The following is a 286,701-nucleotide window of genomic DNA, read 5'->3' as shown; positions in this document are numbered from 1 at the left end:
GAAAAAGACAAGGCATGTTTACTCTCATAACTGTCTTCTCCTCTCCTTTAAAAGCTACAAAAGCAAGAGATTCTGGAATGGTCTAGCTCAGAGATGAGGGATCTGTAACCCTCCAAATGTCGCTGGACACTACCTGTGGTTTATAGGTTGTGATTTAAAAGCTGTTCATCCTGCCTTGGGACCTTAGGGTGAAGGGTGGGTAATCAATTGCAATATTATCCTTCCCAGCCACTGTGGCCAATTGTCAGGGCTGATGGGAGTTGTGGTCCAGCAATACCGGGGGGGGGGGGGCAGCACAGGCTCCCCATACTTGTTATAATACCAGAGGACCAGTACTGCCTTGGCCCCAGGCCCAGGAAGTTTGCTATCATTATTCTTAGCTGAAAGCCGACACCCTGCATTTCGTGCTTTGTACTATATGCTTATATAGGCCCCGTTCCAATGATGTAACAGTTCCCAAATAATTGAGCACCCTTCAGAGACTGAGTGTCCCTCAGGCCTCCCTTCCTCTTCTTTCTCACTTGACTTCCCCCAGAAGTGCTGCGGGGACACAGCTTTTTGTTTGTTTATTTTATTTATTAAATTTATATTCCTCCCTTCCCAGGGTAGCAAATAACAAATGATAAAACAATTTAACAAAAAAATCTTAAAAACATATCCAGTACAGGAAAGAGCTCTACTTAAATGGCTTGCTGGAAGAGGGAGAGTTTCCAGTAGACACCGCAAAGAAAACAGAGATGGTGCCTGTCTAATATTCAAGGTGATGGCATTCCAAAGGGCAGGTGCCACCACAACTAAAGGCCCAATTCCTATATTGTAAGGTATGGACCTCTTTATCAGACGGCATCTGTCAGAGGCCTCACTGGCAGAGCACAGCAATTGGGTAGGTACCGTATATAAGGGGTGAAGTCTGGTGCCTACTCAGCTGAATGAGCATCAGGGTCCCCCAAAACACAAGACTTGGCTCAAAAGTATCTCATAGGGTGGACTGGAGCCGCTATGCTACTTTTGCAGCAGGTGAGTTGTTGTTGCTTACTGGGAGGGAGAGGTGAGGTGGCAGAGAGGCTGTTGCAGTGCAAACACGCAAGCAGGAACACTGGATTGGCTCTGCTGGTGCATTTGCTCCCCACTAACCCCCCCCCCCGGGTCTGTCTTCCTTCCAATAAACAACAGTAAAGATGTCAAAGAATGAGACAAAATGACATGGGACACCCCCCCACACAAATTGTTTTGACGTTTTCTTTGTATTGAAATGAATGTAAGTTCAGAGTTTCATAAGCTGCACAAGTCATGCTAAAGGGCAGGCGGAGAGGTGAATAATGTCGCATTTCATGGAAACAGAACTGCAGCAGAACAGAACCAGCACCGATTGCGACGAATACATGTTAGAACGGAAATTGACGCCATTCTACAACCCCAAGGTATGGTGGTCCATCCGCAAGGAAGCTAACACAGCAGATCCACCCCACCCAGCAAGCTGTTTCTAGATTGAAGTGAAGTAATACAGATCATAGAACCATAGAGTTGGAAGGAACATAAAGGTCTAAAGAGGCAGGGGTGGGGGAGGGGATATGTGCTTCAGTCCACAATCTAATATTACCTAAGTGCCCCCCCAATCCCCATTCCCTTTTCAGCAGTAACAGCAATGCAGGAGGGTGAGTCGAGAAAGTAACTGCCAGAGTTGAAAACCGGCAGCATTCTTAAAATGCTCTCTCTTAGTTCATCCAGTCAGGACATGCCATTCGCAGAAGTACAGAATGGCTATTTAAGTATCCTCACTTCAGAACCAAAAGTGTACTTTAGAAAAGGGGGTTAAAAGTATCCTGTTGCATAAGTGATGAGAAACCAAAAGGTCCTCTTTGAAAAAGTCATGAACTTCCCTTTTTGGAGAATCCCAGATCCTCATTGCTGTAAGCGTTGAAAAATGTGGCTATGTGGTGAACGCATATTTCCCTGGCTCAAGGACTTGAAAATGGAAGCAAAACCATATAAATCAGAACTTTGTTTTCAGATGTCCTTGAGTTTCCTTTAGTCATCTCGCAGAAGTTCTGCCTCCCTCCATGCACTGTGAACGAATATGGCCTTTCTACTATTTTAACCCACAGCTATGTCAGGTAACAAAGAGAGGAGGCAGGTGGGGGAGATGCCTCCCTCCTGATGTTGTGACTCCAGCTTTCTTCTTCCTGACCAATAGTCAGAGATGAAGCAAGATGGATTCTCAAAAGTTCTGGAGATGTTTCCCATCTCTGTTTTAGAGTGTAAACTCCAATGAACACCGAGCTTGAACGTTCATCAGATCACACTGTCAGCTTTTCCTGCTCTGAAAACAGCAGAGAAATCCCAGAGGAAGGGGTATGGCTCCATGGTAGGACATCTGCTTTGATTGCAGAAGGTCCCAGGTTGAATCTGCAGCATCTCCAGGTAGGGCTGGCTGTGTCTGAAACCCTGGAGCGCCCATGCGGGTCAGTGCATATGATGGTGAGCTAGATGGCTCAGTGGTCCATCTCAGTACAAGACAGCTTCCCATGTTCCCAGTCCTATGAACATGGGCAGAAAAGGGTGAGGCTGTGTTCCTGAAATGAAACTCAGCGAGGATTTGTGGTTTTCAAAGACATGCCAGTTATGGGCATGAGTGGTGATGCACATTCACCCTCCATAAAGGAAGGGGAAACAGATATTTTCATGCAGGTCTCGGAGTCATTCAGCAAACACGCCAAAAATGTGATTAGCTTTAGACTTTGGCTCTGATCCATAATAAAGCAGGAACTCACCAGCCAGATAAATGCTTTTTTCCCTTATGGGGTGGCATGGAAGGGACTCATGAAGATGAAGAACAGTGCAAATAAAAGGGGGGCATCAATATGTTCTCTGTAGAATGGGGTTCAGAACAGCGGCTCAAAAGAAGGAGGAAATAAAAGGGTATCAATGCTGGAGGCACAGTTCAACAACGTAGCCAAACCATAGGCTCATTATTTGAAAGGAATGAAAGAACATACATGCCATACATTTAAAGCATGTGGCTTTCCCCAGAGCATCCTAGGAGCCATAGTTAGCCCCTCACGGAGCTACAATAAACTAGCGTTCTTAGGAATCTTTGGAGGAGCTCATGTGCTTTAAATTCATGGTGTGCTCGCAGTTAAGAAACCCCACGGTACTGCTCAAGAGAGGGGAATCTTCCTCTCTTCTTCCCTCTGCCATCCTCTGCATGCTTCCCTCAGGCCTCTCCTGAAAACTGGGAACACCCCCCCCCCGCCGCCACCAAAAAGAAGAAGAAAAAAATAGGCCTAGGATGTGGGCTACCCAATCACCAGGGGAGATGGCTGCATTTGTGTCACTGAATTTACGTACGACTACAACAAGCCCGAAAAGTATACATGCAATGTTTGGATTTTCACAGAACTTGACAGAGAGTGGAAGAGGAGAAGCCCAAGGCACATAGGGAACAAAGAATCGGGTAGGTAGGCAAGAGATGCAGAAGTGGCAATCCTTGGCTCCAGGATGTGCCCACTATCCCTTTTGGTTTCAAGCTCCAGAAAAGGCTCTTCCCCTTTCCTCATCATCGCCAGCACATTTCTTAGCAACAATGAGGACAAGAAAGTTGTGTCTTTAAAAATAAATGTGATGACATTATTTGCATTCAAGGCTACATTTCAGATTCCTTGCTGGACAAACAGCACACAGTGGAAACATGCACACACACACACACACACACACACACAGAGAGAGAGAGAGAGAGAGAGAGCACTTTGTCCAAAGATTTTCCCACAAGGTTGCAGTCCCTTCATGTTTTTCATCCTCAAGGAAGCATCCCGATTATTTACTAGACTTTCGCGGTGGGAAACCAGTCGCAAGTTGCGAGAGTGCTTGTCATGTCCATGAAGCATGGTGGAAAAGAAAGAGGCTCTCAAAAACTCTCTCGTATCAGTAGAACTTGCAGATCCTCTGAAGGTGGCCTCCTCATCTTGGCAAGGGGCCACTGAGGACATCGTGTCTAGGAATCAAGCCAAAGTTTAAAGAGCAGTGTAACAGAGGGCAGACTTTTTCGTGGTTCCTCAAGACTTCGCTCAAGTGTTTCATTTCGTCGGTCAGCTTTCCAATTTCTTTTTTCAGGGAGATATTCTCTTGCTCAAGGCACTCGTATTCCTGAAACGGATTATCACATGAGTTAAGCATGCAACCCAGCCAGCCACTGCCAGGCACATTTCCCCCACTTCGCTGTTTCCTCATTGCAAAGTAAATAAAAACAAGGCAAGGGGAAGAAATCAGATAAAAGCAGACTTGGTATCAGCTATCAAGAGCTACTCTGAAGATCGCGTCTCTGTGTGATATTCCTTGTACATCATGGTCTGGGCTTTGTTAGTTTAAGAACATTAAAAAAGTCTGGTGGATCAGGTGAATGGCCAATCTAGTCCAGCATCCTATTCCCAGTGGCCAATTACATGCCAATGAGAAGCATGTAAGCAGGATCTGAACACAACAGCACTTTCCCCTCCTATGGTTTCCAACAACTTGTAGTCAGAAGCATACTGGTAAGTAGCCACTGATAGTAATTTATGAGGTAAGGCAAGTTTGATATGTAAATGACTGCACCTTGAGGCAACAGAGTAAGCTTCACGACATCTTAGTCCAGACCTGAGATTCTGGCTGCACACACATGACATTTTATGCGGCAACCAATGGAGAATGAGTTCTTGCTTTCCCTACAAAGTCCACACATAACCTAGTGCATATCATTGGCCCCACAAAAAGTGCTTCTTGAGAAACCTGTTCTGAAAATAAAGCCCATTTTGGAACGATTGCTATGTACAGTGGTACCTCGGGTTACATACGCTTCAGGTTACAGACTCCACTAACCCATAAATAGTACCTTGAGTTAAGAACTTTGCTTCAGGATGAGAACACAAATCACGCAGCGGCAGTGGGAGGCCCCATTAGCTAAAGTGGTACCTCAGGTTAAGGACAGTTTTAGGTTAAGAACGGACCTCCGGAATGAAGTAAGTTCTTAACCCGAGGTACCACTGTACCTACGGTATTTAAAAACAGATGTAGGCGATAATGGCAATAAATGAGTGGGTGAGCAGTCACAATGACCATTTCCTTCTTTGTTCCCCTGGGATACGGTATATGTAAACAGGAAAAGTTGTGGAGATGGCAGGATTTAGAATCAATCTTGTAAGAAGCCACCATGTTGAGGATGAGCACGAATAATTCCCGACTGAGAAAAACTACATTTTTTGTGTGCTATGAACAAGATTAGTGTGTACACAGCCCTCAATTACTGCGACCTTCACTAATGCAATTCTACTGTTTGCATATCAGAGGCGTTGGCACTTTGTGGTAGCTCAGAGGGGATAGACACATTCATGGCAGACAGACCTATCCCCAAACTATTAGCCATGACAGAGAAATGACGATACAGTGGGAATCTACCACCCAAGCAGGAGAAGACGCATGAAGGCACCAATTTGCATTAAAATGTACATGTGCTAATTTATACATGTAGAGGAGCCTGCACAATCTGTGGCCCAGATGCCTCTAACTGTTGATGTGCAACTTCAAGGTCCTTCCTGCTCTCCCTTCTTATCTTGAAACTGGACTAGGACCAGGCGGCAGCCCTTTAAGACAGAGGACACCTTCAAACAGAGGCCTGTCCTCTTTAAGCAAGAAACACAGCCCCTCTACATCTGTCCATATTACAATAGTCTTATGAAAATAGCTGTGCACACACTGTGTTTCCAGTGCTGGGTTTTTAATTCACATTCACACATGATGGCCATCAAAACACATATGGATCCTGTCCTCTCTTATTTTTATTTTTTCTTCTTTTTATAGATTTTCTTGGTTTACAAAAGTACACGCCTTGCCTCTTTTTTCAAGTTGCACAGTCGTTTCTACAGATCATTTGCATTTGTTATGAGACATTAGTGTTGAGTTCCTGTCCCCTCTTATAAAATAATACAGTTTGATGCACTATTTCTCAAATTAGCCACACATCAATTGGATTCCTTAAGCTGTTTCTACTTTGCCTCTAGTCAATGACCCCGGTGCATTCATAAACAGAACTGAATCTGACACTGATGAAGCTGTGCTGATGTGAACAGCCAGGGGAAGAGCTGTTAAACAAACACAGATGCACAACGCAAAATACAACTTCATTGTGCACTAATGGGAACACACCCCGAATCAGATCACTGGCTCATCTAGTTCAGTGTTCCCTACACTGGCGGACAGCAGCACTCCAGGTGTTCAGAACATGCCCTATAGTACCTAGTGACAGCTGGGACCTTCTGTATGCAAAAGCAGGTGTTCTCTCACTGAGCTATGACCCTTCCCTTTCAGCTGCTGGTGGGGGAAAGGCAACAATTGCTGTCCTTTCATATTCTGAAAACCTAGCAGTTACTTGGATCTGCTGCCATCAGAAACTGGCGCACACAAACATGTCTGTTATAAGCAAAGGAACCAACTGGATATAAAGAAACACCCATAACTGTGGAGAGGCTTGCAATCAAACCAAACACAACCCAATATCCATCTCTTGTGATCTGTCAGTTTTTGTGTTGTTGTTTTAAAAAAAGAACAGGTGAAAACCAGGAGGCAGGAAAGTTTATTAAGCCCCCTGGTGAGCTCTGCATATATCACTCTCCTCTTTCAAATCCTTCCACAAAACCCACATCATTTGCAAACCCTTTCCTGGATCATCACAGCTTCCATTTTTAAAATGAAACAATCTTAATAATATGCACTTCCTGTAGTCTCCCATCCTCTCTGCTCCTTTATCAAACATTATCTGCTTTCTTCATCGGTGTGCTTGTCAAATGAAACATAGACGCAAAGCTGCTTTTTAAATTATTATTTTTTAAGTGCAGGTGGGGAAAAGAGAGGTGGTTTAGGCACCAATGCAAATGTACAGCAGGTTGCTGGTTCCCCCCCTGATTTGAATGTGGCTAGGAGAATTTATAGCAATACACCTTAAAAAAGAAAAGTAGATAGAAGCAGTTGCCTGGAACAGCTGCTATGGTCACTAAGTTCATTACCTGCTTGAAGTGTGCCACGTACCACACATGGAGGGGATGAATAATTTGTTCTCTTCTACAGAAATGTCACATTAATCTCTCTGGTTCTCCCCCCTAATTTCCTAAAATGCATTCAGGATTGCTCATAAGAAAGCGTTGAAGCAATAAATGATAAAACTCACAGTAGTTGTTACGACCTCACTGAACACAGTCTTGGCCAACACCCTTCTTATTCCAGTTTTGAGCCTCTCTTCTAAAGAAAATCAGCTTTACAGTAATCAGTTACAGGAGTGAAAGGGAAAGGAGAGTTAAAAGGAATGCAGAAATGTACTCCAGGGGAATGTGAGACTAAAGAAACTACTACTTTAAAGTTGCAACATGGTCCCAACCGGGGGCTCTCGAACAACAGACCATTCAGGTAGTCTGCAGGAAGTTTGTAGAACAATGAAGAATAGATGTTCTTGGCCTGACATTTGATTGATTGACTTTTTCTGATAAAGGACATTGGGACCGCTTTGATCAGGGACAGCTTATTGACTAATCTCTGTGATTTTCATAATATAGTGGTACCTTGGGTTACAGACGCTTCAGGTTACAGACTCCACTAAACCAGAAATAGTGCCTTGGGTTAAGAACTTTGCTTCAGGATAAGAACAGAAATCACACAGCAGCAGCGTGGCAGTAGCGGGAGGCCCCATTAGCTAAAGTGGTACCTCAGGTTAAGAACAGTTTGAGGTTAAGAACAGACCTCCAGAACAAATTAAGTTCTTAACCCATGGTACTGCTGTACAGTACTGATGCAGCCTTAAACTGATGAGGACCGCAGTACCTCAAGGACCACCTCTTCCCATATAAACCATCCCGGACTCTGCGTTCATCATCTGAGGCCCTTCTCCGTGTTGAGCTACATGCGAAGCTCAAAGGGTAGCATCGAGGGCTGGGCGATATCAGCTTTTTAACATTGCGGTATATCACCAGTCAAACATCGTGGTCGTGTGATATACTGTGATGTTGAAAAAACAAGCTGCATTGGCCTCAGCCTGCAAGGCGCCCCGAGAATTTGTCGCAGCTCTCACTGCGGAAACTGAGACGGTTTCACCCCAGTGCCTAGCAGGCTGGGCCAATGCAGCTTGGTCCTCCCCTCCAACTTGCGCAGGAGCCAGCGTTGGGCTGGGGGATCCTTTAACTGCTCGGCCGAGGGGAGCGGCAACCACACACTCTTTAGCCAAGCGGTTTAAAGATGCAGAGAGAGGCACAAACTGTATTGACGCCCCTCCAATGCAGCTGTTTTCTTCCTCTGCGCAGTACGAGGGCAGAGTGGGATGTCCGCTTCACTCAGTGATGTATTGCTGGCGAAACCACCACCGCTCCTGAGTCCCTCCGCTAGTAACACTCACTGGAGGAAGTCGTTAGCAGAGGGACTCAGGAGCGGTGGCTGTTTCACCAGCGATATATCACTGAGTGAAGCGGACATTGCAGTCTGCTCCTCATACCAGTCCTGGGCGATGCCTAGTGGCAACACAAAAATGGGCCTTTTCTGCAGTGGCTCCCCATCTGTGGAATACTCTCCCCCGGGAGGTTCGCCTGGTACCTTCATTATATATTTTTAGGCACCAGGCAAAAACATTCCTCTTCAACCAGGCCCTTGGCTGATTTATATCCTACAGCCTTTTAAATGTTGTCTGTGAGAAGGGGGCCGGTTATTGTTTTGCTGCTTTATTTAATTATTTACATGTTTTTATCCTGTATTTTATTCTGTGAACTGCTCTGAGATCTTATGATGAAGGGTGGCAATATTATTAATATTATTATTATTATTATTATTATTATTATTATTATTATTATTATTCCCCTTTATATGTTACTAGATAAAGGGACATTTTCATACCAAAGCAATTATTTTGACAACAATGCCAACACTGAAGGGGAAATGTTATTAAAATCTGAAATCTATGTTTTGATTTTTAGAATAACAAAATATTTACTAAATGGTCTCCTGAGGGGCCACTCCCATGCCAGTAAGTGGCCTGCAAAAAAAAAAAAAAAATGTTGGAGAACTGCCATGACTCTGGTAAAAAATAGTTTCCGCACAAGCTACACCTGTTGAAAGCTCCTTTTCTGTACACCAGTTAAAGTGTAGGAACCCTGTCTTCTTCCGCTCTACTTGTTACATAGAAGACACATTGAAAAGAGCAAAGGGAAAGCTTTTGGCAATCGGGGCTTTATAGCCCTGAAAGACACGCAATAGCAAGGAGGGCTGTTGAACAGACTTCTAATATCATGAACATTGCAGAGAGAGTGAACAGTGAAAAACACACCAATTTTGACTCAAAACATGACACACTCCAGGATCTTCTGAACCTGGCAGGGTGTGTAAGATGCAGGCCAGTCAAAACTGTACTTCATGTGGTTTGTAATTATTATGCAGAATTCACTGCCCCAGGCTGCATTGAGAACCACGAGTTTAAGCATCCTTGAAAATGTGTTTGCAGAGGAAAGAACCACCTAGGAGCCTCAAGGGTGAAGCATGGAACATCTGTGATCAGAGGCAGTCTACCACTGATCACCAATGCCCTGTTCAAACAGCTGGGGGTGTTCAGCTCCGCTGCACCTTGCCTTCTGAGCATCCTGCTAGCCTCTCTGTCAGAAACAGAATGCAGAAATAGATGGGCCTGAGGTTTTCTGACACACCAAAGCTGAGCTCCTTCAGGAAAACTGGCAATGGCTAAATGCTACCTCCAAGATGAGAAGCAGTTTGCCTCTGAATGACAGCTGCTGGGGAACAAAAATGGAAGAGGGTTTCTGCACTCATGCCCTACATCTGGGTTTCCCATAGACATCTGGTTGGCCACTCTGGAATAACATATGACAGACATTGCACATCACATTATGGACTGCCTGGTCACAGGATTTACTGACTCCAGCTGCAGAAGCTGAAGTTGCTGAAGAGACCAGAGACCATCTTGGTTGTGAGTCGTGGAAGACCTGCTCCCTGCCTTGCAGGCCTTTTCCCACCTGGCCTGGGATGCTGGAGCCCTGACTGACTCCAGCTACAAAAGCTGAGGCTGCTGAACAGACTCTTGGGCTAGGGTATTGTTTTGTTGTGGGGAGGAGAGTGAAAGGTTGTTGCTGCTATTGATGTTAATTTTTGTATCTTTACTCTTCGATCTTGTTGTGATTTAATGTGGAAGTTGTTCAGTTTAGTTCTGTACTTTTTAATGTGTTTCATTTATTGTTTAAGACCATTTTTATTATATTTGCAATTATGTAATGGTTTGAACACTAGAAATATGGCATACAAATAAAAGGATGTATTTATGTATGAACATTTATAATAATTTAAAAATGTCGTCCACTCCAGTCATGCAAGGCAGTGTTTGCCACATCGCCAAACTGCTAACACGGTAGTGACTGAACAGATGCAAAATGGTAGAAGGGGACCATGAATTCCACAGGTGTTTGCATGTGAATATCTTAAGAGTCATAGAACTGGAAAGAACCTTGTAGGTCATCCAATCCGTTGCTGAAAGCAGGATCTATAGTGCAGAATGCAATTGCTGCCTCCCTGACAGATGGCTGTCTACAACCTCTGCTACACTACCACCAGCAAAGGAGAACCCAACCCCTCCCAAGGCCGGCTGTTCCACTGTCAAACAACCCATAACCATTTGGATGTCTCACCTAAATGTTTAAGCCAAAATCCGCTTCCCTGCAATTTCCACCCATCAGTTCTAGTGCCACCCCTTGCAAGTAACAGAGAACACACCAGCTCTCTCTTCGGTTTGACAGCCCTTCAGATACTGCAAGGCAAGTGATTCTCCTGCCTGTTCCTTCTCCATACAACACCTCCCCCCAGCTGCTTCTCTTCCAGACTCATGTTTGCTGCATCCCAGGAAAAAGCAGCAGCGTGGGGGGGGGGGGAGGACAGTAGTACCAGTAGGCAGAGAAAGGGTTAAGCACCCCCTCCCACCAGCTGCTTTTCCGCTACAAAACACACACTCCCCTTTGCTACTTTACAGCTGCTCAACAAGAAGCCACGTTCCCCAGCCCTGACAAATGCTGCCATTTTGTTCAGCCCTTAAACAAGTATGAAGAGGGCCTTAATTTGCACTCAGGAGTGATATTAGTGCTCTTCCCTCCCTCAGGGATCCACAGCAATGTTCACCTCGTGGAGTTTATCTGCTTTCTGTGTTTGTTTCTTTCTGCTCCTCTGGGCCGCAACTCTGTTCTTCTCTCTCCGTCGTACTTTCCTTTCATCGTCTTCATGACCCTGGCCAACAAAATGAGGTGACTTAGTTAGGGTTCACCTACAAAGGAGTTTAATGTGGATTTGAAGCTCCTTGTGCCTCCATTCCCCACCCCACCTGCAGCGTTCACAGAATTCATCCAACAGGCAGCCAGTTAATTTGGTTCCCCCGCCCCCAAGTTAATTAAGATTTTTCCAATCCATGGCTAATCCAGTTTGTAGAGGCTTCCAGTATAAAATCACATGCACTGACTGTGGATGCAATGAAGCACATTGTATAGGTGTGTGTGTAGTGAAGTTTTGAAGTGTGGTGCTGGAGGAGACTCTTGAGAGTCCCATGGACTGCAAGAAGATCAAACCTCTCCATTCTGAAGGAAATCAGCCCTGAGTGCTCACTGGAAGGACAGATCGTGAAGCTGAGGCTCCAAGACTTTGGCCACCTCATGAGAAGAGAAGGCTCCCTGGAAAAGACCCTGATGTTGGGAAAGATGGAGGGCACAAGGAGAAGGGGGCGACAGAGGACCAGATGGTTGGACAGTGTTCTCAAAGCTACCAGCATGAGTTTGACCAAACTGTGGGAGGCAGTGTAAGACAGGAGTGCCTGGCATGCTCTGGTCCATGGGGTCATGAAGAGTCGGACACGACTAAACGACTAAACAACAACAACATGCCATCTATTGCTGCACCTTCTGCTTTTATTTGCTCCTTGCCTGAGCACAGCTTAGCCATTCTGTTTCCATCAGCCAAAAGGAAAGGATGGATCATGCCTATTTCCACCAACTGGGGCTGAAGGTAATCATACTATTATTATTATTATTATTATTAAACTGCTCTTCTGCAAAACAGCAGTATTAAGAATAAAATTAAAACTGCGCTTCAGGAGAAATTGGCACATACAAGAGATGTCCTTTGCAGTTGCCGACACATTTCCAAACATGCCTACTTCCAACTACTGCATGCTGGGGGTACGTTTGCCAAACATAACTAAACCTTTATATTTCTTAAATTTTAATACAGAGGTCTTGTGCAAAACCTACACACACACACACACACACACACTCAACTACAACATGTAAACATTAACTGGGAGTGAAGGGAGATGGGAATGTGGACACAAAAAGGTGAAGGACTAACCTAAGAATATGGAAAGAAGGAAGAATCGCCGGAGCACTGGGGGCTAGATGGACTAGGATCTTGTTTATTTCTTAATTCAAATCCCTTTCCCAATTCACAACTCTTCATTCTGACCATTGTGAAGTACGCCAGTAACATTTGTTATTGCACACTTCCTGGTGTGTGTCCTATTTTTTTAATTTTTTTAAGAAGGTGAACTGGAAAAGAAACAAAAAAATGGGAATGGAGGGTAGATTGGCTGCTGCTGTAGCATCTGCAGCTTAACGTAAGAGGAGCCTGCTGGATCAGGCCAGTGGCCCATCAAGTCCAGCATCCTGTTCTCACAGTGGCCAACCAGAGACCTGTTGGAAACCGCAAGTGCAACCCGAGCACAAGAGCACTCTCCCCTCTGGTGGTTTCCAGCAGCTGGTATTCAGAAGCATGGCATGGCCCCTTCGCTCTGCTTAATGGGCCCTGGAAGGCTTTGCTGTGCTTCAAAAAGGTAAAGGGACCCCTGAACATTAGGTCCAGTTGCGGACGACTCTGGGGTTGCGGCGCTGATCTCACTTTACTGGCCAAGGGAACCGGCGTACAGCTTCCGGGTCATGTGGCCAGCATGACAAAGCCGCTTCTGGCATAGCAGAGAAGCACGGAAACACCATTTACCTTCCCGCCGGAGTGGTACCTATTTATCTACTTGCACTTTGACGTGCTTTCAAACTGCTAGGTTGGCAGCAGCAGGGACTGATCAACGGGAGCTCACCCAGTTGCGGGGATTCGAACTGCCGACCTTCTGATCGGCAAGCCCTAGCTTAATGGGCCCTGGAAGGCTTTGGTGTGCTTAGGTCCCAGCAAAATCACTGAAGCGGACCTGGGTCTTCTCTCTGCTTTCCCCTTAAGGGTATGATCTACTCGCTGAGGCTTCCCACTGTATTCTGTGATGGTAAGCACTTTGCATGTGCACGGGAGTTCCCCCACTGAGAATGCATCAAATTTCCAATCTAACTCACTCCTTCTCCCCCCATTGCCCCCACCCCCACTCCTTCTCCTTCTCTTTGAAAAGCAACTTTAAAAACACACACACAAGACGGTATCGCTGAGGGTACCTACTGCCTTCCGGCAAGGCATGACCAACGAGTCGCTTATGACCACTGGTGGATTTTGATTTAGAGAATTATACAATGGGTCCTGCAACAAAATTTTGCAGTATGAAGTGCAATTTTGTTCCGGGTTCCAGCCACTCCCCATGCCACCCCCCTACCCCAAGATCCATTCCTAATAGACAGAAATCCATGCCCACCACGGATAGGGTTGCCATATTTTAAAAAGCAAAAATCTAGACAGAAAAGTTCTTTTGGTTTTTTAATTGCAAAATTGCAAGGAAATGGGATGTTTTCGAGCTACCGTATTTCTGAGGGAAATCTGCAAAAACGACACTCCTGACATGGGCTGCCCTACGTCTGGATTTTCCCGGACATTTTTGATGATTTCCGCACAGACACAGCTTGTGGCCAACCCTAAGTGAGGGTGCTCTGCTCCAATGTGGTTTTCTACTCCCTGCTTTGGGAAGGGTGAAATGGACATGCTTGTGCCCGATCCTAGTTATATCAGATTGTTTAATTTCCCCATTGATGTCTATGGGTAATTCTAGCCTCCTTCCCTGGAGACTTTTAAAAATTAGCATTTCAGGATGAACAAGGATGTGGCCTATCTGGAGAAAGAGATTGTCCTTTCTGCCCTTCCCTGTTCCTTTCTCTTTCCATCCACTCTGATTCATTCCCTCCTTCTACCTCGCTGTCAGTTTATTTCTTCTCACTCTCTCAGTCACTGATCTGTTAGTTATTGTTACGCAATTTAAATTCAGGCCCATCTAAGTTTAGCATCCTCTTCTCACAGTGGCCGACCAGATGCCTGTGCAAAGAGCCCTCTCTCTTCCCTCTGGTGGTTTCCATCAACTGGCATTCAGAAGCATTGGTGCCTCCAAGCTGTGGAGGCAGAGCAATCATGGCTTGTAGCCACCGAAAGATAGGGCTGTTGTTCAATGGGCAAATTCAAGCTGCGTGCCTTTGCTCTGTTAGTGTCAAATGGACAAACAGAGCAGCTTGTTCTAAGTTTGTTCTGAAATGTATAGTCCCATAGGAGATCCCTGGCAGACACAGTCCACCAGGGTTCCTTTCAGTGGTGCCAAGTGGGGTAGAGGGGTTCCAGTCGCATAAAGATTGAGAATAGCCAAGTTGACAACCTGTAACTTATAAGTCATAGACCTTAGAATCATAGAATTGCAGAGTTGGAGCGTCATCTGCCATGCAGGAAACTTTCACCTGGAATTATTTCTGTGCACACCTGTTCCTGTTTCTCTGCCCTCACCCGCTTCACAGATTTCTTCTAAAACATACCCCATGTGATTTCATTTATTTATTAAATTCATATACTGCCCTTCGCCTGAAGATCTCAGGGCAGTTCACAGCCCAAAAATAGATTAAAAACACAAAATATGTAATAAAAACAAGGAAAAGACAAAACCCATAGCCTTTCCTGGTAAGTAAACCGCTCTACACACACCTCTGTCATTTGGGCTGCCCTGCTCCTCTACCCCCATATATTTTTTTGATCTGATTTTGTTTTTTGAGACTGCACAGCAGCACCAAACCTCTGCAGCCCTGCTTGGATCACGGTGGTTTTATTTCCGATCCCTCAGAAGCAGGGGGCAGATTTACTACAAAGCTAAATGAAGCTCAAGCTTCAGGATCTCAAATTCCAGAGGAGCCCCAGAAGTGACTTCAGTCCACTTTGATTAAAAATTTTGGGTCTAGTAGGACAAATCAGATAAGATTTTTTTTTGCTGCATACAGTGGTACCTCGGGTTACATACGCTTCAGGTTACAGACTCCGCTAACCCAGAAATAGTGCTTCAGGTTAAGGACTTTGCTTTAGGATAAGAACAGAAATCGGGCTCCGGCGGCATGGCAGCAGCAGGAGGCCCCATTAGCTAAAGTGTGCTTCAGGTTAAGAACAGTTTCAGGTTAAGTACGGACCTCTGGAACGAATTAAGTACTTAACGTGAGGTACCACTGTACATTTCAACAAAGTCTGAGAGTTAGTAGCACAGTAAGCTGGCTGTTCTGCTGTGGCTAATATAACCCCTTCCCTTTTTTGAAAAAACAGACCCTAAAGAGGAAACTAAGCTTAGGGTCTGGAAACTAAGTCTTATGAGGAGCAGGGTATGTTTAGCCTCGAAAAGAGGAGACTGAGAGGAGCTATGATAGCCACCTCCAAATATCTTAACGGTTGTCACATGGAAGAGGGAACATGCTCGCTTTCTCCTGGAGGGTGGGACTCGAGGCAATGGCTTAAAGTTACAAGAAAGGCCACTAAACATTCGGAAAAACTTTCTGACAGTCACAGTGGCGTAGCGTGGGTTGTCAGCACCCGGGGCAAGGCAAGTAATTTGCTCCCCCTAACCCGTGGATTTGCGCCCCCTAACCCTAACCCCCAGATGTTTCGCCGGGTGAGGCTGGCCCCCCCTGCACCCCCCCCACGCTAGCCACTGGACAGTCAGATCTGTTTGGCAGTGGAAGAGACTCCCACGAGAGGTGATGGTCTCTCTTTCCTTGGAGGTTTTTAAGCAGAGGTTAGATGACCATGCTGTCCTGGGTGCTTTCAGCTGAGATTCCTGCACTAGATGACCCTGGGCGTCTTTCCCAACTCTTAAGATTCTGATGATTCTATGAATTTTGGATACCCAAAAACGCAAATTGTGGTGATCTGTCCATGGGAGCAACCCCATGGAAGAGGAGAACCGTGGTTAGACCTCGTTGCTGGTTGTGAAGGGGCCCCCATAGCAGCTCAAGCTTCAAGCTCCCCCCCTCAATGTAGGTCCGCCACTGCTGGGAAGGAGCGCGCCAGGACGACTCGGCGCAACCCGCCCCCGTCCCCTTTCCAGCCCACTTCCCGGCCCCGGTCCCTCTCCCTGCCTTACCTGCTGCGTCCCCTCCGAAGAGGAGCTCCTTCGCAAAGTGCTCGCCGCCGGCGCGCCCTGAGACATCCCGCCGAGGCGGCGCTGGCGCTGCTCCTTGTGCGCGCGGCCGGCAGGAGGCGGCGGCCAAAGCGCATCGGGGGAGCCCCGGAGAGGTGGAGCGTCGTCGTCGCCGCGCTGCGCCGGACGAATGCCTGCCTGCCTGCCTGGCTTTGCCTCTCAGCCTAGGCGGAAAGCCCAGCTCGGGACATCCCGGCAGCTGCCGGCAACCGCGAGGCGCGCGTGCTTCCCCGGCCGCTCGCCGCCTTCCTGGGGCAGAACCCGGCCGGGAAGAGAGCACAGGCAGGCAGGCAGGCGCCCGCTCCCGCTCCCGCGCTCGCCTGACTGGGGCGCCCAGGCTGCGGCGGCGGCGCCTTCCGAGGCGGGCTCGAGGCGGGCTTCGTGGAAATCACGTGGCGGCCCGGATGAAACTTCGGAGGGAACTGGCTGCGCGACCACAGGCCGGGGGGCGGCGAGGGAGCCGCCCGAGGGGGAAGCGAGGCCACGGGGGCTTTTCCCTCGCCCTTTCCCCACCGCCGCGTCTCGCCCAGAGCAGCGGCCCCAACCAGAACCGCTCCCCGCCTGCCTGCCTGCCTGCCAGTGGCATAGCGTGGGTTGTCAGCACCCGGGGCAAGGCAAGTAATTTGCACCCCCTAACCCGTGGATTTGCGCCCCCTAACCCTAACCCCCAGATGTTGCGCCTGGTGCGGCCGGCCCCCCCTGCACCCCCCACGCTACGCCACTGCTGCCTGCCAACCCCGGGCCGGATCAGCGCGGAGGGGTCGTGTGAAACCAGAAGTTCCTCAGCTCGCCGCCCACGCGCCGCTTGAAAAAAGAATCGCCTTGTTATTAATTTCACGCTTCCATTACTTACAGACTTATATTTCCTATTGCACCATAAATTCAAGTTTGTTTGTTTTTTTAAAAAAATATTTTTGTGATTATTTTTTTTCCCTTTCACTTTTTTCCTTTCGCACCGAAAACTTTAAACGAAGAATCGTATTTTATGCAAACAGCAGATGGAAAATTGGAAGTTCCTCTTCTGTATTTTCTGCTAATGTCTTCCATTTATATATATATATATATATATATATATATATATATATATATATATAAAATATAATATAATATAATTATCTTATTAAGCTTCAACTTTTTAAACATATGCAATTAAAACAAAAACACAATTCTGTCTTTTCTCATATTTTTGTCGACTTCCCACCCCTTTCCCCATGGAGTTGTTGCTTCTCCACTTCTGCTGCACCCTGTCTTTTATCTATCAAATCATAACCACAATATTACCATCTAATTACTTTTGTTGCTCATAGCTCGAATCCTGCTAGCGAGTTCATCATACTATTTCTTTAGTCAGAAAAAGGCATCCATTCATTTATCTTTTTTATTTCCCTCCCCCTCTTCTTTTTCATCCCGCTAATTTATTTTCCCCCCTGCTTTGCTCTTGCATAAACTCTACTCTGGGTTAAGGAGGAAATGACTCGCAGATGAAGGGGATGAATGGTTGGTGCAGGACCCTGTGTGAGAGGCAGCGAAAGGAAGATTTCCCAGGGTGAGAGGCTGGGATAAGAAAGGGAAGGTCCCAGGTGAGAGCCAGGAGGCTCCACCTCTCTCTATGTGGGATAAGAGTCCTATCAGAGAGGACTTTACATTTTCCTTTTTTCTATTTGTTTAGCTTACCTAGATTTTTACTGCAATGTATTCTGAAAAGTGCCCCTAAAACTTTCCAAAAAAAAGATGGGAAAAATTTCAATAAAACATAAATATTAAAAAAGAAAAATTGCCAAGGGTCTTGGCGGACCACTGAATGGTTAACACCCCCTTCCTTTTGTTTATATGCCTCCCTTCATCCAAAGATCACAGGTTGCCTTACAGCAGAGACAGATCTAGATGACCCTCAGCATTGCCTCCAACTCTACAACTGATGCAAAGATGCAACACAGGAACCCATCTTATACCAATACAGTGCATTTGTCCATCTATCCAAGTATTGTGTACACTGGCTGGTCTTACCCAGCTTGGGGACGCCAGGGATTGAACTGGGAAACTTTTACATGAAAAATTCACTCCCTACCACTGACCTATGACCCTTTGCCAATGTGATGAAATAGTGTCACATATTCTTGTTTTCCCATCTAGCCATAATTTGGTAATTCCAGAATGCCGTCCAGAATGAAACAAAGGCATAATTTTCCATTCTATACTAGATTTATTGCATGCAACACTGTTTTCTTTCCACTGCAGTTCATTAGTCTTTCCAAAGCACAATCCTCCTGCCTATTTCAGTCTCGGCAATGTACCACACTATCAAGCCCAGATGCACACAAGGATCACGCAGCCGTCTTTTTATTAGGTGTCCCTCGGAGAACTTGATGAGCTATATTAAGAAAACAGCCAGACGCCTTCTGATGCAACACCAGTTTATGCCCAAGTTAAAAATAAAAATGTTGAATGTTGTAACGTTTCAAGTAAAAGGAGATTTTAGATTTCGTTTTTACAACAATAGGATTTCCTGTAAGTTAGAAGGCAAAATAATTACACATAGCTAAGAGATAGAATTTACTTAACATACCCTATTTTTCACTCTATAACACGCACCCGACCATAACACACACATAGTTTTTAGAGGAGGAAAATCCGTAGGCATGCCACCCATAGGCATTTCCTCCATAACATGCACAGACATTTCCCCTTACTTTCTAGGAGGAAAAAAGTGAGTGTTATGGTGCAAAAAACATGGTAATTCACTTCAAAAACGCAACAATTATACCACTGGACCAATCCATCATGAATGCTTCCAGGAAAAACTACTCTCCTTGCCTTCTTTACAAGATCCTTAAATGTAAAGGACTGAAAGGCAATGCCACACCTATCAAAAGTGGGACTCCTAGAGTGATAGCTTAAAAAAACCCAAAAAACTGAGCACAATCCTTTTCCCAAAGCAAACACTGCATTGCTTCACCTGTCAGCTTTATATTTCGTTCTCCAGAAAACAAAAAAAGTTAACTCCATTCTAAGAGTCAGATCAGAAAGAATGCCCATGCCTCAGTCTACAAAAACATGTCTTAAAATGCCACCCTGTTTACTCAGCATCATAAATCAGACTGCGGCAGTTTTGAGGGACAGGCTGCAATAAAGAAGGAATATTGTGTTTAAGGAAAGTGGCAAGAACTTTGTGAAATGGATTCCACCTCAAAACATGCTCATTCTGAAATATGTCTTACATATTTCATGCATTACATGCAGCTTCTCCAGCATTTAGGTGAGGTTCCTGGGTGTATCAGCGCTAGCTTCCATGGTGTTAGGTACCACCTATAAAAAAATTTCGAGGTGAGCTCTCTTCGTTTGGCTGAGATGGATTTAAATGGTGGCTTAGACCACAGTTTGGACCATTGGGTAGTTTATTTCATATCCTTTGTCATGCTCCCATGCGTCTTTAATTGTGGTGAAGGAATTTGTAGTGTCTTGGAGTAATATACTGTAGATACCATTCCTTTGCTGTGTCCCTCTGCTGTCAAGAGGAGCTTTCCAAAGTTAGTCAGTGGCCTAGTGGCTGCTGCCGGGTTGTTTAAGAAGGTGATGGATCAGCCAAGGCATTAGGGTGTCCTTTAGCTTATCTTGTTTTTCCCTTACTGGTATGAGGTTGCCATTCTTGTAGAAGTCTGTTAGGTGGTTGTCAGGGAACTGACATTGGAGCCAGAGGTGGAGGCAAGGCTCCCAAGCGATGCTGGAGAAGGGCCCAGCAGGGAGAGAGGGAGCTCATTGGCTGGGGAAGGAAATCAGCGTAACACCAGGGATAAAGGGGGGCAGATGGGGGAATCGGCGAGGGGGCTCCAGGACTCCTCGCCGGAGACCAGCAGGGAGAGCAGGGGTCCTCCGCTACCCACACCCACCCTGCGCAGAAGACTTCCGCGCAGGGAAAGTAGGCGTAGACTTGTCGTCAAAGAACTTCTTTGCTGGAAGAAGTTCAAGAAACGCCCACTGACGGATTCTGCTAGCGACTGAAACAGCCGCGAAGTGAAGGGCTGTCCAGCCAGGAAAAGGTTTAACCAGGCAACCTAGCCAGGAGTGGCGGCAACTTACGCACGAGCAACCCCATATAACCATTACAGTGGTGTAGGACTTTGGCCTGCCCAATTCTTACTTGGATGTTTTGGGATGCATGGTGGAATAGTACGTTGTGAGCGGGGGGGAATTAGATGAGCATGGGGACTGTTTTCCTGTTTTTCCTTTCCATGCTTCAAGCATAGACTGTGTCAGGGCTTCTTTTCCCCAGAGGGAACTCACAGGAACCATTGCCATTCTAAGAGAACAAGGAAGGTGTTCATGGTGAGTTCTGCCACCTGTTTTTCTAGAAAAATAGCACTGGACTGCCTGAACATGTTTAAGCATTGTGGAGGTTTCCATTAGTTTGTTTTGGAGAAATGGATACACTGAGGTGGGGGTGTTTCTGATTGTCTCCATGTACTGTACTGGAAACAACCTACATGTAGGTTGTTTCTCGCTGGAAAACCTACCTGTAATTCAACCAATTATTGTTCACTGTGCTGACACTTGAAAGGAACTCGATATTATTAGTACAATTATTCTCAATGGCATTTGACACCTATAGAGACTACAGCTGAGATCTAAGATTAATCCAAGTGAGTGTCTGCTTGTGGAATAGGGCTTCTCCTTTCTCTCCTCTATAGCCCCTCACATATCCCACATCTGTTCTGGGGGGACCCTTTAGAGCTGATTTTGAATACTTGCAGTGGGCTAGAGCATGGGTAGGCAAACTAAGGCCCAGGGGCCAGATCTGGCCCAATCGTCTTCTCAATCTGGCCTGCAGACGGTCCAGGAATCAGCGTAGTTTTACATGAATAGAATGTGTCCTTTTTATTTAAAATACATCTCTGGGTTACTTGTGGGGCCTGCCTGGTGTTTTTACATGAGTAGAATGTGTGCTTTTATTTAAAATGCATCTCTGGGTTATTTGTGGGACCTAGGAATTCGCTTCACAGGTGGCGCTGTGGGTTAAAGCCTCAGCGCCTAGGACTTGCCGATCGAAAGGTCGGCGGTTCAAATCCCTGCGGCGGGGTGCGCTCCCGCTGCTCGGTCCCAGCGCCTGCCAACCTAGCAGTTCGAAAGCACCTCCGGGTGCAAGTAGATAAATAGGGACCGCTTACCAGCGGGAAGGTAAACGGCGTTTCCGTGTGCAGCTCTGGCTCGCCAGATGCAGCTTTGTCACACTGGCCACGTGACCCGGAAGTGTCTCCGGACAGCGCTGGCCCCTGGCCTCTTAAGTGAGATGGGCGCACAACCCCAGAGTATGTCAAGACTGGCCCGTACGGGCAGGGGTACCTTTACCTTTACCTTAGGAATTCGCTTTACCCCCCCCCAAAAATAGTCCGGCCCCCCACAAGGTCTGAGGGACAATGGACCGCTGAAAAAGTTTGCTGCCCCCGGGCTAGAGGGAAGAGAAACCAAAAGTCTTGTGCTGTGCAGATGGTATCATGAGTTGGAACTGTTCAGGTTATACAGTAGTACTAATTTTATGCACAGATGAAAAGCATCTCCATTATGTCAGAAATAACTGACAAGTCATACTGCTTGTTTTCAAAATGAATGGGCACACAACTATATTGGACTCCAAGTTGTTTTGTTTTAGGCATTTTGAAAACAGAATCAGAATAAGTAATTATTTCTCCTAATTGCAGAAAGACAAGAACAAAGAAAAGCACCTAGATTACCAAATACAGGTCCCACGCAAACCACAAAAAACAATGTATTATTAATAAAATTATGAACAAGAGAAATTACTACAAGGAGGGAAATTACTACTCTTATCTGTGTAATGAGAGGACTGGTTGGTACTGAAAGTATGTTTTAAACGCTCATCCAAATGTAAAATGTAAAACTTCATAATGGGCTGATTTTAAACATGACTGGGTTTTTAATATCTACTTTAAGGGATGCTTGGTAATTTTAGCTTTGATCAGCAAACCCCTATTCTCTAAAAATGTTTTAGACAGAGCTCCACTTCAAGAGATTTTCCATGTGGTATTGAGGGAAGAGAAACTCAAGCCAGCCACCTTGTATATGCATAACTAGTTTGCAGTTGTTTGGATCCTGACTATCCGTTTCCTAATTTATAATGACAATTTCTTTATGCAAAAAAGTAGCACCAAGTCCTACTGCATATAGCATTTCAGATGAACTTGAACTGCAACTGTTTTGAAAACATGACTCACAACTGCTTTGCAAAAAAACTGGTAAAGCAAGCCAAAAATCCAGAAATCTCATTTTGATGAATGTGGTGTACAAAAAATGTATTTTATATACAAATATACATTTTATAAAGGAGACAAGGCAAGGGTACATGTTCACTGTGCAAGGCCTATTCCACAAGCACAATCTTTAAAAATAGAATTTCAAGAGCAGAGTTAAATATGTTTCTAGGGTGATGTTAAGTATGTTAGACATACTTAAGAGGAGACCTATTGACATTAATGGGCATGTCTAATGACTACCAACCATTCAGATACCACTCCTAGTATTTTGGCCAGACTGTTTAATGAATATTTTTTTAAAGAAACAGGATGGACTCCACCTAGGTCATATTTAGAGTAAACCCATTGAAATAAACATGATTAGCTTAAATCCATTGATTTTAATGTAAAGGTAAAGGTAAAGGTACCCCTGCCCGTACGGGCCAGTCTTGCCAGACTCTGGGGTTGTGCGCCCATCTCACTTAAGAGGCCAGGGGCCAGCGCTGTCCGGAGACACTTCCGGGTCACGTGGCCAGCGTGACATCGCTGCTCTGGCGAGCCAGAGCCGCACACGGAAACGCCGTTTACCTTCCCGCTGGTAAGCAGTCCCTATTTATCTACTTGCACCCGGAGGTGCTTTCGAACTGCTAGGTTGGCAGGCGCTGGGACCGAGCAGCGGGAGCGCACCCCGCCACAGGGATTCGAACCGCCGACCTTTCGATCGGCAAGTCCTAGGTGCTGAGGCTTTAACCCACAGCGCCACCTGCGTCCCTTGATTTTAATGAGTCTACTCCAAATATGATTTAGATGGGTTCACCCCACAATAATTAACATTGAGGCAAGCATTTCCCCCCCATTTTCAGAAAAAAATGTAATTCTCAGTAAATTTCAACTAGGAAAAAAGAAAACAATACCTGATAATAACATTGATTTAGGTACTTCATAAATAAGCCTCACCAATGTAGTCTTGTTTTAAACTGTACATATATTGTTTCCGAAATGGTGGGAATTTCACAGGCGGGGGAAGCTAAGTAAGTGTAGTAATGCATTTACTAATGTACACACTGACCAAGCATTCTGTGGCAAAGCAAGCATGCATACAAGTCCTGTACCCCCAAATTCAAAATAGCTTTTTTACAGCTCTCCTTGAATATACGCTGCCAGGTTCAGAACAAACAATTCTGTTTCAGCTCACTCCACTCCTTTCAGCAGGCAGATGCAACTCAAAGGTACATTCCCCTCTGGCTTTGGGAGATCAGCAGTCAAACTGCCCATCAAGCAAGCACCATCTATGATCAGGCACTGTGTTTTAAAGAGACCCTAAAAGGGGCCATCTCTTCCACTTTTTGTGAGAACGGCAAACATAGATGTACTGGCAAGTTTGACAGAAAAGCAGCATGGCTCAATATTAATTTATGAGAATTCTAGATTTATACTGTGATTTAAACACTTTCAATCTACTAGATGGATTAGTAATCCTAAACCTTGTACGCTTGAGGTACAGATGAGGGCAGTACTCAAGAGACCATAAGAAGGTTAACGCCAGACGTATATACACACCATAATGAACACTGTCTCAAGATGTCACAATACATGCAAGCCAAGAATTCCCTTACAATTCCAAATGTTGCATATATTCCGGGTTACTTTTCAGGACAAAACAACACATCTGGTGGCAGACCTATGTTTTGGTACCTGCGTTGCCATTTAAACAGTTTTGGAAGGAAGAAATGGTGGGCATGCAACAGATCCTTAGTTGTTTCCTCACTTGCTATTCGTCCCCTACATAACCTTTGCCCAGCAGGAATCCTCAATGCATTAGTTCTGTAACTGGAGAAAAGCAGTTGGGAAAGGGAATGCAGAGGAGAAGACGCAAGTGTGGAATGGCTTGAACACTCCTGCCAACCTCCAAATTGGATCCTTCCTCCATCACTTCCTAGATGTTTAGTGGAGACGGATTCTGCAACCAAACATCCAGTTCTGCCTGCACCTATCTCCTGATGTTCGCAACAAACCTGTGCAAATAAACTATATGCTGAAGCAATACTGACACACAATTGCAAACTGTTGCTGTGATCCACCAGCCCTTCTATGTCAAAAGACTTGGACGTTTGAAGCAGGGTTTTGTTTTTTTAGCTTTCTTCTTTGCTCCCCGTGGCATGGAGTCTTCTGCTTGAACTGAGCTTTACTAGAGCACAGCTTCCTGCTCGTACGCCCTGGAGATCCCTGACCATTCGGAAGTTGTAAGCAGCTCAAGACGTTGTAGCTGGATCAGTCTGCTATAATACAGCAAAAGTATAGCAGCCTCAGGTTTCAAAGAACAATGCTCAAAATTAGTAAGAAATGGTCCAGCGAAGTATTCAGAGCTATATGAGAGGACCCAACAACAAAACTTCCAGTTAAGATCGGTTTGGTGATATGGATTCCAGGCGACATCAATATTGATGCTTTTGCGAACCAGTCTATGTTTATGTTGACAGATTCGGGGGCAGGGGAGGCTACACAGTAGTCCCCCACAAAACTGTTTTCATGTATCAAGATTAATTACCCCTGCTCGAAGTGGGTAGTGTTTCTGTGGGGAATAAGATCGTCTCTTTTTTTTCAGTAGAATGGAATTGTTGGTACCACTTTCTGGGGGTGTGACTTCCACTTGCGACAAAAGATCTTTGACTTCAATGTTATCCGCCTTTTTCACTTCTGAGCCAGAACAGATTTCTTGATGGAGTTTGCATAATCCCAAAGTTGGTTGCATAGACAATGCTTTTGAGAAACCCTCTGCTTTTTCTACAAGGGATGACAGAGACTGGGGTGGGGAGAACAGAACAGGTTTTAAGTTAGTGAAAAAGGAACAAGTATGAATTGCAGTACTGCAAACTCAACAACAGTCGGATTCAAAGATTAACGCACCCACCATGGATACCAAAACCTTCACTGATACTGATTCACAATTTCAGCATTCATTTGCAAGGCTCAAAAGAATGGTATTTCACATCTGCTAGAGTTGCAAAAATGATTGCCTACTTTTATCTTTGACCCCATTGCCTTAATAATGTATCTTATTTCCTACACTGCACTACACCATGGTTAAAGAACAAGAGCACAGAGGCCCTGCTATAAAACTCTGCTCAAAACATTCAAATGTTTAAAGACAAAGGGCTTGTATCCAATGTTATTCATATTCCAAGTAGACTCAATGACATTAATGATATCTATTAATTTAGACTTTTTAATTTCAATGTGTCTACTTTGAAAAAACCTTAGTTGGATATAACCCAAAACATGTAAATTCCATTTCGCCTCCTACAAATTCCATTTCACCTACTGTTTAGTGGCAAAGAGCTAAGCCAGAAGGGAGTTAATTTAGTTTCTATTTGTTATCCAATCTGTTATCAATACTGAATGTCCAATACATAAGAGCATACATGATTATTATTTTAGATTTAGAAGACTGAAGCTGAAAGAACATACTTTTTAATTTATCCCATGTAAAAATATAGGACTAGTGGCTTACTAATGATAGAGGGGACACACAGGAGGACATAATTACCATGCAAATGAGCTCACTCATAAACTTACCAGGCCAGCAATGAACATGGGGACAGTAAATCCCAAGGAGTTAAGACACCTTTAGTGTCTAGCTGAAATGCTAAATGCAGCAGGGAGAACAGGGCCATTTTGGAGAACTAGAAACTACTGCAGGAAATTAATAAAATAGTCTCCCTGAAACTCAGAGAATTTTGAAGACTTCCACCTTAGCTCAGTTGTGTCCAAATGAACAATCTTACCTTACCTAATAAAATGACAGATTTGTATATGATAATTAAAGAGGTCAGTCTTATTTCCTAGCTTTCTGCTTCAGCACTGTTCTATGGCAATATCTGAAAATAAGTATAAATGCTCCTAGCTGATTGTGTAGCTCTTGCTTCCCCTTCCAGATCTTACCTTAAATGACTCTCCAATGTCCCTGGATGCAGTTTTTGTTGAAAGCCTCAAGTCGGCCATACGAGAATCTGCAAAGAAACAAAATGATTTCATATCCTATAAAAGGGAGAGAAAATTCATTTGCCCACAACAAAGTACAAAAAAAAGGATTACAAGAGCACTATTACAGGTAGTCTCCACTATTTCACATCATTTTAAAATACTTTATTTCACTGAGAAAGCATCAAAAGTTTTTAGCATGAAGGAATGGTACCGAATAGGTTTCGGCAGTGATCTTTCTACACTGGCCAGATTACCGAACAATTTAAGAGGGAAAAAATCCATGAACATGTACAGGATGCATCTCTTGAAATTGAGCAAACTCCTATTCACTCAGCACATAAGTAAAGAAACAATGTGATATAGCAGTTCGAGAGTTGTACTAGACCAGGGGGATTTGAGTTGAGCCATGAAGTTGACTATGTATCCTTTAGCTGGTCACAGTATCTCGCCTGATTGCTGTGAGGATACAATGGACAGAGAGAGAGAGTCCGGGCTCCTTGGATAAAGAGCTGGCTTAAAATGTAAGATATAAAATATACTGTATATAAAAAAATGAAAGCATGCTTGTACATGGCTATCTGTGATAAGTAACTATCATTTCCAGTTGACCAGACAGGAAACATTACAGACTGCTCACAGTCACAAATCACAAATGACTAGCCTAAGTACAATGTGGACAGGTGGGTTGATTCAAGTTTTTATGGGTTAGTAAATTATGTGGGTTTGTTTACAAGATTAGGCATAATAACAAGTTTAGGTTTGTTTGCTTGCTTGCTTACTATCTGAAAACCCTCTGAAAAGATTCTCTGAGTCAAGCCTGTGATATTAAACTGTCATGTTATAAATCTAGGTTGCTTACTTCCTGCCTGAAATAATACTTTCTTTGCCATAAACACAAAGCTGCTTAATCCAGCTCTAGTATAACCTTTATTTATCTAGTACAACCCTAACTCTTCCCACCAGCTCATATAAGATCAGCACAAATAGCTAAGACTCACACAAATAACACAGATGGGAAGAGTTGGGGCCTGGTGCACACTTAATGTTCCCAACCCCTATAGTTATAATTCGTGGGTTGCCATTCTGATCTTAATTTGATTTTAAGCTGTATTTTAATCAATTGTTTGATTTTTGTGTTTTTAATGTATTGTGTGTTTTGATGTTAGCCTTCCTGAGCCCGGTCCTGGCCGGGGAGGGCTTGGTATAAATAATAATAATAATAATAATAATAATAATAATAATAATAATAATAATAATAATATTTATTTATTTATTTATTTATTTATTTGAAGCTTTTAAAACTGAAAAGGGGGAAATGTTAATTGAGTTCCACTAAATGTCTACCTGCGATGGAACAGAATTGTAAAGACTGCTTCACAATTATGGTTGTGGTTTTTCTTCATTACTAGAGATCATTTAAAGGTAAAGGTAAAGGTAAAGGGATCCCTGACCATTAGGTCCAGTCGTGGCTTTCTCTGGGGTTGTGGTGCTCATCTCGCTTTATTGGCCGAGGGAGCCGGCGTACAGGTCATGTGGCCAGCATGACTAAGCCGCTTCTGGCGAACCAGAGCAGTGCACGGAACCGCCATTTACCTTCCCACCGGAGCGGTACCTATTTATCTACTTGCACTTTGACATGCTTTCGAACTATTAGGTTGGCAGGAGCAGGGACCGAGCAATGGGAGCTCACCCTGTCACGGGGATTCGAACCGCCGACCTTCTGACTGGCAAGCCCTCTAGGCTCTGTGGTTTAACCCACAGCGCCACCAGCGTACCAGAGATCATTTATAAGTGCGTAATTACTACATGTACAACACATAACAGGCAAAGAGGACCTAAACTCAAAACATGTACATAGGAGAAAACTGAGTAATGCATAAAATAACTTGTGCCCCAGAGAGCATTCAATCCAAGCACCATTTCAAATTCCCCTGTGAAGTGGCCTGTTACTACTGTGCAGGTTAAATTACCGTATGAACAAGGCAAATACAATTCTTGCAAAAGGCCCCTCACATGATTTCACTCAGGCAGAGAGAAGTCATGCAATCAGGACCCTGGGGAAATAGGTATTGGTTCCTAAAGATATGAACCAAGGCTAAGAGACTTATTTCTACTAGCAATGCAATTTATGCAAATCAGATTGCCCCATTTGCAATATTGGATCAGCTTGCCTTTTATGTGGAAAGTGTGTTTGCATCAGGAAGCCTCCTAAAGCACAGACGCATGTTTGTAAGCTTGAGGTGAACAGGTGCTGGGAACTCTGATCTACAGAGGTTCCTCAGCACATGTCCGCTGAGTGTTTACAAATGCACACTTTGCACTTAACGTTGTTAATGCTGCAAACACGTTTGCAGCACAAAATGTGAATCAGCTCTGACTCATGAATACCCTTTCCCAATTCGCAGAGTAACTTGCGAGAGCAGTTCTGTGAGCAAATGCTGGGGGAGGCATCCTCAAGTGGCAGAGATTGTGGTAAAGAGAAGGGGCAAGCATCACAAAACAACCCCCGAAATACAGCCATCGGCTGCAGCCCAGGACACTAAGCAACAACATTTGCATTGTCAACTGGTAGACAAATGGATTTTGCACAACCCCCTTGAGAAGGCAAACCTTTGCAGTTTTCTTTGCAGGCAAATGTAAGCCTGGGCGCTTGCTGTTTTTTTGGATAACAGCTGCCCTGTTCAACAGAAATCAAGACGATTGCCATAATTGCAACGGGCTCTTTTCTTAAAGGCCCTCAGCTGCGTTTTGTGGGTTTGGTGCATTATTGTGCTGAATCTTGCCCTTTCAACAGGGTGGGCCATTTCTCTGAATCCATGAACAAAAAATGTTCATGCCTCAAGACTCCCCAAACGATTTGGCAGTTTCCCAGCTAGCTGGGGGACTGCACAGCTCGCTCAGCTGACCTCAGCAAAAGCAAAAGCATGCAAGAAGTTCCAGCTCAGCCCTAGTTTTCACTTTGTGAAGTTGCAACTATATGCTTTCCTGTCAACAGAAACCTAGCAAGTGAAAAAAAGCTAAGCCAGAAACAAAGAAGTGGAAATCCCACCTGCTGCAAAACAAGAACTTTCACTGTTGGGTCAAACTTAGGAAGAAATAAGAAATTATAAGAAATGTGATGATTACATTAAAAGCATTAAAAAAGAGTTGATATTGTTGTAATAATAAAAAGAAAATGAAATTAGCTAGAAATGACTCCTTGAGTACTTTCCCATATATTAAAAGTGCTAACACACAAAGAATTGACACAAAGGTAACACTTCACTCAAGAAAGAATACTAGGAGTAGCAAACTTATAAAGACAGTCTGCAGTCTACTAGCAGTGGAGAAGGCAGACAGGACATAATCTATGTGGGACTTAAATTAAATGAAGGATTAACATCGGAATGGTTTATTGACTAACTAAGAAATGCAATGTGATATTAGATGATCAGCACTTCGTGAAATTCAGAGCATTGGAAGTCACCCAAAGATATATAATTTGACATTTATATTTGGCTTTCTTGATTGTACTGTAACTTGGAATGTTTTAATGTCGTTTTTATTGGATTATTAAAATGGAAAACTTAATAAATATTATTTAAAAAAGAAAATCTATGTGGGAATAAAAGCCACCCTAAGGAGCGTTCGCCTGTGATCCCTTGCTCAAAGGTACAATGGTTTTCCAATAAGGAGCCTTGATAGGACAATACAACGTAGTTACCTTGTGGGCAAGTGTGCCACAATTCCCCCACAAGTTCTGAGCCAGAAAACAGCAACAGTTACTGGAGTTTGACGGACTGGCTCCATGTGTCTGGGAGGTTGCCACAGAGTTGGAGTGCCCTATTAGGTCAGCTCACATCTTCTGATAGTCTTCTGTGAATTGGGCAGGCGGGCCAAGATTGCATGGTTTTTGCACCCCATAATTTATGGGGTGGCTTCCAACAAAGATTAAAAATACATTAAAATGTCACACATTGAAAACTTCCCCAAACATGGCTGCCTTCAGATATCAGGTAGTTGTTTATCTCTTTACAATCCTGCCAATGATCTTCATACCTTTTCTCTTCAGCTTCAGCTGTCTTCAGCTTCAGCTGTCTTATTGAACACCTGCATGACACCACTACTCGTACCACCTTCAAACCCTTCATCTGAAACATACACCCATTCTTCATCCATTTACCCCTGCCTCTATCTCCATTATTTTTCTCTGTCCCTCCTGCTCCTCAATAAGCTACTCCTGTACTCCTCAAGGCATGTTGTACGTTACAAACTCCAGCTCACCCACGAGCCGCTTGAGTGAACTTATACACCTTTAGGTGCCAGGCAAAAACATTCCTTTTTAACCAGGCCTTTGGTTGATTTGATTGACATCCTATGCCTTTTAAAATGTGGGTTTTTTCGGGGGGGGTATTGGGTTGTTGTTTTTATTTTGATTATGTATTTTGTGGTTTTATATTTTGATTTTATTCTGTGAACCGCCCTGAGACCTCCAGGTATAGGGCAGTATGTAAATTAAATTAAATAAAAAAATATTCCTTCTTCTCCTCAGTTTTCAATCTGAAAAGTGGGACCACTAATAACAGGAGCTGCAGCAAGCTAGAGCAGCAGTGGGCAGACTTCAGGATTACAAGATCTACTAGGTATTTTTCTAGCAACCCAAGATCCACATACTTGAAGCTGGAGCAAGATTGAATAATGTAGAGCAAAACAATTTGTTGTCAGTACCAGAACTGAATAAATCTTCCACTGCTTCCAGACAGAAATCCACTCCTTGTTATCTCAAGCTTTCTTCATTTTAGCAATATATAACGTAGGGTAGCAGCAGCGTGTTCAAGGGATCATTTTGTTGCTACTATTGTTAAACAGTTGGGTGCTGGACATTCTTGCCCATCACTGCAGAGACTGAAGTACCTGTCTATCTTGGCTAGAAACTGGAGTACAAGTTTATTACAAACAACTAAAGGTTGCGAACCTCTCAGAGGCATCCGCCTGGCCTCTTTTGAACACAGAGAACTGCATCATCTGAACTGATCCAGCCCAACAGTTCCTATATGATATGATACGCTGGAGAGATTGTTACTTGACAGTATACTAAAGGTGCTTGATATTTAGTAACAGAAATACGTTCATGGCTTTCAAAGCACAGGGAAATGAAAAAAGGAAATGAGAGGTAGTGAGTAATCTAAATATCTTTGGTTTCTGGCCACCAGTTACTAAACAGGGATGCATGAACATCCCAGAAACTATGCAAATAAACACTTTGAACACAGTGCATAATTCTGTACGATATTTTTTGTTAGTAATTTGTATTTCTGCTCTGCTAAGATATAAAGTTAAGAAGCACTCACTGCTGGGCACTGTCTGTGATATGCAAAAAAGGACTCAAGCTTGTTACTAAAACATATTTATAGTTCTTTTCATTTTGAAAGTTATTCACAATTCTTCTAAATACTCATCCTAAATTATTTTATACTCATTAAATAATTAATATTGACTTTTTACTGGTGAGAGACAAAGAGTCTTGCCTCAAGTCACCCAGTGAGTCCACAGGATTAATGCAGTTTGTACGCAACTTCTGGAAACATGTGCAACTTGCTAGCACAAATGCACCCAAAGCCAGATATGGGGGTGGGGGTGGGGATCCTTTGCTGCACAGGAAGCAGCAGCTCCTCTAAGCCAGAAAAAATGTCACCAGAACTCAACCCAAATTTTATGGGGGGGAGGGACTTTATATTTGTCTAAATCAGAGGTTCTCAAAGGGCAGAGGATGGCAAGGGTGGCGAGAAGATTCAAGGACAATCAAAGATACATTTAAACATTTCAGTGTAGTATGCATACACAACCAGAAGCAGTATCCATGCCTTTATTCAACAGCATTGGCTATTCTTATACAGTTCTCCACGACTTAATTTTGTGAACAGGGATTTTCAAATCTGACAAATATGAAAGATCAGAAAAGAGAAAGGCTTCTTTGTGTTGATGAGGAGATGAGAGTGAGTTTGCCTCAAATTAGACCTAATCTAAATGAGATTACCCGAAAAAATACAGCTCAAGCATGGAGTTTGTGTACATACTTAAGGTACATCTGTAATAAGCTTGTTTATAATTATATATTGGGAATGATTCATGTTCTTATTTAGCTGCATTGTCCTATACTTTCTGGATGCCCCATGATCATGTTATAAAGTAGTTGTGTTCTATGCTACAAATCAAGCATTGCTAGGAGTTGTTTCCTTTTGTTTTCCAATGCTTTTCTTATCAATAAAAATAATTGGTGTGGGGCGAGCAATTTTTTATTCTCTGGCCAGAGAAAAAAGTTTGAGAACCCCTGGTCTAAATTAAGGGCGTGTTTAACAAAGTGTTAATGATAATCACCTGCTGGGGTGTCAGAATTTACACCATCTACTAACCAGAATTCACACACAATCTACTAACCAAGAAGACGTGGTACCACAATGCTTTGCATGCAATGTCCGCACATCCCAGACTCAATGCTGAGAATCCCAGAACAAGTAGCAGGGGATGGGAAAGACCTCTGCCAAAGATTCTGGACAGTTGCTGTCAATAAGTGGACCAAGTAAGTGGACAAAGAATTTGGCCTGGCATAAGGCAGAGACTGCTATGCTCCTAGCCTGCGTTCCTGTTTAGTGCCCTACTTGAAGAGTTTTGAAATGAAAAGCCGTGCCTCTGAAGAACAGAACATGGGCTAGAAAAAAGGGGCAGAATGACTGCACTGGAACAGTAGTCAAAAAGCTCCGAAATGTCAATGGCTTGAAGAGCTGCAGCCAAATTGCTGACTGGGGCTTGTTTTACAATTGCTCCACTGGATACCAGTGTGTTTCTTGGCACAATTCAGAGTTGGTGTCCAGAAAGGGCTGGTGCTATGATGTTTTTATTGTAATGATCTGTATGTCATATATCTATGTATCCATATCCATCCATCCATCTATCTACACACACACAGATACACACACATACACTACATATATATAGAATATATATATATATATTAATGTTTAATTGTTTTTTAATGATTGCTTTTTATCTAGGTTTTTAGCTGTTTCTATTTTAGCTATAAGCCGCCTTGCGTCCCTGTCAAGGAAAAAGGCGGGATATAAATAAATATTATTGTAACACTAACAACAATTACCACAGCCTCTAAGGAGCTTAGCACAGTAAAAACCACAAAGAGATGGTTTCCCAAACATTTAAATAAATTAAAATATTTAAACAAAGCCACTACTGCCCACAGAGAATAAACAAGAGGCTTCAGTGACTTAACGTATTTATTATGGCGTTAGCTTCATGGACTAGAGTCCAAGTCAGGTGTAACAGCTAAACTGGCAGGTACACACACACACACAGATAGAGAGAAAAAAATAAACCCCTACAACTGTGTGTATATATGCCTACCAATTTAGGATAACACTTCTTGCATCCAATGATATGGACTCTAGTCCATGAAGCTTATGCCTTAATAAATGTGCTATTTGCACTGTTTTTTAAGCAATAGATTAACATGGCTATCTGGAAAAGAGTGAACAGAGAGCAGTAAGTGTTTTAAATTGTAACTGTCGAGAATATGAAAAAGTGCAGCATTTTATTTTTATTTTTGCAATGGTGACATTTTCAGGCTAGCATTAAACGATAATTTCATCATTTCAAACCATTACCTTGAGAAGGTTCTGCTTTTATCTCTTGATGATTCGCAAGAGGTCGATAGCAACCCTGTATGAACAAATATATTATTTAAAACCTCCATTGCTAAGTATTTGGCTTGCTTTGAGTTTTATTAAGCTTACAACAGGACATCATTCACAACTGAGAGTGTCTGATTCTTTTTGTATGGAAAATGGAGAAGTGAATTCATTCTGATAGGCATACAGTAGGATTATCCAACAGCATCCAGCATTCTTGTTCCAGTACAAAGAAGTACCAAAAGCAGTTCCATTTTCCTCATTTATCTAGACTGCCTAAATACAGTGGTACCTCTGGTTACGTACTTAATTCGTTCCAGAGGTCCGTTCTTAACCTGAAACTGTTCTTAACCTGAAGCACCACTTTAGCTAATGGGGCCTCCCGCTGCCACCGTAGCACGATTTCTGTTCTCATCCTGAAGCAAAGTTCTTAACCCGAGGTACTATTTCTGGGTTAGTGGAGTCTGTAACCTGAAGCGTATGTAACCTGAAGCGTATGCAACCCACGGTACCACTGTACTGCCATGATAATACACTTGAAATTTTAACCTGAACTATCAAACAATTGCATTCTCAAATTCTAATGCAATTTAGAAGAATGACCAAACACTGCCCTCTGCTGCTAGGCTTAGGAAGTGGCACAAAAAACTAAGTGAATGTAAAAACAAAATAAAAAAATTCCTTCCAGTAGCACCTTAAAGACCAACTAAGTTAGTTCTAGGTATGAGCTTTCGTGTGCATGCACACGTCTTCAGATACACTGAAACAGATACACTGAAACAGTATTACCCCTCCCCACCTTCTCACTATATAGAAGGGTCTGGTGACTTCTGTTTCAGTGTATCTGAAGAAGTGTGCATGCACACGAAAGCTCATACCTAGAACTAACTTAGTTGGTCTTTAAGGTGCTACTGGAAGGAATTTTTTTATTTTGTTTTGACTATGGCAGACCAACACGGCTACCTATCTGTAAGTGAATGTAAGAGCAGCCTGCTAAATTAGGCCAACAGTCCTTATAGTCCAGCATCCTTTTCTCACAGTGGCCAATCAGATGCCAGATGGAAGCCCATAAGCAAGACCTAAGAGCACGGTCACTTTCCCCACTTGTGTTTCTTGGCAAGTGGTATTCATTCAGCGGCATTCTGCCTCCAACAGTGGAAGGTGAACATCATAACTAGTAACCACTGATAGCTTTACTGTATGTCACCTCCTTCTCTCTTAAAATAAAAGTAAAAATCAGAAAACCAGTGCAGGCATCTTTTCTGCCCCACAGATCACTTCTTTGTCACCAAGATTTGACGACACAATTGTGCACTATCTCATGCACACTGTTTGTGCTCACAGTATAGCAGTATGATTAGAGCCTGGTGTAAGAGGCACACAGAATCTGAGCTTTCAACACGTGCTGATAAAATAAAATAAAAAATACAGAGTGGAAACGGGGAAAGCTTTTCTTTACTGAAAAGTAGCTTGCACACAGCTGGCATCTGAGAGGTTAAAATAGTTGCAGCAGGGAAACAGTAAGGAACAGAAGACACAGTGCAGCTAGGAACTATCTATTCATTATTATGTCCATCTGGTAAACTTAAATTTGATGGCATTTCACTAAATACATTCTTAAGAGCAACATTTAGCCAAATATGCTCACCTGTGGAAAACCTGCAGGATGGGTGCAAGGAGCAGAATCAGATACTGTGATAGTTTATAACTCATCAATACCTTCAATTTAAGGATTCGACTCAGCACTCAATGGCAAAGTTGGAACTAATGTTTATACACTTTGCACTTTTAAAAATTAGACTCAGGATAGAAGGACTGATGTGCCCCAAGAAGATGAAGAGAAAGAGAAATTAATTGCAACCATATCCTGGACATGCTAAACCATATCTTCACATTTAATATCAGTAGAACATTTTCCCCCAAGAAACATTTAATATATTCTGGTCGTACAAAAAAACCCTTGCATTGAAAAACCAGTTTTAAAGGTATTATTCTAAAATACATTTGTAGGGCAAGTGTGCACTCAGCACAAACTTCATCAATCCTCACAGCAATTGTTAACATGATCTCCCTAATTGGAGTACAGCGAAATTAAGGGAGAGGAATTCATGTAGTCTAAAAGCTAGAATTTACATTTTCTTCCTAACATTCAAAAGTATCTGCTGGCCTACTCATAAGCAACAGATGAACAACATTCTTCTTTTGAAATGAATCAAGTGAACTAAGAATTAAGGATACTCACCAATAACTCTTGCTTTCTTTTAAGTGCTTGGACCACATGCACTTGAATTTTTCTGGGATACTGATTGCGTTTGGATGCCACCTCCACTATTAACTCATCAAGCTGATCTTCAAGGAGTTTGATATCCGTATCTAATTCACAAGACAGATATGAATATACGGTATGTAAAATTATTTGGACATTCTATGTGAAAGTCTTGTTTGCAATATCTCTGAAAAAAATGTTTCCTCTTCCAAGCCCAGTGGTCTTAAAGATCCCCCAAGGAGCTTTGAGAAATGCATGGCTAAGGTATCACCCCACCCCATTCCCTGAGAAACACACAAGGATATCTTCAGTTACCAGGTAAGAACTAAAAATTGAAAGATGTATTATACAGTGGTACCTTGGTTTAAGGACAGCTTAGTTTATGAACAACTTGGATTAAGAACGCAGCAAACCTGGAAGTAGGTGTAATGGTTATAAGGGGTTACTTGTGCGTAAGTTGCCGTTACTTTCGGCTAGATTGCCTGGCTAACCATGCCTCGGCTGACAGCCCTCACTCCGTGGCCGTTCAGTCACTTGCAGAATCCGTCAGTGGGCGTTTTTTGAACCTCTTCCAGCAAAGAAGCTGTTTGACACCAAGTCTCCGCCTACTCTCCCTGCGCGGGACTCTTCTGCGCAAGGAAGGAGTGGGCAGAGGCGTGCCCGTGCTCTCTCCACTAGTCTTGGGCGAAGAGTCTTGGAGACCCCTCTCCGAATCCTCCATCTCCCTCCCTTCTCTACTGGTGTTGCACTGAATTCCTTCCCCCCTGCTGGTCCCCTCTCCTGCATCGCTCGGGAGCCTTGCCTCCGCCTCTCGCTCCGATGTCAGTTCCCTGACAGTAGGTGTTTTGGTTTGTGAACTTTGCCTTGGAAACAGAGTATGTTGAGTGTGTTCCATTTGTAAATTGAGTCCCATGTTGCTATGGGAAAGCACGCCTTGGTTTAAGAATGCTTTGGTTTAAGAATGGACTTCCGGAACGGATTAAGTTCGTAAACCAAGGTACCACTGTACTTGACTCCATCTTGATCAGGGATATGTGGAACTATGAATCATAGAGTTGGAAGGGATGCAGGTTAACCGTCCAACTACTTGCTCAATGCAGGAGGCATCCCTGACAGTTGGCTCTTTAGCCTCAGGTCAGATACCTCCAGAGTAGGATAGTCCATCACCTCTCAAGGTGGCCTGTTCCACTGTTGAACACTGTTGAACTACTCTGAGAAAGGTTCTACTAATGTGCAGCAGAAATCTGCTTCCCTAAAATTTCCACCCATTGGTTCTAGTCCTGTGCCTTGGAGCAAAGATGCAATTCTGCTCCATCAAAAGAGCCTGCTGGATTAGGCCAATGGTCCATTGAGTCCAGCATGCTATTCTCACACTGGCTCACCAGATGCCTGTGGTAAGCACACAAGCTGGACCTGAACACAAGGACACCCTCCTCTCCTGCTGCTTTCAGCAACTGGTATTCAGAATCATTACTACCTCCATCTGTGGAGGCAGAGCATAGCCTTCTGTATGACAACTTGTCAAATGTTTGAAAGACTGCTGTCATGCGTGTCTCCTCTGCAACCCTTTATCTTCTCCTCTTCAGGCTAAACATAATGAATCATTTCAACTGCTCCTCATAGGGATTTGGTTTGGTTTCCAGATCCTTCACCATCTTGCTTGCCTTCCGCTGAGAACACTCCAAATGGTCAAGGCCCTCCTTGAAACTGTGGTACCCAGAACTAGAAAAAGTACTCTAGGTTTGATCTGATCAGCAGAGTATAAAGCGGAGAAGGATCAGAGAAGATGGATACGCCAAGTTGTTGAACTGGGCAACTTTAGGTACAATTAAAGTTGGAGTTCACAACTACCAAAATGCTGTAACTGCTAATTGGGGTGGTGAGAGAACTGGAACAGAAGGCTATCTACCTCACCTGACTAGAAAACAACAGCTTCAAAAGGGAGATGCCATCAAAGTAAGTTGCATTACACACACACACACACACACACACACACACACACACCCTAGTGACAGCAAAGTTTTTAGCCAAAGGTATTTCTTGTTCCCAACAGGTGGTAGCAGATTCATAGCAATGAGTGATTAAATTAAGACAGCAAACCTTTAGCCGTACTTCCATTCTAAAAACCAGGCATCTAATTTAGAAGATTTACTCAAAAATTAAAATTATTTGCAAAATTACTGCCTAAAGAAATGGCTAACAGACCAGCTTCTAGGTAAGGAAGATGCATAAAACACAAAAAGCATTTTTTATTATATAAGCCAGAATCTACTTCCTCTAGTTCACAAACGTGTGGCACAATAAGCTTGTTCGTCTTTTAGATGCCACCAGATTTTTTGTTGATTTTCCTGCAAAAGACTAACTTGGCTATCCCTCTTAAATAGAGGTACTGCTACTGCCAAGGATGTATTTTGAGCATCCCCTGCTGGACAAACATAGTAACACCAAAAAAATAATATCCTGGGAAAATGAAGTTTGGGGGGTTTTTTTTAGTTCTACAAATAGTCCAAATATAGTAATAACAAAACCTAACAATATTTTTAAAAAACACAAACTTCTTCTTCTTCTTCTTCTTCTTCTTCTTCTTCTTCTTATTAACATTGTATTGTACAATTGGTGATAAAAGAATATCAAAAGATTCATCAATTGCACACAAAAAATTAATGCAACTTCCCTGCAGATGTTCAGGTACACTTAAAAATTATAAAAAGTTATTTTTGAAGTGTGGCAGCTTATACATATTGTCAGAGCCACCCGAGGTCCCAGCTCACAAGAGACCAAAATCCAGTCCAAGTTATATACAAAAGGTTTTATTGAAGAACATTGTTGTCGTTACATCCAAGCTCCGTGGCTCAGCATCTTTTACCCTTAGATGTTTGAAGTCCCCTCTGAGTCAGTCCCGCCCCTGCACCAGCTTAAGAGGCTTGTACTGCTCCACCTTTTCCTCTCCTTCCTTTTCCGCAGGGTCTTCCTGCCCCCCTGTGCTCCCTCCCTTCGGGACTCCCCAGAGGCTGAGTCTTCTGACGCCTGCTCCCCCCTCCTTCGTGCTTTGGGACCAGGCTCCTCCTCAGGGCTCTCCTCATTTCCGCGCGCCTCCACATTTGAACTTGGCGCGCGTACGTTGCCTCTGACCTTCCTTTCGACCGTTACGCTACTCTCGGTACTACACTCCTTCCCTTCCGGCAGGATGTTCTGCTCCGAACTCCTTCCCCTCTCTGCTCCCTGTTCTGCTCTTTCTGACACACTGGTAACTCCACCCCCTTCACTCCGTTCCGACGGAGAGGCCGGTCCCGATCTCCAACCCCCACTGGGGATTCCCTCTTCGTTCCCCTGCTTCTGACTGCTTCCCTCTCTACTGCCCCTTGGCCTGACCAGGGGGGCTCCCTTTTGGGAATCCTCGGATTCACTTGACGGACTCACTGACAACCTCGGGTCATCGTCGTCCTCTTCCTCGTCACCCTGGGACCCCTCCCCCTCGCTCTCTGTCCCTGAAACCCTGACACATATCCTTTCGGCTCTCCTAAAAATATGGTTCCCAACCATTGTTAGAAACTCAAGATATTTAAACTAGGTGCCAAATGGCACCTTAAACCTGGGGTTGCGGTTGCCACAACAAAATGTCTATCTGCCAGGGGACTGATATATTAAAAGGCACCTGCAGATGCCCTCTGTTCACACATTTGTTGGGGTTCATAGGCAGAAGACTAAAACATAAATAAGTCAGCACAGAAATAAGAAAAATATATTCAGAAGTTCACATACCATTTTGAGGATCATCTGATGACTCCTGCCATAGGAGTCCGTTAACAGTAATATTCTCTTGTACAGCTGTTTCGAAGTTCTGTAGAAAATGTATACATCAGAACTCTTAAAAATGTTAATTATTCTACTGATGCAATATAACACTCAATAAACTACTTCATACTGTCATCTTTTTTTCTACTTCTGTGTAGCATAAAGTAGCCAGCTATGGAGAAAAGCTGGCTCACATCACTCTGATGACAGAGGCTGTGATGGACAGACCTTGGGTCTGCCTCCTGGTGATCCAACAACCAGTGGGAGATGGCTGGTAGTTCAGCCACTCAGGAGAGAGTGTGTGGAATAGATGCTTACACTTAACAGTCCGAAAGGGACAGGGACCTGGGTTTCAGGTTAGGGACTTTCTGTTTTGGTGGGCAGAAGGAATCTCTGGTTATTTGAGTAGACTTAGGTTTTATCTATCAGTGGAAACAGACAAAGATTATCTGTGGGCACACAAAGATCTACCTGAGGGGAAGGTTTGGACTATAGGAAAAGCAGGAAGTGTTTTATGGATAGTGTAAAACAATAACCATTCTAGAAAGAATTTCTCTACCCAGTTACAGGATGAAAGTGTTCAGATATTTATTAACCATCTCTGTTGAGAGTGTCTATTTGAAACAAAGTATTGTGCCTTGCAAAAGTAACCACTAAGCTATAACCTCTTTATGTGTAGACAAATAAACTACCTGTTTTGTTTTTAACGTGCCTCATTCTTTCTTAGTTCTTCTGGGCAAGGACTCTGGTCACAGAGTCCCTTCACAAGCATGCTTCCACAAACAGTTAAATCAAACAGTTAAATCAAAGTTCCTGCTGTGGGACTACAGAGAGGGATTTAACCAAAAACACACACATAAATAGCAGGCATGTTATCCAGTACCCATCCTAAGTGAGGGTGTCTGTCATAGAGGCCCCCCCCCCAATAATAGACCAACCGTACCATAGGAAAAGGCCTTCATAAACAGATAAGCCTGAACAGAGAATATATTTCACATCCTTTTTACAACCAATTCATGCAGACTCAGAAGAATGACCCAAAACATTTTGGAGCCAAAAAACATGCAAACAGTGCCTTTATGTTGGTAAGGGGAAAATATTAGGGGAAACAGCAGAGAGAAGTGGAGACAGAAGTAAACACAGAAAAAATATGTGACTATTTCAGCTGAAGAAACATTTGGATTGTTACATCCAAACTTGGTAAACTGTTGTTTGTTTAAAGCTGAAGCTAGATGGGGGGGGGGGGTAGAAAACACTTCCTTTTAATCTTCACAAAAGATTCAGTGAAAAGCAAAAAGCAGTATTTCTCCCAGCTGTGAAAAGACACAGTGCGCTCTCTCTCTCTCTCTCTCTCTCTCTCTCTCTCTCTGTGTGTGTGTGTGTGTGTGTGTGTGAGAAAGAGAGAGAGAGAGAGAGATGTGTATGTTTGTACGTGTGAAAGTGTGTATGTGTGAGACTGTGTGTGCTATATGTGTGGTCTATATATGGGGAGGGGGACCAGTCCACTGCTTTTTCAAATTAAACCATAGTTTATTTTACACTGGTATAAAGTTACAGTACATGCAAATCATGCTACTGTTACTTCACCAGCCTGAGACTCAGCACCTATACAATGCCTAGGCAATTTTTAACCACCAGGCCAAATACTTCCCCTCCCCACAAAAAAAGCTAAATAAGCTTATGCTTTTCCTGCCTTTCTCAGGTTACAAAAACAAGGATGCCAAGGCAGGAATGGTCCTCATCTCCATGTAAAGGTAATGTTCAGCTCTATTTTTAAGGCACAAGGTAGTCTGCATCATTTATGGTTTAACATTCTATTTTAAACTTTTTTTTAAGACTACAGTATAACATACTTCAGTTCACTCTGAAGAGAAATAATACAACCCTGTAATATGGCGATAGTACTGGCCTAGTCAATACGTTTGCTGCAAGAATCACAAAGGCTGCACTCCTAAAGTAACCTACTAAGCCAGGGTTAAGCCTCATTTAACACAATTGGACTTCCCAATAAACATGTATTATTTCACTGTAATACGCTGTATGTGAACAACTTTAAAGATTTAGAAAAAGCCTCATTTAACACAATTGGACTTCCAAATAAACATGAATACTTTCACTGTAATATGCTGTATGTGAACAACTTTAAACATTTAGAAAAAGCAATTTTTAATAGAATTATACAATAGCCATCTATAATATCACTATTTTAACCAGATCCTGGAACCATGAAAATTTACAGGGGCTGTTTTTCCTAGCACTGAAAGGACTCATGAAACTTCAGCCATTGAATTATAACTTCATTCATTTCCAGAATTAATGTTATATATTGGGTTAACCTTAACAGGCCACCTTCATCCATATAAGCCTCCAAGCGCCTTATGATCAGCAGCAAAAGTCCTGGTCTCTGACCTGTTTGCCCTGGAAATCTATTTGACAGGTACCAAGGACAGCACCTCAGTCCCTTCTCAGTTGCAGCACCCTACCTGTGGAATATCCTCCCTGGGGTGGTCTGATGGGCTCCCTTTCTTGAGAACCTTGTTATTCAAACAAGCATTTTCTGTATGTTTTCCAGTTTCATCCATCTTCATATTGTTTCAGTACTACTGCTTGTTTATTGTCAAAATTATGTATTTAAATATATATACACTTACAGTATCTACTTCCCTCCCTATCTATATCTTTGGCTGACTTTACAGAAAAGTGTGGGGAAATGAACCAAAAACAAATAAATAGATTCTTTAAAAAAGAAGAAGCAAAAAACCTGTAATGCCATATTAAAGATACAAGAACCTAGTCAGGAATTATTGCAAATACAAAGATAAACCCAACTCCTTTGTTAGTCTTGTTAGGAGTAATGGGTGAGTCAAATCAACATGTAACTCATCAGGAGATAACGTTTTTGTTGGTGGCTGCTCATTTAGAAATTGCTAAATGCTGGTGTTCTGTAGCAGGCCTGTCAATAAATTCCTGGTACTCGCAGGTATGGTCTTGCCAGAGTCAAGATGAATCCTCTATACTTTTACACCTGGAATCCATTCATCCCCTTACGAGATTGAGAAACAAGAAATCAAGACAACATCCTCAGACCAGGGCTTTTCTTTCAGCCAGAACTCACTGGAACTCAGTTCCGGCACCTCTCAGGTGGGCACCATTGCCATTATAGGAGAAAAAGGGAGACATTCATTGCGAGTGCCAGTACCTCTTTTTCTAGGAAAACAGCACTGCCTCAGAGGAAACATCTGGAGAGACTTATTGGATTGGAGCCTTTAACATGCATCTAAGTCATGGTTCTAATTTTAAGCAGCCAATACACTTCCCCTGTTCCTATTGCAAAAAATGACAAGGCTAGCTGCTGTTGTGGTTTAATGCATTTAAAATTATATTTAAGGAAACAGCTAGAGCTGTGATGTTTGTATTGCAACGATCTGTTTCTCTTTTATCTTAAAGCCGCCTTGACCCCCTATCAGGACAAAAAGGCAGAATAAACAATAATAATAATAATACTTTATTATATATGGAAAAGTTAGTTTTTTAAAAAAAGAAATCATTGCACCAAACATCTTAGCACCACAGAGCAAGGCTCCACAAGCAATTCAGTGACATGCAATTTGCCATAGCTGTCAACTTTTCCCTTTTCTTGCGAGGAATCCTATTTGGAATAAGGGAATTTCCCTTAAAAAAAGCGAAACCTTGACAGCTATTATGCAATGGAGATAAATGATTTTGGAGCCGACACGCCTTAGAAACTGGACAACCCGCGCTGCCCGAAACCCAAAAAGCTGCGGTTGTTGAGGGGGGTCGTGTGGGCCTCCCCCTTCCCAGCCGCCCCCTTCAGCTCGGCCGCCCTTACCCAGATCGCTTCCCCCACGGCCTGCTCCAAGCTCTCGGCCTCCACCGGCTGGCCCTCCCCGAGCTTCCGCACGAAAGGCTGGCAGTACCCCAGCAACTCGGCCGTCTGGCGCCGCGAGCAGCACCGCACCCGGCAGTCCCGAGGGGAAGCAGCAGCAGCAGCAGCAGCAGCCGCCGGCGGCGGCGCCTCCTCCATCTCGGCCTGCCTTTTTCCCGCTCTCTCGGAGAAACCGTTCGTTGGTTTTTTTTATCTCCCTCACCCGGAAGCAGTGTTAAGCCGAGCCGTATTGAAAGGCGGGTTGGCTGTGCGCGCGCGAGTGGGAGCTTCGGCAAAATAGGTCCGGCTGGAAAGCGAGGCCCCCTCGGTGTTCGGTTCCGCGCGCGTCGTTGGTATGGGGGCGGTGGACTGCCATTGCCACCTCGCCGCGCCCGAGTTCCGAGGGGTGAGTGGGCGGCGCGGTGCGGTTTGCACCCTGCGGTTGGCCGCCGCCGCTTATAATTCCTTCTCCCTCTCATCTCATAAGCGTTTCCCTGGGTGAGATCGAGGACCCATCTGCTCCAGCGACCCGTTTCCCACGGTTTCCTACGGTGTCTAACCCCAATAATAATAGTTTTATTATTTATACCCCGCCCCTCTGGCTTGGTTTCCCCAGCTACTCGGGGCGGCTTCCAGCAGAATATAAAAACATAATAAAACGTCAAAAACTTCCAGAATATCTTTGGTGATCACTCGTAGCCGAGTGAGATTGTCTTCCATAAACACGGTTTTAACAATGAGTCCGTAAGTGACTGTAGAGGCCAATTCTGGATCCACACGTCCTTCCACAGTGGGGACATTGGGTCCCTGGCGGGAGTTGATCACGGTGTGGATTTGCCAAGCGTGCCTTCCTCCTAGCTCGTTTCTCTCTTTCGAGTATCTTCAAAGTCCATGACACCTTTGGAAAACGCTGTTCTCCAACTGGAGCGCTCACAGGCCAGTATTTCCCAGTTGTCGGTGTTTATACTAGATTTTTTTAGATTTGCCTTGAGACAGTCTTTAAAGCTCTTTCGTTGACCAATATAAAAACATAATAAAACGTCAAACTTACAAACTTCCCTATACACATGCATAAAGTCGCATGCTATCTACTATTAGCTTCCTTAAGTATGAATTACTTAATGTCTGCCATTAACAAACCATATTTCTTTTCCAGATTGAAAGCAGTATTTGTTTACCAAGTAAAACTACAATTAACATGCCTCCTCCCTGGGGAGGATGTGCAGGCGAAACAGCTCAGTCGGTAGAGCACGAGACACTCTTCATCTCAGGGTCATGGTTTCGAGCTCCGTGAGGCCTTCCAGCTCTGATTCTGTGAAAAGCCCCATCTCCTTCCGCAGTTATTCATCCCAGCAAGACCTCTTGGTCTGGGACATCTGAATTTACCGTACTTCAGTCCCCGTGTGAAAGGGGATAGATGTCTCCAATACTGATCAGTAAAAATGTAAACAGCTCATCTAGGGCCCATATAACATAAAACCAGAAAAAAATTCATTTTACTTTTGCAAAGTGCATTTGTTTGCCTTTATCTGTACCTGAATATATGAATTGAAAAGGAAAAACACTTTCATGAGTAGTTGTAGTAGTAATAGCTTTCCTTCTGTTTGAAAGAAGGGACAGTGGTGGTTTAAATAAGTAATGTTTGCCAACTTTTAGGGGCAAAGAGTTATTGAAAGAGAAAGGACACATTTGCCATTTCTACTGCTTTCTCCCCTTCTTTACAAATTATTCTGCTAGCATAATTACGTATATTTTTATTATCTTCTAGGACATTGAAAGTGTATTGGAAGAAGCAAAAAAGGTTTGTAGTTATATCTATATATTTTTTGCAGTTAAAGTTTTATAGGCAGTAGATCTATAGATTTTGATAGCTCAAGGGCTTAGTTTGTATACTAAGGTAAATTAACTTAAGGAAGTTAATTGAAGTAAAGTTGTCTGTCCCCACCTCTCTTCTGCAGTCCTCTGCACCCCCTGAAATCATCTCTGAATGATCAGGACCCCTCCTGAGCAACAGGGAATGAGTTGCTGGGGAAAGAAGATTCTACCAAAATCGAGTTTGGAGCCTAAGATAAGTGAGGAAGTTCATGGAGCCCCCTAGCAGCCCCCCCACTCCATCCCACATTGTTCAGGAAGCCCCCCTCCCTTTCTGGAAAGGCTTTTTGAGGGGTTTCAGGTACCTGTAGCAGTTATGAGGGGGATGGAAAACTTTTCTTACATGAACTTCCTTGAGTTAAATTCTCCTAAAGGCCGAGCCATTTTAAGGTAAACTAAGAAACAGGAATCACATTTATTTGGAAGGAAGATATGGCAAAATCAGTAATTTCAAACAGATGTGTTTATGATCAGATTATAAGACTTCTCATTGTTATTGTCAACTGTAGCTAACATTTTCCCATGTTGTTTCAGTGTAAAGTTTTGGCTCTGGTGGTAGTTGCTGAATACAGAGAAGATTTTGAAAAAATTATTCAACTTTCAGAAAGGTAACAAAGTTTCTAGTTCTTCAGTCTGTTTCACAAGGTATAAAAAAAGTTACAGGCTAGAATCCAAAATGATGAACAACTTGTTTAGCACATCCAGATACTTTGGATTTTGCTTCTCATATGACAGTTCTGTCATGCTGCATGGTAACTGTTTTTGGTTTAAGTCAAAATTACATTGTGATATGATGATAATTTTATTATTTGTACCCTGCCCATCTGACTGGGTTTCTCCAGCCACTCTGGGCAGCTTCCAACAGATATAAAAACATAGTAAAACATCAACCATTAAAAACTTCTCTAAAAAGGGCTGCCTTCTGATGTCTTCTAAAAGTCAGATAGTTGTTTATTTCCTTGACCTCTGATGGGAGGGCGTTGCACAGGGTGGGCGCCCCTACCAAGAAGGCCGCCTGCCTGGTTCCCTGTAACTTCACTTCTCACAGTGAAAGAACTGCCAGAAGGCCCTCAGAGCTGGACCTCAGTGTCTAGGCTAAATGATGGAGCTTGTGTTTAACGACCATGTGCTGTTCAAAGAAAAGAAAAAAATCTCACTGGACTTTGGAATGCCCAGAGTGTTCCAACCAAAAGGAACACTTCTGGAGCCTTCCCATAGTATTTTATAAATTTCAGCAATTTGATGTTGTTGATTCTGTGATACTTGAAATATTCTTTTTTTTTAAAAAAAGATTCATAGTGATATAATGGAGAATCAGTGCAATATACTTATTTATTTACAAATTTATAAGCTGCACTCTCTTAAAAAAGAACATAGCAGAATACAGTATAGAAAAACAAAATAAACAAAGATATATCTAAAAACATAATTCATACATTATTAAAAGCATTAATACATACTGATCAAATTAAAAAGAAAATTTATGTTGCAAAAGCCTGTGTAAGCAACAAGAGACATCTGAATGAATGCAGGATGCAGGGCCTGCCATTCTAAAGGCTCAGTCCTAATGATGGCAAATCCAACCTCAGGAGTGTAGGGAACCACCAGAACTCACTGCCCTATCAGAGGCTCTCAGTGATCAAGGTGGAGCACAAGGAATCAGATGGTCCTTAAGATACTTTGGGTCCAAGCTGAATTAACACAACTACAGTGGTGCTCCGCAAGACAAACACCTCGCAAGATGGAAAACCCGCTAGACGAAAGGGTTTTCCGTTTTGGAGGCGCTTCGCAAAACAAATTTCCCTATGGGCTTGCTTCGCAAGACGAAAATGTATTGCGAGTTCCCGCGGTTTTTTTCCGCTCCCCCCCCTTTCCTAAGCCGCTAAGCCGCTTATCAGCTGATCTGCTAAAAGTCGCTAAACCGCTAATAGCGCTAATCCGCTAAGCTGTCAATGGTCTTGCTTCGCAAGACGAAAAAACCGCTATACGAAGAGCCTCACGGAACAGATTAATTTCATCTTGCGAGGCACCACTGTACCTTGAATCTGGCCCAGTAGCAAGCTGGCAACCAGTGCAGGGTGTCATGTTGCTAGTAATCTGTTGCTGTGAATAGTCTTACTACTGCATTCTGCACTAGCTGATGTTTCTGGACCATATATAAGGGTAGCCCTGCTTAAAACACATTACAGTAATCAATCATAGCAGGTGGAATATTGAACTTGGACCTGGGAGAGAATGTTGAACCTTGATGAGATCAGTAATCCCACGAGACTCACTGAATGCTCTTGAGCTTGTCACTGTCTCATAAAATAAATGTATTCTGGTCTTGTTTTATGTGGAAAATGTTATGGTAAATAAAACAATGGTGCTTTAAGAGACATTCACGGTCAGAGTGCAAAATTTGAAAATGCTATTGTTCATAAGCAATCAAAATAGAAGCAATAAAATCTTAGTGATTGTGTTGATTGGAATAGCAAAAGCTGTTACCTTTTCAGTCCTCTTTCTTTTTTATTTAACCATAATACATGTCTGCCCTTTCCCATTACTTAACACTTGTTTGTATCCAGGTACCCAGGATTTGTCTTTCCATGTCTGGGCATCCATCCAGTTCAAAGTAGTCCAACGGGAAATGATCGCAGTGTTACGTTAAAGGTGAAATGGCAACCAGTTACAATTGCAGTTAACAATTTCTGTACTGTTTTTCAGTTTGCCAGGTAAACTTATCGGTTCCTATTGCATGTGGTCTTGCAGCACTATTTTTGTATACGGAGCCCCTTCTTCCCTGTCTCCTGCTCTCCCAGAGCAAACTAGAGGTATCCTCAAAGGAGCGTCAGAAAGAAAATAAAAATTGGTGCTGGGCAAAATAACTTCCCATCCTTTTTTAGGCGTCTAAGCAAGATCTACAACTTAGCTGTCATCAATGGAGGTTCACATAATTCCAAGCTAGATGCATAACAAGCTTACTTCAGAGCAGGGATGTGTTGTCAGGAGGTGATTTTCAACAGTACCTCGGAGAGCAAACAGTTAAGACATGCTTTTTAAAAGTCTGGCTAGAGGTGATGGAGTGTAGTTCAGCAGCATCTGGAGAGGGGAGCACAGGTTCCCTATAATAATTTTCATTGGGGAAACTAGTGTAGGGTACGGTCCAGATAGGAAGCATGCTCCAGGTGGGGGCCTGTACCTGTGTCTTCAAAATAAAAGTAACCAATCTGAAGCATCCTAGTGTGATTAACTACGCACATAGCCTGCCTCTTAATCATGGATGGGGAATCTGTAGTCTTTCAGGTGTAATGAAATAAAAAAATTCCTTCCAGTAGCACATTAGAGACCAATTAAGTTTATTATTGGTATGAGCTTTCGTGTGCATGCACACTTCTTCAGATACCACGCGAAAGCTCATACCAATAACAAACTTAGTTGGTCTCTAAGGTGCTACTGGAAGGAATTTTTTTATTTTGTTTCAACTACAGCAGACCAACACAGCTACCTACCTGCAACTCTTTTAGGTGTAGTTAGGCTCTAGCTCCCCACAGTCTCAGCCAGCATAGTCCATGGCAAAGGGTGCTGAGCATTATAGTGCAGCCACATCTGTTGGTAGGTGTAGGGTACAGGTTCCCTGTCCCTGCTCTTAAGTAAACTTACAATGTGTTTAGCTTGGAATGCTCGGCTAAAAGTCCCATTATCCCTCACCATTGGCTGTTTGGGCTGTGAGTCCAACAACAACCGGAGGGGGGCACGTTGACTATCCCTGCCTTAAATTTATATTCCACAACCCAGATTACAGGGTTTGCCAGGCTGACGTCGCAGACCTAACTTAAACAGGACAAGGAAAAGTCACTGTGTACAGCAAAATGGCATTGCTTTAGTTATACAGAATTGCAATTAGTGAATAACAATACTATGATCCAAGAAAGATGTGTTAAAACTTCTGTGGTGTCTTACTTAAATACTGTAGGCCCACAGCTTGCGTGGGGGTTACATTCCAGGCATCATGCCTAAATCCTAAATCCCCAATCCCCATATCACAAATCACGTATGGCAGATGGGATTGCCAAAGTCATTTTCCCCAGAACCCTGCCCTCTTAAAAAAAAAAAAATTAATTGCCACACACGGAAAGCTGAATGCACACAAGTTAAATGTACACAAGTTGCAGGAATGTATGAGGAAAAGTGGGTTATAAAATAGGAGTATGAGACAGAAACAGTGGTGGGAAGTGAAGCAGACATCTGAGTCTACTGTAATTGTTTGAGGCCTAAGTGTTCATTTCACACTTACACAAGATCTTTGTGCAGGATCTGGACGAAGCATTGCCACTCATAGAACTCTATAAGGACCGCTTGTTGGCTATTGGAGAAGTAAGTAGAATCTTTATAGCTTTTGGTGTTCAGCTGCCAGAAGCACTGGGCAGCACAACCCTAAATGTTTTTACTTGTAGGTCCCTAGGATTACAGCTGCATAGCACAATCCTTTGCATGTTTACCCAAAAGTAAGTCCCGTTATGCTCAGTAAGGCTTACTTTGAGGTTCGTGTGCATAAGACTTCAACCTTAGGCTACACTCCTATGCACATGTAAACTGGGAGTAAATCCAATTGAACTCAGTGGGACTTATTTCTAATTAAGCACTTAGAGGATTGTGTTGACGATTCACAAAACAATGTGAAATTCTTGTCGTGTAGATATTTGCATGACGAAAAACCCCACATGTAATTTGCTGAGTACAGAACATGTTCTGGGAAGCTGTGATGGGTTATAGCAGGCTTCCTCAACCTGGGCCCTCTGGATGTTTTTGGCCTACAATTCCCATGATCCCCAGCTAGCAGGACCAGAGGTCAGGGATGATGGGAATTGTAGTCTCAAAACATCTGGAGGGCCGAGGTTGAGGAAGCCTGGGTTATAGTGTTCCAGAAAGTGTGCACACACTGAAATAATGTATATTTGTGACCATCCTATATAATAATTTATATTTCATATAAGGATATAAAGTGGGATATAAATATAGAAAATAAAATTTTTTAACATAAATTATACATGTTGTTTCTTATACCACCCATATATGCAGTTGTCACATATGATGATCTGCATGTCAATAGCACAGTTTTTCATACAAGGAAATATTTTTGATGTAGAAATTGTGTCATGTTAGATGTAGCCCTTTAAACTTTAAGCAAGTTCTTGGCTTTTTCACAACAGTCAACATATTGGATTGCTGATTAAATGCTTGATTAAGGACCTTGGGTGTTTCACAAAAATAGCAGGTCTTCAATAATACGTTTCTTGTCAAGTGTAAACTGCTATAGGAGACTTTGGGGTCAAGTCTGCTTTTATTAGTGCTCCTAGCTGAGTGCATTTTGTGCTGATAGACAAAGTAAACCAACAATTTCTATCAGTGTTTTTGAATTCCCGTCTCCCATTTTTCCTGCAGGTTGGTCTGGATTTCACTCCCAGATTTGCAAGCACTGATGAGCAGAAGGAAGGGCAAAGACAAGTCTTGATCAAGCAGATTCAGCTGGCAAAACAACTTGATTTGCCTTTGTAGGTCTTGTGTATGTTGCAAGAGAGACAATTAGTTTTATTTTTGTGAATGAAAAAATCATTTGATGTGATTGGAATTCAGTTGCTAATTAAACCAGAGCATTGTCTAAAATGTTAGGGACGCGGGTGGCACTGTGGGTAAAACCTCAGCACCTAGGACTTGCCGATTGCATGGTCGACGGTTTGAATCCCCGCGGCGGGGTGCGCTCCCGTCGTTCGGTCCCAGCACCTGCCTAGCAGTTTGAAAGCACCTCCGGGTGCAAGTAGATAAACAGGGACCGCTTACTGGCGGGAAGGTAAACAGCGTTCCGTGTGCTGTGCTGGCTCGCCAGATGCAGCTTGTCACGCTTGCCACGTGACCCGGAAGTGTCTGCGGACAGCGCTGGCTCCCGGCCTATAGCGTGAGATGAGCACACAACCCTAGAGTCTGGCAAGACTGGCCCGAACGGGCAGGGGTAACTTTACCTTTACTTTTACCTTTATTGTCTAAAATGCAGTGGTCTAATTAAAATTATTAATGCAATTTATTGTATTATCTATTCCTCGTATTAATGGAGGAAGTGTTTTTGCTGTATTTTCAGGGTTACAGACTGTGTTGCTGTATAATCTTTGCATAGTTCTTTTGAGATGTTTCCAGGCACTCTGCAATAACTCTTCCTACCTATTTTGCTTTAAGCAGGAATTCAGTGGACCATCAAAGTGCAATTTATTTGTTTACATAATTTTTAATAGCCCTGTTCTGAAGGCTTCAGGTTGATAAAAACAGAGTTAAGAAATGTAACTTGATTCAAGCTTAATCACATAAAAAATGCTAAAACTCCACCCAGGGAAGTGGTTTATCCGGCATGAAAACCCAGCCCACAGTTTTGCTAACAACTCCTGCTGATATCTTTTGTTCTTCTTGTTTATCCTAGAAATGTCCATTCCCGCTCAGCTGGAAGGCCAACCATTAACCTCTTAAAGGAACAAGGTATAATGTTTTGTTTTATTTACATTCAATCGGTTTGTTTAGTTTTCTTGCCAAAATACGCAGGGCCTGTTCACTGTGGGGGACAGTCAGGTTTTCCCCCTTTGGATGTTAGACCAGAAACAAGAAGCAGGCCTGAAATAGGATCATAGAATTGTAAAGTCCATGCCGGACTATGCAGATGCCCCATACAGGGATCGAACCTGCAACCTTGACGTTATCAGCACCACGCTCTAACCATCTGAGCTATCCAGGCTCAGCCAATCTTACACATCTGTTTTAGCATAAGATCCAGAGCCTTCTCAATTAGAGGCACAAGTGAGGTTTTTGAAGGCCCTGGGCACTATACTTTAGAAGGAAGTTATCTTTAGATGATAGTATTATTATTATTATTATTATTATTATTATTATTATTATTGTTATTGTTATTGTTGTTGTTGTTATTATTATTATTATTATTATTATTATTATTATTATTATAAATACCATTATTTGACTTACTAGTTGCTTACTCCAATAAGGTCTGTAAGCAATTGGCAAAGGCTTAAGAGACAAAGACATAGCATAAAACCAGGGGGAAATGCACTAAAGCCATCACAGTGACCCATAAAGCAACCCAGCAAATAGCAGAAACGTCATCAGCGGAAAACAGTTCAGCAATAAGCAGCAGGACATAGTCGGTCAAATGCCTCGGAGAGGAGATACATTTTTACCACAGGCCGAAAGGGTGCTAATGATGTTGGCAGGCAGACCTCGAAAGCATTCCTCAAACTGGGAGCCACAACTAAAAGTGCCCTCTCTCTTATTGCCACCTGTGGCGTTTGCCCCTTCTTTTGAAAATGTCTGTACGGGGGAGAGAAAGAGTTAATAGGTAGCCCAATAGAAAAGCAGAGGCGGAGCCTACCTGTTTATAAAAGGGCTTAGCCCAGGGTTTAGACAGTTGGTTAGTAGTTTGTTAGTTGGTTGGTTGGTTGGTTGGTAGGGAAAAGGCAGTTGGGAAAGCATTTGGCAGACAGATGAAAATAGAGAGACAGTTAGTGCAGTTGGTTCTTGTGTGAGGGGAGGTAGAAGAGTTAGAGACAGAATAAAATAAGACTTAAGAGGATAAAAGGTAACAGCGTTTCAAATGCATTTAAAGTTTATTTGTGTTTGCAATAAACTACAATCTTCGTTGTTAACTTAAGAACCTGACTGAGACTAAGTGATTTACCGGGGAGGACCTGGTTGGTGGCAGCGGGTTAGTGGTGTATGGGTCAATAGTCAGTGAAACGACTGGGGGCTCCGTACGAACGCCACAACACCCTCTGAAGGGGCACCTAGAGGAGGGCCTCAGATGAAGAGAGAAGGGTTTGGGCAGGTTTATATTGGGGGCGATGCCCTGAAAGATATCGGAGTCCTAGGCCGTACAGGGCTTTGCAGATCAACACCTGTTCTGCGAAAACGTACTGGCAACCAGTGCAGCTGGGCCTGCCAGCAGTCAGCTGGCTGCATTTTGGGGTTTGGGCCAGAGTCATGCCAGGCAAGTCAGGAGATCACACAGCCAAATATGAAATACAACATTAATATATTGTAAGGGATATAAACCTGTTTGTAGAGCCGCATTCCACAAGTGCGCCTCTAGCTTTTTGTAGAGCCCTGTGGATCTTTGGATCACATTCACTGCCTGGTCTGCGCTTTGGTGTTTCTACAGGAAGCAAAAGTTCTTTTCCTGATTTCTGTCGTTCTCCTTAGGTGCTGAAAGGGTGCTGCTCCATGCGTTTGATGGCAAGCCGTCGGTGGCAATGGAAGGGGTGAAGGCTGGGTATTTTTTCTCCATTCCTCCATCTATTGTAAGGAGTGAGCAGGTGAGATTCAAGAAGTCCTGGCTTCTGGCTATAAGGTTCTTTGTTCATATCTCAAATCTGGTACATGGAGCCAAAAGGATTTCCCACCTCTGCTTTAGCTGATTGATTTCTTTAATCAGTAGGAGATGAGGACACTCTAATTTTTGGAAGCTATTTTGGTTCTCCTGCCACTGAAATAAGGAATGGAAAAGAAGACATTAACAACTGCTTCCAGTTATTGGCAATAAACAATTTAATAAACAAAATTTTTTTCGCTGTCTTCAGAAAAAGCATTTGTATTCAAGATCTGGCAGTATTAATATTTAATTATTTGGGTAAAGGAGGCTCAACTAAACAGTTATTTAATCTGTGGACAGTTCAGCTTTTTAAATGTTTATTTTGGCTGCTTGGAGAACGATGATGCTAATTGCTTTCCTTATTTTGTTCAAGAAGCAGAAACTTGTGAAACAGTTGCCCCTAGAAAACATTTGCTTAGAAACTGACTCTCCTGCGCTCGGCCCTGAGAAACAGGTAAAGTATCATAGAATCGTAGAGTTGGAAGGGACTCTGAGGGTCATCTAGTTCAGACCCCTACAACGCAGGAGTCTCAACTAAGCACCCATGACAGATGGCCAGCCAACTTCTGCAACACAGTTTATGATCACGATCCTGTTTGGGAAGAAGTGGCTTGAGAACATATGTTGAGTGATGGTATGGCAAAACAACTACAGTTGGGAGGAGGAGATCTCAAGAGGTCTTGACAGTGTTGGGAAAGGGCTGGGTAGAGTAAATGGAGGCTTGAGTGCAATAGGCTGACCTACTGGGCCTCCACCTCTGTAAAGGGCTCAGTCATGAATATCATAAAAAGGTCAGTTTCAAAGGTGGATAAAAAGAATGGTGCTGTTAATAAGAGCCAGAGTACAACAAGGTAGCCCAGTCAGTAGAGCATGGGACTCTTAATATAAGAGTCATGAGTTCAAGCCCCACGTAGGGCATTTCAGGATGCCCCTGTATTGTTGTCTAGATGCCTAATGCTGTCTAGATGCCCCTTTAATGCTGTATTGTTTTTAATACTCAATTGGGAGCAGCTCAGAGTGGCTGGGGAAACTCAGCCAGATGGGTGGGGTATAAATAAATAAATTATGATGATGATGATACCTTCCAACTTTACAATTCTATGAGGATTTGAACCTAAACAGAAACTGAGTTGGCCATAGATGTGGCTGGAGACTAATGTCACTTATTTGTATTTCAGGTGAGAAATGAACCAAAGAACATCTTCATTGCTGCAGAATACATTGCTAAAATAAAAGGGATTTCAGTGGAAGAAGTTATAGACATAACAACCCAGAATGCACAGAAACTGTTTCCCAAACTGAAGAACTTTCTCTGAATATAACTAATGTTCTGCTGTCCCTTAATATATTTGTGTGACCTGGCTTCAATATATTCATAACTTCACAATTTTTAAGAAGTTATGATGTTCCCTATTGGTTGTGTCTGTAAATTGAACCAAATATAGAATGGTGCTATATACAAACTCTCCTTAATTTGACATTGGCACTTTCCTAATAAAAGGACCATAACCATTGCATGTTTAAAAAAATGTAACATCTTTCATTTTCTCTGTACTTAAAAAACAATAAAACTATCTTGTTTTGTTTTTAAAATTTTTATATAGGCATTTATCTTATTTGTATGTCTTCCCTTTCTCCATGGAGTTCTCTGTGTCTTAGTTCTGACTGTATAAAAAGGGAATGTTGATGTCCTATTTACCTCACAGGAAGAACAAATTAGAAGACGACTAGCACCGGAGGGATAAATGTTATGCTTGGGAGTGGAATGTGGCCCTCGAGGCATCTCTCTCTGGCCCTTGAGACACCCTACAGGCCACTCCCCTCACTGGCCCTGCTTTGCGTCTTGGACCTTTTGTGCATTTGCCTAGCTCAAATGTGTCTTCGAGCTCTCATAATGCTTTTCCCTCGTCTTTTTAATGGTGGTGACTCTTACACACACCCTTCCACAGTGCTACCCCACTAAAAATGTGGGGGCTTTGCAGGTATCCAGTTGGAACCCCAAAATGATGGACATAGGAAGCTGCTTTAATACCCAATCAGACTAGGTAAAAGGTAAAAGACCCCTGGACAGTTATGTCCAGTCAAAGGCGACTACAGTGGTACCTCGGGTTACATATGCTTCAGGTTACAGACTCTGCTAACCCAAAAATAGTGCTTCAGGTTAAGAACTTTGCTTCAGGATGAGAACAGAAATTGTGCTCTGGCGGCACGGCGGCAGCAGGAGGCCCCATTAGTGGTGCTTCAGGTTAAGAACGACCTCCAGAACGAATTAAGTACTTAACCCAAGGTACCACTGTATGGAGTTGCAGCGCTCATCTCGCTTTCAGGCTGAGGGAGCCAGCATTTGTCCACAGACAGCTTTCCAGGTCATGTGGACAACATGACTAAACTGCTTATGGCACAACAGAACACTGTGACGGAAACCAGAGCACACGGAAAAACTGTTTTCCTTCCTGCTGCAGCGGGACCTATTTCTCTACTTGCACTTTGATGTGCTTTCGAACTGCTAGGTTGTCAGGAACTGGAACAGAGCAACGGGAGCTCAACCCGCCGTGGGGATTCGAACCGCCGACCTTCTGATCGGCAAGTCCAAGAGGCTCAGTGATTTAGACCACAGTGCCACCTGCGTCCCTTTCAGACTATTTGCCCATTTTGTCCAGATATTGTCTACTCTGACTGGCAAGGTGACCTTTCTGAGGTCCAAAGAGTGAGTCCCAGCTAGGTCTACACACTGTTCTCTCAGGAATCTGTCTATGCTTCCTACCTGATCCTTGGAGAAGACAGAAATTGGACATCAGCCCCTCTGCATGCAACACATGTGCTCTGCTACTGAGCAATGGACCGTCACCGGATGTGACTGCTAGATTATGGTCCAATCCAGGAACGGGGAGATTGTGGACCTCCCAAGGCTGTTGGGAGTCCAGTTCCCGTCATCCTTCACCACTGTCCACACTGGTTCAGGGGGTGATGGGAGCTGGGAGTCCTGCAACATCAGGAGGGCCACATGTTGTGGAATTTGTGTGAGAGCCAAATTCCTGTGATAACCGTCGGGGAAGCAGAGACCGTTTTTCTAGCAACCTGGGGCTAAGCAGGAGTTGTTGCTGGCCAGGCGTGAGGAGAGGAGAACGCTGCCAGATTCATGTTCCTTCCAGCAAACTCCCTGACCTCCCTTTACCTCAGCAGCTGCTGTGGGATCAAAGGGGTAAGGAAGCCAACTTCTTCCTGCTTCCCTGCTCTCCTGTGGGGAGGAAGAAAAGAGGGAAGCAGCATGTGTGTGTTTGTGTATGCACAGGCGCGCACACACACAGATATTGGAGAGTAATTTGCTTCAGCCTGAAGCTGTACCACTAGCCCTCTCCATTAATATAACAAGGTAAGGTAGTTTGGAAAGGATTTGAAGCACAGATTGCTCTCAGACGGTGTGGGGCATCTGCCATAAAACATGGGAGCAGATGGCAAAAGGCAATCTGAGGTAAAAAAATTAATGTGCACCTAATGCATATATTTATATATATGATCTGCCACCCTGGGCTCCTTAGGGAGCAAGGGTGGGATATAAAATAAATATAATTTAAACAGAATATATGTTAACTCATTTATTGAGCCTCCCCTCCTGATTTGTTTGCTGGGAGATAAGGCAATGTTGTTGGCTATTCAATTAGCATGAGTAACATGCCTTACATACAGGAGATCTTGGGGTCCCTACCAGGCCCCGGTGGTACAGGTGGTTCCGATAAACTGCGAACCACCTGAAAAAGTCTCCTGCTGCTGTTTTCTGCAGATGCAATGGAGGCGGCGAAGAAGGCCCTCTTCGCCGTCACCATTGCCACTTGGTAGGCTCGACGTTGAGCTCTAACCCGTGTCCGGTCTGATTTAAAAAAACAACAACCCTCAAAGCAGTTTACAAAGACAATAAGACAACCAAATCATCAGGTAAAACTGTTAAAAGCAACTATTTAAAGCATTTTTATTTTTTTAAAAAACAGAAATAAACTAAAAATAGATTAAAACATAAATCAACATTTTCCATGTTTTGTTTTGTTAAACACCAGAATGTGTTTTGTAGCACCAGAAAGAGTACAGTGAAGGGTTTGTGTGGGCTTCTGGCTTCTGGATGGTGCCTGTCAAATTTTAGGCACTTTATAAATGATTAATAAAATGCCCTTGCTTTCCACTGTATGGGCATGTATGAAATCAAGATATATATTCCTTTATAGGTACTGAGAGGGGAATAACAAGTCTAGCTCGTTTCCTTTCTAAGACAGAAGTGGGTGCCCTGTGTATGCATCCCTAACAGTGCTTTAGAATACAAATAACCTCCAGGTTGTTTTTCAAATCAATCACAGTTCCAGAAAGACATAGCGGTCAAAGAAGCTAAAAGATGTCTGCTATGCTGAAAGAATGGACATGTTAAAGCAGAGACAAGCAGGGCAGGGTTGGCAAACAGCCAAAACTGAAATTGAAAGAGTTTTTATTGTTCCAAGTACAGTACAGTAACCTGCTTTTCCAGCTCCACCCCAGGGAAGTTTATTCTAATAATTAGGGGAAAATATTCTAATTACTATGTGAGAACATGCATCGCTACCCCTTTTGGGGGCAGTGGGCACATATATAATTTTGAGAAAGTGCCGTGGGCGCCAGCCACAAAATGGCTGTTATGGGGGTGAGGCCTAACACAATATGGCTGTTGTGGAAAGTGTGGCCTCACACAAAATGGCAGTGGTAGTTGGTGCCATTTGGGACTGGCAGAGGGCAGGATGACCCCAACACTTAGGGGAGCCAGAGCCAACTCATTCTAGTTTTGTTGATATCCTCCTCCCTACAAGGGCAACACTGTGGCTAAGAAACTAAAAACTAAGCGCTGGACTGGATATAAGTATGTTATGTTATGTTGTTATGTTGACAGATTTTATATTAGTCTTTGTTCAATCTGATGGCAATTAGTTTTAGCTTCCATTGGGGGTCTTAGATTTATAGGATTATGCATGTCTTGTGGGGTTTTCTTTTACCGCCAGTGCTGTTTTGAATTGCTTGCATTTTGCTGGTATTTTGCATGCTTGAATGTTTGTTTTACATTCTGGAGGTTTGTTGCTTGTGGTGAGTGACAAACAATACATAAATAATTGGTTATAAGGATTTCTGCCTGTTTCAGAAGCTTCACCATAGCCGTTTCAAAGGTCTTTTAAGGCTTTGAGGTCTAGTAAGGTTTTGCTTGCCTTGGCTGGAACTTGCTGGCTGTTCCACACATGAGAAGCATGATAATAATTTGATCACTATTGCAAGTGAAGAATGTTTTGATTTCTTTGTTACTGTGATTTTTTTGGCTTAACTGCCATGCTGTTAATCAAGGCACATATGCCATCTCTTTACCTTAATGTCTTTGTGAATTTCAATAAGAAAATATTTGTTGAGATGATATGCCATGAAATTAACCCTCTGAAACAACATCTCCTAAACTTTGAAGCCATCCCATTCTGAGGGAAACATTCTTTTCTCATACAAACATGGATTCTTCACCTCTATCACCAAGTCTCTAGCAGATAATTTTCTAGAACTTCGCCCAGTGTTTTAGGATTGGGGTTGAGCTGAATGTCTTCTCAGGATCCCTGCTAGCCCAATAATTTTATCATTGTAAGAGGCGGGTCTGCAAAAGACAGGGGCTGTTAAAATGGTCAAACCAGTTTAAAAGTCTGTCAAGTGTCCTCTTTGATTTTGTAAAAAAATACTGTAGCACCCTGCTTGTGGTTAACGCTTAGCTGGAATGAAATATTCAACGCAGCAATAGAGAAATTAAAATAATAATTTATTTGTCAGACAAATAAATGAGAGGCACAGTGGTATATGGTCACCAAGCTCTGGCCTGGCCTCCTGCCATTATGGCCAGCACTTATATTTCCTTAACCCAGCCCCCTTGCTCCTCCTGTGGCTGCCTCTGTCCAATCAGCCTGGTTGAAATTCCTATTGGCTGTTTGCTAGAACCAATCACAAAAGATACACCCATTTCCTTTTGCCTTTTATGGGAAATAAAAGCTATATATTCTTCTATCTATAAATGACAAATAAGTAGTCATTTATCTTACATTTGTCTCAACAAGGAACCTTAATTACCAGCTCACCTCTTGCCCTCCTTGCCCTATTGCCCTCCAAAACAGATGGTTAATAGTTTTAAATTTTTATCTTAAACAGATGTCAAGGATCTTGAGTTCACATCATCATTGAAAGATCTCCTTCTTTTGGAGGTCTTTAAACAAAGGCCTGACAACCATATGTGTGCTCTAATGATGTTTCCTGTTTGGCAGGGGGGCTGGGCTGATGGCCCCTGTGGTCTCTTCCAACTATATGAAATAAGAATCTAGCATAAGGATTTAACATTTCTTAGTTTCTAAATCCTTTGCATAATTACATTTAAGCCAATATATTTCATACATTATCATAAATAGCTTTTTAGAAGAATAAACCTTCTCAAAGTAAAAAGGAAGGAACAGTTTACAGCCTCAAAATAAAATAGGAAGAAACCTCTTCTTCTGTTTACACCCCCCTTCTCCAGCCAAGCCAGCTGCTTTTCCATTTGCTCTTGGCCTTTTAACCTTAGGAAAATATGGCTCAAGTTTAATGGGAGGCACATGGTTTTATTTTACTATTTACCAACTCTTAATTATGTTTTTCTCAGCTTTTTTTATATTCTGTAATATGTAGGGTCAGTGTAACCTTTGCTCTCAGCCTGTAATTCCCTTTTTACGACTTTGAGAATTGTTTTCTGCTATAAATCAGGGGGGCCCCTTGTCCAGGAGGATAAACATCTTGCCAAAGTACTTAGGCAGCTGGTCTTCTGCCTGGCATAAAACGTTTGAAAATCTTTAAGCTCATTTTAAAATACAGGCCCTGATCAAAATATAAGCCTTGATAAAAATGCAGGCTATGATTAGATGCCTCAATACAATGCTGCTAAACACCAAAAACATTTCCAGTGACTCCTTCCAAAGGAAACCAAACCAGAATTAGTGCAGCACCCCTGGAACATCTTATTGCTCTGAGAACTGAGGTGAGCATTAACAGCAGCATCACAAGTGTTTCCAATGATCACTCCAAAATTTGAATCAAATCCCACATTGCTGCATTTTAAGCCACATAACACTTTGCATTCATGAAGCGTTGACACCACCTATTCAGTGGATAATATCTCTCTCTGTGTGAATTAACTTTCTCCATCCTAAGTTACTCTGTTGGACCAGCTTTTAAGAGAAACAAAGGGAACTTTAACTAGCAACTCGATCTTCAAATTGCTTTTCTGGCAGGATATAAATGGGGCTTCTGTCAAGAAAAGCAATGACAGCTGGCGCCTCTGAACTTCATTGTTTTAACAAAACTCAACATTTTCTTGTGGCTGGGTTCCACACACACCTCTCAGTTCAGATCAAATGTGTTTTGTTTTCAGGAGCTGAAATCAGTGGTACTGTCAGGGCAGCACTCCGTAGGCTAAGCAGAAAGGCCTCAAACACAGCAGGCCTGTAGCACATTTCCCCCTCAAAGAATCCTGGAAACTCATAATGTGCTCAGAGCCACTCTGTTGTTTCATTTTACCTATATGCCTTTTGCACCTGGTCCATCTTGGAGGTCTAGAAAAAACAAACCTCAAAGCAGATCCCAAAAACTTGAGGTCTGCCTACCCCAGTAACCATACTATCTTAGCTTACTGAATTTTAAGCTGCTCTCAGATTTGTGTGGTAGAAATTGAACTAAGCCTGCCTGTGCTTGCAATTGGCCAGAGATAAGAAGTATCACAAAACTGAATCAGTTTGGCTGAGAGACTTTATCTCTCCTTCTCTGTCTCTCTCTGTGCACTGAATTTTACATTTATTACAGACACCATATTGCTGCCAGTGCTCCTTTGCAGTAAAAAAAGAGAGGGAGCCAGCAAAACCATTTACCTACTGAAATGATTCTGCCCTTGCCCATTCAAGGATCTCAAACTATGTCAACCTCAGGCTGCTGTAGCACCTTAGAGTAGACCAGCACTAGATATGTGATGGCTGAGCCAGCTATGTAATTTTATTTACTATTAATTTTAATCTTGCTTTTGTATTGCATATATTTTAACTCCATGTGTGCTCATCCGTTCAGTTAGGTCTGTGGAACTGGCACTTTTACAAGTGTTTGCACCCCACTTGCAAGAAATTGGTCCTTCAGCCCACTCTTTGGAACTCCTTACCCATATTAGGCAGGTACCTTTGTTGTACATATTGTTGGAAGGTACCCCCGCAATGCAGGAATATGCAGCTGTCCCATACGGGGATCAAACCTGCAACCTTGGTGCTATTGGCACCATGCTCTAACCAACTGAGCCATCACTGTTACATTTCAGCAAGCCTATCCAGGCATGTAATGTTAGCATGCAGTTTTAACAGGTGGTTTTAATAAATATAATGGTTTATAAATTACTTGTTTTTTAAATATTTTTTAACAAGTTTGTTTGTTTGTTACCCACCCTTTACCCTAAGGTCCCAGGGTGAGTTACAGTATTAAAAGACAATATAAAAACAATTTTGAACAACTTGCAACCATGAAAATGAGGTGTGTCCTAAAAACATAATCTCAAATGTCAAAATGTATGATAACTTGTTATGTAACCAAATGTTATCTAACTTTTAATGTTTGTTTTTATCTGTATTTTTAAATAAATAGTTTAGGCTGTCTTTTGCAAACCTCTTAGCAGCCTACTGTTTGAGTGTTATATAATTAAATAAGTAAATAATGAATTATAATAGTATCCTTTTATCATAATATTTAACTTAACGCGTAATGAATTGTTGTTCCAAACACATTGCTTTATTGTGATAATTACCTGATGTTTATTCTCAGCAGCTTTGGGCACAGTGGAAAAGCAGCTTATAAGGAAACTAAATTAACCACTGGTGCTTGACTGGGTCCAAAGTGAATGTAACATCAGTGAATAATCTAGGGCAGCCTTAGCTGATCTGGTGCTATTATGAACTACAACTCCCATCAATCCAAACATAACTAATGATCAGGGATGATGGGAGTTGTAGTCCACAACACCTCAGAGGAATTAAGTCGGCCACCCCGATCCAGGCATTTTAACGTCGTCCTGGGGGGGGGGAGAGAAGTAAGAGTTGGTCTGTGTTCTGTGTTTAGAACAGGGGGTGCCAACCTTTTTGGACCAGTGGCCACATTTTGAATTTTGGGAGAGTGCTGGGGGCACCAGCCACAAAATAACTCCTCTGGGGAGCCATGTGGCATAACCCAAAATTAGATAGACAGCCATCCTCAACAACTTTACTCTCCCCATAAGTCAGCTACGTTCTCCAGGTCCTGATTGTAGAGGTTGCACAAGACTGATTTTACACAAACAAGCACAGATGTTGTTGCTGTCTTAATAGGGAGGGAACATTCCTCACTACCAGGAAAAATATACAAGGTGGCCACATGACACCCACTCTCATTTCACAGAAACCAGTTAGTGTCATGAGGCTGACAGAGAGATGCTGGGTTTCCGCAGGTCAGGAAAAGGCTGGAGGCTTGAAATGCAACTGACTTCTATTCACAGAAAGTAACACAGTGGGGCCTCTGTGGCTCGACTCCTTCAGCTTGAGACATTGGTGGAAAACTGACCTCTGGTCCTGCCTTTCCCTACTAGCCTCTCACTCTGGAGACCTCCCCAACAGACAGAGACTGCAACGTGAGGATGGGCCTGCCTGGCCCTTTGCTTGGCAACATGCAGGGCTCTCCTGGAGCCGGGTTGGCAGAGGAGGAGAGCAGCAGGATTGAGACTGCGCTGCTGCGCGATGGCAGGTGTACCTTCCGATTCCTCCTTGTGTCTGTGCTCACACTGAAATGCTCAGCCTCCAGCCCTGCCCTGGAAAGGCCTTCATCTTCTGACACACACACACACACACACACACACACACACCAGTCGCTCCAACCTCCTGCTTCTATTACCTCCCAGCTCATCCCCACCCCCCAGTCTCCTCCCTGACATCCCACCACTAGGACCATGGAGTGTCATGGTCCGGTTCACAGGCAATTGAAGTCCCGACTGGGGACGTCAGGACCGGGGGCAAAATGGCGGGGAGGGAGCAGGAACAGGAGTTCAGAAGCCAGGAGTCAGGAAGCCAAGAGTCCAAGGATCAGAGAGCTGGGAGTCAAAAAGCCAAGGGTGAGGATCAAGAAGCAAGGAGTCACAAAGTCAAGGAGCCAAACGCAGCAAGGTAGGAAACATGTTGCTGTGGCAAAGAGCTGAAGGGAAATGCTGATCTTATATCCCTTCTCGGCTCTTGCCACGAGTTGCAGTGAGTTACCAAGCAGCTGCACCTGTGTGGCCGCACCTTGCCTCTTCAAAACAAACTTAGGAAGTCCCCGGTCCTGCAAAGTCCTACTGGTCACAGGGCCTGGCTCCTGCACGCACTCCTGACATGGAGTCTAAGTCCTCATCTTCCCTGTCCTCCCTGGGGAGCTCCTGGGCTGGAGGCTCCTACCACTCCTCCTCATCCAGCCAGTCCCTGACAGAAGGCAATTGCACATTTAGCCCCACAACTTTCTTTCAAGGCAGGCTAGAGATGTACTTTTCCCCTCCCTCAATGAAAGCTCAATGTCTTGGGCACCTGCTCAGGTGTTCCAGTGAAAGCCTTTGAAGGTGCCATGGTGCACAGCTGATCAACTCTGGAAAGCAATAATAGGAAAAATAACATCTTCTTACATAACAGATCTGGGCACCTTCTGTTTTATTCAGAGTGGCATCTGCTGACTTTGGGGACCAAGCTACATTTTCATTCCCTTTTTTAATATTTTTTTGCTCTGCTGTCTCAGTTAAGGCAGAATAAAATGTGTTCAGCTTCCTTTTACACAGATCTGTCTAGCAGCAGTTCATGGGCCATGTCTGCTCTAAGGTAATGTCATCTGGTCCTCAGCAGCCCTATCCAATTTTAGTTAAGGTATTGCACTTTTTGTTGTTGAGGAAGCTGCCTTATATCAAGTCAGACCAGGCATAGGCAATCTTCAGGCCCCCAGATGTTTTGGACTACAATTCCCATCATCCCTGACCACTGGTCCTGTTAGCTGGGGATCATGGGAGTTGTAGGCCAAAACATCTGGAGGGCCCTTGGTCCATCAAACTCAGGTTGTCAACAGTGTTTGGCAGTCTGTGGGATTTTGAGAAGGGGTCTTCCCTAGCCCTCCTTGGAGATAGCAGAGATTGAACCCAGAGCCTTCTGCATGCAAAGCAGATGTTCTTCTGCTGAACTGCAGCTCCCTTCTTTCAATTTTGAGAGCAGTAAGAATAAAGTATTGCAGTTGCCCCATGTTTTAATATTATGTAACTGTCTTTAATTATTTGATTACTGAAACAACAAACACAAAATGTTCTCTTAAATAGTGCATTAGATACAAGCCAAGTATGTTAAATTTATTTCTTATTCACTTAGTCTGGACCAAGGAAATAGATACAAATTTTTAAATTAAAAAAAAACATACTGGCATATTTTACATAACTTATTTTCAAACTACTGTATTTAATTTGTTGGTAACCAATTTAATTCAAACACGGACAGTATTATAATTGTTTATTTGCTCCTGAGAAATGCCCAGCACTCCAGGAGAAACTGCCTTTGAGGAGCACATCATCCAAAAATGGCATGGCCTGCAAGATACAAAGTAAAGAAGCATCAAACAGAATCAGTAGGAGACGACGACTTTCTAAGAACCATTTGGTTAAAGCAAGAGTAGCCGATGTGGTGCTGTCTAGATGTTGTGGACTACAGTGGTACCTCGGGTTAAGTACTTAATTCTTTCCGGAGGTCCGTACTTAACCTGAAACTGTTCTTAACCTGAAGCACCACTTTAGCTAATGGGGCCTCCTGCTGCTGCCACACTGCCAGAGCACGATTTCTGTTCTCATCCTGCACAGGATACCATTACTGGGGTGGTAGGCAGACTAATGGAAATGAGACTGCTACTGCCTTTAGTTTCAAAGTCTTTCACAGCTCATGGATAAATGTTTTAAGTTACAATTATATTGAAACATCATTCTCCATGGATGAAGCTGCTTTGACACACTACTACAGACAGGGCTTTGCTTGTCATCAACCTGCAACTAACTAGAGTGGTACCTCGGGTTAAGTACGCGCCGCCAGAGCACAATTTCTGTTCTCATCCTGAAGCAAAGTTCTTAACCTGAACCACTGTTTCTGGGTTAGCGGAGTCTGTAACCTGAAGCGTATGTAACCTGAAGTGTATGTAACCCGAGGTACCACTGTACAAGCTCCATCAGCCTCAGCCAATATAGCCAATGATCAGGGATGATGGGAGTTTTAGTCCACAACATCTGTAGGGCACCATCTTGGTTAACAATAAGCCATCTTGGTTAAATCAACAAGCTCTCTACAGATGTTCAAGAATTGGAATAAAGCAACATGTGAGGAAGAGCAGCCTGCCAGCTCCACCTTCCCCAACCCGTCAAACAGCTGGAGAGCTACTGTCTGAAGTGGGAAGCTCCCAGCATGATGTAACCTGTACTGGTAAGAGCCATTGTGGTGTAGGGGTTAGAGTGCTGGACTAGGACCTGGGAGACCAGGGTAAGCTGCTTTTCAGAAAATGCAAACTGAACCAACATTCTCCCCTATCCCAGCAGTCTCTGGCCACCATGATTCAAAATTCACACTTCTACAAATGTTGTGATCTAGTTCTCCAACTAATTAAAAAAAATTAGGTGAAAATGTGTATAAAAATGCATATAAGTGAAAAATTACACAAAAAGTTAGGGAAAGTTGCTTGCAAAAATGTGTAAAAACTGCAAACAGAAATGTGCTTATTAGGAGAAAATTGCACTATATTGCTGCTGAATTTTCATGGATAATTTTATTTATTTGTTCATGGAAGTTGCTGCAGAAATTTGGAGAACCAAACGTAAGTTTCGAAAGACTAGAAAGCAAAACTGACAAGAGTCATCTATCTCTAACCTGGAGGGAATTTTTCAGACCAAATTGTTTTAACTCTGCTTCAGTGTCCTTTCTCCCAGTCTTAAAAGTTAATCATGCACGGAACTGCGGGCCAGGCAAGATAAGGCAAAAAGCTAAATAAATAAGCTCTGCCTTTCTCCTCATTGTTTTGCAAGCAGCATCTAAAATAAATTCAGTGGTGATGATGTAACACCTGTTCTGCTGCTGCAGCCCACATGCAACATCAGTTATCTGTTTTGTTTTACAAGGAATTAGTTGGTGGCTGCGTCAGTGATCAATCCCCAGTACCTGTTTGCATTAGCAAAGCTCAGTCATGAAATATGCCCACGCATTCTAAACAACAATGTCTCTTAGCTGATTGTCTTTTCCTTGCTATTGAGCAATAACAACCAGTCTCCACATGGAGTGGGGGTGGGCAGATGGGCTTGGGAAATATGTTCTCAGAGGAATACACTTCCTTGAACAGCCCCCAACCCCTCTTTGTCACTGTTTGTATATTCGTTCTATTTACTCCCTTCTTCCAAAGGACACCAAACCCAGGTAAGCACTGTATGTACCCCTGAAAGTTTTCACCACTTTGGGGGAGTGAGGCAAGCATAACTCTACAACATAGGGAAGCAATGCAGCTGAATTGCACCTCAGGAGAAAGAAAGATAATGCCATACTTTTCAGCAGCTTCATGCTGGGTAAAGGAGAATGGAACAGAAGAGATGGGTGTTAAGAGCACAAGAGGCAGGATGGACAGAGTGAACAGTAGGCCCATTGCAAACTAAGGGGTTAACGCATGCACACAATATTTGCAAAGCACAGACATCAATCACATAAAAATGCTGTCCTTTATTATTTCCCCATTTAATCTGGAATTACTGTGAGAGAAGAAAACCTAAGTAAAAAACAAATAAATTGTGGAAAAAGTAAATCTGGATTAAAACAGGAGGGAAATATGGGCTGGTATTTTGACAAGGATGTCATCATGCGGATGCTATGAAAAATTGCATCCATGCGCAGCACCGAATCCATGATAAACTCTAGTGCGGAAATGTCCCTCATTACTCCTCCAAAGTTGACGTGTAGAGAGGGGTGGAATTACAGATTCCTACAGTTCAACATTTACTTGCAATGTAATATATTGTTATGTGTTTGTGGGTGACAGACCTTTTAATCCCTGTACCCAGCAAATGTTAAAATATTATAAGCCAGGCTGTCTTCCTGATGAAACAATCTCCTGGCAAGATGGGCCATTGAAAGAGGGGAAAGGGAAGGGTAATGACCCATTAAGAAGGATAATAATATATTATTATTATTATTATTATTATTATTATTATTATTATTATTATTACCCTGCCCATCTGAGTTTCCCCAGCCACTCTGGGCGGCTCCCTGCAGAATACAGTGGTACCTCAGTTTAAGAACAGTCCAGTTTAAGAACGATTTGGTTTACACTGACCCTAGGGCTTGCCGATTGGAAGGTTGGTGGTTCGAATCCCTGTGATGGGGTGAGCGCCCATTGCTCAGTCGCAGCTCCTGCCAACCTAGCAGTTCGAAAGCATGTCAGAGTGTAAGTAGATAAATAGGTACCACTCCGGCGGGAAGGTAAATGGCATTTCCATGTGCTGCTCCGGTTTTGCCAGAAGCAGCTTAGTCATGCTGGCCACATGACCTGGAAAAACTGTCTGCGGACAAACGTTGGTTCCCTCAGCCAGTAAAGCAAGATGAGCGCCGCAACCCCAGAGTCATTTGCGACTGGACTTAACTGTCAGGGGTCCTTTACCTTTACTTTGCGAACTTTACCTTGGTCTAAAAACGGAATCCAAATGGTGAAAGGGCACTGGTGGCAGAAGGCCTCATTAGGGAAAGCGTGTCTTGGTTTAAGAACCTTTTTGGTTTAAGAACTGACTTCTGGAATGAATTAAGTTTGTAAATCGAGGTACCACTGTATTAAAAAGATGATAAAACATCAAACATAGTAAACTTCCCTAAACAGGGCTGCCTTCAGATGTCTTCTAAAAGTCAGGTAGTTGCTTATTTCCTTGACATCTGATGGGAGGGCATTCCAAAGGGCAGGCGCCACTACAGTGGTACCTCGCAAGACGAATGCCTCGCAAGACAAATGCCTCGCAAGACAAAAGGGTTTTTCGTTTTTTGTGTTGCTTCGCAAGACGATTTTCCCTATGGGCTTGCTTCGCAAGACGAAAGGTCTTGTGAGTTTGTTTCCGTTTTCTTAAAACCGTTAATACCAGGGTGCATCCGTGCTTCGCAAGACGAAAAATCCGCAAGACGAAGAAACTTGCAGAACGAATTAATTTCGTCTTGCGAGGCACCACTGTACCAAGAAGGCCCTCTGTCTGGTTCCCTGTAACCTCACTCCTCGCAGTGAGGGAACCACCAGAAGGCCCTTGGAGCTGTACCTCAGTGTCTGGGCTGAACAATGGAGGTGGAGACACTCCTTCAGGTACACTGGGCCGAGACTATGTGCCAGCCAGTAAATGGGTGGATCTCCACCCCAGGTTCTGGATGGCTAGCCAAAGACAACACCAGAGTTTCAGGGAAGGAGTTTCAGGATTGCAGTGAGCATGGTGTAAGCTGGAGGAAAGATAATTGCAGTTTGCAAGTGGAGAAAGGTGGGAGTCAGAGCACAATGTGGGCTGACAGTTTGAATCTAAGGCAGAATCCAAGGGAGAAACAGAACTGTAATGGTGGAAACTCCTCCAACATAGGCTCAGGTTGTATAGATGTGTAAATAAACCATATATCATAAAGACACCTCAGTCTCCGCTGTTCCTCATTGTCCAAAAGGAAACACAAACCTGGGGTAAAGAGTGCCTGGAACTCCCTATAATCTCTGCTGTGGAGATTGGCGATATTGTGTGTCACACTACATTACAAACTAACTTACTTTTTTCTGGGAAATGCCTCTTTTCCTTATTTTCAGGAGGGCCTATTGTTATCCAGGAGGCCCTGTCACTGATGTACTCATGCTTCACTATTTTAAAAATCTCTGCCGAATTGCGGTTAGAAAAGGGATAATGTCTCCTCTGAGGTCTGAGCCAGGCTGTTTCGGTCTTTCCTTCCAACCAGCATCCAGGATCCCTCCACTTGTTATATTCAATCAAGAGCTTTTTCTCATCTTCGGCCATGTTGGTCAATTGGAACTTCTCTTTATCCCGAGATAAGTCCTGCTTTTAAAAGCAGAGCAAAAATATAAGCAAGCCTCAGTAACTTCAAATGCTTTTAGCCCATGTGAAAGCAGGACACCTTAGCCCTGCTCAGTTGCTATAGGAATGAAACCTAAGATACGGTTGTGCAACAGAAGATGGTACAATCGGCTCTTTTCCTCCGCCCCCATGCTGATCAGTACTACTGTTTCTGGGATCAAATAATAAGGATGCTTTAAAACAAGGATAAGAAACTTGTGTCCAGGGGCCACCTTCCCTTGTGTGCAACCTTCTGAGGGCCGCATGCTAGAGGTGGGTGGGACCAGAGGCAAAAAGTGGTTGGAGCGATGATACTCCCACACCCCTCTCTGTCTTCCGTTCAAGAAAGCAAGAGGCATTATCTGAGTTTAAGGCCCCATACCAGCCAGGCAAAAATGCTGCAGCGAGACTCCTTACGGGGTCCTCGCTGCGAGATCACATTCACCCGGTGCTATACCAGCTGCACTGGCTTCTGGTGGAGTACAGGATCAGGTTTAAGGTGCTAGTTTTAACCTTTAAAGCCCTATACGGCCTAGGACCCTCGTACCTACGGGACCGCCTCTCCTGGTATGTCCCACAGAGAAACTTACCGTCTTCAAATAAAAACATCTTGAAGGTCCCAGGCCACAGAGAGGTTAGGCTGGCCTCAACTAGAGCCAGGGCTTTTTCGGCTGTGGTTCCAATCTGGTGGAACACTCTGTCACAAGAGACTAGGCCCCTGCGGAACTTGACATCTTTCCGCAGGGCCTGCAAGACAGAGCTGTTCCACCAGGCCTTTGGCCAGGGCACAGCCTGACTCCCTCCTTCGGCAATTTTCGCGGAGCTCTGGCCCAATGGTTGCCAGTGGTTTGTTTTGAATTAATTTTATAATGAATGATTTTAGAGTGTTGTGTTGTACTGTTGTACTGTTTTATTGTTGTTAGCCGCCCTGAGCCTGGCTTCGGCTGGGGAGGGTGGGATATAAATAAAAATTATTATTATTATTATTATTATTATTATTATTATTATTATTATTATTATTATTCAAGGAGAGTGCGCTTGTGGAAGGGGCATGACATCTGTAGGGCACCCTGTTGGCTACCTTTGGGTTAAATCCATCATCTAATACAGAGGCTCCCAAACTTATTTGGCTTACCCCCCACCTTTTCAGAGAGAAAAAATACTCAGCGACCCCAAACTCAGTCTGATCTGCCCCAGGGGCAGGGCTGGTGCCACAGCCTGCCTGCCATTGGCCAAATAGGCAAGCTGTGATCTACTTCCAAGGTCTGGGAAGCTGAAAAGAGCTCATCTAAGCCCAGGAAAACCCCTCACTTGCAGCACGACCACCAGATCCAGGGGAGGCGTTGTTGCCATCCTGCAACAGTGCCTGACCTGGTAGTAAGCATTATTACACAACAAACATGTTTTTTGTTGAAATTCTCTTCTTTATGCTTCCACTGCCCTCTTATTTTTATTCAATGCCCCCCAATTGCACCTGAGGCTACTAACTGCTCCTCTGGATCATTCTAACACCCAATCAGGGGGCGCCATCACCCACTTTGGAAAACACATATCTAATATGACAGGGATAAATAATTCTTACAGATGATGCATCTAAGTTGTGAAATAGGCTAGAAATAAACTCTTTAAAAGAAGGTACTTGGCCATCCAACTCATGAAGAGGTGCTAGAAATGCTCCTTGTTCGAAGCACCATTTGATTTATAGCTGATTCATGATAGAAATGATAATTTCTAGGTGTCCAGAACAGCCTTTCCCAAGCTGGTGCCCTCCAGATGTTTTGGACTGCATTTCCCGCCAGCCCTGCCAGCAAAGACAAGTGGCCAAGAATTATGGGAAGTGTAGATCAAAACCGGGGAGGGTTGTTCTGGCAAACCATGGTCAGCATGCCAATCTTGATGAGGTAGTTGTTTCTTAGATTACATGTCTTGTCAAAAAGTACTCCTATATTCTTACCAATATGCTGGAACTAGAGGTGGAGGCCTCCTATACCAGCTCAACCTTTGGGCAACACATACCTTGCAGTGCTCTGATTTCCTAAGAGATTATTGAGTGGGACTCCCAACTTAGATCTCCTGATGGAAAAACAGGGACTGTTTAGAACTTCAGGAAGTTCTGTAGATGCTTAGCAACTGGCAATTCAAAGAATCAGCGGTCACCTTCTATACCAGCTTTTAAAAGCTTGCTGAAAACTTTTCTGTGCTGCCAGGCCTATGTAGGCAATTAAGAGCTCATCCCCCACAATGGTCTGTTCATGTTTATTTTTAATTTCTTTTTGTTTAAAACTTATTTTTAACTTTTGTTATGTTATTGTTTGGTTTTATGTTTTTATATTCTTGTAAGCCGCTGTGATATATTTTTATGATACAGTGGTATATAAATATTTATAAATAAACAAATCATGACTAAATTAGCAATAAGTCTTCCGTTTGCTTGTCCAACCTTGTTGTCTTAATTTTTTTTTGGAAAGGAAGAGGTCTTTGTAGTTGCTGCAAAGCCTAGATCTTGCAGATAAGAGTGTGAGGTTTCTCTGAACCTAGTGATACAGTATATTGTACAATAAAACAAGGACAAACTGAATAAGATACTATTTTACCTTCCAACTCTCTGCATAGTGTCCCCTCTAGTGCAGTGTTTCCCAACCTTGTGCCTCCAGCTGTTTTTGGACTACAATTCCCATCATCCCTTGCCACTGGTCTTGCTAGTCAGGGATGATGGGAGTTGTAGTTCAAAAACAGCTGGAGGCACAAGGTTGGGAAACACTGCTCTAGTGCAACATGTAGCTTTAGAGGAATGATTTAGGTCAGGCATGAGTGGCATAAGTTGTGTATCTTGTGCACTGAACTATTTGGGTCCAGGAGACCTTAGGGACTGCCTGAGCCCTTATAGATCAGCTCAATCGCAGAGATCATCTGGAGGCGGACTGTTATTCCCCCCACCATGTTACAGAGGCATGACTGGCCTCAGTTTAGTGTCGCTGGTCCTGTGCTGTAGAACATACTACCAGCAGATATTCAGTAGGCATCTTCACTTTTGAACATCTCTTGAAGACATTTTATGCCCAAAGCCCTTTGCAGTTTAACATATTACTGAGTACCCAGTCCTCTTAAGGATGGTTTTCAAGAAGAAGAAGAAGAGTTTGGATTTGATATCCCGCCTTTCACTCCCTTTAAGGAGTCTCAAAGCGGCTAACATTCTCTTTTCCCTTCCTCCCCCACAACAAACACTGTGAGGTGAGTGGGGCTGAGAGACTTCAGAGAGAAGTGTGACTGGCCCAAGGTCACCCAGCAGCTGCATGTGGAGGAGCGGAGACGTGAACCCGGTTCCCCAGATAACGTGACTACCGCTCTTAACCACTACACCACACTGGCTCTCCTTTTGTACATCTTTTGACGGGTTTTTTATATTACTGCCCTGATATTTCATAATATTTCATGTAGAAGGGTTAGAGGCACCCCCTACCCTCAAATGCCTGAGCCGTGATCTTAAGCAAGGGTGCTTCTAGCCAAGAGAAGAAAAAGCCAGAAAATGCAGTCACGGATCTCTCACATCCGGCCCTTCTGAACCTGTGTTTCCCTGCGCCTAAAATGACACACTACCTACTTTCTATCTCTTTCCTCCATCCACCCATCCTGGAAAAAACAACAACAGTGCAGTGCAAATGCACATTTCACACAGTACCTACCCCACTGCAATACAAAAACAATGAGTCATCTTCTCTGTGGACAGTTTAATTTTGTTTTTGGATCCGTTTTACTGCACCCTCTGATTTCCAGGAGCTGCCCGGGTGTCTCTGTAGCATCCTTCTTTTGCAAGGCATGAAGGGGTGCGCGGAGAATGGCAAGGGTGGGTGCGTGGGGGAAGAAACCTCTCTTGCGCCGGACGAGGGCCTGAGAAAGGCGAGGATCCCAGCAACCCCCGCGGGGAGGGGTCAGTAGAGAGCTCCACGTGGCCCCCAGTGACATGGAAGAGGCGCACAAGCCTCGGACGGATGGAGAGATGGGCTAAGCCCCGCCCCCTTTCCCCGAGCCCGGCGTCCCATTGGCTGCGGAAGCGGCTTCGGCGTATCTGCCGAGGGGGGTGAGCGCCGTGTGCGCATGCGGGAGCCGGCCGCGAGTTGCTAGAGGGGCGGAAAGCGTTGCGGAGCGAGGGTGGGCGCCGCGTCCGTTGCTTAGCCCTCCTGGCCCTTCCGTGCTGCGGGGCGGGGTGGCAGCGAGAGGCCCCCCGGGACAGAAGAGGGCTGGCTGGGTGGGGAAGGACCAGGACGTGTGTGCGCTCGTGCAAATCCTCTTTTGTGCTGCAGGCTGGGAAGGGGAGCGAACCTGAGGCAGGACAGGTGGCGGGGAGGCGTCCTTGACGCGTGAGGCGGGGGGGGGGGTCAATAGAGGCAATAAAAGGGGCTAGTCCCTTGGAGGACGGGGAATAATCCTGCCTGTGTCTGGGATAGGAGTGTGCCGGGGGGTGTTTTATGTGCGTATCTGTGCATCAAAGGATTGTGGGTGTGAGTCTGGGGCAGAGGATAGGAGTTTTGGGGCTGTATCTGCATTTTGGGGGTGTATCTGTGGGGCAAAAGATAGGAGAGTGTGTTTTGGGAGTGTGAGTCTAGGGCAAAGGATAGGAGTTTTGAGGGTGTATCTGTGTTTTGTGTCTGTGGGTCAAAGAATAGGAGAGTGTGTTTTGGGGGGTCTGGGGCAAAGGATAGGAATTTTGGGGGTGTATCTGTGTTTTGTGTCTGTGTCTGTGGGTCAAAGAATAGGAGAGTGTGTTTTGGGGGGTCTGGGGCAAAGGATAGGCGTTTTAGGTGTGTATCTGTGGGGCAAAAGATAGGAGAGTGTGTTTTGGGGTGTGTGACTGAGGGGAGGGGCTTTCTGGGTGGGCAAGGGGAGGTCTCCAGTAGATCACCTGTGTGTGACCTGTGGGTGTGTTCAGGGAAGCCGGCTTGAAGGAAACAGATCCAGGCTTGAGGATGGGTGGTGATGGTGCTGACATGTCAGAGGCAGGGGAAGGCGGGGAGGAGGGAGAGGGTGGGGAGATTGTGGAGGTAGCCTTGATGCCTCCCCTGCACCAGAACGGGTGCCTCCCTGGCAGGGAGACACAAAGGAGCAGCAGCTCAGCACCTCTGGTGTCAGTGAGTGATGTGGAGGTTGGAAGAGCTGTTGCATCCGAGGAGCACCCTGAGGCAGAAGCCATGCTCCCTGCTTCCACATCGGAAGTGAAGCTGATCCCTCGGCTGTCCAAGCGCAGGCTGGTAGTGCTGGTCATCTTCAGCTTGTACTCGCTGGTGAACGCCTTCCAGTGGATCCAGTACAGTATACTGACCAATGTCTTCACCCGTTACTACAACGTCTCCAACTCTCAAATAGACTGGCTGTCCATGACCTATATGGTGACGTACATCCCCCTGATCTTCCCTGCCACTTGGCTGCTGGACACTCGGGGTCTTCGCATCACTGCCTTGCTGGGATCTGGACTCAACTGCCTGGGTGCCTGGATTAAGTGTACCAGCGTCCAACCAAACCTGTATGCGGTCACATTGGTGGCTCAGATTGTGTGCTCCATAGCCCAGGTTTTTATTCTGGGGTTGCCCTCCCGCATTGCATCTGTCTGGTTCGGGCCCAAGGAAGTGTCCACTGCTTGTGCTGTAGCTGTTCTGGGCAACCAGGTAAGAGGATGTAGAATGGAAGATGCTTGGGTCAGGGGTGTGTCAGGGAGGGATGCTCATCAGGAGAATATCTGGAGAAATCATGCATTTCTAAGGGAGGAGGGAATCTTAAATGGAAAGGGCTAGAATTTTTGTGATGAGGATGGGGTGGGAAGGCCTAGCAGTGTGTTTTGTTTGTGCCATGTATAGTGGTACTTCGGGTTACATATGCTCCAGGTTACATACATTTCAGGTTACAGACTCCGCTAACCCAGAAATAGTACCTTGGGTTAAGAACTTTGCTTCAGGATGAGAACAGAAATCGTGCAGCAGTGGCAGCAGGAGGCCCCATTAGCTAAAGTGGTGCTTCAGGTTAAGAACAGTTTCAGGTTAATTTATCCCGGAGGTCTGTTCTTAAGTACTTAACCCAAGGTACCACTGTAGTTAGTTGCAGGTTGATGACAAGCAAAGCCCTGTCTGTAGTAGTGTGTCAAAGCAGCTTCATCCATGGAGAATGATGTTTCAATATAATTGTAACTTAAAACATTTCTCCATGAGCTGTGAAAGACTTTGAAACTAAAGGCGGTAGCAGTCTCATTTCCATTAGTCTGCCTACCACCCCAATAATGGTATCCTGTGCAGCTTAATGTAAAACTGTTGTGAATTATACAAAGATAAAACATTGTAAAAGCAGACAACAGCTTTACAATTTTAAAAGGGTGTTGACTACAATGCTTCCATGTTTGCCCGTAGCATTTCTGAACTAAAGGCACGAAGTATCTAATGCTTTTTTTTCAGTTAAACCATGTGCTTCAATTAATTCTGCTGACAGAGAATGGTAAAGAAATTCAGCTGTACACTTCCAGTGATTGCAGTATCAATAAAGTAGAGACGCTGGTATATTTCAAGATAAGAAATTTCAGCCAATGCCTTGATTGTCACCAATATTCAGAGAGAGGCAGCACCTTACAGAAATGCTAATATAGGATAGCACTATATGAAACATACCAATAGAATTGGGATCACACAATTTCTCTGTTACTACTAATAAATGCCTTGCATTTTAATTCAATAATGATGCACTATTTAAACACTATAACTGTAAATAAATCCACCAGGACCTGTTCCCCTTCAGGTTAATGAAGGAACACTTTGGTTTCAAACATGCTTTACTTGCAGTTATATGCATGTTTCAATTACCAAACCTCATTTAGGTTGCTTTTTCTTTACAGCTGGGCACAGCAATCGGCTTCTTATTGCCACCAGTCTTAGTTCCAAACACACCTGATGACATGGACCTCATGGGACATAACATCCGAATTATGTTCTATGGTACGGCAGCCATATCCACATTCCTTTTTATACTAGCAGCAGTGGGTAAGTAAAACATATCTGTAAGCAGTTTTGTAAAAGCTGAAGAAAGCTTTAAAACAAAGCAAATCCAAGTCAGTCAAAGGCTATATAAATATCATAGATGAGGTGCAGAGTTGTCAACTTTTCCCTTTTCTTGTGAGGAATCCTATTTGGAATAAGGGAATTTCCCTTTAAAAAAGGGAAACGTTGACAGCTATGATAGGCTATGCTTGACAAAACATTCCAATCCATTAAAAAATGTTTAAATTGGAAAACAGTTAAAATAGCAAGAGAGTAAATATTTTCACAGTACATAAAAAATACTGTTTGGAATGCTTTTTGCCTAGTTATGAAATTATTACCTGATTCCATTAACCACCACCCCGCCCCTTCTAAAACACATTCCTATAAGTTTTGCCTTCATGGCTATAGCTGCTTCACCATTTTCCTTTCTAGGGATAATGCAGATAAAAAAGTGTAGCTTGACTTATCTTTTTCGCTTAACTCCGGGAATAGGAATGGAGAAAATTCCAAAGTTTATGCTGGGCTGCCGTGAAACAGTCCTACCGGTCAATTCATTTGTATCAGGTATTTGAAAGTATCTGCAGTGGGAATCTTGCCATCTTCTACTTTGAAAACCAACAACCTGGATGTATTTCTTTTTTGGGGAGTGCATCTCTCAGAAATAGGGCATAAATAAAGGGGACATTCAGACAGAAGGAGTTTGAACTGAAGAGCAATAGAAGCAAGTAAATCAAAGCTCTGCATAAAAGGGAACAAGTTCAATGCGGTAGTTAGAAATGAGAACTGGGGGAAACGGATAAAATGTTACACTAGCTGAGAGCCTGGAGCAACATCTTAGCAACTCCAATAGGAAGAAAAGTATACATTTTGGATGCAATGAAAATAAACAGTTGCACTACTTGACAGCGAAGGAAATCATGAGAAGAAGCGTAAAGAACAGATTGAACTTGAATCAAAGAACTTCTGCTAGTTGGGAAAACACTTAAAGCATCGTCTCTTTCTCAGATAAGTGTGTGTGTGTGTAGATCAGTTTTCCTGAACCTGGTGCCCCCTATACTGGACTACCAATCCTGTCATGCTTAACCATTGCTCATGGTGGCTGGGGCTGATGGGAGTTGTAGTCCAACAACATCTGGAGGGGGCCAGGTTGGGAAAGGCCGGATTAGATAAATGATGGGAAAGGTACACCCTGTGACCTCACCCTCATCTCATGATTTGCATGGTGCTAATTAATATTTTGAATAACAATAGCTGGTTTGCAAAACTTTTATGTCTGTGTCACCTTCTTCCTAGTGTTTAAGGAAAAACCTAAATATCCCCCAAGTCAGTCTCGGGCTGTTCTTCTGGATGTTTCGCCTGATAATTACTCCTACAAGCAATCAATGATCAACCTGTTCAGAAATGTTCCTTTTGTTCTTTTGTTGATCAGTTATGGTGAGTATTTTGAGTATCTTTTTTTCATGTGTCTTGTATAACATAGTTGCGTAACGCCCCCCCCCCCATACCTTACTACAGATTCATATATTAGGAGGTAAATATTTATGCTACTATGTACTTTTTCATTTTAAAATAAATCAATAAAATCTAACCATTATCAACTTTAAATGATAAAAATGGGTGACAAGAAGCAGATGACAATATAACAATGTATTTATATAGTTTATTCAGTTGTTCAACAATGATTTTCTTCATTTAAATTTTTTCTGTACAATCAGTTCCATTTAGAGTCTATTAATATTGCTGAATACTTAGGTGGTATCTGATATTTTCATTAACTATTCCAAAAATGTTTTAGTAGATTCACACATCTTTTTAAAAACTTTTGTAAAGTCCACACCACATGTATACAAATATATTTAGCCTACATGTGGCAGCAAAGATTTATTGTTCAATATAAAATTCTTCTTTGAAAGTTCAGTAGAACTGTGTCATTCTTACTTTAAACTGGTGTTTTTTTCACTTTTCATGTACTCAAATAAAGCTTACATGTCTAATCAGATTATGGCCTTATACAGATTAATTAACTATGCTATGTTTGTAATAAACTAAAACAATATGAAGCGATAGAGCTGTTTTTTTAAAGCCTTCAGATACCAATGATTCAAGTTTTCTCCTTTTAAAAAATAAAAATTAATTTTGCTTGATTTAATTTCAGTAACCATACCAGTACTTTAAACAGTCTTATTTCTCATTGCAGGAATTATGACTGGGGCATTTTATTCAGTCTCAACTCTACTAAACCAAATGATAATAACTCACTATGAGGCAAGTTTCTCTAGAATGTCTGTTGATTAATTTGTTCTCTTAAAGAATTTCATGTCATGCTTGTTTCAGTTATCACTGTCAAATTAGGGTTGAGAGGGTCGTTTTGCTCAGGGCTGGAACAGATCTGACCTAAGAAATCAGTGATTATATGTGTGTGTCATGCCTTGATGCAGTTTCCTGGCTGCAAACTAAGGGATAGGGCAATAGCACATATGAAGAAAGGGTAGAATCTCTGTGATATTCGTAGCCACAAAAGAGGGATTGAGCTTCTTGGAGAAGTCTTAAAGAGTAACAAGTAGTTCATCTTCTGGCCTCTGAGCACATCTCCCAAATCTGCTGCAATTTTAAATACTTGAGTAGAACCTGCTTGTTCCTTTTGTGATTTTTTTTTTTAATGTTGCTTGGCTTCTACACATTTTAAAATCACTGTGCTTATAAGCAAGTAGCCTGATTTTAATGCTGTCATGGGATCTGTTAGAATTGGAAGCGATCGAAAACTTTAAAATGACAAAGTGAAAACAATGGTTGTGCAGTATGTTGGCAGGCTGCCTCCTGTTACCAACATTTAATTAATTGATTTGAGTACATTGAAATGTCTTTATAGTCTGGATTAACCCATCTGTGAAAAGCTCTAGCGCAGGCTTCCTCAACCTCGGCCCTCCAGATGCTTATAGCCTACAACTCCCATGATCCCTAGCTAGCAGGACCAGTGGTCAGGGATGATGGGAATTGTAGTCTCAAAACATCTGGAGGGCTGAGGTTGAGGAAGCCTGGTCTAACAATTATTATTTTTTACACTTAGCTACAGCAGTGATGTTTACTTAGATTTTGGCTTTTCTAATAAGTTTGTGTGCACATATTCACTGTAGTAAAGGGGGTGCCTCTTATAGATACTTACACAACAATGTTATTCCAAGGGAGAAGAAGTGAATGCAGGAAGGATCGGCCTGACTCTTGTGGTAGCTGGAATGGTGGGTTCAGTTATTTGTGGCTTGTGGCTGGATTACACCAAAACATACAAGTAAGTGTGCGAGTGGGAAACCATAGAATAAGGCTTAAAGGTAAAGGGACCCCTGACCATTAGGTCCAGTCATGCTTGACTCTGGGGTTGCGGCGCTCATCTCGCTTTATTGGCCGAGGGAGCTGGTGTACAGCTTCCGGGTCATGTGGCCAGCATGACTAAGCCGCTTCTGGCGAACCAGAGCAGCACACGGAAACGTTGTTTACCTTCCCACCAGAGCGGTGCTTTGACGTGCTTTTGAACTGCTAGATTGGCAGGAGCAGGGACCGAACAACAGGAGCTCACCCCGATGCGGGGATTCGAACCGCCGACCACTGTCTTCACCAAAGTAAATGGACCGCTACCAAACCTATCTGGAACTTCCCACCATTAGAGAAGGGAAAATTAGTAAATAACCTGCTTCCCCATTACTTTTTGAGGCCTTCCCTCATATCTCCCTGTTGTTTCACTGGTGGGCAGCAGCTTTGTGAGAAAGCCTGTGGTTGAAGTGTGGTCCAGAGAATGGTAAAGAGAATATTAAGTGAAATATTTCAGATTCCTATGGGCTCCCTATTTTGTTTACTGAATTATTTGTTGGGAACTAACGATGATGTTAAATGATAAGGAAAGGTGTACTGAAGCAATAAATAAGCGGAATTCAGTAACTCAACATATAAAGGGAGCTTGGAATGTCAGGAAGTAGGGTAGATTATGTGCTGCAGGACAATTTTAAGCTTTGAATAACTGCATGCAAGTTAACTTTTAAGGTACAAAAATATTTTTTACTTACTGCAACCCAAGCTGATCAACATTTGCATGCGGGCTTGTGGTCAATGTGTTTCTGATGTGCTTGTAGCTAACACTTTTTCTCTATTAAGCTTCTTTTTTGTATGGTTTAAATATTATAAATTTAATCCTAATAATCTAAAGTGTGTCAGCCCCTTCGAAGAGGGACTTGCCACACTCCCTTGAGAGATACACACACACACACACACACACACACAACATTACTGCACTATACCCGGAGATCTCAGGGTGGTTCACAGAAGAGATCACAGTGTATAAAATCAAAATAAGAACAATAACCCAATAACACCCCCTGAAAAAGAGCCACATTTTAAAAGGATATAGGACAGGCATAAGCAAACTCGGCTCTCCAGATGTTTTGGGACTACAACTCCCATCATCCCTGACCACTGGTCCTGCACAGGATGATGGGAGCTGTAGTCCCGAAGCATTTGGAGGGCCAAGTTTGCCTATGCCTGGTATAGGATGTCAATCAGGTCAACCAAAGGCTGATTAAGAAGGAACATTTTTGCCTGGTGCCTAAAAGTGTATAATGAAGGTGCCAGGTGAACTTCCCTGGGGAGAGCATTCCACAGATGGGGAGCCACTGCATAGAAGGCCTGTTCACCTGTTGCCACCCTCAGGGCCTCTCGAGGAAGAGGCAGATGAAGGAGGGCCTCAGAAGGTGATCTCAGAATAGGTTCAAGTGACAGGTTAAGAGAGCTGTTTGAGATGGCATGCATTTCTATAGATAATCAGTTGTCCCTAGACCCTGTCTAACTATACTGCATTCCTGCATTGCTAATATTATTGCTGTTTATTGTGGTTTTTATATTGTCTGTATCCTGAGAGATGGGAAGGTATGTTAAATTTTTTTGACCAAGTAGCACAAGACTGTGACAGCCTGTCCTGAGACAAAGCAGGGAAGTGACAGGTTGTCACTGAAATGTAGTGCTGTGCATGTGTGTTTGAACTGCAAAGTAGCTTGGTTTAAACTATAGCAAAAAGAATAATACTGATGCGATCTGAACTTGACAGCATTGTGTTTTCTTCTTACTCTGTTTACAGGCAGACTACATTAGTTGTGTACATCCTCTCTTTTGTTGGGATGGTTGTATTTACATTCACCTTGGACTGTGGACACCTCGTTGTTGTGTTTGTGACTGGCGGAGTGCTAGGGTATGGATCCACAGATTAATAAATTAAACTGTTGTATTATAATGCAGGCTAAATTAAATCTCTTAGGTGTTATTGATCTAAGCCATGCAGTGGACTTAAGTTACTTAAACCACCTGATTTCACTGGGTCTAATAACTTTTTGTTTAAAAGAGTTGCAAGCTTTCCGGTGCCCATATGTATTTCCTGTGGATTAAAAATAGCTGTTTTTCACACATGGTCTTCATAACAACTGTTGCTCATTTGAACTTTGGGTTTCTATGGCAGCTTCTTCATGACTGGTTACCTCCCCCTTGGCTTTGAATTTGCTGTGGAAATCACATACCCTGAGTCAGAGGGCACCTCCTCAGGGCTTCTGAATGCTTCAGCGCAGGTAACAATCTGCTCCAATAATTAATGCTCTGTTTTGAGTTCTGGTAGCTCTCTGTTTTGTAATCAGGCGTGATAGACCTACTTATGCAGAACCTTATGGATGCATGATGCAGTAGCTAGTATTTAAAGTGCTTTCAAAAATTGCAGCATCTTCCCTAAAAGGCAGTGATGCACCGAGTCTGCAGTATTCCTGCTGAAAACATTGTGTGTTGCATGAGCACAATATGGTGGCATTTAGAAACGCTAATGCATGAAAGCAGTGGAAGGTGCCTTATACCGAATGAGATCATTGGTTCACCTCACCCAGTTTTGTCCACACTGGCAGGCAAGGGATATTTCCATTCCTATCTTGTGATGGTAGGGATTGAATATCGTACCTTCCACTTGGCAAAGCAGAAGCTCTGCCACTGACTTGCAGCCCTCCCCCATTTTATTCTAGCTTCCCTGTCCTCATGTCCCTTCCTTTTCAACTTGGGAGTGCAAGCTGGCTGTTTACTCAGCAAGCCACCTTCCCACTGGGATTGTGGGAGGATTGTAGAGTGACCCCCACCTTGCACAGTTGCACAGATCTGCAGAGATGAGAGAAGCACTGGGCTCCCTTTTGTGCAGGGAGACTATTCCATGCTCATCTCTGAGAGTGTTGGGTAAATTAAAAACCCACAAATGTGGAATGGAAGAAAACACAATTGACAAAGATCAGTGGACAGCTAATGTGGTACATAATTGATAGTATAGCTAGTATATATACCATATTTTTTGCTCTATAAGACACACCTTTTCCCTCCTAAAAAGTAAGGGAAAATGTGTGTGCGTCTTATGGAGCAAATGCAGGCGGGAGGCTCTGCTCAGCGCTACCTTTAAAGAGCTGCCCTTCTCCCTCCTCAGGGAAAAGCCCCCAAGAGTTGCACACACGCTCCGTGCACTCTTTAAAGGGAGCGCGGCTCTTGGGGGAGCCTTTCTCTCACTGCCCGGGAGAGGCTGCACACGGCTATCCCATAAGCCAGGACAGCGCAGCAATCCCATTTGCTGTCCTGGCTTCTGGCTTAGCTGCACGCAGCCTCTTCTGGGCAGGAGGAGCTTTCATCCCGCTGCCTGGGAGAGGCTGTGCATGGCTATCACATAAGCCAGAACAGCAAGAGGCTATCCCAGAAGCCAGATCCCTCTTGCTATTCTGGCTTCTGGGATTCAGATTATTTTTTTTCTTGTTTTCCTCCTCCAAAAACTAGCTGCGTCTTATGGTCTGGTGCGTCTTATAGAGCGAAAAATATGGCGCATTGTCTCTAAATAGCATACCTAGAGAATGCAGAAGTGAAACTACCCTAGGTGGTACAGTGGGCCAGTGCATCTGACTGCTAACCAGAAGCTTGGTGATTTGAGCCCAGCAAGGGTTGGCTGGGGCAAGATTCCTGCATTTGAGAGGGTTGGACTAGATGACCCTTGGGGGGTCCTGTCCAATTTTACAATTCTATGATTCTATGAAATTCATTTCTGGCAGGCTCTTCTGCTGAGAAGGCTCCTACTGCAGCTTTCATAAAATCAGTAACAGGCAAGGCAGGCAGCCCTTGCCCTTAGGCTTGTACTCTAAAAGACACAACCCAACAGGCAATATGTGAAAAGGAAAGAAAGGCAAACTAGGGCACCAGTTCGTAGGAATACAAAATTCTTACAGTGACCAGCTCAAGTGAAAACCATCCAAAAGTGAAGAAAAATTTAGCTAGTATCTTAGCAGAGCTGATGACCTTGCCCTGTTTCCTATCTCTCCCTCTGCTGCAACACAACCACTGTGAACAAACACCATGCAAGTTTTAACTGTGATAGCATTGTAGTGAAGATACTCTTTATCGAGAAGCAATCTGAAATTCCTTCTTATGGTCTATTTACAGATATTTGGGATTATCTTTACGCTGATTCAAGGAAAGCTCACAACAGATTACAATCCCCGCGCAGGAAACATCTTCCTCTTCGTATGGATGTTTATAGGTATCATTTTAACAGGTAACGAGTTGGCTTTATTCTCAAATTAGTGTATAAATGTATTTTCTTCTTACTGGAATAGTATGCAGTCCATCCCAAAGGCCTGATTCGTTCATATTTTATTTCTGTTTTAATTAATTTGAAACATTTCTATCCTGACTTTCTATTAAAGATACTGAAAGTGTCTCACAACAATAACAACATTAACAACAACGTATCATAAAAGCAGCCATATGACAAAGTAAGATGGATGAAAATAATTAAGTTCTCAAAAGCAGGGGAATATCAATAAAAGTGATAAAAAACAGCTGGTTGCCTGGCTTTATCTACTTTAAAAGAGGACAAATGAGGTGAGGAGGAAGTGGCCTGTGGGTAGCTTGCTTTTTTTTAAAAAAGAGCTAGTTAGATTTAAGAGTGGGATGTGAGTAAAGAAAGCTTATTAGGATTACTGGCTGCCATCCAAACTATTGTGACAACGAAGAAAACTAAATCTTCCTTTGTCTGATAACAGTAGAACCCTGCACTAAGAAGTAAAATGTGAGCAAGGTTATTAAATAGTTGAATGAGCAAAACCGCTTGAAGAGCATGAAAGCTGTGCTGTGATGCTAAACTCACACAGGCTGCAGCCCTAAACACACTCAGGAAGCAGTGAAACTTAATTCTGATTTAAACATGTCCAGCATGGTCAACTGGAAATAAACCTCATTAAACACAGTACACTTAAGTATATATGCTTAGGGTTGCTGTGTAAGCTGAATGCATCTTCTGTTCATTCAACAAATGGGCTTTTTGGTCTTTGTGTTTTTACAGTTTGGATCTAGACCAGGCATAGGCAACCTTTGGCCCTCCAGATGTTTTGGCCTACAACTCTCATGACCCCTAGCTAACAGGACCAGTGGTCAGGGATGATGGGAATTGTAGTCCAAAACATCTGGAGGGTCGAAGGTTGCCTATGCTTGATCTAGACTCCCATTCATTCCCCATTATAGGCTAGCGGTTCATAATTATTTGGGTGTGTATAAATTGGTAGATCAATTTAGCCAGGTGGAAACTAGAAATATGCAATATTAGTGTTTAATATCAAAGATAACAACAATATGTTTAGGGAAGTTTTTAATGACTGATGTTTTAATGTGTTTTTTATCTTTTGTTGGAAGCCGCCCAGAGTGGCTGGGAAACCCAGCCAGATGGGTGGGGTAGAAATAATAAATTATTATATGTTCTAGCTCCTCCTCTTCCTGCCTGCAGCACATTAAACATTTTATTTTATTTTTTAATGAAAGCTGAAGTTTTCAGAGTGCTGAGTCCTGCACCATTGTCAAATTTGACCCTCGTCAACATTTGATAAATGTGTTTCAGCATCCAGGGCTGTTAACTGTTGCATGTTTCAGCCTGGAACCTGTCTGAAAATCACTGTTGTAGACTGAGAAACAACAGCTAGGAATAAGGCAGGTATCATGTGGTCTGCAGAGCAATCATGATGTTAGTCTTTTGCTGCAAAAGCAATAGTCTCATCGCACCTTAAGACCAACAGAATTTATCCTGCAAAAATATTCACGGCAGTGAATGTGCTTGTATTCATATGCTTCTTTTCTTTCCTCCTTTTAGCTTTAATCAAATCAGATTTGCGAAGGCACAATGTGAATTCAGGGATAAGTGTTGACATTAAATCTGTAAGTAGTTTTAATCTTTTAATTTGCTGGCATAATCGACCACTAATACCTGGCACTCGGCAGTAGACTGTTGAACACAATGTCTTTAGAGTTCTGGTTGCTTTGAGTAGCAGATTTCAAGTTTAGCTTGCCATTATTTAAAAGAGCTTTGTGGTTGTATTCCCCCCCCATGATAAATTTTTATTAGTTTTCAATTACAGTCCAATAATAGCCTTATTATAACAATACCAAATTATAATACAACTATTAATACCAATCATTCAAATACCGAATTATATAATTTAGTTAAAGTGGCCTTCCCACGTGCCAGATTGGATGGTTTCATTATTTTCTTATTTTCTGCGTTCTAAAATCTTAATTCGTTTCAATTACATTCCGGTCATAATAATAATCCTTTATACAACAACTGCAATATTAATAACTTCTATTCGTGTTGACACATTGAATGATATATAAAACTGCAAGTGAGGAACTCAAACTATATCCTTGTTCTTCCTGTGTGTGGCAATTATTCTGTCCGTGGTGTTTCTGACACTGGTAGCTTATTGCCACAAGTTACTCAGAGGCAGCAAGGAGTAGTGGCACCTCTTTCTTAACGGCCATGCTTTGATCCACCTACAAAAGAGAGAGCTGCATGGACTCGTCTCAGTAATATCTTAATCAAAGGGAAATGGTCACCTGTAAAGTAATCAAAACATCATAGAACATTGCACACAAAACAAGCAATCCAATAGCCTATCCCAAATCAGTTACAAGGCACGTAAAGTTAGAGAATTCTCAAACTTATACAGTGAGAAAGCTCCAAAATATAAGGCACTTCTGTCTTTGTGGGCTCACTTTGATACCCATTATCACCAGCTGAACCAGATACTAGAATTAATAATGCTGGTTTTAGGAGTTGGAATAGGTTTATTTGCTTTTTCCTTATATCTCCATTCTTCAGAATTTGTAAGCCCCCCTACTCATATTATGTTCAAGCTAGTTTTCACTATTGATTTCTAAAATTACGATTATTGTAGCCTCAGAGCCCAGGCAACCCTGTCGAGAATGGATTGAATCAGCCATCAATTTTATTTTTTCTCACAGATGTCAGTTGACGGTCCTACAGAAGATGAACTGAGTAAAACCGCATAGAAAAGCCAGTCTGAATTAAACATTTAGGATGGAAGGAAGAAGTGCCAGATACTCATAATTTTCACGTAAGACCAAGCAGAAGCAACTTGACAGATAGAGAACAAGAACTGTCTCGAAGTAATGTGTTTGCAGTCATTATCATGCAGTACTGCTTGTCTATGAACTCCAGATACACATACACTCTGCTGAAGGCACCTGTTAATTTTATGGCGACTTATTTATAGTGGGATTCTTAACTTTTATTTATTTATTAGTTGTGCAGTTTAAGATCTCCAGCAGTCTGTCATTCCTTTGTGGAAGCTGTGCAGTTTCAGCAGAGACAGAAAAACTGCAATCATAAACATAGTGTGAGATAAGCACCATTGAACAAATGCAGCCGGTCTTACTCCAAGTTAGGATGCATAGTACTGTAATGTAAACTAGGGATGGGGAAACTGTGGCACTTCAACTTCCATTGTCCCTGGCCAGTGTTCATACTGCCTAGGGCTGCTGGGAATTGGAGTCCAATGTCATTTGGGGGGGGGGCACAGGTCCTGATCTTTGCTGCAAAGGAACTTGAGTACTGTGGCAAGTACGAGTAAGTTCTAATTAAAAGCTGCACAACTAATTAATCCACACATCTTTTATATGAAGGTGTGTTCTTAAGATTAGCATGAATTAAAGGAGCATTTTAAAACTTTTTTTATTGTAAATATATTGGAAATTTTAATCCGCCACTTCTACAGGAGGTGGCATTTCCTTCAGCACAACATGCAGTATACTTAATTCAGATTTTGAATGTGTTATACTGTAGTTTCTGTTCGCCATTTCTGTTGGCCTTGAAAGGATTATAGTTTATGAAACCTCTTGTGTTTAAATACAGATGTGGGTGCTTCATAAGCTCATACTTTCTGGAAATATATATATTTTTTTCTTGTTTGAGAGTCTGGATTTCTGAGCTACAAAACCAGATCCTCATCTGTCCAGATTTTTTTCCCTTTGCATTATGAAAATGCAGCTGTGTTTTTCTTAATGTTTGAATGGTGAAAAAAAGCATTGCCAGACCGTACAAAGGCACATACTTGCAGCCATTCTTCATTTGTGTGTCTGTATGTTTGTTAGTGAAAAGTAATGGGCAAATAAAAGTATTGCAAGAGCACAAAGTGAATGTTTATCTACTGCTTCACCTGGTTAGAGGTTTATAATATTGTGCCTTTTCCTGCTGAATCATGTAGCAAATGAATCAGGCCTCAGATTTGTGCTTTATGCCTTCTTGTGAAGTTAAGGAAAAACTTGAAAGTACATATTCAGCCTCTGCCACTTGCTGATTTGGTGGAAATTTTTGTGTGTCCATTGGAGAAATATTTTGTCTGTTAAATGTTCTTCCTTCATGTCACTTGAATACAACTTGCCTGGTAGTAAATGATGGTTACCTTTTTAGATCTCTCTCTGCTTTAAAGGAAGGAGGAAAGTGGAGAGCCAGTGTGGTGTAGTGGTTAAGAGCGATAGTCTCGTAATCTGGTGAACCAGGTTCGCGTCTCCGCTCCTCCACATGCAGCTGCAGGGTGACCTTGGGCTAGTCACACTTCTCTGAAGTCTCTCAGTCCCACTCACCTCACAGAGTGTTTGTTGTGGGAGAGGAAGGGAAAGGAGATTGTTAGCTGCTTTGAGACTCCTTCGGGTAGTGATAAAGCGGGATATCAAATCCAAATTCTTCTCTTCTTCTAAATATGAGTCACAGTGATCCAGCATGCTAAATGATTCTGCAGCTTTTCAGCATTTCACAACATTTCTAGACTCCTTTACTGCTTCTGCTCTCAAATACCTTTGTCACATGGCACACACCAACATGCAGGTATTATTTATAGCTGTAATTCCACATGCTGCAGAAATCCATCAGTTAAACCCCCCCCCCCATAGGTGGAATTCAATTGTTACGCCATTTAAAATGTTCCGTTTGCCCAAGCATATTGGGCTTGGCAGGTGGAATGATCTCCCCTCCCCCCACATACTGTTTCCAACCCCACCCAGAGAACTTTTTCTGGTGGGGAAGTGTTGCCCTTCTGCTGTTCATTAAGTGAATCCCACCCTAAATCTAGGGTGGTTGTTTTTTTGAAGGAAACATTCTTTTTCTGCCATCTCTTCCCTTGGAACATCTTTCATAAGAGAGATAGCTTTATAGCTAAACTTGTTATATAAATTTAAAATGGCCAATTTTTGACACCCCTCCCAAAAGCCACCTTTAAAAATCACCATACCTTTAGTATGACATTTGGAGCTTAAAGTAAGTTAGTTTCCTTCCAGAATTAACGTTAAAACCTTAATCCGGCTGAATCCCCTGTTTTATGTCATTTGCCAAATTGCAGAGTTGCCTTCTGAAAAGCTCCCAAATAAGTTTGACCTGGCAGAATGCCTGTGGGGATTTTTAAATCCAAGTGTTCCTTGTAATGAGGGCTTAATGGCAGCTACAACAATGGTTCCCTGTTGGGACTGTGCAAGTTCTTCCCTGGGACTTCAGGTATACATTGGCAAATTATATTCTGGATTAAATAAAAAATAAAAAGGGGGAAATGTGCTGCATAGTTTAAATAGGCAAATTTATTTGCTATCTAAATAATTGCAGGTCAGTGGGGAGCTGGCGACATGTTACTTGTATGTATACCTAACAGTATGGGATTTTGCATCATTTCAATTCACAAGGGAATCTATAGGCAAATCTCTGAGCTTAGAAAAACTGGCGTTTTAAGTTCTCTTGCTGGGATCCAAAGAACTGCTTAGCTGGTTGTACTAGCCCAGTGGGATTTTTCTTTTTACCTCCAGAATGTATCTCAAACTAATTTTGAAGCTCCCCTCTATTTCAAAACCACTTTGTTATCTAGCTTGGGTTGCTTCTGTTTGAGAAGAACAATGGCTCACATGGCTAGAGATTCAGGGTTCTTGGAAACCTGGCCCCTCTGCTTTGATTACTTGACAGGATTCTTGGTTGTGCTATTGGTTCAGGGACGGCCCACCCATGAGACAGGGTGAGGCAAATGCCTCAGGCGGCAGAATCCACAGGGGCAGCAGATCCCTATGTTGATCTTTATTCCCTCCATGTTCCTGGGTATAGCTCTTCACTTACCCCTTCTTCCCTGGCAGGGAGGGGTGCACCATTTTGTGGTTCACCTCAGATGCCAACATGTATTGGGCCAGCCCTGTATCTGTTGGATAGTTAAACTCAGTATTTCTAAAACATGCCAGCTTTCAAGTACTAGAAGCCCTTTCAACAAATAGTGGGTCCAAAACTTTCTTACTGAGGGTCTCCATTACGGCCTCTTAGGGACTCATTTTGCTTTCACTATCTTATGTGGAATCCATACTTTCTCAGATTTGAGCTTTCTCAAATGTGCAGTGTCTGAGTGATCCATTGAGGTATAAGTGGGTGGATTTTTGTCATGTTATTTTTTTTCTAATTTCATCTACATTGGGGCTGGAGTGGAGCTCTGCTTATTGGGCACTGCTGTGGATGAAAGGGGGCAGGATATATTTTTAACCCTTCACCCCATAGCCACTGTGCTCCCCGCAATCTGCTTTGGAGGATTGGGGGAACCCTTTACAACACGCATGGAAGGTGGAGCTGGGCTCTGACAGGCAAAGGAGGAATGTTCTGGAATTTCCTGGAATTACTGCATAAATTTGAACAGCTTTAACACAATGTATTTATAATCTTGAAATCTACTATGGCAATCATTGTATCAGATGTTGGTTCAAGTCCCTCATGTTGTGTATCCTCAAAGAACCTGATGTTGACCCTGGTGCTCTCTGCCAGTTCTCGTCGTCTCCATAACCTTATTTTCCTCCCAAGCAAACCCAGCTTCAGAGCAAGCCTCTCAACTACATTGTGTGTACATTTTTGATGTGGTAATATGCAACAAACAGTTAATATGTCCAGACAGCCTTCACTGATCTGGGGCCCTCCAAATGAATAAACAAAATAGAAAAATACAGCTTCCGTCAGCTCTAGCTGGCATGGCCGTGCTGGCTGAGGTGGATGAGAATTGTAGTTCAAGGCATCTGGGTTGGTGAAGGCTGTGGAGAAATGCTGAAATGCTTGCTTTCCCTGGGTCCTTTGGGAGGAAGTGTGGGGTAGCAATTCAATAAATAATAATAAATAGAAGATGGTGGTTTGTGGCTCAGTATTCTTTTAACACCATGAAGTAGCTATGCTTGCATTTTGGACTGTGTCCTCATAAAAGTGTGGTCATTAACACCAAGTATTTTTTTTATTCTGTACTTGGAATATGAACATTGTCTCCCCACCCCACCCCTTGGTAAATATAAACGGATGGAACATATCTGTAAGTTAAGCACTGACATTGCTGGATACAAACATCAGGTCCTGTAGGTATGTAGACAAAACATTTATGCCTCGCTACTACTTCAGGAGATCAAGGAAGCCAGGGAATGATCTTGATATTCTATGCTGTGTCATGTTGACCTCGCAACTAGGGTTTCAGCTGGCCCTGAGGCTAAACAGCTGTTTGAGTAGAAAACTTGATATACACTTAGTACAAAGTCACTTCTATGGCTTGGTTTAATTTGCTTCAGGGCTCCCTTTATTCCTGCTGTCACTTGCTGTTCACCCTCCCCGTGTTCCTGACCTTTGGGGATACTGACCTATTTAGCTGTCTGATCATGGCAACTGCTTCAAGTTGGTTAGAATTCTGACAGTAGAATTAACTCCCTCCAGGCATGTCCAAAGTCCGTTTTGGGGGCCGAATCTGGCCCTTGTGGCAGTTTATTGCCTGGGGTAAAATCCTAAAAAAACCTCAGCAACTTCAATCCTAAATTCAACAACTTTGGAGTAAACTCATAAAAAAAGCTCAGCAACTTTAATCCTAAAAAAAGGTCAACAACTTTGAAAAAAGCTGGGACACCACTGTCGGGCCTAAACTGATCTATAACTTGACTCTGACTCATTATTAGGAAGGTTTCATCCAGACGTGAACCATGAACTTTACCAGTGTAGTTGACAGTGGGTTTTTTTTAAATACAGTGGTACCTTGGATTAAGTACTTAATTCGTTCCAGAGGTCCATTCTTAACCTGAAACTGTTCTTAACCTGAAGCACCACTTTAGCTAATGGGGCCTCCTGCTGCCGCCACGCCACCGGAGCACAATTTCTGTTCTCATCCTGAAGCAAAGTTCTTAATGAGGCTGCATTTTAATATTTCAATATTTTAATGTTGTATTTTAATCTTGTTTTTTAAGTTGTATTCGTTCAATTTGTTTTTATTATTGCTTGTTAGCCACCCTGAGCCCAGCCTTGGCTGGGGAGGACGGGGTATAAATAAAAATTATTATTATTATTATTAACCCAAGGTACTATTTCTGGGTTAGCGGAGTCTATAACCTGAAGCGTATGTAACCTGAAGCATATGTAACCCGAGGTATTACTATAGTCACAATTTTTTTTAAAAAAAAGAGCCTTGCATGTTCTAGCCAACTGTATATGTCATGAATATTTCAGAGTGGAAGTGATTTTTTCCCTTGCTTAACAGTTCTCAGTGTTTTGAGTGGGCACAGGCATGGCACCATGAGAGACTATAAACAAGGTCTCCTAGTGAATAGGTGCTACACTAATTATTCAGTTGCAAGTGCAGAGAATTTGTGAGCAATCATCTGGCTACTGCTGCTGTTATAACTACCAGGCACTGTTTGGCACAATTCTGCAACAGTTACAGATAGGTAGCCGTGTTGGTCTGCCATAGTCAAAACAAAAAAATTCCTTCCAGTAGCACCTTAAAGACCAACTAAGTCAGTTCTTGGTATGAGCTTTCGTGTGCATGCACACTTCTTCAGATACAGAAGTGTGCATGCACACGAAAGCTCATACCAAGAACTGACTTAGTTGGTCTTTAAGGTGCTACTGGAAGGAATTTTTTTGTTTTAATTCTGCAACAGTTAGAGAACATCCACTGATTTTTTAAAAACATTGTCGGCTGCTAGGCATATCTACCTCCTCCCTTCATCTGATAGCTCTCCCTGTGTATAAACAGTCATCATTCTTGTGCAATTTCTTTTTGCAGCTAAGCATATCATTCAGCAAAGTCTTACTGCTACGTTCTAGGTACACAACGACCTGGTTTGTTTCCTATATGTTAGTCATCAACATGATGTACCGTCTTATCACATGATCTTATTTCCTAATCCTGTGCTATAAATAGCTCCTAAGATTAAATAATAAGCAGGTCAGACTTTGAAGGACATGGACCTCCTTGAAGATGTAACTGATTTCTGACACCGAACATTGCGGGCAGATTCTAGGGTGGAAAGATTTTTACCCTTGCCCCAGTAGTGTTACAGCACCCTCTACTTCCTTGCATAGAACCAAATGGTCCCCACTAACTTGTATGGCTGAAAGTAAATATAGCTCATTCTACCAATAGGCTTTCCCACTCCCTCCTCACACCTCAAAAAAGTGTTGTAACTGTTTCTACAAAGTTGTAAGACCAAAGTATTACAATGTCATTTCAGGGTTGCTGATCCTAGCAAGGCTTTCATTTAAAGTCTGGATTCATAACCTTCATAATGAAGGTGGTTTCAAGCTAGCAAATGAAGAGTGAGGTGGGAAAATCATTGTCTTTTTGATTGTATTAATACTGTAATCCATTTTTGTACTTGCCTATATTGGGGTGTGTGTATTATTACTTATACTAATGGTCCCAATCCAGTAGGGTTTCTTCTTCATCTTTTCTTGCCTTCCTTCTCCATCCCTGAAAGTTTTTTAAAAACGCCCTTTTCTAGTAAAAAGCTGGCCATTTTTTTTAACTTTTTAGTGAAGGCTGAGTTTGCATCAAGATCACTGTCTATTGCTAAAGTTTCAGCTGAGGGAGACCTCTGCTGTTAGCTTTGAGCATTGGTTCCATGCCTCCAATAGCAATCAACGGACTGGAGACCCAAGATATGTGACTGCCATAGCAGTAAGTGAATTAAATTACTAGCTGGCTTCTAAACACTCTCCCAGCTGGAAGGCAGCCCAAGTGCAGACAGCATGACATGGTCTGAGCTGCTGAACAAGGCTGGCAACTCCTTGTAAAACCACAAAACATATAATGAAATGAGGACGTATCCTATAAAAGGATCAAGGATTGGCATATAGCGTGTATAAGGCCTTGTGATATTAGCAAACTCAGCATGCTACACAGTTAAGCACTGTGGAAGGCCTTTGATTAATGTTATATAATAATAATAATAATAATAATAATAATAATAATAATAATAATAATAATAAATTTATACCCCACCCATCTGGCTGGGCCTCCCCAGCCACTCTGGGCGGCTTCCAACAAAGTATTAAAATACAGTAGTCTGTTAAACATTAAAAGCTTCCCTAAAGATGCCTTCAGATGTCTTCTAAAAGTCTGGTAGTTGTTCTTCTCTTTGACATCTGGTGGGAGGGCGTTCCACAGGGCGGGTGCCACTACCGAGAAGGCCCTCTGCCTGGTTCCCTGTAACGGCCTCTCGCAGTGAGGGAACCACCAGAAGGCTCTCAGCACTGGACCTCAGTGTCCGGGCAGAACAACGGGAGTGGAGACACTCCTTCAGGTATACTGGACTGAGGCCGTTTAGGGCTTTAAAGGTCAGCACCAACACTTTGAATGGTGCTCGGAAACATACTGGGAGCCAATGTAGGTCTTTCAAGACCGGTGTTATATGGTCTCGGCGGCCGCTCCCAGTCACCAGTCTAGCTGATGCATTCTGGATTCTGGAGGTTGTCCCCTCAATGGAAAAGGGGACCATTGGTTGGGCACCCTGATTCCTGACCGTTTCTCATAGCCACTTCAAACCTCTCACACACTTGACACTTTGTGGACTATAGGTAAAGGTAAAGGGACCCCTGACTATTAGGTCCAGTCATGACCGACTCGGGGGTTGCGGCGCTCATCTTGTTTTATTGGCCGAGGGAGCTGGCGTACAGCTTCCGGGTCATGTGGCCAGCAGGACTAAGCCACTTCTGGGGAACCAGAGCAGTGCACGGAAATGCTGTTTACCTTCCCACTGGAGTGGTACCTATTTATCTACTTGCACTTTGACGTGCTTTCGAAATGCTAGATTGGCAGGAGCAGGGACCGAGCAATGGGAGCTCACCCCATCACAGGGATTTGAACCGCCGACCTTCTGATCGGCAAGTCCTAGGCTATGTGGTTTAACCCACAGCGCCACCTGTGCCCTATAGGTGAATGTAAAAAAAAAAGTTTGCTGTAGGTCATAGTCCTGTGCACACTTACCCAGGAGTAAATCCCATTGAACTCAGTGGGACATACATCGGATTAGACTATTCAGCACTATGAAAATGCTTCAAAAATCCTGGGAAGGATTGCTAAACCAAATTAGCAACAAAATCCTTAGAATGTAGGGTGCCCGATTTAGATATGCAACGACTGTCAAGATCTGTACAACTACTGTGTCGTCCCCCCCCCCATCTTTCCTCTCCTGCTGATTTCAATTCCCTTTTTCAAAACTCTTATCTGGGATTGCTAATGGGTCATGCATCTTGAATTATGCACTCAAAGTGCAACATGACATAACCTGGAAATCTGGATTCTTTTTTGAGTACCTATTAAGCCATTATCCATATGTTGTCTTAATTATACTAATGAATCCTAGAAAAAAAAAAGAAGTGTAGTTAAGCATTTGAGGAAACAATTTGGGAAAGGGTTGCTGGCATCTTCCTGTCTCGATAGACAATGGAGTGTGCCTCCGGGGTGCAGCCAAACTAGCAGCAGGAAAGTGACCTCCCTGGGGCACAAGCCTGGACAGTGTCTTTGGAGGTCCTGGGCTGCCCAGACAAGAAGCTTCTTGGCCTCGCTGATGTGGTCCAAAGGAAAACAGAGCAATACATTTGGTGCCAGCTTAGCTGCAGGAGTTGCCAGAGTTGCCTTGTATAAGTTGCCATCCAACAGTCTTAGAGACTCCACTCTGGATTTGTGTAGGGTTTACTCCTTAGCCTTTTCTTCTTCCAAAGGTATCCTGCAAGGCAGCAGAGGTTTAGGACCAGGGTTTCCCTTTTCCTAGATGGTCTCGGTGGAGGGCTTATGGAGTGTTAGGAGAGGGGTATTACCTCTGATGGGGGACACGGTGTGTAGTTTGTTGGAAAGACTAGAACCAGGCAGAGGGCCTTCTTGGTAGTGGTGCCCGCCCTGTGGAAGGCCCTCCCATCAGATGTCAAGGAAATAAACAACTACTTGACTTTTAGAAGACATCTGTTTAGGGAAGCTTTTAATGTTTGATGTTTTATCATGTTTTTAATATTCTATTTGGAGCAGCCCAGAGTGGCTGGAGAAACCCATCCAGATGGACGGGGTAGAAATAATAATAATAATAATTTATTATAGAAACATGAAATCACATATATGTATGGTACAGAGGGTTTATCCATTCAGGACTTCATTGAGGCATCCATCACCTCTGATGGGAGACACCAGCATCCGCCTGCTGGATATCACATCAGTTCCTGACCTTATAGGTGACAAATCTGTTTTGCTGATTCTAAGCTTTCTGATCCTCGTGGTTATTAGGCTGTGGTGTGTGTGTGTGTGTGTGTAAACTAGAAAATGATATAGACTGGACCAAGCTACAGCAAACCTTGGGGGAGCGCAAATGAAGAGGTCCCTAGGATGCCACAAGGAGCATACTAACCTTGACTTTTTGTAGTGTTTGGTCTGGGTCTATATGTTGCAACTTTCCTCCAGTAAATCAAACTGAGGCAGAATGATGTTGGCAGTTTATTCAGTAGGTGGCAGCATTTCTTTAGGACGACTTGTGCTATTAATTGAGACGAGGCTATTTGCAGAGGGAAAGACCTTTCTACATACAGATTAGATCTAGATCAGGTGCTACTGTACAGAGAAACCCCTTTGCACTCAGCACCCAGCCTGCTGCTCCACCCCATATGAATATGCTCCCCCAAAGAAACCTCCCTCAGACTGAAGCCATATCAAAGGTGAAAGCCCAGTATTTCATAATAGGAAAAGTTATTTCCAGTCTTTATCATCTATTTACAAAAAGCCCTGAGAAGTAGGTCATAGTTATACCCATTTTACAGATGGAAAAGAGCATCCCAAACAGAGCAAGTGTTTACTAAACTAGATATATATGCATACAGTAAAAGGCTAGCAATTGAAACCAAAGTACTTACATGGATGGTGAAGTGATCTGCCCACACTTTTTAGTTCCATGAAGAGTTTCATCAAATGTAATGATATTCCATGGGGCTTTACACATCTCTGACTCACCCACTGCATCCACACTAATAAGTGGGGTGATGGGCAATGGGTGTTTGTGAAGTGCTATGAGATCCTCAGATGAAAGTCGCTAATGAAATGCTCCGCTGCTGCTTTGACACTTTCACTCCTTCAGCAAACCTCCTTGTTAATGAGGAATTGCCAGAGCAGAGCATCAATGGCGAAGAGCAAGTGGGAGGAGATGAAATTTCACCTCTGCAGACTAGAAGCAGAATATGTGGCTCACTTCATCCCATGAAAGCATTCTCCTGCTACCGAGGGGATCGCTGCCTCCGCTTCGCTTCTACAAATCTTTTGGAAATGCTCAGGGTTGTATTCAAAGGAGTGCTAATGTTCTGTCAGTGCAAGGAATGTGTACAAAGGGCAAATCCAGTAAAGGGAGGCTTTCAAAAAAATGTTATTCACTTAGGGGGCAATCTATGACAAGAACCATTGGAACGAACTGTTAAGGATGTAGATCCTCAGCTCCGGAGGCAGATTTAGAGCAGTGTGACCAACTCTTCTGTACTGGGTGCTGAGCCTAGGGGACGACACAGGGCGTTACAACTATGACAACTGAGCAGAATGGAAGGCAAGAAGTGGGAGAAATTTTGGCACAGGGCACCGCTGAAATTTGAAATGCCAAAGTCTGCCCCTGACAGTTCAGCTGGCTGCTTCCTGGTTCAGCCAGTGCAAGTCCCCCCCAAGGGAGATCATGGGGGCATGGCATGGGTGGGACCAGAGAAGCAGGACTTGGGCTGGATCTGAAGCGTGTGCAGCTTGGCCATGTGACCTGGCAACCCAGCACAGAGCACTGTTTAAAAAGCTTGATTCCCCTCTGCCAGGCCTAGGCAGAGCAGCAGCAGAAGCCCCAACTGCTGAACTGGGTCTGGATTTGGTATAACTTTACACTGGCTCAGTTTACACCAGCTTCTTGTGTATAGGATTGCTCCTTTAGCAAGGAACTCCAGCAAGTTCTCCTATCTTGTGTTTAAAGGTTGGGGGCTGCATGAGCTGTACAGAGAGAAACTGTTCGCTCCATGAAGAGCTTATTAAAATGTATTTTATATCCTAAACCCTTTGAAAATTCCAAGAATTGTGTGGGCTTGGGAAAGGGTCTTTTGGCATCAGTGACATCACAGGTGCTAGCCAGTCAGGGGGCTTATGATAAATCACCCAGCCACCAGTTTCACAGCAGTTTTTTCTTGCACTTGGAAATGAAGCTGCAGGGAAAATCTGACTGAAGAAGAAACCACAAAATCACGCCGGAGCGTTGGGAAAACAGCCTCAGGGGCACAAGTTAGAAGGAAGTTGTTTCTCCTGGAAGCACATAACTGTGGTGGTAATACCGTCATCTCTCACAAAAACGCAGCTACAGAGTGAAGTGCGATGTGAATACAGTGGTACCTCGGGTTACATATGCTTCAGGTTACAGATGCTTCAGGTTACAGACTCCGCTAACTCAGAAATATTATCTTGGGTTAAGAACTTTGCTTCAGGATGAGAACAGAAATCGTGCAGTGGCGGCGTGGCAGCAGTGGGAGGCCCCATTAGCTAAATAATGGGGGACTTTAATGCCAGAATCGGAGCAGATATAAGCTCATTCACCCATAAGTCGCAATTATTCATTGAAGAGGAGTGGTTTCCTATGTGGAATTCACATGATAAGACCATCAATAGGGCTGGCATCATACTACTGGAGTTTACTATAAACTGCGGGCTGCACAGCTTGCATGGCACACCCAAAGACTGGTCCGGGGGATTCTATACTTTTCTAGGATCGAGAGGGGCAAGCGTTATAGACTACATCTGGTCCTCCTCGGCACTTAATGATAAGGCATATTGTTTCAATGTGTTTAATAGAACCGAAAGTGACCACCTTCCAATCGCCATCTCCTTCCTCCACATACAGCTGGGGCTTCCCAGCTCACTCCACCACCAGGACCCACTGATCTTAGCCTCCGGACGTAAGAAGTGGGATACCTATCTGGAGCAAGACATAAAAGTCCTCCTAAATTCCACTGAGATCCTAGCCTTGAAAGCCCAGCTGTTAACAATGAATGTGAATCATTTCTCAACTTTGCAGCAAATTCTAGCCTACTTGCTTCCTTCACTCACGAAACCTCCCCGTGCGATTTTAACCTGGAAGAATCAAACTTGGTTCGACCAAGAATGCAAACAGTGCAGAAGTTGGCTTAGATTTCTTCAGTCTGATATGAAATCAGACAGCACCCAGAGCAAAATCAGTGAGGTAGCCCAATTCCGCTCATATTACAAGAAGCTGCTTCAACATAAGAAATTGCTCTTTGCGAAAGAATGCTGGACGGCGCTGTCAGTGGCCATTAAAACCCGTGACGACAAGAAATTCTGGAATTTAATTAATGCAGGTTTAAGACCCCACTCATTCATAGTTAATAACATCACAGCAGCCAGTTGGCACTCTCACTTTGCTCAGCTGTATTCCGCCCCAGATCCCGAAGTAGACGTAGTCTCTACTCTTCCAGCATCTGCCTTGCCCACCTGGGAACCAGTTTCCCCAGAGAGATGTTTACAACTAATCAGCATGCTTTCAGGGGATAAATCTCCGGGGGAGGATATGATACCACCTGAGGTATTTTTATCGAACCAGACGTGGTGGGCCCCTATTTTAGCATCTCTCTTTACCACTATTAATGCTACTCTTAAGATCCCACCTAACTGGAAACAGAGCATAGTCATCCCAATACATAAAAAGGGGGATCCACAAGATCCGCGTAACTATCGACCTATCAGCCTGCTGGATATATCATACAAGGTTTACTCTAGATTCTTGCTAGAGAAATTAATCGAGTGGGCAGAAGAAACAAAGCTATTCCACCCGTAAAGGTACATCTGGCCAATGTCTTGTTCTATTTACCCTGATTGATAAATACCTAAACAGGTTCAACTGCAAACTACACGCGGCTTTTGTGGACCTGACCTCCGCTTTTGACTCCATCCCTAGAGATAGGCTATGGCAGAAGCTTAGTTACACCAACATAGATAAGAGACTCCTCCACCTTCTTATGGAAATTCATAATGATATATCGGCCAGAGTAAAATTTGGCCCTCTGGGAGCCCTTTCTGATTCTTTCCCTCTGAATAAAGGGGTCAAACAGGGCTGCCTCTTGGCCCCTTTTCTATTTAATTTCTACATCAATGACATCGTTACAACCATGAAGGCCCTAAACCAATCTGCCCCCTCTTTACAACAGCTCAAGATCCCCATATTACTCTATGCGGACGACATGGTGATACTGTCTTTAACCAAGCAGGGCTTAAAAAACATGCTCAGAGGGCTCATGACATATTGTGATACCAACTCCCTCAAAATCAATTTCGCCAAAACAAAAATTCTTACTTTTGGCACGAAAACTCGGAAGCCATTTTGGAATTTTGAGGGCCACTCTATTGAATATTGTTCAGCATTCAAGTATTTAGGTATCACTTTTCAGCATGGGCTTAGCTGGTCAGCTCACCAAAATATGTCCATCCTGGCTGCCCGTAGAACCATCAAAGCCTTGGAGAAATTCTTCTATGCAAAAGGCGGCCAGTTGGTTCCACCAATCAGAAAAGCATTTATCAGCAAAGTCCTCCCGATGTTACTGTTGTGGCATTTGAATATAGACTGCATTTTTAATCAAGACTTATATTGGCTTATATCTTGATCAGGTTCCTAAATTAAATGAGCTTAAAAAAAAAAAAAAGGATTTTCAAATGTTTCATGCCAGGCAGAAAGAACCTTGGCAAGAGGTTTTTCTCCTAAGACAAGGGGGCCCTATTGATTTATAGTAGAAAAACAATTCTCAAAGTCATAAAAAGGGAGAATTACATATGCTGCCCTTGCAGACTGAGAAAACACAATTAAAGGCAAGGGTAAATAGTAAAATAATACCAATGTGCCTCCCAGTAAAATGAGCCAGATCTTCTTTCCAAGGTTAAAAAGGCCAAGAGCAATGGAGAGGCATCTAGCTGGCAGAAAAAGAGAGCATTTTAAAGAAATCTTTAAAAGCTGTTTCTTTTTCTTAAACTGAGAGAGTTAAAAAGGTTAAATGTTGGGAAAGGCAACTGGCTTGGCTGGAGAAGAAGCATCTAGCTGGCTGGGAAAGGAGGGGGAAAGGGGGGAGGTGTAAACTGAAGAGGCTTCTTTTTAAAAGCTGTTTTTTTACTGAGTTCCTTTTTACTTTACAAAGGCTTTATTCTTTTAAAAGGCTACCTATGATAAGTGAATGAAATATATTAGCTTAAATATATTGGCTTAAATGTAATTGTGCAAAGGATTTAAGGAATGCTAGATTCTTATTTCATATGGTTGTAAGAGTTGTATTTATCCTGAAATTAAGTCAGCCACCAGCCTAGCCCCCCTGCTAGACAGAAGACGCCATCCAAGCACTCTTGATATATATGGTTGTCAGGCATTTGTTTAGAAACTTTCAAATGAAGGAAATCTTTCAATATTGATGTGAAACTCAAGATCCTTGACATCTGTTGAACATAAAAATGTAAGATTAAACATTTGTTTTAGAAGGCAATAGGGCAAGGAGGGCAAGAGGTGAGCTGGTAATTAAGATTCCATGTAAGATATATTATTACTTATTTGTCATTTATATATAGCTCTTTGTCTCCCTTATAAGGGCAAGGAAGTGGGTGTATCTTTTGTGGGTGTATCTTTTGTGATTGGTTCTACCAAACAGCCAATAGGAATTTCAACCAGGCTGATTGGACAGAGGCAGCCACAGGAGGAGCAAAGGGGGCTGGATTAAGGGAATATAAGTGCTGGCCAGGATGGCAAGAGGCCAGGCCAGAGCTTGGTAACCATATACCACTGAGCCTCTCATTTATTTGTCTGACAAATAAATTATTATTTTAATTTCTCTATTGCTGCGTTGAATATTTCATTCCAGCTAAGCGTTAACCACAAGCAGGGTGCTACATTTTATGGGCAGGGTACAAGAGAGAGGACCACTGCTTACCCAGCGCGCACTGGTAAATTTTTCCAGGGGGAACGCAGAAGACTCGTCTGTCTGATACCCTGCTCACTGGCGGCGACGGACCGGGGGAAACAGGGAACCAACCAAGGGTAAGTGCACAAAGGGATTTTTGGCCCTCCAATTAATTGGGAGGAAGAGAAGTCTTGATCAAACTTCTGCGTCTCAGTAAGGGGAAACTGAGTACGCTAGGTGGTTGGGTACATCAGATGTTGGTCTGGTGGAGGAAAAGGGAAAATTGGGAGGTAGAGTGTGGTGAAGTATCTAGCGCATTGTATGTGTGAGAAAGTACAGAGCAATCTGTAGCTGACCTGAGTGTGGAGTGACTGAGTGGATACTTCACAGGGCCATACAATGGGAGTTGGGGGTTCAAAGGGGGAAAATACACCTCTTGAGTGTATGTTAAATAATTTTAAGAAAGCCTTCTCAGGGGCATATGGAGTCAAAATGACGCCAGAGCGCTTGAGAACGTTATGTGAACTAGAATGGCCGAAACAAAATACTGAATGGCCATCTCAGGGAACTTTTGATATAAATTTAGTAAGCAAACTTTGGTCTAATATCGCCAAAGAAACTGGAGGGTGCCCAGAACAATTTCCATATATAGATTCCTGGCTGAGCACATTAAATAAAAATCCTCCATGGATAAGGGAATGCAAAGTCAAACGATGCAAATTATTGGCTGTAAAAGCTGAAGCTAGGAAAGGAATCTTGCCAAATAAACTCAAACCCATTTTTGAGGGACCAGAGGAAGAGGTGCTTCCACCTCCACCCTATGCTCCACATCGAAGGGAGCTTAATTCAAACACTCCGCCAGTTGTAACCCCAAGGCAAGAAAGTGGAATGAATAATGGGAGTGGAGTCACAGAGCTTGATTCCTTGATAGATTATGATAAATATCTTCAGGAGGCATTGGAGTCCTATAATAAAGCCCAAGCAGAAGTGGTTATTCCACCTGTGACTCCTAATAGACCTGCATCTACAGTCTCCTTTAGTGGAACAACTGATTGCCCACCCCAAACCCCTGTACATCCAAGTCCTAGAGAATTATTACAGAAGTTACAGGGAGACCTTAATCGGTCAGCAAGCAATACAGCCAGGCGTATAAAGCTGCTAAAAGAACGCCTTGGGACAAATACCATCCCCTATGATTTGAGGCCCCTAGAGCAAAGCGAAGAGAAAGATCACGTAGTAGCCCCTCTTAGAAGAGTATTTGATGCACTTGAGGAGCCTGCGCTGGTTAACGGGCAACCCGGACCACGGCCACCTCGAACTTCGACCCTGCAATATATTCCATTCACAACTACAGATTTGATGAATTGGAAAACACACACCCCATCTTTTGCAGAAAAACCTCAGGCTATGATGGACTTGGTGACTTCAATAGTAAATACTCATAGCCCTACTTGGACAGATTGTCGCCAGCTCCTAAATACTCTTTTCACCACTGAGGAAAGGAGAGACATAATTGAAAAGGCACAGATATATTTGCGTGAGCAGGCCAGAGTGGGAAATATTTTTAATATTGACCGTCATCTCCAAGATAACTTTCCCTTGGAAGATCCTAATTGGGATCCAAACAATGGAATTCATCTGGCCAGACTTACCACCTACCGCCAGACGCTTGTGCAAGGTATCCGCAGGGCATGCCAGAAGCCCACTAATATGTCTAAAGTCTCAGAAGTAGAACAGAAACCAAATGAGAGTCCAGGAGACTTTTTAGAGAGGCTGCAAGAAGCCTATCGTATATGGACTCCTTTTGACCCTGAAGCCCCTGAAAACAGCAGAATGATTACTGCTACATTTGTGGCCCAGTGCGCTTCTGATATTCGTAAGAAAATTCAGAAATCAGAAGGATGGGAAGGGATGCTGATGAGCCAAATTATGGCCATTGCACGCCGAGTTTATCGGAATAGGGATGAGGCTGAGAAGCAAGAGAAGAAGAAGTGGCAGAAGGAAAAGATGGTAATGCTAGCCACAGCAGTGAAGCAAGACCACCGCCCCTTAAATGGAGGGAGAGGGCGAGGAAGGAATCCACCACTGGGAAGGAATCAATGTGCAAATTGCAAGAAGGAGGGTCATTGGAAGCGGGAGTGTCCTGAACCCCTGAGGTTGGAAGAAGTACGCCCAGGCCCAGGCCCAGGCCCAGGCCCAGGCTCCGGCCCAAGAAACCAGGGACGGGGACGGGGAATGATCCGAAATGGAAGATATCAGAGACCAGGACAAGGACAGAATAGAGACAATTTCATTGGACTGGCAGAAGAGGATTTTACTCAAGACTAGGAACGACCGGACTCCATAAAGTTAGGCTTCCAGGAGCCCACGGTCACGATTCAATTAGGGAGCCATTTAATAGACTTTATGATTGATACTGGGGCTGAATACTCAGTACTCCCAGAACTATTGCAGAAAAAGGCATCCAAAAGTGTAGTCATTAAAAGTGCCACTGGACAGTCAGCTAAGAGGTCTTTCCTCCAACCTTTGGAATGCCAGATTGGGGGACATCGTTTAACCCATCAGTTTTTGTATATACCTGAGTGTCCAATACCTCTCTTAGGCAGAGATATGCTGTCCAAATTGCAGGCCCAAATCACCTTCACTCCTCGAGGTCCAGAAATGAAACTGCCATCAAAAGCAGCAGGAATAATTACCCTCTCAGTACCTAAGGAACAATCATGGCGCCTAATGTCAGCCCTGCAAGTCCAACCCACATTGGATACAGAATTAAACAAGCTCCTCCGAACTCTACAGGTGCCACCAGGAGTATGGGCCGAAAATAGCCCACCAGGAATGGCTAAGAATATAGCTCCAATTGTAGTAACCCTAAAACCTATGGCTACCCCCGTATCTGTAAAGCAATATCCCTTACCCCGGCGAGCAGCAGAGGGCATCCAGAAACATTTGGACCGCCTATTAAAATATGGTCTGCTTAAGCCTTGCCAATCAGAATGGAACACACCCCTTTTGCCTGTTCGAAAACCTGGGACAGATGAATACAGGCCAGTGCAGGACTTGAGGCTCGTAAACCAGGCTATCGAGACCTTGCACCCAAATGTACCAAACCCATATACCTTGTTGAGTTTGATCCCACCAGAAGCAACATTTTTTACTGTATTGGACTTGAAAGATGCATTCTTCTGTTGCCGGCTGGCACCACAGAGCCAACCTATATTTGCCTTCCAGTGGGAAGACCCTTTGACAGGAACAAAAGGCCAGCTAACCTGGACAAGATTGCCCCAGGGATTTAAAAATTCCCCAACTTTATTTGGCACTGCCTTGGCGAGGGATCTAACAAGTTACCCCTCAATACCGGGAGAAAAGGTGGTTCTGCAATATGTAGATGATCTTATACTAGCGGCAAAGGATTTTAATACCTGTAAAGAAGGGACAGAGGAACTGCTCCACTTGCTCTGGGAAGCTGGCTACCGAGTTTCCCAGAAAAAGGCACAGTTATGTTTAGAAAAGGTCAAATATTTGGGCTTTGACATCTCACACCAACAACGAGCATTGAGACCAGAGAGGAAAGAAGCTATTTGCCTTATCAAGGAACCTACCACAAGAAAACAACTTAGAGGATTCCTGGGAACAGCAGGGTTTTGTAGACTATGGATACCTGATTTCAGCAGTCTGGCCAAGCCCTTACATGAAAGCACTCGAGGTGCAGAAAAGGACCCATTCGTATGGGGACCTGAGCAGAAACAAGCCTTTTTAGTTATCAAACAACGACTTATGGAGGCACCAGCCCTTGGATTGCCTAATTCGGAAAAACCCTTTCAGCTGTATGTACATGAACAGAATGGGATTGCAGCTGCAGTCCTGACCCAGAGATTAGGAAGTTGGAACCGCCCAGTAGCTTATTTGTCTAAACAATTGGACTCAGTAGCAAAAGGATGGCCTCCATGCCTAAGGGCAGTAGCGGCCACTGCAAGCCTTGTCAAAGAAGCTGATAAATTTACCTTCGGCCAGACGATGTATGTGAATGTACCTCATGCTGTTCTGACACTCATGGAATATAAGGGTAGTTATTGGCTAACGAACCCAAGGATGGCTAGATACCAAGGCCTATTGTGTGAAAATCCCAGGATTCATCTACGAGTAGTGAATATGCTCAATCCAGCGACTTTGCTGCCCCTACCAGAGGTAGATGATGAGGAATCACATGATTGTCTCCAAGTAATGGATGAAGTTTATTCCAGTAGACCTGATCTGAAAGATGAACCATTGAAAAATCCAGATGTTGTATATTATACGGATGGTAGCAGTTACCTTCATGAAAGTGCCAGACGAGCAGGATATGCTGTGGTCACCAATGAGGAAGTTGTGGAAGCTGAAGCTTTGCCTGCTGGCACATCAGCACAAAAGGCTGAACTTATAGGCTTAACTAGAGCTCTGCAATTGGCAGCTGGATGTAAGGCAAACATCTATACTGATTCTAAATATGCCTTCTTAACCCTGCATGCACATGGAGCTCTATGGAAAGAAAGAGGTCTAATAGGAGCCCACGGGAAGGCCTTGAAATATGGACCTGAAGTAGAAATCCTGTTAGAAGCAGTATGGGCTCCAGAACAGATTGCTGTAATGCACTGCAAAGGTCATGGACGAGGAAGGGATCCAATAACCAGAGGAAATCATGCTGCTGACAAAGCAGCCCGAGAGGCAGCCCAAAAGCCTGTGGGAGGATTTATAGCAGCCCTCATACCAGAGGTAGTTCCAGAAGAAGTTAAACCTCACTATACCCCAGAAGAGAGGAAGTGGGCTGAACAGGAAGGAGCGGTTATGAAGGACGGTTGGATGATCCTGCCGGACAATAGGATTTATGTACCTCATCATCTAGCAGGCACAATTGTAAGAAATTATCATGAATCTACTCACCTTGGCGGTACTGCAACCAGAGAGAGTCTCAGTCGGAAGTTGTATATTATTAATCTATCACAATTAGCAACTTGCATTTCACAGAAATGTGTTCTTTGTGCTAAAAACAATCCCAGGCAGGGACCAGTACAACCTCCTGGAATTCAACATGTGGGATATGTCCCCATGGAAAGTCTAATTGTGGACTTCACAGAGCTGGTCCCTTCTAAGGGATTCAAGTATCTCCTTGTGTTTGTAGATACTCTTACCGGATGGGTTGAAGCTTTTCCCACCCGAACTGAAAAGGCACGAGAGGTAACTAAGAGACTCCTCACTGAATTGATCCCAAGGTTTGGATTACCTAGATGCATTGGAAGTGATAATGGGCCAGCGTTCATTGATCAAGTAGTACAAGATGTATGTCGAGTCCTACAAGTAAAATGGAGACTGCATGCAGCATATAGGCCTCAGAGTTCAGGGAAAACTGAAAGAATGAATCGGACTCTGAAAACCCAATTGGCAAAATTAACCCAGGAAACGGGATTGGGATGGGTAGATGTGTTACCCATAACACTGTTTCGTGTTCGGTGTGCACCCACAAAAAGACTTAAGTTGTCACCTTTTGAGCTCCTGTATGGGAGACCGCCCTCCTTTGTTCAGGATATTCCAGCTGACCTTAAACAAATAGGAGATCATGTGACACAGGGACAAGTGCAATCTCTCTCCCGTGTTTTTGTTTCTCTTAACAGGTGGGCCCTCGAACGCACGCCGTGCAGCATTGCCGAGCCGATTCATCAGTTCCAGGCTGGCGATAGCGTATGGGTGAAAGAGTGGAAACGTGATCCACTTGCACCAAAGTGGCGTGGACCTTACACCGTCTTGCTCTCTACTCCAACAGCGGTGAAGGTAGCTGAGGTGACCCCCTGGATTCATCACTCTCGTTTGAAGAAGTCCGAAGGCAGTTGGACGTGCAAAGGTGACCCCTCTAATCCTTTAAAACTAACTCTCTCCAAAAACCCCTGTATCTAGCCCTACCGGGAACGGGCTAGGTCACGGGCAACATTTGACGACCGGCCTGCTGCAGCCACAACCTGGAAGCTGGCTGACCTGCGCACGCCTGAAGCTTGAGGAGCGTCTGAACCAGCGACTGTGAACGGAAAGATTCTCTAATACAATTGATTGACTGCCCCCTTGTGGAACAATTATCAGAGATATTACTCATTGGGGATCCTCGGGATATATGTTTTGGTCTTGGTGGTACCCCATTTCTGTCACTGGGGGAATTATATTGGGGCTAATAATTATTTGCTATCACAATAAGGTAATCTTTTGTGGAAGGAATGCATATACTAGACATCAACATGATTTTATTATTAATCCTGATCCCTTGGGAAGGGGAAGGGTCCTTAAATCTGACCAAATTGGCTAAATATGGATTCAGCCATGACCACAATATGTGGGTAGGTTTAGCTGAAATGGTAGCCAATGTTGCAAATAGGACCAATTGCCTTGTTTGCTCTCTTGGGCCAGATGATTCAGAGGGAGGTATGCCCTTATTACCGATACCATTAGATGCCATTGGTATGGTAAGCGAAATGCCACACCAAACAGAAATACAGAATTTCCCCGGATGGAACTCAACTAAACCATTACGAGTTATACCTGTACAAGGGGAATTCTGTGTACATAAATCATCAGATGCAGCTGATTCTCCCATGATAGGCTCTTCTCATTGTCACTATACTTGGGATTATATTAAGAATAGTCATACCTGGGCACACGGTACTACCTATCGAACTCGGAATACCTTGCCCTGTGCACCTCCTTTTATTCACGCATGGAAAGTGGTGTGGAACATAACTGTGACAGAAAAAGGCAATCTAACATACTGCACTGTGAACTCTCTACCTCTTTTGGTATTTCGCCTTCTGTACTCCACGTACCAAAAACCTCAGACCCGATGGTTGTGGTGGATATGTGGAGAATGGGCATACAAAAAGCTCCCTTCCAAATGGAGTGGGACTTGTTTCTTGGGTTGGGTATTACCACCAATGTGGATTATGCCCACTAGTTCGGCCAGGCGAACACGAAGGAATGCTGATATTTCTCATATAGCAGGAGGAAGTACCCAAAGTTGGAGCGGTACTGATGATTGGCCGCCAGAGCGCATTATAGCCTATTATGATCCTGCCTCCTGGAATCCTGGTGAGCTCATACAAGGGGCACGGGATCCTATTTATAATCTAAACAGAATAATTCGATTGCAAGCAGTAGTGGAACTTGTAACCAATGCAACGGCCCAGAGTTTGAGACTTATTGCACAACAGTTGGATGAAAGTAGAGCCGCCATTTTGCAGCTGAAAATGGGAATGGATTATGTACTTGCCAGGCAGGGAGGCCTATGTGGAGTCTTGAACTTGACAGGGAATGCCTGTTGCTTTAACATTTCAGATAATGGTGAGGCAATCTGTGTGTTGGCCACAAAGATGGAGAATATAGCACATGTCCCAGTACAAACATGGGAAGGATGGGATATGGGATGGCTCACCAATTGGTTACCTAATGTCACAGGACTCAAAGGGATACTATTGTCTTGCTTGTTTTTCTTGACAGTAGTGGTAATGGTTTTGTGTATGATGCCATGTATCATTTCATGTTTTAGAAGTACAATTAGCAAGATGGTTTCAAATGAAACTCTACCTCATATCATGGCCCTATACAGAGCTTTACCTCAGGAATATGATGAAGGTCCTTGAGCTTGAAAGGGGGGAATGTGGCATTTGAATATAGACTGCATTTTTAATCAAGACTTATATTGGCTTATATCTTGATCAGGTTCCTAAATTAAATGAGCTTAAAAAAAAAAAAAAGGATTTTCAAATGTTTCATGCCAGGCAGAAAGAACCTTGGCAAGAGGTTTTTCTCCTAAGACAAGGGGGCCCTATTGATTTATAGTAGAAAAACAATTCTCAAAGTCATAAAAAGGGAGAATTACATATGCTGCCCTTGCAGACTGAGAAAACACAATTAAAGGCAAGGGTAAATAGTAAAATAATACCAATGTGCCTCCCAGTAAAATGAGCCAGATCTTCTTTCCAAGGTTAAAAAGGCCAAGAGCAATGGAGAGGCATCTAGCTGGCAGAAAAAGAGAGCATTTTAAAGAAATCTTTAAAAGCTGTTTCTTTTTCTTAAACTGAGAGAGTTAAAAAGGTTAAATGTTGGGAAAGGCAACTGGCTTGGCTGGAGAAGAAGCATCTAGCTGGCTGGGAAAGGAGGGGGAAAGGGGGGAGGTGTAAACTGAAGAGGCTTCTTTTTAAAAGCTGTTTTTTTACTGAGTTCCTTTTTACTTTACAAAGGCTTTATTCTTTTAAAAGGCTACCTATGATAAGTGAATGAAATATATTAGCTTAAATATATTGGCTTAAATGTAATTGTGCAAAGGATTTAAGGAATGCTAGATTCTTATTTCATATGGTTGTAAGAGTTGTATTTATCCTGAAATTAAGTCAGCCACCAGCCTAGCCCCCCTGCTAGACAGAAGACGCCATCCAAGCACTCTTGATATATATGGTTGTCAGGCATTTGTTTAGAAACTTTCAAATGAAGGAAATCTTTCAATATTGATGTGAAACTCAAGATCCTTGACATCTGTTGAACATAAAAATGTAAGATTAAACATTTGTTTTAGAAGGCAATAGGGCAAGGAGGGCAAGAGGTGAGCTGGTAATTAAGATTCCATGTAAGATATATTATTACTTATTTGTCATTTATATATAGCTCTTTGTCTCCCTTATAAGGGCAAGGAAGTGGGTGTATCTTTTGTGGGTGTATCTTTTGTGATTGGTTCTACCAAACAGCCAATAGGAATTTCAACCAGGCTGATTGGACAGAGGCAGCCACAGGAGGAGCAAAGGGGGCTGGATTAAGGGAATATAAGTGCTGGCCAGGATGGCAAGAGGCCAGGCCAGAGCTTGGTAACCATATACCACTGAGCCTCTCATTTATTTGTCTGACAAATAAATTATTATTTTAATTTCTCTATTGCTGCGTTGAATATTTCATTCCAGCTAAGCGTTAACCACAAGCAGGGTGCTACACTGTATGGGGTTGAAATCTGGGGGTGGAATTTAAAAACACTACAACGGCTCGAGATTCTACAAAACTCTTTTGCACGAAAGTTACTGGGTCTCCCCAAGGGCTCGGTTGCTGCACAGTTAAGAACAGAACTGGGCCTCCCCTCCATTGTTGCGAGAGCCCACATTAGAATTATTAGTTTTTATTGTAAATTAATCAAAGCCCCAGGTTCCCTTTTAGCCAGGCTAGCCTTTTTAACTTGTTCTCACAGTAATAAATGGTCCAAGGCCATGGAGACTATTACTGCACGCTACTCCCTCCCAGATCTGGACACGCTGTCAGCTTGGGATCAACATAAAATCCGGGCCTGGATTCTTACAAGAGACGAGGCCATGGACCGGGCACAGTCCACCACAGCTCGCCTCTCCATGTGGCTCCCTAAAGTGAAAGTGGTAAGATCACTTGCCAACTACTTGATAGACCTGACGGAGCCCAATTTGAGAAGAGCGTTTACCATGGCCCGTTTCCATTCTATACCCACGGCCTTCCTGCAGGGGATTTATTCTAAGACCCCTATTACTCAGCGTCTATGTCCATGCACAATGAATGAAGTAGAGGACTTCATACATTTCTTTTTCTACTGCCCTATTTATGAGCTAATAAGAACTAAGCTCCTCCGCTTGATCCCGTCCACCATTACATCTAAGGAAGACTGCTTGAAATCACTTCTTGTGGACGCAAATCCCCAAGTTTCACATGGGGTGGCAATCTTTATAGTGCAGGCCTTGAAACTCAGGGCTACTCTGACCGGGTAGTGTGTCCTAGACCTGGTCCTGTTTTAATTCTTTCATTACTTTTTTAACCTAATGTGCCGAGCCTATTTTGGGGCCATTATATGCTTTATATACATCCACATTCTTGATTCCCGGCCCCGGCAACTAAATCCTTACATTATTGTCTTAGGGTAATTTAAATGTCATAACCCCAGTAATATCGCTTTGAATTTTGTTTGGTTGCTTGTCTATAGCATTTTTGTTTTATCCTGCTATGGCTGTATGCTAATGCAATAAAGGTTTGATCGTGATCGTGAGCTAAAGTGGTGCTTCAGGTTAAGAACAGTTTCAGGTTCCATCATGGATGATGTATTTTTTGGAGCTAGCTAACCTGACTGGAAGAATCCGCAACCAGAGAGAAGAGGAATATCAAGAAGACTGGAGGAATTTTAAGGACTATTTGAATAAATATTGTAAAATAAAAAATTAGAAATTACTTGAAAGTACCAAATAGGCATAGGACTAACTTAGGATTTAATTAAATAAATGGGATTTAGAACAGTAAGAAAAGTGAATAAATTTGATTATAATTGGAATATTGTTTAATAATAATAATAATAATAAATAATAATAATAATAATAATACATTTTATTTATATCCCACCCTCCCCAGCCGAAGCCGGGCTCAGGGCGGCTAACAATAATCGAATAATCAAACAATCAAATAGTTACACATTCAAAATATTTCATTATAAAAATTAATTAAAATCAAATTAATGGCAACCGATTAAACAAGATTCTGTACAGGTTGCCAGAGGAGGGAGTCAGGCTGCGCCCTGACCAAAGGCCTGGTGGAACAACTCTGTCTTGCAGGCCCTGCGGAAAGATGTCAGGTCCCGCAGGGCCCTAGTCTCTTGTGACAGAGCGTTCCACCAGATTGGAGCCGCAGCCGAGAAGGCCCTGGCTCTAGTTGAGGCCAGCCTAACCTCTCTGAGGCCTGGGACCTTGAGGGTATTATTATTTGCAGACCGTAGGTTTCTCTGTGGGGCATACCAGGAGAGGCAGTCCCGTAGGTACGAGGGTCCTAGGCCGTATAGGGCTTTAAAGGTTAAAACCAGCACCTTAAACCTGATCCTGTACTCCACCGGGAGCCAGTGCAGCTGGTATAGTACTGGATGAATGTGATCTCGCAGCGAAGACCCCATAAGGAGTCTTGCCGCGGCATTCTGCACCCGCTGGAGTTTCTGGGTCAGTCTCAAGGGCAGCCCCACGTAGAGAGAGTTACAATAGTCCAGTCTGGAGGTGACTGTCGCATGGATCACAGTGGCTAGGTCAGGGCGAGAGAGATAAGGGGCCAACTGCTTAGCTTGGCGGAGATGAAAAAATGCCGCCTTTGTTATAGCTGTAATCTGCGCCTCCATAGAGAGGGAGGTATCGAAGATTACACCCAAACTCTTAACGGACGGTGCTGGCACTAATTGTACCCCCGCAAGAGATGGGAGTTGCCCCCTCAATCCCATATCGTCCTGGCCCAGCCAGAGGACCTCTGTCTTCGAAGGATTTAACTTCAACTGGCTCCCACGCAACCATCCAGCCACAGCTTCCAGACATCTCGCCAGTGTGTCTGGGGCCGAGTCAGGATGGCCATCCATCAACAGATAGTGAGGCATCTAATCATAAGCCTGCATTTTTTATCAAAGCTTATATATTTCAATCAGGGCCTGTATCTTAAAGATTTTCAAATGTTTCATGCCAGGCAAAAGACCAGCTGCCTAAAAGGCCTTGGCAATGTTTTTTCCTCCTAGACAAGGGGCCCCCTGATTTATAGCAGAAAACAATTCTCAAAGTCGTAAAAAGGGAAATTACAGGCTGAGAGCAGACACTGATCCTACATGTTACAGAAGATAAAAAAGCAGAGATAAACATAATTAGGAATGAGTAAATAATAAAATGATACCATGTGCCTCCCAGTAAAATGAGCCATATCTTCTTCCTAAGGTTAAAAAGGCCAAGAGCAATGGAGAGGCATCTAGCTGGCAGAAAAAGAGAGCATTTTAAGGAAATCTTTTAAAGCTGTTTCTTTTTTTTAAACTGAGAGAGTTAAAGGGCAATAAATGTTGGGAAGAGCTAATGGGAAAGCAGCTGGCTGGAAAGGAGGGGTGAAAGGAGGGGTGTAAACTGAAGAGGCTTCTTTTGAAGCTGTTTTTTTACTGAGTTCCTTTTTTACTTTACAAAGGCCTTATTCCTTTTAAAAGGCTACCTATGATAATGTATTAAATATATTGGCTTAAATGTAATTATGCAAAGGATTTAAGAAATGCTAGATTCTTATTTCATATAGTTGTAAGAGTTTTAACTATCCTGAAATTAAGTCAGCCACCAGCCTAGCCCCCTGCCAGACAGGAGACGCCATAGAGCACTCCTGATATATAGTTGTCAGGCTTTTTGTTTAGAAACCTTCAAATGAAGGAGATCTTTCAATGTTGATGTGAACTCAAGATCCTTGACATCTGTTGAAGATAAAAATTCAAGATTAACTATCTGTTTTGGAAGGCAATAGGGCAAGGAGGGCAAGAGGTGAGCTGGTAATTAAGATTCCTTGTTGAGACACATGTAAGATATATTACTACTTATTTGTCATTTATAGATGGAAGAATATATAGCTCTTTGTGTTCCATAAAAGGACAGAAGGAAGTGGGTGTATCTTTTGTGATTGGTTCTAGCAAACAGCCAATAGGAATTTCAACCAGGCTGATTGGACAGAGGCAGCCACAGGAGGAGCAAGGGGGCTGGATTAAGGAAATATAAGTGCTGGCCAGAATGGCAGGAGGCCAGGCCAGAGCTTGGTAACCATACCACTGTGCCTCTCATTTATTTGTCTGACAAATAAATTATTATTTTAATTTCTCTATTGCTGCGTTGAATATTTCATTCCAGCTAAGCGTTAACCACAAGCAGGGTGCTACAATAGAGTTGGGTGTCATCAGCATACTGATGGCAGCCCAGCCCAAAACTCCGGACAAGCTGGGCGAGGGGGCGCATAAAGATGTTAAAAAGCATCGGGGAGAGAATCGCACCCTGAGGCACTCCACACACCAAGGATATTGGAAAGCTGTTACATTCAGATACAAGGAAACTCAGAAGGGAGGGACTAGAGGAAGTCAATTAACATGTTCATAACGTTGGATTTTTAAAACAATTAAGTTTGTTTTTATTGTTTGCTTGTTGTTGTTGTTTTCTTTGATGTATTTTTTGTGTTTGTTCTGGTTTGCCCTTCAGTTGTACAATGCTTGTTGCAATATTTGTTATAATTGTGGAAAATTTAATAAAAATTATGGAGGGGGAAAAAGAACAGTTTCAGGTTAAGAACGGACCTCCGGAATGAATTAAGTACTTAACCCGAGGTACCACTGCAGTGGCGTCATTTGGCTCGACTGTTTCTCCCACTAGAGAGTGTGCAAAGTATGTGTACTAGTCTGTTCTTTCCATCTCCCAGAACCTAAAATAGGACTTGGGCTGGAAACATGTGGTGTGCTGCTTAACCACAACCGTTTTGGGTTCCTCCAGGTGAAAACAGCCAAGCTGAAGATTCCAAGTTCCTGCTGCAACGCAACATGGGGAATGCCAGCAGGGCAGATGACGACAGGACTAGAGGGCTTCCATTGGAGAAGAAGGGTCTGTTGTGAGGCTGCCACAGAGTTCGTAACTCTAGGCTGGATCTAAATGTTCCCTTCCTCTGATGTGAGGAGTGCTTCCCTCAGTGAAAAGACTTTTTCCGGTTGGAGGAATTCTGCCTGTCTTATGGGACAAAGAAAATGAGCTGATTAATGATAGAATAGTAGAATTGGGGGAGACAGCCATGGTCATCTAGTCAATGGAGGAAATCACTGATAGTTTGGCCATGCAGCCTCTGCTTAAGAGCCTCAGTGATGATGAAGAGTCCACCACCTTGCAAGACAATCTGTTAACACTACTGTTGAACAGCTTGTACTATCAGGAAGATCTTCAAATGTTCAGTCAAAAGATCTCCCTTCTTGAAATGTGAACTGGTTTGCTTGGGTCCTACCTGCTGGAACAAGACTAAAATGTTAGTATTTATTTATTTTTGTATATAAAATGTTCCTTTTGTTTTCATTACCCTAGTTTTCACTTATTGAGTGTATATATCTTATTATTAGGCTGGTGTGTTATGCTTCCTATGTTGTTGAAAACAATGACATTTAATCAAAATTAATGCATGTTACAGTTTAAAAACAACAACAAAACTCAAGCCAAGGAGGGAGATTCAAAGGTTGAGGAAAAAGGAGCCGTGGCAACTGTCTGTCTCGGGAGACAATGGAGGTGTGTGCCTTTGGGGTGATGTCAAGCTGTTCGAATGTTTCAGTGCCTGCTGTGGCTGTAGAGAACGATACAGGAGAGACATGTTTTGTTGCATCTAGGGAAGATGAAAGTGTCCAGTTGTGCTGCTGCAGATGCACATGGTGTTTCTTCTCTCTGTGCTCCTCCAAGCGGCCTTTTCTCCTCTGGTCTGGTCACCACTTTGGATGCACAACTTGACTGCCTGTCTCCAGGCAGTGTGGTCTATCTGCAAGGGATTCCCACATGGCAGGGTTAATGTTGCCATGTTAGTAGACATCTTTGTAATTCAGAGTTGGTCTGCCAACAGGCCTGGTGCCGGAAGCCATGTCTCCATAGAGAGCGTCCTTGCAGTGTAGGAAGGCTGCTGATATAAATGTGCTTTTACTCCCTCCACACATGTACCTATGTGTAGAAGCAGCAAAGCGGAACTGAGCATCTTTCACCTGCCATTGTCGCTTTCAGCTCAAGGAAGAGGAATGCTGGCAGACAGTGCAGAGAAACTGAAGAGCTACAAAGCATCTGCTTTGCGTACAGGAGGTCCCAAGTTCAATCCAGGCAGGAATCCATCTATCTCCAGGTAGGGTTTGGAAAAGACTCTGAAACCCTGGAGAGCCTCTGCCAGTCAGTGTGGACAATACTAAGCTCAATGGAGTCAGGTGGTCTGACACAGTATTAAGTCAGCTTCCTAGGAAACCTAGTCAGAAACCAGTCCCGTTTCGCTTGTTGTCAGCATACCCAGAAGCCAAGAGTTAACAGGGCCGAAAATCCTTAACACGCAGCAAATTCACAGCAGAGAGAAGCATCTTTGTTCCAGTTCCCTTCCTGAATGCCCTTCTTTCTCCTGGAACCAAACACTCTGCAGGCATCACAAACCCACACAGCTGGTTTACTTTAGCTCCTCAAACAATACCTCCATGGTCTTCCGGTTGCTCATGCTAATGATGGAGTTCAGCAATTCCACCGAGAGAGAAACACGAGCCAAGGAGACAGTCAGGAGGGGAGCTGGCTCCTCTGGGGATTACTTAGTGCCGCAGAGTGGCATTAGCATAAAATAAGTGTGCTCATACCTACAGAGCAAGCTGTAACAGTTATGTAATATTAGACTGAAGAGAGGAGCCCTTCTTCAATGTGCATAACTTCACTGACTACAAAATGTGGCAAGGCCTCCTGCCGTTTCTGCCCTACGGTCCGGTCCTGACTGCGCCACTGGAAGCAAAAGAGGCAGCTTGTCTTTTCAAGTCAACAATGCTAGGGCTCTGGGGTTACCTTAACGCAGTCGGTAGCACTAAAACTTTTCATTATGCAGATCTGCAAACAAACAAATGCCACCGCAACCCACACTTGTCAGTTCCATCTCCAGAAATACAGTTTCAGGGCTTGTGCCGCGAAGATCTTGCTCAGAGGCTGAGACCTAACCAAACATGTAACCCGGCATAGTTTATTTGATCTAACCATGCATGCTCAGATACCCAGTGGTCCTCTTCAAGCATCCAAGAGAACAGGGAGCTGCAATATCCGTCCTGGTAAACAGCATGAGGTTCCTGGATGGGCCAAGCTCCCTAGGAATATTAGATGCCAGCCATAAGGGCATAAGAAGAGCCTGCTAGATCTGTCAGCTCCGCCTGTCATTGGCTGTGGCTTATGTGGTGGAGTTTGGTCTTTCAAATTTCAGCAGCGCCCTGTGTGACACCAAAATTCAGTGCCCCCTGGCCTCTAGCCTTCCATTGTTCGTCCTTGTTGTGACGCCCCCTGCAGTGCCCTCTTGGCTCAGTGCCCAATGGGGGTGAACCAGTCATGTTCTGTTAAATCCCCCTCTGATGCCACCAGTCCCAGAGGGAGCCACCAGCCACCCCTGGACACAGGGCTGGCACAAGACATTTTGCTGCCTGAGGAAGAACCGTAATGCCACACCCCGTCCTCTGCCAAGGGGAAAGGTACCAAACGCTACCCAGGTGATTTTGGCACCTGAGGTAGGAAGTCTCACAAGAACTTTTCTCCCTTTCTGGCGGTAACAATGCCACCATAATAATTTACACGATTTACCCTTTGCTGCCCTTTAATGACACCTAAAATGAGCTGCCTGAGGCAGATGCTTCACTCTGACTAATGGTCAGGCCAGCTCTGCCCATACAAATGGGCACATATCAGAGCGTTTGTACGATTGCTTCCCCACACCCAAATCCCCTGGAATGCAGATGGTGCCCTGGCCAAGGACGAATCTTGTTCAGTCCTGAGTAAGTCTATTGTGTGGTGTATAAAAAAGGAGAAACGTTAGCATTCAAATAGCTTTCATTCTTGACATGCTCATCGAGTTTAGCATATATGTTCATTTTTCACCTCCCTCCTCCCCATCTGCCATCTGAGCTAGATGAAAAGGGAATCTGAGGTCTAACGGATCAAATCTGCTGATCTCTATAATGGGACTTTCGTAAACCCCAGATTATGCCACTGCCCATCAGGGTGAAAGGAAAAGAAATCCAACTGGGCTACTTTGCAGGCATTTTACATCTTAGCAGTTACATTTTAAGTTTATAGTCGGAAGACAGAACAACCACTTTCTTTTTTACCCTAAGACTCTAAAATACAGTAGATCTCACATGTATGAAATGGGATTGGGGTGGGGGATTCAGTGAGAGGGAGGAAAAGACTTTGGGTTCATCCAGACATCTTCTTGTCTCCCAGAGAAGCTCAATCTTTACTGCTGTATTGGAGCAAACATCAATCAGGTTTTTAGGCACAGGACAAGCAGAAGTGTGGACAAACCCTTTGAGTTTGGCATATTTAGAAATCAGTTCTTAATGTATAAAATGAAAACTTCCAGAACTCAGACCTGGGAGATGTAGCATGCAAGAGACTACATATATGCTTTTTGTTGTATTTCTTTATGTTCCTATTGATCAAAGTACACTCTTGTAATGTCAGGTTAAAGGTTGAGCTTTCATTCTGCAGAACCTGGGTTATCTTTTGTTCTTTCTATACATCATTTTTACCCATTAATATATATATATATTTAAATCTACTCTGCTTTCCCACTCCACAGGAGTTGCTCAACATGGCACAAAATATAAAAGCAAACAGAAAGACCAAACTGATCAAGCTATTAAAACACAAATGATAAAAAACTATAAACAGCAGTAAAAGAAAGAAAGAGAAAAAACACCAACCAGGAGCACAAAGAGCAAAGCTCACAATCAATGCAGTAAGGCAGAGGGAGCTAACCTAGTGCTTGCCCAATGTTGCTGAACTACAATTCCCATAATCCCTGACTATTGGCCCTGGTGACTGTAGCGGATGGGATTTGGAGTCTCAACAACATCTGGCTGCCTCTGCATTAAGGTGGCCAAAATGGCTTGTTTAAAAAGTAACACTTCCAATTGCCAGAGAAACCCAGGTAAAGAGGAAGGTAGCTTAACATCTTGGGGCAGGCAGTTCCACAGACAAGAGGCCACCACAGAAAAAGCCCCATCATGCATTGCCACCAGTCTCGCCTCACTAAGCAATGGCACACACAAGTGAGTGCAACAGCTGATGTTAAAGGATAGACAGATTCCCGTAGGAAGCATAGGACCACAAGAGGCTGCCTTCTGTGGAATCAGACCATTGGTTCATCCATCTAGTTCAGTATTGTCTACACTGACTGGCAGCGGCTCTCCAGGGTCTCTCCTAGACATACTTGGAGATGTCAGAAAATGAACTAGGGGGCTCCTGCAGGCATAGCAGATGCTCCTCCGAGGGGCGAGGACCCTTCCCCGCAATAAGAAGAGACAGTCCTTCAAGCGGCTTTGTCTTAAGCTGCATAGGGATTTATAGGCAACAACCACCAGCAACATGAACGGCACCAGGAAAGAACTGCCAGTGACTCTTGTTTATGTTTAATCGTCTGCCTGGTGATTAGTATATATAGTATGTACATGAATCTGCTACTGAAATCAGCTATGAGCTCAGACGGGCGAGTCATAAATAACGCTCAGCGTTACTTGTGGAATATCCTAGGGTGGGGGGGGGAGGGGGAGCGATGCCTTCAGATCTGTTCGAATCGCTATGAATACGCAGCAGCGAATCAAGAAGACACGCCGCCGCCAGCCCTTTCCTTTAGTGGATTCGTTTCATCAAATTTATACACTGCTTGTTTAAAAAACAAAGGACCAAAGCGGTTTACAAAAGATAAAAATGGAAAATCATAACCCTTCCTGAAAGCACTAAAAAAAATTTCAAATTTCTTTTTAGTTAAACTATTAAAGCAGATTAAAATTTTATAGACCCTTACACCCACTTTGAATGGGGCGCTGCTGGGAAAACCCGCTTAATATATATTTTTAATGACACCAAGGCCTGACTCGCAGCACGAGCGATCAGGTTTCCCGGGCTGGCCTAGCTCGGCGCCGAACGCGGCAGCCAATCGGAGCCCGGGCAGCCTTCCTCGCGCCGCTGCCCGGGTCCGCGAGGCCCGCCCTTCTTTGTTGCGGCGCCCAATGGGGGCGCTCGGAACGTCGGCGGCTGCCGGGTAACATGGTTCCATGTCAGAGAGTAACACTTGATCATGGAACATGGGCTGAGGCCGGGGCGGCCGAGGCAGCTGCAGAGGCAGCATCAGCCGCAGCCGCCGGGAGAGGCTCCGGTGCAATGAATCGCTGCGGGAGCAGGTGAGGCGGGCCGGGTTTTGCAGGAAGGGGAGCCCGAGGATGGGTGGGGTCGCCCGGCGACCGAGAGAGGGAGGAACCGCCTGCTTTTTTTTAAAAAAGGGCTTGCAGTAGTCACAACAGACAGGTCCGCTTTCCTCCCCGCACGTCGGGATCCCGAGACCGGTGCCAGCTCGCCTGCAGGCGTGCATGCACCCAGCCTTCCTACCTGCACCATCCGAGGCTGTTTGCCGCATGCAAGCCCCGGAAGAACGAAGCGCGCCGCTGCTACTGCTGAACGGCGGCGGGGCTCGCCGAGATGCTCGGTCGGATCCTCGTTCCGACGGCCTTAGCGGTGCGCCACCCTCGCCGCCCCCCGCCCCCAAGTCAGGCTCCATGCAGGCGCGGAGCCGGGTAGCCAGACACAACAAGCAGGGAGATCTGGCGGAATCCAGCCTCGCTGTGGGGGTGACAGATTTATGATCACCCGGGACAATGTTATGCGGGAAGAGAGGGATTCAAGCTCTGCAGCAGCAGGCTCCCGCTTTCTTTTGTGTGGCAGTTCCCAGAGGGTTATTCCAGGGTGTGCGTATAAATGTGTAGATGCGTGTCCTTAGAGGGAGATCTGGATCCCTCTTGCCTTCTGCCGCGCTCCGGTGAGAGAGATCCTGAGCGGGGTGCTGAGGAAGAGAAGGATCTGAGGGTCCTCCTCTTTTGTTTCATAGGTGTATCCGATAAGTGTCTGCTTTGATTACTGCTGTTCCATTGTTTCCCATTTCTGGCTGAGAACAACGAGAGACACTCTGCCTGATGCATCTCGCTCGCTAGTTCTCCTAGTGGGAAACGGGCTGTTTTGTCAGACCATGATGCTAACATGTGCTGTCTTGCACCTTCTGTTGTTATTTCCGAATAGATTCTGCCTGCAAGAGGAGAGACCCGTCGGTGATCTGCTTGGCTGCTGTTAGCAAGCAACTTCATGCCAGCCTGATTCCTTGGGGGGTGGGGGAAGAGGGGATGGGGAGTGCTACCTGGTTGGGACACTGAGCTGTCCGTCTCTTCCCGCTTTACCCCGGAGAGGTACCTCTCGTCCCTTTGAAGGCTCAGCGATGACAGGGTCCAGCTCCAATGCTTCCCGCCACCCTAAAGGAGACAAAGGGGGCCGTTCGAGGAGCTCGCACGCCCGGACGGTTGGCCTTGCCAACAGCGGGGGCTCGGAAGAGGAAGACAAAGATGGAGGGGTGGTTTTCCTCGTCAACAAAAGTGGCTTCCCTATTGATGGGAAGACCTGGGAGAGGATGTGGGGCCACGTGGCGAAGGTGCATCCGTCGGGCAAAGAGATGGTGGAGACCATAAGGAATGCTGACAACCTTGCAAAAGTAAGTTATGACTGCAGCTTCCTTTGTCATGGGCCTTATTCTGCGGCAAGGGTCTGCAGATTCTCTAGCCCAGACAGGTGGCTAGTCTATGGATCTCCTAATGTTGTTGGACTCCAAATCCCATCAGCCCCAGCCAGCATGGTAGATGGTTAGGGATGATGGGACATGGAGTCCCATGCAGCACCTGGTGGGCCAAAGGTTAACCACCTCTGCTCTGGCCAGGTGTGTGAATCAAGCTCGTGGGTGTATTTACTCATCTGCACAATCATTTCTGCTTTCCCCAGTGAGGGTTTCAAAGAATTGGAAGGTTTCAAAGAGGGTTTCAAAGAGTTGGAAGGGACCACAAGGGTCATCTAGTCCAACCCCCTGAATTGCAGGCATCTTTTTGGCCCAACGTGGGGCTCGAACCCACAACCCTGGGATTTAAGAGTCTTGTGTTCTACCGACTGAGCTATCCCGCAGGCTAATTGAAGGTTGGTAGCTCTTTCTTTTGCAAGCAAAGGATTAACTGTAAGGAAGTCAGGCATTGGGTGAGGTAGCCATGGAAATGGGAAAAAGAAACCCCAGTTACCATTAGGCATGCTCATGCGTTCCAGTGGGTCTGCTCTGAGTAGGTCTAACATTAGACACAACCCTCCAGCTCTAAACAGGGCACTGAAGTCTTGCCTAGGGACCAGTGCATGCCTTGCTCAGCCTCCTTTGGTCTTTGAGACTTTGCCTAAGTGCCCACATGTTTCCAGGCCTTTCCTGTACCATGAGGACTAGTAAGTTGCTTTAAAAGAAGAAGCTTGTACCAATTTGTATCCATGCGTGCAGTACTGTGGTGTAGTGTAGAATATTCCCAGCCTTGGTTATACTTGCATTAGTAGACCTTTGAGACATCTATAAACGCAGCCCAGCAGCTGTCCATTTTCATCCCTGGAGGAAATGCTTGTAGTTGCACATTAGAGGTGGTTAACAGTGACAGTCATCTGGGCATTTCCATGCTAAGCACTTAATTTTGAGCAACGAATCGCTTTCTGTGCATTTGGAAATGTCGGGTCTCGTCGTTTCCCTCCATGAACAGTTGTGAAAGTTTGCAGCTCTCTGCTAACAGCTCTTGTGATGAAATGAAATCACAGGTGGCACAACAGCTGCAGTTTGGCAGGAAAAATGACACTTGGCTCAGGATTGCGTTGAATTCCGGATTTGATGGGATGCAATGAGAAGTCTGTAGAAACTCTCAAACCAGGCAGTTTGGATTGCTTCACTCTGACCAGCTGCTCCAAGCTTGTTCTGTGTGCTGTGCACTTATAAGTACTACATGAAGCTGCTTAAGCCAGATCATCTAGCTAGTCTTGCCTACCCTGACTGGCAGTGGCTCTCCAGGATCTGAGTCTTTCCTACCACCCAGAACGGGAAATGCTAGAGATTGAATCTGGGATCTTCTGCATGCAAGGTATAGACTCTACCAATGAGTTATGGTCCCCTTTCTATCAGATGTGCTCTGCTACTCAGCTACAGTCATCTCCAGAGGCTGCCCACACCTTCAATATAAAGGAGAAGCAAAATTGCACCATTGGTGAGCAAAGAGGCAGGCCTGATGTTGCTTGCAGTCATGGCGACATTAAGGATGATGGACTGCACTTCAAGATGGAGTCTTGAACCCTATGGGAGCCAGTGTGGTGTAGTGGTTAAGAGCGGCAGTCACATAATCTGGGGAACCGGGTTCGCGTCTCCGCTCCTCCACATGCAGCTGCTGGGTGACCTTGGGCCAGTCACACTTCTGTGAAGTCTCTCAGCCCCACTCACCTCACAGAGTGTTTGTTGTGGGGGAGGAAGGGAAAGGAGGTTGTTAGCCGCTTTGAGACTCCTGAAGGGGAGTGAAAGGCGGGATATCAAATCCAAACTCTTCTTCTTCTTCTTCTTCTATGCATGGTCCTCTATACGTACCCAACAATTTAAGTTGTTTGGAGAAGGGCATTCAAATGGGCTCCAGGAGTTCCTTCATAATTAGTTAAGAACTCCGTGTAACATTTGGGAAGTGGTATTATCTATTTATATATCACATTTATATCCCACCTTTTTCTTCCGGGAGCTCAAAGTGGCATACATGGTTTTCCCTCTCCTCATTTAATCGCCTGAACAAGCCTGCGAGGTAGGTTAGGCTGAGAGGCAGGGACTGGGCCCAAGGTGGGGATTTGAACCCTGATCTCCTAGGTCCTAGTTCGACACTACTAACCCACACGGGCTGAATTTGCTGCAATCCTATGCACATTTAATTAGATGTGAGCCCTATTGTGCATGAAGATGCAGAGGATTACACTGCCAGCTTTCCAAGGAGCTGCATCCCAGGACACAGAGGCTGGCTGGTCATATGGAGAAATAAAACGGGCCCTTATATAGCTCTGTGTGTGGAAAGAATTATTATTATTATTATTATTATTATTATTATTATTATTATTATTACTATTACTATTATTACTAATAATAATAATAATAATAATAAAAAAAATAATTTTTTATTATTTATACCCCACCCATCTGGCTGAGTTTCCCCAGCCAGATGGGCAGCTTCCAGCAAAATATTAAAATACAATAACTCATCAAATATTAAAAGCTTCCCTGAACAGGGTTGCCTTCAGATGTCTTCTAAAAGTCAGATAGTTGTTTATTTCCTTGACATTTGATGGGAGGGCGTTCCACAGTGCGGGCGCCACTACCGAGAAGGCCCTCTGCCTGGTTCCCTGTAACCTCACTTCTCACAGTGAGGGAAGCACTGGAAGGCCCTCAGAGCTGGACCTCAGTGTCCAGGCTGAACAATGGGGTGGAAATGCTCCCTCAGGTATACTGGTCCGAGGCCGTTTATGGCTTTAAAGGTCAGTACCAACACTCTGAATTGTGCCCGGAAACGTATATGACTGTGTCCTACTAAGTTATCCTCAGAACAGACACATTGAAATTAATGGACTTAAGTTAGTCCTGTCCATTTCAGTCTGTAAGCTAACATCAAATCAACAGGCTTACATAATATGATTGCATTATAACTCTAACAATAAGTAGGATATATTTACTAGTCCTCAAAGAAAAACTAATGTCCTACATCTCAGATGCCATGCGCACCCCTCCCTGATAAATTTGGGACACTTAGAATCATAGAACCATAGGGTTGGAAGGAACCACCAGGGTCATCTATCCAGCCCCCTCCAGTGCAGGAATCTTTTTGCCCAATGTGGGGAGCTTGACAAAGACTTTCCTAAAGCAGCAGGAATTTTAAAGTGGTTTCCACCCCTGTTTTTAGAATGAATTTTAATCTTATTCTTTGTATGATCTTTTTTTTTAACATTCTATGTACACAGCTTAGACATTCTGAATATAAAGCCACATATAAATGCCTTAAATAAATAAGAAAATGAAAATATAGTCCCTTAGCCATTCTGCCCAGAATCTGTTGTGTATTTATTTCAGCATTCCCTTTTGCTTTGAAAAATGAGTGATAATTAGGGTTGCCAACTGACCAGAAAAAAAACCCATACCTGGCTTTCTCCTGTACCTGTCATGGCAGCCTGAAGGGCACTGAGTGAAGCATCATGCAGATAAGCATTACCAGCTATGAATGTATGACAATCAAAGCATTAAAGGCACAGGAGCAACACTGGGTTGAAAGAAAGAGCTGGGTTTCCTTTTTTTGTTTTTCAAGATGGTTTGCAACCCTCTTTCCAATCCCTCCATTTTAATTCATCAGCTGCTAGATCCCAATTGAAATCCTTGTGAATGGACTTATTCAAAGTAAGTGCTAAATTGCAACGTATGGGAATCTGGCATATGCCACCCAAATTAAATCTGTAATTAGTGATGATTTTCTTATTAGCGTGTCAGAGGCACGCTATTTCCTCTCGGCCAGGAAGGAATCGGGATTTGGGTTTCAATGAGCATCCCAGCGCCCCAGTTGCTATTGCAGGCGGTCAAGGCAGATGCTTCCTTCCCTCAGCTTTTTCCATTCCGAATTCTAATTCTGCACCATGTGACTTGCGGCTGGCCTGGTGATTGATGAAACAGCTGGCAATGGAGACAACTTGCGATGGAAACTCTCCAGAGATAGCTGCCCTTCCAGCCACCTGTTATGTCTGCAAGGCTACATACTGCGGGGCACTGAGACGGCTTTCCTATTAAACTCCCTTGTGTTTTAGCAGTCGTGAGCAAGCATGTCACCCGTCTGGGCAGGTTGACATTTTGTTATGTGCCACAGAGTTGCTCTGACCATTTGTTTTTCTTTTATACAAAAACAAAACAAAACAAAAAACCCCGAAATCCTGGTCTGACTGGACTGCCTGATCCTACAGTAGATCCCTGGGTGGCAACTAATTTTTAAATATCCTGTGCACATCTGCGCAAGGCAATTCCAGTGCAAAACAGGAATTAACCCCTTCCGTCATCATGCGTGGAAATCTGCCACATCCCGGATCAGATTATTTATTGTGATGTCAGGTGATTGACAGGTGGGCACAGTTGGCCCACTGGGGATGGGAGAAAAAAAACAATCTGTTACACTTTCAAGATCCAGTACTCCACCTCTGGTGAATTCAGTTGCATGCTTGTAGTCCTCTAGGTGTTGTTCACCCTTGCTGACTCGGGCTCATGGGAGTTGGAGTCCAGCAGAAATAAATATGGAGGGCCCCAGGTTCCCTGCCCCGGTCTGCTCTGACTAGTAGGTGACCTTCTCTTCCTTAATGAGCCAGTGTGGTGTAATGGTTACAAGTGTTGGAATAGGACCTGAGAGGCCAGGGTTCAAACCCCGACTCAGCCATGAAGCTCACTGGGCCAATCACTGCCTTTCAGCCTAACTTATTTCCTAGGGTTGTTGTGAGGGGAAAATGGGCAGGAGGAGCTATAGCTATGCTATATCACCTTAATCCTCTTGTAGAAAAGGCAGGGTGCAAAATGCAATAAACACAAATAAATAAGTTACCGTACAACTTCCTTAAACAAAATCTAGCACCCTGGGGGAACAGAACAGCAGCATCAAAGGACTGGGGCAATATTTCACATTTTTGTAAACCGGTGTCCCATTTTTAGGAATAGGCACGATCCAGAGCTGTGACAGTATTGGAATCCCTGACTGCCAACATCAGATTGTTAAGAGAGGGTGCTCAACATTCTTTTGTAAATCTGTTATGCAGCTCTAAATGGTAAACTTCTTTAAAAAGTTGTTCACAAACCAAGCATGAAATTCTCATGGCAAAGGAAGCTTATTTGTGTTTCAGACATTTCAGCATCTGGTCACTGGTTCCTGTCACATATGCCAGCAGTCCGGCTGCTGAAGACATGTGTCCATGTCTGTTTGTCAATTGCTGGCACAGAAGAGTGACATGTGGCATCATAACCACCTCCCTTTGACAGTGCTGCAAACAGCTGTGGTGAATATTCTGGGGAAAGTATGGCTCAGGGAGTAGTGCTGAGTGATGGGGAACTGTCTTCTGTGCATTGCAAGGCCAAACTAAGAAAACACTTACTTGATTTGGCAGAGCTGGCCTGACGCTGGAATGAAGACCAAACTGAGCCTGGAGAAGTTGGCTCTTTGCAGCACTGAATGTGTAGATTCTGCCCAAGACTGCCCAATCTTATTGTCATGAACTGGCTGGAAAAAGAGAGGAATGGTGGGAGGCTGGGGAACCCCAAAGGGAAGAAGGCCCCTGGACCTGGGGATTGGTGGTGGGATGATGATGAGTGCTCAGAGGGAGAAGAGGGAGCAAACTGGGAGGAGGAAGCTGAAGAGGTAATACGCCTCAATGAGAAGGGAGAATCTTAGGTAAAGATAAGTTCTGAATTGGAAGCTGCAGCAGGAGAGCGGGATGAGGGAAGCCATGAGGCAGAGATGAGTCAGGGAGGTGAAGAAGCAAGAGTATCTCTCCATTCTGCTGCAACAAGCTTCCCCCTCCCTGGTCTCCCAGGACCAGGAGAGGCATGAAGTGAGAGAAGCAGAAATGCCAGCGTAGTCTCAGATTGCTTGGGAAGGACCTGGGAGAGGATGAGACTTTGACAGCTGTAGGAAGGTAGGTATCCTCAGTCTCCACAACTGCCTCATAGGGGCAAGACCTACCAAAGAAGAATTGCTGTGCTCATTAGGCCTGACAGACTATGCTTCTAATAAAGAGTTAACTTTGCTTACTCCATATGATTTATTGCAGGCTGGCTCCTGTCACTTATGCACTTGCCAGGAATGAAGAATCTGTGGCCCTCCTGATGTATCATCTGTGACCATTGGACATATTGACTGGGGATGGTGGGAGTCCTGCAACATCTACAAGGCCCTAGACCAGGCTTCCTCAACCTTGGCCCTCCAGGTGTTTTTTGGCCTACAACTCCCATGATCCCTAGCTAGTAGGACCAGTGGTCAAGGATGATGGGAATTGTAGTCTCAAAACATCTGGAGGGCTGAGGTTGAGGAAGCCTGCCCTAGACGCCTAGATAGGGTCAGGCTGCACAAACTTCCTTAGAGTAAACCAGCAATGCTGCTGCCAGTTGGGACATGAGGCTCAGGAGCCATGTATCTGCATAAATGGAAGTGTGCCTTGGTGCAAATTTGAGAGTAGGTGGCTGGGGTATTCCTGGCATTGATGAAGGCCAGTAATCCTGTTGGCAAAGCTTTTTTTAAAAAAAAAAAATTAAGAAAGAGAGCATTTGAGGAAGAACGGAAAATGTTTACAGAAGTTTGGAGCAGCAGTCAGAGAGATGGTTAGTTAGACAAGACACCTTTTGCAATTTTATGAGAACAAATGAATATGATACTTCTTCAACAAAATATCATAAATGTATACATTTATAAATCAAAGGGCCCAACCAATACCTCCCCCCTATTAACTTTATTAAGTATGCTGGTTTCTTTTTCTTTGCCCCCCCCTTTTAATTTTTTGTCCATGGTTATTGGACAATATTCTGGATTATACAAATCATTGTTATTTAAAGTTTACTTGCAATTTGATGTACCCTGTCTAAACTCTGCAATTATTGTGTGCTTGTTTCCATGTCAGTACTGGCATTTACAATGTACTTGCATATACCTATCCATATAAATATATTTTAAAAAAACAAATAATGGTAAAAAGCAGGTAAGCGAAGAGTCAAGAGATGTGGGGCCACTGTACAAAAGATCCAGGGCTTGAGTCACCCCATAACCGGACCTCTGGTGTGAGCAGAACACTGTCATCCTGAGGTGATTTCAGCTCTGCCCCCTTCCTGCTTGAATAAGCAACAACCTCTCAACAGTTCTCTCTCTCCTCGTTCACAGCCTTCAATGCCATCCTTGCCAAGCTACAGGGCTTCCATGACCATCCCTGAGTGGCTTCAGGCAATACAGAATTACATGAAGATGCTGCAGTATCCTTTTTTAATATATAAATATGTTTTGGAGACCCAAAACTGCAATGTTAAGCTTTTCCATGGAGCTATTGAGTGAATGCATGGAGGGAGGGAGGGAAAAGGGTAAAATGTGACATGAGAATGGAAAGCGAAGGAGGGGTAAAATTCTCTTTGCTGCCTTTCCCCGGCATTAGGGAAGATTTGTGAGGCTACCTAAGCTTTGGCCTGCTTCGCTTGGTCTTGAGGGCCATGCAATTAGCTTGTGCTGACACTGATGAGGATGTAATTGAAGAGGGAGATTTAGCATCCAATCGATTGAAAATGTCCTTTGTGAACTCCGCTTCCAAGGTCATCGGGAAGAGAATTTTCACGTCTTTGTGGTGATGAATTGCTGCTGAGGAAGGAAAGGTGGCGGCCATACCTTTGAAATGCCAGAGCGGCCTGTATTGAGCTGAAGGGGCCTGTGAAGCCTTAGGAGCTTGGTGGGGTAGATCATTAGATGGAACAAGTGAGATCTGCAACAAAATGTTGCCATTCCCCTACACCCCAAATCAGTTCTACAGTGGTACCTCGGGTTAAGAACTTAATTCGTTCTGGAGGTCTGTTCTTAACCTGAAACTGTTCTTAACCTGAGGTACCACTTTAGCTAATGGGGCCTCCCGCTGCTGCTGTGTTGCCACTGCATGATTTCTGTTCTCATCCTGAAGCAAAGTTCTTAACCTGAGGTATTATTTCTGGGTTAGCAGGGTCTGTAACCTGAGGCGTCTGTAACCCAAGGTACCACTGTATTCTGTGACTACTGAGCATGCTCAGTACTCCTTGAGCTGCTTCTTGGGTTCCCTCCTCTCTTAGGTGCTGTTTTGCAAATTTTGGGTTTTCCCCAAGCCTACTGGTGCTATCCTCGTGTACATGAGCAGTGCCATGAGCAGTTCACAGCCTGGAAAGAGAGGAAATTATACGGTTTAGCAAACTGGAGTCCTGTAAGAAGGAAGCTGAGTTTTCACCTAAGGAGAAACCCACACCAGAATGGAGAATGAAACTGACTGAATACGCAGAATTGGATAAACTGACTGGGAAGATTCGTTATCAGAAAGACCAAAAGTTTATTGAGGACTGGGGGAGATTTACAAAGTATCTGAAAGGCATATGTGATGTACAGACAACGCTTGTTGGTTTTGAAGAGTCTCTGTGAAAAATTAAGAAATATTGTAAAAAAGTAAGTGAAAGGTAGAGGAATGGCTAAAGGCAATAGTAACTTTAGAAATGCGTTAACAATAGAAACTTTAACGAAAGATTGGCAGAGAAATTGAGGGAAGTCAAAAATTGATGACTGTGTGATAAAGTATGAGTAGATTGTACAAAAATGTTTGAAAAATGAATAATTTTTTTTTTTTAAAAAAAGAGAAACCCACACCATACATTTACACACCATGGCTCTGTAGTTTGTTAAGGGTGTGGCAAATTGCAACTGAGTGAGAAGAAAACTACAGTTCCCAGGATTCTTTGGGGGAAGCCATGTGCTTCAAATGTACAGTGTGGATGTGCCCAGTCTATCTCAGTATTGCCTACCCTGACTGGCAGGGCATCTTTCTCAGCTCTACCTGGAGATGCTGGGGATCTGCATGCAAGGCAGGTGCTCTACCCCTGAGCTACAGATAATCACCTCCCCAGATAATCACCTGCAATTCAGACTAGCATATTGGAGTGGTATATGGATTGGAGGGGGAGAAGTGTGCTTTAAGTATACAAAGCATTAAGGATGTCTTGAAATCTGAGTGAACTTTGTTTGACATTGCAACAAACCCAACCAGCTTTTAAAAAATGGACCATTCTAAACCTCCTGAGGATCTGCCTTACGAAAAAACCCACTCTAAAGCAGAGCCGGTTCTCCAGTTTCCCACGCATCTAAAACAGCAAATTAACCTGATGCTTTGCTTTCTTTTTGACACATCACTCCATTACAGTTCAGCTCTCCATGCTGGAAACAGATGTTCCCATTGGGCTATTAAGTGGCCATCTTGTGTCTGGCTATTAAGCTGAGTCAGAAAGTGATTTAAAACACTGCCAAAAATAAACCACTGTGTTGGCCACAGCGAGGGAACCAGAGGTTAGAGTTGAAGAATGAAGAATGAAGATGGAGACGCTCCTTCAGGTATATAGGGCTGAGGCTGTTTAGGGCTTTAAAGGTCAGCACCAATACTTTGAATTGTGCTCAGAAACATAACAGGAGCCAGTGTAGATCTCTTAAGACTGGTGTTATATGGTCCCAGCAGCTGCTCCCAGTCACCAGTCTAGCAACTGCGTTCTGGATTAATAGCAGTCTCTGAGTCACCTTCAAAGGTAGCCCCACATTCATTGTCAAATACATCTCCATTGTGTATGTTTTTAAATCTGTGATTAAATTGGAGGTAATAACTTTTAATAGGTGGTAGGAGTGATGATGGTCATATCACTTGCTCAAACCAATTGATTTCTCTTCCCTGTTATGCAGTTACTTTGCCTTAGCCAATAAAACCCAGATACAATCACACAGGGACTCAATTTTTTGAAATTAGGAAATCAAGACCTCTAAGTGGGTAAGTATCAATTGGACTCATTGGGGATGCCGGATGCTCTGGTGGGCTTGGGTTATTTTATTTTTAAAGAGAGCTCCTAAGGTGGGGTAACTTGTCTGCATGGATAAAACAGGATCGAATGCTCGACATAAGATGAGCCTGTTGGACCAAGCCAATGGCCCATCTAGTCCAGCATGCTGTTCTCACAATGGCCAGCCAGATTCCTATAGGAAACCTGCAAGCCCAAGAGCCCTCTCCTCTCCAACAACTGTTTCCAGCAACTCAGAAACTTTGGCCACGTGAACAGAGCCCGGAAGTGGAAAGTTACAATCTTAGCTCAGGTCTGTACCAGCAACAAGGCCAGTTGCCTAGCCAAAAAATGCCAGCTTGTAGTTGCTTCATCGTGGGCCAACACTATGTGATAAGTCATTGTGTGAATTGCGCCAAAGACTGCATTGTATGGCTCATACGCTGCAGCAGACAGATGTCGGTTATGACTAGTGGTGTACAGTGGTACCTCTGGTTGCAAACGGGATCTGTTCCGGAGGCCTGTTCGCAACCTGAAAAGAACGCTTCCCACTTCTGCACGTCTGCGCATGTGCGACTCGCCGCTTCTGCGCATGCGCATGATGTCGTTTTGCGCGCCTGCGCCAGCGTCGAAACCCAGAAGTAACCCTTTCTGGTGCTTCCGGGTCGCTGCAGGACACAACCTGAAAACACGCAACCTGAAGCAAACGTAAGTCTCAAAACATCTGGAGGGCCGAGGTTGAGAATGCCTGGCATAATACCTAGTTTGTTAGATCAGCATGCCATGCCATCATATGCAGGGATTCCTAGGAGTAAGCTCCAACGAACTTGCCTAGGATTGCATTCAACGTGACTTACTTAGGTCTGTTAATTTCACTAGGTCTACTCTGCGTAATAGTTCGCTGTAACTACAACCCCTAGGCTTATCTTGAAAAACACATCAAGACAAGGTTTAAACAAAAGATCCCTATCTGCTGAATTGCAACCTCTTTAGCTTTTGATTGGAAATGCAAACCATCTTTCAAAGAAGGGTTACCATTTAAACCGCTAGGGAGAAGTAGGAACGGGAGCCTCATCAAGGAACAGAAAGAAGAATCCAGCCTTTCCTTGATTATTTTTCTCTTTCTCTAGCCTCCTTTATACTAACCTGTCACAAATAATCTTGGAGGCCCCATTCATTTGAAAGAGCAAGAAGGATCCATCATTTACCCTGGTGCACTGGACAATGACATCACTGCTCCTATCTTGAAAAAAGTCGAGAGCTGCACTCCCCCTGTATTTCCCTTCCACAGTGCCGCTGTTTTTTGGCCTTAGAATGCAGAAGAAGAGAAGAAGAGTTTGGATTTGATATCCCGCCTTTCACTCCCTTTAAGGAGTCTCAAAGCGACTAACATTCTCCTTTCCCTTCCTCCCCCACAACAAACACTCTGTGAGGTGAGTGGGGCTGAGAGACTTCAAGGAAGTGTGACTGGCCCAAGGTCACCCAGCAGCTGCATGTGGAGGAGCGGAGACGCGAACCCGGTTCACCAGGATTACGAGACTACCGCTCTTAACCACGACACCACACTGGCTCTGTTGCTGGGTCAATGATCCCACAATGGGGCAGAACAGTCTTCCTTGTGTAACGAGTGGCAAGCTTTTGTTCTGCTGGCTTGAGTAACAACCCCAGATCACTGGATGGAATAATGCTTTTAATTGCTTTTACAACTTTTTAAACTAATTGCTTTGATATGTTTCTAACTGCAATTGCTTTTAGAAGTTTTTAACTTAAAAATATATATCTTTTCATTACTGACAACCCAAAAGTGTGGCAGCAGGGTATTATATCATACCATATAAAACTGTTTAACCATTTTTTAGAATGGTTTTGCTTTTGCTTTTTAAATTGTGGATCTTCATGCCCCCCTGGGGTTTTTTTTTTGGGAGGAAGGGTGAGATATAAATTAAGTAAATAAAATCAATCAATCCATCAGTCAATCAATAATTGTGCAAGTATTGTGTGACCTGACAGACAATGTGTGTCTACTTAAATTAAGCTAGCAAAATGCCCGGCGTCTTGGATTTTAAATATCTGCCTTCAGTATGATGGTGAGCGGAGGATCCAGATAAGTGAGGTCTTGCATTGGAAATGGTGCCTACGTTAAAACATGACTTTGGTATTTCGACAATAAGAGGAGGATGAGTTGCTGCTTGCGTTTGCTCTGCTCAGCTGGTGAAGACTGTCAGGCACTGAAACCATTAATATTCTGCCCACCCTGATGGCTTCAGGAAGCGGGGATAATAATTACCATCTTGTAAAACCCTGTATTGAAAAGCTGCCAAGACGCGCTCATTTTCCCCAGCTAGCAAGGAGACTGCTGCACATGGCTTTGCATGCACATGGCCTGCTGCTTCTGAGCCTGGTGTCAGAAGTTCTCAAGGCAGGGGGCTCTGAAGCTTCCTGTGGAGATCCAGAAGGTCAACTATTATTTATCCTTCTTCGTGTGTCTTTACCCAGTCAGGAAGCTGATTGACAACTAGCCTCTACTTCCTCCCAACTGGTGTAATAGAAGAGCTTTAAACTTCCACCTCTCATAGTATTTCTACTAAGTACATAGTATTTCTACTAAGCTGAGTTAGATCAAAGGACTACCTGGGCACCAAACTAATATATAGTAAAACTGTATAATATAAAATAGAACCACAGAGACTGGGAAACTGTGTCTCTGCAGATGTAGTTGGACTACAATGAACATTCAGTGGCCTTTTAAATGTGATTGTGGTGGCAGCAGCGGCGGTTTGTTTTGTCCTTGTTTTTGTCTTATGTATTTTGTGTTCTTATTTTGTATTTTTAAGTTGCGAACCTCCCTGTGATCTTCAGATATGAAGGGTGGTACACAAATTTAATAGCTAAATAAATAATAAATGCAAATAATAGTAGTAATAATAATAATAATAAATAATTTTGTTTATATGGTGGAACATTCCATAAGACACAGCAGTGCAGATGTCTCAGCTCTGCAGGGTCCACCACTTATTTTGATTAGTCTCAGACGGGACTGGCTGGAAGACAATTGTAGGAGACATATTGTTCAGTGTTACTTGGGGGGCCTGTTTGTGCCAGCTCCTCCCAGCACAGCAGGCTGCTTGTCTGTGTTTTAGCTGCTGCGTTTCCATAGTGTGATCCCTGATCTATGAATAGGAATTGTTGTGAACGTGGTGAGCCAGTGCCTATGGCAATGCTCAGAATGGGGACCTTGAAAAACGCTGAAGCTGTGTCTGTAAGCAGCTTTGGCTGTGATGACAGATGGGATGTGGGGGGCGGGGGGGGGAGAGTTGTTTCTCTGTCTCCCTGCAGGGGAGATGCCGACATGCCTTTTTTTGAGTGAACTGGAGAAGCACATGGGCAGGTACTTGTGCTTCCTGTTCCTCATGCATCCTCGTCACATCTGAAGCTTCTGTGAACAAAAAAAGACATTGCTGTCTAGACTGGGCTAGTGTGATAACTAAAAGAAGGCTTATTCTCCAACTCCACCCATCTACTTTTACAGGGCGCTTTTCTGAGATGTCCTGTATGGGGACTCAGTTGTTTACTCCCATGACTTTTGTTAGTATAGGGCTTGCTATACGCCACGGGTGGCGCTGTGGGTTAAACCACAGAGCCTAGGACTTGCAGATCAGAAGGTCAGCGGTTCGAATCCCCGCGACGGGGTGAGCTCCCGTTGCTCGCTCCCTGCTCCTGCCAACCTAGCAGTTCGAAAGCACGTCAAAGTGCAAGTAGATAAATAGGTACCACTCTGGCGGCAAGGTAAACGGCGTTTCCGTGCGCTGCTCTGTTTCACCAGAAGTGGCTTAGTCATGCTGGCCACATGACCCAGAAGCTGTATGCCGGTTCCCTCGGCCAATAAAGCGAGATGAGCGCTGCAACCCCAGAGTCGGTCACGACTGGACCTAATGGTCAGGGGTCCCTTTACCCTTTACCTTATATGCCTAAAGCGTGCCTTATGAGGAATGGTTGAGGGAATTGGGTATGTTTAGCCTGGTAAAGAGGAAACTGAGAGCAGCTATGACAGGCCTCTTCAAATATCTAAAGGCAGGGATCAGCAAACCTTTTCAGCAGGGGGCCGGTCCACTGCCCCTCAGGCCTTCTGGGGTAGCCGGATTATATTTTGAAGGGAAAAAAAATGAATGAATTCCTATGCCCCACAAATAACCCAGAGATGCATTTTAAATAAAAGGACACGGTCTACTCATGTAAATACACACTGATTCCCGGACCGTCTGCAGGCCGGATTGAGAAGGTGATTGGGCTGGATCTGGCCCCCGGGCCTTAATTTGCCTACCCATGATCTAAAGGGCTGTCACCTGGAAAATGGAGCAAGCTTGTTTTCTACTGCTCTGGAGGGAGGACCCAAATCAATGGCTTGAAGTTAGAAGAAAGGAGATTCTGGCTAAACCTCAGGAAGAACTTTCTGACAGTAAGCCCTGTTTGGCAACGGAAGACTCATTTGTTGGAGGTTTTGAAGGAGAGGTTGGATGGCCATCTGTCATGGATGCTTTAGCTGAGATTCCTGCATTGCAGGGGGTGACCCTCAGGGTGCTTTCCAACTTTACAGTTCTATGATGCTATGAAAAGAGGGAATTGCTATTTTATGCCTGGAAAGTGGCACTCAGGTGAATGGGAATGTTCTTTCCTGCGCTACAGCAACTATGCTACAGCCACTGGTGTGAATGGAAACCAGCGGGATGAACATACGCCAGAAGGGCAATGTGGAGAAAGTCAATTGCAATTCAGCTTGCAGTGAAAGAGCAATGTTTATGAGCGCTAGGAAACTGCCCATCTGGAAGCAGACAAGGTTCAGCAGGCAACCCACAGAGACGTCAAGTCAGAACTGCAGGGCTATAATTAACATATGAGTATAAGAACCTTGCTGGGAAAAGCCCTTCTAATGCAGCAACTGGAACACTTTGGGAATTGTTCTAACTTTTATTGTGTCTGAAATTTGTTTATCCGCAGGAGTTCTGGTGTGCTACTTTAACAAACAAACACTCAGGAGAAAGTTTCTATTAGGAATGAAACTGACTACACCAGAAAGGGGTGAAACATAGGATACTGTCTACACCTGAATGTTTTTTGCAGCCCAAGGTCTACAAGACTTTCTGGGCAGCCTGGACAGAGCAAGGAGTGCAAATGTAAACCTTGCAACACAGCTATGCCCTCCTTTGGCCAAAAAGAGCAACAGATCCCCAACTGGTTTGAGGACATGGAGCTTGTTATTGCTGCACAGTGTGAGGCTCTTGTGGACTACAAGGGTCTGCCCTGCGAAAAGGCACTTGCCACACTGAGAAAGGTACAGAAGATTGCCAGATAATGTGCCAATGTGAAATATAGTCAGAGTTGAGTGTGAATTTCATGCTCTTTATTCAGCTCGTAGTAACGATGAATGAAACTTTTCCCAAAACGTCTGCTGTTTATACATTATTTACACAATGGGCCCCACCTGATTGGCTAATTCCGGGCTGCTCCTGTAGGCCAATCAGTTTGTGGATTCATTTCCTCCAGAAGCTTGATTGGCTGTTCCCGCAGGCCAATCAGGTCGCTGATTCACTTCCACCTGGAGCTGGATTGGGTGGCTTCTGCACACCCATTAGACTGCTGCATTCTGGATCCTATTGTTCTAGGATTCAGCTCAGTACATAACACAATGACTACTGGCTAAAGTTTTGCACAGTAGGCTAGCCTCTAATCACCCACCTAATTCATCCAGACAAGCAAGAGGCATCATCAGAATTCAGGGACACATCTTAGCCAGGCAAAAGCACTCTGGGTGCAAAGCAGCGCCGGTGAGGGGGCTTGCCGTGGGAGAGTTCAGAGGGCCAAAAAGAGAGGATTGGAGGGCCACATTTGGCCCACAGACCTGGGGGTTCTTCACCCCTGGCTTGCAGGGTTTCAGACAGGGTTCTCTCCCAGCCCTGTTTGGAGATGTTGGGGACTGAAACTGGGGCATTCTGAACTCAAAGCGATGCTCTGCCACTGAGCTGCCATCCTTCCCCTGGCAAGCCAATATGGTCAGTTTCACAACTCCAGTTACTTATGTGGAACTAAGTTATGATGAGGATTAATAAAGCAGTATAAAACAGGCTGCCCGCTCCACAAGACTCCTCCACAACTCAGTTAGGTTTGTTTAGTCATGAAGTCATCAGTGCCAGATCAATCAGCTCTTAACATTGTTTTCTTCTGAAATAAAATGTCTGTGTGCAGCTTCCCGGTGTGAAAACATCAGTTGCTTTCTCTGAGTGACTATAGTACATGGCCGTGGATTTCAGGCACAATGATTCTTGGTCCAGCATTTGTATAAATGATTTGTTTTCTTTTCCTCCTCTGCTTTCGTAGGTTAATGGAATCGGCAAAAGAAATGACCAGGGAATCTTTACCTATCAAATGCCTTGAAGCAGTTATCCTGGGGATGTATCCTTTTATCTACAAGTTCTTTGCTCGTATCTGTTGTTGTTGTTATTATTATTAATAATAATATAATGGTAACCTACATTTCTTGGAGCACCGGCCAAAGGTGAGTTAAAACAGAGCTGGTTTGGGGAACCTGCTTCCTTCCAGATGTTGCTGGATTACAGCTAACTATGGGGCTGATGGGAACTGAAGTCCAACAACATCTGGGCTACACATCTGTGAGGCAGAGGATTGTTGGAAGCTTGACTCCTTTTCAATATGCTTTGAAACATCTCCATTGGCCTAGTTTACTTAGATTACCTAGGAGCAAAGGGTTCATTTTAAAATAAAGCAAGAAATTGTGATGGAGAACTCAGGTTTTTCACATCAGTCACTTTGTCACAAATATTTTTCCCAAAAATATGGCATGGTCCAATATAATAATAATTAATAATAATAATTTTATTATTTATACCCCGCCCATCTGGCTGAGTTTTTTATTTATTATTTATACCCGACCCCTCTGGGCGGCTCCCAATCAAGTGTTAAAAACAGTACAGTGTTAAATATTAAAAACTTCCCTGAACAGGGCTGCCTCAAGATGTCTTCTGAATGTCAGGTAGTTGTTTATCTCTTTGACATCTGATGGGAGGGCGTTCCACAGGGCGGGCGCCACTACTGAGAAGGCCCTCTGTCTGGTTCCCTGTAGCCTCACTTCTCGCAATGAGGGAACCGCCAGATAAATCCACCACTCAGTGCCAGAATCATACCTAGGAGTTATGTAGGTTGACCTCCACCAAGGCTGAAGTCTCACACGTCTCCATCCTGGCTTGGTGTCACAACATCCCTGAGGGGGCCCCTCCCCAGTCGGCTGGCAGTGCTATTAGCTCCTTGTCAAGGTCAATACACTATTATTGCGCCCATAACTTCTTGCAGGATATATCCACCAAAACGCATCAGTCTGGAGGGGCCCTTAGTCAGCAAGAAAGTAGCACTCCCCTCCTTTCTGAATGTCAAGATCATGACTGAGCTTCCTGAGTCCCTCTCCTTCTGTGGAAATAAGATACAGGCAGTAATAACCTCATTACGCTGACAGGCCTCGCTGCTGCTTGCGTTCGGGGCAGGATCACGCCAAAGCAGCAGTCCTTAAAAAAACACGGGAGCTTCCCAGCGCCAAGCAGATTACTGAGTTGTCATTTTAATCAGGTCTCTTGACAGCTTGCACTGTCAGCTTTTACAAGTGATTTTTCTTCTTCTTCTTCTTCTTCTTCTTCTTCTTATAAAAAAAGATCACTTCTGTAATCTCTTTGTGTGTCAAATTAGGTTTTGGAGCACTCTCTTTCTGCTTAGAAGACTCTTGAAGTTTTGTGAGGCGGTGAGTTGAAGCACTCAATTCACTGCAAGATTGGTTGAAGGCACAGCTGATGAGTCCTTATCAGAAACTCCCTCCCCACCTCCTCAGGATATCAGACTCTCAGTAAACAGAGCAGGAGAGATTATATGGGACTCTCAGTAAACAGAGCAGGGGAGATTATATGGGTTGCCTGGCTGGAGATTTTCAAAGGAATCCAGACAGCTTCCTCTCCTCATCTATTTGTTTGGCCTGCAAAAATCTTCCCTGAATTACAGCCCTCCTGAGATAAGAAACATGCTCAATTTTGTTTAAGAACATAAGAAGAGCTCTAGTCCAACACCCTGCCCTCACTGTGTGTTTCCTTTCGGAAACACACAAGTGGAAACTGAACCCAATAGCACTCTCCCCACTTCTGAATCCTAGCAACGGGTACCCAGAGGCATATTGCTTCCGCCATGTCTTCCCCATGTTGTGCACTGGCCCTGATCTAACAACAGCCATGCAATAGCTGGTATCTTTGGATTTCTTTATACTAACTTGGATCCGGATCCAGCCTTTGACTTCTGTAGAAAAAAGGCTTTTGATCCAATGGAGGGGTCTCACCAGCAGAGGAGAGGTGGCTTTTGCTGATATCTCCCCTTCTCCCTGTAGCCCCCAGTGCTACTGCCCACACCAGCTTTTCCCAACCAGGTGCCCTTCAGATGTTTTGGACTGTAACTCCCATCAGCACCTGCTACCCACATGGCCTGTGGTCAGGGATGATGGGAGTTGCAGTTCCAAAAACCTGGAGAGCACCAGATTGGGAATGCTTCTCGGTTCAGTTCTTGGGGGCTTCCCAAATCCTGGAAACATGTGGAAGGCAGTGTTGGGAGCTGCAGGGGGAATGGGAATCCACACGCATATATATAATGCATCCTTCCCTTTTAAACAAACATGCAAGACAATTTTCATTCTAAAGCAAGATAAAATGTCACTAAAATTAAAGTTTAATTGAAAATCAAACTTTTGAAAAGAAGCAACCAGAAGTTCAATCAGTATCAACCAATGCAGTCATTTCAGGCAAATATATTTACTGAGCCAAAAGTAAGCCGATAAAAAGGCTGGCAGTGTAGGTGAGACTTCACTATTTTCCAGAAAACACAGGGTGTGTGTGGCCTAGGCAATGAATTCTGTATTTGTAGAGCAGTTACGAGCAGTACTCTGCTCTTCGGTCCTTCCTGATCTTGCGTCTTGGTTGAAGGAAGCACGGAACAATGTCCCTATCTTGAAGTTAGTGTTCATGAATGCTCACGCAGATAAAATCATCACCCGATGCGCACAGCATCAGTCTCAAAACATGTCCAAATTTATAAGGTTACTATCAGTGCTTTCGGTGTCAGCCGCAAATTCTTGGGCAAGACGGTCGAATGGGACTCCATCCTGTTCTTCATTGAATCTACTCCCTTACTACAGCAAGTGCAAGGGGCTCTTGTCCGTGGGGCCCATCTGGGGGTATGGGTCCTCAGCAGATGCCTAACTATGCTGACCCCTTGGCGCCTTCCCTGAGTGGTTTGTATCAGGAGCAACCTGTCAATCATGAACAGTGAATGAGAATAGATGTGGTTGGCCTTCTGTCCAGCAAAAGCCACAGAATTGCACTTATGACCAGCTGAAAATTCTGTACGTTTCTGAGATAAGCCCCATATGGGTGGAGGGTTAACTTTACTTCTGTTTGTATACATCGTGCAGACACAACACCAGTGGGGAAGCAAGCTTTCTTTCCTGCCGTTTCTGTTTCAGAGTAGGCTCAGGAGTAGGCTTGGTCTGTGTCTGGTTGTACTGTATTCACCATGAGTCTTTTCATTTCAAAAGAAGAGGTTGACCTCAGCCATTGACTTGCACTAGGTACCAAAGCGTCCTACGCTTGAAGGTCCCCTTCTCTGGCTATTGTTTCTGTGGTACACAAGAGTGCAAAGTCAAAGGTGATTCTCCTCCTCCTAGTTAGAATTTAATGGGATTAAATAGCAAGGATTTGGGGACCTGAAGGCTTTATGGCTCTGACACAAGGGCAGGTGGCAACAGGGGGCAGCTGTTCAGACTCAACAAAGATCTGCTTGGAGGCAAATGGAGTTAAATTCTTCTGAGATGCAAGGAACAATTGTGACGGATCAGATCAGTGCCTGAAAGACTTGACAGATGCTAGCAAAAGAAAGGGCAGATCTTGAAGAAGAAATGTAACTGGCTTTATAATTTATCTGAGATGAAGTCTGCGTTTACTTGTCTTCTGGTTACCCCAAAGCACTTAAAGTTCTAATTAGCAAGAAGGCATTTTGATTTTAAGATTCTAAAACTAGCTGAGAGCTGTATGAGAGGCCTTAGGAGGCCGCTTGAGTTCCACACTCCACAAGTGGAGAGGGAGGTCTTTGCATGGGACAAAACTAATATTGCTGGAACTCTCCCAGCCATTGCTTTTTTTGGGGGGGGGGAATGCAGGGGTATGCAAACCCCTAAACATTTTGTGAATCTAAGTTTGGCCTCATTGAGGGGCAGTATCTCAAAATGAGTAGGGAAATGAGAGTACCCCTCAACATTTTTAAAGAAAAAAAGTACTGCTCGCAGCATAATGTCCCATCTGTTGTGTCCTCCTAATAGTGTGTGTGTGTGTGTGTTTAAAGGTGTCAGATTGCTCATGGATCTGCAGGATTCAAAGCCTCTAATCCCCCCCCCCCCAACATAAAAGATTGACCTGAAACAACACCAAGCATATTCTGTTTGGGTATGTGTTGCTGTTCAGTCATTTGCGTTCCACACCAAGTGAGCAGAGCATGGTGGCATGTTCCTGTGCTGTGTAGCTTTATCTTTTCCCATAATCACTCCTCCCTTGCCCTCTGCTACCCCCCTTTTTTTGTTCTAGGCATGTGTGCAGCTGTTTCTGTACCCCAGAAGTGTGCAAGAGCACAAGAGCAGGTGTTACCAGCCATTAGTTATAATGTTTCACAGCAGACAAAATGGAGGCTTGGCCTCCCCTCCCCCCATATCCATTTGGTGTTTTTTTTTTTTTTAATAAATGAATATTTTGGTCCAGAGAGTGATATAATTTCACTATCTTGATCTGCTGCTTGCTTTGGTGGGGACTGGCACTATACCTCCTTCAAACTAGGAATACTGTATAGGACCCCATAGCTATTAGGAGCACAGTCATGCTTCTCTCCCACCCCCAATCCAAAACATACACAATAGCAATGAAATTCTGGAATTCTGATATAGAGGTTTTGTGCAACACCTCCAAATGTCTGTGTATGTGTGTATATATGTACACCCATCTTGGTGGATACGATACGATAATTGTCATTGCCCCCTACAGAACAACAAAATTGAAAAAATCTACATCAGACATTCAAAAACCAACAAGCCCGCTATCCCAGCTATCCCAGCCTGGTTAACCCCCTAAAAAATCTGATACCCAATAATTAAATACAATATACTCCCACAGACTACCTTACACTGTGTTTAAAACCAAAATCTCATTTGGATAAAAACTGTTTCTCAGGTGGCTAGTCCTAGTCTTTATAACCCTGTACCTTCTTCCAGAAGGCAGAAGCTGAAAGAGATCATTTCTGGGGTGCGTACTATCCTGCACTATCTCTGCCGCTTTCTTATGACACCTGAGGTAATCCACCACATGTGTGGAGATCCTGAGAGAACAGTTATTCTGAACTGAGAGGTGTGACAATAGAACCTACTAAAACATCAACACACACATGTGGTGCTCACCCAAATTTTTTTGCTAAAGAGCTTCCGCATCAGCGGTGACTAGGATTGCATAATGGCTTCTTTTTACTTAGTGGACTTTGTGCAATGGGGAACCTCTGAGGAAAAAGGACAGGTTAGCGTTTTGATGTTGATGATGTTATGTGGATGATGTGAGCAGCCTCCAAGCATGAGCTGTATCAATTCCACAACAAACTCCTGCTTGGAAGCGGGCATGTTTTTGCTTCTGATTCAATGTTGGATCAAGCCTGGTAGGTCTATCAATAACCTTAAGTGACAGAAGGAGGAAGGGAGTGTTTGCTATGGCATATCCTGCATTCAATGTAGCCTTTGCTTAAAGGATCAGTAGGAGCGATGTTGGAAAACCATCACTGCAAATATTGCGGATTCCTATAAATGGGTACTGACGTATCCTAAAATGATATCGTGCTAGCAGTGGCGCATAAAGATTAGTGTGCACATGACACATGTTGATCTGGATAAAAAAGACTGCTGAAAAGTCCTTCCATTTTTAAGCACTTTCCTGGCACCTCGGGAGTTCATGTTTATGTGAGAATGCAATGGAGGGCAGGTTTCTCTCAGCTGAGTTCCATGCCATTTCAGTTACCGTAGACAAAGCCTATTGTTGTTGTTTTTCATTTTGCAAAGGCGTTTTGCAATGTTGGAAGTGATGGAAATGCTTTAGCTCCTGAGTTCACTTTTTCGTCTCCTCAGGTTGTATCCTAAGTGTCATAATTATCCAGACCCTCAGCTGGGATAATTACTTGGGGAAATATTGTGTGGGTGAAAAGAGGTTGTGCAGAGTGTTTTAACAGTACAATCCTTCCTGAGCAAATATACATGGATGTTAAAAGGCTCTGGGTTCCCTGGGACTTGCCCTCTACAAAATCTATTTAAGACTGCAGCCTAGTCATCTTGATAACTTTGAGTTCTAAAAAGATGAATAGAGCTTCAGATCAGAATTTAGCACTCATAGAACCCACATTCAAAAGGGAACAGTTCCTTTGCAAACCCCTTTGAAGTTAAAGGCAGATAGTAGTTTACAGAGGTTGCATACAGACCATGCATTTAAAGCACACATGCCCCACAGAATCCTGGGAACTGTACTTCATCCCTCACAGGTCCCAGCATCCTTGACAAACTACATTTCCCAGGATTCTTTGGGTGGTGGTGGAATGTGCTTTAAACGTATGTCATGTGCAGCTGAGGATTAAAAGTGGTTTGGCAAGGACAATGGAACCACACTATACACATAAAGGACCCACACTATGCTTGTGTCTGTGTCTTGTTTTAGACTGTTGTGATATTTTACTTTAAATGGTTGCAATGCACCACGGGACCTTTAGGGAAGGAAATACATAGAAAATAATAATTTTTAAAAATAATCTTTTGTCCCACAGCTTCTGTTAAACTGTTCTTGCAGGTTTCATTTATACTGTTTCATACTTTTATAAAACCTGTTTAAGCAGAGGTGAAAGAACTACCTGTGAGGGACAATCCCTTTCTTGAAACTGCTTTCCACACTCCATTAACCAACTGCTCCGAAGTGTTTCCAATTAGGTTGGAGAATATACATCTCTCAGAACTGATGGAGTGATTGTTGCTCTTGAGACCCCTCTGAACATTTTGTACTTTATAGAACAAACACCATCTTTATAAACTTCCTTCCTTATTTTCACTTTACGTATACTGTGATCTTGAGTCCTTTCAGCAGAAGGCTGGGGCTGACTCAAGCGTTTTGGCAACTGAGGTATAAAACCCAAGTACTGACTCCTCATATAGTATAAATTGATTGATAGCATCTCTTTAATGGTGGTTAAGATTTGCTGCGAAGCTGCCTAAATTGGTTGCCCTGTAGAAGGTAATTGGCTCCATTACACACACATTTCATGGATTGTAGAAGATCACAGGTTCAATCTCTGACATACCCACTTAAAAGCATCTTCGATAGTAGTGCTTGGAAAACCCTTGTGTCTTGGTGGGAGAGGCCTTGCTAATTGGAATAGATAATATAGGGCTAGAATGACCAATGGTTGCATTCAGATATCACAATAAAACATGGCTTATCGTGACAGGAACAAGCCTAGGAAAGCACTGGTATTATACACCAGGAAAGCACTGGTATTATCCTCTCCTTTCCTTTCTTCTCCTCTCCACCATCACAGCAACACAGAGGAGTTTGAAAGCTTTCACTTCTGGTTTTATTCTAACTACAGTTTGTAATGTCTTCTGACACAAGCCAGCTACAAGCCGTGGATTATGAAGATGGTTTGTTTCAACAAAACACAGTTAAGAGGTGAACCATCGTTTGGATGTAATGCTAAACTGTGGTTAGCTGAAATGGCTTCTGATCTCTTGGTCACAGTAGGAGCGAGAGTGTATGAGCTCAAGGCTCACCTAGGTTTGTTCCTACTGCAACAAACCATAGCTGATCATGATGTCTGAACACAGTACAGTGTAGGCAAATGTTATATGTGTATCATATGCAGCATGGAAAACATTTCTGTCAACAGAGGGTCTTTGTTGCCTTAACGGTAGCCTTGCCAGATACTTAACCAATGGGCAGCCTTCAGTGGAACGATTCCCAATCAGTTTTAAATCCCACTTCTCAGGGAACAATTTTCATCATGTGGTGCTTGGAATTTATTTCAATGGTCGATATGGATCTCTGGGCATGAGCAGAAGATCGGAGCTGATGGACAAGCCTTTGATTTTCCGAACTCTGAGTGACCTCATCTTTGAATTTGAAGAGTCCTACAAAAAGTATTTACACTCTGTGAAAAAAGTGAAAATTGGGTTGTATGTCCCCCATGAACCACACAGCTTTCAGCCCATCGAATGGAGGCAGTTGGTGCTCAATGTGTCAAAGATGGTGAGGTCAGAGATAAGGAAGGAGCTGGAGAAATATGCCAGAGATATGAGAATGAAGGTATGTGCCCATTTTGTGCAATGCCTGGAGATGGTGTGTGTGCGTGCGCGCGAGGGAGGGAGCAAGAGAGAGGCAATTACATATAAAACAATTTTTAAAAACACTGACAACAATGAAGTATATAAAACCAATTTCATATCTAATACAGATACTGACTGGAACAACAGTCTGCACTTAGAAGGCTACTTGAAACAGGAAAGTCTTCAATAGACCCCAAAAATACACCATATTTTATGGTGTATAAGTGCTGGACGATAGCCCTCCTTTAAGTCTTTATATTAAGGTGATCCACCAAAAAGAGCAGAACTAAAACAAATAAGCAGAGTCCATAGAAGGCTGCGGAGACAAGCTGAATCACAAGCCAGCAGCAGATACATTCAGAAGAACCCAAAAATACCCCTTTGCCTTTGTCAGAGTAATCTATAACAGAATGTAAAAGAAAACCTTCAGCTGTGTTAAACCACAATGCAGTTTCATAAATGAAAGGTGCACTTTCTCTCCTATCCAACAATGAACTACTTGCAAGGGAAAACTTTTCTTAACCCACCCATTTCCCTCTTTCAGATTTTGAAGCCCGCAAGTGCCCAATCTCCAGTCAAGCACAGAACACGGGGGAAGTCCCTCTCCCCCCGAAGAAGACAAACCAGCCCTCAGAGGCGGGCCTGCCGAAGAGACAAATCGTGAGTATAGTCATGTTGAGTTTTGCACTGCTGACTGGGTCAGATATTTGTGGTGAATATCACCTCCAATGCTTTTAAGGCTATATTCTGACCTAAGAAACCCTGAGCCTCCTTGGAAACTTCTCAGGTGTCCTCAAACAGAAGTAGTGGTAGAAAAATCTTTGCTGGAAGACGGCTTGCCTATTATTTAAGATTTAAAATGCATTGCTTGCCTTCCTTCCATAATGGAATTTATGTTGAAAAATTCGGGTGGTTTCCCATCCTGGCACTGAATGGCTGAACTTCAGCAAGTTTGCTTTATCCTATACTTTCAGACCTAACCTATCCTCTACAACAGGCAAATCCAGAGGGGCAGGGAAGACTACATTTTAGGGATGAGGTGGGCAGAAGTTAGACTTGGTTCTGCTGATGGATCTCTAGGGAATTAGCTGTAGATCAGGAAGAGTTTCTGAGTCCCAGTCATATACTAGCAGTGAGCTCAGATGCTGAGGTATTTATTGTCCCTCATTTCTGCCCCACCTTGCTTCCATCATTGAACCCAAGGCAGGTTCTGACCAGGCCTGGCTATGTTTAGCTTCAGCAAGGTGGTGGCCTCATAGCCTGGCTGCTGACTATGTAGCTAAAGCATGGTTGCTGACAAATTAGGAGGCATCAGCCTGCTTGGGTGCACTCCACGTTTTGCTGGAGTCATATATATGAAAAACCTAGGAGGCAAGTGCCTTTCCCAAAACAGCCCAGTGAGGACTTGACATGCTCAGTGGTCACAGAATGTGAAGCGTTTGTTGCAGGTGGGAAATTGGGGATGTGTGAGAGGGCGAATGGAATGGAGTTTTCTGGACGGTTGAAACAACGAATGGATGCATTCCACACCACCATTTTGTTGCTGTTCTGAGTTGTTCAATAATAGCAACAACAAAAAGCTCCCCACACCGCAACGTTCCACAGCAGAAAACCAAACTTGACTGAACACCAAACTTGGTTGCAACTTAATGCTTTTCTTAAAATGGTGCCTGAAGTTGAAACTGCTTGAGTTTGGTTACACTTCAGACCTAACCTAATTTAATTGTTGTAGAGAGAGAGGAGAAGAGAAGAGATGAAGATTGAAATTTCAGCCCTGTGCATAATCACTTGGGAGTAAGGCCTACTAAAAAGAATGGGCCTTACTTCTAAGTATACATGCCTGGGACTACGCTGAATGTAGCACATATAGTGGATTTAAAGCAAAAATATGCATCCCACAGCAGATTCTGCTTTCTTGATCTTTTTAGGCAGAAACTGAATCCTATCCAACGGACTGGAGTCTTCAGGTATCACGTGACATCACAGGTTTTCATAGTGAGAACGTTCAGATATTAGGAAGAAAGAGGAAATCAGATATAGCCTTAATTTCTAAGACGGAAAATGCCAGGCAGCTTGTCTTGAAGTTGTACCCTCTGACTTAAAAACCGCTATCGCTGCTTTCTCTGGAGAACTGGAGTTAGCACCTGATGTCCTTGGCTAGCTGCCCCTTGAATTATTTTTCAGGCCCGGCGTTTCAGGCAGCACCAGGCTGCCAGATATAGCCATGTTCCAATTTCCCACAATGCACCTGACCTAGCATTGTTCTAGTAAACTGAAAGGGTGACTAGACCCAGCTGGCTAGTACAGGTTAGAGCATTGCCACCACAGCCAGGTATACCTGCTGTTAAAGGAGGGGGCCCTTAGAGCAATGCCATAGCTACGCGGCGGGAGGGGGAGGGGAGGGCTAGCCAGTTTTATTTGACCCGGGTGAAGCCTCCAGAGGGGCACCACTGAGGCTCCCAACCTGTATGTGTGTGTGCGAATGCAGGCAGTGTGCGTGTGCCAAACTGGGTCTTTGACCTGGGTGAAGTAAAGCCTAGTTTACTTCAGGGGCCTCAGATGACACTTTGCCCAGGTCCCCTTCAAACCCTACCCAGATCCTTGGGATTTGATAGGGCCTTTGCAGAGGTGAGAAGAAGACATTCTGTACGTGTTTAAAGGCTCCCTCTTACATTTTACACCATATGTTTCAGGTCTAAGGCACTGGATTGAAATGACTCTTGAACGGAGGCAGGGTGCCTTTGAGGGATTTGGGGTGTGGTTAAAGTGGGTTCTGTTCAAGGCTGCACAAGTTGAAGCGGGCAGCCCTGAAGCACTTTGTGGTGCTTTGGTGATCCAGACATTTAAAAAAGGCTGTGTGTAAGTTAAAATGTGTCTCTTAAGTTTAAAATACAAGGACAATGTCAGGGTACAGGGGCTTTGCAAGAGCGAAACTTATTTACCCACTATGTATTAAAGATATTTTTAACCAGCTGATCCCAGGGCAGGCTACAACATCCCTTAAACCAAACAGCAATCTACACTTAGAATTGGTTCTTAGATAAATTAAATGGCAAGTAGAATTTCCAGCACACCCAAAGCAGCAGTGGAGTAACATCCCCAAATACCTGGAGAAACAGACATATTTCAACCTACACTGAAATGTTAGCAATGCTGGGGCTGGTCATATTTCAGGGGACACCTGAAGGGCGCCAGGTTGCAGAAGGCTGCCTTATTGTGATGCGATTGAACTACAGTAAGCCTCGGCCTTGCCCACTCTCCTCTGCCCCTCTCCTAAATTGGTGAGGTTTTCCTTGCAAGTTGGTTTGTTTCAAAGCTGTAGCAAAGTGAACACAAGTCAAAAAGCCATGTTGGAAGAAGAGGCAAAAGGGAAAAGGAAACTGTATAAGCCTGGGACTCACTGAGGTTTGTTCTGGCCCTTCTGTGTCTTGTGTCTAAACAATGGTTTAGAATGACATCTGAATGTGTCCTTTAGGTCCATAATGTGTATGATAGTTGCATTTTAAATAAGTCTACGGAGGGGTCTCTTCACAGTTTCTTAGCAGCAAAAAGTGTCACTAGACTGTCTCTCTAAATATACCCCAATGTTCCTTGCAGCTGTTAAATTAACCACACGCTTCTATTTTCCCTGCGAATTCATACTATCGTTGAACCACCAGCATTCTTGGGGGCCTCTCGGTAGGAGTGCCTGGCCTCATTTAGTGTCTGGATAATTATAGTTGTCAGAGGTTGCAAATCTCTAGCTCCTTCTTCCTGCCTCATTGTGCCTACTTTAGGGGAGTATTTTAATCTCCCTGTTTCTGTGGCTGTTTCCACAGTTGCTAGGGTGGCACAAGTGTTCAAGGGGGAGGTGTGCGTTTGACTAAGATGTGTCAGCTCAGCAGGCCTCTCTGGAGCGCCAACTGCTGAGCCAAACGCCAGGTGCACTGTTGCTAGCTCCTTTCCTGCTTTTAAATTTCTCCCAGGACAGGAGCAAGGGAAATTGAAATCCATCCCTTGGCACACTCATGGGTTGTAGCACTTATGGCCCACAGGTAGGCTGAGGGGCTGCTTAAGTCTTGCTGGTCAGCAGCAGGGTCAGAACTCCAGAATAATAATAATAGTAATAATAATAGTAGTAGTAGTAGTAATAATAATAATTTTTTATTTATACCTCGCCCTTCCTGGTTCAAAAACTGGGCTCAGGCTGGCTAACAACAAATTTAAAACACTTTGTGATGCAACAAAAAACAGCATAAAATACAGTATAAAACATGAATAACAATAAATTCAGGATTCAAAAATCAGTTTAGGGGGGAAATCCATCCAATAAACATTAGATGATCACCAGGGCTAGCTGGCTAAATTAGTCCTATTTGGGCCAGTGTGGAGACCAGGGGAGAATTAGCTGTGGGATCCCAGAGCGGGTAATCTTCATAAAAAGGGGAGGGGGAGGGAAGGAAGGGGAATAAAAGATTAGGCTAAGTTCAAGTTGAAAGTTGAATAGTGTGTGACTTAGTTCAGCCTTTGTGAACCCGGGGTGCAACTCCCAACAGCAGCTCTCTAAATGTTCCTGGACTACAGTTCCCATCATTGCTGACCATTGGGCATACTGTTTGGGGCCGATGGTAGTTGTAATCCAAAACAGCTAAAGCAGTGTTTCCCGAACTTGGGTCTCCAGGTGTTTTTTTGAACTACAAATCCCATCATCCCTAGCTAGCAGGACCAGTGGTTAGGGATGATGGGAATTGTAGTCCCCGAAAAGCTGGAGACCCAAGTCTGGGAAACACTGGGCTAGAGGGTGAAGACTGTTCTAGTTCTTAGAAATAAACGTGACAGGATCCTATGGCATATTTAAAGTTTTAAGACAGTTTTGGAGTAGGATGAGCTTGAGGATCATGAGTGAGGATGGGGAACCTGTGGCTTTGTAAAACGTTGGGGACTTCAGCTCCCATCTGTCACACTAGCCAGTTGGGCCAGTGGTGAGGGGTGGTGGGAACTGGAGTCCAACATCTGGACGGTTCCCCACCCTTGATCATGAGGATTGCTTTGCTGGGATTGTCAAAAGGTTCATTTCACCCAGAATTCTGTTTCTGATGGCGGCCAGCAAAATTCCTCTGGGACACGCAAAAGGGAACTCTGAAGGCAGCAGTTCAGTAGTGTTGTGATTTACACAAAGGTCCACCAATTGGCTCTGTGCAAATCCGGCTTCTATGAAAGCTAGGAAAAAATAGTTCTCCTCTATTTTAATTTGAGCATGAAAGCTGTACAAGTGTTCAAAAGGTACTGAGTACACTGGACTTGCCACTCGAATGATAAACTTATGAACACAGCCTGTAATTTTCCGTCTACACCCCAACCAAAAGGAATTGAAAGTAGACCCAACTACGTTTGGTTTTGCTCACTTTCATCTCATGCCTCTCTTACACATCCTCTCTCTTTCTGTTCTCCTTCCCCTTTGAAATGTGTAAGCTCCTTGGAGCAGGGATCTAGTGCTCTTGGAGGCAGCAATGCGTCTGAATACCTGTTGCTGGAAGCAGCAGGAAGGGAGAATGTTCTTGTGCTTGGGTCCTACCTGACCGTTTCCTGTGGGCATCTAGTTGACCACTGTGAGAATAGGATGTAGGGCTAGATACATGGGCCATTGCAGCAGGCTCTTCTTATGTTCTTATGTTATAAGCTAAATCCCATAATGGGGCTATACTAGTTTTTAATTTTCGGATACAGTGGTACCTCGGGTTACATACTCTTCAGGTTACATACACTTCAAGTTACAGACTCCGCTAACCCAGAAGTAGTGCTTCAGGTTAAGAACTTTGCTTCAGGATGAGAACAGAAATCGTGCTCCGGCGGCGCGGCAGCAACGGGAGGCCCCATTAGCTAAAGTGGTGCTTCAGGTTAAGAACAGTTTCAGGTTAAGTACGGACCTCCGCAATGAATTAAGTACTTAACCCGTGGTACCACTGTAACTGGTATAGCAGAGTGGCTTCAAATTCCTAATCAGATGGTAATCATTTTCAAGCTGCCTCCTTCAGGCCCCTTAACCCAGAAGGAAAATCCTTTAAATGTAATGGGATTACTCTAGCAAAATTAATTAGGAGGATGCTGTTTCAACTCCTGGTTCCCCTCAATGACGCAGCTAAAATAATGAATGTCTACCAAGGTTGCTTTGCTTCCTTATTTGTGATTTATTTTATTTTTTACCTTGGGCATGCTAATTAAATTTGCTCAAGTGACAAGGTAGGAAACAGGCCCTCAGTCAGCACTTCCCCCGCCTTCCCCTGGGCTGCATAATTTCATTGGCAAGGGCTGAATAAAAGACTTGGCATTCCCCATGGGGAAGCTTCACCATCTTAATGGAGAGCTGTGATTAGTCAATGCCTTTTGTCAACAATTAGATTACGTAAGCCTCTTTCGGGGCCAACATTCACTTTACCATTTTTTGAAAACCCAAGTACTGTACAAAACTCGTTAAGCCTCTTATCAGATACTTTTGTGAACTCCCCTTTAGCAAAGGGGGATCAGGAAGCCTTTTATACCCCTTCCTTGCCCCTGGCTGCCAGACAGCCCTGCAGGAAGCCAGCTACACCTTCTGGCCTTATCTGGTAGTTGTTGTCAAGACCACCTTGTGAGCCCACAGCCTCTTCCCTGCCTCCCCATACAAGGAAGGACTTGGGGTTGCCCAATTAATGACTAGATCTTAGGTTCCTGGACCAGCACATCTTGCAATTCCAGCCAATACTTTATAATTTACTCAGAGTATCTTTGTTCTGCAGCAGCTTCCTGGTCTTTACCAATGCTGATATTGAATTCCAAGTTGTAAAGACCCACACCTCATTCTCTCTGAGACTGCAGTTACATGCTGGTCTTTAACACCTCTGATTCTAAACTCCGGGCTCCTCTACACTTCATCCTGTCCCGCTGCTTTCCCCTGTGGAAAACTGCTCTTTAGCGCTCAGTCAGAACAAACAGCCATTTGGGTTTTATCTGGATTGATGTTTGCTCCTGTTTAGCACTAAAGAGCAGGAGGATGCATGAAAAAGCGCCTGCAGCTGTTAGGTTTCCGTGCATGTCAGCTGTTAGACAGGGAGGCTGAGCAGACTAAACAGAGCCCTGCTGTGCCTCCAGTCTCCTTGGGGTGTCCTCTGCCCTCTTTGGGCTCTGGGGAGAGTCTCCTTGTGAGCCATGAAGACTCTCCATCTCTCTCCCACCATTTCCTGGTTTGAATTGATCTATTTATTTATTTCCTGGTGCCACAAGTGTATGTGGTCATGCGCAAGTTGATAGCACATAAGTGGGAGAGGAGACACCTGTACATTCTGAAAGTTGGGTTTGCAAGCTCTTAATGCTTGATGGTGCTTATATACCAAGCACAAGAGGAGCTTGCTGGATCAGGCCCATCTAGTCCAACATCCTGTTTCACAGTGGCCAAGCAGTTGCCCATGCAAGGACATGAGCGCAGCAGCACTCTGCCCACTTGCAATTCCCATCAGCTGGTATTCTGGCTGTGGAAATAAAAGGTTGCTGCCATTTTGTCCAACATGGAGTGAGACAATTTAGTATCGCAACTTTGATTGCTTGAGGCCTGGTACCTGTGTACCTGTCGACTAGCAACAGGAACGGCCGAAGGTGGGGATATAGAGACCTCTCATGAACTGGGAGTCATTGGGTTCCATTCCGTTTTCAGTCTGTGTGTTCTGATTTAACTCCTCGACTTCATGGTTATAAAACCAGGCAACGTTCTTCTGTTATTAATCTTGAGAACTGGAAGTAACAGCAGCCTCCAGCTGCAGCTGCTTGGAGAATGTCACTTAGCAGAATCAATTATCTTCACATTTGATTCCAAGTGAAGTTTTGGAAATGCATGCTTTGGGAGTGCGACAGCAAAGTGAGCTTCTGCTTAGATTGGGTTTGTTATGTAAGGTGGAAAATATGTGTGTCCCCCCCCAAACTTCTTTGCTGCAATTTGACTGGAAGCTATTGCATGTCTAGGAATGATGACCCTGTGTTCTTCCTGATGGAAAAATTTACAAACAGGGTGGGAGAACCTTGGCCCTTTGTTGGACTCTGCTTCCATTGGCCTCAGCCAGCATGGCCAATGGTCAGAGATGAATGGAATCATAAACCAGCAACATCTGTAAGGCCACATCTTCCCCTCTCCTGATTTACAACATCAGTGCCTATCTGACAAGTTGTGTGCATGTGAGTGATTGTTATGACTCTATATACCTATTTATAATCTCATACGAGGATAAATCACATATGCAACTCAGGCATAAACATTGTGCAAGTGCAATAGAAATAAGGCATTTAAAACTTCGTATGGGGTGCTATTTGGTCTAGGGCTTTGTGCTCAGATCCTGCTTGCAGTTTCCCCATAGGCATCTTGTTAGGCCACTGCAAGAACAGATGCTGGACTGGATCATATAATTGTAGAGTTGGAAGGGACCCAAGAGTCATTTAGACCAACCTCCTGCAATGCAGGAAACTCAGCTACAGCATCCATGACAGATGGCCACCCAACCTCTGCTTAAAAATAATAGCCATTTGAAGATGGCTATCATATCTCCTCTTATCCAAGCTAAACATACACAAGATGAGCCATTGGGTTGATACAGAAGACTCTTGTGTTCTTATGAATACCCAAAGCTGCCATTATAATCCACTCCCACTGGGAGATGCTGTTTGGAGGAAATGTCACAGATGTGTAGTGAAGCAGAGCATCCTGTTAGGATTGGTCAGGGATGATGGGAGTTGTAGTCCAACAACAACAAAATCAGCTGGAGAGCCACCACATTGGCTACCCCAGATTTAGATGGACACGATAACCTCCTGCTGGTGGTATAGACTGGATGACCACAGGAGCACTCTCACGTTAATAAACGACTTGGTGACACTTGGTGTTTAGGAATGGTGGTGCATTACTAACCACCTGAAAACACCACCGCCATACATTTAGAGCACTCATGTACCACTTTAGGAGTCATGGAGAATCCTGGGAACTGTAGTTCGTTATGGGTGCTGAGAATTGTAGAGCTGAGAGGTCACCTCTTCTTTGAAAAAAAAATCACGGCTGTTTTTTTTAATGTTTGGTGTGGATATGACTTTCAGATACAGTACAACTCTGAAACGCTGGTGGTAGTGGTCTCATCCTAGGGGAATCTAATCATTTGCTTTTGAACATCTCCTCTCCCCTTCTTGATTCTAGGCCCGCTGCGCTGGATAAGAAAGTGAGCGAGCTCTCAACACTGAACGACGTCGGCTACCAGCTCCGCATCTGACAAAGCCAGAAGCCAAACGAGACAGCTTCCAGGGTGCTTCTTCCTGAATTTTACCCTGCGATCTGTGGACAAAGGGGTGGAAAGAGGGAGCTGCGACTATTTATTATGAACATGAGGACTTTATTTAAGATCCTAGGAATTAGAAGTCCTAGTAGTGACATTGGTGGGGTTTTTTATTTTTATGTTTTATTTTTCAATTCGTGAAGTGGGAATCAAGGAAAAGGGGGAACGGGGAAAACTGTTTTTTTTGTCTACAATAATGTTGTTACTCTCCATCAAGCTGAAAAGGGGAGAGGTGATGTGGTTGTGTGGCTTTGGTGCCCCCCCCCCGGTCTGGATTGAAATAATTGTTTCCGTCGTGGCTGTTTTGCATTGGAGCTCGGAGCGTTGTGTGGTGTCTGTAGGGTTTTAGAAACCGGCGACGATGAAAGTATATTCCCCCCGCGGCGTTGGAAAGGGCTGGGGTGTGGTCGGTTGCTTGCGAGTCAAAGGAAGCCATAGTCCAGCAGGAACTTTCGTTGCACGACTTCCATTGGAATTAACGGGATCTGAGCAACCCCCTCCCCATTTCAGTGGAGCTCAATGGAAGAGGAAGAGGCCAGCAGGCTATTTGTCTCTCCGGTCTGGTGTTTAAATGTGACATTCAGCAATAAAAACAACAAGAGCAGCAGTCCGGAAAAGTTATGCGAGTGGGTTTTTCCTCTCTTCGGAATATCAGTATTACCTCAAGAATCTTGACAATAGATATGCAAAGCTGACAGTATTTTGATTTTATAACGGATTTGTACTGTGTCCCCAGCTTTTCTGGTAGCAGAACATTCACTGGGCCCTTTCTGACCCCACCTCTTCCGCCTTACTCCCCGTATGTGCATGTGTGTGACAAAAGAAAGTATCATGATATGCAAGGGTTTTCTTAAGAGCTCTGAAGTCTTACAATTATTCTGTTAAGGATGCAGCTAACAGTTGAAGCAATTGTTTGCCTACCATAAGGGTAGCCAATGTGGTGACCTTCAGGTGTTCATTGACCATTTGCCATGCTTGGCTGGGCCTGGTGGGACTGGCAGTCCAGACACACCTGGAGAGCATCATCCTGACTTCAGCTGTCTAACAAATGACTGATACCTGGTTTTTTTTTTTTAAAAAATAATGTTTTGAAAATATTTTGTGTCAGGCTATGCAGGGGTAGCCAGTGTAGTTGTGCCCTCCCGATATTGTTGGACTACAGTGCCCATAAGCCCCAGCCAGATGAGCCAGTGGTCAAGGATGATGGGAGTTGTAGTCCAGTGAGGCCTGGAGGGCACCAAACGCTGGCTACCCTTGGTCTTTAAGCACAAGTGGAATGGCCCAGCGGTTCTGGTGTGTATCTGCGAGCTGTCAGGTTTGCGTTTTGCTCTGTGCATGTAGGTGCTGGCCCACTGTCTTCTGTGCAATGGTGAGTCCTCTGCGCATGTGATGAGCATTCCCCATTATGCTTGGGGAGCATTCCCAAGGGAGACAAGACTAGGACGTCCGGCTTGTGCCACAGAGCCCTAGGGACCTTTGGATCACGCCGAAGAACCATAGATGGCTGTTTTGTACAGATGAGCCTTGAAGTGACAGTCATATCAGGTATGTGTGTTGAACATTCTTAAAAATAATGTCAGAATCTATGGGCTTCCCTCAAGAATGTACTCTTCTTCCTCTGTTTGTATGCCTATAATATTATGATTAATAATAATAGTCTTCAAAAGGATGGATACTTCCAAGCTGATGATGTCTTGGCATCTTATATTAAGATCAGACATCCTGTATGCAGTTATGGCCAAAGTATTAGGGGAAAACAGCCATCTGTACGGAGTGCAGTCAGAGAAAAATGAATGAGGGAAGAGACCCCTGGCCAAGGAATTGTCTTTTAGAATGCACCTTGCATTTGGACAAATGATTAAAAAATTTATTATTATTTTTTTGCTTATTGTGGTTTGGAGAGGAGCAGGCTACTGGATGACTGGCCTGATGCAGAATAACACTCCTGGTCTTTTAAACACAGTTAAGAGATTTGTGGCTTCAGTCCAATACAGTCTTCCCTGGAATAAGCCCCATGGAATTTCATGGGTCTTTCTTCTGAGCCGACACGTCTTAAATTTGCATTGTCCTCAAACCCTATGCATGCTGACTTGGAGGTAAATCCCAAGTTCACATGTAACAGGATTGCAGCCTATGAGGACGAAACCCTCTGGCAAACTCTCGTCCTTTCTCATCTTTCCTATCGGATTTAATTTCCACCAGCCTTCCCCTAAAAAAATGTTGATTGCATCCTGACGAATCAACATTATTTAAGGGGAAATGGCTTGCGAAAAAGGGTACGTTAGCCAAAATCAAACATAAATCTGCGCCAAAATGTTAATTAATTTTTATGAGGATTTCTCCACGCCCCTGAAAAACAATCCAAATTGCAAGAATGTAGAGAACTGAATTTAAGATTGGGAAAATGAGAAAGGGAGAGATCCAGAATGGAGTCCATCCCTAATGTGGAACCAGGAGCATGATGACAAGGGAAAGGCAGGAGAGCAAAAGAAGGGATGAAGCAGTGGAAAGAAGCATGCCAGCTTTTACTCTCCTCTAGCTCTCTTAACTAAGGTTAAGAGATCAGCAGTGACGTGTCTGCACCAGATCTGTGTAATCATGGAAGAATCTCACATTCAAGGAAATGGCCAGGTGTGTCGTAGGGCCTCACCGCTGTGTAGCGCCTGCTGAGAGCCAGCGGGTGGAAGGGAGAGGCTCAGTGGACTTCCTGCTTTGGGACTGTATTCCTGAAAAGCCTAGTCTTCCTCATCTAGATGTCTTGGACTACAACTCCCATCAGCCTCAGCCAGCATGGCCTGTGACCAAGGACGATGGGAATTGTAGCCCAGGAAGATCTGGAGAGCATCCATGGATAAGGGCTGCCTTAGCCTCATTGGGCGTTCACACTAATGTGTGTAGGCTAAAAGTGGAGAGTGGGCAGGGGTGTCCTGCCCCCAGCACCCCCACATGCTCATGCATGCCCCGCCTCCAACATGCTGGCCTGGGCGAGCTCCGCATGAGATCTTCCCACGTTCTCCAAGCATGCTTAGAAGATCCTTTCAGATCTTCCATCTCAGCACAGAAGTTCTGAAGTGGACTCTCTGTGCTTGGGGAATGCTGGAGCGTAGCTTAGGTGCTCATCCTCCTGCCTGAATTCTTATTTTTTAGCCCGCACCCTTTCACCCTAAATGCCTGAAGAGGACTGCTGTCGAAAATCTAAAGGGCAGAAACCCCCCCCCCCAATAAGTGTTAAGTACCACTGAGGGCTGATTAATGTGACACTTTTCTTATTACAGTGATTTTTTAGCAATGAAATGCAGTGTTTGGATTTAAAAATTAAATAAAAAAGAGGCTGTGTGCCATACAAAGAGCTGGTTCACATGATTAAATGAGCCAAGCTATGGCTTAGTGAGACCACCTGAGTGTGGGGGCTATTGGAGGAGTTTGCTGTTCCCTGGTCCTTTTTACGATCATGCTGCGCCGAGGACAAAGTGAGCTTAACCACGGGTCCCTGTTTGATGTGCTGCAACAAACCCTGGTTTAGCTCAGCACAGCAGTGGAAGACCAGGAAGCAGATTGGGTGCAAGCTTCTCTTGGGACCCCCATGCTTGTCTGGGCTTGCTAAGCCAGTCTGGCTTACTGTGCTGTGGAAACCAAGTCACATTCTGAGTCTGGATTTCCTCTCTGTTTTTTCTAAAGTACTATAATGTATGTCTCTAATATATGTGAAGTGTTTGGGGCATGCTCCATCATGAACTTTACTTGCATTAGTTCTTGAGATGAACACACCATCCAGGGTTTGCACCATCCATTTAAAGTACGTTCAGCACACACGGACCCCCCTCCCCAAAGAATCCTAGGAACTGTAGTTTTATTCTCATTGAGCTTTGGTTCCCCAAACCCTTAATAAACCAGTTTCTCAGGATTTGTGGGGTGGAAGCTATCTGTTTTAAATGTGTGTTGGTTCTGCTTTATTTGTATGGTGTGAATCTGGATTTAGCCCCCCCCCCCCCCGCCCACCCTGGTTCAAACCTCCCAATGAAACCTTTCTAATGTGGATGTATTATTTTGTATCCAGGCGTCATTTTCCTTACGTACAGATGAATCCTATTCTATCACAACACAAACCTGTGATTTTGAAAACTTAGTAACTGTGATTTCAATGACTAGGTTTCTCCATTGCCATAATTTTTTGTCAAATGCTGTTCTGGGTGAGAAATGTGCATGATTTCTTTTTCTTTTTCTTTGTTTTTCTCATCATTTGTATGTTTAGTGCAGCATGGAACTTTAATAAAATATCTTGGAAGTCTTGGGTTTTTTTATAGCCTCTTGTGATTTTTATTTTTTAAAGAAACACAACTTATCCCACAGTGACAGAATCTGATGAGACACCAAATGGTCTTGATGCAGCTGAGCTGCATTTTTTTAATGCAGTAATTGTGCCAAGTATTTTATTTATTGAATTTCTACCCGGCCCTTCCTCCCAAAGGAGCCCAGAGCTGCAAACACAAAAACATTAAAACAATACAACAGGAAGAACTAAATCCAGCTCTCCAACCAGGTGATCAGCGGGGTTACTGCTTTTTAAAGAAAGGCTCTTTCTTTAAAAGAAAGGGGAAGTCCTCTACCTGTGGTTTGGATTACAACTTCCATCAACCCCAGCCAGCAAGGCCAATGTTCAGGGATGATAGAAGTTGTAGTTTAGCAAGATCAGTGGACCAGTGTCTTATCCAAGCTTTGCAGAGCCCAGCAGCAGGATTGAAAACATATGCGTAGCTCTTGTTGCATGTAAGGTGTGGGGAACTTCTGGCCCTCCAGATGTTCTGGGACTCCAGCTCCCCTTAGGTCCAGCCTGAGAGGCCAGGTGCATCAGGCATTATGAGAGTTGTAGTCCAGCAATTAGAGCTGGAAAATATATTGATATATCATCCAAAACTAGTTTGAAACCTATATTGTGATAACTGTTTCATAATATTTGACCTGGCAAAGTGGGAAAAACCATGAATGAATGCAGCTCTCCCCTGCCTCATGCAGGGGGCAGTGAATCACAAGAGCAGGCGCCCTGGCCAAAATCACAATGCAGGAAAGAACCTCAAAGCCAGCCAGTGCCTCTACATAGCTCCATCCTTATTTCACATCAAACCTATCCATTCTTAAGGAAATCAGTCCTGAGTGCTCACTGGAAGGACAGATCCTGTAGCTGAGGCTCTAATACTTTGGCTAAACTGCAGGTTTGACCAAACTGCGGGAGGCAGTGGAAGACAGGAGTGCCTGGCGTGCTCTGGTCCATGGGGTCACGAAAAGTCGGACATGACTAAACGACGATGACGACGACAACAACAACAACAAAACAACACAGTCATGGGGAACAGAAAGTATACCCTCTTTGAATTCTGTGGTTTTACATATGAGGAAATAATAACTATCACCTGTTCCTTAGCAGGTCTTAAAATTACCATATTTTTTGCCCTATAGGGCGTACTTTTCCCGGGCTCCCTAGGCTTGCGGATAGCAGCCTGCACCCCAAAGCCTGGGGCGCACTGAGCAGATAGCAGCCTGTTCTGGGGGCTGGGGTCAGGGGAAGCTCGGGCTTCCCCCGACCCAGCCCCGCACCTCGGGGGGGGGGGATATTTTTTTTCTTTACCCCCCCCCCTAACTAGGTGCGCCCTATGGGCCGGTGTGCCCTATAGGGCAAAATATACGGTAGGTAAAAACAAGCTCAGATGAACACCACTACAGTACATGACATATTACACTGTGTCATGCTCTTATGCTTGGGTCCTGCTTGAGGGCTTGCCACAAGCATCTGATTGGCTATGGTAAGAACAGGATGCTAGACTAGATGGGCCATTGGTCTGATCCAGTAGACTCTTCTTACATTCTTATCCCACCTGAAACCCTGGAGAGCCACGTAGACAATATTGAGCTAGACAAGCCAATGGTCTGACTCGCTATATGGCTGCTGTCTATGTCTTGCGTGTGTTCTATTAAGCCATTAGAATGAGGATTGTTTTTTAAGCTGCACTGCAGAGTAGTTATAACTATACAGTCATACCTTGGTTCTCAAACGCCTTGGTACTCGTCCGTTTCAGCTCCCGAACGCCACAAACCCGGAAGTGTTCCAGTTTGTGAAAGTTTTTTGGAAGCCGAACGTTCAGAGCAGCTTCAAATTTGAGTTCAGGAAGCTCCTGCAGCCAATTGGAAGCTGTGCTTTGGTTTTCGAATGTTTTCAGAAATCTAACGGACTTCTGGAACGGATTTCGTTCGAGAAACAAGTTACTACTGTATTTGGATGATTAAACTAATGAACTGTGCTTCCATCTGTTTGTTTCAAACCTATGGAGAAATGCAGTCTTGGTGTTTGGTTTTCTGCCAAATGCAAAGGTTATTTCAGGTGTATTCCTCATTGCTTCGTGTGCAGTTAATTGCCTACTCTGAGCTCTCTCTCCCCCTTTAAAAAAGAAACTTAAAGTCAGCAAAACCTGCAGGGATATTGTGCTGAAGAACAGCTTCCGAGGGCCAAAGTAATCGGAGAATACAGCAGAACTGCCAAGGCTTGACTGTGCTCCCCTTGAATTAGCAAAGCTGCCTGTGCAACCTTGCCATCTTTCTCCTTGCAGCTCACAGTTGCATAACTGGCCAGACTTGTCAACAGCCGCTCACCTGTGATGATCAATAAATTGCTTACAGGGAACCAGGCCAACAAGCCAAACTGGGAAGGTACTTCACATTCAGGGTCCGCCCCTGCCCCTGCCTCTAGGCTATCAAAGACTCAAAAGTAGAAAGCAAGGTCTAAGTTGATGGGTGATGCGGCTGCCCTAGATTTATTTGCAAGGCAAATATTAAATAGGTGTGGCTTTGCAAATCGCTGTGGCTCTGTGCCAGGGACAGAAACACCCTTTCCATTTTTACACACACAACTGCCCTCAAGGCCTAACTGTATCTTGCACAATTCGTGAAGCAGGATTTCCTGATATTTGACCCTTTGCGGTTTACATGATAGAAAAATACATTTTGCACCACTGCCACTATGAGCTCCATGGACACAGGTTCGAGAAACAGGCACCCAACCCACTGCCAAAGTCAGAAGAGGTAGTCAGACCTTTAGGGAATATCATAAAAGCAAACTGGGGTGAAGACCCTCTAGGAACATGGCCGCAACCACAAATGCTGGACTTAGATGTCAGAAACTCAAGTTCAAATCCCAGGCACAGCCCTGAAAGCCCAGATAGTAGAAAGGGGTTCTCCTTCATCATCACACACACCTCTAGGCTATTCAGAGGATGAAAGGAGGTAAAGATATAGTGAAGCCCATCACCTTGGAAGAAAACAAATCAATGTCTAGAAGAAATGCTTGCCTGTAGGATTAAGGGAGCTCCATGAAAGCTATAGCTGCAAGGACGTGTGATGGCTTTTACTTGTTTTATTTTATTTTATTTTTTGCTGCCTTGTTGACTGTTGCCCTGGACTCCTTTGGGAGGAAGGGTGAGAATCAAAATATTAAGAAATAAAAATCTGATCATCGTTTCTGTTTTAAAAAGCACTTTATATCATCTCTTTGATGAAAAGTAAATATATATTTTTAAAAAATTACTGCACAAATACTTTCCATTATTAAAAGAGGAATCCCAATGTAAAACTCCAATTTGCTTTTTTTATATCTGAGTAGCTGTGATAATTTACAATATATATATATACCTGTATTTAAAACCCATCAAGGAGGCATGCACTCTCCAGTCCCTTTTAACGATGTAGAATTAAGGAAAAGGAAAGTGGAACGATAAAAGACAGGTGGGTCATCGTTACTTTGGTGTTACTCTTCCAGCCTGAACTTGGCTACGAGAGGGAGATGGTCAGAGGAGATGGTTTCATTGGGAAGCCCATTGACAGCCCAGAGATCTTTTTCCGTCACCAGTGATAATCGGCCAAGAAGGTTCAGGCGTCCGTCAAAGGCACGTTCAGCTCCTGCAACAGAAAGAAGAGGCTTTCGGGTGCCTGTGGACAATCCAGAGGTCTGAAGAGAGGTTCATAAGCACGTAAATTACATCACAACTGAGCTGGCACCAGGGCCTGGATGCATCATCATGCTGTTCTGAAATAAGCAAGCAGGGAATCACAGTTCCTCTTTTGGTCTTTACAGACACTGCATTCTGGGGAACTTTCAAGTCAATGTAAACAATACTGAACATTTATATGATGCTTTCAAGTAAGCGCTTCACACACTTCCCCACCACTTGCTCCCCTTCAAATATTGTGGACTTTAATGCCCTATTCCTGACAACTGGGTCATGCTGGCTGGGGCTTATGGAGGCTGTACTCCAACAGGCTGGGGAAAGCTACATGATCTACTTATTTCATAGTTCAGTGTGTTAGGCACTCTGCCACACCAGCTCTCCATTTAACTCCCAGGTGTGTGTATGCGTGTGGGGGAGATGTGTGATCCTTCCCCAAATATAACATGGTTTACCTAAGGTCAGTTTCATCACTGGGTTGAAATCTGAAGTGAGAACTTCTTTGTTCGCATCACAGTCTCTTGGCCAATTACGGCCTGCTAGTTCTCTTGATCACCCCAGTTTAAACAAACACAGACTTAACATTCCATCCAGTGGATTTTGCAAAGATGCACAGCACTGAATATGTGCAACCAAGACAAGCTTCAGTCCTGACTTATCCACCAAGGAGATCAGCTTGAAGGCACTTTTAACATTATGGCACCATCTGGTGAGCTTTTGCTGTAACTGCTATTGCTTGATTTTTTATTTTTTTTTAAGAAGTAGTAACCTTCCACATGGTACAATGTCGTCAGGTAAAATGCATGTAATAACGTGAGCACAGGCTTTGCCACACTGGAATTGTAAACTTTAAAAAAACAAACTGGTCCTGTGCCTTTTCAAGCAGCTTGATCTTTAGAGATTAAATGGAAATGTGGTATCTCTTAGTAGTGAGCAGCTCTACTTGCTCATCTCTATAGATCCGGTTTATGTTAAATGCTAGGAACAGGCTGGGCTGGTTTATTTGTGATCCACTGGAAAGCCTGAAACTGAACTTTGTAGGGAGGGAAGTCAGCATTACAAAGACAATGATGCAAAGAAGATCTATTGGCGCAGACTACAAATGCAGGTAGTTAAGTGGTGATAAATCTTCTGGTAGAGAATACAGCCTTGTCTGAGCTAGCCAGGCAGCTTCTATATTAAGCTGTGGACTGAGCTGTTTGTTCAGTCAGCACTGAAAATCAAGAGAGGTCTTCTGTCCGAATCAAGTCCCTTCTCTTAGTATTAGCATTTTATGAATGTGGAATAAAGAACATCTGGAAGTGACAAAGCCACGTGTGTTTATGTGTAGGTGCTTTAAAGAGGCTCTACTGTACTAGAAATTTTTGCTCATTGTGCAGACTGGGTGAGCACCTAGCCAATCATTAGTCACCTATTTCGCTCTAGAGTCACTTGCCTGGTTCTGCAGCTGTGTTCTCCTTTGCCGCAGAATAGAAGATATAATCCACAGTGACTGCGCTCCTGGAGTGGCAAGTGGTGACTTCTGGGGTTCCGCTGTCTGGCAGATAATGAGTGTAGGCCGAAGACAAGGGAAAACTGTGGTGCAAATATGTGGGTGACCTAAAACAAGAGAAGTGTTTCAGAAGTCACCAGCGTCTGCTGAGACAAAGGATCACAGATGAGGCCATGCTTACACCAGGTTACTGATGTTTCAGATGTTCCACCCACAATTGTCCATCTGGCCCAGAGCTGCTCTGTTTTCTGTACCTAAGCCCCACACTTTGACATGACAATCCAGACTGAGAATGCTATTGCAGCAAGGCAGGACAAGAACAACGCATTTGTGAGCCACGATTGTTTAACAATGGAAACATTTGTCCTGCTGTGCTCCTCATCCACTTCATAGTGGACATAGCCTAAACCATGTCCTTCATACAATGCTGCATTTTATTCCTTTGTTAATTTTATATCCTGCCCTTCCTCCCAAAGAAACCCAGGGTAACAAACAACAAGAGATCAAACAATGAAAAATATCTTAGAAATAGTATCCAGTATCTTAGAAGCAATTCCAAAGACCCAGTTCCCATATCGCACAGAACAAAGCCTCTAAGACAACATCTGCAAAGTTTTGGTGCAATTATATTGCCAAGAATTATATCCAGGTTAACCTACAGCTTTGCTCAGACCAAAGGCAAAACCAGTTTAGTAATAGGGGCACAAGACCTGGATGGTGTGCTCTCCTTTATCCCATCAGCATGGCCATAAGGCGATCGGAAGCATTTACTGTTGCATCCAAACCAGGCCAAAATATGGTTGTAACTATGGTTTCTTTGAACAAGCCAACTTTGTACTGGGGTTGGTCTTGCAAACCATGGTTAACCCTAACCACCATATGTTGGATATTCACAAACCTTTGCCAGTTTGCAAATTTCCAATTTCTTCTTCCTTGGTGTGTTGGAGGATGAAGTAGGGAGTGCACATATAGCATTTTAGTGAGTAAAACTTTCAGCTCTCTGTTTATACAGGTCCAGAGTTGTAGTAGCTGATGCCAGCAAACAAGCTGACAACCGCAGTGATGTCAAAATTTACCGTTTTGCCACTGTTACGACCTCTTCTGAATTTTCCAAGCTTCCTTCTTTAGTCTCTTTTCTCTCTGGAAAAAACCAACAACAGCAATCATAGAAGCACAGGAAGCTGCCTTATACCTGATCAGGCCATTTGTTCACTGAGGCCAGTATTATCTAGTTTGCTTGATAGCAAAGCCACCAGCAAGACATCTTCCACCCCTGTTTTGTTATCTGATCCTTCTATAACTGGAGATGGCAGGAATTGAACGTGCAAAACAGGTGATCTGTGTATGAGCTATGGCTCCTACCCTATAATGGGAGAGTGCACACAGAACTACAGCTGCTGCTTATCCATTCAGCCAAAAGTTGCTCATGAGTTGACCTGCAGCTGAGCGCTTGGGAAGAACCAATGTGACCAGTCAACTCTACTAAAATCACTTCTAAGGCTTTTGTAAACATCCACAAAAACTTTATACCCACTGATGAATTCCCAATGACTTTATATTTTTAGCTTCTCTGGGGTCAGACAGCGCCTGTAGGACTTCAACTGCCAGCATTATGTGACTGAACTGCTGAAATGACACACGAAGGAACTGCTAGGTTAAATTCAGCTGTAAACATCGGAGGGGAAGTAACCTTTTCGGAAAACACTTGGGTTATCTGCACTGAAATTTACCTCTCTCTTTTTCTAGCTGCTTCTGTTGCTCCTCATACATACAGTCCTGAGAAATGCCGAGACTTGGAGGCCAAATGGGGATAGTGAGTATCCTATTGCCCCGTGGGGACTGTTCCTGGCCAGACACCTTAAAAAGCAAGAAGCAAAACAAAACAACCAAAGAGAAATATGTGCATTTCTAGAAGATGTCCAACAGTGATTTCTGCTGTAACCCAGAACCCACCTACATAGAAGTCATTTACATTACAAACCTAAAAATGTCAACTCAGAGGAAAGCCCCATTAACTTCAATTGGACTTACTTCTAGATAAATGATTTTAGGACTGTAGTCTTAGGTTCAGCCATCTAGCTTGCGGAGCTATTTCATGGCAATTCATAGTTAGCTTGGGATTTTAGCTTTCAAGATAAACAGGCATGATATATTACCTTACTGTTCACTCTCAACTCTGGATCAGTTTTGAATGTTAAAGAGCACCTGTCTTAACACAAATCCTTTCAATGACCCAACAGTTTATTTCTACTATTGTGAGAGCTGCCACATTTATTTTTAATTTTTGGCTTCCCATTTAGCCACTTTTTGAGCCATAAAAGAACTCCTGTGCCACAAGTACTCAGTTTTGGAGTCTAGTTGGTGAGAGAGCTGGCAAAAATGTAATTACTTTACATTTATTATGTGTTTGTATGTTCCTATGTGTGTGTGCGTGCACACACACACACACACAAATTGGTACCACCCCTATTTCATGCAAAAGCAACTATGCTCCAGATGATTTTTAATTTACTGTGCTACCAATCAGCTGATCAGCAGCACCTGCAAAGCGCTATGAAAAGCACTCCACAATACTCTTGGGTCTTCCTTTGGAAAGAGGCTCAACAAGACCAAACTATCAGCTGACTGATGAGTCATGTGGAGTACTTTGCAAATTGCTCTGCAAGATCCATGTGGGCAAAAAAGGGTCACCTGATGCCAGGAGACATCAGGTGATAAACAAGTGGGTGGCCCCATTAGCAACCTGTCAGACCTGGCCCAGAAAGGGCAGGAGAGAGAATGATTCGGTCTGCTGGTTAGATGCAGTTCACCACCAGTGTTAAAAACTGAGATATGAAAGCTAGGAGCTAAATGGCACCTTAAACATAGGTTATGGGCACCGCAATGGAGTGTTTAGGTGTCCTTTTTTAAACAAGAGTACAAAACTGAAAAAGAATGAACTGCAGCTAAAATCTTATGCTCATTTTTCACATGGTCTAGTCCTCATCTGAAGACTGCAAAAAACAAAGTCATACTTCCCCTGCTCGCCCCCCTCATATTTTTATAAGGGTCCCTTCTCCAGTCTTCAGAGAGTGGCTGGAAGTGGGGAGGCAGAAAAAGGTCCTCCTTTTCTTCCAGCAGTGGCAGTTTTAATCTGAAATCTTAGGCTCAGTACTGCGCCCAGAGCTCAGAAACTGCTCGCGCTAATGAAAGTCCCTGTCGCAAAATGCGCCTAGAACAATGGGAGTTTCTAATGCTGTTCACCACCCCTGACCAAAGCAATGCTTTGAAAAGTTCTACTCTTCAGTGAACATATCCTACATTGGCATCACCTTGTCTACTGCGGAACTCCTCAGCATCTGACACAGAACCCCTGCTCATCACAGGAAGAGGAGCAGCAAAGGCATGTTCTAAGGCACTCACAGTGTCTTAAAACCGTTGGCCTCACCACAGTCCCATGGTGGGCCTTGGAATGTCTTCCACCCTCCTGTGGGCTGAAAGCTCCAGAAGATTATTAATGGATGCAACCAACTACTTCCTAAGAACACTGCTTGAAAACCTCATACCTGCACTGGCTTTGGACCACACAGCATATTTTAGAAAGAACAGCAATGCAAATTATCATCATGGAAACCCCACAATGTTATAGGGGTGGGTGGCAGGGACATCGTCTTTTGCGTGTTGTCTACCCATATTTTTTTTCCTTTACACACCAACTTGACAAATGGCCACCTACTTTCCCTATCGCCAGTCCTTCGTAATTCAGCTTGCCTTCCCTTAAGAAATTGTACAGGGGAGAGTGAGGGACGGAATTGAAGTCCCCGCAGATGACGAGGGGGCAGAAACGCCCGTCTTCCTGCATAGCCACGCTGTTAATTTCCGCCAGCAGCATGGCAAGCTGGGTGAGCTTGATGTCCCCCCGCCTTGGGTTATACAGCAGGTGTGTGTTGGCCACGCAGATGGCGGCCTTGCAGGAAAAAAGAGGTTGCAAGAGAACCACCAGGCCCACGTTATCTCTGTCCAAGAGGGGGATGTTGCGCCGAAAGAATTCCACTGGATTCGAAGAGAGGAGATGGAACTTGGAGGCCTTGAAGCAAATGGTGCAGCCATCTGGCTTCCTTCCTGTCCTCATCTTGTACTCACAATGATAGCCTGGGGAAGGGAGAAAAAAGGTGCTTCACAATGTGTCTCCTTTATACTCTAAGTACACATGTTTAATATGTTCTGGTCCATTGGGCTGTATGCCGGGGATGGGGAACAAGTGGTCCTCCATAAATTGTTAGATGAAAACTCCCATCAGCCCCAGCCAGCGTAGCCAACGGTCAGGGAAGGTGTGAACTGGAGTCCAACATCTGGAGAGCCACAGCTTCCCCGTCCCTCAGCTCCACAGCAGGGGTGGGGTGGGTCTACCTCTTATAGCAGGGATGGGGAATCTCCTGCCCAAAGGCCAAATATGGCACACAAGGCTATTTCCACCAAACCATGCACACCTGCCCCGTACTTGCACATCAAGTGTGCGACAGGTGAAGATGCAACTGGATTGGCTGTGTGATTGAATTCATTGTGAGGAACTCGATTGCACAGCCCACCCCTTTGGAAAGCAGGCTTGAAGTCATCACCAATCAGCTGACAGGTGGTGACTTCAAGCCTGCTGATTCACTGCACCTCAAAGCACTGTGATTATCCACAGAAGTCCCAACCCTGCCTGCCTGTCAGATTTGGCTTATGGAGGGTTGGGGAGATACGTACATGGTCTACTGGCAAGACTGTACCTTGGTTCTCCCCATACCTTCCTGCTTTCTGTCTATTTGCTCATGGAGATGGGCTGGGGTTAATATGGCCAAAATCAGTGGACTGTAGGGAGGTTAGCTGGGGAAAGCGGGGTGGGTAGGTGGTGGTTTGACATATATTACTGGACAGTTTATACCTAAGGCTTCCAAACTTGGCTTGATCTCTATTCTGTAGTGGTCTTCTTGTACCTCTTGCAAACAAAGTACCTGTTGGGAGGAAAACAGCTGATCAACAAGTAGCATACTCCCCAACATGACTAGGCTGACTTTAAAATTCTAGAAACTGGCTTACAACTTTCAATAACATTTCTAAGAAGAGATAATAATGGTAATACTGCAACTGAAAATAATTTCAGGTTATTTAATAGTAAAATTATGTATTGTTAAGAACTGGGTAGATTCAGGCAAATTCAAGCATTTTCAAGCCACGCTGATTCCTGAAGAGCACGGTTAGCTCTGGCAGTGAAATCAACATGCCTTTAAAAGGAAAATTAACGTTATAAACCGATGCATGTCTTATTGGAAGTAAATCCCATTGTATTTCATTCAGCCCAAGGCTGCAATTTTATATTCACTTGAACTAAAAATGATTTACTTCCAAAGAAACATGCAAAGGACTGGGCTGTAAGAAAATAAGACCAGGTTAAAAAGGGTTGGTTTTTTTAGAAGGAATCTGAATGGAGAGACATGGCACCAGGTGCATGTTCACTATACCTAAACATGAAGTGCATGAAATAACCACATGCTCACTTATGGCAGGTGTGGGAACTTCTTGGCCTCTGGATGTTGATGAACTACAATTCCCATCAGCCTCAGCAAGCATGGTGAATGGCCAGGGATGATAGTTGTAATTCAGCAACATCTGGAGGGCCAAAGGATCCTCATGCCTGGCTTTCAGTCTGTAAAAGATTTGTCCTCCTATGGATTGCTTTTTTATTGGCAGCTATGAGATTAGCTTCCCACTTACATCTGCATCCAGCCGTTTGATGTCTGCCAGAATGTTGGGAAAACGATAGTTCCAGGCTAGCACATGCCGTTGGCAGTGTCTATACAGGTGAGAGTTGTCTTCTAACAAGTCTTGGGAAAGGATGTTGTACGACATCACGGTGAAATCAAACTTCTCCAGTGTGTCTTGATGATCCTGGTTGATCGGCTTATCCTCTTCAAGGACCTTCATTTTTTTACTTTGCTGGCAAAAGTATTCCCAGTGTCTCTTGACCACACCTGCTGAAACACAACAACCAGGCCAGGAGCGGTGGATTGTTTGCATTCATACTTTTGACTTGAGCTTTTAAAGTTCTGTACAAAACAATTTAAGTCCTGTTTTGGGGAGACTACTAATTAAATATGAACTGTCCAGCTCTGCATTAGGGCCTGTTCCCCTTCTGAGATCAGGTGTGTACTGATCAGCGAGGCAGCCTCCTTAGTTGTGGAGCTCTGCCTAGGTACTCCTCTGCTCAGACAAATCTAGGAGGTAGCAAGCTAAAGCCTTTTCTTTTTGATAATTTTGTTGAACTGCTGTATTTTTATCTCTCTTTTGGGAAAGCTTTCTGAGGGTTGGGGTATAAATGTTTAAAATATGAAAAATAATTTTAAGTGTTTCGTTAAGCAGGACTTCTAGTAATTTGGCAATAACATTGGCACTTCTTTAAATAGGAAGTAGAAGACTCCCTGGAAAAGACCCTGATGTTGGGAAAGATGGAGGGCACAAGGAGAAGGGGACGACAGAGGACGAGATGGCTGGACAGTGTTCTCGAAGATACCAACATGAGTTTGACCAAACTGTGGGAGGCAGTGGAAGACAGGAGTGCCTGGCGTGCTCTGGTCCATGGGGTCATGAAGAGTCAGACATGACTAAACAACTAAACTACAACACTTCTGTTACTGAATTGTTTAACAACAACAGTACCAAAAGAGACCCATCTCTCTTAGAAGTAGCTTTAGTATATAACAGAAAGTAGGAAGAAAATAATAACAACAGGAAAACCCTGGGATAGCAATAAACAGTACTCTGTTGAGGAGTGGAATTTAACATAAAAGTTGTAATAAACAATTTGCTGGATGCAGGCAAATGAGTGGGCTGGTGGAGGATGGATTCTTCTATTTTTTGATTAATTTTTGTTGGTGAAATTTAATTGATATGCTACCTGTATGTTCTATTTTTGGTACTGAATTGCTGTTGAGTTGCTTCAGCACTTCTTTATGTTTGAAAATGACACATAAACTGAATAACAACAGATACATTGCAAAAATGCCTCCCTCACCAGCCTGCTTGGTCTCCATACTAGCTGTGAAGAAATGGAAATATCTTCTTCCATTTATTTCTTGCACTTCCTCCCAGAGGAGCACAGGGCGGCAAACACATGATAAATGTGCCAATTAAAACATCTAAAAACAATTCAAGATTCCTACACAGACTGGGAATGATCTTTCCTTAAAAGGTTTGTTGAAAGAGGAAAGTTTTCAGTAAGCTCTGAAATGACAACAGAGATGGTGCATCTCTAATATTTAATGGAAGTTATTTCCAAAGAGCAGCTGCCACAATACTAAAGGCCTGATTCCTGCACTGTGCGGAATGGACATCTTGATAAGATGGTACCTGAAGGAGGCCCTCACCTCTAGAGCACAATGATTAATTGGGGATATAAGAGGCGGGGTGAACTTTCAGGTATACTGGTTCCAAGTTTTTCAGGGCTTTGTGCTTCAGAAACAGCATAAAGGTGTCAACTGGCAGCAAGAAAATGCAGCAGGCTGGTGGTGGTGGTGGACACAAAATAGTAGGATAGAATGATCCATTCATCATTCACCAGTCCACTTAGTAGAAATATTATTATTATTATTATTAGCCTAAAAGACTAGTAGCTAAGTGGCAGAGCATCATCTGCCTTGTATGCAGATGATTCCAGGCTCAATCCCTGGCATGTCCAGGTAAGACTGAGGAGGATTCCTGCTTCAGCCTCTGAAGAGCTGTTGCATGGAAAGCAGTGAAGTAGATGGACCAATGAATCACAGAATTGTAGAGCTGGAACGGACCCTGAGGGTCATCTGGTCCAACCCCCTGCAATGCAGGAATCTCAGCAAAAGCATCCATGACGGATGGCCATTCAACCTCTGCTGACTCAATATAAGGCAGCACCCCATGTTGCTAGTAGCTTGTGTACCCAAGCAGGATATGAGGGAGGGGCCTTCACCTCCTCTCTGGCAGGCCTGGAAGTGAAGGCAACAACAACAAAAATGATCACTCTTGTAAATTTTGTTGGCTTATTTCATCAGCTGTTGTCAACAGTGCAAAAGAAAGGTGTGAACAGCTTGTTCATAGGACCATAAACTGAATATGTGTGGTTTCTGAGCAAGCTGAATTCAGCATATATAATAATATCAAACTTTTATCTCATCCTTTCTCCAAGGAATTCAAGGCACCACAAGAATCCGATGAGGTAGGTTAGGTAAGAGACATTGACCAGCTCACTGAGTAAGCTCAATGGCCGAGTGGGAACCCCAGACCCCATGGCCTCTCTTCTCTCCTAAATAAGTAACACAACCCTGTAAATATTAAGAGCAAAGGATCAAGGGAGTGAGATGCCACCCTACCTCTTGGTTCTGGAGTGCTTCCTTCTTTACACTGAAGTTGAGGTGGAGACCAGGATGTTTCATCTGAAGGTGAGGTACACAGTTTTTCATTAGGGCTGTGACAAATGTCCTGATCCCCACTATGTCTTCTTCGCTTTACACATGGCTCATCTCCCTCAGCTTTCATTGTAGCACAGAGATGAATGGAAGAGTTTTGTACGAGGCTGGGAAACTGTGTGCTCCAGAGCAGAGGAAGCCTACAGCTCCCTGGGCAATCCCAAGGGTTCAAGGGTGAGTAACAAGCCCCAAAACAGGATGCGGTTCTCTTCATATGCTGGAAAGCTTGACCATCCCGGAAGAGTCTCTGAGCAACATTCCAGTGGCAAACCCAATCTCTGCCGAGCCTCTGTACACGATGGGACAGCATGGGATATCTGGAAAGAAAGCAGTGTTAGGAAAGATTCTTTGTTGTGAGATATACAGACATGACAACTAGACAACGGCCTTGTTCTTACTGCAACACACTAACATGGCTTCCTGTTTGGAAACTGCATCCTCCTGGCTGATCTCGGATGCTGCAACATTACACTCCTCCATTACTTGAAGTCTGTAATTGGCTTTATCCTCAAATTACAAATATTTAATCTCATTACAAGAGACGCGGGTGGCGCTGTGGGTAAAACCTCAGCGCCTAGGACTTGCCGATCGCATGGTCGGCAGTTCGAATCCCCGCGGCGGGGTGCGCTCCCGTCGTTCGGTCCCAGCGCCTGCCAACCTAGCAGTTCGAAAGCACCTCCAGGTGCAAGTAGATAAATAGGGACCGCTTACCAGCGGGAAGGTAAACGGCGTTCCGTGTGCTGCGCTGGCTCGCCAGATGCAGCTTGTCACACTGGCCACGTGATCCGGAAGTGTCTGCGGACAGCGCTGGCTCCCGGCCTATAGAGTGAGATGAGTGCACAACCCTAGAGTCTGGCAAGACTGGCTTCTATGGGCAGGGGTACCTTTACCTTTAATCTCATTAAATAAGGAAGGGCATTACTTTTTCTTCAGGAGAAAAGAAACTCTGTCCACTAGCTATGATCCAGGTCTTGCTTTGGTCTCTTAGATGTCTCTACCAAAAACACATTAGGCTGCAATGGGCAAATGCTTTATGCTGCTTTGTGTTTCCAGGTGTGGTTGGTTATGACACAAGGCTGAGCAGTTTTGTCATACAGAACAGGCTTCCTCAACCTCAGCCCTCCAGATATTTTTGGCCTACAACTCCCATGATCCCTAGCTAGCAGGAGCGGTGGTCAGGGATGATGGGAATTGTAGTCTCAAGACATCTGGAGGGCCGAAGTTGAGGAAGCGTGATATAGAAGCAGCAGAAGTGAAACAGAAAGCACATAGTCTGAGAATGACTGGCAGATACCGAACATATTCACTAATGCTCAAGTTCAATCCGCTACTAACTTGTTTACACATCCATGGCCACCATATCAGTTTAGTAATAACCTTGCCCTGAAGCTTCCTATGCTCCTGTGCCTTTTTAGTTGATCCCAGAAAGCTTTACTCCTACCCTGATTTTTACTTTCTGATTATTTTTTTCCTAACACATTACACAGCTACCTGCAATGCTTATATATTTTAGATCTTATACATATATATATACAGAAACATCAATGGGCTTATCTCTGGACTCCTCATTAATGGACGTTTTCCTGTCTAAATGTTTTGTCAGCAAAGCAAAATGTGTAACACTGAAATCCTAAGATCGTTTATTTGTTAGTGTGTATACATACATACATACATACATACAAGGACATGAAGGCAGCAATCCTCTCCTGTTGTTTGCTCCTAGCATCGTAATACTCAAGAGGTACACATTCTGCATATGGAGGTTTCACTTAGCTATCATGATCAATAGCTGTTTAGACTTGTATTCCAAAGAGTACTAAGTTCCAGGGTATGACTGAAGGCACTTTGCTGAAGCTATGCAGATCTGGGTCTGATCAGTGCCAAGTACAGTAACTGAAAACCATATGTATGCTGCCTTTCATGACAGAAGAAAGGCTGGGTGCAAATCTAATTATTTGAGCAACATTTACACGAAACGATGATGTCAAGCGGTATATAAAGTGTCGAAATCAAAAAATGTCCCTCTTTCTTTCACGGGACAGGTAAGCACAGGAGGCCCTAATCCTCCTCACTGCCACCCTTTGAAACCAGGGTGGCAAACCTGTGGCCCTCCAGATGTTGCTGAACTCTCTTCACCCCCTGCCACACTAGCTGGGTCCGACAGGAGAGGCAGTTCAGCTACACCCGGAGTGCCAAAGGCAACACCTGCCTTTCAGCCACGGGTGGGGAACCTGTGGTCCTCCAGATCTTCAGAACCTAAGAGGAGCCTGCTGGATCAGGCCCACCGAGTCCAGCATCCTGTTGTCACAGTGGCCAACAGCGTGGGAAGCCCAGGAGCAGGAAAATCAGCGCTCTCCCCACAGGCAGCCTTCAGAAGGATGGTGTTTTTATATTGCAAGCCGCCTTATGATCCGCAGATGAAAGACGATATACAAATTCCGTAATAATTCTGACACTGAAGGCGGAATACAGGCACCACGAGCTTGTCGAATCCCTCCCATGTTGCCAGTGTCGGCCAGTGCTCGGGGATGATTCGGAGGGCCACAGGTGGCCCCCTCCAGCCTTAGGCCGCCCACCCCGGCTGAGCCGCCGCAGTTACCTCCAGGGGGGACACCTGCCCTCTGCTTTGCCAGGCCGCCCCGGCAGGTTCTCTGCTCCCCGCGCCGGCCCCGCAGAGGGCTCATCTCAGAGGGCCGTGGCCGGCGGCTCCTTCACCACACGCGCTCCAGGTCCGGCTTCGCCCGCGCAGCCGCATCCAAACAAGCCGGATTTAGCGGTCACTCCTCCCCTCCTCACGTAACGAAGGGCGCTCTCGCTTTGGCTTCCGTGGGGGCCCATGGGACTTGTAGTTCGGCTTCCGCAACAGACGCTGCCCTCGCCGGCGGACTCATAGATTTATAAATAGACCTACTGAACACGAAAGACTTCCGGGTTCCTTTAGAGGCTTCCCTTTAGAACCTGCGGCGATATTGCGCGAAAACGGAAAGGTTCCATTTCTCCTCTGGCGGAGACCAAAAACTTTGCTTCGTTGTTTTCTATCAGTTGCCATTTCCGTGGGACCAGTTCTACTCTAAAGGCGAGTTTGGAAGCATCTTTAGACAGGACTCCACACTCTACTTTTTCCTATCTCTATGGTCCGTGGATAAAAGTCGTCGTAGAACAATTCAAAGAGCGGAAGGCGGGGCGAATAATCTCTCTCTCTCGGGAACCATCTTTCTTAAGGGCAACATTAACGCCTCCGCCGCCATTTTTGTGCAGGGAAGAAAGGCCCTGAGGGGGAAGATGATGACAACCGGCCCGGCTTGGTACTGAGGCGGAGAGAGACGCCATGCCGCTGGTCGTCCTCTGCGGGCTGCCGGGAAGCGGCAAGACCCGGCGCGCCGAAGAGCTGAAGGCGGCGCTGAGCGCCGAGGAGGCCTCAGAGCGGCGCGTTTTCGTGGTGGCCGAGGCCGACTTGGGCGCCGGCGGCGGGGACGGCGTCGCCCGGGCTGCTCTGAGGGCGGAGGCCGAGCGCCTGCTGAGCCGCCGCGACGTGGTTCTAGTGGACTCGGGCGCCGAGCTGAAGAGCTTCCGCTACGAGCTGTACTGCCTCAGCAAGCACGCGGGGACGCCGCACTGCGTGCTCCTGTGCCCGGGAGGCGCCGCCCGCCCGGACCGGCCTCCCCTGGAGCCGCCCGACTCGCGCCACCGCTGGGACTGGCCGCTCTTCGTGGCGCCCGCCGACCCCGCCGAGCCGCTGCCTTGGCCCGAGATCCGCGCCGCCCTCTTCGAGCGCCGCCCGCCGCCGCCCAACCAGTCCACGCGCTCGCAGCCCCTGCAGGCCGCCGGCTTCCTGCACCGCCTCGACCGCCTCACGCAGGACGTGCTGGCCGCCCTCATGGCCGCCCAGAGGAACGGAGCCCAGCCGGGCCAGTTCGTGCCGCTCGCGGTGGACGGGCTGTCGCAGGCCGGCGGCGGGGAGCCTCCGGGGCTGCTGCTGACCCGGCCCGTAAGCCTGGCGGAGCTGAGCCGGCTCCGGAGGCAGTTCCTCAGCTACGCCAAGATGCACCCGGGTGAAGGCGAGGGCGACCTGCCGCAGCTTGGAAGCATGTTCCTGCAGTACCTGGGCCGCAACCTCCAGTGAGGAGGGGCTGGAAGCCGCCGAGCCGAAAGGAAAGCAAGCCCGAGGGGGACGGAGCAGGCGCGCCGTGGGATTTGGACCGCCCGCTATGCACGTGCAGTACACAAGAGCCGAAGGAGCCTCCCCGACCATGAAGGGAGTTTGTCTGCTGCTGGAGCTTTTGGCCCTGGATCGACTTTGCCGTCTAAACCCGAGAGAGGAATGCACCTCCTGCCTATCATTTTAAGTGTGTCGAACTGGTCCGAAACCGATCTTGGCAAAAGGGGGTCAGGATTATTGCAAATAAATGAGTTTTTCCTCTCCGCAGGTCACACACCTGTTTATATTTTAAGTTGCTCTTTTCCTTTTTGTTACCTCCCTTGCTGCAGGGGGGATTGGACTAGATGACCCTTGGGAGATGTCCAGGTCCCTTTCAGTTCTACGATTCTAGGGTTGTGTACAGGGTTCATGTACAGCACACTAAGGGAGCTGGTATCTGGTGGCACAATGAGTCAGTGTGTCAGGCTGTTTTAACAGAAGGTTGGTGGTTTAGGCCCCCTGGAGGGACACTAGATGACTCTCAGAATCCTACCCAACTACAGTTCTCTGACTTGAGAAACAGTAGCCAGTCTAAAGCCACCTAGTGTGATGCTATTGTGGTCAGACGACGATTCTGATGTAAATTGAGTGTGATCCCGAGAGTTTCTTCATCATGGATTGGACACAAACCCACTACAATCAACTGCTGGACTGTGTGTTGCAGGACCACAACTTCTGCTATTCTTAACAGACAGCTACTATTGCCTTTTCCAAGAGTAAGACAGAAAGGATGAGCATCAGGGCTGGCTCAATATATTTGGTACCCTAGGGGGATTATATGTATACTGCTTTTGTAGATTTGTTGTTTGAAACTTACATTAAAAGTTATTGTTATGCTGTTTTTAATAGCAAGCTGTCCTAATAAGGTATTGGGAGGGTGGTGTATAAATAAATAAACCCACATCCTACTTAGTAACATGGAGCATGGTGCGCTCCCATATGAACTGCACTGAAATGAATGGGAATTAAGTGCTCCAGTCCATTTCAGTGAGGCTAGCACAGGAGACCCTCGTGGGAATTGCTCATAGTTCATGTGCTATCACTCTAGAATGAATTACTATTTGCCATGGATGGCAACTTTTTAAGGTGTCACTTTTATTATACCAAAGAGATGCATAAGTGCCTCTAGTGCGAAAGGGAATATGCTGTGATTCTTTCCGGGGGCCAATATCACTTTATAGATTATGCTAATTAAATGCAATCTAAACTATAAATATCTACCTAGTCCTGGTAAGGAAATAACATTAAATGTCAGTTTTATATTGACATTGTGAATGCAAACTGTACACCTTGACAATATAACTGAGGGAGAGATGGAGGCTGCTGTCCTATGCACACTTAGGAGTTTGTCCAATTGAACAGGTGGCAATCTCTATGCACAACCACATTGGGAGTGAGTCCCGTTCAACATATTTATTTATGTAATGCTTAATGTCAGAATAGGCTTCTAAGTAGTTTGCAAGTATAAAAACCAATGGCGCATAGTGGAATAGCTCAGTTGGTAGAGCACAAGACTTAATCACAGGATTGTGGATTTAAGCCTCACATTGGGCAAAAGATTCCTGTATTACAGGAGGCTGGACTAGATGATCCTCGTAGTCCCTTCCAACTCTACAATTCTATGACTTAGATTTTTAAATAAACATACACAGAACCCAACCCAGTAACAGAACAACCAAATGAGTTCTAACTAGCTAAAAAACTCACCTTATGGCCATGATGCGGTTCCACATCTAGTTCTACCTTTAAATGAAACAATAGTTGGCGAACTGTGAGGGCAGAATTGGTCCTCTTGGAACCAAATCACAATTGCCATGGAAACCTGTAGTGCTAGACCTAGAACTTTGGAACCATTGTTCTATTGTGATCACACAAAATACTAATCTTAATCAGTGACGTGGGTTTTCCGGAAAATTTAGAACTGGAGATTTTTCCTAAACAAATTAGGATAATTTGGATCTGGATTTTTTTCAGTCTGCATCAGAAAGTTTTCTGATGAGAGAGTGATCTAATTCATCATTTTTGCTTTGTTTGTATTTACTAAACAAAACAACTTTGAAATTGATTACCTAATAACTGTTGAGCTCCTTAGAGGAAAGGTGGGATATAAAGGTAATTAGAAAATAAATATAAATAATATATAAATAACAAATTATTGTTAAATGAACTCTAAATGACCTTTACAAGTTCTGTGCAAGTGGTCTTTGGAGGAATAATAAATAAAAAAGACATTGCTATATATGTTAAATTATGCAGCTAATGAAACTATGGCAAAATACATTAAAAAATCAGAGTAACGTGATTTACCTCACTGTTCAGTGCATGATTATGAAGTGGTGGCTTTGATTGACATTAATTACTCTTAAGTGCATACCCAAGGGGGTAGTATGTTCACAGTTAACATGTGACATCAAGATTTTAATTCATTACCTATACCTGGAGATGGCTTGAGCAAGGTACTCCACGCTCTGGTAACTTCCAGATTGGATTATTGCAGTGTGCTTTACATGGGACAACCCTTGAAGACAACTCAGAAACTTCAAGTAGTCCAAAAGTGCAGCGGTCAAGTGGCTGGGGTTGCCTTTAGGATTTACATAGCCCCTGTCCTAAAACAGCTGCATTAGTTTCCAAGTTCTTTCTGGGCCTAATTTAAGGTGCTCACACTAATGTTTAAATCCAAAAGGCTTATGTCCCAAATTTTTGGGAGACTGCCCCCTTTAAGATTAGAGGGAGCGGTCTCTTTGTAGCTCCAATTCCCTTAGAAGTTGGAGGGGGTGATAGCCCAGGAGAGGGCATTTTCTGTGGCAGCTCCTAAATTGTGCAATTCCCTCCCCACCGAGGAGTGTCTGGCATCTTCACTGTACACTTCTCAATGACTGCTGAAGATGCATCTCTTTATCCTGACATTTGGTACCTGGTGTGTATGTGTGTGTGTGTTTCAGGGCCCACCCTATTCCCATGACTGTAAATTGTTCTAACTGTTTTTAATGCTGAGTTTTAAATAGTTGTAACCGCCTCTGGGACCTCCTGTTGAAGGGTGGGTAATATAGCGAAATCAGTAATTGCTTATTTTTATTTCTTTTGAAAATTTCTAACCAGTGCCTTTATACAAAACATGGATTTCTGGATGGTGTACATTAAAATCAAGTATCAAAACAGTATTGAAACAATTTTTAAAATAATAAAAATAATAAATTGAGCTGAAAAGGAGTTAAAATGAAATAAGTCTGTTGCTTTAAAAGGGAGTACCTAGCTGAATGGCAAATAAATCAAGTGGCAAGCTATGGATGTGGATAAACAGTGACCTAGTAATCTAAAAACACACACCTAGTTACAATAACTAACAGAATTTGCAGCATAGTTTTATGTATAGGACACTGGCTAAAATGTGGGCCTTGGACTGGGGAGTCCAAGGTTCACATTCTCACTCAGTGGATGACCTTGGGTCAGTAACTATCTCTCAGTCCAACCTGCCATACAGTTGTGAGGATAGGAGGGAGAGAACTATAGAGTGTACAGTATATTTCAATCATTGCACAAAAGGTAAATACTGTATAAGTGCAATGTATATTTATCGGTAAATAGACCAATAATTCCTAAACTAGACCTGTCTATGGCTGTGGGCTTCACACCTGACCATAGCTGTCAACGTTTCCCTTTTTTAAAGGGAAATTCCCTTATTCTGAATAGAATTCCTCGCAAGAAAAGGGAAAAGTTGACAGCTATGCACCTGACATGTAGTGATCAAGGTTCAGTATAAGTATTGTTTGTTAATCGGTTCTTGAATACAGACTTCTCTTTCCACCCTAAATCATGATTGAAGTACTGGACGCAAACTAACAAAATGATTTTCAATAGGGACAGATGTCGAGTTATACACTCTCCAGTGCTGAGTGTGTGACCTCCAAGCAGTTATGCTCCAGCCGTCCCCCACCTTTAAAACTCAACATACTGCTCACAGTATTCACATACTGAGATGCGAAAAGAGGATTAATAAGAGGTGCATAGAAAATAGCACATCTGAGACCACAAAAGCCTTTCTTCCAGAGGACAAATTGTAGCCTTAAGCTTTTAGGGGATCCTTTGGAAAGGATATGCACTTCCTAAGAATGTCAGAAGAGCTCTGCTGGATCAGGCCGAGGGCCAGCCTAGTCCAACATCCTGTGGTTGACCACAGTAGCCAACCACAGGCCCATGAGATGCCTGCAAGCAGCACCTGAGTTCAACAGTGCTCTCCCCTTACAGTGCTTTCCCAGCAACTGGTTATTCAGGGACATAAAGCATCCATGACAGATGGCCATCCAACCTCATAAATACTAAACATGCTATAACCTTGGTAGCTATGCGTAGATGTAAGAAGTCATAAATGCATGGACGTAGCCAGGCTTTTTGCTGGAGGGGGTTCGACCTTTTGTTAGGGGGCTGCAGAACCTCAGTTTGCTATGTAATTTTATTGAAGGGGACAGCTGCCTCTCCCCACCCCTGCCCCGGCTACACCCATGCATAAATACAGGGCTTAATTCAGTCTTGGCATCGTTTTTTCAATTGCAACCCTGGCACGTAGGAAATAAAAATAGATTTAAATTGCCAGAGCAGGTGCAGAGTCTATTTCACTCGCCACCACTGAATAAATACAGAGAACTGATGTGGTCTACTGGCTAGACATCTGTCCTGGATTTACTAAGTGGCCTTAGTCTCTCTCTTAATCCCCCCCTCTGGGAATAATAATACAGATCTTCCTTGCAGGGATGTTGTGCATAGGCCTACATCAAGAGTGTGTATGCGACATGCCAGGAACATGAGAAAACACTGCATAAAAACGCATCATTATTAGAAATCATGAGTCAGGGTTAAGACTGCACATTTACGCACCGTTTTATTTGGGAGCAAGAAGGACTTACTTCCGAATAAACATGTTTAGGCTTGCGGAAAGAGCGCCCCCAGAAGCGGAAGAGGTGGTGGGAAAGGACAACAACCCGGAGTCTTCGTGCTACTTTCTCTCAAATTAAACTCTGAGCAGAGGAACCTTTTTTTCTCTCGATCCTGAAAAGGGTCGCGCGCGCGCAGTCATTTCATGCGCCCCTGGACACTCCGGAAGACAACCCAGCCGGCCTGACTCTGCCGGCGCTTCTCCTTCCAAGGCGTGTGTGTTGGTGCGGAGGCTCCATCCCGACCCCCGCGGGAAGGATCGGGCAGGGCGAGTGGGGGAGGAAAGAAAGGCAGGCCGGCGAGCTGCGTCGCGGGGGCCGCCCTCGCCTGCATCGCGCGCCGGATCCACGCGCAGGAGAGGAGAGGCGCTGCTTTAGCGGCTGCCGCCGCTCCCTCTCTCCCATCGCTTCCGCCGCCGGCTCAGGCCTGACCCGGGAGTGGATCTTTGCAGCAGCCTGGCGGCGCTGGGCCGGCGCCGAGGAAGCCGCGGCCTCCGCACCTCCTGCCGGCCCGCTGCAAGCAAGGATGATCTCCCCGCAGGGACGAGGCGGGGACGTGGCCCGGTTCTACACGGTCACCGAGCCCAAGCGCCATCCTCGGGGATACACCCTGTATAAGGTCACCGCGCGGGTGAGTGAGCCTCGGGAAGAAAAGGGAAAGAGAAATGGGAAGGCCGTCTTCCGTGCAATCTTTGATTAGGTTCGGGGGTGACGAACGGGATCCTTCCCCTTCTGATCTCCGCCACGGGCAGGGAGATCCCGGGAGCCTGCTTGCCTGCAAGTAGGCAGGTTGTCCGTGCGGCTCGCGGGCAGCGACTTTCCGGCATCTACCGAAGCCGGAGAAGGCAGAATTGGAATGTGCTTTTGCCACAGCGCCGTGGCCTCTTACAGGGATGCCTTTGCTCGTCCTCTCTCCAAGCAGATGTCCATATCTCTCCTCCCCCGCAATCTGCTGAGAGGAGTGAGTGGGCGGCAGAAAGAGAGCATTGATTCTCTTTCTTCCCCGACATCTCAATACATTTTTCCTCGCTCTATAGCAGGGGTAGGCAACCTAAAGGCCGTGGGCTGGATGCAGCCCAATCGCCTTCTCAATCTGGCCCGCGGACGGTCTGGGAATCAGTGTGTTTTTACATGAGTAGAATGTGTCCTTTTATTTAAAATGCATCTCTGGTTATTTATGGGGCAATAGAGTCCGGACTGGCCCACGGCTGAATGAGTTGCTGACCCCTGCTCTATAGGATGGAGGGAGTCGCATTTCCACTCAGACCCCACTCCAGAAGTACCCAGTTTGGGGGGTAGGAGGGATCATGGCATCTCCCTTCCATCTCAGATCCTCCTCTTCCCTGTTTCCATGCATGTGGGTTTTATCTGGAGGGGAGGTCAGCATCCTCTATCTTCAGAGGAGTGGATGGGATGTAGGAATAACACTGCAATCCTCTGCATGCTTAACCTGGGATAAACACTGCCGAACACGGAGGGCTTCTTGCACATTGGGTCAGGGATGTGAGCTTCCCTCAGTAGAGATGTGTTTGGGGAGAGAGCCAAAATCTGCATTATGTAAGGCTAGGTCAGAAGGGACAGCCATCTCTATAGGTGTAGAGATGGGAAGCAGTTTGTAGTTGTGCCTGATTTTTCAATGGGCCTGGTTGTCCAAAGGGCAACAGGAGGTTATGGTTTGATCTGGGCTTCCAGCTCAAAGGGCAGAGCCAGGTTTTGATGGTGTAGTAGCACTCATTTGTTTCCTAGACCTGGTCCTTGAGTACAATGCAAAGAGACCATGTCCTCTCCTCTGTGCTATTGAAAATGAAGTAAGAGCTGTTTTTTTGCACAGATGACAGCCTAACTCAAATGAAAGCCAAAAAAAATTAGTCATATTTCCCATGTCTTGACCTTCCCACACATATTTTAACATTGCCCTAAAAACATTTATTTGAGACCCAGTGTGGCATAATGGTTAAAATATCCGACTAGGACCTGGAAGATGAGGTTTCAAATCCTTACTTGGCTATGAAGTTCAGTGGGTAACCTTGAGCTCTCTGCCACTGGCTCTCTGCCACACCTCCCCCTCAGGGTTGTTGGGATTAAATGACAAGGGGAAGAACCATGTCAGGAATTTGAGCTTCTTGGAGAAAAAACATGGGATATAAAAGCAACAAATAAGTAATCAATAAATAATAGATTGGCACCTATCAGAGAATAGCCTCTTTTGAAATTCCGTGCTCCCTTACGTCCCCGGTAAGAGACAAGGGCTCATTCAGACATTACTTGGGAGAAACCTTCATCTGCTAAGAGTCTTGGACTTTCAACTATCTTCTCCTGCATTCCAGCCCACATTCTCACTGCTGGGAGGAAGTAGCATTGTATGCAGGTTATACTGGTGTTAATTTAATATATTTATTTTGCAAGGTTTATATATCTTTTAACCTCCAAATGGTTTCCATAAAATACTCATTTTTATTTTATTTTTTATTTTTTAAAATGGTATCCACCTGATTCCCTATCTGTCCTTGGAAAAAAAATGTGAGTTTTCAATCGTGATGACGGAGATACTGCAGTCAAATAAACCTGGTACAGCCTAGATTAGATGTTGCTTTCTTTTCCTTTCAGTAGTTATTACAACAGTTGTGTGTGTCCCAAACTGTGGTCTGTGGACAACCTGTGATCCGCAGGCTTCCATGGCATGCCTGCACTAAGTACGTTTCCGAGCACAATTCAAAGTGTTGGTGCTGACCTTTAAAGCCCTAAACTGCCTCAGTCCTGTATACATGAAGGAGCATCTCCACCCCCATCATCCAGCCCGGACACTGAGGTCCAGCGCTGAGGGCCTTCTGGCGGTTCCCTCATTGCAAGATGTGAGGTTACAGGGAACCAGGCAGAGGGCCTTCTTGGTAGTGGCACCTGCCCTGTGGAACGCCCTCCCAGCAGATGTCAGGGAAATAAACAACTATTTTACTTTTAAAAGACAACTGAAGGTGGCCCTGTTTAGGGAAGTTTTTAATGTCTGATACTGTATTGTTTTCAGTATTCAGTTGGAAGCCGCCCAGAGTGGCTGGGGAAACCCAGCCAGATGGGCAGGGTATAAATAATAAATTATTATTATCATTATTATTATTATTCATAATGATTTTACATTGCATTACTATTGCTGCTTTTATTTCTTATATATTTATTTTTTTGTATTTTGTTAACATAAGAAGAGCCTGCTGAATCAGGCCAATGGCTCATCTAGTTTAGCATCCTGTTCTCACAGAGGCCAGCCAAATGCTCATGGGAAGCCTGCAAGCAGAACATGAGGGCAACAGCAATCTGCTCACTTGCAGCTCCCAGCAATTGCATTGACATCATGGCTAGGTATTAATTGATAGCCTTGTCCTCCATTGACTTTCTCTACTCTTCTTTTAAAGCCATCCAAGTTGGTAGCCATCACTGCCTTCTGTAGGAACAAGTACCATAGTTTAGCTGTGTGCTGTATGAAGAAGTACTTTCTTTTATCTGCTCTGCTCCTCCTAACATTCACTAACCTGTGTTACGGCAAAATCTGGGTGCGAGGCTGCTCTGCCACCCAGCTCATCGGACTAAGTCCGTGGGTCCCTGCGGAGCAAACTGCAGAAGATCCAAGTTTATTGCGCAACAGGTTCAGGGCGAGATTGAACAGTGAGAAAGGGGTGACATGAGTTTTTGAAACTCCCTCCATGTCCCAGAATACAGTGCAAAACACGTCATGAATACATTAAAGAGAGGTTTGGTTACACAGATTACATCATGAATATATTAAAGGGAGGTTGGGTTGCACAGATTAACATATGGAGAAGGGAGGGGGGAATATGCAGAGCTGGAGATATGCACAGATAAACAATTCCTGGGGATGAGAAAACAATGGTCTCAAATATGCATAGTCTGCCACCTGACATTGCCTGGAGGAAAGGCTGATCAGAGCGATTTGACAGGATTAGGGTCTTAACACCTTGCTTGAGGGATTATGCTGGACAGGGGAGGTGTGATGGAGTCCTAGAGAAATTGAGCAAACTGGCACGTTGATTTTCTATGAATTTTATAGATTTTAGTCCCTTTTGACATTGACAATTGGAAATAAATTGATATATTGTAGCGAAGAAGGTGAAGAAGACATGCCCCCCCTTCCGTATCACCTGCTACTATCAAAGGTGCACTGGTTTAACAAACATTTAAATTCTAGTTATAACTGCCTCTACTTTTTGCATCTTGGTGCCCATTTGACTCCTACCTTATAATTTTTCTCCTTTGTATACTTGCCAACTAAGATTTCTCTTTGTGCATCTGAGGATGCTTCAGCCCATGATTGTGTTTGTCCCAAGAAGTTTGTTAGCCTTTTTGTTAGCCTTTTTTATGTACCACAAGTCTCTTGGGCCACACCCAAATCCTACATTTAAAGCCAATATCACTTTAAACAGTCATAACTCCCCTCCACCCCAATCCTAGGAACTGTAGTTAAGGGTGCTGAGAATTGTTAGGAAACCTTTATTCACAGGGCTTTTATTTTCAGCTGGAACTTTCTGGAACTCAGTTCCGGCACCTCTCAGGTGGCTGCCTTTGCCATTATAAGAGAACAAGGGAGGCATCCATAGTGAGTTCTGGCACCTCTTTTTCTAGAAAAATAGCACTGCTTATTCCCCTCACAAAACTCTGGAAACTGTAGCTCTGTAAGGGGAATCGGGGTCTCCTAACAATTTCCCATCATTCTTAACCAACTACAGTGTTTTCATTGTTGGAACCCGTCCTGGGATCTGGCAGGTGTGATGTTCTTTCCTGTCATGTTTGCAAACATCTTCGTAACACAGAGTTGGTCTGCCAATGAACCTGGTGCCAGAAGCCAGCTCCCCATAGAGCACGCCTTTGGGGGACCTGTTGTCTTCCATTCTGTGGACGGGACCAACGTTGCTGAGATAGGAGTGCAAACATGCTGGGAATGTGAGCCCAGGAGAGTACATATTTGCTTGAAACTCCGTCCTGCCATGTGATACTGAAAATCTTCCTGAGGCAACACATGTAAATAGTAATAATAATAATACATTTCCCAGGATCCCTTGGGGGAAAGCCATAATTATTAAAAGTGGTATGGTAGTACTTTAAATGTAGGGTGCAGATGATGGGCCCTTTGTTGTCCATTCCTGGTGGTAAATTCCACTGCGCCTTTCTCTCAAGAGATAAGAAAGCAGGCTTGTCCAGGAGGATGGTAGATAAGAAAACCCGGCTGTTAAATTTCCAAGACAGTTCAGTTACTTCATTGTAAGCCTGAGGTGAAGTGGGGTATATGTGTGTGATAGAGACAAAGAGGAAGAGGGGCATAAAGATTGTGTAAGGCATGTGAAAGGTAAACAGTGAAAGCCAGAACTGTTCCACAATTATAGATAAATGCTCTTAAATCAATATATTAAAACCTGCAGGCCCTTGCTCTTTAAGAGAATTGGATTTGAAATGCACTCGCCCAAGCAAGGTTAAAGAAAAGACCCAGTGCACCTGCTCATGCCCACGATAACAGTCTCCAAAAGAGGCTGGGATTCCTTTCCTCCCCCTGCTCATTGCATCATGCTCCCTTGGTTTTATTTGGTTCCCGAGTAACCAAAGCGAATGCATCCAAAGCTTCAAATACCAGGGGGATAGTGCTTGTTAAAGTAATGTTAACAACAAGCATCTATGTAAGGTCTCCCCGTTTTTGTCATGGAATAGAGCCAGCCAGCAGTACAGAGTTTAACACTGGTGGCGCTTGAAGCTGCTGGCATGAACTGACCTTACATGTCAACATGCTGGAATTGGAGTTAAAACTTTGACGGTAAGCTTCCTTAGAATGCTCTCCGTCTTCTCAGGTTGTATTGTGAAATGAGTGATAATCTGAATCAGCCTTCCTGTGATGGTAGGATTGCTTAGTCTTGGGAATTGCGGACTGCCATTGGTTGAGTTGCCGTAATGTCACCGAAGGGCTGTGCAGCCATAGGACAGGCAGCCCAGCATGAAAGCAGATTGACAGATCTTTAGCAGTTTGAGTTCTAAAGTCGATCAGAGCCTTTGTTGAATTAAACTTTTTATGTGTGCTGCCTTCATGTAGTGGGGTACTCGGTTGGTTGAGTGGATGCAGAGAAGGGTTGTGGTTCAGTGCTATATACTTTGCATGCAAAAAAAATCCCTGCCATCTCCAGGTTTGGCTTGGAGAGATCCCTATCTGAAGCCCTGAAGAGGTGCTACCAATCAGTGTAGGCATTACTGATCCAGATGGATAATAATAATAATAATGATAATACAAAATTATTTATACCCCGCACATCTGGCTGGGTTTCCCCAGCCACTCTGGGCGGCTTCCAACAAAACACTAAAATACAATAACCTGTTAAACATTAAAAGCTTCCCTAAACAGGGCTGCCTTCAGATGTCTTCTAAAAGTTTGGTAGTTATTTTTCTCTTTGACATCTGATGGGAGGGCGTTCCACAGGGTGGGTGCCACTACCGAGAAGGCCCTCTGCCTGGTTCCCTGTAACTTGGCTTCTAGTAGCAAGGGAACTGCCAGAAGGCCCTCGGCGCTGGACCTCAGTGTCCGGGCAGAACGATGGAGGTGGAGGCGCTCCTTCAGATATACTGGACCGAGGCTGTTTAGGGCTTTAAATGGATGGATTGTCTGACTCCGTATAAGGCAACTTTCTATGCTCCTCTGAGTGGTACTGGAACATTTTAATGACCACTGACCACTTGCTGCAAGTACCACCAAACGCTTTCATTAAGAGTTGATTTGAGCTGCCTTAAGGGTACAAAGGTTATTGCCCTGATCCATCACATACGAGCTGCCTGCAGAATTGGGTTTGTCTATAGCACCTTTCAATTGTTGCTAAAGTGGCAAAAGTTATCAGCCGGGAGTGTGGGGCAGTGGGGTTGATGAATGTACAGTACTAGCTCCGCACCTTTCTTTTCTTTTAAATTGTTTCTATTAAAGTTTTTCTCGGGTTTCAAAAGTACATGCAGCATCGCTGCTATCAGTTCATAGAGTTCTTTCTAACAGATCATCCAGTACTCCAAGAAATATGCAAAATAACAAAAAAAGGTACTAGAAGCCACTCCAGAACTGGCCCTACTGAATATTTTCCAAGACAATAACACACTCACGCTACAAAGAACTCATAAGCCACCTTCTCTCAGCAGCCAGGGATCATAGAATTGCAGTGTTGGAAGAAGTGGCCACACTGATCATCCTGCAATGCAGAAATATGTTGCCCAGTGTGGGGCTTGAACCCATGATCCTGAGTTTAAGAGTCTCATGCTTTACTGACTGAGCTATCCCAGAGGTTGCATTATAGCTAAACACTGGAGGGACCTGTCAGGAGTAAACATGGACCACTGGTACCAAGCTACAGCAGTAGGGGACAAACAAAAGATGATGCCTTCACCCCGGTGTGGCTCCCCTTTATTACGTACACAGCCCAACAAGACAACAACAGGAGCCCACTGACAGCATATATTGCTCAGCACCTTTCTTGCCCTGCCAACTTGGGGAAGCTGACCTTCTGAAGCGTGGATCTTACTGTGCTTGTGGAGGTTTCTGTGTTTTAAAATGCTGGGAAATCAGCCTTTAAGATGGCTCCCCATTTCATAGGGATAATCTCCAAAATTGGAGGGAGGTGAGAACTGGAGTGGAAAAAGCCCTTGGCTTGTGTTAACTCTCTTTAGTAACACCTGAAGAGGATATGTATAGACCCCCTACTGAGCATGCTGAGGGTTTGGCTGTGGGTTTTTTTTTTTTTGGCCTGCTTTTAAATGGGCTCTTAAGACTACTTCTTTTCACCAGGTATTTTTTAATTAGAGCCTGTGGGCTGATGCATTTTTATCTGCTGTTCCTGGTGTGTGGTGTTGTGGTATTTTACTGGCGTATGTTGTGCCTTTTAGCATCCATCTCTATATGCCATTATATCTTTAAAGATTCTGCATGCCACCTTGATTTGGCACAAAAAGGTGGAATATAAATGCCCAAATGAAGAAATGAATAGCTTGGGACTTTTTAGCTTTAAGAAAAGGTGAATAATAGAATCTTAGAGTTGGAAGGGACCCAAGGGTCATCTAATCCAATCCCCTACAATGCAGGAATCTCAGCTAAAGCATCTATAACAGATGGCTATCCAACCTCTGCTTAAGAGACAACATGCTAGAAGTTCATAAAATTATCTCTGATGTGGAGAAAGTGAATTTAAAAAAGGCCCCCTCCCCTCATAATATTGGGCTAGCCTTTCTATCACTTGAGCCCTGCATCCTGTTTGCGGCCTTCTAAGGATTGGGGCACCTAATTAAAGAGCTTGTGGCTCTAAGGTCAAACTGCCTGCATGGGGGTCTCAGACCTGGTATTGGCAGTGAGCACTGGAACCCCAGTAGCTGCCTAAGATTCCAGTTGCTGCTGCTGCTTGTCCTGCATGCAGAACAAAAAACATCAGTAGGTTTGTAAGCCCAGAAATGGCGGTTGAGTGAGGTCCGAAATACAGTAGTAGCTTGGATGCCAAACTCTTTGCGAGTTGAACATTTTGGCGAACGCCGCAAACCCGGAAGTGAGTGTTCTGGTTTGTGAAGGTTCTTTGGAATTCAAGTGTCTGACGGGGCTTCCGCAGCTTCTGATTGGCTGCAGGAACTTCCTGCAGCCAATCAGAAGCCGCACTTTGGTTTCCGAACATTTTGAAAGTCAAACAGCCTTCCGGAACAGATTCCGTTTGACTTCCAAGGTATGACTGTAAGGAGGATTGGCAATTTAAAATGACAGAATATGCAGAGTTGGCAGGTCTGACAAGTAAAATAAGACAACAAGAAGATCAGGTATTAAAAGAGGAATGGAGAAATTTTGTGTAGTATCTGGAAAACAACTGTAAACATGTGAAAATGTTAGTAGGATTAAGGTAAATTCAACAGTATAACACATAACAAAGGAATAATAAAGGAATAAGAGAGTTAAATGGCTATGCAAGAATATGTGGGAAAATTAAAGGAACCAGGGAAGGGGAAGAAGGGAAGTCGTGAATGATCAGTTTATTTTAAAGAAAGATATGAGTGGGGAAATGTTCCTTTTAATGTCCATGTGGTTTTGAAAAAAATGCAACACTGAAAAATATAAATAACATTTTAAAAAAGAAAAGAAAAAAAAGTACGTAGGTCCCAGTGTATGCATTCAGACTTGCTGGTTTGTTTCACCTACAGTGCATCCCTCCTTTCACTTGCAAGCTTTATTATGGTTGTTCTCCCATCAAGCGGGAAAGACCAGTCAGAAACATTCCCGACTTTAGTAATTCAGCAGGAGACTTTTGGATGCTTTCTAGAGTGTACTTTCAGTTCGTACTAGGCAATGCTGAGATCTTGGCCTGCTTGTCTTGTGAACTGACGATGCACCTTAGAATATTCCCTAGAATATGGTACAGTACAGGGAGCTTCTGTGTTGGACACACAGGGGCTTCTTGGTAGATTGGTGTGGGGGAAAGTTGGAAATTACTGATGAAGAGGGAAAGAAGGAGGATGAAGAGGAAAAAGAGGTTTCTTTTCTTATCGTGCGGTTGAATTCCATTGTTTAATGACTTGCCTTTCTGTTCCCTTGCACTTCTGCATTTTTGCCTACAGTACAAAAATGCGCTGAATGTGGAGTTGTTAATGACATGTTATTTTGAAGACAGTTTGCAAAGACAACACACCCTGAGAGTAATAGGATTGGGTGCTCTTGCTCTGCCTTGCATTGGATCATGATGTTCTCATATGGTCTGAAGTGCATTGAATTCAATCTGCATAGGTGTCAGCTGCACTCTATGGGACTCACATGAATTGGTTTCTACATGTGTAAACCCCTCCGCAGATATGATGCTGGAATATGTGGATATCAAGACTGGGATGGATGAGTATAATCCTAATCAAGCGTAGCCCCAAATAAATCAATATTAGATCACTGGGCACTTTTGTGTGCTCTCTCTGTGTCTCTCATTAACAAATTCAAGCACTGACAGTGCCTTTGCTTTTGTTTTTCAGATTGTTTCTCGAAAAAATCCAGAAGATGTCCAAGAGGTAAACCTTTTTCTTTTAAAGCATCTTTGGTTCTAGCATAGGTATGGCACAAACTGTTATGTCTTTTTATATTGCAAAATAGAACAAGTAAGTTCTGTTCCTGTTTTAGTGACTAGATTGGCAATTGATGGCTAATCTTGTTTCTGCTGCCTCAGTTGGTCATTTGCTCGCAGGCTAAGTCTAGGGATCCTCCTGTGTAGGTGTGCACACACCTCCACATGCGCGCGCGCACACACACACACATGCACGTTCTTCATCTTCTATCTGATATTTGAAAGAGAGTCCTAATGGATTGTTAAGGAAATGGGTAGCAATGCACTTTTCTCTTTCAAGCTACCATTGTGTAATTAGCACAGTTCTAATTAAATTAGTGAGGTCCTCAGTCCTACCTTGGGTGTGTTACCTACCCAACATAACTGAACTCCTGGTGGCCATGAGGTTTTGCCCAAAATGATAACTACTGCGCGCGCGCACACACACACACACACACGATAAAACAATGCAACCCCCCCAAAGCATAAGCACAGCACCACTTTCTGAAAACGTGTTAAGAGTCAGGGAAACTACTCAATAGCCTATCTACAACAAATACCAGAATGATGGATGGAGAATTGGAGAGAGATGTGATCCATAACCATCTGAACACCAGACGGTGAAAGTGATTATGTAAGATTAACAGGATGCAAAACAGAGTTGACAAAAGGAAAAATAAGGATAGGAAGGTAGGAAACCGTCTTCTCTGACGGGCAGTGGCTCCCTAGAGCCTCAGGTAGAGAGGTCTGTCATATAATTTCCTACTTTTTGTCTGAACATTTCCGGGATGAAATCTGAGATTTTATTCATTCACATCATGTGCTCTACCACTGAGCTATGGCTTCTTTCCCTAGGGAATCGGAACAATATAAATACTTGCAGCTGAGAAAGTCTTCACATAAACCTTCGGGCAAAAGCTTTGAGGAGTGGAGGAGGGCTGTTTATGACAACACAAGCAGGCCAAAGGCCTATTCAGGTCACATCCATTCCATGCAGTTAGGGCACATGACTTCCCCAGAAAGAATCCTAGGCACTGTATTTTCTTAAGAGTGCTGGGTTTGTCCCTTTGTGAGGGATAAACTACACTTCCCATGATTCTTTGGGAGAAACCATGTATGGTGTGGCTGTGAAAGCAGTTCAGCATCTTGTCATGGTGACCACATGTGCATCTGCACATCTGAAGCCTGCAACAGGACCTGAGTCCTGCCTGCAGCAACTGGTGTACAGAAGCATGCTGCCTTTGACAGTGAAGGCAGAACATAGCAATCATGGCTAGTAGCCATTGATAGCTTTATCCTCCAGGCATAGGCCAGGAGTCCTGAGGCTGTGACCAGAGCAATATAATTCCACTTGTGCAGTTTTGGGGTGGGAAATGCTCAGCCCCTGTACTGCTGAAGTGCTCACCCGGCTGCATGAAACAGAAGAACCAATGTTTCTCAATCTTTCTTGCCACATTCCTCATGCAAGGCTTCCCGACATGTTTTGCATGAGAAAGACACGTTCTCTTTAGATCGAAAGCTGTTTCTGCACACGAAGTAGACTTCTGGGCATGATGCAAGAAATCAGCATGTAGGAAGGTGCAGGCAGAATCAGACAAGAGGGACTGAAAAGGGCAGATGGGTCTGTAGGCAGAGGGGTAAGTGAGAAAGGATGAGTAAGGTCAAGGAGAGTTGGGAGTCCTTAACACAAGGTTCTGGCAGTATGCTGGCAGTAGAGACTTAGTGAGAATAAAGTGAGTATGATTTCAGTGAGATGGGATTCTAGCAGAGGCATTTTGAAATGATGAAAGAGGGTGGAAGGGAAAGTTGGGAAGATGGTCAGGGTAGGTGTATCACGAAGCCTTCTCCCTTGTGGCTTCTACAGTATATTTAATATTTCAAAATAAGATCTTTGCTGTAATGAAAGATGCGTTATGCACTCCCACTTCACCCACAATCTAGAAATAAAACATTTTTTATAGCACCTATTTATAGCAAATTTAGTAAAATATCTATCATCTTCTTGGAACTTTGAAGTGTCAGGCATAGCTCTAATGGCTTTAGCCCAAACGTAGCAGAGTTTTCCTGCACAGCGAAGAAGCTAGTTGAGGTGGAAATGACTAGTCAGCTAGACTCAGAATAACTATTTACAGGATTTATTAAAAGGAAAAATAAAACCAGCAGAGTTTCTGCATACAAAACAAAGCAAAATAAATCCTATCTTTCTTTCTCTCTCTCTCTCTTAACCATACACAGCACTCCTACTCCTAACACACCCACCTAACACAAACTGTGCTAGCATTCCTAGATAACAGAGTTGAGTGCTGGTCGTTAACCAATCAGAGTAAGTAGCTTCTAGGTCAAGCAGACCTTGGCTTTCTTCCAAGAGTAAATTGACACTGCCTTGAGTTAATTGTGTGAAGCCAGAATCTGTAAGTTTTCGTGAGAATCAATTAACAGAAACTGAACACCCCCTCACAGATTCTGCTGGACAATTAACATCAAATAACACCTATGCAGGAGATTATTTTTCCAGCAAACCTAAACCCTTGCACATTTGCTTGTTCTTTATCTTTGCCAATGGTTTAGTTAATACATCTGCTACATTTTCTTCACTTGGTACATAAGTACATGTGATTATATTGTCTTGTACACAGCAACGTACATTTTGGTATTTTACAGAGATATGTTTGGAACGTGATTTGAAACCCTCTGTTTTACTTAAGGTTATACAAGCCTGATTATCAATGTAAACTTGTACTGGTTCTCCACAATTTACATTTAAATCTGCTAACAAATGCTTGAAATAAATCACCTTGTTGCACAATTCACTCAATGCGGCGTACTCGGATTCCGTTGATGACACACTTACAACGTCTTGCTTACGTGACCGCCAGCTGATTAAAGCTCCACCGACCATTATGACTAGTCCTGTGACAGATTTTCTATCTGGCAAATTTCCCCAGTCACTATCACAGAAGCAACTCAACATTTCATCCTCTGAAGAATTTAATTGTAACATATAGCCAATTGTCTGTTTGAGGTATCTCAGAACTTGTTTTACCCCTTTCCAGGCATTTAGTGTGGGTTTTGAGACCAATCTACTTAATATGCCTACTGCATAGCTAATATCAGGTCTGGACCACTGTGCTAGATACAATAAACTTCCAATTACAGAATGATATACATCAGGATGTTCAAATTCAGGACTCTCATCTATATGAAGTGTTTTTATGAAACCTGGATCCATAGGCACCACTGCCCCTTTGCAATCCTGCATCCTGTATGTAGTCAGTAGTTGTTTAACTTTGTTCTGCTGACTAATTAGGCAGCTGCCATCTTGGGCCCAGCACACTTCCAACCCTAGATATGTCCTAACCGGGCCTAAGTCCTTCACTTTGAACCTACTGGACAATTGCTTGGCAAACCTTTTAGTTTGTTTATCTGTTTTGCAAGCATACAATACATCATCTACATAAATCAGACAAAACTCTTGATCACTGCCTGTACCACGTACATAAACACAATTGTCAGCTGTACTCTGCTTGAAACCAAATGACACTAAGGCCTCATGGAAACATTTGTTCCAGGATCTTGCCGCCTGTTTGAGACCATATAGAGCTTTGTTTAATTTCAACACTCTATTGGAACCTGTCTCATAACCAGGCGGTTCGGCTAGATACAGGTCTTCTGATATTGATGCATGTAAATATGCAGTCTGGATATCAAAATGGTTTAACAGGAGTTTTCTCTTTGCCCCAAGCGTTAGAATCAGCCTTACACTGTCCCCCTTAGCAGTAGGGGAAAAAGTCTCGTCATAATCTTTTCCAGGCCTCTGAGAGTATCCTTGAGCCACTAAACGAGCTTTGTATTTGTACTCTCCTGTCACCAGTGGTTTACGTTTGTACACCCACCTGCAGCCTACAATCTTTGCCCCCTCAGGCGCTGCTACTGGTGTAAAGACCTTGTGCTCATTCAGAGAGGACATCTCTTCCTCCATTGCCTGTTTCCAGAGCTCTGCCTCCTCTTTTGGTAACTTTAACACCTCCTGAAAGCTCTTGGGCTCTGCAATTACACTAAACACATTTGCAGTATCTGGAGAAAAACGCACTGGAGGCACTCCTTTGTTTTGTCTTTTAGACCTTCTGGGAGAAAATTTTTCTTCTGACCCACTTTCCTCCTCAGAACTACGACCTCTCTTTTGTTGCGTAGCAACTGGTCTCTGGCTAATTCCACTTTCTTGAGAGCTCTTATCTGAACTTTCCTCCCCCTCAGACTCTGATTCTCTATGTTTACCTTCAGAGTCATGAAGCTCCTGGGAAGGTTCAAACCAAACCTCAGTGTTGGCATGTAGTCTCTCCCAACCACTATGTTCACAAAAACTGGCATTCCTGGAGATCACAATGCCATTTGTCCCTTCAGCAAAGCGGAAACCTTTTCCCAGCTCCTGGTAGCCCACAAACACTAACTGTTTGGTCTTAGGATCTCCCTTCTTTCTCATTTGTTTTGGAATTAATACCCAGGCTTTTGATCCAAACACATGCAAATGGTCAATTTTGGGTTTTTTCTGAAACAATTTAAAGTACGGAGTTGTACCTATTGTTTGATGAAAGAGCCTATTTTGGAGATAACACGCGGTGAGCATGCTCTCCCCCCAATAAGACATGGGCAAATCAGCATCATCAAGCATGGCAAACATCATATTTTGTAAAGATCTGTGTTTTCGCTCTGCAACGCTATTCTCCTCTGGGGAAAAAGCGTTCGTTTTTCTATGCCCAATGCCACGCTTTTGTAACCAATCTCTAAAAGCATTTGACATAAATTCGCCACCTCTGTCCGTCTGAATCCTTCTGAGTTTAATGGACAGAAATCTTTCCACAGATGCCACCCAGCCTTTAAACTTAGTGAACACGTCACCCTTATTCTTCATGGGGAAAACCCAAGAGTAACGTGTGGCGTCATCCACAATTGTTAATGAAAAACGCGATCCACCCCTGCTTACAGGAAATGGACCAATTACGTCCATGTGAACCAGCTGTAGCGGTGACTCACTAACTCTGTCACTTCTGGGGTAAGAGACTCTGTGGGCTTTAACCTTTTTACAGACATTACAATCAAGGTACTTGTTACAACTCTTTAAATTACCCCCATCAGCCAATTCAGACATTTTTAGTACACTTTTCCAGCAAGCATGCCCCATTTTCCTATGCAATAAGTGCACACAGTTGTCATGTATAGCTTTGTTATTCACTGCAGGCTGAGATTTACTGACTACTGCTGCAACTTGAGATCCTGCTTTAAGCCAAAACAAGCCTCCCTCTGACTTAGCAGTGCCTAAAATCTCACCAGCCTTCTTAATAATACAACTGTCTCCTTCAAAATACACTTTAAACCCAGCTTTTAGCAAACAATCTACAGACATCAGATTGCTCCTTAATGAAGGCACACAAAGTACATTTTGCAGGCATTCACGAAAACAAGGAACAAAAACTGCACCCCCCGAAATCACTTCGGAAGTACTTCCGTCTGCTAGGGCTACCTGGCTGCGCTGTGCTGAGTTCTTGGAAACAAACAATTCATCTGAATTTACGATGTGCCGAGACGCTCCCGAATCGACCACCCAGACAGCTTGTTTCTCATCAGCAATCTTGACCTCGGCGGTCACCAGCTGAGCCGACTGTTTTCGTTTGAAGAATTTCTTTTTACGCTGCTGCTGCTGCTGATCTCGTCTCTGCTCCTGAGACTTGACCAACTCCGGACATTGTCGTTTTAGATGCGCTGAAGACCCACATCGGAAACAACGCCTAACAGCAAACGCTGACTCCTCACCGGTACGCTGCTTTTGCTTCACCTCTGGCACGGCATGAGAACTCCCTCCAAACAGCCCGCCTGTAGAAGCCTCTGCAGCAAAGAACCTTTCTTGCCTCTTCTGCCATTCTTCAATCAAACGCCCAGTAACGTAACTGACTGATAAATCACGCTCCTGTATGCCTTCTAGAGACAAAACTAAATTATCCCAGCTTTCCGGGAGAGAACTCAAAATAATAGCCACCTTCTCCTGCTGGTCTAACGCACAGTCTTTTTCCTGTAGCGCAGTAAACTTTAACTGTAAACTGTGTAGGTGTTCCTGCATTGTAACCCCAGGCTGCAACGTTGCCTTGTACAATGCCTTGCGAATGAACAGCTTGGAAACTGCTGTCTCACGCACATGGAGTTCTTTAAGTGCTTGCCACACACCTCTAGCTGTCTTGATTCCCCTCACATACGGCAACTGGGAATCTTCCAGCCCCAAAACAATTGTGGCCCTTGCTCTTTGGTCTTTATCGAGGTCTTCATCATCAGGCTTCGCAGGAAACTTACTCACCACTTGCCAGAGACGATCCCTCTGCAGCACTGCCTGCATGCGTTCCGACCACAGCAAGTAATTGGAGTCATTCAGACGCTCAAAAGCCATCTGAACTGGTTGTGAGGCCATCTTGAGAGCGATGTCCCTGGAACCCGGAACCGGCTACTCACGACCACCGAGAGAGAAAACAGGAACCACAGCACCCAGCACTAGCACACTGCAGCTGTTGTCCTTGTGTCCACTGCGTCACCAGCTCACAGCAGTCAGGAACCAGCCAGTGTCCATCTGCTGCACCAACAGGAACAACAACTTCCGGAACTACTGGAACCAACACCGTTGATGCTGACACCACCACAACTCAGGCTGGCAGCACAATACCCATAACCTCTTGGAACTTTGAAGTGTCAGGCATAGTTCTAATGGCTTTAGCCCAAACGTAGCAGAGTTTTCCTGCACAGCGAAGAAGCTAGTTGAGGTGGAAATGACTAGTCAGCTAGACTCAGAATAACTATTTACAGGATTTATTAAAAGGAAAAATAAAACCAGCAGAGTTTCTGCATACAAAACAAAGCAAAATAAATCCTATCTTTCTTTCTCTCTCTCTCTCTCTCTTAACCATACACAGCACTCCTACTCCTAACACACCCACCTAACACAAACTGTGCTAGCATTCCTAGATAACAGAGTTGAGTGCTGGTCGTTAACCAATCAGAGTAAGTAGCTTCTAGGTCAAGCAGACCTTGGCTTTCTTCCAAGAGTAAATTGACACTGCCTTGAGTTAATTGTGTGAAGCCAGAATCTGTAAGTTTTCGTGAGAATCAATTAACAGAAACTGAACACATCTATCTATCTATCAATCAATCAATCAATCAATCATCTATCTATCATCTTTATCTATCTATCATCTATCTATCTATCTATCTATCTATCTATCTATCTATCTATCTATCTCTATCTATCTATCTATCTATCTATCTATCTATCTATCTATCTATCATCTATCTATCTATCATCTATCTATCATCTATCTATCTATCTATCTATCTATCTATCTATCTATCATCTATCATCTATCTATCTATCAATATCTATCTATCTATCTATCATCTATCTATCTATCATCTATCATCTCTATCTATCATCTATCTATCTATCTCTCTCTCTATCTATCTGTCTATCTATAAATCATCTATCTATCATCTATCTATCTATCTATCTATCTATCATGTATCTATATCTATCTATCTATCTATCTATCTATCTATCTATCTATCTATCATCTAGCATCTATCTATCATCATCAACAACAACTATCATCTATCAACAAGGGAAATTTGAACTTGAAACAACCTGATTGATTTTGACAGTCCTTGGATATGGATCATTGAGTAAGAACAAATATAAAAATGGATTAATTACAGAAACATTATCCCAGTACTGTCAAATTGTTTGCTTCCTACTTTCTGTGTGCAAGGGTAAAACCAAGTTGCCAAATCTTTTCCTTGTTTGCCCAGTGGGGGGTGGAGAACCTGCAGCCTTCACAGATGTTGCTGGACTCCAAATTCTATAATGCCTGACCCAGTTGTCATGCTGGCTTGACCTGATGGGAGTTGGAGCCCAACAAAATCTGAAGGGCCACAAGTTCCCCATCCCTGCATCGATCACAATCTATCTCAGACCTTTTCTATTTCACCTTTACGTCTGTGACAAAGGTAGACCAGCAAATGAACTGTCTTCCAGATTTGTCTTCTTCTAGTTTGTAACTTGTTGTTCACCTTTTCCAAGGAGGATCCTGAACTGGAAATAACCTGTGAAAACAGGTTGCCATTATCATCTTCCTAAAAAGAAGAGCCTGCTGGATCAAGCCAATGGCCCATCTAGTCCATTATCCTGTTCTCACAGTGGCTAACCAGATGCCGGTGGAAAACCCAGAATCAGGACCTTGAGCGCAAGAGCATTCTCTGCCTCCTGCATTTTCCAGCAACTAATTTCAGATGCGTTATTGCCCCCGACTATGGAGGCAGAGCATAGCCGCCATTTTGTCATACTAGCCATAAGTGTTACATTCATGAGGCACACCGTGGCCTGGTTCACACATCCCATTAAACCATAGTTAAAATACACAAGCCATGGTCTGGCTTGCCACATCATCTGAACCTGGGCTCTTGGTTTGCTTCTCTCTAGACAAACCATAAGCGGAAGATAAAGTTTGTTTTTGGCTTGCCACTTGTGGTTTATTTGGAGGAAAGAAACCACAAGCTTGGGTTTGGATGACACAACTAGTCTGACTTTGGGTTGCTTTTCAGAAGCAGGTCAGGTCCTGCTTGTGGGCTTCCCATAGGCATCTGCACTGTGAGTGCAGGATGTTGCATAATATGGGGCTTTGGCCTGATGCACCAGGGCTTTTGGCTTTTCTTATGTTCTTATGATATGCCATTGTAAGTTTATCAGCCATTGTAAGTTTACTTTCTGTTGCTGTGCTACCATCCCTAAACCTTGACATTTCTCCAGGGCTTTATTAACAAAGCATAGTAATGCATTTCCTTTCTGGGCCTTAATGGTTTCTGAAAGTGCAAACACTAAGGTGCCATACATGGTAAATCACCAGGGAGTTTTAATTTATATAGATGCGGAAGGCAGATAATAATGCTGGTATACCAAAAGCATTTGTTTGCAGCAGCAAATGCTGCTGATGTGAAAGTTTGCAGCAGTTGACTGTAAGACATTCACTATTTCAGACTGATGCCTAAACCTTTCTCTGCATGAAATAAAATTACTTTTCAAACGGGTTTGGCTTAATGTCTTGTATGAGCCAGTTCATTGCACAGGCTCTGTTTTAAACAGAGGTGGGATTCCCCCTCCCCATTAATCTGTTGGAAATGGAAACAAGACTTTCTCTTTCAGGGGTGGTGAACCTTTTTCAGCTCAAGGGCCGCTTTCTCTTCTAGGTAACACTCTGAGGGCCACGGGTCTGTGCTAAATGGGGATAGGAGCAAATACTAATTTACTCACACATCCCCCTCTAATCCCCCATGTAGGATGAAGCACTTAATAGAGTTCAAATACACATTGTAGCCTGGCAAAAGCACTCAAGGAGGACGCAAAGTATGACCAGGGCGGGATGTGGCCTTGGGAGAGTCCTGAGAGCTAGATAGAGGCCTAGAAGCCTAGAGGCCTTCATTTGGCTTAGGGCCTCTTCTATCTTCTTAAAGCAGCAACAACAGCACACATAATTTATAATTTTGGAGCCGTTAGTGTCTTTTGCTTCCAAACAGTTGTTCACGTGTAAACTTTGGCCCAGGTACAGGGTGAAATGTGCTGTTTGTTGTCAGAAAAAAACCTGCAATTTGTCCATATGGAATGCCTGACTTCCAAACTTGGAGATGAGGGAAATTATCTGGCAAATAGATAGTGCAATTGTGTTTAAATTGTTTTGTTGGATTGCTTTGCTTAAAGCTAGTATTATGTGCAGTATATTTTAAAATATGTTATTACATAATAAATAACAATAACAGCAACAATAATAAATGAACCATGATCATCCAGATTTTACTCTTAGGGTTAGAAGTGTCAAGACCTGGAAAGAACAGTATCTCCCTTTCTGTTTTTTCCAATTCTTTGGAGAGAAAAAAGCAAGTTAAAAACCACATTGCCAATTGCCACTGGAAAGAGGCAACACAATGTGCAAGGCATTGAAGCCCTCAGCTATGTTTAGTTGGTGTGTCCTGGTGTTTGCTGGGTCCTGCTCAGTCTGCTCCTGATTATTGTTCTAGAAAAAGGAACAGTCCACTTCAGATCTTCTGAAGTAGCACTGAGTTTTTTCACCAGAAAGGCTATTCTTAATTTGAATAGTGTTTCAATTTGAGTAGCCCAGCAGCTTCTATGTCTAGTTGCTTTCAGAAAATTGTTACCACGGGCAATTTAAATGGATGGCTATTTAGAACTTTGTGGCAGGGCCGTCTTGAGAGGAAGGACAAGATGGCGGCCATCTCCATTTCTCCTACAGAAAGTGACTGGACTGGAAGTAACAGTAAACACTGACACTTCCACCACACCTAAGGATGGCAAGTTAGCTTAAGAGGTGCAGGGCTGGCTGCGTGGCACACATACCTCTGCCCCCAGCAGAAGGGGGCTTTTCTGATGCTCCTCATACACTTCAGTACCTGCCAAATTGGCAAATGTTTCTTGTTTTCATCTTGACCAAAGAGCTGCTCTGGTTTCTTAATTTTTTCATTCCAGCAAAAATGTTATAACTAGGTGGAATAGGCACAGACCACATATTCTTAGCATATCATTATTTTTAGTGGTGGATTTTCTGTTTCTGTTCTTGTGGGTGGACATTATTCTTCTCCCTTTCCTTTAACTTTCAGTTGCTGTTAAAGAAATACAATAAGACAGAACCCTTTTGCCATGCTTAGCATTCCTTGTAGCACCCTCCTCTTCTGCTGGATCATCCGCTCGAAGATGTTAGTTTGCTACATAACTGCTGCAAAAGAGGCTGAGGTTTTGAACCAAGGGGTAGCAAAGGGCCATAGTAGCTGGTTGTTGTTCCGTAATGCTTCAGTAGTCAAGCTCTCCCAGCCACCATTTTTGTTAGGGGTTAATGGCCTGCAGTATGGACAGGGCCCAAACCCGAAGTGGATGGGACCAAGTCATACAGGTGTGCAGACATAGGCACACACATGTACACATACATAGATTTTGAAACAAAGTTGGCTGACGACTGAAGCGTTTTGGGATGCTGCGTGCCCCTCTCTGAGATTATAATTTAAAGGTAGTGACTTCACTGCCCTTGGGGCCAGCCCAGTGCATTCTGCCACCTGAGGCAAAGGACAAGATACACCCCTCCAAACAAAATTCTGTGCGCAGAATCCAGCTGGACTGGCAGCTGAATCTTACTTCAGCAGTAGTGCAGGACAGTGGCCTCCACCAAATGTGGGTGTGGTAGGCTATTTCAGGGGGCAAAGGCATATCTTTGTCCCTTGATACCTTTCCACCACTGCCCAACCACCTGGTGCCTGAAGCAGTTGCCTCACTCTGTCTAACGCAGGGACGTCCAACTCCCAATAGACTGCGATCCACTCACAGTATAAAAAAACTGGCAGTCATTTACCCATTGTTGTTGGATGGACCTCAGTTGTTGAGCTTTTTTTTTGGAAAGGCAAAGTTCTTGTGCTTTTTGGGGGAGGCCAAAGTTGTTGAGCTTTTTTTTTGGGGGGGAGTACCGTAGATCACTGAGCGGCCAGAGATCTACCAGGAACACCCCGCGATCTACCAGCGATTTACCTGTTGGGCATGCCTGGCGCTGGCTGTGCTGCCAAGAGTGCCAAACTGTTTGCCTCCAACTATGGGTGACTGCAGGGGTTGGGGTTGGCAATGCGGGCTGTTGCCCCTTCAGCAGTTAACTGTAACCTCCAGATTCCAAGCTTTTGGTTTTATTTTGTTTTTCAAAAAGAGTGTTTTCCAGCATTTGTAGAGATAAAAGGCAAATGTTCTCCCCACTTTTGTGTGTGAGAAATTATAGACTGTGCCTTTTAGTGTTTTACTTTGTCCTGGCCTGGAAAAATACCCCACGGTTGCCCAGGGCTCCAATCTTTGTTCTGCCTTTATATTTGTAAGTAAAACAGATATTACAGAATGCTGCAAGTCCCCATTGATCTTTCCTTCGATAGGAAGTCACATCCCCAGGTTAGCGCTATGCCTGGAACTTCTTCCTGCCCAGTAAAGTGAGGAGCATGTGGTAGTACAAAGTAAAATTTATATAGCAGAGACCAGGCAACCAGAAATCATTTTATGTGTCCTGGGGGTGTCCTTTCCTGGCATTCTGCAGCCCATGTTTATACATCTTGCATAATGTTTGAGCTGCAAAGGAGGAATTGAGGGAAGGGCTGTAGTTCAGTGGTAGAGCCTTCCTTGCATGCCAAATGTTCCAAGTTCAAATCTCTGACATTTTCATGTAGGACTGGGAAAGAAATGTTGGGCCCCTCCAGACTTCTGGTTTTTGTGTGTCTTTGTTTTGCGGGTTTATTCTGCAGCATGTCATTGATTTAATAATAGAGTGTTGGGGTGGATTTGTACCGGATAGTCTATGCATCATTCTGCTTTATTTGTTGCTTTGCAATGCTCCCGCAATGTTACTTCTACTATTGCTGTTTGGAGGGGCACCTTTGAGTTATTATAGTGCAGCAAAAGCGAGACACACGCCTGTGGGGATGTTCATGATATAAAAAGTCACAGGATTTTAGCAGGAAGCTGCAGGAGATGCACATACTGGGAATGAGGCAACATGTCTGCCTTGAAACCTTTGCAGGTGCAAATGGTATTGAATGTAAGGTCGTGTATAACTGCCCTGATACCACAAATCACAGAATTGATCATCTGGTCCAACCCCCTGCAATGCAGGAATCTTTTACCCAACGTGGTGCTTGAACCCAAGACCCTGTGATTAAAAATTTCATCCGCTGCTGACTGTGCTATAATCATGAATGCACAATACAAAGCAAATTGAAATGGGAGGGGGGAACTGTCCCGAAAACCTGCAGAGCTGCTGCCACTCAGTATAGTAGACAATACTAAGGTAGATAGACCAGTGGTCTGACTCAGCATAAAGTAGCTTTCTTCTATTAACCCAAATCCACAAATGCCCTTTCGGTTGATTGGGGTGGAAATTGCTTAAGTTCAAGCACAGCAGCTGCTTGCGTAGTTTAAGTAGTTTATGGACTCCCTTGGAGATTAATTGTTGCTTAATATATTGGCTGAACAATACTTCGCAGGGATGCGGGTGGGTGTACAGCAAGGGCAAGATTTTATTAATAGCTGCAGTTAAAGAGTTTAGTGACTTTTAAAAAGATCTCATAGGGCACGTATAGTACGCTACTGTGTTGGTTTCTGCCATTCTTGGTAAATGCTCAATTAGCAGGAATGATTGCCTCATGGGTGTTTGTTTTCTGTTTTCACTTCAGATAGTCGTTTGGAAGAGATACAGTGACTTTAAGAAATTGCACAAAGAACTCTGGCAGATTCATAAACACTTATTCAGGCATACAGAATTGTTTCCTCCTTTTGCTAAAGCAATAGTATTTGGTAAGCATATATACTTTTTTTAAATTTGCTAAAATCATTTGGGAATGATTGGTGAATAAATCTGTGGATTTTCAGAGTTCTGTATTGTGCTAGCATTGTTTTGATTCTGCCAAAAGCAACATAGTAACTGAAGTATATTGTGTGTGATCAGTTTAATAATAATAATAATAATAATAATAATAATAATAATACCCCACCCATCTGGCTGGGTTTCTCCAGCCACTCTTTTAAACGCTAGTAACTGGTATTGCATAAGGAAACAAAAACCCACAAACCTCTCTTCATGGGTCTATAACATGTTTTAGTAGTGACTGTGGAAACTTAGACATAAATGATAGTGCAGATCTGCAAACTTTGCAGAGAGACACTTCTGTGGATTTGGTGTAGACCCAACACTACTTAATATTTTCTTTCATATGCAATCTTTTATTTCATATTTTCATATCCCGGAGTTCCTTAAGCCTTTCTTATTACTTCCTTCATTTGTGCAGATTCCCCCTCCCTTTTATTTTTGAAATGCACCAAGGGTTAGCCGTTAACCATATTTTCTTCATGTGTTTTTTAATAACCACAGGGTTAGCTCCAAATCACAGTTGGCTGTTGTGCTGATCTGTGAGTTGAGATAACTGTGGTTAGTCATGTGTTAGCTCTGAAAAATTATTAGGAAAGGGAAATCTCATGGGCTTGAGGCTGCAAGGTATTCCTGGTATTATAACCCCAATTGCACGGAAAGGGCTTCTATACTTCCAAGCGTGATTATCTTCTTAAAAATAAGAAAGTTTAATATTTTGTCCATGTTAGGGCAGAGGGGGCTCACCTGGTGGGTCACAGCCGCAGTGTTAGCTTCCTGGCAGGGTTGCTGTGGCTTACCAGGGAGGCGGAGAAGATTGGGAGGGTGGCACGGTGCAAATGCACTTGTGCAGTGCCGGATTAACTTCACCACTGCCCGCACACACTGCACTGACCTCTCTGCTACCTCCTCTTCCCAGTAAGTGACAGCAATGCCGCAGCTAGAAAACTATCATTGTTGCTCTGCCCGACTGGGTGAGCTGCTGTTGAATTAGCGGTGGCAAACATGGTGCCTTTCAGATGTTGTTGGACTGCAACACACATCTTCCTTGCCTATTGGCCACCCTGGCTGGGACTGATGGGAGTTGGAGCCCAACATAATCTGAAGGTCACTTTGTTGGCCACCTTTGTACTAAATTAAACAAGAGAGGAATTGCTATGACAAAACAACCATAATAAGAGAGACAGCTAGCTTGGTCTCACAACTTTTGCTAGCACCAAGAATGAGCCTTGTATCATGCTGCAGAAAGGCTTTCTTTCCTTTGAGCTTTGCAGTTTCTCTGGGTTTCTCCGTTGCAGAATAACATATTGGCCCAGACTGAATGGGGTTTTTTTTTTGCAAGGCTCATGCCGTGCCTAGAATTGCCACAGAGCGTTAAATTTTTAAAAAGCTCAAGGACATGATGCTGATGTGCCCAAAAGACTTGGCAAGGAGAGGGGGGGGGGGGCCCAACCTATTTCTATAATTTAAATGTCATCCTGGTTAGTATACAGACCTGCTGAGCAAGTGCAGTGGTGCCTCGCAAGACGAAATTAATTCGTTCCGCAAGTCTTTTCGTCTTGCGAGTTTTTCGTCTTGCGAAGCACGGTTTCCCATAGGAATGCATTGAAAATCAATCAATGCGTTCCTATGGAAACCGCCTTCAGACCAGGTCTGGGGACAGTCTGTCCCCCGACCTCTTCTGAAGGCCGACGGGGGGGGGGGCGAAAGTCTTTGCTTCCCCCCCCGCCTTCCCGGGACAGCGGAGACTTCTCCGCTGTCCTGCGGCGATTTTAAAATGCTGGCGGGCGGCAGCGAAGCCTTCGCTGCCGCCCGCCAGCATTTTAAAAACCCCGGGACAGCGGAGGACTTCTCCGCTGTCCGGGGCGATCTTAAAATGCTGGCGGGCGGCAGCGCTGCCGCCCGCCAGCATTTTAAAATCCCCCGGGAAGGCAGGCAGGGGGGACAAAGACTTTTGCATCCCGCCCGCCTTCAGAAGAGGTCCAGAGGGCTCTCCAAGCTGCGGATAGCAGCCTGCTGCCCCGCGCGAGGGGCAGACATTCGCAGCTTGGGGAGCCCTGCAAGACTTCCCCTGCAGGGCTCCCCAAGCGGCGAATGTCTGCCCCGCGCGAGGGGCGCTCTGCTTAAGAGCGCCCCTCGCGCGGGGCAGCAGGCTGCTATCCGCAGCCTAGGCGGGAACTCTTCTGAAGGCTGGGGGGAGAAGGGCTTTTCTTCCCACCGCCAGCCTTCAGAACAGCCTTCTGAATGTTGGCGGTGGGGAGGAAAACCTTCCTCCCACCGCAAGTCTTCAAGACAGGTCTGGGAACAGAGGAGAAGCGCTGCGCACCTTCCCCTCTGTTCCCGGACCTGTCCTGAAGGCTTGTGGTGGGAGGAGGGCTTTCCTCCCCACCGCCAACATTCAGAATGCTGTTCTGAATGTTGGCGGTGGGGAGGAAAAACCCTCCTCCCACCGCAAGCCCCGGGAACAGAGGAGAAGCCCTTCGCGCCTTGTCCTCTGTTCCCGGACCTCCCACCGCAAGCCTTAGGACAGGTCCGGGAACAGAGGAGAAGGCGCGCTGCGCTTCCCCGTTGTCCCCGGAGATTTCCCTATGGGCTTTCGTCTTGCGAAGCAAGCCCATAGGGAAATTCGTCTTGCGAAGCCGCTAAAAAATCGGAAAACCCTTTCGTCTTGCGGGTTTTTCGTTTAGTGAGGCATTCGTCTTGCGGGGCACCACTGTGGTCCAAAAGCAAGTGACAAAATTATTTCATCTCTGAAGTGGCAGGCAGTTGTGACGTTTGAAAGACATGCACCAGGGCTTCCCTGATTTCTTGTTGCAATTGCACCTCTTCCTGCTGAATGCAAAGGCCATGTTCGTGGTGGGGACCATAGTCCAGTAGAAGAGAACCTGGTGCAATCTTTGCAATCTTCTGTCAGGTAGCAGTGAGATGAATCACCTCTGTGCCACACTCAGCGGAGGATTAAAGGTAGCAAGTCGAGGACCCACCTAGAAATGTGCTGTATGTGCAAATAACGATGCCGCCCATCAAACTATATTCGTTATTAGGGACTACGCTTTGCTCTCTTTGCCCACCAACCCCACATGCCCCCTACCAAACCCCCTTGCCAAAGCCACACACACACACATTGTTTCTGCTAGAGTACCCAAAACTTCCTCAGTTCACCTGGGCCACCCGCTCACTTGCTTGCCTCACCAACCTGCCTCTCCTAAGTACCCACTATCTCTGAGGGTGCCGGAGAAAGAAGCCTGCTAGTCTGGAGGTGGGGTGGGTGGGTGATGAAGGAGAGAACAAAGCTTCTTTCTCCCCTTCTTTTCTTCACTGCCAATGCTGTGGGAAATGTGAGAAAGAAGCCTGCCCACTGGCCTGGGCTGCCAGTCTGCCTTTTGGCCTACTCGCCTGCCTCCATCTCCAGTTCCTTCCCTTCTTGCCCACCCCCCATAGCATGCCTGAGAGCCCAGTTTGTCCTCATGGTGCAGTTCACTGCCCCACCTGTCTGTGGCCAAGTGAACTGCAGTGAGATAACATTCGTAGATTTTCATTATATGTCTAGAAAAACATGTTTGATGATATTAGAGGATGCACTTTCCCATGTATATTTGGCTAAGTTCTCTGCCACGTGTTGGAAGTTATGTAGCACATAGTTCAGATGGTGCAGATATATATACACCTGTATACTTTTTGTCCTGGCTTTCGATGAAAATACTGATTTTTCAGATGGCCAGCTACAATATGCACTAAAAGTTCTAGAGCATCTCCTGCCTTTTATTCACCTAGGTAAAGGGACCCCTGACCATTAGGTCCAGTTGTAGCCAACTGTGGGGTTGCGGCGCTCATCTCGCTTTATTGGCCGAGGGAGCCGGCGTACAGCATCCGGGTCATGTGGTCAGCATGACTAAGCCGCTTTTGGCGAACCAGAGCAGTGCACGGAAATGCCATTTACCTTCCCGCCAGAGCGGTACCTATTTATCTACTTGCACTTTGATGTGCTTTCGAACTGCTAGGTTGGCAGGAGCAGGGACCGAGCAAGGGGAGCTCACCCCGTCGCGGGGATTCGAACCGCTGACCTTCTGATCAGCAAGTCCTAGGCTCTAAAGTTCATTAAAATCAGGAGGCCCTGACCCCCCCCCATTGTTGTGTGGATGGGAGATCCCAAACCTTTTCCCCAATGACTCTCTCCCTTGGGAATCCCCTCCCCAGAGAGGGACATCTGGCTGACTTCCTTTTATCATTGATCTTTCAGAGGGTAGATAAAATCTTCCTGCTTAGGAAAGCATTCTGATTGCCACATTAGCTGGTGAGATTGTGACTTTTTTTTACTGCTTTTTGCAAACTGTATAAACAATTGGTTGTGTTAAACTGCTTCATTGTTGTTTATCATTGTTGTTGATTATGCCAGCCATTGTGAGAGGCATGTGCTGCTCATGGAGGGTAGCAGTATTAAAACATCTAAGTTGGCAAGTATTTTTCCATCCTACTGGGTACAGTTGGCTGGTAAGGGCAGGTTTGTAAGTTGCTTTGGGTTGCCTTGCAAGGCAAAGCAGCTAACAAATTTAATAAAGAATAAGAATAAGATATGGGGATGCCATTGAAAGTGATTGTTGTTCTCTAAATCCCAGTTGTTGTTTTAAGCCTTAAATTTTGAATTAATTGGATAATAATTTAGCCAGTCTGGCACGTATTCTTTCATCTCTTCTAATTTTTTCATTTTTGACTTTCCTTCTGAAAAATCTAATCGCTCATGGTAGGTACCCCATTTATCCCCCATGTTAATTTTACATTTGCCTTCCAAATCTCTGGGGAGGGCTCCCACTCCCCAGAGAAACTTTCGAACTTGGGAATTGGATGAATGTCCTCTTCTATTTTAATAAAAAAGGTGGGCTTGTTTTTCCAACTGCTGATCCTCAGATAGCCAAAATGGCACCATCTATACCCCAGAGGAAGATGCTGGCAGGCTTGGAGGAGTTTCAAGGTTGGCAGAAGCACAGATCAGCTCAATGAGGACTGATCATGCTCAGGGAGCATGGGGTATTCATAGAATCATAGAATCATAGAGTTGGAAGAGACCACAAGGGCCATTGAGTCCAACCTCCTGCCAAGCAGGAAACACGATCAGAGTACTCCTGACATATGGTCGTCAAGCCTCTGCTTAAAGACCTCCAAAGAAGGAGACTCCACCACACTCCTTGGCAGCAAATTCCACTGTCGAACAGCTCTCACTGTCAGGAAGTTCCTCCTAATGTTTAGGTGGAATCTTTTTTCTTGTAGTTTGGAACCATTGCTCCGTGTCCGCTTCTCTGGAGCAGCAGAAAACAACCTTTCTCCCTCCTCTATGTGACATCCTTTTATATATTTGAACATGGCTATCATATCACCCCTTAACCTCCTCTTCTCCAGGCTAAACATGCCCAGCTCCCTTAGCCGTTCCTCATAAGGCATCGTTTCCAGGCCTTTGACCATTTTGGTTGCCCTCCTGTGGACACGTTCCAGTTTGTCAGTGTCCTTCTTGAACTGTGGTGCCCAGAACTGGACACAGTACTCCAGGTGAGGTCTGACCAGAGCAGAATACAGTGGCACTATTACTTCCCTTGAAGCACAGAAGCACAGATCAGCTCAATGAGGACTGATCAATTGGGTGTCTGTGGGTGGTGGTGGAAGCAGGGAGGGTGGAATGGGGTGTCTTGGAAGAGGTCATGGCTGGCTGGCTGGTGCTCTGAACAGGAGCACTTGATGTTGCAACATTTTGTTGCAGGTCCCAATTCTCTAATGGAATTTCCAGCATGCTTGTAATAATACAGCAGTTCTGAGGAGTTCCCTAAAGGAAGCAATGATGAATAAAACAGTCCCCCCCCCTCTTCAAACCATCATCTCCTTACCTCTCTGGATGCTTTTATTGAGTTGCATGAGCAAGATTAGAATCCTGGGTAAAATGTGCTCTGAAAGTGGCATTGTTTAATTTATCTGCTCAAGCAGAGGTTGTAAAATATTCAACGTCGTGATTGGGTTTTGTGGGTTTTGGATGTGTGTGTGTGTGTGTGTGTGTTTAACAACAGCTTGCATTGGGAACAAGAATTGGCAAGAGCAAGAGCCCAATAGAAGGGCGGACAAATATTTGGAAGGATGAGAGTAAGACTGGATTGTTTTGCGCATTTGGAATAGTAAAATTAAGGCGATGCGCTTGACAGTTATTGCTCGTTAGTTTTCTTATTTATTTTTTGAAAAAGCAAAAACTAATTCCCCTGCTTTCAAGATATTTTCTAACACAAAATCCGGACAAAAACCTATTGTTACCTGCTCCTTTGTTCTGTAGACCTTCCTAGTCAGGGATGATGGGGGTTGGAATCCATTTAGAGGATACCATGTTGGCTAGCCCTGTCTTGGTGTATATATGGAACAGAATATCCACAGAACAGTTAACCTAAGTACCCCATGTTGAAAGAAAAGGCTGTAGCGTGGAAGGCAGTGCTGGTTACCACTGGACCAGAGCCCACCAAACCTCTGCAGGCCACGTACATGAACCTAAACATGAGTTCCAGTCCTTACGTCGCAAGACAAGTTGTTAAGCCTTCAAAAACTACTAGGGGTCAAGCTGATCTTCCCTTTATGGGAATAATCTCAAAAAGGCAGCCCACTTCCAGCAAGGCTTAGTTCTCTGGGTGATGAGGGAAGCCAGAGTGTGCCCATTCTCCTCTCCTCACCTCCGTAGCCACAAAGCGACTTGAATAAATGTTTTCTAAATACTTCTGCAGTCCAGAAGAGCTGCTACATTCCTTTCTCTCTGCACCCTGTTCCCCTTTTCAAAATGGGTGGGGAGCTTAGAATTCCCCCGTTCCCACAAAGTTTCAAAGATGGAAAGCCAATGTATTGTTCTTTCGGTGCTGCTACAATAGAGACCTGTGCACCACGGGGTTATAAGAACCCTTTGATGATGAGGAAAGAGTTCATGCTGCTTTCCTGAATTTTGCTTGGAGTTTTCCACCTTCTCCACCGGTTAGACAATGCTGGCACAGAGCTTGGAAACCAAAAGTTAATGACAATAGACCCAGCTGCTCAGCTTTCTTTGATCTTTGGTCCTGCTCCCAGATCTGGCTTCAGCAAAGTAACTTACAACCCTGTACGCACCTACTCAAAAGTGAGTGCCCCTGAGTTACTCCTAAGTGTGCGTGTCAGAGGGTAGCCTTAATCAGTATTTTAAATTCCTGTTCCCCTTCCTTGTGAGGCTCTCTCCAGGTGGCTTTTGAATGATTACAAATGTTACACGAAAGATCCTTTCCATCTACAACTTGGTCTCTGCAGCTCACGCCAACCCCAGCCAGGATGGCCAATGCTGAGGGATAATGGGAGTTGTGGTGTCACAACATCTGCAGGATACCACATTGGCTGCTCCTGCTTTATTCATTCATTGAAGAGACAGCTAATACACAATGACAAGCAGTGATCCTAGTCAATGTGGCACAGAGCAATAATGCATCTCTCTCACTCAGAGGCAAAAGTCCTCTTGAAAACCCCAGACTCTGCAACTTTTCTAAATGGCCGAAGTGAACTGGCCGTAGTAACTGGTGTAGTCTTTTCTATCTGACCCCTATTAGAAAGTCAGATATAAAAACCAGGCACCAAATGGCTCCTAAAACCAGGGTTTCAGTCGCCAAAACTACCGTATTTTTTGCTCTATAAGACTCACTTTTTCTCTCCTAAAAAGTAAGGGAAATGTGTGTGCGTCTTATGGAGCGAATGCAGGCTGCGCAGCTATCCCAGAAGCCAGAACAGCAAGAGGGATTGCTGCTTTCGCTGAGCAGTGATCCATCTTGTTGTTCTGGCTTCTGAGATTCAGAATATTTTTTTTCTTGTTTTCCTCCTCCAAAAACTAGATGCGTCTTATGGTCTGGTGCGTCTTATAGAGCGAAAAATACGGTAAATGTCTAGTTGCCATTTTTGGGCAAGCTGGCTGTAAAGTCTTATTTTTCAAATGATGGACTGGCTGTGATTGATTCTCAGTTAAACATCTGGCTAGTTCAGATGACAAACTTGAGCTAGGCGCAGTGTTTCTCAACCTGTGGGTTCCCAGATGTTCTTGGACTACAACTCCCATCATTCCTAGCCAGCATGACCAGTGGTGAGGGATGGTGGGAGTTGTAGTCCAACAAAACATCTGGGGACCCACAGGTTGAGAACTTAATGAAGAAAAGCCACTTAACCCAGGGACAATCCACAAATATCTTGGCCTATTCCTACCCCTCTCTTTTAATGGTGACACGGACCATTCCTAACGCAAGAACATTCTTCACAACTGTGAGCGGGGCAGTGGGGTGGGCTAAGTGAAGACAAGTGACAACCATGACATTGTTCAGTGCTCCTGCTGAGGCTGCACAGAAGAAGCACTTTGGTTCCTGCAATTCATTCTGATTGTGCAGATAAAATATAATGGATAGAATTCTACAGGGTGTGGTTATTAGTGTGTGAAAACAGTCCAGATCCAAGGATTCTTGAGGCAGGCACCTCCAGATGGTGGAGATGTCGGATGCCACCCTGGCGCCCAGGCATCTTCACTTGGTCACAAGTGGCTGATAACCAGGTGCAAAATGCGCCAACGCCTGGCTCATTTCGAACACTGATTATGACACTACAGTGAAAAGTCCTTGGAGGGTTGTTTCAGTGTACAGTGGATGCTCTGGTTGCGAACGTGATCCTCATGGGAGGCACATTCGCAACCCGCAGCGCCGCATCTGTGCAAGCGCGGGTTGCGATTCGGCGCTTCTGCGCATGCGTGACCGCTGAAACACGCCGAAACCTGGAAGTACCAGAACAGGTTACTTCCGAGTTTCGGCGTATCTGTAACCCGGAAAAAGCACAACCTGAAGCTTACCTTCCACGCATCTGTCTCATTCTTTTTTAAAGGTTATATTTTTAATATTTTTCCCCAAAGAGATACATAACATGGAAAATAGCATAACCAAGGAACATTACAGCTACAATATAAATAAAAGTGTCTTTCCATCAGGGTTGGGGAAGTCTGTTTCTGTTAGTTATGTGGAAGTGTGAGAAGCAATACAAAGCCCTCAAACTGCTTCCATGATGGCTGGAACTTGGCCACTCCTGTAAGATTTTGTCAGGCGCTACCCAGAGCCTTTCAAGTCTATTTCTGCAAAGATAAGGGACATTGGCTCCCTACGTTGGGTCCCAGTATGTTTCCGAGCACAATTCAAAGTGTTGGTGCTGACCTTTAAAGCCCTAAATGGCCTTGGTCCAGTATAGCTGAAGGAGCATTTCCACCCCCATTGTTCAGCTCGGACACTGAGGTCCAGCTCTAAGGGCCTTCTGGTGGTTCCCTCACTGCGAGAAGCAAAGTTACAGGGAACCAGGCAGAGGGTCTTCTCAGTAGTGGCGCCTGCCTTGTGGAACGTCCTCCCATCAGATGTCAGGGAAATAAACAACTGTCTGAGTTTTAGAAGACATCTAAAGGCAGCCTAGTTTAGGGAAGTTTTTAATGTCTGATGTTTTATTGTATATTCAATATTTAGTTGGAAGCTTCCGAGTGGCTGGGGAAACCCAGCCAGATGGGCGGGAAATAAATAAATAAATAAATAAATAAATAAATAAATAAATAAATACTATCATCAACATCATCATAATCATCTTAGCTACACAGGTGAATTTATAACGTTATAAATGCATCATAAAAATGTGACACCAGATCCTGCTGTAGAGCAGAAATCCAAAGTCTGTGAAAATATCAATTGGGAGCTGTATTTTTTTTATAGCTTTTCTCCCCATAGTGTTTTTTATATCTGTGTAGATCCAGCCACGGTCTAAAAGCTCACCCTCTCACCCCCACAATGAAGGCTGGCAGGGTTCAGAAAGCTGAATTCATCACCCAATGCGAAAGATAAAGTATTTATGGAGCATTTCAGAATATAAATATTACTACCGTTTTGTGTTGTTCTTTTGGCCATCATGGTCATATTAACCACAGAAAAAATGAAATGAAATGTGCACTGTTAATATTTTCTTTAGATTAAAACAGACCAAAATACTACTGTACTAAATATTCAACATACAAAAGATGACAGAAGAATAAAACAAAAACACGCATTGGAGTACAAATGGTCAAGAGAGCTGATACATTTAAAGGCATCCAGATAAATGTTTAAATCAAATCATCCAATTAAATTATCGTGCTTTGCCATATTAGCCTCCATTAGTTTTTCCCTCCGCTTTTGGGCTGCCGCTGCAAATCTCATAACTCTGTCTTATCTCAAAATTGTCAAAATCAGACAACAGATACGGAATACATATATATTGCAATGAACCACACTTTTTGGGAACAAAATAATAAATAAAAAAAAATGACTAGAACATTTCTGTGGAGGGGAGGACTCCTATTCACATAATAACTTTTAATCCACTGGGGTCTCTCTTTGATGGGGGGAGAAGGTGCCAGTTTCTGACTATTCCCATTTCCCCCAGCAGCTCCTGTACCTCCAACTGTTCTGGGCAGCCCTCCAGCCCTCCGGAGCAGATTTCCGGGTTGGGGGGTTGGGATGCACAGGGGCTGCAGGTGGGAGAGGGAATTCGGGCGAAAATTGCCTTTCCTCCCGATGGGAGCGTCCCATAAGCAGAGTTCCACTTAACATCCATCCAAGCCTCTGCCTTTATGTTAGCTGAGGGCCCAACTATGTGTGATGTTAATGATGCAATTAGTAATCGCGCTGTGTGTCTTTAAAAATTAAATAACTGTCTGGGGGGAGACCCACACCTGGTACCAAGATTGCAGCGTTCAGGAAGGTGAAATAGAATCTTTCCCTCTCCAGCTGCAAACTCCGTAAAATCGGCCCCCCTCCACTCCAATCCTGGTGCAGCAATTACCATTAGGGGAAGGGAAATTTAAAAAAAGAAGAAGAATCCCATTGGCGCCCGGTATTTAATTTTAGCAATCGTGTCGTTGACTTAACACATGCAGTTAGAGCCTTGCTAGGTGGCGATCCAGTCTGCGCAGGGTTAGGCCCGTAGCTAAGGCAGAACGTGGCCATCCATAATGTGACAAGGAGGATTAGAACATTTAGCTTCTGGAAACTGATGGACATATGCTTGTGTCTCTTGGCTAATCTGGAGTGTTGCTTCGCACGTCTTTTAAGGAGGGAGGAATCTTGGGTTCTGCGAGCCGCTGCCAGATTATATCATTTGATTGCAGAAGGCAGGATTGTAGGGGGCATTTTGAGAAGTGTGAAGCTTGTCACTGTCTCCCAAAGCGATCATGCGTCTTGATAGATAGGCTTTCTTCTCGTAGGGTGGTGGGTTTTTTTTTTTTTTTTTTTTGATAAAGCAAGGAAAAGGCTTAATTGTTTCTCAGAATGTTGATGCTTTTTATGTTTCAGGGCGATTTGAAGAAAGTGTGATTGAAGAGAGGAGACAGTGCGCAGAAGACTTGCTTCAGTTCTCTGCCAACATCCCGGCGCTCTTTAACAGCAAGCAGCTTGAAGATTTCTTTAAGGTTAAATAACTTCTGAGCCGCTCCATGCCTCGTCAGTGATGCCACTAGGCAGAATAAGCAACAGCCTCGCTCTTTAAGGCAGCTACTCTTTTGAGAGTCAGGTCAAGGCGACATAAACAGGGTCTCCCCTAGGGAAGGAGGGAGGAGGAGGAACCCATTTTAAACGGGTTTATATGTGGGGTGGCATTTGGCCCAGATGGGCTCAGGGTAGACCCATTGAAATGAAAGAAACCTAGTAAGTTAGGTACATTAATTTCAGTGGGTCTACTCTTGAGTAGAACTTAAGCCACACCCACACCATACCTTTAAAGTAGTATCATACCACTTCAAGCAGTCATGGCTTCCCCCAAAGGATTCTGGGAACTGTAGCTTGTTAAGGGTTCTGAGCAGTGCTATTTTTTCTAGAAAAAGAGGTGCTGGAACTGTGAATGCCCCACTTGTTCTCTTATCACGGCAGTGGTGCCCACCTGAGAGCTGCCTGATCTGAGTTCCGGTGAGTTCTGGCTGAAAAAAAGCCCTGGTTCTGAGAGTTGTTAAAACTGTAAAGGTAAAGGACCCCTGACAGTTAATTGGATAATAATTTAGCCAGTCTGGCACGTATTCTTTCATCTCTTCTAATTTTTTCATTTTTGACTTTCCTTCTGAAAAATCTAATCGCTCATGGTAGGTACCCCATTTATCCCCCATGTTAATTTTACATTTGCCTTCCAAATCTCTGGGGAGGGCTCCCACTCCCCAGAGAAACTTTCGAACTTGGGAATTGGATGAATGTCCTCTTCTATTTTAATAAAAAAGGTGGGCTTGTTTTTCCAACTGCTGATCCTCAGATAGCCAAAATGGCACCATCTATAGCCCAGAGGAAGATGCTGGCAGGCTTGGAGGAGTTTCAAGGTTGGCAGAAGCACAGATCAGCTCAATGAGGACTGATCATGCTCAGGGAGCATGGGGTATTCATAGAATCATAGAATCATAGAGTTGGAAGAGACCACAAGGGCCATTGAGTCCAACCTCCTGCCAAGCAGGAAACACGATCAGAGTACTCCTGACATATGGTCGTCAAGCCTCTGCTTAAAGACCTCCAAAGAAGGAGACTCCACCACACTCCTTGGCAGCAAATTCCACTGTCGAACAGCTCTCACTGTCAGGAAGTTCCTCCTAATGTTTAGGTGGAATCTTTTTTCTTGTAGTTTGGAACCATTGCTCCGTGTCCGCTTCTCTGGAGCAGCAGAAAACAACCTTTCTCCCTCCTCTATGTGACATCCTTTTATATATTTGAACATGGCTATCATATCACCCCTTAACCTCCTCTTCTCCAGGCTAAACATGCCCAGCTCCCTTAGCCGTTCCTCATAAGGCATCGTTTCCAGGCCTTTGACCATTTTGGTTGCCCTCCTGTGGACACGTTCCAGTTTGTCAGTGTCCTTCGTGAACTGTCCACTCGTTAAGTCCACTCGTGAACGACTCTGGAGTTGCGGCGCTCATCTCGCTTTACTGGCCGAGGGAGCCAATGTTTGTCCGCAGACAGTTTTTCCAGGTCATGTGGCCAGCATGACTAAGCCGCTTTTGGCACAACGGAGCACCGAAACAAGAGCAGCACACGGAAACGCCGTTTATCTACCAGAGTGGTACCTATTTATCTGCTTGCACTTTGATATGCTTTTGAACTGCTAGGTTGGCAGGAGCTGGGACTGAGCAATGGGAGCTCACCCTGTTGCAGGGATTCTGAGAGTTGTTAGGAGACCCTTATATCCCTCACAGAGATGCAATTTTCAGAGTGGTCTAACAGTCAATCCCTCTTCACAAGAACTCTGGGAATTATAAAAACTGGGAGGCAGACAGGGGTCTCCTAACAACTAAGTATCCTAGACAATCTACAGTTCCCATAATTATTTTGGAGAAACCATGATTATTTAAAGTGGTGTTAGTGGCAAAGGGCTTTGTAATTCAACATATTCAGACGGGCACATGCAGAGAAGAGGAAAATAATTAGAGCACCTCATTTGAAATCCTTGGAAAGTTAGATAAGGTATTAACACGATTAGTTAATAGTTAAAAATGCAGCCGTTTTCTTACTGATTAATATACCAACTGAAATGTAATTAGATAATAATAAAAAAACGAACTGCAACAATATAAGGACTACATTAAAAAAATGATCAAGGAGCACAGGAAACCACTTTGATTAAATTGTATAAATTTGGAATCAATTGGAATTATTTTGACATTAATTGGAATCTGCATAATTGGCAAAACTGTGGTAATATTGGGTCAATATTGGAAAATCAATTAAAAAATTATTTTTAAAAATAAATGAAGTGGTGTTAGGAAATACAGCTCTGAACCTTGGTTTGCCTGCATTTGTGAAAGCTCAAAGCAGAGTTTCCCAAACCTGGGTCTCCAGCTGTTTCTGGACTACAGTTCCCATCATCCCTGACAACTGATCCTGCTAGCTAGGGATACCATTCATTTCCTATACATGTAGGCATGAATGGCATGTGCCTGTCTTTAAACACCCATATACCAGATTCTGGGAACCCTTGCGCAGTTAGCATGGTCATTAGGACGTAGGAAGAGCTCCAACTGGATCAGACCAAAGGCTCATCTAGTCCAGCACCCTGTTCTCAAAATGGCCGACCAGATGCCCGTGGGAAGCCTGCAAGGAGGAAGTCTGCGTGCAACAGCACTCTCCCCTTTTGCAATGCCCAGCATCTTGGTGTCCGGAGTCATATTACCTCCGACAGTGGAGGCTGTCATAGCTAGCCGTCATGTCTAAGTAGCTACCTATGTATCTCCCATGAATTGCAAGAGGTGCTGGTGTGTTCTATATCACTCAGTATATGAATAAATGGGAATATGCCTGCAAAGGAGACACTTGTGTGCAGCCAGAATGCCACTCACGCTTCAGAACTGCTCTCTTTTGTGGAATAGGGCTGCAGGCAAGCAGGGTGATTTAAAGTTTAGGGAAGCTTTTAATGTTTGATGCATTACTGTATTTTAATATTGTGTTGGAAGCCGCCCGGAGTGGCTGGGGAAGCCCAACCAGATGGGCGGGGTATAAATAATAAATTATTATTATTATTATTATTATTATTATTATTATTATTATTATTATTGTAAATGATATTTTTCTTCACCGAGAAGGCTGCTTAGAATGTGTTGCTTATAGTTGCTAGATACTTAGGCCTAACTGCACACTCAATAAATATGTAGTTGGCAACTATGAGCTTAAAAAAATACCATTCTGGTGTGGGGGGCTTCCAGTGTGGGGAGGGGAGGTATAACTTTCCCTTTCCCCAGATGGGTGAAAATATGAGTGAGCCTTTTATTTAAGAAGTTAGGTTTTGAATGGGGAGAATGTGAAGCCTCTGTGACTGGGCCACGTTTTTCTATAGCTCTTCTTGGTGAAAGTGGAAGTTGCGTTAATTCATAGTAAGTAACAGTTAAATAAGTCCTAATTTCTTTTTCTCTTTCAAGGATGGAGAAGTACATGCTGGGTCTGAATTGATTGGCCCTGCAGATCCTCTGTCGGATTCCCTGACAGACAGCCTGTCGGTCTGCAGTTCTGAAGGTTGGCTCCCACTGTGTTACCTCTTGTAATTTTGTCTCCAGCCCAAGTTTACCAAGTAGGGTGATTTATAGCATAGTCAAGGAATGTAAAAGTGCACATTTCCCCTCTTCATCTCCTCTAGATGGCAGCATTAGCATTTCAGCTGTAATTTTTAGCATGCATGGAGTCCCAAACCCTGCCACTCTTCGCTGATATGGGATAAAACCTGCTAATGCCAAAGCTTGAGATACCTTAATGCAGCTGTCTTTCTGTAAAAGGCACTTCTAACACTTGCGCCCCTAAGCATGCTTGCTTAGGGTATAAGCCCTGTTAAAAAACTGTGGGAACTCTGAGCAAAAGTGGCTAGGACCAGGCTGCAAGTCTGTAGTTTGGCATATCTGCAATGTCTTTAACAAGCATGTGATTCATTTATATTGTTTTAGTTAGCGAGGGGTTGGTTTCTCAGACCTTTTTCTCACACCATTTAAAGTGCTGTGCTACCATTTTAAAAACTCATGGCTTCCCCCACAACTATTTAAAGTAGTGTATTATTGTGCTTTGAGCTTGAATGCGGCCAAGGTCATTTGATTTCTACACAGATTAGAGAAAGGGTTCAGTATCCCAGTTATAACACATGCAGGCGTCATTTCAAGAGTTGTGACTTGTCTTGGGCTACAGAAACTCACCCACTTTCCCTTCTATATATTTCCCCTCTCCTCCCCACCTTTGGTTTCAAGCTCGGAAGGATGCCGGTCTCCTCGATGATGTGACACTCAGCCAGTCAGAGTATGGAGGTAAGCGTGAGTAAGGAATGGTCGATTTGACTTTCAGTCGCGAACGCAGCAGCGTCGTGCTGATCGTTGCTTCTGCGATTAGCTGAAGTCTTGGATTGTGCCATGTGGGGAGGAAGGGATCTTCTTTGCCAGTGCGTTCCCCTCAGAAAATGTACTGGTGAAGCAGCACCCAGCAGGACTGAACTGTCTGCTCACCAGTGGATGAGTGGAGACTTCAATCCCCTTGCCTATCAGCTGACATCGCCCAGTGACATCACCTGATTGACACTAGGACATGGGTCTCACTGGCCAAATTGAACCCTCTGGTAGCCATTATTTGCCCGCGGGTGGAAGATGCCGTTTGGGCTACCTCTGGACTAGATGACCCACCAGATTCTTTCTCACCTCCATTCTCCTTCTGCCCTTCAGGTTTCTCAAGCGACAGCGACCTGATCTCTTTGACCGTTGATGTGGACTCTCTTGCTGAGTTAGATGATGGAATGGCATCTAACCAGAATTCCCCCAGCAGATCCTTCAGCCTCAGCTTTCCCACCGAACCGCTGGCGCAGGCCTCTGCCGTTTCGGACCACGAATGGAGCAAACCCGATGGCGAGAGGGAGAGCCGGGGCCTGTTCACTGGGAGCTTAAAGGCCAAGCTTGGCAGGCGAGACTACCTGGACAAGGCAGGGGAGCTGATAAAGCTGGCCTTGAAGAAGGAGGAAGAGGAAGACTATGAGGCTGCCTTTGGCTTTTATAGGAAAGGAGTGGATCTGCTCCTGGAAGGGGTGCAAGGTATGGTTTTACTTATTGTGCTTTTTTGGCTGCGTTTCTTGTTGGCTTGGTTTAGCTTTCGCCAGCCTGCTGCCCTCCAGATGTCTCAGCCTCAGTTGAGAGTTGCCTCTTCTCTTCCGCCGGTTGGAAGATCCCATGTGTGGAACTCTGTCCAGGGGATTCTCCTGCCAATGGGAGCAAACTCAGCATCCCAGTCAATAGCTGCATTGTGTTTGCATAGCTGGTTTGCTAAGTGCTCAAAAGAGTCCACCTAAATTATTAAGCCTGTTTGTCTTGAACTAGGTTTGGCATAAAGTAGGAATGGGGGGACTTGCAACTTCTTGAATGTTACCGGGCTTGCAACTCTCATGATCCTTGACCACTGGCCATGCTGGTTAGGGCTGATGGGATTTGGGAAGTTTGGAGAACTACGGGTTCCTCATCTGTGGTGTAAATTGAAAACCGCCCTGTGAGGATATCAGAGTAGCCCTGCTAGATCAAGCCATCTACAGTGGTACCTCGGGTTACATATGCTTCAGGTTACATACGCTTCAGGTTACAGACTCCGCTAAACCAGAAACATTACCTCGGGTTAAGAACTTTGCTTCAGGATGAGAACAGAAATCGTGCAGCAGCGGCACAGCGGCAGCAGGAGGCCCCAGCTAAAGTGGTGCTTCAGGTTAAGAACAGTTTCAGGTTAAGAACAGACCTCCAGAACGAATTAAGTACTTAACCCGAGGTACCACTGTAATCCTGTCTCTTCTGTCCATCGGTAGCCCTGAACATGGCCTCTGACTACTCACAAGTGTGGCCATTCCTTGGTGTCGTTATCTTCTGACTCCTGCTGTTCCAAAATCGATTTGATTTGATTTATTGTGTTTCTAGGCTGCATTCCTTTCAAATGAATCCCAAAAGCGGCTTACAAACAATAAAGAGAAGGAGCATATGATGGAACGTAACAGAACATCACAAATGCAGCACAAATCAAATGGAATAATTAGCAAATCATCAGTGTAAAAACTATTAACAGTCCATAAAACACTGATAACAAAGCAACAACCAAAAAAACCAAGCTAAACATCGTGATTAAAGCAAAAAGTCATATTATATGTTTTAACTGCCTTGGAGAGGAGGAAAGGGACTGTGTCACTGTTGGCGCTTGGATGCCGGATGACGGCCAGAAATGAACCAGGAGCAGTGGGATGGAGAAGGCTTGGGGTCAAAGCAGGAGGTAGGACTGAGGAGAACAACCCAGGGGTCAGGACTGAAGGGCAATGAAAGGATATGGGAATATACTGTACGTCAGAGCTCAGGAAGTGTTTGTTCTTCAACTGGAACAAGAAGCTTCTTCCATAGCTTTCTGCCCAGGAGGATCCGTAGAGCAGCCTGGGTGGGTGGAGCCACTCCAGGGCCTGAGGGTATTTCACTGAGAAGCTGTCACCTGCATTTCAGAGGCTCAGTGTGGGGCAGCTGTCCACAGATCACAGCTGCTCCCGGCAGTTAATCAGCCCCATAGGAATCTGTATCCTGCCTCACGTTGATTTTCGGAGCGGGCTTCCTCCGAGCTTGATCTAGGGGAGAAGGCTGTGCAGCTCAGTTGAACGTGCTTCTGCAGTAGGCAAGCTGGCCAAAGTTATGCCCCTGTTGCGGATATGCATCCTTTTTGCCTATATTCCAAAAAGAGAACTTCCTTCCCAGGTTATTGGCGAAGAGGGCCTTCTTGATGCTGTCAAGTCCACACAGGGGCTACTTAAAACTCAAGTTCCCCTGAGTTAGAGGAATCCTTTCCCTTGGAACATTAGCTGAAACCGGAAACTTTACAGTTCGTGGCTTCCTCAACCTCATTCATTCGTTCCCTTTCTTCAAAATATTTCTAGGGTTGAATGATCTCAGTAAGCGCAGGCTAGGCTCCACTCAAGCAGGGCTTCCCTCCCGCATTTTGGTTTCTTATATTATTAAATGGGTGAGGTTTGAGCACTACAGACCCTGGCTTTTCAACCTTTATGTGTAAGCATTCCAGAACTGCACAGTCAGGTAGTGATGTAACCACCAGCTTGGATGGCTTTGGAAAAGTCTTATCCTCCTTTCATTAGTCTAATCCTATCATCGGCTACAAACCGTGATAACTATTTTCTGCTTCTGTGCCGAACACCAGTTGCTGGAGAACATGAGAAGGGAGATGCTGTTGTTCTCATGTCCTGCATAGTTGGCTTTCCACAGGCTTCTGGTTGGCCACTGTAAGAACAGGATGCTGGACTAGACCGGCTGTTGGTCAGATCCTGCAGAGCTCTTCTTATGTGTTAATGTCTGTTGAAAATGATGTGGGTGCATGAGAAACAGTGCATTCTTGCAGAATTTACATATCTGCATTAATAGGAAGCTACCTATGGATTTATCCTTCCTAGTGGGCTTGTGTCAGGAGACTTACACAAGTGTTGGTATGTTTTTGCTTGTGAACAAGAGTTTCCATTCTCCATTGATGGAAAAAGTGACAATACAGATTATTGCCACATGGTGGCGCCAAGTAAGTAGGATTTGTAGCTTCCAAACATCAGTTGCAACACGGAGAACAAAAAAACCCAAAAGCACCACTTCTTGATTTTTATCTTTGCTCTTAATGATTTCTGCTATCAGTTGATCTAGAGCACTTTACTTTGCAGTGTGCCTTGCAGAAATCTCTCCTTTCCATTGACTCAGATCAGTGCCATATCCCTGTAATAGTGTAATAGCCTCTTAACTGCTGTCTCCTTTAGTTCACAGCATTAAGTTTTATAATTTATATAGTCCAAAAGGCCACTTCTCATGTCCTCTTGCAAGAATCTCATGGTGACATTACATATGCTGTACGTGTAGTGAGTTTAAGGGGTACAGCGTTGCCTGTTCAGGTGATCATTACTTGACTTAATATACTGAGATATGAACAAGCCTTTTGCCGTAAGTGTGGGAGCGAATTTGGGCAACCCACTGTCAAACTGGGAAGCCTCTAATTAGCCACAAGCTTCCAGTCCCCCCGCCCCTTGAACTGGGAAACTATCAATTTCAGTTTGGTAACAAACCAGGAAATTCAAAGCTGCTTTTGATTATGTATGGACTTTATAATTGGTTTTATACAGTGGTACCTCAGGTTACATATGCTTCAGGTTACATGCGCTTCAGGTTACAGACTCCGCTAACCCAGAAATAGTACCTTGGGTTAAGAACTTTGCTTCAGGATGAGAACAGAAATTGCGCAGCGGCAGTGGGAGGCCCCATTAGCTAAAGTGGTGCTTCAGGTTAAGAACAGTTTCAGGTTAAGAACAGACCTTCAGAATGAATTAAGTTCTTAACCCGAGGTACCACTGTACTTGACAGCCATTTGGGCAGGCAAGTGGTATGTAAATTAATAAGCAGTGGTAAATAATGAACTTCACACCGTGGTTTAATATCCTGACTTCTCTGAAGCTGGTAACCGTAGTCCCCTAGTTTGGACGTAACCGGAAACTATGGTTGGTTGAATACTTCCTAGTTTGTTTGCTTGTGCCACAAAGGGGCTGCATGCCCTGACAAAAAAGCATGTCATAGCTCTTCTTCTTCTAGTAATAATAATCTGAGAGATGTTTGATCTCCTAAGCACAGCCAGTGCAATAGAAGGGGGTATATTTTCATGAGCATTTACTTTTGGAACTCCTGAGAAGACCCCTCTCTACTCAGTGGAGTTTGCATCAAATACCAAACGACTGCAATAAAACTTCAGATTGGTTTGCATATGAACCCTTAGTAGTTCTTGCTACTAAATGGTTGCCATCCAGCCAACATGCAACATTAGTGTGAAAATCAGATGAACCCAGCCTTTTCTCAGTAGCTCAACCAGCATTTGTTCTTAGAGTATCTGTAAGTTGCTAAAAGGACTCTTCCCCACCTGCTTCGTTTAGTATAGTGGGGATCTGCTTCCCTTTCCATAATTAACATGTGCACATACAATCACCTAGTTTATTATCCAAATGATAGAATAGAATACAAAAAGAAAAAGGGAAGCAGATTTTTATAGTGCTCTAGACTATAAAAATTATGCTGGTGCTGATGATTCCGTTGGCTGGATTTGAAAACTATTTGAAATCAGAATCCTGGGACCCTGAGGGTCATCTAGTCCAACCCCCTGCAGTGCAGGGATCTCAACTAAAGCATCCAAGACATTCAGAGGCATTCAGATGTATGGAAACATAGGAGGCTGCCTTAGACCAAATCCTCAGAGGTTTTATTTACAATTAAGCAGTATACAGATTCAATTAATACACAAATAAATAAATAAAATTGGCCAGTACAGTGGTACCTTGGTTCTCAAACTTAATCAGTTGGAGGATGGATGGCGGCTGATGGATTGAGGTTGAATCCTGACAAGACAGAAGTACTATTCTTGGGGGACGGGGGTGGGCTGGTGTAGAGGACTCCCTGGTCCTGAATGGGGTAACTGTGCCCCTGAAGGACCAGGTGCGCAGCCTGGGAGTCATTTGGACTCACAGCTGTCCATGGAGGCGCAGGTTAATTCTGTGTCCAGGGCAGCTGTTTATCAGCTCTATGCAGGCTGAGACCCTATCTGCCCGCGTGTGGGAGTCATCTGGCTGGCTCCAACACCCGTGGACTGTCTTGCCAGAGTGGTGCATGCTCTGGTTATCTCCCGCTTGGACTACTGCAATGTGCTCTACATGGGGCTACTTTTGAAGGTGACCTGGAAACTACAACTAATCCAGAATGCGGCAGCTAGACTGGTGACTGGGAGCAGCTGCCGAGACCACATAACACCGGTCCTGAAAGACCTACATTGGCTCCCAGTACGTTTCTGAGCACAATTCAAAGTGTTGGTGCTGACCTTTAAAGCCCTAAACGGCCTTGGTCCAGTATACCTAAAGGAACGTCTCCACCCCCATCGTTCTGCCCGGACACTGAGGTCCAGTGCCAAGGGCCTTCTGGTGGTTCCCTCACTGCGAGAAGCAAAGCTACAGGGAACCAGGCCTTCTTGGTAGTGGCACCCACCCGGTGGAACGCCCTCCCATCAGATGTCAAAGAGATAAACAACTACCTGGCATTTAGAAGACATTTTAAGGCAGCCCTGTTTAAGGAAGTTTTTAATGTGTGACATTTTAATGTATTTTTAATCTTTGTTGGAAGCCACCCAGAGTGGCTGGGGAAACCCAGCAAGATGGGCGGGGTAAAAATAATAAATTATTATTATTATTATTATTATTATTATTATTATTATTATTATTAGTCTGTTCCAAAACCAAGGCACACTTTCCCATAGAAAGTAATTCAAAATGGATTAATCTGTTCCAGACTTTTAAAAACAATTCCTAAAACAGCAATTTAACATGAATTTTACTATCTAACGAGACCATTGATCCATAAAATGAAAGCAATAATCAATGTACTGTAGTATACAATACATAAAACAGTATTGTGGGTGATAAAAATTAAAATTAATGTTTTATTCCTACCTGCACTGATGATAGTCATTGTTTGGATGGGGGGCTTTTATCCATTTCTGCACTCACTCACTCACTCACTCACTCAATCCATCAGTAGCTGAACTGGGACCCACATAGTCACAAAAACAAATTAACTGAAAAAGCCGCAAAACAAAAAACGCAAAATAAATAGCAAAAACAAAAGCACCAAATATAAGCTCCAAATATCACCTCAGAACACTGCAGTTGGAAATGGAAGGCTTGAATGGGGCGACGCAAATTAGAAGCACAACAGGAAACATAAAGGTAAAGGTAAAGGTACCCCTGCCCGTACGGGCCAGTCTTGACAGACTCTGGGGTTGTGCGCCCATCTCACTTAAGAGGCCAGGGGCCAGCGCTGTCCGGAGACACTTCCGGGTCACGTGGCCAGCGTGACATCGCTGCTCTGGCGAGCCAGAGCCGCACACGGAAACGCCGTTTACCTTCCCGCTGGTAAGCGGTCCCTATTTATCTACTTGCACCCGGAGGTGCTTTCGAACTGCTAGGTTGGCAGGCGCTGGGACCGAGCAGCGGGAGCGCACCCCGCCGCAGGGATTCGAACCGCCGACCTTTCGATCGGCAAGTCCTAGGCACTGAGGCTTTAACCCACAGCGCCACCTGCGTCCCGCAACAGGAAACATAGGGGGACTCAAAATGGAGCACGTTTGAATTCCAAAAAAAAAAAAAGTTTGAAAACTGCAACACCTACTTCTGGTTTTGCAGCATTCAGGTTCCAAGTTGTTTGTGAACTGAGCTGTTCGATAACCGAGGTACCACTGTATTGTCTGCTTGGACTGGAAGCAGATTCCCAGGGTAGTGGGAAGAGGTTTCTCTCATTGCCTGCTACCTGATCCTTTTAACTGGAGCTCACCGGGTTTGAACCTGGGGAGATCTGCATTCAAAGCATGATAGAATTCATAATGCTATGTTGTCAAGGATGGGTAATGGCCATATATGGTCAAGGGGCCAAGGACCGGGACCTTTTTCAGAGTTGAGGGCCACATTCCATTATCAGCAACCTCCTGGGGGCCACAAGTGTGTGGGGCCAGAAGAAAAGGTAGGCAAAGCAGCAAACCCATAAATCTTACCTGTGAGTGGCAGGCTAGTTTCTACAGTATCACACACCCCTCCATCCAAGCAAGCAAGGGGCATTCAAGGGCACATTCCTGCAAGGCAAAAATGCTCAAGGAGAGTGGAGTGTGTGGCCGAGGAGGTGTGGCCTGGAGAGAGTCCTGAGGACCAGATAGAGAGGTCTGGAGGGCTGCATTACACCCTCAGCTGTGAGGCCCTGCAGCCTTGATACAGTCCAGTCCTATGGCAAATGCCACTCACAGGAACAACATTTATTCTGACTAAAATTCAGCCTACAGTCTGGCTCACTGAAAGCGCCAGACAGTGGGAGAGAGGTCCCCATGCACCTAGGAGAGGAGGGGCTTCTTTAAAGAGTCTCTCTAAACCAGAGGCTCTCAGACTTATTTGGCCTACTGCCCTCTTTTCAGAAAAAAGAAATTCTGTAAGCGAACAAACAGGAAGATGCAGTGACAAATTTGCGTTCTTTTATGTGTCTCTATTTCTACCTACCGTGTTTTTCGCTCTATAAGACGCACCCAACCATAAGATACACCTAGATTTTAGAGGAGGAAAACATGAAAAAATAATAATATTCTGAATCAAATGTTGTTGAAGAGGCTTTGCGTGGCTATCCCTGAAGCCAGAACACCAAGAGGGATTGCTGCGCAGCTCTCCCTCTTGCTGTTCTGGCTTCAGCAATAGCTGCACAGCCAGCATTCGCTCCATAAGATGCACACACATTTTCCCTACTTTTTTGAGGGGGGGGGAGTGCGTCTTATAGAGCGGAAAATACGGTGCATCCTACGACATGGTAAACAAAGATGTTGTTGCAAAGAAGACACCTTAAAGCTTGAAGTGATAAAATTATTTATTAAAATCAACCATAGTAACATTCACATTGCACACAGAAAAGTAAGACAATGAAGGATAATATTAACGTAAAAATTATGAATAACATTGAAAATTGTCCTAATGAGAAGGACGAACCTTCTGTCTTTTTGCTTCTGTTGCCCCCTTCTTTTTACTCAACGCCCCACAATTGCATCCGAGGCTACTACTGCCCCCCTGGATCATTCCAGCGCCCTCCCCCGAGGGTGGCACCTCTCATTTCGGAAAACACTGCTTTAAACCCATCAGTGTAAACCTCCCCGTTTCTTGATAACCAGAGCAAAGCTTCTTCATCACTCAGCACTCAACAGTGGAAGCAAGCATTGCTATTTCCTCTTTGGATCCATCATCTGAACTGGCCTTTCTGGTTACATACGAATCTTCGGTCCATCTCCATGTCTACATCAACTGACAGCAGGTTGAACCTGAGACCCCTTTGTGTGCAGCAGAGATGCTCCAAGCCACGACCCTCCCCTTGGTGTTAACGTTTACGTGCTCTCCAACCAAGAGAAATTGAAACTCAAGGAGATGTGCCTATATCTCTGTGGCTTCACCCTTTCATCCTGGGCTTAGCTCTACCAAGAAATGTTGGCCATGGTGCCAAGTTGTTGAAGAGAGCCGGATCTTCCGAGGCACAGAACTGTCAAGGAAATATCCCTTGCTTATCAGTGGATTTGGAACCCTTTGGTGGTGCGGCATTGTTGCTGTTGTTTTTCGCCGTCCCTCGTCGCTCTTCTGTCACATGGTTTCCACTTACAAGTCTCTCCAAGAAAACTGATCTGCCTGTCGCTTCAGGGCAAAAGCGGTCGCCTGCCAGTCTCCGTTTGGAAGCTGGAAAACTAGTAGCGCCTGATGGCTGCCCAAGGCTCAGGTACAAGGAGTGAAACCTCTTGGCCCAAATTCTGTTCCTTGGGGATGGTCCAAGGAGAGAGAGAGAGAGAGAGAGAGAGAGAGAGAGAGAGAGAGAGAGAACGACAGTGGTGTCCAGTGAAATAACAAGAGAGCAGGACCAGACGGAAGGATTTTATTTTTTGCTTTGGCTTGGAAATGGTCCAGCTGTGTGTTTATATATTTGAAATCCGACTTAACCCTAAAGCACAGGCTGGGTAATGACCTTCAAAACAAAGACAAAACAAAAGCACGATGGATAAGAAGAAACCCCTTCGTGTCATGATGGCGGTCCTAGTGTTTTGACTAGGGAGATACTTGACAGGGGTAACGTGGGGCCCCAGATGTTGCTAAACTACAGTGGTACCTTGGGTTAAAAATTTAATTCCTTCTGGAGGTCTGTTTTTAACCTGAAACTGTTCTTAACCTGAGACACCACTTTAGCTAATGGGGCCTTCTGCAGCTGCCGCCGTGCACGATTTCTGTTCTCATCCTGAAGCAAAGTTCTTAACCCGACGTACTATTTCTGGGTTAGCGGAGTCTGTAACCTGAAGCACCTGTAACCTGAAGCGTCTGTAACCCGAGATACCACTGTACATCTGTCACACATGTATCTATTAGGAACCCTCGTGTGTGAAGCTGCCACTCGTGCCCCTTTCTCCTATCGCCCCTAGCTAGCATGGCCAATAGTCAAGGCCAATGGGAGCTGTAATCCAACAACATCTGGAGGGCCAAAGGCTCCTCACCTCTAATGTAACTGCATGGCTGAGGCCCAGAGTTCACGACCCAGTGAGATGGGTTACTTCAGGGATGTCCAGCATGGTTGTCTCCAGATGTTGCTACAACCCCACTTACCAGGCTGGCTGGGGCTGATGGAGACCATCGTCCTCTTGACTACCACAGGCATACACGGCAACAGCCAGAACAGGGATAAGGAACCCGTGGCCCTCCAGATGTTGCCAGGCTCAACTCTGATCAGCCCCAGCTACCATGGCCAGTGGGCAGGGATGGTGGGAGTTGTAGTCCACCAACACCTGGTGGGGCATAGGTTCCCCATCCCTGCTGTGGAACTGCACTGGCTCTGCTTGGACTTTGCAGCTCCAGTTGTAGAGAAAGTCACGACCGGGCCTCCTGCTGCTGCCCCTCCTGTCTTTGATCTGCTTGCAGAGCAGTCTGAGGTCGGTACACCCCTCCAGGCCCATTGATTGCCCTCTGATTTAGTGAGCAGCCTCCTTCTTAATTGACCCTTTGCGGTAGTCCTCGAATGACCTATGTGCCACATAACTACGTTGCCCGCCCTGTCTTCAATGTTGATTTAAAAATCAACAAGCGAGAAATCTGATTCCTTTATAAGCAAAAGCAGTGGCTTTCCTATTTGTTTATTTCCCCCCTTTAGGGAATTCTTCCCAAGTTGACACGGTACTGTTTTATTATTTGGTGAGGTGCCTTGAGCATTTTAGAGGATTGCAGGGAATGGAAACCATTTTAAATAAATAAATATTGGCCACAGAATCTCTGCTTGCCACAGAGCATCCTGGGAATGTTCTGGGCCCCTGTTGCCATTTCTCACAGAGCACTGCATGGGCCTATTGGGTAGTGTTCCCTAGTAGCACCTCCACTGCCCTTCTCGCATCTGGTTGCTCTTTATTTATTCCTATTTTGCTTTATGTACTGCGTTGATCTTCCACCTTTTCCCTGCAAGGAGATGAAGGTGGCACACATAATTCCCCAGTCCTCATTTAATCCCCACAACAACAGTCTGAGGTAGGTTAGGCTGAGAGGCAGTGGTCTTTGAGAGGCTGCCCATTGAGCTTAATAGCTAAGTGGGGATTTGAACCCTGGTCTCCCAGTCCCTAGACTGACACTAAACGCCACACCTGCACACAATTTCCTACATGGAAGAGACTTGTCTATGGAAGTTTGGCAGTGTGTGAAGAGGTCCTAGTACGAAGGCAGCAAAGTACAGTGCTATGGGTAGCTAATCTGAGGCTCATCAGCCCCAGTCAGCATTGTCAATGGCCAGAAATTATGGGAGTTGTAGTCCAAAAGTCTAGAGAGCCACAGGTTCCCTGTTTTACCCTTTTTTTGCAATTCAATTTGCAAAAATTGAAAAAAAAAGATACTTCAGTATCTTCCAGGAAGCGTGTAATACAAATATTTTTCCTGCAGCCCCTGTATCTAAAGTTATGTTTGCTGTTCAAGCTGCTGTAGCTGGTTTCCCAGGATCAGGCGTCTGCTAGGTTCCTCTTTGTTGCCTAACAAGTTCCTTTTGTGCTACTCTGATTCTTGGCCATCTCTGCCTTTGCTAGATTGAAAGCTCTTCCAGAGCAGAATGCAAAAGGGAACTGGAAAATATTGCGCCTTCCTTCTCCACTGTTCAGAGGTTGTGTGTGAACAACCTCAGAACGTGGCTATGAAAACAACCTCCTCCTGTTTCTGTAGTCTTTATGCTGGAACATGGAGCGCTTCTGGCACCATTTTGTTTTCTTGTCGGCAGTAAGAAGCTGTTGCTTCTCCCTTTGTGTTTTGTCTTGATCCAAAGCCCAGATTTGAAATTGCAACCAGCACAATAAAGCACCCATTGTCACAGAACCAGCTAAGAAGAGGAAACAAAATTATCGTACATCACCTTTCACCGGATCCTTTAAATGCCAGCCTAAAGAAAGAGGCAGTAGTCATTCTGGGAAGTGCTCCACCTTTGATTTTGAGAGATAGTCAAAGGAAAGTTTCCTTCTCCATGGAAGGCCAAAACCTTATTTACATCCCGAACCAGCAGCAAGGGGACTCCTGCCCTGTGGCATGCTGCTGTGATTTGAAGACCAAGCTGCGGGAGGCAGTGGAAGACAGGAGTGCCTGGCGTGCTCTGGTTCATGGGGTCACGAAGAGTCGGACACGGCTAAACAACTAAACAACTAAACAACAACAATTGGGAAAACCCCACCTCAATGGGTCTTCCTTAAAGGGCCTTTGGACAGTAGTTCAGAGCCATTTGAAGCATCTGATGAGGCTATGCTCAGCCTCAGCTTGCTTCCCCCCTTTCTCCACCCCTCTCCCCTCTCCCTTGTGTCTTTCTAGATTGGAAACCTGAGGGCAGCTGTTCTTGTAAACCGCTCAGGAAGCTCTCTCTCTCTCTCTCTCTCTCTCTCTCTCTCTCTCTCTGTGTGTGTACTAAAGAGTGGGGTAAAATACATTGAATAACTAGATAAATGAACGTTAAGAGTGGGATTTCAAAATTACAGTGGAGCATTTTCTAGTTTTCTAAATGGAGCTGCCTTCTGCTCTGCTGCAATGGTTGGTGGTGGAAAAGAGGATACCTTCTAAGCAGGTTTTGGGGGCACAAGTGGTACGGGGTGGCGGAGGAGGGAGAGGAAAGTCCCACTGGGCAAAATGAACCCTGCTTGCACAACCTTAGACATTGCCTGATACCCTGTCATAGGATCCAACCACGTTGTTTTGCTACCATTTTAAGGTGAGGAGAGATAAAACTACAGTTGTGTTTACTATGCTGCAGTTGAAATACTCTTTCTGTTAGAAACAAGGAGACGTGCAGAAAGGCGCCTGGCGCCAGTGGGAAGATCTCTCTGAACTATAGTTTATACCACATCTCCAAAACTTTTTCTGTAAATCTTTTAGTCTAGCAACCAACATGCACTGGAGTCCTCAAGATGGTTCCTCATCCAGGAATCCTCAAAATGTTTTGGACTGCAATTCCCATCAGCCATTGCCAGGGGTTGGGGTGATAGGAATTCTACTTCAACAACATCTAGAGGACATCAGGTTGGAGGAAGGCAATTCTAGAGCTTCTAATCTTTTATTATTATTATTAATGTGACTGGCGTTTATTGATGATCAAATGCTACTTCCCTCAAATGGCCTCTCCTGAACAAATGACTTCCACACCGAGAGCGCCTCATCCCTCTCCTTGCAGTTGTCGAGCCCTGAAGCCTCTACTGTGAAATTAACAGAGTTCTTTATTGATAAAAACAACAACACAAATTGATTATCTCATTTGCTTTTGAAGCCTACCAAGGAATGTAGTTGACATGTACCATAAATGAATGAATGCAACTCTCGTCTTGTTTTCAGATAGTGTGCTTTTATAGGGTAGTTTTTCAAATTATTATCTTATTTCTGTAAGGCTTGAGATGCAATATTAACTTTCTATAGTTGGTTAGTGCTGCAGTTTTGACCCACCATAGGTCATGCTGTAATTCAGTCACAGCCAATGTTTTAATGAATTGTTAAGCTTAAACACTGGACAGATTAAATACTCTGCCCATTATACTTGAGGTATTGGCTGTACAAAAAAAAACAGTGTCGAAACTAGTGTCGTTGCAGGAAACACTGTTCCTGCATAAGGTTGTGAGGCAGCCCTTGGATATTTGGGGCAGAAGGAGGGGGTGGAGAATGAGACAGGTTTTTCTGCTTATCGGCATTGCATACAGAAGACTCCAGGTTCGATTGGAGAAGGAGGTCTGTAGCTCGGTGGTAGAGCATCTCCTTTGCATTCAGAGGTTCCTAGGTTCAATCCTCGCTATTTCCAAGGTAGGGCATTGTTGGGGTATCTGCACCACATAGACCCAACTTTCCCCAGAGCCTGCAAGCAACACCCATGTACCCTGTACCTGAACTCATACATGGGTGAGGCTTGGCCCTGCCAATCGACCCCCTTCCGCAGCTTCCGGGGTGCCCGGCAACCAGTTGCGGCAACCAGGGGCTGGCATTGAAACAGCTGCTGAAACATAGCAAAAAGCCTTTTAGCATCGCCTTGCTGCCTGCCAAGCACTTTGAATAATAATATCATAATAATAATTTATTATTTATACCCCGCCCATCGGGCTGAGTTTCCCCAGCCACTCTGGGCGGTTCCCAATCGAGTGTTAAAATCAATACAGCATTAAATATTAAAAACTTCCCTAAACAGGGCTGCCTTCAGGTGTCTTTTAAAAATAAGATAGCTGCTTATTTCCTTGACATCTGATGGGGGGGCGTTCCACAGGGCGGGCGCCACTACCGAGAAGGCCCTCTGTCTGGTTCCCTGTAGCCTCACTTCTCGCAATGAGGGAACTGTCAGAAGGCATCTTAGTGTAGGGGCAGAATGATGGGGGTTGAAGTCCCAACATGCTTTGAAACCCCACCCACCTGTCAGATTTAACCCTTGCAGCAGATCCTGATAAAGATCTGGCCCTTGGGGACAAAATGTTCCCCAAGTAGATAGGACTTTGGGTTGCCCCTTACTGAAACCCTGGAGAGGTGCTGCCAACCCTGGAGAGGTACTGCCAATACAAGGCAGTGACCTCTGTTTCTGTGGCCAAGAAGAATTCAATTTGACCTGACCAGCTCAGATGCTGATCCAAATAAAAGAAAAATCAACCCTTTAAGCCCAACAAGATGGTTTGCGACGAGGGGAAGCAAATGGCTAGAAGCCTGTATATGTTGCGTAGTAAGCTGTGTCGAGTCCCCCCCTCCTTTTTTTTAATATTCTGTTTGCAGTAACGGTGAACAGAGCATCTAAAATAAGCACTTTCACATTGCAACAAACACATCATCATTTGCTTAAAAAGAGTTATAATTACAGTTGACGAAGCATGGCCACCATAAAAATGCATTAGTTTAGCTTGACACATTAATTACCTGTTTTTGCAGATGTTTTTATATATTGTTGTGCGAACAGTTTACAAAATAATTACAGGAAAGTCATATGGAAAACAAGCTAAGGGGGTGGTTTCTCGCCCAAATATTTTCATTCATGTGAATTTGCGTGAGGCACAGCTGCTGTATAGCAAATGGGGAGGGAGGGAGAGAGAAAGAAAGAGAGAGAGAGAAGAGGAATCTCGAAGGGTTTTTTTTTTATTTGAAGGTCTCTGTCATCAGCATTAACACACTTTTTATATCTTTCTTCAGAGGAGGCTAGTTTTTTCAAACATTTAAAATGACACTGCTCATTTTCTTTTCTTTTTTCGAATCTGACTGATTTAGGTGAAAAGCTTTGATCTTTATCAAATGAAACACAAATATCTGCTGGTATCTAGGAAAACAACTAAATAGAAAATGAATCTTTTGTTTGAAGTGGGGTGACCTTGCATGATCTTGCCATCAAGAAAAATTAAAAGCTTTAACGCAGTTAACACTTGTATTCCTATATACATATGAACCCACAAAGCACTGAAAAAAAGAAAGCATCTTAAGGTGAACTTAGGAGAAATGCCTATTGAATACCTCAAGATATGTGCTAGAAATATGAATTTTTACAATTTGATAATAATTAGCAATTTCTTTGTCTTGTGTTTGATGTTTATGCGATGAATAGAATTGGAGGCATGTGCAGCATGTTAATTTTTAGCTGTTACAAACTCAAAATATATTGTTTGTAAGCAGCAGTTTCTTTCATTTAAACAAGGAAAATAGAAGCCTCAACTTTATCCTTAACACCTCAAAAATTATAAGCTAGAAAATGTTAGCATTGAATGAGATGGTAAATTCTATATGTGTGAGTGTATGTGAGTGTGTGTAATAGATGTTAATGTCCAGAATTTGGTGACAGCAATAACAATTTCGTTAATTCTATACCGCCCATCTGGCTGGGTGGCTTACAGCACATCTAAAAACATAGTAAAATGCCAAACATTAAAAAAAACACTTCCTGATAGAGGTGAATCATGCAAATGCAAACAATCCCAGATGAATTTTATGAATATCTATGAAACTGAAGCCAAATTGAGCAGTAGTAGTTGGAGGTTATGTAAATACTACTAAGTAGAATTACTTAGTAGTTGGAAGCTTCCAGCAACTCATAACTATGATTTGGAACACAAATGGAAAACCACTGGGTTGTCGCCAGCACTGAACATGTGGTATTCCGCTCGCACAACTGTACTTCCTCTTCTCTTCCTGTGCGCCTGTAAAATCTTCTCCAGAAGATCCTCCAATCCTCTGAAGCAGATTTTGAGGCGGTGTGTAGGCTCTGTAGGGGAGAGGAAAGAACCACTGCACAAGTGGAAGTTTACTTTGCTAGCGAAAAAAACAGCCTTGGATGCAACCCACTGATTTGAGCTGAATCTACAGGAAGACAAAATCTCAGAGGTGGCAGATTTTTAACACTCTTGTCTTATATCACACAGGGGAGTCAAGTCCAACACGCCGCGAAGCAGTGAAGAGGAAGACTTCGGAATATCTGATGAGAGCAGAAAAAATTTCAAGCCTCTATTGTAAACCCTCATCAGAAGATGCTTCAGTTTCTGGAGTAGGTTCTTTTCTTTTTACAAAATGCAAAATAGTGTAAAGTTGTACCTCGGAAGTCAAACAGAATCCGTTCCGGAAGTCCGTTCGACTTCCAAAACGTTCGGAAACCAAGGCGGGACTTCCGATTGGTTGCAGGAAGCTCCTGCAGCCAATTGGAAGCCGCGGAAGCCCTGTTGGACGGGTACCAAAGAACGTTCAAAAATGGGAACACTCACTTCCGGGTTTGCAGCGTTCGGGAGCCAAAACGTTTGGCTCGCAACGGCGTTCAGTTTCCAAGGTACGACTGTAATCTCTCTTGGAGTGTTTGTATGTGTTCCATGCAGAGTTTGCTTCTCCTTATGAATTACAGAAGCAGGATTCTGCCAGATAAGCAAATATGTACAGCTTTGGACCAAAGCATTGCAGGAAGTGGAGAGGGAAGGCTGCCCATAATTAAGGCACTATCCTTGCCATTAGAGAGAGGGAAGCAGCTATCTCAGGTGGCAGATTTGGGGACAAGGAATGCCAGGGAAACATAGCTGTGTCTGCCATGTGGCTTGCACTGTGCCACGTGCTGTCCTCTGGTGCAGGGAAGGATGGTGTTTGGCCATCAACATCGGAGTCAGATTCTACTGCCAGTTTTTGTGCATGGTATTTTGGGGTGTTGGTGGGCACCATCTTGACTTTTGCTCCAGGCAGACCATAGCTGCCCTATCCTGTTTGGTTCATCAGCAATTATTTAGCTTACTCATGGATTTTCAGTTTAAGAAAGAAGAATGCTGGATTAAAGATTGCAATTCACAAATGAAAAAAATAAAAATAAAAAGAAATAAAAAAGGCCAGTACTAAGTATCGAGCGCCACCTTCAAATATCTAAATGGCTGTCACATGGAAGATTGAGCAAGCTTCTTTTTCCTGCTCTGAAGGGTAGGATCCACACCAAAGGATTAAAGTTCCAAGAAAGGATATTTCGACCAAACATCAGGAAGAACTTTCTGACAGTAAGAGCTGTTTCACAGTGGAACGGGCTCCCTTGAGAGGTTGTGGACTCTCCTTCCTTGGAAGTTTTAAAGCAGAGGTTGGATGGCCATCTGCCATGGATGCTTTATCTGAGACTCCTGCACTGCAGGGGGTTGGACTAGATGACCCTTGGGGTCCCTTCCAACTTTACAATTCTATGACTGCATGATTCTGAAACGGGGGCACAAAAACGGCAGTAGCACCCCTCTCTGAGCAAAGGGTTTTTAAAAAGTCTTGCTTGGGCAGGGTGAGAACAAGGAAGTTTAAAGGTGGATTTCTTCAGCTGTTAACTTCCAGACTGTAGATGCAACAATAGAAAAAGCACAATCTCACATCCCATTTTTTTTTTTTTAAAGTTGGAGGTTACGGAGAAGCCTCTCCTTCTGATTTGGAGGGGAGGCGAGCAGACAGGATTGCACAGGAGAAGATGTTCTTTTAAAGTAATGATAAGGGACACCTTGGTGATATGATAGTCTTTGAACATTAAGGGGCTTCTGAAGCCATCTTCAGTGCGATCTTTACATGGGGATTTTTCCAGCGAGGAGTGATCGTTAAAACATTTGCAGGAACTGGGGTGGTAGCTCTTGGACTTGGAACTGAGAGAACGAAATACATCCTTTAACAAATCTTGACTTTGCCCTTCTTCGGCAACAGCCGAAAAATAAAATAAAAGATTCCCCGAGGACCTTTCTGTTCTTAGCTTAGATGTCTTTTGCTGCAGTCACACAAAACTGTGTGTGATTGTCGATGACTGCTCTCATGTAGCAAACGTTAAAAGTTCCAAACTTCCTGTCTGTCTACATTTGTATCACAGAAGGACAAAAAAGGGCAAATGAGTCTTTCATCTTACTTTGAACAACCCTAAGAATAGTTGAAGGCAGCTAGTTGCTGTGAATAGGCAAAGGGGTAAATTAATCTCTGCCTCTCTGAATGGTGATTGCCTTTTGTTGTTGTTTTCTGTTTTGAGGGAGGGTTTTGGGGGCGAGAAAAAACAAAACAGGGAAAAGAAGCCTTTTCTACTCTAATAGAACTCCCCAGATGAGCTTTGGAGGACGTTTCCCCTCACACACCTGAGGGCTGCTTAATTTTTAGCGGTATATTTGTGCATTGGGATGTTATGGTACAGGGTTGGCCTTAAATTCCCTTCAGGTTCTTTCCAAGATTAGAATGTAGATCCACTTAACCAAAGATTAAATTGATTGCATAGCAGGAACTCCTGTGTGGAAATTTGTATAATTATTTCAAGTATTTTGTCAAAGGTGGATGTGGTTTGAGAGAGGCATCAGCATAGAGCCTAACATTGTGGCCTGGCCTATATAGGAGGGGCCAGGCAACACCTTAAGCCTCCTATTTATAAAACCCTATGGACTATTGACTTCACTGGATTCTGTGGGACAAACTTAGACGGATTGCAGCCAGGGTCATGGCTGAGAGGAGGCAGGTTTAACATTTTACAAAATGTCACACTGTATCTCTGGCCCCCAACTGTTTGGGGTTTCTGTCAGCCTGGAATGGTCCCCATGTAGGGAAAAATTCCATGTCACACTGTGTCAATGATTCTGTCAAGATAGGCATTTCGGCTGGAAAGCTGGGGTGAGATCCCCTCCCCTTCCCTTGCTCACTGTTCTGGGGCTCCAGCCCAATTTTGTGGAGCATGGAGGGAGTAGAGTGGGGAAGCCCCCATTTTGCCAGCGGAAGTCCTTGCTCTGCCCTCTGCTGACAGGATTTGTTAATTGAACCCCACCCATAGTGTTTTTGAGGGCTTATGAGAAGGGAGGTGAGAAAGAAGAAAAAGACATTTGTTTATTTTTGCATCTTGCCCTCCTGAAACCTCCCCACAAACTAGAATTTTTTTTTCCCTTTTAAGCAGAGCAAATAGAAGCTTTCATGCGTACAGCTGCACTTCCCTGTAGAGATTTGTGCTGACACCAGGAGGAGTAACTTCTTAGAGCATAAAATGGGGGAAAGGGCTGTTTGGCATAACCTCACTGCTCTCTTGTGCATTGACACAGAAGTAGACGGTCTGCACAGAGGTATTGTTGTGGGTTTTTACTAAGGCCACATTCACACCACACATTCAAAGCACTTTCAGCAATCATGGTTTCCCCCAAAGAATTCTGGGAGCTGTCATTTCCAAGGGTGCTGAGAATTGTTAGGAGACCCCCCCATTCACCTCACTGTAGCTCTCAGAGTGGGTTAACACTCAATCCCTCCTCAAAAGTTAACTGGGAATTGCAGCTGTTTGAGGGGAATTGGTGTTTCCTAACATGTGGGTGGCGCTGTGGTCTAAACCACTGAGCCTCTTGGGCTTGCTGATCAGAAGGTTGGCGGTTCGAATCCCCACAACAGGGTGAGCTCCGGTTGCTCAGTCCCAGCTCCTGCCAGCCTAGCAGTTCGAAAGCACGCCAGACAAGTGCAAGTAGATAAATAGGTACCGCTCCGGCAGGAAGGTAAACGGCGTTTCCCTGCGCTGCTCTGGTTTCGGTGTTCCTTTGCGCCAGAAGCAGCTTAGTCATGCTGGCCACATGACCCAGAAAAAGTGTCTGCGGACAAACGCCGGCTCCCTCGGCCTGTAAAGTGAGATGAGCGCTGCAACCGCAGGGTCGTCTGCGACTGGACTTACCTGTCAGGGGTCCTTTACTTTTTTTTTAAACAACTAATCTAATTAGGGAATTTCTGATTTGGGGGTGTGGCAGATTAACTCTCTATTCTACCTCACCTGGAGTTGTGACCACTAAGTGCTTCTTCTTGGAGGTAAAGGATGTCCCTTAAAGGTAAAGGTAAAGGTACCTATGCCCATACGGGCCAGTCGTGTCCGACTCTAGGGTAGCGCGCTCATCTCACTTAAGAGGCCGGGAGCCAGAGCTGTCCGAAGACACTTCCGGGTCACGTGGCCAGCGTGACGAAGCTGCAGCTGGCGAGCCAGCACCAGCGCAGCACACGGAAACGCCGTTTACCTTCCCGCTATAAAGCGGTACCTATTTATCTACTTGCACTTAGGGGTGCTTTCAAACTGCTAGGTGGGCAGGAGCTGGGACCGAACGACGGGAGCTCACCCCGCCACGGGGATTCGAACCGCCGACCTTACGATCGGCAAGTCCTAGGCACTGACGTTTTACCCACAGCGCCACCCGCGTCCCTTACTTATATGTTTATGGTTGGGGAGCCAGAATTAGGTTCACGATCCATAATTAGTTTAAAGTCAGGCTATTTAGCAAATCACTTTTCTGGTTTTAGGGTTGTTTTTCTAATGAAAGTAAAGACTGAATAATGGCACAAAAAATTGCCTGTAGTTTCCCTGCTATACTTTTGTCACTCTTATTTTTGTTCCTCTTCCTTCAAACCCAGAGTAAAGGATACGGGTGGGGTTTCTATAGCAATGCACCCGAGATTCCTTGCATGCACAAAGAACTGGGGAAGTGTCTAAATTCTTAATATTTTTTTCTTAAAATATTAATATTCCTTTTTGCCACATTTCCATTTTCAGTGTCCCAGCGATTTATTTACTATCAACTCCCCCTGCTTCCTTTTTTGCATTAAGGACAAACAGCAAACTTCTTTCATCTTCCCTCTCTCTGATTTATGATAAATTTAGTTTCCTTCAGCCTGGCATTTGCTCCAGCAGGCAGTCTTCCTTCAAGTACCACCCTGATTGATGTTGTAATCTTTGATATCTTCCATTAGCCTCCAGGATCACTAAGTTCAAGGCCCTCTTGGAACCTAAGGAGCCCTGCCGAGGAACTGAAGGCCTTTAGAGTCCTTGGGGTGATTGACAAGGTAATTCTTCAGTGTCTCTTCAAGAGTTCAGTCATAAATCGACTGCATGCTGACATTCTGTCTTTGAAGCTGCGGATCTTAAGGATATGAAACAAAGAGGGAAAATGACTCAAATGCATCTGCACTTTAAAATAACAAAAGTAGAAGGGGGGAGGGAAAGGCTTTTATCTAAGCAATTCATGTAAGGTCATGCAAAATATATTTGAGCTAAAGAATATGGTGCCAGTCTGCAAAAAGGGCCCAGTGAAATTTTTATATTTTAAAAAAACGCTATGCCCCGGCTACTATGCTGTAGCTAAAAACATGCCAAATAAGGTGCCAGGTTGTTTCCAGGAATGGCAACTTTGAAAGAAAGTAAGATGGAAAATTGTGCATCCTGTCCCCCCAAAAGATGACGTCCCCCATTTTACTCAAAGGTAAGTGTAAATGCTGCAAATGCTGACAAACAGGTTCTCAAGGCATGAATGTTTCGTTTTCTTTCAACCTTGGGTGCAACTTGAAAGAAGGCCCAGAAGTAACTTCAAAACAGGAGTTCCTCTAGGATGGGTCATCTCTCCCCACTTGCTATGCTCCAGTTTTGCCTCCCTCCCCCCGCCCCCCGTATTGGAGCTGGGCAAACATTTTGTGGCTGCGTACATAGCATACATACAAAGTACATGTGTGAATGGGATGCTGGACTAGATGGGCTACATATCCTGATCCGACACGGCTTTTCTTAATTTCTAGGAAAGACAGCAGTTTTGGTCTTTCAGTATTAGGTGAGACGGAAACATGGAAAAATATATATACGTCCAGTGGACGGTGTGAGAGTCTGGGGAGTTGGAGGTTTGCGAGTGTGTGTGTGTGGCGTAGGGCAACAGAGAAGAATAAAAGTGAATTTTAAAAAGGTGTTTCTCCTTGTTCTTTTCAATCCCCCCAAGTTAAAAACTATGGGGGAGAAAATGATGGTTCCCTACCTCCTTGTTTTTAGTATATGTGGGATAAAATACCTCCAGATTCCATCCAGGGTAATTTCGTTTTGTCTTGAGTAAACATTTATGAACAAGATGTGGCTCTTGTAAGCCTAATTGAGAGACCAAAGAGATGCTGCGATTAAAGTGACTGCCCTGGTTAAGTATAGCCAATTAGGGATCCAAGTCAAACTTGGGTGACATGCTAATGAAATGGGCTGTTTAACTTTTAAAGGCGCACTTCTTCATTCAGCATTTAATCTGCCAGCCTTTTGATGGTTCCTTGTAGTCACTCAGATGAGGTTTATTTCTTTCATTTATTTGAAAATTTTAAATCTGCCCTTTCATAGTGTGCATTTGATCTGTACTCTAACTTCTGAGTTTAGCACCTCAGTTGCAAGGTGGAAATGCCTGGTTCATATGCCAGTTCAGTCACATACTCTCACAGGATAGTGTTGCCAGGGACAGAGGATGTGTGACCTGCAGGGTGTCTTTGTGTGCATGTGTTTATGTGTGTTTGTGTGACGGAGAGAGAGAGAGAAATGAGTGTGGCTGTATGCTTTCCCACAGCAAGTATTGGCTCCTCCTACTCTTGCTGTGTTGCTGGCAACTATTTTCCAAGGGAATGTGGCTCTTCATGGTGAGCGGGGAAGTTCTCTATCTTTGACTTAGGTAAACAATCCTCTCTTTTTCTTAGGCTAAGCATACTTACATGGTTATTTGAATTATTGAGATAGTGAATAAGAAGCATGAGACCTGCTATAGAAATAACACACACACACACACACACACTGCAAATTCAGAGTCTTCATATATTATATATAAGTCAAGATTCTTGACTTGCATAACATTTTACTTTGAGTGGCGGTTACAGATGCCCAACCCTTTCATATCCAAAATATTGAAAATGCCAGATTCCCAAAGCATATGAACTAGGCCAGGCATAGGCAAATTTGGCCCTCCAGATGTTTTGGGACTACAACTCCCATCACCCCTAGCTAACAGGACCTAGTGGTTAGGGATGATGGGAATTGTAGTCCCAAAACATCTGGAGGGCCGAGTTTGCCTATGCCTGAACTAGGCTCATGCACTAGAATTCTTCTGGCAGGTGAGACTGTCTTCTGTTTGCTATAAATGGAGATGGCTGATGAGGGGAGGGAGTTAGATATGTTAGGCTGAGAAGGAGGGAGGGAGCAGGTTTCTTTCTGTACAGCCCTCCCAGCCAAAGTCCCAACACTCTGGATGCTGGAGCCATTTGCACCCATTGCCAGATCAGGACTTTGCAAGTGGCTCAAATTTCTTCTTATTAGTATTAATTAATTAAATTTCTATACCACCCTTCATCCGAGGATCACAGGGCAGTTTGCAATATAAAAACACAAAAATACACAACACAGTAACAAGCAAAAACAATATTCCTCACAAAACTGAACTGAATAACCGTTGTCTCTGAACACAATAACCGTTGTCTCTCATATTCCCTTCTACCTCTGATGTTCCTCTACGTCATATTTCATGCTGTTAGCCTATTCAGGCAGGGACTACCAATGTTTCTTCTTGCTACCCTGTAAGGGACCTTGTGCACTGATAATCATGTTCTTATTGCACTGTGTCCATGTTCAGAAATATGATCGCTGTTGGGAAGGAGCGGGCAGCCCACTGCTTGTTGGTTAGAAATAAAGACCAGAAATAAAGACACAAGAAATAAATACAAATACCTGATGGATGTCAGTGCGGTAAAACGTGTGGCCTTGGGAATAACTAGTAACATCTCCCTTTCTGCTGCGATGTATGATGCATTAAGCTTGCAACGCTAGGAGACCTCTCAGTAATGTCTTGCTGCCTCGACTGCAGACCTCTTTGGTCAGACCGCTTAGATTTGAGTCAATTTAGTTCCATTTCCTCCAGTGTCACTAGGTCAGGCTTGTAAGTCAACGTCTTTTTCATTCACATCTGCTTACATCTGCTTATAAGGGTCTGATCTGGTCTGGTGTTCCTTTCTTTGCGTATTTATTAAAGAGCCTAGACAGCAAGAGCAATTTGACCAAGCCGATGATAGCTTTCAGCTGTGTATACTGTATAAATCTGTAAGACGGTGTGATGGTCCAGGAACGACTTAACCTCCTAATCCTTCACCAGGAGGGATGGAGCAGATAGCTGCAAGTCTTGGGGTGCATCCATGTGTGGGATTCATCCACTGCTGGTGCACAAGCCAGAACTATTTGCATAGGAGCAGGATGGAGCTTGAGCACTTCAGCGGCGGAGACCTATGAGATGCTGGCAGTCTGTTAGCGGAAGGCAACAGTCACTGCCTTCTAGGCCAGCCTTGCAAATAAGGGGAAAACAGAACCCAAGATCAGCAAATACAGAGCTTGCCAGATGTGCTCAGCCTCTCTTTTGCTCTCACTTGCTGGCAAGCAGAAATCAAGAGGAAGAAAGGGCAGCCAGCAAATGAGGATTTTTTTGCCGCCTGAAGGAGGTTTTTGCAGGTGGTCTAGGGCCAGGAATAGCCAACTTGGCAGACCAGAGGCTGAACCAGTTTCTATTTAGCTCCTTGTGGTCTTACTTTTCTTTAATCAATGCATGGCGAAAAAAAGGAGAAGATGACAAAAGGGAATTGCAAGGAAAGGAAGGGGTTTCCCCCGCATTTGTAAGATAGGCGCTTCAATCTCCATTTTAATATTAAATCTCTCTTTGGATTTGCAATTCAATATCCTGGCAGTCCTGTCTGCGAGGAGGCCAGTTTGTGTGATGAAAATACACCCTTCTCCATCCTGCATCAGGGGAAAAGTTTCCAGAGATAGAAAAGTTGGTTGCTTTAGGTGTAGGCCGTGCAGCAAACATTACAAGTCTCGTGGTGTTGCCCAAAGAATCCTGGGAGTTATAACTTGGCAAAGATGCTGTTCATTCTCTGAGTTCTTAGCAAGAGCAAATTCCTGTATGGTGCCTGTATGCCCCTTTCCCCTGGACCTAGCAGCAGCTTCATTGTATGTGGAGCAAATAGATCGGGGTGGTGGTGGCATGGGGGAAAGGGGGCAAATGCTTCCCCTGCAGCACTGCTTCTCCCTATCAGATCAAACTAGTAGCTCATGTATCTGCTTTGAAGTAAAGAAGGCGACGCAGGGGAAATCCAGTCACAGGTTTCTCTGTGGCATTCGCCCTCCCAGGTGACATCATACTGGCTCATAAGGAAAGGGTTAAATGAGTGTGAAGTGATTGGCTAGTGAGGAGTTAAGAGTTAGAGTTAGTGTTGTTAAGGAGTTAGTCGGGTGTTAGAGAAGAGAGAGGGAGAATAAGTCTGTGGGTTGGGATAGTTTGATGTGTGTGAGAGAGAGAATCTGTTATGAGGAGTCAGATAGACAGTTGGGATAATTAGTTAGAAGTTATTAGGAAGGTATAGGCCGGTAAGAACCTAAGATTAAGAGACTGACAAGAAAAACCATCTGAAACCATAAACTTGTTAAGGCTTAATTTGGTTTAATGTTAACAACTGCCTGGACTCCGTGTGTACCCGAGAGAAATGGGTTGGTGGCAGCGGGGAAGCAATCACAGTGGTGCCACAGGGATCAATAGACCGTCAAACGTCCGGGCACCCTGTGTGATCACCACATTCTCACATAAAACATGTACTCTGACCCTCAGTTTCATAAAGCGTAGAACTGTAGAGTTGGAAGGGACCACAAGGTTCATCGTAAGTCCAACCCCTGCGATGCAGGAATCTTTTGCCCAACATTGGACTTGAACTCATGAGCCTGAAATTTAAGAGTCTCATGTTTTACCAACAGAGATACGTTTGTGAAATTTCTTTCTTTTATACTCCCTGGGTCCCCATTTAGGATTCTGTTTTATACCAGCCAATGGAAAGTATTGAGGTGCAGACCTAGGACGTTGCCTTACACCGAGTTGGACCATTGGTCCATCCAACTCAGTACGGCCTACACTGACGGGCAGCAGCTCACTGGGTTTTCAGCCCAAACTGGAGACGCCAGGGATTGAACCTGGGACCTTCTGCATGCAAGGCAGATGCTCTACCACCAAGCTACGCCTCTTCCCATAAAGCACTGAATGTGCTTTGCAAACAGAATTAAGCAGAATTAAGTCCCTGTGAGGTGTTTTACTACCCCCAGATACGCAAATTGTCCCTCCAAATCCATCTATGCAAGTTTCTGTTGAAGGAAAAACCGACTGGAGACAGGCGCATTTTATTCCTGGCTCGTAGTTCATCTAGTTGTGTCCCTTGTGACCTTGGCAGGGAGTTGAATAAGGTGACTTCGCGATTCGCCATATTCCCTTTTTCTGGTGGCTTGCCTGTTGCCCGCCTCTGGGCTTTCGGCTCCCCTCCCTTTCCGCTGACTTCTGCAGCATTCCTTCTGTCTCTTATCTTGGCGCTTTGATGCATATGTTCTGAAGGTGGCCACCGTGACTTGGGGTGGCAGCAGATGGTAAACCTTCAGGCTGCCACCAGCTAGGCTGGTGTTAAGTTGGAAACTTTGCTTTTGATGAAGAGTCAGCAGTGCATATGAAAGAGCTCTTGCTGCAGAAGTATCTTTTAATTAAAAAAAATTAGCATACCGAAACAGTTGCTAATTTCTGTGTGTTTAAAGGTTTTTTATTTTTTAAAAATCAACTCTTTTCTTTAGGCTAAATTGTGGTTATTTTCCAGCTTAAAAACAAATAAACAACCCTCCAGTTTTTGTTTTCTAAAAATGCATTTATTTATTTTCACAAAACTTGTCTTCCCTTCTCCTTTTTTTTTGGTAAACAAAACTATTCGATCCCAATTATCTTATTTTATGGTAACAGGGTGAAACGGGGAGTAATTTAGATTTTCCAGCCTAAGTCTTCATGTGGAGCCAAGGCTGCAATGCTGTGCAGTCCTGGGACTGAACCCCATTTATTTCAGTGGAAATGTTTTTAAAGCATTCATATGGGCTGCAGGTTCCTTGATTGCCAGTTAAGTACCGTAATTTTCCATCTGTAAGATGCCCCCATGTATAAGATCCCTCTATTTTCGGGGACTCAGTTTTAAGAAAATGAGGGGAGATGGCCCAAAGCTGTTGAGCTTCTCTCCCCATGCAGCTGCGGGCAGGAAACACTCCCTAGATTGTTTCCCGCGCGCAGCAGCATCGAGGGAAGTTGCGCTCCCATCAGTCCCATTGGCTGGTGGCGCACAGCTCCCTCCCCACTACCCGTCTATTGGATGACCCCAGTTTTTGACACATTTTTTTTTAAGTCAAAAAAACCTTGTCTAATACACGGAAAAAAATATGGTACACCTTTGCACAGTTACAAAGTTACAATCACAGTATTTGTGTCAATCCTCAACTTTGGGGACGTAAAAATAAAATGGGATTATTTCTTTCTTTCTTGTTTTGCAGCCCTGCCCTCTTCCGAAATTACCGTGTTACTGTCTTAGATATAGTTAATGTTCCCTTGCTGCTCCACTTACAATAATTTGTCCTAATTTTACATGCAATTTTTAGAGCTTTATACTGCTGACTTGGAGACTGAAACTACTGTCAAAGCACAAAGAGGCCTTTGAAGGCATTGACTTGGTTTTTCCTCTTACTGTTTCAATGTGATCTGCATATTTGTCTTTAAAGCATTAGTAAAGGTTTTGTAGTCAGCTGGGGTTTTTTTTAATAAAAAAAAACTCACTAAGTTGTCGGAGAGGCAGTTGTGCAGTTTGGTCATTTTAGGCTTAGTTCTTAATGGTCTTTATGGGGGACAGCCACCCCATCCCCACCCCCACACACCCTGTTTAGATGGTAAAGTGGATCAAATTGTTCGCTTCTAAATGCAGAACGCCAGCTCTGCTGTGTTTTCTGGCCCTTCTGCCCTGCATAGCTGTGTGGGATCCTGGAGTCCTGTCCCAAAGTCCCACTGTGATGGGCGCCATTATGGAGAGGTGCCATTTTGGCTGCAGAGCAGTTGAAAGCAAACCAGAGAGAACCAGAGGCCCCTGTCCAAATACAGTCGCTTTGGGGATCATAGCCTAGTCTTTTCTTTCTGCTTTGCTCATCTAGACTAGAGCAAAGGGACTATAAGAAGGTGCCTTATACAGTCGTACCTCGGAAGTGGAGTGGAATCCGTTCCGGAAGTCCGTTCGACTTCCGAAACGTTCAGAAACCAAGGCGCGGCTTTTGATTGGCTGAAGGAAGCTCCTGCAGCCAATTGGAAGCTGCAGAACCCACATCGAACGTTCGGGTTCCAAAGAAAGTTTGCAAACTGGAAGACTCACTTCCAGGGTTGCAGCGTTTGGGAGCCAAAACGTTCAGCTTGCAAGGCGTTTGACTCCCAAGATACGACTGTACTGAGTTAGACCATGGGTCCATCTAGCTCAGTATTGTCTACACTGACTGGCAGAATCTCTCCAGAGTTTCAGGGAAGGATTTATTCAAGCTCTACCTGGAGATGCTGCAGATTAAACCTAGAACCTTCTTTATGCAAAACAGATTCTTTACCACTAAGCTATGGCAAGGAAGGTTGGCATCCTTGGTGGCAGAACTTGCTAGCAGACTCCTTTGAGGGCTGACAGTGGGGTTGAGATGCTACTTCACTCCGTCCTAGTACAAGTAGTAGCTAATCAGGGGTTTAAAGTATGAGGTGATTGTGTTGGTTTAGAGTTCAGAAAGCTTTTTTTTTTTTTTTTTAATCAGGGCTCGTTTTCAGGTGTCACGTTCACTGAAGCAAGATGAGCTGCGCGCTCCACAGTTAAGTTTGACTGGACTTAACCATCCAGGGGTCCTTTACCTTTTTTACCTTTACAGGTACAGCTAGGCAACTTAACACACTGATGGAGTCTCTTAACTCAATAAAAACTGCATGGGCATTTAATTTTTTAAAAAAACTTTTTTAGCTGAGAGCCGTATCACCAAATCTGGGGAAGTACAAAATCAGAAGGATAATTATATTCTGATCTTCGCAATTCATCCAGCAGGGCATGCCAGTTCACATCGGAATTCACAGAAATCATATTCCTCAAGCCTCCCTGTTCAAAACATCTTAATTTTGCCAGGTGAAGATTTAGATGGCAAACCTAAAGACATAAAAACAAGAGAAAGCCCTATTAAACACAAGTGACTGACTTCTGGGTAAACCTGCCTAGAATTTCACTGATGGGCAACAGTTGAGATAATGGTGGCTTCTTGGGCATGTGGCCATTTGGCAAGTCATGAATGCTGACAAAATGGTGGTTCACCACCCATGGAAACCTATGAAATCTGACGTGAGCCAGGAGGTGGTATGCTGTGATCTTACCACATGTATTAGTGATACATATATCAGAGCCTTCATAAAAATAGATGATAGTTCTGTGGCTATACCAATGCATCTGCTTCTACGCTATTTACTAAAAAAGGAAAGAGATGCGGGTGGCACTGTGGTTTAAACCACTGAGCCTCTTGGGCTTGCTGATCAGAAGGTTGGCAGTTCGAATTCATGTGACAGAGCGAGCTCCCGTTGCTCTGTCCCAGCTCCTACCAACCTAGCAGTTCAAAAGCATATCAGTGAAAGTAGAAAAATAGGTACCACTGTGGCAGAATGGTAAAGGACGTTTCCGTGCACTCTGGTTTTCGTCACGATGTTCTCATGTGCCAGAAGTGGTTTAATCATGCTGGCTACATGACCCGGAAAGCTGTCTGCAGACAAATGCCGGCTCCCTTTGCCTGAAGCGAGATGAGCGCCGCACCCCATGGACACCTTTGACTGGACTTAACCATCCAAGGGTCATTTACCTTTACTTTAAAAAAAAGGCTGCTAAAAGGAACAGTTCTCCGTTAAAACAAAATGGAAGTGTGTATTGTTAGGGTTGGCTTTCCTCTTTTTAGCTCCGCTGGTGAGTTTTGAGCTTAGAATTTTCACAATTGCAAGTAAATTGGTGCCTGCTTCCATCAAGGCCTGACGTGAACAATAGGAGGAGACGGAAGATTGGTGAGCAGTGCTTGACAAAGTGGTTGGCCATTGTTTCCAGCTTTGAGTTGGCAAAGCTCAACAAAAATGGCGCTTCTGCAGTTGACAAGAATAGGATATGGGTGAGCTGTGCTCAAGGTCATTTGTGGAGCAAGAGTTGGACTATGCACCTGATGGCTGCATGTGGCTTGTGATCAACATGTGACCTACTCCTGCTTAGACAATTAAGAGCCACCCCACATACTAGTTGGGAGGTACAGGAGGAATTAAATGGAGCATTCTTTTAATGGTATTTGTCCCAATAATGATATTCTATCAAAGGTAATTATTTCATGACGGCTTGGTTACAGCAGTTGTTTTATCCTGAAATGAAAGTCTGTGTTGGGCGCTTTTGATTGGGAAGACGATCATATCAAATTAGTCCAAATTAGATTTTTGTCTTTATAAAGGTGAGCAAAGCCATGAGCAGTGTTATTAAATTGGTATGTTCTAGCCTACAAATGATCCAGCCCTCTTGTGGGTTAAAGAAGCTATTATTCTGTCCTTTATGCTGACGGCTTCACTACCGATTAGCCTTGTGTTGGTATCCCCCCCCCCCCCAATAAATGCTTGGCTCCTTATGATCTTTGTGTATGCAATGATAATATTAATACAGAGTCGTAGGCCCATTCATTAAGAAATGACTCTAAAATGAGGTTGCTTCATTTAAAATTGGAGAGCTGCAGATGTTGTGTGCAGACGTTTCTTTTTCGGAATTAGCCGTATGGCTTATAATTTCCAAGTGGCTAAAGCTCTTGTTAGCAAGAGTGCTGGGGTGTTAAGAATGGCCCTATAAATAACTTTAAGAAGGGAAGTTGAAGGTGCTTCTTTTTAAAGACTATTGTTAACTAAACATTATTGCCAAGCAGATGGAAAGCATTCACCAGCCTGATGTTTTTACTCTAATTATATTATCTCCAGTCCTGTACGGCTCAGTTGAAGAGGTGTATCCAGGGGCCAATTTATAATCATTTAACCAACACCTGTTTGGGAAAAATTGACAGTCAAAGGGCACATTTAAAAAAAAATCACATATGTTCTTGTATTTACTGCCTCAATGTGAATGTTAGCTAGCTGAAAACAAACTTGGTTGAAAAGACAAAGTCCCTGGGAAAATTGATGTATCACTTTCTAAGCATTTTTATCTATTTTAATTTGGCGTGTCTTTTCCACCCTTGCCTTGTGGCTAAACAGGGAGACCACAGCTCAATTTTCCTGCTATGATTTATCCTATCAGTTCCTAGTCTGCTTTTAAATAGCCCTGATTTGCAATCTTATAAAATCTTGATGGGAAACTCACCAACCTAGGGACGTAGAATCAGCACTTGTGTTTATGCGTATGCTAGAAGTGAATTCATTTATCTGAGTGCTGTTCTTCATGTAGCCAAAATGGCACTATGCACCTGCAAGGGAAAGTATCATCCCGCTTGGGAACGAACCCTAGGGTTTTCCAAAGTACAAATAATATTTCCAGGGAGTGGGGAGACTGCGGGGAGGGAGAACACCTCAAAAACATCATGGCAAGGACTGAGCCTGTTCAATGGGCAAAGAGTGATGACTGTCTGTTGGCAGAGGCGGGGGCCGTGGAAAATGGGTGGAAGAGGGAATAGAGTGACTATTCTGGGCACGAACATGAATATGCCACACCATTTTGTTACTGATCTCCATGAAGCTAGAATTATTACCTAGCGTTTTGGAACTTTTATTGAATGTTGTTTTTATTGCATGTTGTTAGAAGTCTTCATTGTATTAACTGGGATAAATAATAGAATCAATTTACAATACACAAATAAACAAACTATATACTAGGGTTGCCATATTTCAGAAAGTGAAAATCCAGATGCAGAAGTTGTTGAGCTTTTCCCCCCTCAAAAAAATAAAATAAAATGTAAGTTTTTACCTATATTTTTTAGGAAAATCGCCAAAAAATCATCATTGCCAATAAGGGCTGCCATATGCCCGGGTTTTCCTGGATATTTTAGCCGCTTCCCGATAATTCCAGCCAGACACAATTTTCAGCGGATGAATCCCAGCTATGACTGGGAAATTCTGGACGTATGGCAGCCCTACTATATATGAGATCTTTAAGTGTCCACAATACGCATATGGATCATGCTCTGAATGAGTTCTGCAGCAGAAGCTCTTTAGCTTTGGGGGAAATCTTGGTATGAGGATCAAACAAGATTCTGGAAGTTCTGACCACTTGCAGGTTTCTGCGTTCAGAGTATCTGGATAAGTGCCACTGGATAAGGACCGAAGCTAACCATGGGCTTCCCTATAGCAAGTGTACACTTTGGATATTCAGTAAATACAAGCCCAGATTAGGTGTCATCACCCAACCATTTATGACTATGAGATAAACCAGGACATTAGTGTTAACAAAGGTAATGCTAACACATTGGGCGAGGGTGGTGTAGCTGTGGCTGTGTTCATCATATTTGAGAAGAAAGTGAACTTCTCTCGATTTTGTTTTAAGCTGTTGCAATCATATTCTGCAAAGGGTCTGATTTGCACAACAGATAAGACTCCTATTAAAAGTTGCTTCTTCCTCTGTAGCTCATACATTGTTCTCCTGCTGTGGTAAACTGGTTCTCTGTAATGCCCCTCTCAAAACAAAGCAGCAAAGTCAGTGGTCCCTGGGTGGGAGCATACACATTATTAAAATAGTAGATAGCAAACACTCTAAAATCAAGTGGTAGTTTGGGAGTTGTGTACTGGTGTGTAAAAGCTGATACACCCCACTATCACGTTGCATTCTTGAATGACCCACTGTCTTGTTAAGCCTTTGCAGCATTACTGTTTTTCTAAAAATGCAATGAGTTGTTGCCTATATTCGAGGGTTTTTGTAGAGTTCCTTTGCGGCGGTCTTGTACTCTCTGATATGCAGAGACGAAGCCATAAGAGCTGTTCCGTGAAATCTCATACAAATTGCCTGCATTTTTGTAATTGCTGGTTTCATTTAGGTTTTGCTGGTAATGGATAGTAGGACACAGCAGACATTTATACTGAAGGTAAGTCATTATTTTTTCCTATATCACTTGGTGCGCTGATGTTTGCCTCCTCGCCTGCCCACAGATTCAGTCAACAAAATCAAGACCCCAAAGTGCCATAGGCACTAATTGATAAAGCCTTGAACAACTTAGGTCCAGGGTACCTTAGGGGCCCACCTGAACCCTTATATCCCAGCTTGATCACTGAGAGCATCTGTCAGAGTATTGCTGGTTATCCCCTGAGTTGGTGAGGCTCATGTGGCATCAACACATAATAGAGCCTCTTGCTTGTCTGCATGGAGGATAGAGAGGTATGTGTGTAGAAACAAGCCTTAAGGACCACCTCTCTCCATATGAACCTGCCCAGACCCTGAGATCACCTTCTGAGGGCCTTCTTCGCCTGCCTCCTCCAGGAGAGCTCCGGAAGGTGGCACCCTGAGAACGGGCTTTTTCTGCAGTGGCTCCCTGTTTGTGGAATGCTCTCCCCAGGGAAGTTCGGCTGGCGTTTTCATTGTACCCCTCTAAGTGCCTGGCAAAAATGCTTCCCTTCAACCATGCCTTTGGCTGATTGAACATCCGATACTCCTTAAATGCGTTGTGGAAGTGGAGGAGTGTGTCTTTGTTCTTATTTTTATTATGTATTTTTTATTTTGTAGCTTTATGTTCTGCGTGGTCTGTGTCAGCTAAGGGTGGCAATGCAGCATCTCCTCCTGTCTCCTCTTAGCAAGTTTGTATAACAAAATGCACAATGTGAAGCCATCAAATGGATGCCTATGACCTTTGTGTAGCCTTTGCTAATCCGGTGCCCTCCAGATTTTTAGGACCACAACTCCAAAACATCTGGAGGGCACCAGGCTGGCAAAACCTGCTTTAGTTTCCTGAAACACATTTTATCTGTATGTATACCAGCAGCAAGGCTCCCCTCATCACGCTTTCCTTTGCCCGTGCCACCTTTTGAAGTAATAACCTCTTTGGGAAACAAACCGTGTCACGCCATCAAGCTGAGGGAAAGACAGAGTGGTGTGTGCTTGCTCCTAACCCATTAAAAGTGGGTCGGAGTGTGTGTGTGTGTAGGAGGGAAGGCTTGCCTATGAAACGTGGGTGGATGTAAAAATTTGCACCTTACTCTCCAACTTAAAGCACGGCACCCACCCACCCTCCAAAATAGATTTTTAAAAAAAGGTCACAGGGAAATAACAGAGTGTCATCCTGATGACTTGGTTTGCGAGAGATTCTAATGAAAACATTGACCCATGTAATTGATTTTAATGGGAGCTTTGTGCCATCTTCTGTTCTCTGGACCTGCGCCAGATGCCATCAGCAGGGCCTCGGGGGACCGAGGGCCATAGAGCAGCAGATGAGTGGCTTCTCTGAAGCCTGGAGTAACTCGGATAGATTAGTTTGGTTGATAAACACCGAGCACAGCATGCTGCAAAGGCAACTGAGGGTACAACTGACCTTTTTGTTCTCTGTCAGGGTCTAAGGAAAAGTAGCGAGTACAGCAGGAAGAGAAAGACCATCATCCCCCGCTGTGTGCCCAACATGGTGGCCCTGCACAAGTACATCATCTCGGAGGAGTCGGTCTTCCTTGTACTGCGCCATGCGGAAGGTGGGTCTGCTGCTTCAGATCTCTTGCAGGAGGGATCGGGGAGGGTAGGAGGAGGAGAACGATGCTGGCTTTTCAGTCAGCAGCATCCCGGAGTTAGAGGGCTGCCTTTCAAGCCAGAGGTTTCGGAGGCACGGCTGCAAAGCATATAAATGCCACATGCCTCTTTCCGAATCGCTTGCTATGTGCAATTCCCACTTTTTGCATTTTTGCGCTTGTCATGGAAGTTTTCCCCAACCCTCATGAAGCACCAAAACACAGGAGGGCAACAGCTCTCAGTTTAAGAGGACCCCAGTACCAGTTAAAAGTTTCGGGGAGGGTTGTGGGGAAGCCTTTTTCGCCACTGCTGGCACTAAACCTCAGCCAACCTGAGCATTTGTACTGCCATGCTAACTCATGGCTTGTTATAGTGTGTATGAATCTCCTATGCAAGTCGTGCACCTGGGATTTGTAATGTGTGTTTTTTTTTTATGTTTCTGGAGCAGTGTGGTGCACTTCCCATGTTTCGATCCATATTGAGCGGCAGCAAGTCCCTGTCCTGAGCCGGAAATTTTTATTGAGTTTGTGATATATATATATATATATATATATATATATATATATATATTACTTTGAGGCAGTTTCTTAATGACAGCAGAACCCTTTTTGGCTTTCCAATATGTTGCTCGTTGCTGCATTTCGAAAGTGGCAGTGCTCAAAACCCCCAGCCCAGCTGTGAGTGTGCAAGGCGATGGTGTGTGCAAGGTGGCTGCTTAATCAGCCTTCAAAATGAAATGTGTTGTGCAAAGCAGTGATGATATTCTCAGATAGGTTGTAGCCCAGCTACATCTGGGCAGCCACATGTTCCCTGCTCCTGCCATTAGACTATAAGGAGAGTGCTCCTGGCTCAGATCCAAAGTTCCATCTGGTCCAACATCCCATTTCCAACTGTAGCCATCCAGATACCTCTAGAAATCCCAAAAGCAGTCTCTGAAGGCAACACCTGACCTCTGCCCCCCGTGTCTGATTCTTAGCAGGTAGGCGACCTCTGAACATGGCTCTGTTTTAAAGCAGCCTGGTAAATAAACCCGCAGAACTCCCTAGCTGGCAAAAATAGCTAACTTCCTCAATACACAGTTGCTGCTGATGAAATGAAGGGCAAGCTGCCCCCCCCCAGCCCCCTCATTCCATGGACAGAAACTGACCATAGTCAGAGTTGAAACTTACTTCAGCAATGCTGATGGGGCAGCGTCCACCTCACCAGAGAACAGCAGAGAGCGGTAGACTCATAATCTGGTGAACCGGGTTCGCGTCTCCGCTCCTCCACATGCAGCTGCTGGGTGACCTAGGGCCAGTCACACTTCTCTGAAGTCTCTCAGCCCCACTCACCTCACAGAGTGTTTGTTGTGGGGGAGGAAGGGAAAGGAGAATGTTAGCCGCTTTGAGACTCCTTCGGGTAGTGATAAAGCGGGATATCAAATCCAAACTCTTTTCTTCTTCTCAGGGGGCACAGGGCAGGCAGTGTGGCACACATAGCTCTTGTCTCACTCTCGCACTCCCGGCACCTGACATTTGAGGCAGTCGCTTCACTCTGCCTAATGGTTAGGGACGGCCCTGCTTACCTGTTGAAAGCTTGCAGAGGCAGGACAAAGAACTCTGTTCGCCTGCTGCATTTCTGTGCTGGATGTTGGGGTTGAGGGTTTCCTTCTTTGGGCAACCCACTTGGTTTCCTTGCTGGATGCAGACAAGAGACAGAGCACTTTGCTTTCCCTTCACTAGCCTATGCTAGTTCCCTGAACTCGCCTGCATACAAGTCCATATTGCCCTTGCCTACCAGGCTAGTGCTTAAATTCATGGCTGTTCCTAACATGGGAGAAGTTAAACCCCTTGTAATCTTCGGCAAATGAGCCGGTTTCTGTTCTATGGTTAATATACCTATCATCCATACGGGAATAATTACTGCTGCTTTTAATTATTATTTATTTTTATTTTATTTTTTAAAGTAAGCTTTTTGTTGAGTTTCCACAGTCAACGCAGCAGCTGATCTGGTTTTCTAAAAGGAAAAATAGCCAATGGCATCACATAGGAGTTGAAAGCAGCACAGCAGAGTGGTGGCTTCCGTGTCTTTAGGAAATTTGCTGGTATGTTCAGGGAACAGGTGGCAAAGAATAATTACTTATTAACTCCCCCCGCCCACCTGAATAACACAGGGATTTAAATATTTCTTACATTTAATTAGCCCTTTTGTTTAGAATGAAATGGAGCCTTAAAAAAGTACATTGCTGCTAATATTGCTATACAGTGGTACCTCGGGTTAAGTACTTAATTTGTTCCGAAGGTCTGTTCTTAACCTGAAACTGTTCTTAAGCACCACTTTAGCTAATGGGGCCTCCTGTTGCCGCCGCTCCTCTGGAGCCTGATTTCTGTTCTTATCCTGAAGCAAAGTTCTTAACCTGAAGCACTATTTCTGGGTTAGTGGAGTCTGTAATCTGAAGTGTATGTAACCTGAAGCGTATGTAACCTGAGGTACCACTGTACGGCAATCCCTCAGTTTGCATGGGGTTACGTTCTGGGGATTGCCCCTAAAGCCAAAATCAAGACACATTGGGTACAATGGTAGGTGGGACTGCCAAAGTCTGTTTCTTCTTGCCCCCCCCTTTTTTCACTTTTACTTAATTCCAGAATATATCCATCCAGTCATGTTTTAGAAATCCTGAGCTGCATTCTGGAAACCAGACTCAAAGCAACAGAAAGCAGCAGTGCCAATGTTTTTCTTATAGTCGTATCCAGACATCATAGATCAATCTAGTAGAACCTTATCTCTTCTCTCTTCCTCCCTCCCCCCCCACTGTCTCTCCCGCAACTTGGTCACAATGTATTAAATGTCTTGTTAAAGATGAGGACATCCATAAAGTGTCTGTTAGCTATGTCACAAAGCACTTGGCTAGATGTAATGTGATGGAAAGCCAATCTGAGGCTTCACTACTACTTAGCGGTGTCAGTGCCAGAAATTGTTGAAACAGATGCTTGTTTATGCTTAAAAAGAGTTGACACTTCCCAACAGCCACTTAGACGCTGATATCCGTCAAAGCCCTCCCCACCCCTGGCCCCCCAGACTCCTTTAAAACAGTCTGGGGGGCAAGGGGTGCGAAGGGCTTTGACGGATATCGGAGTTTAAGTGGCTGTTAGAAAGTGTCAACTCTTTTTAAGCATAAACAAGCTGGAGTTCATATCCATCTGGAAAGCACTCAAGAAACTTCAAGATGAAGATGTTTCCTGTTAGCAGACGCTGATATTGTAGCAGGACAATACTATAGTAGCCTTATATTTTTCCCGTCTACAGTCTTAAGGGTCATGCGTGTGGATGTAGAAAGGCACTGTTTTCCATTCTGCCGTGTCTTCGTCTCAGTGCAGCACTGTTTCTTTAACACTGCAGTTCATCTTCTGCCCCAAACGACATTATTCATTTCACATTATCTTGCCATTAAATTATTCTGACCTGTTCATTTTAGTGCAAAGGAAGCACACTGTAAATTGAGCGGTGGTGGGATAATCAATTGTGTATTGTTTTGTGCACTGAGCGAAACAACAGTGAATATCAGTCATATTCCCTGGATTGATTTCTGTTCCAGACAGGGGACAAATAAGTGAACCTCCTTCAGTCTCTGCCCCCATCCCCATTTTCAGTAGACTGCTCTGACATCTCTAGTCAGAAGTACTTCCAGCCGTACATTTTGTTCCATGGACACAAAGCAGGAAGCGCGTGCCCCCCCCAAGACTCTTTTTAGCTTGACACAACAATTGTTCAGTAAATATAAACCACTTTTGAGAGATGGCTCTTACCTGGATCTAGCTTGGTGGTGGTGTTTCTCAAGGCACCTTACAACATGAGAAGACTTACATAATTACAAACATAACAAAGTAGTCATGAATAATAAATAAAACACATCTAAAAGTTGATGGGTGTTGGTGTCCATCTGCCTCAAGAGACAATGGAGTGTCCCTTCAGGGGTGAAGTCAGACCACTGTGTTAGCAGCACTGGGGTGACCTTTCCAGGGTGCAAACCTGGGCGGTGTGTACGGAGATGACAAGACCCCAATCTTAGCCTCACCAATTGTGGTCCAGAGCAAAAAGTACACAAGCAAATTGAACAATATCCATATAAATCATAAATCATAAGATCTAACAGTAAAGATGCAAAAATGAATATCAATAGTAGCAACAGCATGCGCCCCCCCGGCCCAAAAGTCTGAATGACTGAAGGGAAGCTACATGGATATTTAGATGCTGACATGGAAAGTGTCTATTAGGCAGCTAATGCAAGGGACTGGACCTGGGACCTTTTGCATGCAAAGCATGCCCTCTACCTATGAACCTTTCCTAATTGCTAATAAGGTGCAATATTTAAGGAAACTCCTATGCATCGATTGATTTCCCAACCCCCTGATATTTTTACATGCATTAGATGGCCAGTAGTGCACCAGCTCTGCCTAATGCATTTAATTGATCTTATCCATCGCAGTACAAGATAGAAAAGATTATTAGTGTGTCATTCATAAAGACATAATTACATACCCAGAAGGAAATATTGCTCCTCTGTAACCTAGATTGGGCATTTTGAGGTGTCTTTGTATGAAATAAAATCATTGATTCTGTTTCTCTCTAACCCAACTATTATTATTTTTTAATTGTTTACATATTTTTACTTTGGTGCCTTTTCCATAACTTTCATACAGAAATGACGATATATTCAAATGATTTTCATTGGTTGAACATCGAGGTGTGCATCAACATCGAAAATGGGGTTTTCCTTTATTTTCACTCTCAGCTTCTAAAAACAGTTGTGAGGTGGTTTTTTGCTAACTTTGGGGAGTGCCTTGATCAGAGTAATGACAGGTTTCAGAAAGCATCTGAAATTAAGAGCTTAGAATTGTATTTATGATGATGCCAATTATTTATAAAGCGGCATCAGTAAACATGGCACTTTGTAGAGCAAAATGCAGGTCCCTTTCCCCCAAGAGTTTAAAATCTAAATTTAGATGGGCGGGACACAGTGAAAGGGGGGAGTAAGCAGCTGAAAGCAAGCAAATCCAGTTGCATATATTTAAGCTTTGTTTCCGCTAGGTATGAATTCTTAAGGGATAGAATTCTTGCGGAAAGAGCACATGCAGAAGGTCTCAGGTCCCAGCAACTCTGTTTAGAAGAATAAGGTAGGAAGAGATAAGAATGGCTACTGCCTGACACCAGCCAAAATACTCAATACAAGGCTAGGTGGATTAACAGCTTGATGTTATAAGGTAGCATCATATGTTCATAAGGATTTAAGAACTAGAAAACCTCCATGGAAAGGAAGGAACACAATGGGTAGGTGGGCGAGTTTGTAAAAGTAAACGTTAACAGTTGGACTTTAGTAAATACATGCCCCTGACTCTGAGAGCTCAAAAGAATTTCTAGTGATATTTCACATTGTATTCCCTAAAAGGTAAAGGTAAAGGTACCCCTGCCCGTACGGGCCAGTCTTGACAGACTCTGGGGTTGTGCGCCCATCTCACTCAAGAGGCCAGGGGCCAGCGCTGTCCGGAGACACTTCCGGGTCACGTGGCCAGCGTGACATCGCTGCTCTGGCGAGCCAGAGCCGCACACGGAAACGCCGTTTACCTTCCCGCTGGTAAGCGGTCCCTATTTATCTACTTGCACCTGGAGGTGCTTTCGAACTGCTAGGTTGGCAGGCGCTGGGACCGAGCAGCGGGAGCGCACCCCGCCGCAGGGATTCGAACCGCCGACCTTTCGATCGGCAAGTCCTAGGCGCTGAGGCTTTAACCCACAGCGCCACCTGCGTCCCATCTTGTATTCCCTACCTGCCTATTAATATTAATTAATATTAATCAGACATCCTCTTCCTCCTCTTGCTGTTGCTCCTCCTCCTCCTCCTTATGATTTGTTAAGCTTGTTAGGTGCTTGTTGCCTGAAGGTCTCCTACAACACATTTAAAAACATAAATATAAATATATTAGATCATAAAAACCAAACCAAACAGATGATTTCAGATGATTGTGTCATCTGACTTCCCTGTTCACAAAAGCTTTCTCTATAGTGTGACCCGGTTTGATAGCATTCGCTTATTACTGCCTGGTGGCATGGTATATATTTTTATATATCGTGAGATTTTATGCTTTAAGTTTCATACAAATTTGTGTAAATAAATGCACAAGAGAGAAACAGTTACAGTCAACTAGCAATAATATGCTTCCTGAAGTCTTCCATTTGGGGTCCAACTTAAAACTAATTGATGCTCATTTAACGGTAAGAGTAAGGCAGGCAACTCTTGACAGTTGCTTGTTTGCAAGGTTGGAGATGGGAAGGGCTTGACGAGATGGTCAGTGCAGATATATTGCTAATTTGTCTAAGCAGGGTTAGAGGATTAGAAGCAGACTGGAACATAGTATGGACTATGTGTCATACGGGCATTCAACCTCTTCTCTTGCTTTCAACCATTCTTAACCATGGGTGCAACAACCTAGGGTTGTTTATTTCTTAACCTAGCATTTAGAACCAAGGGCTATTTGATGTTTTCCTGACATGCATGTCTGTAAAGGAAACACAATTAATCCCAATTACTTTATTTGTTGTAGGAGGCAAGCTGTGGTCTTATATCAGTAAGTTCCTCAACAGAAGCCCCGAAGAAAGCTTTGAAGACCCCAAATCCAGAAGATCGAGTTCTACCAAAATACATTTGCACCAGGCAACTCCTAGCCCACAAGATATTGGCAGCAGCCTTGACTCTAGAGGAAGTAATGGTGGTAACATGCTGAAGGTGTTACCGCTGAAGACCAGTCTCACTCCAAGTTCTCAAGATGGCAGTAGTAACCAGGAAGATGGCCAGGAAAGTTCTCTCAAGTGGATTGATTCGGGGTCCAGTTCAGAGGAAGAATGCACTACAAGTTATCTAACCTTATGCAATGAATATGGTCAAGAAAAGGTCGACCCCGGGTCGTTAAATGAGGAGCCTATTCTGAAAACAGACAATGGCACTCTCATTACCAAAGAACAGGGAGGCATCAAGGCACGTGATGAGCCTGCCAGTGGGAATTTGGGGTCCCCATTCACATCTCAGGAAGTAAACTTTTTTGCCGACGACGTTGATCAAGAAATAGTTAGTCCCACCCGAATATCAGAATCGTTAAGCAAATCCAAGAACAGTCCCATGGAGTTCTTCAGAATTGACAGCAAAGACAGTGCCAGTGAGCACCTGGGGCTGGATTTTGGAGATAAACTTTACAGCTTAAAATCTGAGTCTTTGAAACAGTTTTTGTCCATGCCAGATCAGGATAAGAGCCTCGATGCCATAGAAACCAAACTGGGCCCTGCCTACCAGGACACAATCAGCAGAGGCTCCAATGACTCAGTGCCAGTGATCTCCTTCAAGGATGTTGCCTTCGACGATGTGAGTAGCGTGGACGAAGGAAGACCTGACCTTCTGGTCAACCTGCCAGGCCTCACGGAGCAAACGAAAGAAGCCACGGCAGACGGGCCGGCTAAGCTGGTGGAGCAGAAGGGTGACAATTTGGAAAGCAAACTTTTGGAAACCCCTGACGTCTTGCAACTGAATAACAGCGCAGAGCAATGCAGAGGAGGCCTTGAGCCAAAGGTGGACCAGGTGGTGGGAGAAGACACTCAGGAAGCGATCAGGACATTCCACAGAGCTGCTAGTGACCCAGTTGGCTCTGGGGATAGGACTCTCTTTGGAGGGCTTGGAGCAGCCTCTGCGTCATCACTGGACGCATTCAGTGTGCAGGGAAGGTTGCTGACTTCTAAGGCGCAAGCAGCTGCTGAAGAACGCAGCTTAGATTTGGACAATGAAGCTGTTCTGCTGTTTTCTGATCAGGCGGAAGACTTGAGTAAAGAGGAAACCACCTCTGTTGTGTTGCACAAAGCAGAACGCAAAGAGTCGGGTGCGAGGAGCAGAGGAGAGAATGAGATACACCAGATATTTCAGGACCTCGACGAGAGATTAGCGCTAACCTCCAGATTTTACCTCCCCGAGGGCTGCGTTCAGAGATGGGCAGCTGAAATGGTAGTAGCCCTTGATGCCTTGCATCGAGAAGGAATTGTGTGCCGTGATTTGAACCCAAACAACATCTTATTGAATGATCGAGGTCAGGAACTTCTGCAAATGCATTTCTTTTTATTCGCTGTTGCTTCCAATTAACTGAGTAGGCGTTTTATCTTGTAATTAGTATCTTCATTTCCTGTCTAGAGCTTCATTATCAATGCAGCAAATTCACCCCCAGTAATAGCTTCTAGTACTTAATGATGCCATTATTCTTAATGATACTGTTTTTAGCTACAAAAGGAGTAATTACAGTTCACTTCTGCAGAAAATGGAAGGGAAAAATGTTTTGATTTCTCCTGTCGTTTTGTTTTTAGGACACATTCAGCTAACGTATTTTAGCAGGTGGAGTGAGGTTGAAGATTCCTGTGACAACGATGCCATAGAGAGAATGTACTGTGCCCCAGGTTAGAGCAATCACCTCAAATGTTTCACTTGGAAAACAGATTAGCAGCTTTCATTTTCTCATGGAGCTTTCATCCCATCCCACCCTCTGTTCCTTGGGAATACAAGCTGTTCAACATCTTCTAGCTCTTTTTTATTTTTATTTTTAATACATTATTTTGGAATCTGAAATGCTGATAACTGAGCGTTGTTTAGCTGGAGAATATCACTGAGAATTGTAGATTTAACACATATGCATTAAGGTTCTGAAAAGCCATGTTCTTTTAAGAGTGTGCAAACATCATCTATGTGTACTCCAGGGATGGGGAATCTGTGCCTCTGGTGGTGTTGGAACTCCCATTCCTATCAGCCCCAGTAAGCATGGCCAGTGGCTTGGCATGATGGGAATTGTAGTCCAGCAACATCTAGAGCGCTTGAGGCTCTCCATCCCTGACGTTATTCATGGAAATGAGGGGGTTGTTGTTAAAATATATCGTGCTTTGGGGGACATGTCGAAAATGCATTATGTGCCTTCTTGTGTTATCTTGCACAAGAGATGTTCCCAGTAGACTGTGTCTCTGTGGTGCTGAATGTGCCATGGATTCCCAGTACATCCAAACACAAGTAGCCAGGGGTGTACAAGAAGTGGCAGTGACACGTCTTTTTGACCTTTAAAAGTTCTAAAGATAATGTGGCGAGAATATGCGTTGTGTAGACAAATTTTCATGTCAAGTAAGCTGGGCTCCAGAGGAGGAAGGCTTAAAGAATTGTGGTGTTTCAGATTGGGAAATGCTTCTTTGTGAAAGAAAGTACTTCTTTGCACAGCATGTAGTTAAACTGTGGAACTCGCTGCCACAGGAAGCAGTGGCGGTGACCAATTTGATGGCTTTAAAAGAGGATTATACAAAGTTCATGATGGTAAAGGCTATGCTTCTGAATACCAGTGTCTGGAAACAACGGTTGGGGTGGGGAATGCTCTTGTGCTCAGGTCCTGCTTGTGGGCTCTTCACAGGCATCTGGTTGGCCACAGGATGCTGGCCACATGGGCCTTTGGCCTGATCCACCAGGCCTTTTCTTATGTCTTATGAAGGCAGCCCGAGACATTAATCAAGGAAGTGTCTGCTGAACATCCATGGGGAGACTGTTCTGTAAATAGGGCTCCCCAGTGGAAGAAGGCCCCACCTAACGACTGAATAGGGAGATGCTTGGAGAAGAGCTTCAGAAGATAACCTTAATAGGCTGGCAGATTCACATAGACAAGGGGCCTCTTAGGACTTTATAGGTCACAGCCAGCACTTTCGCCCAGAAATAAATTGGAGGCCAGTGCAGTTTGTATCAGCACCAGTCTTTTTGATGAACATTTGTCAGTATCCCAGTTGTTGCATTTTGAACTAGTCATATTTTCCCAAAACACATTTAAAACACATTGTGCTAATCTAACACAGATTAGATCAGATAGGTCTCTCTCAGGTGCAAGAGCCAGTGGGGATCTTATTGCCTCAGTAGGCCAGTGGGGTTCTAGAACTAAACTTCATACAGTGGTACCTCGGGTTACGTACACTTCAGGTTACAGACTCTGCTAACCCAGAAATAGTGCTTCAGGTTAAGAACTTTGCTTCAGGATGAGAACAGAAATCGGGCTCCGGCGGCGTGGCAGCAGCAGGAGGCCCCATTAGCTAAAGTGGTACTTCAGGTTAAGAACAGTTTCAGGTTAAGTACGGACCTCCAGAACAAATTAAGTACTTAACCTGAGGTACCACTATAATCTCTTTTGATAAATTGCAAAGGGTTGGCCTGTGCCTGTCAGGGACTTCTGCAAACCTGATAGGCAGAACTGCATATACTTTGCTTTTAATCCTCTAAAATGTAATGCAGTTAACAATGCATTGCTGCTAGGAATCCCTTCTTTCTGGAACTTTGATCTTAGTTCTAAAAGCACAGATTGCGTTTGCAAACTTTCAGTTCTTAAAGTCATATATGGAAGCATTGCTTTGAGTAATGTTTACACGAATGAATGAATTTGAGTGGCACGTGCCAATATGTATAGTCACATTGTACAGCTCTGGCTGTTTGACTTAAATTCTCACCTCTGCCCTGCTCTGGCATGTACACACACACAAAGACACACACGTACATCCTGTTTTCCATGTCCATATTTTCTGCTGGCTCCTAATACTTCAGGTAGCATAATTTGGAATTTTAATACTATCAAGCCTTTTCCAAAGGTTACTGGCTTCATAAAGATGGAGCTAACCTTTTGTGAGCATTTGTTTGTTGCAAAGTAGAAAACAAGAAAGCTCGCTACAGTCAATATTATAATAATATCTTATTATTTCTGAAGCATTTTTTTAAAAGCAAGGCACTGTACAACATGCTAACATAAGATTAACTGTGACAAAACCCTATCTGCAGACTTACAATATAAATAAATAGGTCTGTGAAGAAAAGCAAGGCAGGGGATGTAAGGCAAGAAACTGCTTAAGTACTTCTGGATTTCTAAATCTTGATTTCTGTTTTCAGAGTTGGGATCTTGCAGCACTTCATCTCATGCTGCAGGAGATAATCTAAAGCTGCCTTCTCCAACTTGGTGGTGCCCTCTGGGCGTTTTGGACTCCCATCATCCCCAAGTGGTATGACCATAGGTCAGGGATGATGGGAATTGTAGTCCTGAAGCTCACCAAGTTGGAGAAAGCTGATCCACAAGAAAGCTCACATTCATGGGTGGAACTAAGCTATGGTGTAGAATCAGGATTTACTTAGCGTGTTCTTCTATGGTGGTTGCTACATCAGGCACAGCTTTGGCTGTCCTTAGTTGTACATCTGGTGGATTTTGAGGCAAGAGGACAAAATACGTTGATCACATAAGGCAGAGGCTGCCAATGTGATTCCCCATAAATATTGGACTACAGTTCCCACCGTCCCTGCTCATTGGTCATGCCGGTTGAGACTGATGGGAGTTGTAGTCCCAACAACAGCTGGAGGGCACCACTTTGGCTACCGCTGCCCTAAGCAGGGATCACCACTTATTCCTGCCCTACCTTCTACTTCAAAACAATAAGAACAGCAGTCTAAGCAGCACTGGGCAATTAGGTCTGGGAGCCGCCATTTTGATTTCTCACAGCGATCTTAAATGAAGCATTGCTCTCGAGGCATTGTGGGAAATTATGAAATGACGCGGAGTCACTTGGCACTGCTTCCTGCCTGCCAAGACCTGCCCACATAATAGGGCCACCAGAGTTCACTTTGCTAAGGACTGTCCCGAATCTGGAGCCTGACCTGATGAGACGAGGGGAAAAAAATAGGGGGCAGGTACTGAAAATGGCAGTCCTATGCCAAGTTCACTCTTCTCGCTATATAATGTGAAGTAATAACAATGCGTGAGATGATGGTCATCACCTCACATTTTTCTCCTCCCCTCCCCAACCACAGCCAATGAAATGACTGGGGGAAGTGATGATGATGCATCATTTACTCTTCGTTTCAGGGGAGAGGAAGGAGTCAATGCTGGGTTGCCATTTTTCCCAGGAGCATCCCCATTGTCTTTGCCATGCTTAACTTCTGCCCTCAAACTCCCCTCATATTTTTTGCCTGGGTTTATGCTGTGTGGATATATGTTCGCTCCATGGTTGAAAGGGATGAATGCAGGTGGCAACGCAGCATGAATGGTCACACAGGGGGGGGGGGGAGTGAAGTGATTGTCTGCTGCTCCAAGGGCTCTTTAGTTCCATCCTAGAGCATCTTTCCAAGTCGAGAAAAGATGCTTTGAGACTCCCCAGCTGACAGAGGAATTAGCAAGAAGAGCTGCTTCTCATGTCTCTTGGTGTGGGGTAAAGCAGAAGAGGGGTGAGGCTGGGGGTCCTGTGTCAAGCTTATCCCATCCACCCCTTCCTAATTTGAGGGACTGGATCATGCCCTTTATCAGATGTAAAGCATTTTCTCCATTGGAGCCAATGCACTTCCAGTCGATGTGTTTTTTGCAGAGGCATGAGAAGGGGCCAGGCCTTTCCTCTTCTCTTTATGTAATTTGTTAAATAGATTTCTATGCTGCTTTTTTGTTTGCAGAAGGAAAAAGAAATACCAAAGCAGTTCAGACCTTAGCAACAAAGCAAATAATAAATACTCCCCAGTTATGTTCCAAGGCATAGAATTGTAGAGTTGGAAGGGATCACAGTGGCCATCTAGTCCAACCCCCTGCAATGCAGGAGTCAGGGTTGTTGCAATCAAGGATGTGCAAAGTATGTGAGATTGAAGGCAGTGTTTGGCTTGCCAGGAAGGACCTTGTTCCATAGCAACACAAATGCACAGCATGCCATCTCAGTTGTAGACAATACTGAGCTACATGGAGCAATGGTCTGATTGGATGTATGTTGTGGTTATATGCCAAAGCAAGTCCTGGGACGTTGTACTGGTTTTGGTGTCTTTAAACAGGGTTATACATTCATGGCTGTGTGGCACGAATGGAACCTCCATGTCCAGAGGCAGTATACCCTCAAACATCTGATTCTGGGAACAAATGGAAAGGCAGTCACTGCTGACCTCCACTGGAAGCAGTATGCTGGGTGAGATGTGCTTTGGTTTGATACAGCAAAACAGTTCCCTGGCAGATGAAAAGGCCCCTGTTTGGCCTTCAAGAACATACCCAATACTGTGCAACGACACACTGGTTCTGCAGTTTTTTCCCTGCAACCCGCTTGGGGGCAAAGCCCCAGCACATATGGACCGCAGGGTTGATGCTTCTGTTTCATCCCAGCCCCTTTTGCCTTTTTAAAAATAATTTGTCTCCTGATCCTGGAGAAAAGAGACAATGTGGAGAGAAACAGGCCGCGATTTATTTCTCCAACTTGTCTTTTAAAATGCCCATTAAATAAAATCCACTTTTAGGGGACAAATATTCCATGTACCAAAAAACAAAAAAACCTTGAGCTGGCTGCAGCTCAAAACCACAGTGAGGTGAACTGAATTTCAAATGTGCACCATTTTAATCTTTTCCATGCCTGTCATTTCTGTGCTCCAAAAGTGCCGCTTCCAGCTGCTTTTCAAGGCAGGAGTGTTTGGAAGGTAGCAAGTGGGAGTGGGAAAGCAGTCGGCAGGGAAAGGGTCAAGCCCCCCTCCCTTGGTTGCTTTTCCATAAACAAAGCAGCCCTCTGGCTTGGAGGGTGTGTGTGTGTGTGGAATGACCAAACCCAAAATATTCATTTGCTGGTAGCATCTGCTTTGGCCCTCAAACAGCTTTTGCCAGGGGAATTCTTTCTTGAAGTTGGCCAGTAGGTGGCAACCTACCATTAACTGATTTCTGTGGTCAAGGGGGGGGGGGCGGCGGCTAGCATTTCCCCCCAGTGCTCCAGATCTAGATATAGAGGAGCTTTGTTGTAATTGCTTGTGCTCATCTGCTCTGTCGGCTGTGTGAGTTTCTGAGTATTCTAGTACTATCACATATCAGGCCATCCCTTTAGTTCCCAGAGTCCCAAGGACAGGTTACGTAAAGAAGTTTAAGCTGAAATAAATAACTATAATGCTATTTGCAGAAGCTCTCCAAGTAAAGCACTCGCCAAAGCGAAAAAGGCGTGCTGCCCAAACAAAAGTCAGATTTTTTAAAAAAAATTCTCTATATTCCGTAGCATAATAGGAATGATTGACTCCAAAATCCATCCTGGTAATTAATAAAATAAAGAAGAAGAACATTTAATAATATGTTTTATCTCCATAAAAAGCAAGTCGGCTGCGTATGAAAATTATAAAACACGACTGTGCCCAAAGGCTTACAACCACAAGAGCAGAACTATATATTGTAAGAAATGCCGGTGCCAAAAATAGGGTTGTAGTCCGCTAATCCTGCTCAGAATAGACCCACTGAAATTGATAGACACAAGCTAGTCATATCTTTCAGTTTATGATTCCATAATTCCCACAAGTCTTCTGAGCGTATGATTGACGCAGGATGCAGCCTCATGGACTCATGTGTTGCCCTCCTTGCCTGCAGAATGTATAGCACAACTTACTCAGTGCCCTGATGACATTATCTAGAGGGTTTCCCCATCCTTTACACCGTCAGCTAGCGATACGGAGCGGAAGGCACAGAAAACAAAACAGCTCCATATTTCTTAAAACGCAGATCGGTTGTGACCAATCAATAACACAACGGAGAGGGAGAGGTAAGGGAAAGCAACAGTAGTCTCAGGCTGCATTTACATTTATTATCTTTTCCTAACATTTCTCATAACTCTTAATTTCCACATCGTATCTGAGCTTTCACGAGACATAAAAGCAACCTTCAGAGATATAGCAGAATATAGCACAAGTTTGGCACTCATTTCCCTCTTTTTCGTTTCCAGGGAAAATTGCGTTTGCAAATAACGCGCGGCTTCTATGTCGTGTGGAAGCTCAGATATAAAGTGGAAATTAACCGCTAGGCAAATGTCAGGGAAACAGAATAAACTGCTTTGTGAACGCAGCCTCAGTTACTTCTGCTGATTAGCCAAAGCATGGGCTATTGTGGGCTGTGGGAGGTATTCAACAAAATATTTGCACTAGAGCAAGGATTAGCACTGGAGCCCCCTCCTTCCTCCCCCCTGTCCTCATAGCACTATCCCCATATCTGTTCTGGAGAGTTGGGGAAACCCCAGAACTGATTTAGGGGTGCCTGGGAGAAGGGGAGGGGGCTAACCTCCCATTGTCCAATGAATCCTTCCACTGAGAGAACTTTCTCCTTAGCACTGGGTTGAATACAACCCTATATTATTGACACATAATATTGTAGTATTTTAGAGCACGTATGTTCTGGTCGAACAATCTAGAGTTTTATCAGGAAAGACAACACCAGAGTGGATGGCCTGTGGTCTGAGCAGGTTTAATTTCCTAATAGCTAGTTAGTAACCAGTGCATGAGAGTTTACACCAGTAGCTCCCAAAATGCTTGCTGTTCATTCATTTTTTAAAGAAAGAAAAAGAAATCTACTATATATATAGAAATTAATGTAAGCATAACTATGTATGTGGGTGGTGTTTGGATAAAAGGGCAAAGTTGTCCTGAACTCATGATGCAAATGTTTCACTTCTGTTTAAACACCCCTTTGCTCCCAGTGTCCCCTGGGAATCCTTATCACATATTTGTGCTAAAAAAACATTAACCACCTGCCCTGTGCTTTGTAATATCAGCAACTGATCTTTTTATCTCTTGGTTAATGTGCCTTGGTATTTTGAAAGGGGGAGGAGGGGGGTGAGTGGGGAGGGGAGGAGGAGGAGGAGAGCTGAGGGAAAAATTCCAGTAACATTCGATTTGCAGGGACCGAAAATTTTGAGCAAATGCCAAGCTAGCAGGGGGGCCATTATTTTGCTCTATAAATAAGTTTGAAAAAAAGAAACACAAACACTCACACACACAAACCTTTTAAATCAACATGTTTTGGTCTAATTGAGCAAGAAAGATAAATTTTGAAATGCAAATGATCGCCTTCTGTTATTGACATATTCCTGCAACCGTTCCCCGCCCCCATCAACATTATGATCTTGGATTTTAGAGAGTCATTGCAGTGTTAGAAACTCAGATATGAAAGCTAGGAGCTAAATGACACCTTAAACCTAGGTTATGGGCACAACAATGGAATGTCTAGGCATACTTTTTATAACAAGAATACAAAGCTGAAAATGAATGAACTGCAGCTTAAATCTTATGTTCATTTTTCACATGGTCTAGTCCTCATCTGAAGTCTTCAGAAAACAAACTAATATTCTTTAAAGGGTCTCTTCTGCAGTCATCAGAGAGTGGCTGGAAGTGAGGAGGCAGAAAAAGGTCCTCCTTTCCTTTCTCTCTGCAGACAAGCCCTGGGTTCTCCCTACACCCCCTTTCCTTCATACAGATATATCTTTTTGGTGCCACAATTAACACATATTAAAGGCTTATACAACTGATGGCAGAGACGCCCACCTTGAGTGTCCAGTTTGCAAACCTAAGACTTAAGGGTCCTTCAATGATCCCACTCCAAAATTTGTTTGGATTTTAAGCATCCCTGTGAGAGTCTGAGGTAGATAATGCTTTAACATGCACTAATTAAACCATCATAACTAACTGGCTAGTATATTTCAAATTAAAAGCACATCATACAATGTTGGGGTTAACATGTTGGGGTTAAAAGACATGTTGGGGTTAAAAGAAAAGAAAGTTTTCAGGTCCCCAGTCTATTCATGTTTTACTTGGGAGGAAGCCCCATTGAACTTGACTGGGATTTACTTCCAAGTAACAGTGGCAACTTGAATCTGAAATCTGAGGCGCAGTACTGCACCCAGAGCTATAAAACTGCTCGCGTTTATGAAATTCCCTGTCGCAAAACGCGCCTAGAACAATGGGAGTTTTGAGCGCTGAGTCACTGGCAGCAAAACAAGGCAAAAGGTATAAGCTGCTGCTAGCTCACAAACAATACACAGTTTATAAAACTGCAGTTTGGGGACTTGGTTTGGGGGAGGCTAGCTGACCCTTTTGTTCTTATCTGCAAGGAGCTATAGCCTGGTCAAGGCTACACTCAATCTGAACATCAGCACTTAATTTGTTCCAAGAGAGGATCTTGCTGTCAGTATCAGGACACTTGTCATGTGAAAGAAATTCTTCTTATTATCATTTATTACCTGCTTTTCACCCTAAGTTCCCAGGGAGGCTTACAACAATTAAAACACAATATTAATATTGAAGCACCGTATTTCAAAATATTAAAAACAGTTTAGAACAAAATGACAAAAACAAGGCAGGTCCTAAAAAGATACCTGTCAGGTGTCAGAAGCCAGGGTACCACATGCGGAGTCATAGCAGTGCTCCATCTGCCATAGTACTGAATGGAATAATCTGAGATCCCTGGGAAAGTCCTTTTCCAGTGTTGCCACTTGTCCCTTTAATTGGAGATAAGAGTTGGAACCTAGGGGCTTCTTCATGCGCGATGTGTGCTTTACTACTCAGCTATGATTCTTCCCCTTGTTCCCTGGATTATTAGCATCATCCGTTTTAGCTGAGACCTTTTTCTGTCACCTGTCAGCTAGGTGGGAAAAAGCTCCTTTCTGGATGTATGTACCACCCCCCTCCTCCCTGCTGAACACCCTCAGCTATTCTCTATACATCTAGGATTATGGGATAGGGCTTCCAGTTCAGTGGGCTTGTATTTCAGGGCAAGGTTGAGTATCAGCACATCACGTGTTTAGAAACTGACACATCAGGTCAGGTGAGATATCCTTGGCCCTTACCAAGTAATGCCTTTCAAAACTCTGTTGCGATACATTTTAGGGCTTGTTGCTGCTGAACAACAAACATTTGTGCCCTTAAGTTAAGTCATATTGACTCGCACGTTTCGGCACTTCAGAGAAAGAAAAGTTGTAGGGGAAAATGGAGTTCTATTTGCATAGAAATATTTTTTACAGGGGAGGTGGATAATCCAGAGACCTAGGTGCATGTGGAGCCTCAGTAAAGAGAGCCAGTTCTGTGTGTAGAGAATTGACCCTCCATTGAAATGAGTGGGGGAGCCCATTGGCAGGGAAGCTTTGTGTGAGCACTGGAGAGTCCAAATATTGGTTTGGCATGGTTGATCTTCGATCTACGAATTCCACACTGTTATTGTCGGAAAAGCAAATGGATTCTAAGTGCTGTATTCTTAAACATTGCATACAGCAAATTACTCTTTTTGTATTTTTCAAGGCACCAGGAACAAAGTGCAATCCACATTTAAAATGAAGCCGTAGTTCTCAAAGGGAGCCACTTATTAGGTCACAAGGCCTGAATGTAGCAGTTCTATGGTTTGGGGTGGGGTAGTTGCTCTTCTATATAATTGAAAGGAGCTAAAGGGCAGGCTAGGAGTGAGTGTTTATCATCTTTGATAACACGGCACTAAAACAACTTTGTCCTTTTTATATTGCCAGATGGCTTTAGAGGAAGTTTTAAATCCATCCTGATGCCAGCTAACAGGAAGAAAAAGAAGGATTCCTTCTATTGCTGTTAGTCTTTGTCTTAAAGGGCACAGGGTTTTTTAATTTTTATTTCACAAAGCAGAATGCAGACGCTTGTATGTTTTGAAATGAAATGCTTCGTATTTTTCAGACTTTCCTTGTCAGAACTTCCTGGACACACATGCATATGAGAAAGATAATTGAGTACAAAATTTGCAGGAAACATTTTGATGGTTAATGTGGATTAAAAAAGAAGTTGCAAAAGTGTTTGTCCGATGAAAATTAAGGGAGGAGCTGGAAGAAGCTCAGCTAGTTGGAGACAAAGTCCGAAGAGGACTTGCAATCGGGAGAATTCCTGGCATGATGACCTGATGACAAATTCAGCACATTGTGACGTCTGGGTGGGGAAAATCAAAATCAAGGCTGAGGAACAGCTCCAAGTTGGCTGTCCAAAGAACAAGGACAGTGTGGGTTCTGTAGGTGGAGCAATGACCTGATTTGGAGTATGGCATCTTCCCCTGCTTCTCAATCCAGATTGCCCCACGTTCTTCGCTGAATGACTCCTGAATGGCTTGCATCCACTAAGTGGAGAGACCTGTTGGAACAAATTGCAGGGATAGGAAAGCAAAGCAACTGGTCACTTAAGCTTGTATGTCGCTGTCATTTGTTGTGTAAATGACTTGGGTGATGTGAACGAAATGGCTTCATTATTAAGAATGGGTATTGGGATTAGATTTACTGCAACATTAAAGCTGGGGGCGGGGCGGGCTGGGGAGAGCAATTTTGTCATGCAGAATGGCATTAGCTGCTTGGACAACTTATGTGAAATCACACCACAGTCTATAGTTTTCTAGATTTTTCTTCTTCTCCCCTTATTGAGAGAAAAGGTAACCTTATTGATGTGATATACTGAGCCTATTACTATCAATAGGTTGTGGTGGCCATTGTGTGACTCATTCAAAGGAAGGGAGAGAATATGGCAAATGTTTATCTGCCTCTGTCTCCTTGATTATTGAAAGTCCTCACTTTAATTCTGAATGTGGAAACAGCCTGCTCTGAGAGGCAAAGCAGGGAGAATGAAGATATTGAGGGATGGAAGGGTAAAATAAAATTATATCGAAGAGCGACTACCCAGTTGGCCAAAACATCTACAATCTTCAAGGCTGCAAATCTTTGCATGCTTATCTTGAATGTTAACTGAACTCTTGGGGTTTTCCATTGAGTAAACATGCAAAGGTTGGGATTCTTCCAGTGCAATCTTATGCATGTCTGTTCAGAAGTAACACACACAGCATTCATAGAATCATAGAATCATAGAGTTGGAAGAGACCACAAGGGCCATCGAGTCCAACCCCCTGCCAAGCAGGAAACACCATCAGAGCACTCCTGACATATGGTTGTCAAGCCTCTGCTTAAAGACCTCCAAAGAAGGAGACTCCACCACACTCCTTGGCAGCAAATTCCACTGTCGAACAGCTCTTACTGTCAGGAAGTTCTTCCTAATGTTTAGGTGGAATCTTCTTTCTTGTGGTTTGGATCCATTGCTCCGTGTCCGCTTCTCTGGAGCAGCAGAAAACAACCTTTCTCCCTCCTCTATGTGACATCCTTTTATATATTTGAACATGGCTATCATATCACCCCTTAACCTCCTCTTCTCCAGGCTAAACATGCCCAGCTCCCTTAGCCGTTCCTCATAAAGCATCGTTTCCAGGCCTTTGACCAATTTGGTTGCCCTCCTCTGGACACGTTCCAGTTTGTCAGTGTCCTTCTTGAACTGTGGTGCCCAGAACTGGACACAGTACTCCAGGTGAGGTCTGACCAGAGCAGAATACAGTGGCACTATTACTTCCCTTGATCTAGATGCTATACTCCTATTGATGCAGTCCAGAATTGCATTGGCTTTTTTAGCTGCCGCGTCACACTGTTAGCTCATGTCAAGTTTGTGGTCAACCAAGACTCCTAGATCCTTTTCACATGTACTGCTCTCAAGCCAGGTGTCACCTATCTTGTATTTGTGCCTCTCATTTTTTTTGCCCAAGTGCAATACTTTACATTTCTCCCTGTTAAAATTCATCTTGTTTGTTTTGGCCCAGTTCTCTAATCTGTCAAGGTCGTTTTGAAGTGTGATCCTGTCCTCTGGGGTGTTGCAGTCTGGGGAAGCCTCACTGAGTGTGTACTGGTAGTTAAGACTCAGGATTGTAAGGTCTTATGGGGGACCTCCCTCTGCACAATGAATTCTGTATTACTTTACTGACAAAATCTGGTAATCAGCCTTATTCTGCTGAGTGGGGCCCTGGGCCTGGGGCCCAAAGTCCTGTCCTGACAGCACCACAGAGGTTAATGGGACTCACTCCTACATAGCTGTGCTTAGTACTGCAGCCTTATTTGATTTCACTACTTTGTGGGTGGCTAACATTGGCCCTGGCTCTTAAGAAAGGGCATTAAGTAGTTGTTTGAATACAGCTTTTACCTGTTTGTAAATTACAAAAGATATACACAGCACAGATGCATATTTTTTTTTTATACCAATCAGGTTTTTAAGAAATTTATAGAAGGAAGTTAGTTTAAAAGGACTGAACGATAATGCTTATTTAGTTATGGTCTGTAGCTATGGTTTGTTGGAACAAAACATCAGGGAGTTGCAACAGACAGTAGTCCTCGTCCTGCTCATGTGTGGAAGAGCTGAACCCATTCGGTTCAGTGTTGGCACACGTTTGTTCTCAAGAGTTGTCCCCATATTGGCCCTGTGCAACTACTGTGTCATGTAAACCTGGTTGGGCGGTTCACCTGAATGTCTAAACCAGCGGTAGCCAATGTGGGCCCTCCAGAACTTGTTGGACTACAGCTCCAATCAGGCTCATCTAATATGGTCAGTGGTCAGGGATGTTGGGACACCAGCAACATCCAGAGGGCACAGCTTAAACTTCGCAAAGTGGGGCTTTGTTTTTGTTTTTGCTAACCACCTCCAGATGTTGTTGGACTTCAACTCGCATCACCCCAAGCTGTTGGGAGTTTGATTCCAGCAACATCTGGAGGGCTATAGGTTCCCCACCCTTGATGTAAAGACTGATAATATACCATGGTTCTGCTGTATTTTGTGTGGGGCGAGGGCAGTGCTAACCAAGATTAAAGCAACAAACTACCAGTTCCGCGTTCATGTAAAGAGACACTCATGCACCCAGGACACTGTGATATGCTATAGTGGGCATGCTCTTTCCTTCAATGTGTCAGGGGAATTCATCCCTCTTCATAAAGATTTGCGGTGGAGAGAACTGACATAAACCCATAAGAAGAGCCTGTTGGATCAGGCCAGTGACTCATCGAGTCCGGCATCCTATTCTCACAGTGGCCAGCCAGATTCCTGGGGGAAGCCCTACAAGCTGGACCTGAGCTCAGTATTACTCTGCCCATCTGTGATTCCCAGCAACTGGTATTCTGAAGCATAACTCCTCCGACAGTGAGGAGAGAACATAGCCATTGTGGCTAGGTGCCATTGATAGCCTCATCCTCTGTGAATTTGTCTAATGCTCTTTTAAAGCCATTCAAGGTGTGTGAGTGGGGGGAGGAGGTGTTTAGGAGGGAGCAGCAGCCTCTGTTGACATTCCAAACTGAAGAGTAAATCATTTTGTCTGTAATGATGCGTGTCTATGCACTAGGTTGTCTGAAGGGCTTAGCTTCAGATATGCTCCACTAGCATCTGTGTCTCCTTGTAAATGCAAGTTTCAAGGTGCACACATCGCTTGGATTTTCATTGCAAATGTCTTTCATTCAGAAGTTGGCGTTGTCTTTGAAGAAACGGAGGCTTGCGATTGGTGGAGTCTAGGTGCTTTGCTCTTTGAACTTCTGACAGGGAAGGTGAGTCATTCTGAGCACTATTTAGCAAAAGGGGCATAGCAAATAACAGAAACCGTGAGAAGATCAGCAATCTCTTTATTGAGAGTACCTGAAGTGCAGGGTGCATACTTCTGTACTGCACAGAACTCTTCAACAGGCAAAGGCATTCTGACAAACAGACGATGCTAGATCATCTCACTAGGGATGCTCTATTCTTGGGGCAGAATGAAGCATTGCTTGTGTTAATGTAGACGCTGTTAATTACATTCACAACGGACCATTCTGGTAAGATTCATGGCACCAAAAGTCTTTCCAGGGACAATGAAAAAGTTATGTTCTTCTTGAAAAGGTATCATACGGGAGCAAAATTTACAATGAATGTTTGTTGCAGGATGTAAACTAGGGTTGCAGGCTTCTAGGCTGACCATTGTACACAGTCTGCTGATATATCATGTTAACTCCTGTATTTTGTTATGTTGACTCTTGTATTTTGGGGACTTTGTAGAAGTCCAGGAAGGAAGCGAACAGATAAAGGCAAGACAGTAATCTGGTTTGCACGCCACACTAAGCCAAACCATGGTTTAAAATGTGCAGGTGCTAGGAGAGGAAATCAGGGCTGTTCTGCTTCTCCTCAGTCCTTCTGCTGGTTAGAGCTAAACCGTGAACCTGATTCACGATGGCATACTAAGATGTCCTCCTCCATCTCTTAATGTAAAATGAGATTCTGAGCATGCACATTGAGCTCTCAGCAGACCAAACTCCCAAAGCCAACTGTTTGGGAGACACATGTGCAGAGGTTCTGTAGCAGAGCACTGTGGTGCACATTGCTCTTCTTTTACATCATTATATCACTATATACATTAACAATATTATCATGTTTCTTGTTGGTTTGCTATAGACTCTGCTGGAGTGCCACCCAGCAGGAATAAATACCCACACCTGTCTGAACGTGCCAGATCACATCTCAGAAGAGGCAAGATCACTCCTTCAACAGGTACATTCCTGGAGAATTTGTATATGCGATTTCTACACACATACATGCCAGCTGGTGATTCTTTGGGGGTGGGGAGCGTAGCCAAGAGCTGAGAAATGAATGATTAACAAGAATGGCCTGCAAAGTCTCATAGCCATAAACATGTGTAGAGCTGCAAATGGACATGCATTTCCTGAACATTTTTGTAAGTGAATGTGGTTCATCTTGGAAAGAGGTTAAAGAGTTGTTGAGGGTTTGGCATAAGGGACCTTCACAGCCGTGGTCATGGCAAGTATAACTGTGGCCTGAATTTACTGCGAAAATCAGGTTTTTGTTTTTTTAAAAAAATAGGTCTTTAATAGTTGATCCACGGTGGGTGATCCACCCCTTTGATACCTGACATATATATTTTCAGGCTCTCCCTAGTCCTGCACCTTTCGTATGAGTTAAACTATTTTAATATTGAACTGAACTGTTTAATATTGAATTTAATACTGAATATTGACTGAGCCACCCAATCAGATGGGCAGGATACAAACAACAACAACAGCAACAACATGATGATGGTGATGACATTTTTGTAACCTGCCCTGAGACCTTATGATGAAGGGTGTGTAAAAAACTGAAATAATAATTATAACATTAATAGCAGCAGTAAAGTAAACAATACTACTGCAGCTACCAATAGCAGCCTGTCCACTGTACCAGAGTGAATGTAATACTTCATAACTGTGCTCATCCCGTACATAAAATCTCATAGAAGGCTGAGTGCTTCCCCTCTGCACACACAGAGATTGAAAATGAATGGAATTTTACCACTGGCATCTTGGAGACCTTTATTAAAGCAACACATAGCAGTGCTCAGCTCCTGTGGGACCTCTTAAGCCAGGCCATTTGCTATTTCCCTCCTCTCCAAGTTCAAAGTCACCCGTGTCCTAGAGGAAGCGTTCCAGCCCTAGGCTGCACGTGGCTGACTTTTGGGTCGAAGGGTATGCCCCATTGGCTAGTAAATCAACCTTCTGTTGTGTGTCTATCCAAGGAAACTACCATTCATATTTGAGGAAGCTTAGTCAGGAAAAGGAAAAAGGGGCTCTTGGCATGGCTGGTCATTTGTCATTGTAATTTTCCTCTTCCATCCCCTCGCAGGGTTGCTTGGGTCAGCCCGTTGCAGAATGCCTAGGAGAGGAACAGTGTGCAGATGCTATGCCAAATGTGTCTCATGACACAGCTTCCAAAACCAGTGACCTCATTAAAAAAATAAATAAATCACCCCCCCTTAGCCAACTAAGTATTCTGTAATTCAGAGGTATTATTATTTATATTTGGGTGTCTAAATCTTTTTAGATGAAGTTTGGAAAGGCTGACGTGACTGGCATTTTGTCTACAAAATCTTTCTCAAAGGTTGTCTCGGCAAAGCATAATAAACCCGTGTGTTTCCCAGCCGTGTAGATCCAGCACAATTTATTCTGCATTTGCTTTCCAAGATTATAGTTCTCTCCTTGCAGAAAGGGGAGAAAGCTTCAGAGCATAATTTTCTTTGCACTTAACTTTCCCACCTGCTGTCACTTGTTCCGTTTTCCAGGAAGGACAGCAGAATGGCAATGCCTGCCACTGCTTTTCTGTCGGCTCATGTATATTCACAAAGGAGAGGCTTGTTTTTGCTCTCCGAGTTATCTCTACCAAGTGAGAGGTTTGAGAGATTTTAAGTGGCAGAGCCAACTTAAGATGTGCAAATGAATACATTTTATGGGGAAATTTCTCACTTTGATTATGGGGTTGTATGCATTTGAAGACGCACCGCCCAGAAGAATACAGAGCACTACTAAATGACAATGGGATGTAGGGAGTTGCATTATACAGGAGTCAGTCCTTTAGAGGAAACCCAGAAACGAATTTATTCTTTTGAACTGTTTATTTAGAATGCGACAGTCTCATAAGATGGCAAAATGTAAACTTCAGCTCCTTTATCCTTGGTAAATATTTTCCTGCCTCTTCGCTGGTTACTTCCTTTCAAGCAATCATTCTCCATCAGAATTTGCAGATATGAAGAGCTGGCTTCACTTTCTACATATATTCAGCTCCCCCCCCCTTTTGAATATATTGTAAGTTCTTCAATGCAAAATAAACAAGCTGCTTAGTTTTCATAATTCTGGCAATCAGCTGCTCCATTTCCTTTAGACTTGGTTTTAGAGCATCACTAGTTTCTAAAGATTACCAAGACTTCCTTTGCACATTACTCTCCCCCTTCCCTCATTTTGAAACATACACCTAAAAGTGTGGCTGCAACAAGAATGAAGTTCGTTAAGATGGGGGTTGTAATTGGTATGTTCATCATAATCAGGGATGGGGGACCAAGACTGGCAGTGGCTGCCTGTTGAGCCAGCACTTGGTGTCTGCTGCCACACAGTGTGTGGAATTCCCTACGAACTGGAGAGGCAGGCAGGTACCAACAAAGTGAAGCTTAAGAAGGGCTCAGATATAATGGAAGAAAGAACAAAATGCAAAACTAGTTGGCTAGGGCAAAGACAGTAGCAATTCAGGGAAGGAATTAGAAGTTGCCCCTGAATAGCTTGGGACCAAAGTATCTTCTCCATTACCAGCCATCTCAGGCCCTATGATGGGCAGAGCACATGTTGGTGCCGCTGCCACTGGGAGTTGCCCAGTTGGAAGTGATCCCTGATGGGACCTTATTGATGCTAGTTCCCCATTTGTTGAATGCCTTCCCTAGTTTGTATGCTGCTCAATAGCTAAGATCTCTGGGAAGCTTACAGGAATGATACAATCATAAACACAATCTCACGGATTGTACCAAGTCCGTTCTGGTATGCTTACTGAGCACTTTTATTCCTATGGTTCATACTAACTCTGTATATTTTGCCTTAAGCTTTTGCAGTTCAATGCTGTGGAGCGTCTTGGTGCTGGAATCGCCGGAGTTGAAGACATAAAATCCCACCCCTTTTTTGCCCCCATCGACTGGGCAGAATTAACAAAGTGATAAAGTGCGACGAGTTCACTGCCCATGTTTACAGATACCTTTCTTGGCTGGCTGCCATCATAAAGGTTCTCGGATCTTCTGGGCAAGGATGAATAAAGTTGGAGACTGGAAAGGCATCAAAGAGAGAACAGTTTCAGCCAGAATTGAGGACTAGGCCAAACTAAGGTGTGGTCTACACTGATGGGCACTGTATTTAGTAGTCCTTTTTGGCCAGGATGAGATGTGATGCTGATCATGCCCCACTGTCTTTCTTCTGTTTTGGAGAAACAGTGCTGTACATTTCCTCACCCCACTTTTCATGTTTTTGGCAGCCGTTTGGGATTGGGGTGGAGAATGCATGGGAACGGGGAGCTCAACACAGAACTGGAAGTTTTTGGTGGTGACCCGTGTTCGTGATCCCATCTGGTTTGGGCACTTGGGGATTACGTATAATGGAATGCACTTTTTGTGTTTCTCTTGTAAGTCATGACGGAAGTGCGGCACTCCTGTTCTACATGCCAAGCTCCTCTTGCATATGCCAGCTGGAAATAGCCCCCTCCTCTCTTTTTATAGTGTCAGTGTACTCCTTCCCTAAGCTAGACGCAGCTGAGGTTGGGGAATGGGGAGAAGAATAACTTATTAATAACATATGCTAAATAAAATGCTATGGTGTTTCTGCAAAACTTGACATGTAACATGTATATCTCTGTATGTTTGCTGAGTGAGGGGGGCGTACATAGCATCATGTAATGTAACTCCAGAATGATAGCCTAACATCTGTCAAAAGATGGAAAAGGGCAATCTGGCTACTCTTATCTTGTGCACGTTGGTTGGCAATGCTTGTTTTAAAGCACTAACTCTAACCTCCAGTGAATTAAATGTTTTAAGTCACTACAAGACAGGATATCTCTCAGCCCGATCATGATTGCTTTAGTAGTTGAACTTGGGGCAAGGCAACAAGATGCTGACTAAGTGTGCAGATATAAATGTTTGGATATATATATATTTAACAAAGCTGCCACATTCCTGTTTAGGCTATTTTAGGTCTCATCTGTAGAGGCAGATAAAAATCAAGTGCTATGGAATTCATTACCTGTCTCATCTCAGATTGCAGGTGGGGAACCTTTGGGGTGCTTTCCCATTTCAGAACCTCCTTGGACTCTCCTTCCTTGGAGGTTTTTAAGCAGAGGTTGGACAACTATCTGTCATGGATGCTTTAGCTGAGAATCCTGCATTGTGGGGCGGGGGGGGGTTGGATTAGATGGCCCTTGAGGTCCCTTCCAACTCTACAGTTCTGTGATTCTGTCACCATGGAAAGCTAACATATCAAAGCATTAGTGCCAGCCCACCTCCCCTCCCTGCAAAGCTAAAGAAGAAGAAGGGCTTTTTTTTAATGGGAAAAGACAGTTGTAGTGTTTTGTTTTGGCTTTTTCCTTTTTCATGTGGGAATGCTGAACCGTGCAGGATCCCACCTGCAAAATGGAATCATGTACAACACAATCTATTTGCATGTGCATATTAATTCTGAAAAAATGTCGTTTTGCCGCCTCCTAGATTCCACTGCCGCCCTGTTTCTTCATTCAGAAACACCCAATAAATGTGTGTTTGTGTCTTACCTATGTGCATCCCTCCTAAGGAGGAGAGAACCTCCAAATTGGCGTGCTTAGATTTGGAATGGGGTCATCTTAAATTGCTTCACCAAGAAGCGCATTGGAAGCCTTCCATATGCAACAGCATTCTACCATTTTGAATTCCATGGCACTTGCTGTGGGCAAGTTTCTAACTACATGTATGGGCTGTCCACAAGAAGATGGCTGTCCTTTCCTGGAAAACAATCACTCTTTTCAAACAGATTGTTCACTAAGAAGCTGTTTCAGGTGGGTTGTAGGCCTACCAACTGCTTAAGTCCATAAAAATCATGGTAGCTCTGCCATTGGTACTTAAAACATGTTGGTAATTTTGCCAGGGGGAGAAAAAAAGGAGACGATACTGCGAGCTGCAGATGTTTTGGGGGAAGGGAGTGGGGGAAATAAAGCACTCAAAAAGCTGATATTTCTATCTAAATAAAGAGATTTTCTTTTTAAAAAATGCTTTTGTTTTATTAAATTTATAACTCACAGAGGGTACCAATTCAAAGTCTTCAGAGATAAAAACTGCTATGAGGATATTCTTGCGCTGTTCCCAGATTGCTAAGTGCGTGCTGCAGAAGATGCTTTTCAACATTGCCTCTGAGAGTTGCTTTGGCTTTGAAGGAAGGGCGTTCCAGAGCTGGGAGCTGTCACCACCCGCATGTTGGCATGCACCCTGTTGATATTTGGTGCAGGCACCCTTCAGTTCACTATAAGCAACTGGGAACTGCTCTCTTGTG

General features: G+C 44.1%; 8 protein-coding genes and 3 long non-coding RNA genes across 22 annotated transcripts; 5 read left to right on the top strand and 6 right to left on the bottom strand.

The window, feature by feature from the left end:
• Positions 1–555: 555 nt before the first annotated feature.
• BATF3 (basic leucine zipper ATF-like transcription factor 3) lies at positions 556–17,181 on the bottom strand. The gene is made up of 4 exons (XM_083733908.1): positions 17,131–17,181; positions 16,352–16,973; positions 11,179–11,283; positions 556–4,143 (listed from the first exon to the last, which is right to left on the bottom strand). Exons 2-4 carry the CDS (start codon positions 16,415–16,417, stop codon positions 3,958–3,960), a joined length of 357 nt encoding a protein of 118 aa, XP_083590034.1. The 5' UTR covers positions 16,418–16,973; positions 17,131–17,181; the 3' UTR covers positions 556–3,957.
• Positions 17,182–22,696: 5,515 nt separating this feature from the next.
• Positions 22,697–44,535, bottom strand: NSL1 (NSL1 component of MIS12 kinetochore complex). Its single transcript, XM_083733799.1, has 7 exons — positions 44,228–44,535; positions 40,345–40,423; positions 36,559–36,689; positions 34,293–34,347; positions 26,596–26,663; positions 23,437–25,456; positions 22,697–23,059 (listed from the first exon to the last, which is right to left on the bottom strand). Exons 1-6 carry the CDS (start codon positions 44,420–44,422, stop codon positions 25,181–25,183), a joined length of 804 nt encoding a protein of 267 aa, XP_083589925.1. The 5' UTR covers positions 44,423–44,535; the 3' UTR covers positions 22,697–23,059; positions 23,437–25,180.
• A 7-nt stretch (positions 44,536–44,542) lies between these two features.
• Positions 44,543–56,111, top strand: TATDN3 (TatD DNase domain containing 3). Of its 5 annotated transcripts, none has more exons than XM_083733757.1 (10): positions 44,553–44,761; positions 46,032–46,063; positions 46,668–46,743; positions 48,703–48,787; positions 50,429–50,491; positions 51,560–51,669; positions 52,584–52,639; positions 54,368–54,480; positions 54,913–54,990; positions 55,715–56,111. In XM_083733757.1, the coding sequence occupies exons 1-10, from the start codon at positions 44,619–44,621 to the stop codon at positions 55,850–55,852; spliced, it is 894 nt and encodes a 297-aa protein (XP_083589883.1). In that variant the 5' UTR covers positions 44,553–44,618; the 3' UTR covers positions 55,853–56,111. The 5 variants fall into 5 exon arrangements, with proteins under 5 accessions (XP_083589884.1, XP_083589883.1, XP_083589882.1 ...); XM_083733756.1 differs by having other exon boundaries at positions 44,554–44,761; positions 54,910–54,990; XM_083733760.1 differs by having other exon boundaries at positions 44,576–44,669; positions 46,032–46,064; positions 46,670–46,743.
• A 9,986-nt stretch (positions 56,112–66,097) lies between these two features.
• On the bottom strand, positions 66,098–74,960 carry LOC310842191. The gene is made up of 2 exons (XR_014562982.1): positions 74,385–74,960; positions 66,098–66,189 (listed from the first exon to the last, which is right to left on the bottom strand). It is a non-coding gene; the product is annotated as an uncharacterized lncRNA (long non-coding RNA).
• A 7-nt stretch (positions 74,961–74,967) lies between these two features.
• Positions 74,968–89,239, top strand: FLVCR1 (FLVCR choline and heme transporter 1). Of its 2 annotated transcripts, none has more exons than XM_083733488.1 (10): positions 74,968–76,361; positions 77,573–77,717; positions 79,011–79,151; positions 79,915–79,986; positions 80,904–81,003; positions 82,837–82,947; positions 83,212–83,317; positions 85,200–85,311; positions 86,899–86,963; positions 88,050–89,239. In XM_083733488.1, exons 1-10 carry the CDS (start codon positions 75,666–75,668, stop codon positions 88,095–88,097), a joined length of 1,596 nt encoding a protein of 531 aa, XP_083589614.1. In that variant the 5' UTR covers positions 74,968–75,665; the 3' UTR covers positions 88,098–89,239. The 2 variants fall into 2 exon arrangements, with proteins under 2 accessions (XP_083589614.1, XP_083589613.1); XM_083733487.1 differs by having other exon boundaries at positions 75,066–76,361; positions 79,915–79,982; positions 80,900–81,003.
• Positions 89,240–121,863: 32,624 nt separating this feature from the next.
• VASH2 (vasohibin 2) lies at positions 121,864–161,422 on the top strand. 2 transcript variants are annotated; one of them, XM_083733694.1, is made up of 9 exons: positions 121,894–122,047; positions 122,937–123,399; positions 130,667–130,755; positions 133,257–133,313; positions 139,693–139,767; positions 147,398–147,779; positions 148,344–148,459; positions 149,728–149,766; positions 156,987–161,422. In XM_083733694.1, the coding sequence occupies exons 2-9, from the start codon at positions 123,130–123,132 to the stop codon at positions 157,057–157,059; spliced, it is 1,101 nt and encodes a 366-aa protein (XP_083589820.1). In that variant the 5' UTR covers positions 121,894–122,047; positions 122,937–123,129; the 3' UTR covers positions 157,060–161,422. The 2 variants fall into 2 exon arrangements, with proteins under 2 accessions (XP_083589821.1, XP_083589820.1); XM_083733695.1 differs by lacking the exon at positions 149,728–149,766 and having other exon boundaries at positions 121,864–122,047.
• A 3,204-nt stretch (positions 161,423–164,626) lies between these two features.
• On the bottom strand, positions 164,627–182,495 carry ANGEL2 (angel homolog 2). Of its 4 annotated transcripts, none has more exons than XM_083733467.1 (9): positions 180,967–182,495; positions 174,966–175,378; positions 172,342–172,601; positions 171,512–171,581; positions 170,321–170,736; positions 168,336–168,462; positions 167,682–167,745; positions 166,549–166,712; positions 164,627–165,066 (listed from the first exon to the last, which is right to left on the bottom strand). In XM_083733467.1, exons 1-9 carry the CDS (start codon positions 180,990–180,992, stop codon positions 164,915–164,917), a joined length of 1,692 nt encoding a protein of 563 aa, XP_083589593.1. In that variant the 5' UTR covers positions 180,993–182,495; the 3' UTR covers positions 164,627–164,914. The 4 variants fall into 4 exon arrangements, with proteins under 4 accessions (XP_083589593.1, XP_083589594.1, XP_083589595.1 ...); XM_083733468.1 differs by having other exon boundaries at positions 172,342–172,598; positions 180,967–182,490; XM_083733469.1 differs by lacking the exon at positions 180,967–182,495 and adding an exon at positions 177,661–177,973.
• On the top strand, positions 178,390–182,466 carry KTI12 (KTI12 chromatin associated homolog; the record flags this gene model as incomplete). Its single annotated transcript, XM_083733804.1, has 1 exon — positions 178,390–182,466. One exon carries the CDS (start codon positions 178,390–178,392, stop codon positions 179,182–179,184), a length of 795 nt encoding a protein of 264 aa, XP_083589930.1. The 3' UTR covers positions 179,185–182,466.
• A 1,621-nt stretch (positions 182,496–184,116) lies between the features above and the next one.
• Positions 184,117–188,445, bottom strand: LOC310842236. The gene is made up of 2 exons (XR_014563025.1): positions 188,336–188,445; positions 184,117–187,708 (listed from the first exon to the last, which is right to left on the bottom strand). It is a non-coding gene; the product is annotated as an uncharacterized lncRNA (long non-coding RNA).
• RPS6KC1 (ribosomal protein S6 kinase C1) lies at positions 184,158–286,421 on the top strand. 3 transcript variants are annotated; one of them, XM_083733137.1, is made up of 16 exons: positions 184,158–184,818; positions 194,196–194,231; positions 207,551–207,671; positions 219,111–219,226; positions 222,701–222,794; positions 223,511–223,567; positions 223,976–224,338; positions 239,766–239,887; positions 244,570–244,662; positions 256,526–256,573; positions 258,029–258,161; positions 264,771–266,294; positions 266,566–266,655; positions 280,325–280,407; positions 281,285–281,380; positions 284,244–286,421. In XM_083733137.1, exons 1-16 carry the CDS (start codon positions 184,714–184,716, stop codon positions 284,352–284,354), a joined length of 3,192 nt encoding a protein of 1,063 aa, XP_083589263.1. In that variant the 5' UTR covers positions 184,158–184,713; the 3' UTR covers positions 284,355–286,421. The 3 variants fall into 3 exon arrangements, with proteins under 3 accessions (XP_083589263.1, XP_083589265.1, XP_083589264.1); XM_083733139.1 differs by having other exon boundaries at positions 184,166–184,818; positions 194,196–194,272; XM_083733138.1 differs by lacking the exon at positions 207,551–207,671 and having other exon boundaries at positions 184,166–184,818.
• On the bottom strand, positions 244,360–248,102 carry LOC310842244. Its single transcript, XR_014563033.1, has 2 exons — positions 247,331–248,102; positions 244,360–244,739 (listed from the first exon to the last, which is right to left on the bottom strand). It is a non-coding gene; the product is annotated as an uncharacterized lncRNA (long non-coding RNA).
• Positions 286,422–286,701: the final 280 nt, after the last annotated feature.

This window comes from Podarcis gaigeae, assembly GCF_964106915.1.
Source record: "Podarcis gaigeae genome assembly, chromosome: 3".
Classification (NCBI taxonomy): Eukaryota; Metazoa; Chordata; class Lepidosauria; order Squamata; family Lacertidae; genus Podarcis; species Podarcis gaigeae.
The sequence above is the reverse complement of the archived record's forward strand: the minus strand, read 5'-3'. Positions and strand labels throughout refer to the sequence as shown.

Coding starts and splice junctions, on each gene's coding strand:
- BATF3 (XM_083733908.1), bottom strand. CDS start 16,417: ATGTCTCAGGGCGCGCCGGCGGCGAGCACTTTGCGAAGGAGCTCCTCT. Junction 11,284..16,351: donor CTTCGGAGGGGACGCAGCAG/GTAAGGCAGGGA, acceptor TTTGTTGGCCAG/GGTCATGAAGACGATGAAAG. Junction 4,144..11,178: donor AAGCAGATAAACTCCACGAG/GTGAACATTGCT, acceptor AATCCGTTTCAG/GAATACGAGTGCCTTGAGCA.
- VASH2 (XM_083733694.1), top strand. CDS start 123,130: ATGACAGGGTCCAGCTCCAATGCTTCCCGCCACCCTAAAGGAGACAAA. Junction 123,400..130,666: donor ATGCTGACAACCTTGCAAAA/GTAAGTTATGAC, acceptor CCTCGTTCACAG/CCTTCAATGCCATCCTTGCC. Junction 139,768..147,397: donor GAAGCAGTTATCCTGGGGAT/GTATCCTTTTAT, acceptor TAGCCTTGCCAG/ATACTTAACCAATGGGCAGC.
- FLVCR1 (XM_083733488.1), top strand. CDS start 75,666: ATGGGTGGTGATGGTGCTGACATGTCAGAGGCAGGGGAAGGCGGGGAG. Junction 76,362..77,572: donor TAGCTGTTCTGGGCAACCAG/GTAAGAGGATGT, acceptor TTTTCTTTACAG/CTGGGCACAGCAATCGGCTT. Junction 86,964..88,049: donor TAAGTGTTGACATTAAATCT/GTAAGTAGTTTT, acceptor TTTTTCTCACAG/ATGTCAGTTGACGGTCCTAC.
- ANGEL2 (XM_083733467.1), bottom strand. CDS start 180,992: ATGTGGAACCGCATCATGGCCATAAG. Junction 172,602..174,965: donor AAGCACTCCAGAACCAAGAG/GTAGGGTGGCAT, acceptor GTTGTGTTTCAG/CAGGTGTGGTCAAGAGACAC. Junction 171,582..172,341: donor TCAAACGGCTGGATGCAGAT/GTAAGTGGGAAG, acceptor TCCTCCCAACAG/GTACTTTGTTTGCAAGAGGT.
- RPS6KC1 (XM_083733137.1), top strand. CDS start 184,714: ATGATCTCCCCGCAGGGACGAGGCGGGGACGTGGCCCGGTTCTACACG. Junction 194,232..207,550: donor ATCCAGAAGATGTCCAAGAG/GTAAACCTTTTT, acceptor TTTTCACTTCAG/ATAGTCGTTTGGAAGAGATA. Junction 224,339..239,765: donor GCTCCTGGAAGGGGTGCAAG/GTATGGTTTTAC, acceptor TATATCACACAG/GGGAGTCAAGTCCAACACGC.
- TATDN3 (XM_083733756.1), top strand. CDS start 44,619: ATGGGGGCGGTGGACTGCCATTGCCACCTCGCCGCGCCCGAGTTCCGA. Junction 51,670..52,583: donor AAACAACTTGATTTGCCTTT/GTAGGTCTTGTG, acceptor TGTTTATCCTAG/AAATGTCCATTCCCGCTCAG. Junction 52,640..54,367: donor TAACCTCTTAAAGGAACAAG/GTATAATGTTTT, acceptor CGTTCTCCTTAG/GTGCTGAAAGGGTGCTGCTC.
- NSL1 (XM_083733799.1), bottom strand. CDS start 44,422: ATGGAGGAGGCGCCGCCGCCGGCGGCTGCTGCTGCTGCTGCTGCTGCT. Junction 40,424..44,227: donor CCGTGGGGGAAGCGATCTGG/GTAAGGGCGGCC, acceptor CATTTTCTACAG/AACTTCGAAACAGCTGTACA. Junction 34,348..36,558: donor AAAGAAAGCAAGAGTTATTG/GTGAGTATCCTT, acceptor TTGTTCATACAG/GGTTGCTATCGACCTCTTGC.